The sequence below is a fragment of the Euleptes europaea genome, chromosome 9 (genome assembly GCF_029931775.1).
Source record: "Euleptes europaea isolate rEulEur1 chromosome 9, rEulEur1.hap1, whole genome shotgun sequence".
Lineage (NCBI taxonomy): Eukaryota > Metazoa > Chordata > Lepidosauria > Squamata > Sphaerodactylidae > Euleptes > Euleptes europaea.
Window position 1 is genome coordinate 42,958,827 of NC_079320.1, and position 235,150 is coordinate 43,193,976.

General features: G+C 42.3%; 3 protein-coding genes across 4 annotated transcripts; 2 read left to right on the top strand and 1 right to left on the bottom strand.

Moving 5' to 3' along the window:
* Nucleotides 1-19,825: 19,825 nt before the first annotated feature.
* TMEM184C (transmembrane protein 184C) lies at nucleotides 19,826-28,679 on the top strand. Its single transcript, XM_056855374.1, has 10 exons — nucleotides 19,826-19,976; nucleotides 20,954-21,084; nucleotides 21,681-21,717; nucleotides 22,303-22,508; nucleotides 23,272-23,346; nucleotides 25,521-25,614; nucleotides 26,349-26,461; nucleotides 27,197-27,296; nucleotides 28,086-28,257; nucleotides 28,395-28,679. The coding sequence occupies exons 1-10, from the start codon at nucleotides 19,860-19,862 to the stop codon at nucleotides 28,655-28,657; spliced, it is 1,308 nt and encodes a 435-aa protein (XP_056711352.1). The 5' UTR covers nucleotides 19,826-19,859; the 3' UTR covers nucleotides 28,658-28,679.
* A 4,970-nt stretch (nucleotides 28,680-33,649) lies between these two features.
* Nucleotides 33,650-52,268, bottom strand: PRMT9 (protein arginine methyltransferase 9). Its single transcript, XM_056855708.1, has 12 exons — nucleotides 52,078-52,268; nucleotides 51,752-51,900; nucleotides 51,403-51,639; nucleotides 50,684-50,851; nucleotides 49,889-49,991; nucleotides 48,107-48,213; nucleotides 45,728-45,920; nucleotides 44,107-44,290; nucleotides 41,091-41,790; nucleotides 40,533-40,686; nucleotides 35,168-35,290; nucleotides 33,650-33,868 (listed from the first exon to the last, which is right to left on the bottom strand). The coding sequence occupies exons 1-12, from the start codon at nucleotides 52,255-52,257 to the stop codon at nucleotides 33,653-33,655; spliced, it is 2,514 nt and encodes an 837-aa protein (XP_056711686.1). The 5' UTR covers nucleotides 52,258-52,268; the 3' UTR covers nucleotides 33,650-33,652.
* Nucleotides 52,269-60,626: 8,358 nt separating this feature from the next.
* On the top strand, nucleotides 60,627-229,370 carry ARHGAP10 (Rho GTPase activating protein 10). 2 transcript variants are annotated; one of them, XM_056855461.1, is made up of 23 exons: nucleotides 60,627-60,780; nucleotides 107,318-107,413; nucleotides 107,515-107,576; nucleotides 116,933-117,004; nucleotides 118,517-118,618; nucleotides 120,557-120,667; nucleotides 121,499-121,603; nucleotides 124,683-124,812; nucleotides 126,325-126,431; nucleotides 127,294-127,388; nucleotides 127,865-127,952; nucleotides 129,084-129,129; nucleotides 129,810-129,875; nucleotides 144,009-144,083; nucleotides 149,916-150,003; nucleotides 150,930-150,988; nucleotides 152,759-152,864; nucleotides 154,297-154,456; nucleotides 182,151-182,301; nucleotides 199,850-200,009; nucleotides 205,771-205,905; nucleotides 212,563-212,654; nucleotides 229,007-229,370. In XM_056855461.1, the coding sequence occupies exons 1-23, from the start codon at nucleotides 60,627-60,629 to the stop codon at nucleotides 229,093-229,095; spliced, it is 2,349 nt and encodes a 782-aa protein (XP_056711439.1). In that variant the 3' UTR covers nucleotides 229,096-229,370. The 2 variants fall into 2 exon arrangements, with proteins under 2 accessions (XP_056711439.1, XP_056711440.1); XM_056855462.1 differs by having other exon boundaries at nucleotides 127,865-127,946.
* The last annotated feature ends 5,780 nt before the right edge of the window (nucleotides 229,371-235,150 follow it).

The following is a 235,150-nucleotide window of genomic DNA, read 5'->3' on the forward strand; positions in this document are numbered from 1 at the left end:
TGGGGGTATGCCAAATGAAACAAAAAAGCCTTCACCCACTGGCAGAAGACACTGGGAGAGGGAGAGTATTGGTAGAAAACAGTGCTAGGAAAAGAGGTCAGGAACAATTTTCAGACCAAACTAATTTTAAGAACTCCTTACATCCCTGAGTAGTGATAATCTGTTTAGTTACAAACATACAAATAGAGTCCATTAGTAACAAGCAGGGTCTTAAAAGCAGGTTTCATGATCGCTAATCTTACCTTAGATTCTCAGGCAGCAATTGCATCTTAATTTTAAAGGATCTTTCCCCCAACTTTTTTAAGTGTGTAAAACAGATGTGGGTGCCTTCAGGTTGAGAGGAGGTCAAGCAGAGCAGGGTGTAGTAGAGGGGCAATTTAACCCTGTCTCTCCGTCCACCTAACCCATGCTTTATTATTTGAGGGATAAAAGATATAATGGTCTGTATCTTTAACTACTCAGGAAAACAGCTGCTGTGTGACAGGCAGTTTACAGTACAATCCTCTGCAGAGTTATGTCAATCTAAGCCCTGTAACAGCCCTTTCCCTTGGCTAACATATAGCCAACCCCAGATTTTTCACTGCTTCTGTCTGGGTCCAAGCTTAAATTACAAAATTGTTTTCTCTTCTCTCAGGAAGACCGTGCAGATGCCCGGCCTGATACCTGAACTTGCAGATATTATCCATTCAGGGATAATACCTTAAGGAAATGTCAACCAATCACCCTTGATTATTAGCAAGCCATCAGCATAACTAAGGATCATTCTTGTAGAAAACCTATAAACCTATAAAGGAAGTGTTAATTATAGCTTTTTGGATATATTTAATGACAGTTAATTTTTAATACGAGTGCAATAGTTAGCATTCCAATACAAAAAAAGTATATCTGATTTGCTTTCAGTATAATAATCTACAGATGTTGAAGGAAACCATGACTTTGATTAATTACCTGTTAAAGAAGCTAAGCAAGATATATTCGTGCACTTCATGGCAATTATGTAAAGCAAGGGAACTAATCTGGAAAATATTAAATAAATGTGGAAAAAATGCAGAACCAGTGAAAGGGGTGGTTTGATTTTCCTGTATTCACAGAGAGCTGAGAAAGGGGGGGGTGTCATTCGGAGGCTAATTTGTATAATTAGTGTTCTCTCCCATGATTGAATGCTTTGAGTCCATACACGTACATTATCTCCTTACAGAAAGTTAACATACGTCTGGGGGCTGGTTGACCTAGCTTAACTCTGACTACCAGTTTCCTATAAAAAGGATTCTTTTTGTATGGATAAACATTCAATCATGTGAACCCTCTCCATGCAGTCTGATGTGCTACAGCCCACCTCAGACCCAGTGTAGTACCTCAGTCAAGACTAGGCCACGAGTATTTTTCTTGGGAAAAACGTGAGTCTGAAATCCAGTCAAAGTTTATTAAAGTTTTGTGGGAAAACGGCTTTTTGGCAGCATCCCAGCCTATAAGGGTCTGAGATTGATGTGTCAGAAAGACTCAAGAGGCCTAACAAGCCACTTTACAACATTAGACATTTATTTTTCCAGAGGCCCAGTTTAAGAGTTTCGGTGTCTTAATAAAGGTTTTTAAACTCCAGCACACAATCAAATAAGCTAGTACAGAATCCCACAAAGCATATTAATAAGTGTGCTGAACAATGCTATTATTCCAAAGTTCTTCCCTGGATCAAAATATTTTTCAAACAGAAGGTAATCTCGGGGGGGGGGGGAAACATGGATTTAGAAATATGATTCGCAACAAGAATGTCTTCTAGTGAAAGTACTATTTCTACCTTTATTGGGATCAAAGTCTATTTACATCTTTAAGTGACCATGTGTTCTTGACTACATTTAGACAATACAACAAACCTCTATTTACCTTTGGTAACAAACAAGATGCTGCATTTTGTACCAGCTACAGTTTCTGGATCGTCTTCAAGGGCAGCATCATGTAGCTCACACTACAGTAATCTAGACTCAGGGGTATTGAAGCATGAATCAATGCGGCCAGATAAGGCATCTGCAGATTGAGAGCCAGCTTCTTAACTAGATCTTATTTTATATTTTATTTTATTGGATTTTTAGGCCACTTTTCTTGACTAGGTTGGGTTCAGAGCAACTTACAACCATTTAAATGTAGCAGGGGGTGGGGGGGGATTTCACTGTCATGGGACCTGTTTCTCCAAAAGGTGACTAGGATCCAGCAAGACTCCCAAGCTCTTAACCCTGTCTTTCAGCAAAAGCTGCATGGTATCAGTAATCGTGAGATTAATCGTGTTCATTAATTTTCAGTAATACTATGGAGTATCTTTTCCACAACCACAAGGCATCTATGTTAGGAATTTCTGTGGAATGTTGGGAGTTGTTACATGATATCTTCTATTGAGGTTTACAGACTTTCGTGACTATCTGAAACATGGTTTTCCACAGATGGTCTTGGATCTTACATACAACAACCCCTAGATATTGTATAAATAATATTATATCTAATTCTGAACATGGCCCTAGATGTGGATAATTAAATGCACAGATTAGGGCCACGTATAGAAGAGAAGAGCTCTTTCTGCAAACTTTTTAAAAAAAATATTGCTCAGATGCAATATAAACCCAGCCACTGTCACTGAATCAGATGGATAGAGGCTAGGGAACAGAGAAGCCAACAGATGATGCAATGAACAGAAGAGATGGTGGCTGGCCAGGTGATCAAACAAGGGAGACAGTGGCAGACATAGAGGGACTGGGGAAAGGCAGGGCAGGTGGATAATAAAGTGAAGAAGAGGGGAAAGGAGGAGGGAGAACAACAGCGATAGCACTACACAAAACAGAGAAGGTAGGTAGAGGAGGAAAAGGGGGAAAGGAGGAGCTGCAGTCACCTGCCATGTGAACCAGGAAGACAGAGGAGGCAGTGCTACAGGTGACTGGACTGGCAGGTGAGCAAGCAAGTGGGTGGCCTAGTGAGCAAGCAAGAGTACACACTGGTGAGGATTATGAGAGAGGTGATGGGTGGGCTGGCCAGTGAACAAGCGTGCAAGCAGTAGGGTGAGAGAGACAGTGGGGTGGGCAAGAGAGGTGAGAAAGCCAGATGATCCCTGGAAGAGGAAAGGGCCAGAAAGGGAGTCCCCACGGGGGGAGCAGGAGAAGCAAAAAAAGGCAGTTAGAGGGGACAATAAAGGATGCACCCCCCCTGCAAGTCTTGCAGATTCCCATTGGTGTCTTTCTATTGCATGCATGACTTTATATATACATTTAAAATAAATAATTAAAAGAATGTCCTATGTGATAATTCCCCAGTCATAAGACTCTTTAACCTATAATAAATGCAACTATTCACGAAACTGATAAATCCTATAAATAGACTATTAGTGTGCATATATAAAAATCACAATGTGCATGTATTTGATTTCTGGTATGTGAAAAACAGGGGGGGGGGACACAATTCATGTAACAAGCATGTCACATTTCTGAATAGACTGATAGCCAAGCAAAAAGGTGGATTTACAACTGATTTAACTGTTCATGTGCTTTACAGTGCCTGATTTCAGTCACTGAACTGCAAGAAAATGTTTCAATTTTAGTACTGTAGCACACCCTAGTGGTAATTAGCAGTATTTAACTTTGCTGCTGCTGATAGAGCCTAGCTAGAACTTGCAAATACTCACCTGAATCCATTTTAAAAGTTCAAACCCATACACATATTTCCACTACAGGTATATACCACAGAATAATCTCTTTAGATAAGTTCTGGGAGAAATGTTCTGCATTAGTTTTGAGACTGACCTGGTGAGATTTTTTTATTGTGAGCTCCAATCTGGTGTTTTAGGAGGTCAAGTGATATCACCAAAGATTTTTTTCAGCGAAGGAGTTGCATTTTTCTCCTTCAGCTGCAATATTGTACAGAACAACAACTAAAAGTGAGAAACCGAAGACAGATAGAATCACAATGTTAGTTTGTGATTCTATATGCACAAAAGATGTTGTAGGAAGAATAGCCTGCTTCAGGACAGTACTGGATATAAGCAAGTGAACAGTTCTATGCCACAGTGCTGTGGAGTGGTGGAGTCTGATCCGGAGAACTGGGTTTGATTCCCCACTCCTCCACATGAGCAGCGGAGGCTAATCTGGTGAACTGGATTTGTGATTGAGATAGCTGAAATAAGCAAGAGTATTGTGGCAGCCTAAAGACTAACACAATTTTATTCTAGCATAAACTGTTGCGGACTAGATCTATTTCTTCAGATGCATGTGAAGAAGTGGGCTGTAGAGCCAGTGTGGTGTAGTGGTTAAGAGTGGTGGTTTGGAGTGGTGGACTCTAATCTGGAGAACAGCGTTTGATTCCCCACTCCTCCACATGAGCAGCGGATGCTAATCTGGTGAATTGGATTTGTTTCCCCACCCCTACACACGAAGCCAGCTGGGTGACGATGGGCTAGTCACAGCTCTATTAGAGCTCTCTCAGCCCCACCTACCACACAGGGGGTCTGTTGTGGGGAGGGGAAGGGAAGGTGATTGTAAGCCGGTTTGAGTCTCCCTTAAGTGGTAGAGAAAGTGGCATATAAAAACCAACTCTTCTTCTTCTGTCTCTGGATCTAACTGCAAACAAGTTGGCCTCTGTGTGAATTATGAATCTACAAAACTGGGATTCCTGCAGAAAAAGTGCAGTCTCTACCTATTGGGAAGGATTCCCTGGGGATGCAGAAAAATAAGACTTTGTAAATTAACTAAAAGAACAAAGAGGGAGTGAACCTTTGTGGTCTGTTGTGATCTGAAAATGCTCTAGAAGGGGCAAAATGTTGAGGACAGCTAAAAAAGAAAAGAATGACAGTTAATAGCTATTGAGAAATTTGTCCTCCACGAATTTGACAAATCCCTTTTGAGTCATTTAAGCTAGCAGCCATCATGGGTTTCTCAGAACTGAGACACTTAATTTTAGGTTCTAGATGATTACAATACACATAGAAGCACCTTTGATTTTTTCAATGTGGTCGTGATAGTGCCGTCAAATTGCAGGCAACTTATGATGACCCCATGGGGTTTTCAAGGCAAGAGACGTTCAGAGGTGGTTTGCCATTGCCTGCCTCCACGTAGTGACCCTGGAGTGCTTGGTGGTCTCCCATCCAAGTACTGACCAGGGCTGACCCTGCTTAGCTTCCGAGTTCTGATGAGATTGGGCTAGCCTGGGCCAACTAGGTCAGGGCTTTGATTATTTAAATAGGTGTCCCATACTAAACAAGCAGTTTTTTAAAATGTTCATAATTTTTGACTTTTAAAGAAACAGAAAATATGGGTGGTGGGCAGCATCACAGAAGTAGTCTTTCCTGTTGCCCATACTAAGCTGGTGCCTGCTATGACATGCATGCAGCACTTCAAAACAAAGAGCTTGCCTTTTCTTAGAGATATTTTTATTCCTATGCAAATTCATTTGATTAATCACTTACAACTCATATGATTAGCTGATTAACAGTGAAACTCCTGTGGACTTAGAAGGGTGCAATTTACTTAGATGACAGCTTTGCCAATGGTGATGCGAGGGATAATTTCATCTTTGTGGCCTGGAAGATCAGCATCCCACAGAACCACAGCAGCTGGAAATTTGCTGAAAAAACTGGGTTGAAGGTTCTTTGAAAATAAGACAGACATGTAGCTGTCTAACAGATTTGCCATTTTGCCACAGTGGCAAAAGGCACTGTTCTCTTACTGATCCATTTTCTAAGGGTGCAGTGACCACTCAAGTAGTGGTAAATATTTTCTTGTGTTACTATGAGCAAGATTTCATTTCTTTATATTGCTTAAAAACTGCTCTGAACAGGTCTTCTCATTGCAACAAATAAATAAAGAAACCTTGTGTTCTGGGAAACAATGTGCTGCTCCCCTTTTAAGTGAGGTAGGGGGCTCTTGAGATTTTAGCCGAGATTTATCCCATTTTTGTACACAATTGGTGCATCATTTATTCTATGCTGCCAGGCACAGATGATGAAACTTCAGAGAGGTTCACATTACCAGATTCAACAAAAATGGGCCCATGCTTCCTTGGAGCGCCTTGTGGTCAGACTTCAAAACAAGCTTATTGAACACAGGAGCATTTTGCACTCTATTCCCTGCACATTTTAACAAGTTGGAGTAATGACAGATGAACCCTTTCAAGGGCTCCTTGCCTGTGAGTTATTTACATTTGATTGTTTTATGGCCAGTGTTTCTGGGTTCCACAGCCCCTGGTCTTCTGACTATAGAACACACTTTGTGTCTCCTGTACTTCAAATAAATAAACAAAATGGAGCCTGTGCCTTAGCAAGAAAATAGAGACAATAATTTACTGTGTCAGCAATTCATGATTAAAAGAGCAGTCAGTTTAGTAAAAGCAAGAATAGAATGTCCCAACTGCTCCCAAGTGACAGCTACAGCAATCAAAATGACTCGGTACAAAGGAGAGATGTTTCTGGAACTGGGGGAAAAGCTGCTATCCACTACACAGGGCAGGGAATACATAGCCCGGCAACTTGTCAAAGAAAATATTAACCTTTCCCAGCACTGGTTTCTGTATTATCATCTTCAAATGTGAGAGAAGCAGGCAACAGGAAACTGCCCTGAAACTGGTAAACATAGAAACCTGTGTTATGCAAGCACACGGAGCACATGAAGCTGCCTTATACGGAATTAGACCCTTTGTCCATCGAAGTCAGTATTGTCTACTCAGACCAGCAGCAGCTCTCCAGGGTCTCAGGCAGGGGTCTTTCACATCACCTACTTGCCTGGTCCCTTTAACTGGAGATGCCAGGGATTGAACCTGGGACCTTCTGCATGTCAAGCGATGCTCTACCACCCTTTCCACAATTTAAATCTCAGTTAGGACTGACAATAAATAAAAATTAAATGCAGTCCTAAATAAAAGTGTCTTCATTGGTAGGGGAAAAGAGTTGCCTATGTTCTCACTGGCCCTACCCTGGTTACAGCCCTGCTCTCACTACACACTAAACATAAGAGATTATGGATATCTTTCAAATGGAAGTTATAACATCAGTGTTAGTCATCTGGTGTTAAAACATGTGTTTGGGTATATCATACTCCAGAGAACTGCACCTTTTGAGGAGGAAAAAAGAACTGAGACCGGTTCATTTAACTCTAGCACCAGAGAGATTTCACCCGAATAATGGCTGTGGTGCTAGGGCAGTGGAAACTGGATCCTGAATGCCCCGAGGCATTTGAGCAGGAGATGGAGCAACACATTAGGATGGGCACTTAACTGGCAGCTGGAAAAGAAAGCAACAGCTGGTGGTTGAGGTAGGCAGCAGCTGGGATCATAGAAGCAGGAACTTCATACCATGTAAATGCAACTTGCTGTCAAAGTCTATTTGGGGCTTCAGCTACTCAGAAGTCTTCCTACATAAGCAATGAAGCTCATGACCCTGGCATTATGCATATGAATAATACATCCTGAGTAGCATTAATGATGCAAATGCCAAAGTTTGGATCCTGCAAACACTTAAGTGCATGCTGAGTCTTTCTCTTTTTAACTAGTCCAACTCAAGCCATTTGGGAAAATGGTCTCTTGTTAGCCGCTTTTTTTCTTTTAATACACAACATTTTGAAACATATATATTTATAAGCCTATGATAGATATGAATCTCTGTTTCCTGAAATGAATGCAAGAACATAATATCCTTCAGGTAATAATAATTTTGTATCTTGGTTAGAATTAATGCTTAATATAATATCAGGACCTAAAGGCATTTGTGAATGCACAAGCACAAGTGCCCTGAAGCTCCTACCCTTCCTTTGGCCAACAGCACCACCTTGTGCTGCATTACAGGCTGCTCCTGTAGGTCCTATTGGACTCTATGGCATTGAAGTCCCTCCCCTCCCCAAACCTATTCATGGCTACTACTCAAAATGGCTACTAGTCATGATGCATACCTATTCTCTCCAGGATCAGAGGAACATGCCGAATATATTAGGAACTCAGGCAGGATGCTGCTGCAGTTGTCCTGTTTGTGGGCTTCCTAGAGGCACCTGGTTAGCCACTGTATGAACAGACTGTTGGACTTGATGGGCCTTGGTCTGATCCAGCATGGCCTTTCTTATGTTCTAAACCCCACCCTCCTCAGGCTCCACCCCCAAAATTTCCAGGTATTTCCCAACCCGGAGCTGGCAACCTTATATCCAATGTTAGTAATTCAGAGGGAAAACTTTGTGATTACAAATTTGAGAAACAAATTTGAGAAACATGGAATGTAAACATACTTTGCAGCCTCAATTAGTGGACTATGTATGTAACAGGTACAATTATATGCTTGTTTAAGTGTATGTGCACAAAGTAAGTGACTCCAGCATTCAAACCTAAATTATATGAACTTTTCCCTCTGGGACTGGCTATGCTGTCTGTCTTGCTCAACTCTATTGCAACTGCAATTGTTAATACATACTGGAGAAAAATGATGTTTCAGTTTTAAACTTGGCAGGTGGAAAGACAACAGGAATGAGGGAAACTTTGTATAACTGTATACAATACTTTGTTATCTGAATGTAGCTGTTGGGTTCTACAGCTAGACGTTTGTAACTGTTGAAAGATAAATCACTTGGCGGCCTCTGCTTAGATGAACAGTCGTAAACTTATTTGATACAAAATTTCTAAACTTTGTGAAGGCAGAAACAATACACACAAGTTCCAGTTTTCCTCGATTAAAACTTGATAGGGATCACCCCCTTTCCTTGGAGCTATTTCCCTCTTGGGAGAACTACTGGTTTCACTTCCCTCACTCAGGATCCTCCTTGATCCTACAAAACTCTCCTCCTTCCACTCTAGCTGCCAGCCTCAAACTGTCACTCTCACAGATGGGTACAACACATCAGCAGTTAGCTGTCCACCACACATTTTTGTGTGTGGCCAGTATCAGGAATTCACAAATGGCATTTGCCAGTGCCATAGCAAGCGTATGCTGCCCAGTGCAATTTATGCGGCCAGGCTGTGAGCAGGCCCATTAATGATATTAATAATTAGTTAATTACACCACAGTAACGTCGAGACGAGGCTACTGCAATGCACGGTACATTGGTCTCCCTTCAAAATCAATTCAGAAACTCCGGCTGGTGCACAGTGCTACAGTTCGGCTATTATCGGGAGCTAGATGGAGCACACACATTACTCCCATCCTGCAGACATTTCACTGGCTGGCCATCAATTACTGGGCTCAATTTAAGGTATTAGCTGTGAAATACAAAGCTCTTCGTGGCCTTGGACCCTCACATCTACAAAACTGCCTTTCCCCGTATGATCTGCCATGACAGCTTCACTCATTGGAGCAGGGTGTTCTGCGTGTGCCAACCTGCAAATGGACAAAATCAACAACTGTCCATATATGTGCCTTCTCTGTTATGGCCCCACCTTGTGGAATGGCCTGTCTGAAGAGATCAGGAAGGCCCCTACTCTCATTGCTTTCTGCAAACTCTGCAAAAGGGCTTTTCTATGCAGGCAACAGACTTGTACTATACTAAATGATTCAGAAGAGTTACTTAAAAATTATTAGGGACTGTGGTTTATACTATATAGCTTGTTGAAACTAGGACCCTACTATGCAATTTTGCATCATTTAATGTGTCAAGTTAATACTTATGCTTTACTTCAGTTCTGTGTTTAGACTTCTGGTTGGTTCTACAACCTTAATTTCTATTGCATTGTTTATTGAATGTCCCATCCTGTGGATTGTATTGACTCACTCTGTGTGATCCACCTTGAGTCCAAGTCAGAAAAGCAGACTATAAATAATGTAAATAAATAAATATTTAAAAAGAGCCAAACACTTTATCATAATTGCATACACACAGAAACCAGTTCTAAAGTTGTGAGTAATCCATTCTGTTCTTCTCTAATCTCATAGTTTAGCTTCACAATAAGAAAACCCAAACATTGCTTTTGTGTTTCATTTATTTATTTAGTTAAATTTTTAGGCCACCCTCCCTGACCAGGTCAGGCTTGTATAAGCAGACATATCATATTGAAAAGTAGTATTTTACTTTCAGTCATGGTGTGAGGGTCTCTGTCTATGTGTCTCTGCTTTCCATCACCTGCTTTTGCTTTGGTATCAGTGAACTCGTAAAAGCAGTTCACACCTTCTGGTCTCAGGCGCCAGGCCTGATTGCCCCTAGTATCTTCCCCCCCCGCTGTTCTTCCTGTCAGTACTCCCTCAGGCCGATGCGGCCTTGGAAGTGTGATAGCTTCACCAGACTTCCTGGGACTCGTCTGATGTTTTGTATTATGCCAAGCTTGTAACTTCCCATAACAATAAGTGTGAACCCCAGTGCCCCAGTGCCCTGGAGTCAATATATTCTGTAAACCCGAATAGCCCCTCACTTGCAGCTTTCTACCTGTGCCTGTCTCATCTCCTGATGTCTTCAATAAATCCTTTGTTTCTTTATCAACGTCTGAACATTTGATTTGGTGAAGTAAACTCAGAGAGAGGGGATCTCTCACATTAAGCTGCAAGTCTTTGCCTCTCGGACTGCTGCTGTACCTTTTGGGACAGAATGCAAGGCGACGAGGAAAACACCCCTACTACCCCTGACGCGCCGAATGAACCGGTGGTGCCGGAGAAACCGGACCCCAAGGAGGAGGGTGCCAAGCCAAAGAAGCCTAGGGATCCCATCCCCGACCAAGGCCGGGACGGACGTCCCCGAGGACTTTTTAACAATTGGCTGGACTCCCCCAAGGGTTGGTCTCTCTCCCGAACCGCGGCGAAGGATCGCCGGTTGGCCTTCCCCAGCACGGGACTCGAAGGGGACCCGGCACGCAAGGAGGCCCTGATGGAGGAGGAACGCAAGCAGTGGCAGGAGGATCGCCAAGCTATGCAGGAGCAGATGGAAACCATGCAGCGTGTGATGGGTGAGATGGCAGCGGCCCTGGACGAGCTGAAAGTGCAACCGCCCGCCGGCAATCTCCCGGACGGAGCACCGGCGGCCCCTCCCGCGCCTCCTAGCCTCCCGTCCCGTTGGGACCTGAAAGTCACGTATGACGGTTCAGGGGACCAGTTGACCTTTTTCATGGTCCAAGTGGACATTTTTATGCGAGAACAAGGCCGAACCTTCACCTCCGAGGAGTCCCGGGTGCAGTACGTGGCTTCCTTACTGCAAGGGGAGGCGGCCGCCTGGATGGTGTTGCAGTATGAACTCCGCTCGCCGGTGCTGCGAACCCTGGACGAGTTTATGGTAGCACTCCGAAACCGCTTTGAGGACCCGACCCTGGGAGAGCGGGCTAAAGCCTCCCTGATGCAACTGCGCCAAGGGACCAAGTCGGTGGCGCAGTATGCAAGTGAGTTCCAGTCACTGGCCAGCCGAATCCTGGACTGGAGTGAGGCCACTTTGGTACAGTGTTTCAGGGAGGGCCTCAACCCGGACCTCCAACATTGGGCCTTCATGCAAGGGAACCCCCCGGATGTGGAAGGTTGGGTTCGCCACACTGCCGACATCGAGAATCGCAAACAACTTTTGACCTTGTCCAAACAACGCATTGGACGAGACCCGAGACCCCGGAGTGACCGGGGCCGAGACTTCCGACTGGGGGGCAGCGGGGGTCCCTCGGCTGCTGAACGCCGCAAGCGTTTTGAGACCGGTGTCTGCCTGACCTGCGGAGGTAAGGGACACTTTGCGTCACAGTGCCCCTCTCGTTCGGGCCGTCCCAACCCCCCACGCCAAGCCCCGACTGAACCACAGAAGGCGACTGCCGAGGACCAGCCCCGCCGCAGGAGCGGACCGCCGGGCCGACGTTCCGGCGCACCCTCCGCTCTCCATGCGCGCCCCCAGGACGGAGCCTCCACTTCTACTGGCCCGACGGGGTCCCGGATTACAAGTACCACTTTTGATTCGGACGGGTCCCCGACCGCCACCACTCCTTCCCCCTCTTCCAGCGAGGAGGACGAGTGGGAACAGCCGGCAAAAAACGCCGTCGGTCTGCTGTAGAGGGGGCTCCGCAGCAGACCGCCCCTGTTGTTGTGCAAGGAGCTCCACCGATGGTAAGCGCCCAAGAGGACAATGTATATGTGCGTGTTCACCTTTCCCTACCAAAAGGGGGTCCCAGTTTAGAATTCCCCGCTTTGGTTGACTCGGGGTGTGCCCGCACCATGATTAGTGAGGACACAGCCAAGAAACTGGGAGTCCGGCGCAAGCGGCTTCCGGGACCCCTCCGCTTTTCCCAAATGGACGGGAGTGATTTTAAACGAGGCCCGGTGACCCACAGAACTGCAGCCGTGATTATGTCCGTGGGGGAACATTGGGAACGCTTGTATTTTACCATCGCCCCTATAGTAACCCCGGTGGTATTAGGGATGAACTGGCTACGGGGACACAACCCGTCCATCGACTGGGTTGAACGGGTGCTCTCGTTTCCCGAAAACCCCTGTAGATTACATGACAAGGAACGGGTTGTCCGGTCTCCGGCCGCCGCTGTGGTAGGGTCTCCCCCCCCAGCCACCGTTCCTCCTCAACTGCCCACTGAATACTCGCAGTTTGCGGACGTCTTTGATGTTAGGGAATGTGACGAACTACCCCCCCACAGAGAGACGGACTGCGCCATCGAAATTGTGGGGGAAGGCAAACTGTCTAAAGGGAAGGTTTACCCCATGAGCCCTAGTGAAAAGGCGGTGTTACGGGACTATCTGGATGCCAACTTGGCGAGGGGTTTCATACGCCCTTCCAAGGCTCCTTATTCGGCCCCAGCCTTCTTTGTGAAGAAAAAGACGGGAGATTTAAGACTGTGCATTGACTTTCGTAGGCTAAACGCCGTCACCCAGTCTAACGCTTACCCTCTCCCTCTTATTCCCGACCTTCTAGCACAATTAAAGGAGGGCCGAATCTTCACCAAACTGGACTTAGTGGAAGCATACCACCGCATTCGCATTAAAGAAGGAGACGAACCCAAAACAGCCTTTTCCAGCTGTTTTGGAATGTTTGAATACCTAGTCATGCCTTTCGGACTTTCGGGGGCTCCCAGTGTGTTTATGCAATTAATTAATGAGGTTTTGCATGATTTGCTGTTTCGGGGGGTGGTGGTATTTCTCGATGACATCCTTATTTACTCTGAAACCATGGAAGAACATGTGCGCCTAGTGCGAGAAGTGCTCCAGCGGCTGCGGGAGCACAAACTATATGCTAAGGTGTCCAAATGTGAGTTCCACCAACCTTCCATCACATTTCTTGGGTACGTGATTTCCCACCAAGGGTTAGAAATGGACCCCGCAAAGGTCCAGGCGGTGTGGGATTGGGAACCCCCCACTACCCGCCGCCAGCTTCAGCAGTTTTTGGGATTCGCTAACTTTTACCGCAACTTCATTCCCAACTTTGCCCAAGTTGCGCTTCCCCTCACTGCCCTGTTGCGTACCAAGGACAAGGGGGCTAGCGCCGCGCTTCCCACAGCCCGTTTGCAATGGTCCCCCCAGTGCCAGCAAGCTTTTGAACGTTTAAAGCTGCTTTTTTCATCCGAACCCGTTTTGGCCCACCCGGATTGCACCAAGCCTTTTGTGGTGCAAGTGGATGCCTCGGATGTGGCCATGGGCGGGGCCCTATTGCAGAGGGATGAAGGGGGGCGGTTGAGACCTTGCGCCTACTTCTCCAAGAAGTTTTCCCAGTCCGAAATCAACTGGGCTATTTGGGAGAAGGAGGCGGCGGCGGTCAAACATGCCCTCACCATATGGAGGCACTTTTTAGAAGGTGCCGAGCTGCCGTTTGAAGTGTGTACCGATCACAAGAATCTCGAGGCTCTCAAGGGAGCTAGAAAGCTCAACGCCAAACAAATTCGGTGGGCCCAATTCTTCGCAAAATTCCGGTTCACCCTCAAGCATGTCCCTGGCAAAGAAAATGCCCTAGCTGACGCTTTGTCACGACTTCCCCAGTATCGCAACGATTTCGATCGCCCAGTCGACTCCCTGTTCACTCCCGAGCAGCGAGGGGAGGTTCCTAGCTTAGCCGTCACTACCCGGTCCCAAGCCCAACAACCTGACACCCCCCCTACGCTCAAAGGTATCCCGGAAGCCTTCCAACAGCGACTCCGGGACGCCTCCTTACAGGAGGAGGAGCACCATCTCCTCCCCTCGGGCTTGGAACGAACCAACACCTGGTGGGTGCAAGGGGGAAAACTATATGTCCCATCCTCCCTTCGTAAAGAGGTATTGGGACTTGTACATGGTGCCAGGTTGGCGGGTCATTTTGGTTTCATAAAAACTCTTCACCTGGTACGGAGGCAGTTTTGGTGGCCCGGTATGAGATCCGATGTAGAGCTGTACGTGCGCAGCTGCCCCACTTGCGCCACAGCCAAAAGACGGATGGGAAAACCCCCAGGACTCCTCAAACCGCTTGAGAACCCCTCCCGACCCTGGGAAGTCATCGCCATGGATTTTATCACCGACCTACCTCCGAGTCGGGGAAAGACGGTTCTCTGGGTAATCACGGACCTCTTTTCCAAACAGGTCCATTTTGTTCCATGTGCAGGTCTTCCTTCAGCCCAGGGCTTGGCTAAACTGTTCGTCACACACGTCCTCAGGCTACACTCGATCCCGAGGAAGGTCCTCTCCGACCGGGGGGTCCAGTTTGTTGCCAAATTTTGGCGAGCCTTCCTAAAGCTAATGGGGGTGGAGGAACAGGGCCTTTCTTCCGCCTATCACCCCCAGACGGATGGTCAAACGGAACGAGTAAACGCGGTGGTAGAATGTTATTTGCGCTGCTATGTAAATTTCCACCAGGACGACTGGGTCGACCTGCTGCCATTTGCCGAATATGCGTACAACAATGCGCCTCATTCCTCTACCGGCTTTAGTCCCTTCCAAGTAATATACGGGACGGAATTCGGTCCTTTCGGTTCCGCTCCCGTCACGCCAGAGCTCCAGTCCACCCCTGATCTTCAGGAGTGGATTCAGGTAGTCAAATTTACCTGGCCATGGCTGCTCAAGAATCTTGAGAGGGCAAAAAGCAAGTACAAGGAACAGGCAGACAAACACCGGTCTCTGGGATGGGAACTTAAGGTGGGAGAGCAAGTCTATCTGTCCACTAAAAACCTCCGCTCTCTGCGTCCCTGCAAAAAATTGAGCGACCGTTATGTGGGACCTTTCCCCATTACCAGAGTAATCAATGAGGTTACCGTGGAACTGGAACTCCCAAAGACCCTCAAGGGGGTCCATCCAGTCTTTCATATAAGCCTCCTCAAACCTTATGTGCCAGCTCCCCAGTTCCACCCCCCTCCCGCACACGAGATTCCTACCGTAGTAGGGGGAGATACCCATTTGGAAATATCCAAGGTTTTAGATTCCAAATGGAAAAAAGGGAAACTGTTTTACTTTGTTCGGTGGAAAAACCTTGGGTCCGCTCACGACGAGTGGGTGGCCGCACCCCACATGGCGGCCCCTCGCTTGATCCGAGAATTCCACCTCGCTTATCCCGATAAGCCTCGCCCTCTCGAGAACCCTGGAGGGGGGCCTTAAGGGGGGCAGAATGTGAGGGTCTCTGTCTATGTGTCTCTGCTTTCCATCACCTGCTTTTGCTTTGGTATCAGTGAACTCGTAAAAGCAGTTCACACCTTCTGGTCTCAGGCGCCAGGCCTGATTGCCCCTAGTATCTTCCCCCCCGCTGTTCTTCCTGTCAGTACTCCCTCAGGCCGATGCGGCCTTGGAAGTGTGATAGCTTCACCAGACTTCCTGGGACTCGTCTGATGTTTTGTATTATGCCAAGCTTGTAACTTCCCATAACAATAAGTGTGAACCCCAGTGCCCCAGTGCCCTGGAGTCAATATATTCTGTAAACCCGAATAGCCCCTCACTTGCAGCTTTCTACCTGTGCCTGTCTCATCTCCTGATGTCTTCAATAAATCCTTTGTTTCTTTATCAACGTCTGAACATTTGATTTGGTGAAGTAAACTCAGAGAGAGGGGATCTCTCACATTTGGTCTCCATTACTTTAGTAATAATTGTGGACTAAACTTGATGAAGTGGCATTGTATGCAAATTGAATTGTAAAAGTATTCTTAAATTTGTTATGTATAATCTGTACACTGATTTATGAATGGAAGTCTTAGAATTTGTAGCTGCTCAGTAAGCCAACTCTAGAATAAGAATTCCAGGACCATGAGAGCTACATTCCTACAAATGCAATGTATGTGAAAAAAATTTAAAAGTTCTAACTTCTTTTTTCAGTGTTGGAATTCTCTTTTCTCCAGTGATGAAAGTCATAAATTAAAAATAAGGAATTGAATTAGACAGGAATCCAGTAGCACCTTAAAGACCAACATCATTTATTCTATTATAATCTTTCACCAAATGGTGAAGTAAGCTCTGACTCATGAATGTTTATGCTGATTTTTTTTAAAAAGTCAAAACAGACTAATGGCATCTCTCTGAAAAAAAGATCTGGGTATTTTATTCCCAGAAGAAGTAACAAATCTCAAATCAGAAATATATGGTACATTATTCTATGAACCTGTTTACCAACACAGTTACATTTTAAAAGGCTTTTTTTGGTGCAAAGATCCTAAATAGGAGAGGAAAAAATATAAGAAAGGACCCAGTGTATACAAGACAAGCGCCACTGTTATCCATGGAGGGGAGTAATCAATGGGATGGTCCCAATCTGGGCCTTCTTACTTAACACATTCTGTTGTTTGTAGGGTTGCTAACCTCCAAGTAGTGGCTGGGGAACTCCTGGAATTACAGCTGGTCTCCAGACAACAGAGATCAGTTCCCCTGAAGGAAACAGCTACTTTGGAAGGTGGACTGTATGAGCCAGCATGGTGCAGTGGTTAAGAGCGGTGGCTTGGAGCGGTGGCCTCTGATCTGGAGAACTGGGTTTGATTCCCCACTCCTCCACATGAGCGGCAGAGGGTAATCTGGTTAACTGGATTTGTTTCCCCACTCCTACACATGAAGCCAGCTGGGTGATCTTGAGCTCTCTTAGAGCTCTCTCAGCCCCACCTACCTCACAGGGTGTCTGTTGTGGGGAGGGGAAGGTGATTGTAAGCCAGTTTGATTCTTCCTTAAGTGGTAGAGAAAGTTGGCATATAAAAACCAACTCTGATGAGTCTTCATCTTCTTCCCCACTGAGTCCCCTCTCCTCCCCAATCCCCACCCCCAAAATCTCCAGGTTGGCACACGACGAACAAGCAAACTGAACTGATGTTAATACTTTGTTCAAGATATAATGTGTGTGTATGTGTGTGTTAAGTGCCATCAAGTCGCTTCCGACTCATGACGACCCTATGAATGAAAGTCCTCCAAAATGTCCTATCTTTGAAAGTCTTGAAAATTGAGGGCTGTGGCTTCCTTTATTGGATCAGTCCATCTGATAGATTGCCCCAGTGGCACTGATAAGGAGTTAGTTCGACTTATTTTAAATGATATTTATCCCCAGGTTACTGCAGGGGTTGCTAGCTTTCTGGGACTTGTATTAAAGTTTTAATTTTTAATGTTGTAAGGAAGAGATGTCAGTTCAAAGTTTATAAATCTCCTTTTAACCTCAATATGTATTTACTTTTATGCCAATAAAGGTGTGATTTGATTTGAGTCAGTCCATCTCTTGTTGGGTCTTCCTCTTTTCCTGCTGCCCTCAACTTTTCCTAGCATGACTCTTTTCCAGTGACTCTTGTCATCTCATGATGTGACCAAAACACGATAGCCTCAGTTTAGTCATTTTAGCTTCTAGGGTCAGTTCAGGCTTGATTTGATCTATAACCCACTGATTTGTTTTTTGGGCAGTCCACGGAATCCGTAACACTCTCCTCCAACACCACATTTCAAAGGAATCTATTTTCTTCCTTTCAGCTTTCATTGTCCAGCTTTCACACCCATACATAGTAATAGGGAATACGATGGCATGAATTAATCTAGTCTTGGTGGCCAGTGACACATCCTTACACTTCAAAACCTTTTCTAGCTCCTTCATGGCTGCCCTTCCTAGTCTCAATCTCCTTCTGATTTCTTGGCTGCAGTCTCCCTTTTCTGAAAGGGAAAGAAAATATCAAGACCACGGTCACACAGCCCGGATAGCCTACAAGAACGGACGAGTCTCCCTTTTGGTTGATGGTGGAGTCAAGGAATAGAAAGTCTTGAACAATTTCAATTTCCTCATCGTCAGCCTTAAAGTTGTATAATTCTCCTGTAGTCATTACTTTTGTTTTCTTGATGTTCAGTGGTAGTCCTGCTTTGGCACCTTCTCTTTTAACTTTCAGCAGTGGTCGTTTCAAATCTTCACTGCTTTCTGCCAATAACGTAGTGTCATCCGCATATCTCAAATTATTAATGTTAACTGACCAAGATGGCGAAGCTTACAGCTTTGATAAACCTGAATGATAATTTACAATTTTGGGGGGAATGTGAGGCTTGGATAATGTACTGTGAAAATCATTTTTTAACGGGACAATTTAAAGGATACTGTTTGATCTAATCCTTTATTTATACTTTGTATTAATGTTTATATTAGGTACTGATTTAATAATGTTAGATACGACAAGAACAGGTTAATTAAAATAATATTGGGATTAGTTCCGTTACCAAAAGTTTATACAATTTATTTTTAGATGGAAGAGGGAGAGGGGGAAGTCATTTTATTGTTAAATTAGAGATTTTACTTGTTTTTCTTTTTATTATTACTATTATCTTGTTTCTGTTGATATATTAAATGAAGAAAAATAAAAAAATTATTATAAAAATTATTAATGTTATATTATAATGGGTACAATCTAAACTAATAACAATTATTAATGTTATATAATGGGTAAAATCTAATATAGAGTCACTGCAGCATGCATAATTTGTACTGTACCATTCCTAACTTATTTTTATTATTAGTATTATATTGTTTCTGTTGATATATTAAAAGAAGAAAAATAAAAATTATTATAAAAATTATTAATGTTATATTATAATGGGTACAATCTAATCTAATAACAATTATTGTAAAATCTAATATAGAGACACTGCAGCATGCATAATTTGTACTGTACCATTCCTAAGTTTTTTATTATTAGTAGTATTATATTGTTTCTGTTGATATATTAAATGAAGAAAAATAAAAAAAATATTATAAAAAATTATTGTTATATTATAATGGGTACAATCTAATCTAATAACAATTATTGTTATATAATGGGTAAAATCTAATATAGAGTCACTGCAGCATGCATAATTTGTACTGTACCATTCCTAACTTTTTTATTATTAGTAGTATTATATTGTTTCTGTTGATATATTAAATGAAGAAAAATAAAAAAAATATTATAAAAAAATTATTGTTATATTATAATGGGTACAATCTAATCTAATAACACTTATTGTTATATAATGGGTAAAATCTAATATAGAGTCACTGCAGCATGCATAATTTGTACTGTACCATTCCTAACTTGTTTCTCGTCGACTGATATTTGAGAATACGTTTTTTTTAAAAAAAGAACACTTGATCAAGAGCCTAACGAAGTTCGCGAGCAGCCGCGCATAGCTACCCGAAGCGGGGGCGTGTGTTTGTTTGTTTGTTTGTGAGCGGCGTCGGCCCCGCCTTTAGAATAAGCGCCTCCCTCGGCGCGTCAAGAAAGCGACGGAGGGGCGTGGCCAACGGCCAGCCCCGCGTTGGGGGGAAGGGGGCGTGGCGCCAGAGCCCTTTCCTCGAGGCGGTTGCTGCGCGCGCACGCCCGTGCGAGACGGAGGGAGACGGAGGCGAAAGGAGGCCGGCAGATGGGCGGGGCGGGCGGCAACCGTCGCCTCGGCGGGGGGGACGGGGATGTTGTCCGCTCCGCTGAGCGGCCGTGGGGCCGGCCTGGTGCTGGGCCCGTGACCCGGCGGCGGAGGGGCGCCTCGTCGGGACCCGGGCGGCGCTGAGGGGCCTCGCGACGAGAGCGGCGCCATGCCGTGCACCTGCGGGAACTGGCGGCGCTGGATCCGGCCGCTGGTGGCCACCATCTACGTGGTGGGGCTGCTGGTGGCCCTGCCGCTCTGCGTGTGGGAGCTGCAGAAGCTGGAGGTGAGCGAGGAGAGGCCGCCCCGGAAGGGGCTCCGGACGCCCCCCCCCCACGACCCCACTATAAAGAGTGGAGCGGCCGGTCTCGGCGCCGCCTCCGCCTCGCCGGCGCTAGGCCTCCGCTTGCATCCTGTGGGGAAGGCCTAGTACTACTGGTACTACTTAGTACTACTATCACTGGTAGATGGAGCTACTTGAAAAACCCCTGTACTAGGAGTTTTATGGCTATTTTACATAATAATGTTAAATGTGTCCCTGTTTTTTAAAAGTAAAATTTAGAAGACGCATGTACATGAAAATACACAAGGAGTGTACACCTGGGAGATGCAGCATCATTCTGCATGTTTCTCTGTTAATTGCATTTAATTAATGTTTTTGCCTTAAAACATTACTTAAAAGATAAGGTGTACATGCAGACCTGATCCTTCCCAGCCAGTGAAGTACAGCAAAATTGACTTTTAGTGTAGAAACAAGCAAAACCTGTTTTATGCCTGTGCTGGTGAGTGAATCCTCTCTTGAATCTGGTTGCTTGATGTTGTACCTAACTAGACGTTTGTCTGTTCTTGTGCTTAATCAGAGTTCAGTTTTAAGAAGTAATGATTAACAATTGCAAGCAAGCATTTGTTCTAGTAGAAGAGATCGGTCCTTTTTATATTTGCCCTGTTCTTCCTCCAATTAATGCAGGTTCTCCCCTTCATTTGTCCTCAGCATGATACTTGGAAGTATGTTAAGTTCAGGCAGAATGACTGGTTCAAGGTCACCTACTGAGTTTTGTGGCAAGTGGGGATTTAAATCTGGATCTCCTAGGCTGGTTTAAGCCAACTTCTACATCACATCAGCTCTAATTGTGGTAGGGTTGCTTTAGAGTGAGCAAGTTTAGTTTGAATGTACTTTATGGATTGCTTCACCAGTATATTGTCCTTACTGGTTGAATATTCTGCTGTAATTTCATGTATCTGCACTTCCTTATGTTCTTCAAGGTTGGAATCCAAACCAAGGCATGGTTTATTGCTGGAATCTTTTTACTGATGACGATACCAATATCTCTTTGGGGAATATTGCAACATTTGGTTCATTATACTCAACCTGAATTACAAAAACCTATAATAAGGTAACTGCATCTGTTCTGCTGGACGTTTTCCTTTACGATATAAATCCTATGCGACCACCTCTCCCAGTACACCTCCCAGAGAGCGTTAGACAGCTAGCAATAACGTACTGGTGGCTCTGACCCAAGAAGTATCCAGCTGTCTAAAACCAGAGCCTTTTCAGCTCTGGCCCCAGTCTGGTGGAACTCTATCAAATGAGATCTGGGCTCTACAGCACCCGGTTCAATTCTGCAGGGCCGGACTGCAAGACTGAGATGTTCTGCCAGGTCTATGGTTGAGGTAGTGATGGGTATATTGTATACTGGACCTACCCCTAGTTTTATTTCTTCAAAGTTCTTGGTATCTTTGTTTTGTTTTCCCTTTCCTCCTTCCTCTCTCAGTCTGGTTGTCCGCATCACTAAATAATATTAAGTGTGTCAACCAGACTTTTAAATTAATATGGTTTTAATTTATACTGTCATATGTATTTTAACTGATTGTATCAATTTTGGTTGTTAGCCACCCTGAGCTTGACTAGTCAGGAAAGGGCGGGATATAAATTCAATAAGCTCAATTAAAGAATACATTGGTTAATTGCAAATGTGTTTTGTTATGACAGGATTCTATGGATGGTGCCAATTTACAGTCTAGACAGTGTAAGTGTCTTCAAGTTTGTCAGCTTGTTTCCCGCCCTGTTCTATGTAATCCAGCTTCATAGTTCTATGAACTTTTCATATGGCTGGTTTTGCTTAATATACTAACCATTTCATTTACAAAAATGTAATGTGTGTGTATGTCAAATAATTTCCATTAAGGTTAGTCAAAGAAGTAGGAGATGCAAAGTATTTTAAGTGTATTGCTCTTATTGGCTATCACAATAAATAATAGCATGTTATGTAATTGAACTTGGACACACGCATCTATATTTAATATGGGGCTATAAGTCATATGGGTAGACACCAAATTATTGCTTTTCAGTACATCATTTAGCATACCACTGACATTATATACCTAACAGCAACGAGGCAAACAAAGGTTGTAATGGGTGTTTGTAAGTCCTGTTGAATTCAGCAGCACTTGCTTCACATAGATATGCTTAAAATAGGACTATACATTTTCTTTAACTATTAAATTCTTTACTGAGGTTTTGTGCTACTGAATGTGTGATTAATATGTAATCTCTGTATAATCTGTTTACAGTGGGGTTTTTGTCTGATTTCTTAATGTCTCTTTCTTGATAGTGGATAGCATTGAAATATCCGAAAATTGCAATTTATGTGGATACGTGTAGAGAATGCTATGAAGCCTATGTCATCTATAACTTCATGGTATTTCTTTCAAATTATCTGACCAATCGATATCCAAATCTGGTGTTAATTATAGAAGCGAAAGATCAGCAGAAACATTTACCACCATTGTGCTGCTGTCCACCTTGGCCTATGGGAGAGTAAGTATTTCTCTCTTTCTGAGTATTTGTGGAAGTTGATCTAGTAGAGATCATGAAATCCTTACAGGAAAGTTCTTCATTGGTAAAAAAAATCCTTGTAATAAATTGTTCTAATTTAGTGACTGGCTGAAGGAGGTTGTTGTAGATAAGTTTTGACTAAGGATCTGTCAAAATTTCTGAATGTTGAAGCATGGAACCCCAGTAGTAGAATTACCCTTCCCTTCTTTTTATTTATCTAACAACTCTTGTTTCTACCTTCCCCCATGTTTGTGGAGACTATAAATGCTAGGATAATTTCTTTCTGTTGCCATATTCACACATTTTTGCAATCTTGTGATTTCAGTATCGTGGCAAAAGCACCAGGAATTTCTGAGATGAGAAAGTAGACTCAATGGATTATTATCTGTAACTTGATCTCTTAACTGTTACCTGAAGTAGTAGTCTAGCAGGAAATGCTAGCTGCTATTTTTATATACATGGATTGAAAAATACATAATAGGTTGTGAGGGCTGCTATAACTCGCTGTTAACAATGACATTATTTCACTTAATTGGTTTTTATATTTTCTTTGTTAAAATGTTATTTTGATCTCAATTCTCCATTGCACTTTATTTGAGGAGGTTGTCTTTGGAACAACTCTGTCTACTCACTTTGGCTATGAAAGACTTATTAAAACTCTCAATGTAAATAGTCTGAAGGAAAAGTACTTAGTAGCTTGTGTTGCTATATTATACTAACATATTTTGTGTGTCATTTTTTGCAGGGCGTTGTTGTTCAGATGCAAGCTGGGAGTTTTGCAGTATACTGTTGTCAGACCATTCACCACTATAATTGCTTTGTAAGTATTAAGAACCATGCTCCTTTATAATGTTGTATATAGATAATATTCTGTGTCACTTTCCCGTCTCTTTTTAACCATTTTGCATCTTTCTGTTCTGGTGATACTGCAGTTTTCTCCTAACTATAAAGACCTATTAGGATGCAGGACAGTGCTGCAGAGCTTCCACTGAGCTTTTATTTTCTTCTAGCCATAGGGGGCTACTAGCTAATTCTTGTAAGACTTCCAGTGAAAGTGCTGTGCATGCAGAACACTGTGGAAACTGATGCTGCACAAAGAACAGGTGCAATTTACTTCTGAGGTGCTTACCTAAAAGCAGTTGCTGTTTGCCTCAGGTTCCTTTCAAACTTCACAGTTGCCTTTGTAACAGATGATGATTTAGGATAGTATCTTTATCTGATCTCAGTGGAGATCCTGTCCAGACTAGGATCCAATTTTCTTTATATGTGAACAAAATATTATACATTTGGAATGTCACTTGCGTAACAGGGAATCAGTTCCTTTCAAAACAATATTCTACACATGCAGGTAATAATCTTTATACTGGATTACCGTGCCATATCTTATGAAATTACTGAAGGGTATCAAAGAACAGTTTCTTAGTCTGGAGAGGGTAGTCTATTTAAATAACCCTTAACAGAATTTTTAGTAATACTGGCATATTCTACTATCTGATTATTTTATTCTTTCTGATAAAAAGACCATCCATTGACCAGATTGCTGGTGATATATTTAGTACAGACAATATTCTATCTGAGATTGTAAGTAAGCATTACAAGCAAGGATTAGTCTATAGATACAGTCACTGGGTATCCAGCTGTGATCAACAGGAAAGGCCTGTAGTTGTCTCCTCTCCAGGCGAAACATACCAAGCTCCTTCAGCCTTTCCTCATAGGAGGGGTCTGGAGACCAAGTCCTATGAGGAAAGGCTGAAGGAGCGTGGTATGTTTAGCGTGGAGAGGAGACGACTGAGAAGTGATATGATAACCATCTTCAAGTACTTGAAGGGCTGTCATATAGAGGATGGTGCGGAGTTGTTTTCTGTTGCCCCAGAAGGTCAGACCAGAACCATTGGGTTGAAATTAAATCAAAAGAGTTTCCGTCTAAACATTTGGAAGAACTTTCTGACAGTTATAGCGGTTCTTCAGTGGAACAGGCTTCTTTGGGAGGTGGTGGGCTCTTTTTGGATGTTTTTAAGCAGAAGCAAGATGGCCATCTGTTAGCAATGCTGATTCTGTGAACTTAGGTTTATCATGGGGGTGGGGGCAGGAATGGTTGTGTCAGTGTTTGGCTCTCGTGGCCCTTTCTTACATGCCCAGGATAATGCCGATCTCCACTTTGGGGTCAGGAACCAATTTTCCTCCAGGCCAGATTGACCAGGGATCTTGGAGAATTTTTGTTGTCATATTTTGGGCATGGAATAGGGGTCGCAGGGGGTGTGAGGGAAAGGTAGATGCAAATTTCTTGTGCAGGGGGTTGGTGGTCCCTTCCAACTCTTATGATTCTATTTTCTGCCATAGGCATAACTGTTTTGTTCTGGGTTGCTTACAAGACAGGAGGCTTAAAGTGCTTCTTTCATTTTATGCTGAGATTAAGCATTCGGATCATGGGTTGGAAGATGGAGTTACGGCAAACGGTCCATTCCCCAGTCCTGTCTGTAAAACCTCCTCAATGGACACAGAGAACAAAACAACAGTACATACTTTGTCTGGGAAACCAGAATTTTAGAAGGCTGTGCCTCTGACTTTTAAAAATCTCCAGCTAAAATGTGCAAATCATTGGTTACAGTACATGCAGGCAGGACTGCTGCCAAAAGCAGCCATCGTACACATCACATGCAATACAGTGTTGTTACATTGTGAGTATCCTCACTTCATGTTCCACTTAAAAGCACTTCAGTACTTTGCCCTTTAATTTTCTTTAATACAGTAATTTATGCCAGATTTCAAGAGAGGCTTTTGCCAATTTGGAGGTTGTGGCAAACTAGTTTGTTTTAAACCTCAGAGGAAAGCCACATGTAACATTTTGACCTTGGTTCTATCATTTTTTCTGAGACCATTTTGAAAATAGAAAGTTGTGATAAATGGAAATATTCTTGCTCACTTCTGCCAATGGCTTGTGAGCTTATCGTTCCTGAGTTTTTTGAACAGTTGTTTGTGTTTAAACTCTTTCAGAATCTGTGAAATGCTCGGAGTATATGATGAAGGGAACTTTAGCTTCAAAAATGCTTGGACGTATTTAGTCATATTCAACAATATGTCTCAGCTTGTGAGTAACAGTGTTTACTATCTGTTTTGGATTGTTATCAGTGTATTTAATTTGCATTGGTTTTCAATTCAAGATTTTAGTAAAAATTATACTGGCAGTTCTGTGAAAAATAAATCATATAAAGAAAATGGAGAACTTGGTATGTGACTTCATATATTAGGAAAAATTAAGATTTATGCAGAAAGTTAGCTGAGAACTCAGTTTAAGAATGTGCTACTAGTTTTACATGGGCACTGGTTCCTTGCCAAAGTTGAATATGCATTACTCTTTGTGCAAAGCTTGTGCACACCTGTGCTGGCCAATGGCCGTAACAATAAAATGTAAATGCTTGTGCAAACGTTTGATGTGCTTTACTATTTCTGGAAAGAAGCTCAGGCAACTTATACTTTTATACAAATATATATGGTCAAGTGGTTATTTCATGCTAGAAGATTTGTGGGTGGTTTGGCTCTGGAAAACTTATTGATACCTGTTTGGGGGGTGGTATGACATGGACAGAACTGTAGTGCTAGTAAGAATAAGGTAAGTGATTTTTTTTGGTCTGCTTGTAAGAGCAAACTACTATGTTATAATTAGGTTTTGGAAGCAGTATACTAAGGAATGAATTTAGATAATTTGGAACAAGAATAACTCAATATTTGCATTGTTAGACAACTTACTAATTTTATCAAAACAAAAAAACCTACATTGTACAAATACGTTTGAGTTCTAAGAATTTTATTCCTCTATTTTAGTTTGCCATGTACTGCCTTGTACTGTTTTATAAAGTACTGCGGGAAGAATTAAACCCAATCAAACCTGTGGGCAAGTTTCTGTGTGTCAAGATGGTGGTTTTTGTTTCTTTTTGGTAAGTGAAGTATTTGTAAGCAGAGTTGCAAGCGTTCTTTTAATTATGTATTTATAATTGTCATTGATTTTGTTAAAAGCAAAACTAAATATTAAAACAATGAAGGGAAATGGTGGTAGTATATAAATATCTAAATATGTGGTAGTATATAAATATCTAAATATGCCCTGTTTGTAAGTTTTCAGATGTCTTGTACTTTTGTTATCTAAAGAAATTACAGTAAACTTGTTTTTTATAAAAGCATGATCCATCTGAAGATAAACTGATAAATTTTATTTATTGCAGTGTGAGAGATTTTGTTCATATGACTCATCTATTAAAATCAATGAGAATATAAAATGCTTGCAGTTAGCAACATTGTGCTTTTTGGTAGAGTCTTCAGTCTTCCAAAATGTGAACAGAACATTTAGCACCAACAGTGTGTGTGTTCAAAACACTATCATGGAGAAAAAAAACTTTTTTTTCTTCTTGGAACTGCCACTCAGCCCAGTACCAGCCTCTCTAGAGATTCCTTTATCCTAGTTGATTCATGTTCACTATTCCTGTGTGAAGACTGACCAGAATTTGCCAAGTCCCACTCAGCCACTTCACTGATGTGCTGTTTGGTTGCCTTTCTTGGCATTTTAATACTTTTCTGACTTGTTTACAGAGTGAACCTGTCTCTTAACAGTGCCTTTTATAGAGTTTTGAGCATAATGATGGCCTAAACTTTTTCATTGCCAATATTCTTTATAGGCAAGCTGTACTTATTGCATTGCTGGTGAAAGTTGGTGTTATCTCTGAGCATGACACATGGGAATGGAGGAGTGTAGAAGAAGTGGCAACTGGCTTACAAGTAAGTAGGAATAGCTGTTGGGAATATAAAGTTGAACAGAAAACACCCTTCTAGTTTGGGAGAAATAGACTGAGTTGCCTTTTCACCTTAAGTATTATTACTGTTCGTTCAGTCATTTGCAGTGAAATCCTATGTAGAGTGACTTATGCATAGGATTGCACTCTTTGCTGGTGTAGCCTCGCTAAAGTCAATGGGGCTATTTTTCACTTTTTTAAAAAATGGGTGTTTTTCACTTTATTCTGGCCAGGAAGCCTTTGCGAAGGCGGTGCAGCTGCGCCGCTCCCGGCCACTGCCTACGTGCCCCCCCTTTGAGGAATGGGCTGTCAGTGTGCAACAACAATTATTTTGAGTTTCCTTTCTCCACAATACAAAACTAAGAAATTAACTTTATATTTTCCTGTGAGGTTAAACTTAAAACTGGTGTTTCAGTGTGACTAATATAGTAGTGAGTGTTAACTTTTAGCAAGCTACACCACTGGCTTTCTGGTTCATCTTTGTGGGCTGTATAACGTGGTTCTTGAAGGGTGCCACTGTCCTTGGTTTTGTGTCCTCTATCTGATTAAGTGGGAAGATACGGTAAAGAAATTAAAGTCTTAGTAGATTGCTAAATGTTTGTAGGCCATAGTTTGACTATTAAAATTTTTTGGCTGGCAATGCTGTAGATATTGTTATATTTTGCTATTGATCCGTAAAATAATCAGCCTTTATATATGAAGGAAATGCTGTGAGGAATACAAAGCAAAACTGCAATTGTCTAATTAAGCAGAAGTGAACTTCCCTTTATTTCAGGACTTTATCATCTGTGTGGAGATGTTCTTTGCTGCAATTGCTCACCACTACAGTTTTTCCTACAAGCCTTATGTTCAAGAAGCTGAAGAAGGCTCTTGCTTTGATTCCTTTCTTGCAATGTGGGATATTTCTGATATCAGGGCAGATGTAACTGAACAGGTTCGCAATGTTGGTAAGTGACACATTCAAGTAAAAAAAATGCGTCCCTGGCAAATAAAATATATTTACTTAAGTTATTTTGCCAGTTTTTGTACTTCTCTAATTGTAGTGTCAGCCAAGGAAATACTACCTAAAATGTCTTGTTTTTAGGAAGGACAGTATTTGGCCAACCAAGGAAAATGTTTTTTGGTGAAGATCAGGAACAGGATGAACATACAAGTTTACTGTCTTCATCTACTCAAGACCCAATTTCTGCTTCCTCTTCCATACCATCATCTCCTATGGGTCACTATCAAGGGTTTGGACACACTGTGACTCCAACAATGCCTACTGAACCAACTTCGGATGGACTCTATAGCTCTGTGGAAGAGAGAGAAGATTCCCGTGTTCCAACAGAAAAGATTGTGGATTAAACGTTCAACCGTTCTTTTTTCAAATGTGTTACAGGATTTGCTTAAACTTCGGACTGCCCCCAATTCTTCCCAGAGATGTGTCAAGTTGTGACAAACAGCACAGAAGACATTTAGCACAGATGGTTCGAATTCCGGATTCTTTGAATTATATATATGGAATGGAGCCTCACTATGCTGAGGTGAAATGTACATACCAAACATAGTTTTAAGACTCCAGCACAATGATACAACTTAGTATTAAATCATCATTGAATTAAACTGGTAAAATAATTTATGGAACATATTTGGAAACTTTGAGCTCAGGTTTGTAATGAAATTTAGTGAGTTGAAAAAGATACAGTTTAAAATAAAAACTCAGAGGTGAGGTAGAAGACCTAAGATCTTCCCAACTTTTCCTTCAAACCAATGAATCTTTAATACTTGTACTTGTTCCATTCCAGAACATTGTCTCGAATGTATCAAGACTTCTTATGGAACTATTGAGTTGGTACTCCTGCGATCATCATCATCAGTACCAGCATGCCTATTGTACAGTCCAACTAAGCAGAAGTGCTTGAATTTAAACTGCATATGTCCTGGTGGCTTGCCAGTACAGTAACAAAACATCTTCAGCTACCTGTTCAATGGACTGGGAGTTGCTGGACTGGGAGTTGCTCCAGAGGGAGTGAATTAAAAGGCATCCTAATTAGTGTTATAAAATGGAATCATTTAGCACATGGGGAGGAAGAAAAGCCCTGCTCAGTCTTTTGTTTCTGTTGCATTCTCTCACTTCATGTAGAATATTTCCCACTGGTTTATCAAATCTGTATTCTGTGACATGGATACCATCTTAATGCCTCTTAATCTTGAATTCTTAGTCAATTTTTTGAAGGGAAATATACTAATCAACTTATCTTAAGTAACACTAAAGATGTTAGTTAAGGAATGTAACAAATTAGTATTGTTCTAAGGACTTATTGCACATCTGACTAAATGAAGAGGATTTTCTGATTCATTATTACATTTGTACTTGCATTGCATGCTTGCCATCTTACTTTCATGTAGAAAGCTGGAAGCAAGTTTTACATTAAGTGGCATCTTCAGAGGGAGAAAACCCCTATTTTTCAGGATTTAGATGCTCTTTAAAGTCATGGAGGTTTTAAACTGATTTGTGGCTGCTACAATGAAATCTTACAAGTGCTTTTGCGGTACTAGTGTGTCTTGTAAATACTTGGCCTTATTCACTAGGCTGCATATTTAATGGCTAAATTTGATGCATCTTTAAATGAAACTGGAAAAACAGGAAATCATACTTATTCATTGCCTTTATTGTATATAAGCAAATACAATTTTATTTAAACATTTGTTTTGTATTCTGTATTGTCTTGAATGCAAACATGAAAAAGGCAATTGTTCGGCAAGTTACTTTACACATGAACAGAATTTTAGAACCCCAGAATTGCCAGTCAGACACTTAATGTGAGATGCTCCAACAGGAGATGACCAAAACAGGTCCCCTTTTCTAAGTGACTTGACAAGAATTTCTGTGGGCCCCAAAGATGTCATTACTAAGAAAAAAATGTACAGCTTGAGTGCCTTGTAGACACTTCTCTGAGCTGCCAGCCTGTATTTCTTTCCTGGAGTGCATTTCTAATGATTTATTAGGAGCACAGTGCTAAAGGGGGTAGTTGAAGTGGGCTCAGGGACAGCACAGCTTTGCCGCCTCTTGAGCGGCTTGCTGCCTTGTTGGAATGGTATTTTCCCCAAACCCCATGGAACTGCTCCATGCAGTTTCATGGGGCTGCGTCTTCCTTTTTGCAGGTGGAAATTCACATTGGCAAAAGATGGCGTTCAAGGCGTGAGCCCCAACCCAGGAACGCCCTCTTTGATGCTGATGTGAGCCCTTGTGCCGGGGAAACGCCACGGTGGCTGCACTGGTGCTCGTGTGTGGCATTTCCGCACAGCTCCCCATCGCCGGCATTAGTGGCAGTTTAGCCACATGGCACTAACTCTGGTGTAGGGGTCACACTGGCTTCACAGACCTTTCCACCACCCTCTCGAGGATTGCTCTGCCCGAGTATGCTTTGAGCAAGATTCAAAAATGCATAATAGCTATGTTTCCCAGATCTTCATACAATATAGCTTAATTAAAATACCATCCTTTGTCATGATCGTCTAAATTATGGATCTGTTTATGCTTTTTGAATCTGTCATTGGATCTGAATTTACTCATTCTCAAAAGAAATTATTAGGTTAAAATATGCTGTAGCTGAGATGTCTTCTTAGGGTGTACACTTAAGGAAAATTGGGTAAGGCATGATTGTTTTAGTTTGATGTCAGGAGTCTTGTTCTGGAAGTATTAGGACAATACTTCCAATTAATAAAAAATGCCCATCCCCATATGGAATTAAAAGTAGGGAGGGAGACAAAGGAAGGACCCCATGCCTGTCAGCTATTTGCTGGCAGTAAGGAGGCCAGATCTATTCTGATAGAGAACAGTAGCCCTTTAAAATTTAAAGGGCTCCAGGTACCAACGAACAGCCAATGACCAGTAGACTAGGCCTTCAGAGTGTGGAGAAGTGTGTGTGTGTGTATACACACACATATATATCTTTGTAGTCAAGTCTAACAGCTGTAATTTCCTGTGGACTATAGACCAGGCCTACTGGGGCTGGGTCTACTGCCCTTATGAAAAGGCCCCTCTGAACCAGCCCTGGGGCTGCATTCCAGGTCTATATGTCTTTGGATTTTGGTAGTGGCCTGCCTAGCCCCTGACATTGAGAGAATTGGGGTGGGGTGCATGCTAGGCTGCACTGCTGCTAGGGCCCTAAAAGTGCTGAGAAGTTTGGGATGCACCCCTGGAAAGGCCTGCAAGGTAAGTCCTGGGACTGGTTCAGAGGGGCCTGGAGACCAGGTGTATCAGCCATCAGGTGGCTGTTGGTACCTAGGTCCTTTTATACTTGAAAGGGCTACTACATGCTATGCCTGGCCTTTCAACTGGAGGCCACATTCTATAGAAAATAATGGCCCTTTAAAATGTTAAGGGACCCAGGTGCTAACGGACAGTTGGTTCTTAAATCCAATGTTGGATATCATGAACTTGAACCCCCCACACACACCAAAAGGGCATGTGTGTGGGCTGGCAATTTCTGATTATACACCTTCATTTCAACAAGTTGTGAAATCACCTGGAGATATTTGATCTAGACCAGAGTTTCCCAAACATTTGGAGTCATGGAGGACTTTTCAGGACATAAATTTGTCATGGAGCACTAATTTTCACCTAGAACCTATATACTAAACCGAATGACAGTAGTATTTTTCCTTCCAATCTTTTCATGGAGCACTAGAGGTTTTGCGGAGCATCAAGTTCTCCTAGGAGCACAGTTTGGGAACCTCTGATCTAGACCAAAGGCATCCAGGTGATTCCAGGCCGCACATGGAGGTTGGCAACCCTAGAAGAAAAGGTCCCCACTGGTCATACCTATTTTCCCTTTGTCAACAATTCTTCATAATACTTATTGTATGTAACTGTAGTTGAACAGATCAATTATTTTGCTAAAAATCTCAGGCAGGCTGCATATTGGGTAGCTGTTGTCTAAACTGATGAGAAAACAACTGATTGGCAGTCACTACTTTGTGAGGATTTTTGGGGAGTGGAGTGATTTTATATATATATATATATATATATATATATATATATATATAAATTGAATCTTCATGCAGTTTAGAACGGTGGAAGTTTCTGCATTCTCTAAACAGATCTATAGGCTGCACAGTACTATTATTTATGGTTGTCCTACTAAATTTATCACAAACCTTAACAGTAGAGTTATTAACAAAATTTATACCCTACAATTCTGCCCTCCTCAGGGCCGCCAAGGCAGCTAACAGATTAAAAATGTATATAATAAAATGACATGTTAAGTACCAAGCCGCTTTCGACTCATGACCCTATGAATCAATGTCTTATCATTAGCAACCTTGCTCAGGTCTTGCAAACCGAGGGTGGTGGCTTCCTTTATAGAGTCAATCCATCTCATGTTGTGTCTTCCTGTTTTCCTGCTGCCTTCAACTTTTCCTAGCATTATTGTCTTTTCCAGTGAGCCTTCTCAAAATATGATAGCCTCAGTTTAGTCACTTTTAGCTTCTAGGGAGTGTTCAAGCTGGATTTGATCTAGGACCCACTTATTTGGGGTTTTTTTTTGGGGGGGGGGCATCTACAGTATCAGTAAAGCTCTCCTCCAACCCCACATTTCAAAATAATTTAGTTTATTTCTGTCAGCATGCTTCGTTGTCCAGCTTTCGCACCATACATAGTACAAGTAACAGGGAATACTTGATCTTGATTGCCAGTGACAATGACATCTTAAAAACCATTACAACCAACAAAAAACTATACATAATTAAAACAATTAAAACCAAAGCTACAATACACATATAATCCCAAACAATTACAACAGAGGGCAGAAAGGAGGGATCACAAAGGAAGCTCCAAACAAAAAAAAAAACCTTTTACTCAATGACAGAAGAGGGCAACAAAAGCGGACAGATGAGTCTCCCGGGGTGGGAGGAGTTCTGGTACCAGGACTAGGTAGGCCCTCTCCCAGGTTGCCACCTTCTTAATCTCCAAAAGCAGAGGCACCTGAAGCAGGGCTGCACAAGATAACCACAGTGGTTGTATAAGTTCATAACCAGTCATGTTTAATTGAGTTCTGAATAATTTTTTATTCTGGTTTTCTCAAAGTAGATAGGTATCTTGTATTTGCAGGGAGGAAGGAATTTTTGCAGTTGAACATTTATATGGTAAAAATATGGACTGCAGAAAATAAAAAGGCTTCAAATTATGGCAAATTTGACAGAAATTAAGTCATCAAACAAGTTGTGCTTCATTACACAATAGCTTCATCTAACAACAGGACTCTAAAACAGACAAAAGGACACTTTTATACAGAACTGTTTATTCGTACATACTGGTTTATTCGTACTAAAACCCAACTACAGCCAATAAAGGGCTTACCGTTTTACAGTAATGCTGACATTACTTTTGTAATACTGAATACTAAGCACAAGTTCATCTCCCTGTTGAACTGGAATTGGCTCATCTAACACAACAGCAGCTTGCTTCCAATGGGAGGACTCACCTGATGTATCCAAATATGTATCTTCTTCTAGATGTATATGGTACCAAAATGGAATGCCAGTTACTTGACCTGATTTACAAATCTGTACCTACAAAAGAATTTTATGTATCAGTACAACTTTTCCTCCAAAGCAGAAAAGGGATGATTTTAATTTATACTTCTTCAAACTAGAACTTTCCTAAGGGAGACAATTACAATGAAATGCCAAGTTGTGAATGTACCAACTGGCAACACTGTTAACTTCAGAAGTATAATACTTCTATACTGTTCACACTGCAGTTTTAATGTTCCCCTTTTGCTTCTCCAGAACTATTGGTATTATCTTGGCTCTCCCATATTCTCTTAAATTGAGGGAGGAACAATGGACGATTTCTGAAGAGCACTCTGCTGCAGTAGCAGCAATACTCTACACCAGCCCAAAAGCCATTCAATATCTTTCACACCTGCATTCTCCAGTGTGTGTGTGTGAAGTGCCGTCAAGTCGCTTCCGACTCAAGACAACCCTATGAATGAGTGATCTCCAAAACTTCCTATCGGTAACAGCCTCGCTCAGGTCTTGCAAACTGAGGGCCGTGGCTTCCTTTATAGAGTCAATCCATTTCAGGTTGGGTCTTCCTCTTTTCCTGCTGCCTCCGGTAGTAGTTCACTATTTAACTATGACTTCGGTCATATCCACAGCAATAACATGCTCATTAGTAATTACAAACAGCCTGTTTTATTTGGAATCTTCTACATAACAGCCATATTTGAAGGATTACTGAAAGGAGATAGGTTACCCTGGGGACCCCATGGAACTATGGAAATTATTTAATTTGTTTTCAAAGGATGGTTGAGTTGCATTGGGTGTAATAGGGCTCAGAGGGAGTATGGCTGTTGGCTTAGGCAGGTCTATCTTGACGTGAACTCATCCCCCAACAAATCCAGACATGAAGAAAGGGGGGAAATCAAAGAACAAAGCAGACATATGTTAACACATTTATATTCTATACTGGAGCTATGTGGGGGTGTTTTTCCAGTTGTGAGGAAAGACAACTCTGTACTATTTATGATTTCTTTTGAGAGGATGAATGACACTGGGCCTGCAGGTTCTGGTTTGTTATCCCAACCAGAACTGCAATAAGGTTTATTTTTGCTGTAAAAATGGCAAGTACATCCTGCTAAAAATGACTGAGCAAGCTAAAAGCATAAACTAATAAGCAGTATAGATGGTCTGATACCTGTTTAATATGGTGTGTTGCTTTTAAACATGGGGAATTTTAAATGATGCACACTATCTTAATAGCTAAAGTATAAAGAATATGCTTAATCCCCCTGATTTATGTAAAAGTTAGCAGGGTAATAAATAGGACTTCACGGTATCCACTCTTACTATATTTGTGGGGTTTACCTTAACTTCTCTTCTGGAGTTGTTCAAATATGGATTCATGAGATCCACTCGCAGCAGTTCCACTGATTTGCTCAAAGGTACATATGGTAGCGTGGACAGATCCAAGAAGACACGGACAGGCACCTGAAACAACATACTAAGTTTTGAGATCATCATTTTCATGCTTTCTTTTCCAAAGCTGAGCTTTGCTGTTGGAAAAAACCGCCACTGCTGCCTGATCAGGTCACATTTTTTCTAGGGCTTAAGAATTCGTGTGGGTGGCAACTGAGCCATTATCTTCTATGTCTACGCCATGCTGATTTGCAAGGTGGTCTTACAGGGTTATATCCAAATCACTGCAAATGGAGAAGTCTCCTGCCTCCTTTTCTTAGCACTCCCCACTCCACTGCCTATGCTGATAGTCAAAGCTGTTTTAAGGCTTCCCTGAGTTCTGCTACCCGTTTCCAGGCTTCAATCATATGCATCATTTCCTATAAGTCTTCACAAAATGGGAATTTATAGGAACCCAGGTACTATTTTTTTTTTTAAATCTCCATGCTCGATATATAGAGCCTTTCACAATGCAACCCTATTAAGAATGACTCTAGTTACTCCCATAGAAATCCCCCCTTTATTTAACAATTCAATGATCCAACGGTCTTGGACAGAACCAATCTCATAAATGCCACCATCTATTTCCACACCTGCACAGAAGCCACCTCCCAAAACCATAGATATCAGTGGGCCTAGACTGGAATACTCTGCATAGGGCAAAGTACTGTTCCAGCAGAAAATTACCACTTCAAAATTCACAGCATTTTCCTACTTTCCATAACATTAAACTGTGCCTCGCCTAGTGTTAAATCCAAAGTAGCTTTAGTGCAAATTTGGTGGGTCAGATTACGAACTCTCCACACACTGCAGGACCTTTTTACCAAAGGTAGCCTCTGCAGAGAGCATGTCAAGTCTGTAGTAGCAGACAAAGGTGGAGATCGACGACCAGGTAGCCGCCCTACAAATTTCCTCCACCGATGCCTGGTGAGTGAAAGCGGCGGAGGTATCCGCACTTCTGACTGAGTGTGTCGTCACCCCCAGAGGGGGCAGGAGCCCACTAGCCTTGTAGGCTTGAACTATACAGCATTTGATGCCGCAGCTAATGGCAGCCCTGGACATCGCCCGTCCCTTGTTAGGCGCCGTTAAGGTGATGAACAGAGCATCAGATGCTATGATTGGCTGAGTACGCTTGCTATGATTGGTTGAGTACGCTTGCTGTATATCTTAATACTCTTCTCAGATCTAACGAGTGCCACTGCTTTTCTCGTTGCGAGGACGGGTCTGGATGGAAGGTAGGAAGGACAGGTTTTCAGAACAATGTCCGTGCGTCTATGGCTCAACTCCCTGGATGGTGTGCAAATGAGGTCATCTAGGTACCTGGGCACCTTGTCTGCTGACCAGGGCCACCAAGATCTTGGTGAAGACCCTGGGAGCAGAGGAGAGACCGAAGGGCATGGCCCGGAATTGAAGGTGTTGGCCCTACAAGAGGAATCTGAGATACTTCCGATGGCTTGGATGTATCAGGATGTGAAGATAGGCCTCGGTAAGATCTATTGAAGTTAAAAAGGTGCCCGGGCGTAGGGCCTCTTTGATGGAATTCAGGGTTTCCATCCTGAACCTTCTCTGCGTGATGTGTTTGTTGAGACGCTTGAGGTCCAGGATGGCCCTCCAGTCCCCGTTCCTCTTGGGGACTGTAAAGAAGACCGAGTCGCAGAAAAACTCTGATGGCCGTATGGGTTCGATGGCCTGGATGTTTAACAGGTGTTGTACGTCTCTTGCCGTACGACGAATCTTTTCTTTTGATAAGGGGTGTTGGAAGGCCACAAAGCGATCTGGAGAGGTGAGAAAGAACTCTATTTGATACCCGTAGTTGACAATCTTGATGACCCAAAGATCGGATTGGACGTCTGACCAATGATTGGCAAAGTGCGTCAGTCCTCCCACCGGAAGGCGGCTGACGTCACTGTTTTGTTTGTCGGCTGTTGGGGTTTTGTCTTTCAGAACCAGACTGTGAGAAGCGAGACCTTGAGAATCGTCCTCCCCTGCGAAAGGACCCTCTTGATTGAGACCACTGGCCCCTTTTATGGTCCGCCCTGAACCTTTGGAGCGAATGAAAGGAACGAAAGGAACCAGAGTAGCCTTTCTGTTCCCTGCGAAAGCTTTCAGGCATCACTTTCTATCTTTCGTCTCAATGAGGATTGAGTCAAGCTGGTCCCCAAAGAGCTTGCCCCCTTGGTAGGGAAATCTCATCAGGTCAGCTTTGGATCGGGAATCAGCTTGCCAGGGGCGGAGCCACAGAGCCCGTCTGGCAGCTGATTGGGTAGAGATGGCCCGCGCCGAGAACGATAGAGTGTCCAGAGTGGAATCAGCCAAGAAGGTCGCGGCTTTGAGCACTCGGGAGACCCCCTCTAGGGCCTTTCTGTTGTTCTCAGCAGGGGTGGGGAACCTTTTTTCCACCAAGGGCCATTTGGATATTTATAACATCATTCGCGGGCCATACAAAGTTATCAACTTAAAAATTAGCCAACCAAGGCCCAAGAAGGCAGCTGCTCCAGATGACCCCCCACCCTGCGCGGGCAAGCAGGCAGGCATCCAACTGGTGGCACAGGATGGTCTGTTGCACCAGCCGGGTGTAGCTGTCCAGCCACATGCTGGAGTTGCTCCTGCTCTGCCTGGTCAGGGCCGAATTCTACAGCTGGCTCCTGCTACCTCCGCCTGCAGGGATGAAATGAGGACACACTGGCTAAGAACTCAACCCCCCGAGCGTTCTGGCCCTGCCCCCTTTAACCCCTCCATTGTCACCACTTCCGCCCCCAACCCTCTTGTAGTACAGAGGGAATACGTTTCTCCACAGTCTGGGTAGGAAAGAGTTAACACAGTTTCTTGGGTGGTCCTAGCAGCTCCATAGCTAATGACTCTTCTGCAAGGGGGGAAAAGGTTCCTTTTCTTGGCAAAACATCCTCACATCTGCCTTGAATAGAGGCTATTCCTGTCTGCGGGAGGGAGCGGATCACGAGTCTTACATCCTTCTGAGCTAGAGATGTGCCAGGACCCATGACGGGCCAGCCCAAATGATTCCACGGGCCTTATACGGCCCCCGGTCCTGACGTTCCCAACCCATGTTCTCAGGGATGAGTTGATTAAGCTTGCGGGTCCAGACTATGGCAGCCCTAGAAACGAGGGCTGACGTAATGGAAGCCATTGAGGAGGCTTCGTGAGCTCTTTTTACGGCTAGCTCTGCCTTCCTGTCCAGAGGGTCTTTTAGAGAACCCATTCTATTCCTGGCCACCAGGACATAGGAGTGCAATGCCACCACGGGGGCCTCCACCACAGGGATTTGAAGTGACTGTGCCGAAGGTTTAGAAATGGAATAAAACTTCTTGGTGATAGCTGGGAATTGTTTGGAAGTCATTGGTCTATTCCACTCTGCTTTGATAAGCGTAGTGAAGTAATCAGGCACCGGGATATCCCTTGAAGGAGAAGTATGCCTGTGGAAAAATTCCTTAGATCCCTTAAGCTTCTCTGAATCCATGGACTCAGACTTCTGTTAAATCAAGGGCAGCTAAGGATTTGGAAAGCAGTCTCTGGAAATCTTCCAGGGCAAAGAGCCTGATCTGTTTTTCCGCAGGAGGGGCCTCCTCCTCAGAAAACTTGCCCTCTTCTCTGTCTTCCTCTGATGAATCAGGGGAAAGGAGGCTTCCGAGCGGGGGGGGGGGGGCTTTATGTGCAGCTTTGGTAGGCCATCGCACCTTGTTGCCACCCTGGGAAGTGGCATTAAGGGCATTTTCCCCCTCCCTGGAGACCTCCCCCGAAACAAGGTCGCCTTGTATAGAGGGAGAAAGGGAAGCGCCTTGCTGAGCCTGTAGCCCTTCCACAAAGACGCTCCTCACCAGCTGCACCAATTCGGTTCTTAGGGCAGAGAGCCCTCCTTCTCCCTGCGAAATCACGCGGTTTTGTACATTACTGGTAACGGCTGCCGACTGATCAGTCCCGCCGCTTGCAGTTCTTGCTGAAGTTCCGGGCGCGGGAAAGGAGCTACGCGCCGAAGGCGGCTCCAAAGGGGCCGGGAGGGAAAAGCCCAGGGCGAATCTGCAAAGTGGCTAGGAGCCGCGCCGCTTTGAATCACCACCGTTTTTGCAGGGCTAGAAGCTACGCCAGCAGCTCCGGTCTTCCTCTGCGACCGTACTGAAGTTGCGCTCTTAGAATCAGTCGCGGCTGCCTTCTTCTTCTTTTTGGCGTCCTTTTCCAAATTGTCTAAATTCTTTTTACGTTTTGCTTCAGTCTCAGTCGCTTTAGCGCGGCTCCTGGAGGGCTCGTCCTGGCTTCCAGTAGCTGCAGTGAGCAAGCCCGGATTGAGATCCTCAGACTAAATGTATTCGTCATTTTGGGCCTCTGCCATATTGTTTAGGTGGGAAACAAGAGCCTAGCTTACGCCTGAGGCAATAGGACAGCCAGGGACAAACGAGCACACACACAGTAACGCACAAGCACTAACACTGATTGAACAATAACACAAGACAAGACTAAGCTAAATAGCACCTAGAAGTAGAGCTCTAAATACTAAATTTTCCTAAACCTAATAAGCAGAGCTGTAGAGACGCTGCTCTCCCATCAAGGCAGGAAACAAAACTGGATATTCAGGAGATGGGAGGGGTCATTTCCTCCAGGAGACAGGAAGGCCTACAAAATTTTGTTCCTGCCTCCCAGATATGAGACGGAAAATAACCTGAGCTGAAGATGCCCTTCTCTCTCAGAGCGAGAACAGAAGGAAGTGGGAGAGATCTGTTGTAAGAGCTCTTCTCTACCTGCAGTTCTTTGGATACAACTCTGGGGGTCTTTTGATTTTTCAAAAGATATCTCCATACCACCTTGCAAATTGCATTTGAAATGCTCCATGCTGAATTGCGGGGGGTGGGGGGGTGGTCAAAGATATGCCAAAGGTCCTGATGTCTTTGTGTGTGTGTGTGTGTATGTGTATATATGTGTATATATATATATATATATATATATATATATATATATATATATATATATATATATATAGGAAAGAGCAAGGATCTAGTAGCACCTTAAAGACTAACAAACGTTCTGGCAAGTTATGAGCTTTTGTGAGTCACAGCTCACTTCTTCAGATAGCATGCCCAACTGTGTGTATATATGTGTGAGAGAGAGCAAGAGTATGAGAGCAAATTCTACTGTTTTCTGCATTGTACGCTTAATAAAACAAAACACTGTGGCTTTTTCTCATGGCACCCTTGATCTTTGGGACAGGACATTTTGTTCAAGGTATGGTAATGTAAAGCTGAGATGTACGCATGCCACTCCTTAATACCTTGAATTGGTTAATGAATGGGGCAATGTTGAAACCAAGTGTGGGATCCTTCCCTTGAACTGCAGTCTCAAGTACTAAAGACTGTGATTCCACAAGCATTCCATACATCTTCACATGCTGTGGGAATATCTTCCCTCCAGTTTGAAGCAAACACCTATAAATGAAAAAAATACACACATATATACCCAGAATTGTTAATATGAAAAATACTTTCCATTCTCATGGTCCCAACACCTATCTCCAAAATGTAGAATGTCAATCAGAAGTGTTTTGTTTGAAATACTTAACATAGAGCAACAACTAGGACTGTATGTTATGAACCTCCTAACTCAATTGTCATTTTGATGTGAACATAGAATACTTCGAGATAAGATTTTAAATCCTACAACATCCTGATTTAAATTTTTAAAAGGTCATTATGTATAGATTCACTGAGAAATACATCTAATATAGACTAGCTTTCATTCCAAATTATGTTGCATTTGGCTATATGTCAAGGATTTTGTGAACGAATAGTGTAGTAAATACAATCCAGAAAACTTTTGTTCCATACAATACCTTGATATTGATGCCTTTTCCATCACATCCTGCTGAATTAGACCAGAAGTCTCTATGACATCCAAAATTATAATACTCCATAGTTTGTCTGATTTAGGCCTCTGTAATACCATATTTTCATCCTGTAGGTGGCCAAGCCAAAACTCTAACGTTTCCTTAGGGAATGTGTTGGCTTCTGAAAGAAGGACAAGAGCTTTTTGATGCTGTTCTTTTTCAACCGAGCTGTATGCCTTCACTGGCCCAAATTTGCCAGCAATTAGTGGCAAAATGGAAAAGCCCTCCGATACATCCAACACATACAAAGGATCAGGAGTTGCAGGGCTCTTGTTTTGGTTATTTTCAAGATGGAACTCATTGCTATGGCTGTCGATATCCATGGACTGTGATTGTTCACGAAGGCTTAATGTTGAGAGCACTTTGCTTATTGCAGTTTTGAAACACTCATGATAGGACAGGTTGTTGAGCGAAGCAATTTCAGTGGATTCTAACATGCATTCCTGCCTGACCCTTTCCAGCTTGCTTGCTGTTTGAAGGCTGGCCAGAGCACTGCAGAGTTCAGCCTCACTGTTCTTCTCTCGGACGTTTCTTTCTACATCCATTCCACTGTCTGAAGTCACAAGAGATATATCTTGGAGTCTTAGATAGCAGTCCTCGCAGGATATTTCCATCATCACAGAATCTCCAGGTTTCACAGAGTAATCTTAAATTACAAAAGGATGAAAAATGAAACACATTAATAATTTTTTTGCTATTGTTCAAGTACCCTTCCCAAAATATTAGTTGCTCTGAGTGCCTTTTGTTTATAATGCAGAAGTATAGAACAAGAGAATACAATCCACTTGTGCATCCTCTAGTGAGCTTCTGGAATCAAATGCCAAGCAGCTTTCAGTGTTTGGGTGAAAAGTGTGCCAAACTGTTTCCTTCGAACCAGAGAGCACAGCTGAAAACGGACTTGACAAAGACAATGCTGTACTTGCTTAAATTGTACAAACTACCTCTCAGTGGCTGGCATCCTATGAAGAGTGAGTGGCACTCCGTTCTTGCATCTCTGTGACTCCTCTGAAACTGGTGATGGGAGTTGTAGGATTTGAAGTGACAAAAAGATATATGGGTGGGCAGGGCACACAGCTACAGTAATGAAAGGAAAATAGGTGAAACTGCTCACGCATCAATGAAATTATTGTGCCAGTAGAAGCACTGCTAACTGAAGGGGGGGGGGAGAGAAAGAGTGATATGAACTGGTTCCCTCTCCTAACTGCAGCCCCTTGGGCTGTTTAGTAGTTTGTTCGTGTGACCCCCACAACCCCAATATCAGCATTTTGGAGGTCTCGGGGCTACTGGTTGAAACATAAGGGTGAGAAAACCCATGTCATGATTGTCATTGGGAAAGGGCAGGTTAAAAATCTAGTAAAGTAAATAATAAGTTGTGGTTCTGATCCAGAGGACCTAAGGCTGTGTCAGAAAATACCAGTTACTCTAGGGACTTTTTTTTGGGGGGGGGGGCTATCAAGTCACAGCTGACTTATGGCAACCCTGGTGGGGTTTTCAGAACAAGAAACATTGGGCTGCCTCTGCGTGGTAATCCTGGTATTCCTTGGTGGTCTACGATCCAAATACTGACCTTGCTTAGCTTCCGAGATCTGATGAGATTGGTCTAGCCTCTGCTATATAGATCAGGGCTCTCTAGGGATTAGCTTGATAACAAAAAGAATATTAGAGTAAATAAGACCAAGACGGGTGGCAGGAGATGTACATGTTTGCTGTACAGCCACACTCATCCTATATACTTTGGAATCTGATATCAATATATTTAATTTAAACATGGCTCCACTTGTGGATACTTAAGTCCAGAGACTGGAGTCATGAACAGACAAGACAGATCTTTCTACAAACCTGAGAAAAAGCCCAGGTAGAATAATCTGAAAACTTAAAAAACAAAATAAATAAATAAAACAAACCGTTGTGACTTTAACCCCCCTAATAGAAACAGTACTTGTAGCTTTAAGAAACAAACACCCTCAATGGCTATTGCTAGGCAACCACAACAGTATTGCCAGCCTTCAGGCCTTGGACACTATCATAAAAATGGCTGGGGGAAGGGCAAGGACCTTTTCAAGGTTGTTTTGGCCTTTGAGGGAGGACTCACTTGGGCCAGGCCCACCAACAACCAATGGACAACTTGCTACAACCCAACTTGTACAACTAACCTAGGCCTTGCTGCTTACTGCTGTTCAACAGTAGCCACCCCACAAAAGCTATTGTGGTGAAGTAGTTTGAGTGTCAGACTAGGATCTGGGAGACCTAAGTTCAAATCCCTACTCTGCCATGGTGCTCACTGGGTGACCTTGGGCCAGAACACATACTCTCAGCCTAACCTACTTCATAGGGTCCCAATTGTGGAGAAAGGTGGTGTATAAATGAAGTACATAATAAATATATATAGCTGAAGATAGGGGGCAGATGGGGGTTGAGAAAGAGAAAATGAAGCAAGGAAAGGTGAGGATATGAGGGCTGCCAGGAGGAGGAAAAGAGAATACATGGGAAAGTGAGGTGCCCTCTACATGTCCTTGCATGTTCCCCACTGCACAACAGGGCCCGGTCCAGTAGCAATGACAACCATGCAGAGGTTTCCCAGGGAAAGACTACAGGGGGAGGGGAAGGGAAGGAGGGAAAGTTGAGGACGGTGGGGCAAATAAAGGCTGGTGGTGGGAAGGCGAGAGAGAATCTATAGCCTGTTACTGTTTCTGCCTAGTTAATTTTATCTGATTTAGTCAACATAAATTTGCTTATTCATTAGATTATGTAATCAAATGACATTTCCATAATATGTGGACTTACCATGTAGTGAATGACTTGTTTGTCATTCTGGAGAATAAAAATCAATGTTTCCCAAGAATACTACCTGGGAATAATAATTGTGTTTGCTCATTAGTGGTATTTCATGTTTTGACAAATACTCTGGAACCTATCAAAAACAAATGTATTTAATGACTTTTTAAAAATCCCAAAGACATACCAAGAAGGCCTTGTACAGGATAGACTGCTTGTTCCCAGCAGGTTTCCTCACTTGGACTTGTAGAAAGTGTATGCTCAGCATCGAGTTGTAGTGTAAACCAAACTACAATGGCATCCAGGATTCCTCCTTTAATAAAAGGTATGTTGACCTTGGATGGCTTACGAGTTGCAAAGCTTTTCAACTCCTAACCAATAATGAAAAATGCAGAGAAAAATTATATCTCCTCATCCTAAAACAGATTAGTATCACAGTTGTTCGCTAACCACCCATAATTCCTTTCAATTAATAGGAATTTACTTCATGTTTGGTTGCCTTCACTATTTTCAGGGCCCGGGGGGGGGGGGGCAGTACACAAGTATAATGAGGTATTTCAATTGCATCTACAAGATAATAAAATCCTTTTCATGGAAACGAGAACAGGAAATACTAAGTTCCAGCAACGTTGGCTGCCCTTTCCCATGGCAAGGAGATACTAAGCAATATGTACACACCATATAGTACTACTGACATTTTTCTTCACTTTCTCTAGGTGTTCTCCAAGGGAGGATTTTTCACCACTGTACCAAGAAATAGCACCATGATATGCATGTGTCAAACACTGGACACGGCTGAAGTCCAGAGTGAAATGGCCAGCATCTGAAGCCTCTTGCTGTAATGCATCTTCCCATACTGATCAAGATGCCGCATTCAATTCTTACCTGCTTCCCTTTGGTCAGGCATTATCTTTTTCCATATTTAGTAGCAGCTCATGCTAGCTGCACCACAGTTTTGCACAAATGCATTAAAAATTAAGTCTTGACCGAACATACAATATCTCACCACAGTATGCTTCCTATTTAAGTACAAATAACTGCTGTTTTACTCTCGCTATCGATCTCCAATGTCAGATAAGATGAATAGAGAGCACTATTTCTACTCAGATACTTAAAATAATTTTGCAGGATGTATTTTAAGATTTTGCTTGCAACATTTCTCCTTAGGTCAAGAGATAAGGGCCAGGCTTGTTACAGGGACAAACTGTATTACTCTTTCAGAGTGCATAATCATCACTGGCTCAGAGCCAATGCAGTCAGCTTCAGCTCACAATATCCAATACAGTCTGTTCCCAAAAGGGAAAAGAGAGTTTTAGGACTATATCATAAAAGTTTTTAAAATATCTCTCCCGTTCGGTAAGTAATACCATTCTGAATTTACATAACATTCTTGGCTGTTATACTTTCTTCTTAGTTTTTATTTTTCATAGGGCACATCCGTCTTCTACTTTCCCATCCCCCAGTAATATTGCTGATTAATTCTAAATGTTAGATATACAGCTTATTCTCCCGTGCATGCATACATCTTGATTATATGAACTGCAATGAAAAGCACAGCGTTTGAAGAGAGGTAAGTTCTATTTGTGAAAAGTTCATTTACACAAGGCAACTCAAAAATTGACACATTATGTCCTTATGGAGGGATGCATAGGTATGTGAGAACTTTCCCTAAGAGAATATGGCAAGGAGATACTAAGCAATATGTACACACCACACAGAAGAAACAGATATCCAGATCAATCACAGTTTGGTATCTTCTTGAAAAAGATTTCTAAAAGATTTCCAGCACTCAGTGAACTAAGAATTACCTGAAGATTGTTAAAATCCACTGTTAAAACTTGAAAATGGTCTGTGAGGGGTTTGTAGCCACCAGGTACTCTACTAAGTTTTTCAGTGGTATAAGGTTCTACAGTTTCATCTGAGTTTACAGGAGTATATGTTGGACTGTAGAACTCCAAAACATCAGGCAAACACAAACCAGCAATTTCTTTTACACCCACCCTGAAGAAGCAAAAAGACAAGGTTTGACAAGACAAATCACGGTAATGTGCTTTCCCATGATAAATGAACACAAACCTATATTCAGTTCCTAACCAAACATTAGCTCCCCCCTCAACACACAATCTGTTACATATAATGTAGCTAAACATTAGTTCTTGACATATTAAGGAAAGTTTGGTAGAATAGTTAAATTGTGGAACTCCCTGCACCAGGATGTGGTGAAGGCTGCCAACTTGGAGGGCTTTAAGAGGGGAGTGGACATGTTCATAGAGGATAGGGCTATTCATGGCTACTAGTAAAAATGGATACTAGTCATGATGCAAACTATCTTATCTTTTGAATATATAGATAACAGGGGAAATAGATTCTTCAGGTTTGTCCCCATATCACTTTTTAATTTTGTTTGTGGCTTCCTAGAGGCACCTGGTTGGCCACTGTGTGAACAGACTGCTGGACTTGATGGGCCTTGGTCTGATCCAGCAGGGCCTTTATGTTCTTAATCAACTGCTTGTCATCTTGGTCAATTCTGGCATTAAGATCACCTGCGATCAGGATTGGAAAGTTAGGGAACTGAGAGGCCAAATTGTCATAGACCATCAGTAGAAAGGCCCAATAAGAGGACAATGTACATTTATACTGGGTAGGGCCAGATTTAATGTTTTGCCATCTGCGCTACTAGAAGGCAGATTTAAGAAAATTCCTCTGTCTGACAGGCTTTGCCCTTGTGGCAACAATTGTATTGAAACGGTTGCTCATGTCTTATTTTATTGTAGTTTCTACACAGAATCTCGCAACGAACTTTTAAGCCCCCTGTTGGTTAATAGACAGAAAGTCTCAGATTCTTTTAACATTTCCTATTCATTGAACAATCGTTCGCCCCATATATTGGAGACGGTGGCACAGTTTTTACAGTTCGTTTTAAAAGCCACCCAACTTGTTCATTAGATGGCAGTATCAACAAACAGCGCTATTTGATGTAACTGTCTTTTAACTATGCCATAAAGGGCACTTTTTAATATCTCCATTCCTTTTGTACCCTTTGTGTATTATGTTTTTATGCCAATAAAAGGAATGATGATGATGATATATTGGGTAGGGAGGATATATATGGATGTTATTACAGCATCAAAATCAGCCAGTTGTTTCAAAACAGCCAATATCAAATCAAATGATACTACTTCTAAATTGTAAATATTAAGAGCAGATGATATGAGGCAAGCAAGTCCGCCTCCTGGCCTCCCTCCTTCAGTGGCTAAACTAAAGCAATTTTTAAAAATTTTGCACAGCCAATCAACTCTCCAACGGCAAAGCAAAAACCCCACTGGCCCCACCCACACTCTAGAAACACTTGGCGGGTTCCATAAAAGGTGTCAGTGGGCCTCATGGTGCCCATGGGCACCGCACTGGATACCTCCATTTCAAGAGCTACAGCATCCACATGTATTTTGTTAGTTAAGAAGGCTTGGGGGGGGGGGATCTACCAGCAAGCATCAAAACTATACATGGATACTGAAGTTTGTTTGCAGAGTTGTCCAATTAAAGAAAGCAGTGGATTTTTTCAGATTGGAAAGAGATCACTGCAAAAGCAAAGAAGAGCAGCCTCAAAAAGTGTCCAAGAAAGCAAAGAAAGAAGCAGATGCTACAATTAAATTAACCGACATATTTTTGACAAATGGTGCTTCCCAAAATGTGAAGCCAACCTCAAATGCTTAGTCACATGCTTCCAAAAACACTATGGAAGCACCTTCTCATATAGATCTTACAGTCTGATGATGACACTTGTAAACATACAAATAAATACCAACACATACATGTTAATACAATCTAATTGTATTAAACTCTTGACATTGGCTTGTGTATTCCATTTCCTTTCTATGCCTTTTTGGAGCGGTAATTTACAGACATAACTAATGGTGGCAAAACCCTACACAATGAAAAAGGAAAATGCTGATTTTTTTTTCTGAATTTCAGTGCAGAGCTCAAAGTGTGTATTAGAATCCCTTCAATTCCCATGCGTAATGATACTTGTTTATTCTTGCAGAACTGTTGAATATTGCTGAGTTTGAGTATAAAACCTAACCCAGAAAGTAAACAAAATTATGCTCTATAAAAATAAGATACTATATCATCCACCTCCAAAGTTCAAAAAGGCTTACTCCAACACACATCAGGAAGCACAAACATACCTGTGGTGTCTGCGTATTTCTCTGCATTCCACTGCCATCCCCCATATGGTAGCTCCTGCTGGTATAACTCTACCATAGTTTTTGGAACCAACTTCCCCATCATTACGCTGCAAAACAGATAAAAGACACAAGGTTACATCAACTGCTTTGTAATCTGCTCTGTTTAAGATAGTAATGCATCTCCCATATATCTGAAATGGGCCACCTGTTCTATTTTTTCTTCCTTGATAGTCCAAATCCTCTGTTTAATATAGGGATATTAACACATCCAGATAAATGTGCCTTAATTTAGATGTCACAACTAACCTAGGCAGTTTTTGATCATGGCAAATGGGAAGAGGAAGAAAGCAATGTGAGCCCAAAGATGAGAGGCTTATTCACTTCACAAAATGTGGTTTATTTTTGATGTCTGAATAGAGCCAAGTCTATAATCACACAATTTTGTTTATAACGACACATTTTTCTATTTCCCCTATCCATTTCTCTCATTCCTTCTGGCTAAAAGCAAACCAGAGGTCCAGCACTTGGCTTTCCAAGTTTTTAGATGAAGATGAACCATAATAATTCCAGGATTGTCTTTCTGACCTGAAAAAAGTTTGCAGAGGCAGGAAAGAAATGCTGTCAACCCTGAGGCAAGTCTAGTAACCCCAGGCAAACCGATGAGAATCTAATTGCATACTTGTGTTAACACACATGCCACATTATTTATGGGTTGCTGGTTTTACACCCTGATTTTAAACATGATAGAAAGAATCCCAAAAAAGCTAAGTACACCTAAAGTGTCCTTGAAATCAATAGGACATAAGCACAGCTGAGTATCTGATTTCAGGGGGAAATGAAACCTTTCTCTGGTTTATAGCCATTTCACTTTGGAAGTATGTCCATACATAGTAACAGAACATAGTTCCAAGTTGCTCAAGTTAGGATAAGACCCAGTTAAAACATCCCCTCTAAAGTATGCTCCCACCAAAAACTGCAACTGCATAGTTGGCACCCTATGAAACTGAGAATAAGTAAATTGAAGCTACCTTGTTTACAATTGGAAGAGAGACAGAGTATAAGTATTTTAAATAAATTAATTAAAATTTCTTCCCATGTGAGTCTGCTGAACTGTATGAAAAGCAATAATGCTAATGCTGTGTGCCTTGGGGAGCTGCAACACTGGCAAGGAAACCCTCCCTCCCTGCCTCAGGGGCCAATACTGGTAGAAAGGAGGGACGTACTTTTAAACAAAATAAACTTCCTGTGTGATCCAGCAGACCAGTTTTGGGAGTGCACTCATGCTCATCTCAATTCAGGACAGGGCTTTCTTGGCTGTGGTGCCCTGCCTGTGGAACTCTCCCTGCTTTTATTTGTTTGGTTCCTAAAACTCAACATAGGCATCCGGTTAAGCTGTTTTTGTTTTCCCAAGACTTCCGCCTCAGGTCTTTCTGTCATTACCATAGGTGGTTAATCCTGCTGCTGTTGTTTATTTCTCATTTGTTACGTTAATCAAGATGGCCGTTAGGTTAATGATTTTATTATGGCTTTAGTTTACTATAATTTATCAATATTGTATGAGCTGCCTTTAGAACCTGGTTGAGAAGTAGCATAGAAATAATTTAAATACACAGATTAGTCCACTGTTCATGCAATAGCCAGCCTTTACAAAGTAATAAATGGAAGAATGCCTAGTAATTCATACAGCAGCAAGGAACCCTGACAATGCAGCTGTGATTTTTGGTAGCAGCCACGCTGCGAAAGAGCTTTTGAATCAGAACTGAGACATTCAGATATGCTTACCTTTGGAGGTAAAAGCAAGTGTTCCCAAGCATGTATCAAGCTTTCCACAATTCCTTCTCCAAACAAACCAGAATCTACAGTCTCAGTGACAACCAGGGAAACTCTATTGAAAGTTTAAAAATGAACAGGGTTATAAAAAGAAAAATAAATTCCATTGAATGTTTTGAGCCATCCTATTAAATGGCAATGTGTGTGTGTTAAGTGCCATGAAGTCGTTCCCAACTTATGGCGACGCTACGAATGACCTCCAAAATGTCCTATTCTTAACAGTCTTGCTCATAGCTTGTCATTACACTTGAACCACTGTTCCAACATGAAAGCAGTACCATTTCTCCTAAGGGTCTTCACTGAATGTATTATTTATTTATTTATTTATATTTACCTAAAATACACATATTCTACAATCTCGGCTAAATTCTCACAAGACATTTTTTAATGACATGTGGCTGATTTTCATGATAATCTCTTAGAGGGGACATGAAGTAACCTGACAATAAGCGATACTGTATGTAAATACTGAAAGGAATACAAGGGAGAGTGTTTGCAAATTATTTAAATAGAAATGGCTATAATTATATGCAAATTGTTTAAATAGAAATAGCTGTAATTATATGCACATTATTTAAATGGCTAATAGTAACTGTACTAATGAGAAAAAATGTACACTTTACAAAGTGTCCATTCTGATAGAAAACATGAAAAGGGCATTTTTTAAAACAACTTGCTTTTCAGGCTGTGTAATTTTGGAAAAGACAATTAAATAACAAGAGATCACATTAAAATAGAAAAAGGTACCTTTCAGGTATGTGCTTTGGAATTTCTAAATCAAGAGACTTCATATGAAGAAGTCTGATTTCTCCATCCAAGCCATTTGCAGCTAGCACTTCACAAGCCAACTCATACATGGTCTTTGACAACTCACAGGCATAGACAGAAGATGCTCCAGCTGTTTTGGCAAACATGCTGGTGGGGGAAAGAAGTTCAACAAAAATCAGAGTCTTAGTCAGGCAACGTTTTATTTTAGCAGTTTTAAATATGAATTTTACTCCCATATTAGTCTGAACTGCATTCTTAAATGCATAAACTGTTGCACAATGGAAATGCAGAAAAGTAAAACGTAGGTAGCAAGGCAATGAATAAGCAATTGCAGAAGCCTTGTAAAACGGCAATTATATGCAACTGTTATTTGGTTTATAACAGCATAAACAATGACTGACAGATCGCGAACAGGATATGTGGCTTGTTTATTTCTTCAGCCCCATTCTTCTCCTTTTGTGCCCAATCTCATCTACTGTGGAGCACAAACCCTGTAGACCACAGCAGCTGTGAGCAGCAAGATGACTGTCAAAACAAAGGTTTGTAAGAGCATCAAGCCCTCCCCATCTTGGTGGGATCTGCAGCTTTCCAGGGAAAGTCAAGGTGGAAGGAATCTGTCAATAAAGTCAGTAACAAAACAACTTTTAAAATATTGTTATTATTAATGTCTTAATTCCATTTGCAAATTTGCAACAAACCTGAGAATTCCAGTTCCTGTTCCAATATCAAGAACACTTCTATACCCTGACTGAACTGCATTCTGGATTGCTTTCTGATACAGCAAATTTCTGTTGGCGTCATTAAGCATGATGAAGTGCCACCGTTCTACTACCCAGTTGGCAACACGATAAAAATTCTCCTTTGCATCAGGAAAGTCAGGGTTTAACTTCACAGCTTTATGGAAATATGCGGCTGCTTCATCCCTAAAGCCCATTCTAGAAAGAAAAAGACACTATTGATAAGAAGGATAAAATCAAAAGTTAAATTTTCATGCTTAACGATGTGAGAGCCACTGTGTTAAAATGTAAATCAACAAGCGTAGCAAACCTGAAGAGATGCTCTCCCATGCTGTTGCATATGACTTCATCATTGGGAAACAATTCCAGGGCATGTTCATAGCAGTCAAATAAATCTTGAATTCGTGCAAGAGAATCCAGCTCTTTTGCCCATTTAAAAAGGGTAAACTGAAAAGTTTCCTGAAGGAAAGCCATATAACGAGTAAATCATTAACAGAATAATAGGGCAGTAAATTCAGAGAACTGATTTATTAATGCAAATAAAAATATCTTGTCAGTAAATACATATGGATCACATGGGACAGTGTATGCGTTATTTTCAGGCTATGAGAAAGAAAAGGACTGACCACTCCTCACCTTCACATCCTTTTTTAGCTCAGGAGCCAAATTTAGCACCAAGAGATAGTGTGCATATGCCGTTCCAAAATCCTGATTCTCCAGACAATGCTGAACACTTTGCAAAGATCTGGAGACTAATTCACGTCGCCTAGCTTCTTGACCAGCTTTGTGCCTACGCCGAGATCGGCTGTTGGGCATTTTGTAAGGAAATAAACACAAGTTCTCCTGCCAAAACAAACAAACACATTTGTTCTAGGGTGAGAGCTAAAAATAAACAACGACATTAATTTAAAATTCAGGATACCCACTACAGAAATATACACGTTAGTTTTTGAGAGGCAGTGTTGTATAGTGGTTAAGAGTGGCAGGCTCTAATCTGGAGAACTGGGTTCGATTCCCCACATCTCCACATGAAGCCTGCTGGGTGACCTTGGGACAGTCACAGTCCTCTCAGAACTCTCTCAGTCCATGCAGAGGCAGGCAATGGCAAACCACCTCCAAATGTCTCTTGCTTTGAAAACTCTATGGGGTCACCCTATGGCACTTTCCACCACCAGTTTTTGAAAAATACACACACATAATTAACATTTCTTGTAAACCCACCAATTCTTTTTCATACTAAACCCTCAGCAAAGCACCTAGGAAAGAAATAGAATCTAAGTATGTAGCAATTTAGATGTTGGCTGCATGTTGGTTCTACATTATAGATTGGGGATGGGAGTCACAGGCTGTACTCTAGAAGTGTTGTTCACAAAGGGCTCTTCTGTGCCATATAGTTACTGTTTGTATGAATCCTAATTTAGTACTAGAAGCCAAACAGAAGTCAGACTCTTGCTTCTTATGACAGACAAAAGATGGTGCATTTGCGATAGAAGATTGCCGAAAGGCAATCACAATGTAGTCATTACAATATATTAGAAGAATTTCACTTGTTATTGAAAATTACCATAGGGAGTGGCAAAATAATAAGGTAATAATAACATCTAATAACATTAGGAAATTTATGGTAACACAGTAATTGGAGGAAGACAGTATAAATGGGATAAGAGTTTCCTTTCACAATTCTGGACACTAAAAGAGATGTGAACGATGCTGGAACATTTACACTTATACCTATTTAATGTGGAGGGGAGCGAACACAGGTCATCACCAGAATGAAACTGATATAGGAAGCATAAAAGAGAGGTTGCAATCATCACATACTATCCAACAAAATGCTATAGATGTATTCATTTTTTTGGTCTCTTGTAACTCTGAGAACACTTACCGGTACTTAGAATTAAGTCCATTCCAGTGGGACTTACATCCAAGTGGAACTGGGCCACATCATTGTAATCACTGCCATAGGGTTAGACAACACAGCTGGTCAAGGATGTTTACAACGCCAGTTACAAATAGGGTTGCAAGGTCTCTCTTTGCCACCGGTGGGAGGTTTTTGGGGCAGAGCCTGAGGAGGGCAGGGTTTGGGGAGAGGAGGGACTTCAATGTTATAGAGACCAATTGCCCAAGTGGCCATTTTCTCCAGGTGAACTGATCTCTATCGGCTGGAGATCAGGTGTAACAGCAGGAGATCTCCATCTACTACCTGGAGGTTGGCAACCCTAGCTACAAAGCAGGTATTTTTTTTCTACAAACCACACAATGAGTATAGCTGGATGCCAAATGTTTGCACATTTCATTTATCGCACTACATCCCACTTCCAAAATGTTCAGTGTTCAGGGCGCAGGAGAGGCAGAGAGCATGCCAATCAGTTATGTACACTTGGCATTAATGAGAGCAAACGCAGTCTCGGGGCCACCGGGAAAAATCCCACGAAGCACGCAGGCAAGCAAGGAGGCCGCCGCAGGGTGGGATGCCAGCAGGCGAGGATGCTACTGGGCAGAAGCAGGTGGGCACAGCGCCTACAGGAACACATGAAGCTGCTTTATACTGAATCAGACCCTTGGCCCATCCAAGTCAGTATTGTCTACTCAGACCGGCAGCTGCTCTCCAGAGTCTCAGGAAGAGGTCTTTCACATCACCTACTTGCCTAGTCCCTTTAAATGGAGGTGCTGGGGATTGAACCTGGGGCCTTCTGCATGCCAGGCAGATGCTCTGCCACTGAGCTACAGCCCCTCCCCACAGCTCTCCAGGGCCTCAGGCAGAGGTCCTTCACATCACCTACTTGCCTAGTCCCTTTAAATGGAGGTGCTGGGGATTGAACTTGGGACCTTCTGCGTGCCAAGCAGATGCTCTGCCACTGAGCCACAGTTCTGGGGTCATGAGAGTCTAGTCTCATCACTCCCAGCTTGGATCACTGACGGGGCCGACCGGGCAGGGAAACAGCCCCGGCCTTGCACGACTGGCCCCTGCCCTCCACGAGATGCGGCACGTGTGTGGAAACCAGGACGCGCAGGCCCAGGTGGGAAACTGCTGCTGGCGGGGACAGGCGGAGCGTGCAGGACGCAGAGGGAAGCAAGCCAACCACCACCACCACCACCACCACCACAAACAAGCGCACGTCCGCCAGCCCGGTTCGTCACCTCGGCGATGTTTCCGAGCGGGGTCAGCAGCCACGGGCGCAGGGAAGAACTGGCGCTCTCGAGCCGCGACTGGACGCCGCCATTTTAGAAAAGGGCGACGCGAAGGCGAAGCATCGCGAGAGACGGGAACGGGCCGGCGGCTGGCGGCGTGAACAGCGTTCGCTCCAAAGCAAAAAGGCTCCCAAAGCTGTCTGGTGACGTCAGTGCTTCGGCTGGCACCGGAGCCAACGTCGCCTCACCTCCTCGCCCAGCTTACGTGCGCGCAAACGACACGCGCAGAGGACGATTTGCGCATGCGCAGAAAGGAGGCGAAGCCGCCGCTGCCTTACTTTATGAGAACCTCTACTGTGTGTGTTGAGTCCCGTCAAGTCGCTTCCGACTCATGGCGACCCTATGAATGAAAGCCCTCCAAAATGTCCTATCTTTGACAGCCTTGCTCAGCTCTTGCAAATTGAGGGCTGTGGCTTCCTTTATTGAGTCCATCCATCTCTTGTTGGGTCTTCCTCTTTTCCTGCTGCCCTCCACTTTTCCTAGCATGACGGTCTTTTCTAGGGACCCTACTAGGTCGTATCTCTTCAATCTCTTCAAGCTATATGCAGAACATATAATTAGGAAAACTGGATTAGATTTAGATGAAGGTGGAGTGAAAATTGGAGGAACAATAACAATTTGAGATATGCTGATGACACTACATTATTGGCAGAAAATAGTGAAGGTTTGAAACGACTACTGCTGAAAGTTAAAAGAGAAAGTGCCAAAGCAGGACTACAGCTGAACATCAAGAAAACAAAAGTGATGACTACAGGAGAATTTCACAACTTTAAGGTTGACAGTGAGGAAATTGAAATTGTTCAAGACTTTCTATTCCTTGGCTCCACCATCAACCAAAAGGGAGACTGCAGCCAAGAAATCAGAAGGACATTGAGACTGGGAAGGGCACCCATGAAGGAGCTAGAAAAGATTTTGAAGTGTAAGGATGTGTCACTGGCCACCAAGACAAGATTAATTCATGCCATCGTATTCCCTATTACTATGTATGGGTGTGAAAGCTGGACAGTGTAGAAAGCTGATAGGAAGAAAATAGATTCCTTTGAAATGTGGACTGCCCAAAAAACAAATCAGTGGGTTATAGATCAAATCAAGCCTGAACTGACCCTAGAAGCTAAAATGACTAAACTGAGGCTGTCGTATTTTAGTCATGTCATGAGACGACAAGAGTCACTGGAAAAGACAGTCATGCTAGGAAAAGTTGAGGGCAGCAGGAAAAGAGGAAGACCCAACAAGAGATGGATTGACTCAATAAAGGAAGCCACAGCCTTCAATTTGCAAGATCTGAACAAGGCTGTCAAAGACAGGACATTTTGGAGGACTTTCATTCATAGGGTCGCCATGAGTCGGAAGCGACTTGACGGCACTTAACATAGACACACACTCACTAGGTCGTTTGAATTTCTTTTGGGTGCTACACACAGAAGTGTCGCTGTTTATAGCCATGGATTTGCTAGAGACCGTATGCGATTATTTATTTTTTAAAGACACCGGAGTGGTAAATGCAGGATGGGAGTTATTTCCACACAGACTACTTGCAAAATCCCTGTCAATCAATCGACATTCCCCTACTGAGTTGAAGGACAGAGGTCCCAGCGCTCCTGATTGTCTCATTCTGTACCATGGCACAGGCTCTAGACATCTTCAGCATAAGTAATTGTTGACCAGAAAATAAGTAAGAGTACATCATCATAATGTTCAGGTATTCATATCCAATTCTCTCTCTCCCCCTCCTCAAATAAGCAAAGTTTAGGGACTGGAACTGGAAATTTTCTGCAGGAAAACGAGTGCAATAGTTACTGTTCCCTGGCACTGTCCTCCATTTTTAAATTGCAGCTCCTGAAGTAGGGTTGCCAACCTCCAGGTACTAGCTGGAGATCTCCTGCTATTACAACTGATCTCCAGCTGATATAAATCAGTTCACCTGGAGAAAATGGCAGCTTTGGCAATTGGACTCTATGGCATTGAAGTCCCTTCCCAAACCCCGCCCTCCTTAGGCTCTGCCCCAAAAACCTCCTGATGGTGGCAAAGAGGGACCTGGCAACCCTAACCTGTAGCTATATTCTGTTTAAAAAGATTGCCAGGAAAACATGAGAGTTTAGGTAGCTTTTAGCTGGATGAAATGAAAAAAGCTTTGAAATAAAGCTTGCTTCTAAACCCAATCAGAGGTGCTCATTTAAGCCTGCTGTGGCCAGGGTCCCCAATGTTTAAGAGAGCACCTTTTAAAATATATTCAGATCATGCGAGGGAGGGCACCTTGGCCATCTTCTGGGCATGGAGTATGGGTCACTGGGGGTGTGTGGGGTAGTTTGGAATTTCCTGCATTGTGCAGGGGGTTGGACTAGATGACCCTGCTGGTCCCTTCCAACTCTATGATTCCACCTGGAGATTTGAGGGTGGAACCTCAGAGGGTGGAATTTAGGGAGGGGAGGGGGGGACTTCAGTAGGGTATAATGCCATACAGTCCACCTTCCAAACCAGCCATTTTCTCCATAAAAGATGGAATAAATGTTATAAATAAATAAATAAGCCATCCATGTAGTCTGGAAATCGCTGGTAGTTCCAGGGGATCTCCAGCCCCCATCTGGAAGCTGGCAACCCTACTCATTGAGAAATTTGAGGCTACTGTAAAAATTAGTTTCACCCACCAAGACAACTTTCTCTCTTACACAGGGTTTCTTTTTGGGAGGGAACTTTCCCAAGTTCTGAGGGGGAACTGGCGGAAATAAGTTGGTAGTTACATCAGTGCCGGCACCTTTTATGTTTATCCATAAGCACTACTCTTAAAGACCTGCTGTGCAATCCTGTGCTGTGCAATCCTGAAGGGGGGGCAAGCTCCATAGGAGCCGGCATGACGTGCCCATTTAACCTGGGATAATGTGCATTTACGCCATGCCTGGGAGCTGCGCCATCCTCTGCAGCCAGCGCAAAATTCTGGAAGAGGCAGCAGGCACCAGCATGGGGGGTGGGGGCGGTTGTTCAGCTTCCAAACCCCTTCTGCCCCGGGAACGCCCTCTCGAGTGGCTGCACCACTTTTTTTGGTGGCGCAGCCTTGCTTTTTGCAGTGGGGCATTTCCCCCCTTTTTATATTAAAAAAAATTGTTTGTTTTCTCCACAATGGGTGGGAAGCCTCTGAAGAGGCGGTGCAGCTATGCTGCTCCTGGCCGTTGTGGATTTAAACCCCCACCCCAGAATGGGTTGTAAGCCACATTTATTGCAGTATGAGCATTTGTGAGTCACAGCTCCCTTTGCCTTCACATATCTGAAGAAGGAAGCTATGACTCAGGAAAGCTCATACTGAAATAAATGTTAAAGGTGCCACTGGACTTTTGTTCTCTCTTACAAATTTAAGATTATGAAACCACCTTCCACTAGAAAACTAACCTTGTCTTGATGTTCAATGTGGTTTTAAAGCAATCCTTGAAACTTTCTCATTGAGATTGATTTTCCACTGCTGAATATGTCAGATCGCAATTACGGCTTGCCACTGCTGTCTGACATCGTTATTGAGTTGTCTTTACTATTTATGTGTTCTATTTTGTGATTGTTATTCTACTAATAATAACAGCTTTCCCTGTTTGGGGAATGTTTGATTGTATAGCAGGTTAAAGTTTTTCTGAGATGTTTTTATCTATTTGAAAAACATGTCTGTGTCTCCTTTCCCACCCAAACAGGATCACTAAAGCGGTGATATTATTTTACTGACGTCAACGTGTCAGAGTATAAAGACCAGAGGAATCTTTGTTGAAGGATAAACACAAAAGTAATCTTGTGGCACCTCAAAGACTTTGTTTGCACGATCTTTTATGGACTAGAGCCTGTTTAATCAGATGGGTGAAATGCGCACTCAATTGGCAGCTATAAATATATGGAGCCGGGGGGGGGGGGGATGGTAAACAGTGAGGTCAAAAGGCCATGGAATGCAAGCAGCATGATATGCAACATGAAATACCAGAGGCATTTCTTCTTTTATTTTATGACCTTTATATCCCACTATTTAGTTTTTTCTCCGTTCTCCACCCCCGTATCTGCCAACTGAGGACACACCAGAAATGCGCTGTAGCCTATGAAAGCTTATACCACAATAAATCCTATTGGTGCCCCTAGAGAGCCAGCATGGTGTAGTGGTTAAGAGCTGTGGTTTGGAGCAGTGGACTCTAATCTGGAGAACTGGATTTGTTTCCCCACTCCTCCAAATGAAGCCAGCTGGGAGACCTTGGGATAGTCACAGCTCTCTCGGCCCCGCCTACCTCACAGGGTGTCTGTTGTGGGGAGGGGAAGGTGATTGTAAACCAGTGTGATTCTTCCTTGTGTGTGTGTGTAAAGTGCCATCAAGTCGCAGCCGACTTATGGCGACCCCTTTTTTTGGGGGGGGGGGGTTTCATGGCAAGAGACTAGCAGAGGTGGTTTGCCAGTGCCTTCCTCTGCACAGCAACCCTGGAATTCCTTGGTGGTCTCCCATCCAAATACTAACCAGGGCTGACCCTGGGGGTTACTGCATTATGTATTCCCAGCGATGTATTAAGAGTTTGAAAATGTTATAAAAAACATCGCTTTAAAAGGGTGCCACGGTTAAAAAATGGTTGGAAAACGTCTTCACACTAAAGAGGCCAAAGTGCGAACAGCATTGTTTGTAACATTTTCAAACTCTTAATACATTGCCGGGAATACATAGGCTGTTACTGCACTAGGTATTCCCAGCGACGTATCAAGAGTTTGGAAATGTTATAACAAACATCGCTTTAAAAGGGTTTTTGGATGCCACGGCTAAAAAATGGTTGGAAGACGTCTTCACAGCTAAAGGGGCCAAAGTGCGAACAGTATTGTTTATCGCATTTCCAAACTCTTAATACATCGCTGGGAATACATAATGGGGTAACCCCCCCCCCCACGCTTGGCTTCTGAGACCTGACAAGCTCAGGCTAGCCTGGGCCTTCGGTGGTAGCCAAAGTCGGCGTATAAAAACCAACACTACTTTTTCTAGATAATTCACAGTGGGTCGCCGTGTTAGTCTGTCTGCAGTAGTAGAAAAGGGCAAGAGTCCAGGAGCACCTTAAAGACTAACAAAAATATTTTCTGGTAGGGTATGAGCTTTCATGAGCCACAGCTCACTTCGAAGAAGTGAGCTGTGGCTCACGAAAGCTTATACATTACCAGAAAATATTTTTGTTAAGTCTTTAAGGTGCTGTATCTGAAGAAGTGAGCTGTGGCTCATGAAAGCTCATACCCTACCAGAAAATATTCTTGTTAAGTCTTTAAGGTGCTGTATCTGCAGAAGTGAGCTGTGGCTCACGAAAGTCTTCAAGGTTAAGTCTTCAAGGTGCTTTATCTGCAGAAGTGAGCTGTGGCTCACGAAAGCTCCTATCCTACCAGAAAATATTCTTGTTAGTCTTTAAGGTGCTACCAGACTCTTGCCCTTTCCTACGACTACTTCTAGATTCCTTTTATTGGTGGTGGTGGTGGGGTACTGAAAGGGGGACCCGTCCCGGCCTCTCAGCGTGAGGTCAGCGGCCGCTCCTGCCTGGGCCGGGCCCTCCCAGCAGGGCCGGGCCCACCCGAGCGTGGGAAGAGCGAGACCCCGGGAGGCGCCGCCCGGGGAAAGGCCGGGTCTCCAGCGGGAATAATGGGAGGCGGGCGGGGCGAGGTGGAAAAGAAGGCCGGCCTCCGCCGCCGCCTCCGCCTCGGCCGCCGCCTCGCTCCTTTCCCGCCCTCGCCGGCCCGGGGCGCGCGCGCGCGGCTTCCCAGCGGAGCCTGCTCGGCGGCCCTGCCCGCGCCTTGGCCCGCGGCCCAGCGCGCCCCCCAGGCTTTCTTTCCCGGCGCCTGCCCTGTCGGACGCTCCTTCCCGCACTCCCTCTCCCGTGCCGGGCTCCTTCGCCCTGGTGAGGCGCTGAGGGGAGCCGCGCTGGTCGGCCGGGAGCTGAGGGAGGCGCGGCGCCGGCTGAGGGGACGGGCGGGGGGCGGCGGGGGGGGGGGTCTCCGGCCGGAGCCCGGCCGCCATGGGGCTGCAGCCGTTGGAGTTCAGCGACTGCTACCTGGACAGCCCCTGGTTCCGCGAGCGGGTCCGCGCGCACGAGGCGGAGCTGGAGAAGACCAACAAGTTCATCAAGGAGCTCATCAAGGACGGCAAGAGCCTCATCGCCGCCACCAAGAGTGAGTCCGGCGCGGGGAGAGGCGGCGGTCCCGCCACCCCGGACGGAGCCCCGCCTGCCCCGGCCAGGTCTGCGGGCCGAGGCGCGCCAGGCAGCCGGGGTGGGGGGGCGGCCGCCGGGCTTGGCCGGCCGCTTCGGGCCGAAAGGGCGGCCGCTGGAGGGTCTCCTGAGGGGCGGCGGGGAGAGCGGCTGCTGAGCCGCGCTCGGGTGAGGGGAAGGGGGAGCAGGGGTGGGGGGGACCGCACTAGGTATTCCCAGCGATGTATTCAGAGTTTGAAAATGTTATAAAAAACATCGCTTTAAAAGGGGCTGTTACCGCACTAGGTATTCCCAGCGATGTATCAAGAGTTTGGAAATGTTATCAAAAACATCGCTTTACAAGGTTTTTTTTTTTTTTTACCGCACTTCGTATTCCCAGCGATGTATTAAGAGTTTGAAACGGTTATAAAAAAAAAACTGTTCATACTTTGGGGGCGACCACACTTTGCATTCCCAGCAATGTATTAAGAGTTTGAAACGGTCATCAAAAATACTTCACAGTATACTTCAGGATCTGAAGAAGTGAGCTGTGGCTCACAAAAGCTCATACCCTGCCAGAAAATATTTTTGTTAGTCTTTAAGGTGCTGCTGGACTCTTGCCCTTTTCTACTATAAAAAAATACTGTTCGCACTTTGGGGCTGGCCACACTTTGTATTCCCAGCGATGTATTAAGAGTTTGAAACTGCTATAAAAAATACTGTTTGCACTTTGGGGGTGGCCACACTTCGTATTCCAGCGATGTATTAAGAGTTTGAAACTGTCATCAAAAAAATACGGTTCGTACTTTGGGGCTGACCGCACTTCGTATTCCCAGCGATGTATTCAGAGTTTGAAACTGTTATAAAAAAATACTGTTCGCACTTTGGGGGTGGCCGCACTTCGTATTCCCAGCGATGTATTAAGAGTTTGAAACTGTTATAAAAAAATACTGTTTGCACTTTGGGGCTGATCGCACTTCGTATTCCCAGCGATGTATTAAGAGTTTGAAACTGTTATAAAAAAATACTGTTTGCACTTTGGGGCTGATCGCACTTCGTATTCCCAGCGATGTATTAAGAGTTTGAAACTGTTATAAAAAAATACTGTTCGTACTTTGGGGGTGGCCACACTTCGTGTTCCCAGCGATGTATTAAGAGTTTGAAACTGTTATAAAAAAATACTGTTCACACTTTGGGGGTGGCCGCACTTTGTATTCCCAGCGATGTATTAAGAGTTTGAAACTGTTATCAAAAAATACTGTTCGCACTTTGGGGGCGACCGCACTTTGTATTCCCAGCAATGTATTAAGAGTCACTGGAAAAGACAGTCATGCTTGGAAAAGTTGAGGGCAGCAGGAAAAGAGGAAGACCCAACAAGAGATGGAGTGACTCAATAAAGGCAGCCACGGCCTTCAGTTTGCAGGATCTGAGCAGGGCTGTCAAAGATAGGACATCTTGGAGGATTTTCATTCATAGGGTCGCCATGAGTTGGAAGCAACTAGACAGCACTTAACACACTCACAAAAAATGGCTGGAAGACGTCTTCACAGCTAAAGGGCCAAACAAAGTGTGAACCGTATTTTTTATAACAGTTTCAGATTCTTAATACATTGGTGGGAATATATAGAAAGTGCGAACAGTATTTTTTATAACGTTTTCAGACTCTTAATACATCACTGGGAATACAAGTGCTGTAGCCCCCTTTGTTTGGCCCCTTTAGCTGTGAAGACGTCTTCCGACCATTTTTTAGCCGTGGCATCCAAAAACCCTTTTAAAGCGATGCTTTTTATAACATTTCCAAACTCTTGATACATCGCTGGGAATACAAAGTGCGGTAACCCCTCATGTCTCTCCCGCGGCCAAGCGTACTTCTTGACTGTCTGCTTCCATATTCCTGAGGTTGAAACCTTTTGGACGGCCTGGGTCTAAAAACATGGGTTGCCAGGAAGCAAAGGGGGCCCACCCACAACTATAAGGCTATAGTTTAATTTTAATATTAAATATATTGGCAATGTTTAAGGGGGCCCGCTTGCCATCAGGCAAGCTGACTCCCTGGCCAGTCCGCCACTGGACTTAAGATTTCTTTTTAGCAAGAGCTGCTAGCACCCGACAAAGATTGCAGTCAGAGCCGGGGCAGTCTTTTTTTGTGCCCTAGTATTTGTATGGGAGACCACCAAGGAAGTCCAGGGTTGCTATACAGAGGAAGGCACTGGCAAACGCCCCTCTGAGGTCTGTGCCCTAGGCGACCGCCTGGTTCGCCTGATGTTAGTCTCTTGCCTTGAAAACCCCATAAAGGGGTCTCCATAAATCAGCTGCGACTTGACGGCACTTTACTCACATACAGGCAAGGCTAATTGCTTGTTACCCCCCCATTGCTATCCAATTTTCAAAAACAGATGTCTTGTAGAAAAAATAAAAGCCTGATGCATCCCTACAAAACTTTTTATAAGACGTTATAATTATATTCCGTAATACTGTTGTGGTACTTATCGTAAAATAAAAAATATAAATTGTCAGTTGCATTTTTTCAAGAAACCAATTGGTTTAAAACCATGCCGCTCAGGCCAGTTCTGCGCCCCTCTGAGGTCTGTGCCCTAGGCGACCGCCTGGTTCGCCTGATGTTAGCACCGGCCCTAATTGTAGGTAGCCCTCTTGGCGGACAGAAATACCCCCTTCCCCAATATAACAATGGTAGGGTAATATCTGGTTGTCCAGACCAGGGCTTCTTAAACTTTCTCCACTCTCGACCCCTTTTTGCCTGAGAAATGTTTACGTGACCCTGGGTATATAGTTATATAAAACAGGTATACAAATCAAACATTTACTGATAATAAATCATAAAGAAATTTATTGCACACCAATTCTTTGGTATACGTATAATTTTACCATTTACTGTTGCCAATTTTTTCGTGACCCCCACATTCAGTTACAGTTTGAGAAGCTTTGGTCCAGACCGCCAGCCCCCCACCTCACTCCATGACAGATTCCTGCTTGGTCCACCCCTCCCATTCAAAGATCCTACACCAGGTGCTTGATTAGCAGTGCCACTCTTAATACACATTCTTGGAAGGAAAGGAAGTCTACAAGGAGTAGACTTCAGTAGGGTTCTGAGCAGGGCTGTCTTAACAGCATTAGAGGCCCCCGGACAAAGGAGTGCACTGGGGCCCCTACCTACACAACCACTCGCAGGAATAAAAATGTAAATGGTCGGTTAAATTAAAGATATATTTATTGGTGCTTCCATAATGAACAAGTCCTTTCTTACATTATATTTTGGTATTTATTCTTAATCCAAACCCAAATTAACATGAATATTGTTCATTATCTTTAGTGAAACACGTGCTAAATATGCAGAGTCACAACATACATAGATTAGCCCCTGTGCTCGTGGGGGCCCGGGCAACTGCCCAGCATGGCCAGGCGTTAAGACGGCCCTGGTTCTGAGTAGACCTGCACTGTATGACAGGTATGCTTCTGCTACCTTACTGTGTCATTGGCTGTCTCCTCAGGCCCCCAGTGTGACAGTTCCCCCAAGTTTTGAATCCCTAGTTCAACCCTCGTGGCGGCCTTGTTTTTATTAAGACCAACCAAAGTGTCACAAAAGCTTTGGAGTTTCTCAGAATGTGTTTCTACTACTTCGTGATAGTTTGGGCCTAATAAAAAGGTACTGCGTTGGATTAGATTTGCTCATTAGTTACAAAAAAGCACCAGTAGTTTTGTGGTAAAAAAACACCCCACACTTTGTTTTTTAGTTGATGCATGTGTTTGGCACAATAAGCATCACCTTAGAAGAGGTATTCATTCCTGAGAGCAAGGGAATGCCTCTTTTCAGAGAGTGTTCCCCATCTGCAGTTTTTACACGCTGAAGTGTTTTATTTAAAAAATGATGTTCAATTGAGGCATTTAAAAAAAGCCAAAAGTTATGGGGCAGTCTTGATTTCAGTGAGCAGTAGTTCTGCAAGAATTGAACCGGCAAGAGTTGCTGCCCTAGTTAATATTGATAATGATGATAACCTTTGAACTTTGAGAGACCTAGAATTTCTTACCCTTAGGAGTTTTCTGAAAAGAGACTTCCTGATGACAGCAATCAATCTTTGCACACTAATCTTAGCATTTTGAGGCATCAGTTATTGCTCTTTAAAACCCTTTGTCTTTTTGAGAATTAGTGTCAACAAACATATTGATTATTAAATATTTAGCCTAGCTATTTTTTGAGAACTCTCAGTAACTTTCTAATTTCAGATCCCTTGGCCATGTTTATACAAATAGATCAGCATTCCCACAGTGTTTTATGAAGTTTCAGGTTGTCATTTAGGCCTTTGGTAATCAGATGGTTCTTTCTGAGGTTGACATGTATGCAAAATGTGGTTTCATTATGGGTTCTGTGGCTTGTCTTTGAATTTCTGTTGTCTCCAATGGGTATGAAATATCACAAATTTAAATAGAATATAGAGTGTGTTGGTTGCAAACACATCTCTGTTTATTTATTTAAAATATTTATATACTTGCTTTTCTGTCTGGAATCCCATTACCATAGGTGAAGAACAACAATACCAAACAATATAAACAGTTTAATAAAACTACACACTAAAACTAAAATGAGTTATGCCCCAACTAGCAGAATATTCCCCCTTTGTCCAGGTGTTGGCTACCCCCAAAACTTTCCAAAACAGCCCCGTTTTGCAGCCTCGATAGAAACACTGGAGACTAGAAACCTCCAACCTCTTCTTGGAAGCTGTTCTACTGGCATGGGGAAGCCAATGAAAAAGCTGTGGCAGAATGTGCCTTAGTCAGCCCATGGGGAGGGGGGTACAGGTTGATAATAGACCTTGCAAAATACTCACAGGAACATGCACGGAGAGGCAGTCCTTCAAGTATGTGGGCCCCAGGTAAAGAACTGCTTTAAACATGAGCATCAGCACCTTGAATTGAACCCAGAAACTAATTGGTACCAGTAAAGGGAGTTAGAAGGAATTTAAACTCCTCCAAGGAGCTCAGGATAGTATATGTGCAGTGCAGTCCAAAACAGAGTTATACCATTTCTTAGAGCCAAACTAGGTGTGACTGCAGCCATGGGGCCAACCCATGGCCACCAATGCCATTTTAGAGGAATAGTTAGTCATTTTTAAATTACTGTGACGCAGCAGCAACAAGCAATCTTGTCCTTGCCCAGTGTCTTGTTTTGGCACTTTAAAAGGTGTGTGTGTGGGAGGGACAAGGTCCAACTAGCCTTTTGTGTTTGACATCCAAAAAAAGCCCATGCTGGGGATCATGGGACCTGTTGTATGAGGTCTTACACCAATATAGTTGTGTTGAGTTGTTTTGTTCTGAAATAATGGAACATAACTCACAGTCCTGTGTTAGCAGAGCAGTTTGTAGACCTGCATCTTCTCACTGTTTGCCATGCTGTCTAGAGGGTTGAACCCTAAATCAGCTAAAAAGATGGGACTGGACTGTAAATAAACTTCAACTATAGCATAATAACGCTGGGTGTTATGTGCTGCCAAGTCACTATTGACTTATGGCAACCCTATGAATTAATGAACACCAGAATATCCTAACTTTAACAGCCTTGCTCAGGTTTTGCAAAATGACGGCCGTAGCTTCTTTTATTGAGTCAATCTATGTCATGCTGAGTCTTCCTCTTGTTCTACTGCCTTCAACTTTTCCAAGCATTATTGTCTTTTCCAGTGACTCTTGTCTTCTCATGATGTGACCAACATATAATAGCCTCACTTTGGTAAATTTAGTTTCTAGGGAGACGTCAGGCTTGATTTTATCTGTTTTTGTTTTTGATTTGATTTGTTTTGTTTTTGGTGGACCATGACATCTGCACAACTCTCCTCAAACCCTACATTTCAAGTGAAATGTTTTCTTCCTGATTTCTTTATTGTCCAGCTTTCTCACTCATACCCAATAATGGAGAATACCATTGTATGATCTTGATCTCCAGCAACACTTGCTTACACTTGAGGATCTTTTCTAATTCCTTCATGGCTGCTCTTCCAAGTCTCAATCTCCTTCTGATTTCGTGATTGCGGTCTCTCTTTTAGTTGATAATTGAGGGAAGGAGTAGAAAATCTTTAACAATGTCAATTTCTTCATCATCAACCTTAAAGCTGTGCAGTTCCCCAGTAGCCATTACTGTTGTCTTCTTGATGTGCAGCTGTAATCCTGCTTTAGCACTTTCTGCTTTAACCTTCATCAGTAGACATTTCAAATCTTCACAATGTTCTGCCAGTATTGTGGTGTCATCTGCATATTTCAAATGGTTAATGTTCCTTCCACCAATTTTCACTCCACCTTCATCTAAATCTAATCCAGTTTTCCTTAATGATACATTCTGCACATAGATTGAACAGACAAGGAGATAATATACATCCTTATCTGACACCTTTGCCAATTGGAAACCATTGCATTTCCCTATGTTCTGTCCTAGCAGTAGCTTCTTGTCCAGAGTAAAGGTTACACACCAAAACAATCAGATGTTGTGGCACACTCATTTCTTTTAAAACCAACCATAACTCTCCATGATCCACACAGTGGAAAGCTTTTCTGTAATCTATGAAACACAAGCTGATTTTCTTCTGACCTTCTCTGGAATGCTGCATTAACCATCGTTACTAGACTGAAAACAGGCTTCTGCTACAGCATAACTCTAACGGTTATAAAACTACAGTGAATCTGTTCTGTAAATAATACAGTACTTTGAGCAAAATGTTTTACCATCTTTATCTTGCTTACCTAACAACAATGCTAGAGACATTTGTTCGTATAATAAAGTATGTATGTGTGTTTAAGTTTTGAAACTTTTTCATTGCTATATATCTGTTTGGTAATTTTTGCAAATGCTTTGTTTTTGTTTTAAGTTAAAGTGAACATTACTGACTGGTAACAGATTTTTAAATTTGTTGATGATATCCTTAATGAGTTTGATTTGACTAAACTATTGTAAAGATAGCTATCTAGTGATAGTTGAGTTCTTTTCTGTATGTTGCATTATTGCAAGGTTATACTACTCTAATTTCTGCATGAAATCCCTTCTGTAACTTTCACTTACGAACTTTTCTGTTTACAGTGGAAAGAGCCTATAACATTTCCCTGAAGATCCATTCCACTCTGTATGTACAATATTCATGATTTTCCCCCTAGTGATATTTCCTTTTTATTAGCGTAATAATTATATACTAATATTTGTAATAGGTCTTGAAAAATCATTATAACATACTGTGGACAATAAAAATGATGTCAGTAGTAGTGTGAATAATTTTCTTATACCTCTTGGTTCTTCACTGATTGTGACTGGCTTTTGCAGTATTGCCGAATTCCTTCTTTTTCACACCTCTTTATATTTGTTTCCAAATCAAAGTCTGTCTTTGAGGTGTTGAAGTGGTATGGTATATCTTAAAATGAGTGGCTAAGATCTCATCTCGAGTATTCTTGGCATCTACAGTTCAGATTTATGCACAAGCTCCTCCCTTTTTAAAAAAAGAACAAGCACAAAACTATTTTGCAAGTCTAGTGCCACTGAAGAAAACCACAGTCAAATCTGAGGTGTGAAATATGACTAGATTCTTAGAGCACAATCCTGAAGGGAGGTAGATCTGCGGCGGCCAGGAGCAGCGGAACCACACTTCCTCCTCAGAGACTTCCTGGCTGCCACGGAGCCTAAAATAAAAAAGGAGAAAATGCCCTCTTGAAAACAGCGAGGGTGTGCCACCAAAAAAGGTGGTGCAGCCCCACCGCCGCTCAAGGGGGCATTCCTGGGGTGAAAGGGCTATGGAGGAATCCTAAAGGCAGCTCCATCTCTGGGAACACCCCGGGAACACCCCAGGAACACCCCCCCACGCCAGCATGTGTCTGTGCTGGTGGCAGGCACCGGTGGCTCCCGGATGCTATCATGTTTGCCCCCGTGCTGGCATAGATGCCACCTTAGTCCATTATAAAGTGGCACCTTCACTGGCGCAGGGTCATGCCGGCTTCAAAAGAGCTCCCCCCCCTTCAGGAATGGGCTGCCCAGATGATTTTCCAACATATTCATAAAGAAGTTTTCCCCCTTGAAACCAACACATTCAAAGTACTTAGATGTGAATAAAAACAGTGTACTTGAAGTCAGTAGAAAGTCCTATTCAAGGAACGAAAAAGCAAAGCAGCCAAATGCAATTAAGCAATGATTTACTATGATTTGGTGATTTTAAAAAATCTTCAAAAAACCCATGTACATTTTTAAAAGACAGTTTCAGTTATTAACCATTATCTCTTGTTAACATTTGCAATCCTTCATCAAGCATAACTTGAGGGTTATTTGTGTCACTATAAATAAATGGGATGTGTATCAAAGAAATGTGAAGCCATATATTCTGGTTTGTTTTTTTAAATTTTGTTCCAATGTAAGTAGCATGGTAACTATTGGCTTAGATTCCTTTGGAGAGTTTCTACAAAGAGAATAATTTCTACCGGTGGGGTGCAACTTTTTCACCTCCCACTTCCACTACTACCTAACATGCCCCCTGAAATGCTGCTGTGGGGTGTGTGTGTTCCTTATCCCCTAGAAGCAGTATTTTGGGTTGCATTTTATGCTGTGGTAGGAGCGGCGAGGCAAGAAAGTCTTGCTGTTTGTGCACAAATCATTTTATTCTCAGAAACACTCTGGTTGATCCAAGCCTGTATTTGTCCTTAATGCTATAGAGTTGCAATGAAACTGCTTTGTAGAACATTCCAACATGAAAAACACATACATCTTGCCCCAAGGTACTTGATCCTAAGTATTTTTAGTTGGTGTAAGTACCAGTGTGTTCAGTAGAGTTTGCTCCCATATAAGAGTGCATGGGATTGCAGCCTCAGTCTCACTGAAGAAATTAACCTAGTTTAACATGTTAGCAAGCCTTGTGGCCCATACTGAGAGTGAGTTGAATACAAAATTATTGAAAAACGCAGTTTAAAATAGTGGGTAGACTGTTACCTGGTTTTACCAGGCAATACAGAAGCACATATTCCATTTAAAACTTGCATGCAGAGAAGCAGGATGCCATTTTTAATTAAAAAAAAAACACCCCCTTAAGATTCTGGTTTTCTGGTAATTCAGTCTTGAGAGAGATAGGACCTAGGAAGTGAGGAAGTGCTTGGTTTTGCAAACACACAACTTATAAATACTTCGAATCACTGAAACTTATAAATACTTTGAATCACTTGGTCTGCTATTGCTGAAACAAATGCATTTATGTCTTTATGCACTTACGTGTGTGGTTTGGGAAAATAGTCTAGAATTCTTAGCAATTATGGAATAACATAGCATTTCTGTTGTGTTTGGCACTGTTCAAGAGAAAAAAACATGCCTAGTTCTATAGAATCACAGAAGTTCTGTTGTGATGAGTTGAATAGAAGTATGCATGTTTAATAAGAAACCCATCTTGGTAGTCTTTCAGCCTTTGAGCTGGTTTCCTATCTTGCGTCTTCCTTGAGTTAGTTAAAACAAGAAGCAAGAAATAATTAACCAGCAGAAGAGAGTGATCATTAACTCAGTATTCCATTACTTTATCCAGTTAAGAAGATCTGGTAACCATCTTTATTTGGAATAAGCAGTGTTTGAGGAGTCCAAAAGTTTCAGCTAGCCTTAGCAGCTTGACCACAACCATAAGCCAAGAAAGTCTCCTAAGCACAACACGGTGCAACATGGACTAGCTCTATCTGTCCTCCCAAGCTTGGAGATGGGAAATCATCACCATAGTTGTGCTGTGTTTCTCAAGTGCTTCAAGTAGTTTTGGAAGTATAGTACAACTCCAGTAAGTCCTAGACTTCCTCCCAAGCTCGGAGCTGGGGATGATCTTCAAGCTGTAAGGAAGAGCTGAGACTTGTTTGTCTTGCTCTGACAAGTGCTTTTGTGGCATTGTGGTAATGTTATTTGGGGAATGCTACTTCAGAGGTAAAATTCTACCAAAGTGCTCCATGGTAGTAATAATTACTATACAGCACCAGGCTTATAATGAACAGCTCTCTTCCAAGATATAAGAAAAATTGAAACTGGTGTATATGTGCCTACATATTTTTTAAAAGATAATTTTCAGAGTTGGATGGTTGTGAATGTGATTCAGAATCCATATGTTTGATTGGAAGAGGCAAGCACTTGTATGAGAGCAGTATGGAGTCACTGTGTCCCAAATAAACTCAGTATCTCAGCGGATACTTTGATAATAGTATTGGATAATGCAGTTAAAATGCACTTTAACAATTGTTTGCAACTGGATTTTCCTGTGTGAAAGCAGCACTAGTGTGCGTAGTTATGTCCAGATATTTAATTTATGATTTGTAAAAGGCAATAACAACGCTATTACGGATGCCTAAAATTACTTTCCTACATGGAAACTCTTAGAGCCTTTATGTAACAGAATGCTTCATGGAATGAGGCAGACAAATTGTATTAAGGGAGTACCACTAATAAGAGAGAATTTTTGATCATAGTAGCATTTCTTACAGAAAATCTGTTTAACTGTCATCTTAGTTTGCCTGTTCATGCTCAGATACTGATAGGAGTAAGGTTCTTGTTTGATGTGTGTGGTAAAAGCTGTGCTTAGAATTGTGAGGGTACCTTGTATATACTATGAGAGGTTTTTATAGTGTTTGGGGTTGCACTTGAGGATACATTGAAGAAGGTGACATTCGTTTCAACCTTCATTTTTTGAAAAAGTCAACTGAATACTCCGTTGGATGGTGTTGGATACTTTCTGATGAAGGCTCATAAACTTGAAGGGACACAGTCTGTGCTTTATGTTATATCTCAAGTAAAGCATCTGTCTGCTATGCTCCCCACCTCCTCCCATCCAGAGGAAATTATCTACAGCAGGAGGTCTAGAATCAAGGGGATAAAGTAGAGGGGTAGGGTTGTTAATGAAATCTGTAGTATAACTACTGAGGAATGTGAAGAATGCCTATCATAATGAAGGATTCTGATTAGAAGTGGATGTGTAACAAGCTTTTTACTGTGCTACCATATAGAGTTGATTCCCTAAGCATTTTACAATTATGGATCAGTAACTATATAAAACCAAATTTTACTCTGATTCTGAGTTGTAATTGTGAGCTTTGTTGTGGTATTGAAATTGTTGCTAGGTGCTGGTACTAATGTGAATGCAGAGGAGTAGACTTCTGAATTTTTAAATATGCTTGATTTTTCTTTAAAAGGTGTGTGATAGAACATTTACAGTGCAATCCTATGCAGAGGGTTCTGCATTCTAAACATGTTTACTTCAGAAGTAGTGGACTAACTATTTTCTTTATGTACATTTTGACTGACATTCTTCAAAAGAGGTCAGGTTAGTGTACATCATTTTCCTTTTTCCATTTTATCCACTGTGAGGTAGGTTAAGCTGATGGTTGAGGGGTATCTAAGATCCCAAGTGTTTTTTGTTTTTGTTTTTTTAAACAAGAAAACAAAAAAGGTGCTGGTACTTATACATAAGGTTGCACTGATTTAAACCAATTCACTCTTCAGTACTTGGGAGAGCGCCCCCCACAAAGGCTCCTGTACTCAGTACTCGGGAGGACACCCCCCCAAAAGCCCTGGAGATCCCATTCTAACACTGACCATTATGTTGACTCTCAGCATAAAATTGCACAGTAAAAAAATGTTTGAACAAAAGTCCAGTTTAAGAAACAAAATACATGCCAATGCCATTTAGATTGCTTCTGTATTTAATTCTTAAGTACCTGTAAATTACTAAATCCTTATAATATAAATGAATATTAAAACCAAAACCTCTGTCTTATGTATACCATATTGATGAGTGGCGGTGGTGGTTGAACAAGAGCTACATTCAGAAAAGCAAGTTATGAAATCAAAGCCTGTCTGTCTGTCCCAGTGTCCCCTCTCACACATTTTTGGTGCTATATATCAGGTTACCAAGTTCACGAAAGGGGCATTCACTATTTTAAGAGCAATGGTTTCTCATACACACTGCCTTTCACAGTGGTTGTTAGAAAACATGTATGCATATAACTGTAGGAAGCAGTCAAATTTTATGTGCAGACTCTTTGTTCAGTGTTGTTCACATGTATTTGATTATCAGCTGTTTCAAGAATAGTCTAACCTATTCTACTGGGGTGCTGAAATATCTTTCATACTTTTACGCCTTCTAGTACATTCTATGCCTACCTCCACACTTCCAGTTGTCTGGATTCTAGTCTTGCCATCTGGAAGCTGAGGTGCAAAGGAATTCTGGTCGCTATCCCCTGCTGCTGAATCAGATTAGAAAATTGTACCGTTACTCCTTTGATATCATGTCATATAGGCAGTGCTAAAGTGAATGTTGGCTTGCATTACAGTCAGATTTCATTTTAAACCAAGTTACTTTTTAATGTGTGCATGTATTTGTAACATCTGAATAAAGAATTTTTGCATCTTCCTCTATGGAAAGGCAAAAAATTATTTGAACTACCATAGAGAAAGAAAGTGCAGAGAATGAGAAGGATTGGGCACTGTATATGTGTGTGCCATCAAGTCACAGCTGACTTATGGCGATCCCATAGGGCAGGGGTGGGGAACCTTTTTTCTGCCAAGGGCCATTTAGATATTTATAACATCATTCGCGGGTCATACAAAAGTATCAACTCAGAACTTGCCCCCACACATTCTGGCCCTGCCCCCTTTAACCCCTCCATTGTTGCCACTTTCGCTCCCAGCCCTCTTGTAGAACAGAGGGAATATGTTTCTCCACGGCCTGGGTGGGAAAGGGTTAACACAGTTTCTTGGGCGGTCCTAGCAGCTCCATAGCTAATGACTCGTCTGCAAGGGGGAATGAATATCCCTTTTCTCGGCAAAACAAACTCGAATCCGCCTTGAATAGAGGCTATTCCTCTCCGTGGGAGGGGGCAGATTGCCATTCTTAGATCCTTCTGAGCTAGAGATCTGCCAGGACCCATAAAGGGCCAGACCAAATGATTTCGCGGGCCTTATACGGCCCCCGGGCCTGACGTTCCCCACCCCTGCCATAGGGTTTTCAAGGCAAGAGATATTCAAAGGTGGTTTGTCATATCCTGTCTCTGCGTGGGCTGAGAATTCTGAGAGAACTTTGACTGGTCCAAGGTTACCCAGCAGGCTTTCTGTGGAGGAGTAGGGAATTGAACCTGGTTCTTTAGATTAGAGTCTGTCGCTCTTAACCACTACACCACGCTGGCTGTAGCATATACTGTTTCCCCTGTAGAGCTCCAAACACCCCAAGGCATTTGTGCAGCCAAATCCTATGCATACTGTTTAGCCTTGGCATGTCCAGCAGGGTATGTGCTCATACCTGAGTATCCAGGAATTGGGCAGGTAAGAAATACAAGTTCTTTATGTAGCAGAGGAATAGCCCCTAAGGTGAGTTTGGATACAGTGTCTCTGTAAAAGGATTTTTAAATTGCTTTGTTTGGATTTCCTCTCTTAACTTTTGCAGTGCAATAACATCATATTTCTTTTATATAGTGATGGCCACAAGCATAGACAGCTTTAAAAGGGGATTAGACAGATACATGGTGAACAGATCTATCAGTGGCTACTTGCCATGGTGACTAAAGGGAACCCTCCCCCCATTCAGAAGCAGTAAATCTCTGAATACCAGTGCCAGGAGGAAATATCAGGGGAAGGCCTTGGCCTCTACGACCTGTTGTTGGCTCTCCATAGTAGCTAGTTGGCCAGTGTGTGATGCTGGACTAGATGGACCAGTGGTCTGATCCAGCAGGGCTCTTCTTATGTTCTTATATCCATAAGAAAATGGGGAGGGGGATAAGTTTAAATTAAAAAAAAAGAGAATGAATAGTTCCCTCTAGGCATATTTGCATCCTTGCTCTTATGTAAACAAAGCTGCTTGCATGAACTTTTTACATATTATAGTTTCTGTCCTGATCAAAGTGTGTTGCATGTTTTATTTTGCTCAGCACGTACGACAACGTTTCCTTTCTCTTCACTTTTCCCCACTGTTTGCTTCTTATTTCTTTGTTATTTGCCTTCTCTTTAGAAGGCTAAAGGAAAAATAGGCACTTTTCAGAAAAGCATGTTTATACAGAGAAATGTAGCCTTGTGCAGGTTAATGTTTCTTTGGAAACTTTTGGTTTCTTCTAATGCAGAAATCGAAAATTGTTACTCTGTTTGGTCTTCCTAATAATTGGCTTTTATGCCATGAGGCTATTAATTGCTGCTCTCATTGGAATGCTGGTTCCTGAAAACTATTATTAGTTACATGATTGAGAAAGATTTGAACAGCTGTTGAATTTTCAGATTGAGTCACTAGAGGGGTGGGTCTGTTTGGAATCTCAGAAGTGGTAAGGGTAGGACCTTAGGTGGAGCCATTCTGGTCTTTACTTTGACATTGCTGAAGGTAGTGAATAGAGCCACGTTTTATAGACTTCCCTTGCGTCTGCCTCTTCTCACTGTTCTCTTTTATTTCACCTTGTCTTCTTGTTGCCAGATGTCTTGAAAGGCATCCATCACAAAGGTTTTAAATTGTCATTTTAGCCAAATCAGATTTTTTAAAAAGTGTCATCTTTCTTTCTCTCTCTTTTGTTTTAATGGGGACTGGAAGCTTTTTTTTGGGGTGGTGGTGGTCCTGAAAAGTTGTTGGTTCTATATCCTTGAAGGTTTTCCTTTCAGGATGTAACAGACATGCCAGTCCACAATGATGTGTGTTAGCATTCCGAATAAGTACTTAACATTTTAAGAAACCGCTATGGATACTCTTGTTATGGATGTCAAATTCCAGTTTATACATAAACATAACAACTTTTATAGTGTGCCTCTGTATTACGTTGTTGTTTTCAAAGTTTTATTTGGTTTAGCATTGGATTTACATTCTGCTGGTGCATTATTACTAGAAGGAAGTTTAAATGTTTTTCCAGATATTTATATAGTGTCACAATTTTCTAAGAAACTTTGCAAATATACCCAGTAGCTGAGGGAGACTTGCAAACTGCTGCACCTTAAGTCACCTTAGCACATGTATATTTTTATCACCTGAGAAGTGGGGGGGGGGAAATAAAAGTCGTAGGTAGAAAACAAGTTCTGTAGCAAATAAAAGGAATTATATTTTTTAGACAGAAACATTCTCATATAGTCACAATGAGTAGGACTGCCAGGATATTTGGATAACAAGTTAAACTTCAGAACATTGATAATACTGAACACTTTAATAATGTATTTTAATTAAACACATTATAGCAAATTACTTGTTGCCAAAATTCACATTTAAACAATAAACATTATTTAAAATATGTTGTATATGTCTGTACTATGTGTATGATGTTTAATGTTGTATATAGTATTACATTAAAAAGTTTTCATACTGCAAAGTTTGAGTAAAATCTTGTCTTAAAGAACAATTCACTCGTTTTCAGTGATCCACCAATTTTTCCAGTTTTTCCACTGGAAAAATATTAACTCCCCCCAACCTTGCCCTTCCTCCCAGTTAGCTCAACCGTTCTTTTGCTACTGGGACTTGAAGAAGCAGCCTAGCATAGGAGAGGTGTAGGCTCATAGCCTAGATCACTCCAACCAGTGATCTAGAGTGCTGTTTTGACAGTTACTTGCAGAATCAAGGCCCAGTGGAGCCTCAGCCAGAAGAGGTCTACAGTCTAACATGACTACCCATCTGGAATGATCATTCCATTAAAAGTTTGAGTATTTTTGTATAGAATTTAATAAAGGAAAAAATCAGGACCCTTTGTACCCTTTCAATGAAAAGTATGCATCCCTTTGTTTTCTCCTGTTATTAGCTGCCAACTAGGCAGCTGAAATATGGAAACCAGCCCTCTTGAAATATGGAAACCAGCCCTCTTGAATTGACAAAGGTATATCAAGTGAATAGTGGTTGTTAAGGTAAGCCAGTTATGCAGATTTTTGTCTACCACCACTGGCAAAGTGTGTGTGTGTGTTAAGTGCTGTCAGGTCAAGCTTTCTTTATAGTATCAATCCATCTCATGTTGGGTCTTCCTCTTTTCCTGCTGCCTTCAAAGTGTGCATTCAATATAAAGGTTTGTTTCACTTTTGACTTAGGATGGATTAATATGCCTAACAGCCTAATTGGAAATTCCACAGAGTTTAACAGTATTTAGCTCAATTTGAGTGTGTATAGGATTGCATCATAAATTAAGGTTATGCCAGACTTAAAATGTGTGCATAATTGAACTTGCGTACCTACTGAATAATATCTAAGGCATTTTTGAGCTGGCACACTTCTTAATGCTAAGGATGGCCTACCACATTATCTGAATACCACAGTATTTCATAAATACATGGAAGACTGTCAGATGATGTGTCGGCACTGCTGAATTCTGTAGGATAAGTTGCAGGCTCTAGCTAGCCCTAAGACATTTGTGAGTTAAGCGTTCACGGGATCCTGCAAAGGATCTCGTCAGACTTGATGTGGAAATTACTTCAAATGTAGCTAGGACCTGAAAGTCAGTCGTGGGAGGCATGTGTCTTGGCATAGATTAGTAGCTATGCTGTGCTTTTGTACGTTGAAGAGCCAGTCACTTTGCTTAGGGGATGAAAGGAAATTGTACAGAATTATCAAAATCCCTGCAGGAATTGTTCATGTTGGAATATAAGATAACAACATACTGTGCTTGATAATTGGCTGCTTGTATCCTGAATTGAAAAGCAAGAGAGTCAGCCAGAAACCAAACATTAGGCAGCATGAAAGTGAGCCTGCACAGGCAAGGACTGCAGGCAGAATTAGTTACTTGGAGCTTGTGCCAACTTTGGCTGTGGATCTGGATAGTGATGTATGTGCCATGCACTACCGCTGAATATATAGCCACCCATTTTTCATTTTCAGCACTTGTGGGATTTGGATATTATTTTGGCTATCAGGTTCTATGTATGTGGTCCTTTTGTGCCAAGATCTTTGCTTTCAATGTGGTGTAATATAACGGTTTGGGATGTGGTGCTGCACTGAGCTTTGGGTGTCATATCATAAAACCTATTGCTGGCTCAGCAAGTCTAGGAATCAGGCCACTCTTAACCTGAATTTCCAGAGCATAGCTAGGTGAGGAATCAAGGAACTGCTCAGTTGGTCTTTATGGTTGTTACCAAACAATTTCTGACAAATTATAGAAATTGAATTTTTTGTCTCAATGTTTAACCTTTAATTTTTTTTAAATGCATAGTTGGATATTAACTCTGCAGTGCTAAGCAAACTTATGCCCTTCAAGTTCATTGACTTTAGTGGACTTTCTGTTTAGGATTGCATTGCAATCCCCACTCTTGACAGAGTGGAACTAATACCAGCTTCCTCTGTCAAGAGCTTGGGGGTTATCCTGGATGCCTCCCTGTTGTTGGAGGCCCAGGTCACAAACACTGCCAGGATGGTGATTTTCCATCTTCTCCAAGTCCAGCAGTTTGCTTTCTATCTGACTGGTTCTGATCTAGCCACAGTGAGCCATGCAATGGTCACTTCCAGGTTAGATTACTGTTACTTGCTCTATGTTGCTTCGAAGCTGCTCCGGAAAGTCCTAATGGTACAGAATGCAGTGGCATAGGTCCTTATGGGGACCCCATGGACAGCGCAAAAACAGCCTTTGCTGTGCAAGCTGCACTGGCTCCAGATTGAGTGCTGGATCAGGTTCAGGGTTTTGGTGTTGGCCTTTAAAGCACTAACCGGTCCTGGGACCCTTGTATTGGCGGGACCGCCTCTCCTGGTATACTCCCCAGAGGGCATTGTGCTCCAAAGGAAACAACCTTCTGGTGGTCCCTGGCCCCAGAGTCATCCAGCTGCCCTCAACCAGGACCAGAGCTTTTTCTGCTGTGGCCCTGTCCTGGTGGAACTCTCTGTCTAATGAGAAACTGGCCCTGGAGATGTTCCCCTGGGCCTGTGGTTGAGGACAGCGACGGTACATGCACAAACTGGCCCCTCCCCCTTTCCCTCCTCTTCCTTTCTCCCTTTCCCCCCTTTCCTTCCTTTCCCTCTCTTCTCTCTTTCCTTTTCTTCCTTCCCATTCCCCTTTCCCCCCTGTCTTCCTCCCCTTTTCCTTTCCTTGTTGGACCCACTAATAAATATTGCCCCGATTATTCATTTTTGGGGTCTCCCATTCTTATCCCTCCTGTAGTCCACATTTGAACAACACTGGGGGTGCCATTCTGTTATGAAGAAAGAACAAAATGCTAGAATGTTAATTGCAACAATTTTATTATTGAATTATTTGTGGTTTTATTATTATTGACTGATTGGTTGTAATATGTTGGAAGCTGCCCTGAGCCTGGCTTCACTGGGCGATGGTGGGGTATAAATGGAATAAAATGAATAAAATAAAGTGTGGTATCCTCCTGCTGTATTTAAGCTGAGACAAGGAATAAGTCTCCTTTCTGCCCTGCCCTAATAGCAAAAATTCTGAGAATTGGTAGTATGTTGCTGTTTATGCTGGTTAGTGTAATGTGGAGAATGTACTTAAACCACTCATGCCAAAGTTCTGAATTAGGCAAATGTTATAATTGAAGCTATAATTTCATGGCAGTTTGTTTTCTTGAGAAATGGAACAGTAATTATGACTGAGAGGATTTTATAACCAGTTGTGCAAGAGGGCATGTTTGATAACAAGGTGGAGTTTTCTTCTTTTAAATACTGTGCACTCGCTTAGGGACAAAGATTAACAAGAGGTGATAGGAAAAACCATGTAATGGCTGCTGCCTTGATACTACTGACTACGTTATCCCTTGGAAGAATTACACTGTGCCCTACTTAGAGTCATCTGACATCTGAAGTGACAGAGTAGCACCTGGAAGCCTATTGGAGATTTCTTTGTTATCATCTTGCTCTTTATGGCAAGAAGCGGAATAATTCCTCTTTCCCCTGAGTGCGCATTACCATTTTATATGTCACTAGTAAGTAGTGTGTAAAATGGTGGCTGGTGTCAGTCATGAATGGTTCTATCCACCCTTTTGCCATATATATAATGCAATATGTGCCTTAACAAAGAATATACTGCCATTTGTAATAAGCACAGGGAATTGTCTTCAAAGAAACCAAATCTGCAATGGGAAATATAGCTAAGTTAGAAATGCTCCTGGACATTTATATCTGTTAAATGAAGGAATTGGTTTACTTGGAAAATGTTTGTGTTCTAAAAAAGCAGGGGTGAGGGGGTCATGGAGAATCAAGGCTATTACTGCTTTGAATTTTCCTCTTCTGGGCAACAGTGCCCCCTCTGAAATAACATTGGGGGAGGGAATTCAGAGGTCTGCAGCAGGTGGGAGAATTGGTGAACCTCCTCTTTCCACCCATGGATCCTTAGCCATGGGTTAAGTTTGAACCAAATATTGTTTTGTGAATTTTTTTTTAAAGTAAAAGTTTTTTAAAGTTTATATTATTGTGAGCCGCTTGTGTTTAACACATCTATATGGAAACATACATACAGATAGAGAAAATTTTTCTGGTGTTTTATTTTTCCTTGAAAAAAATTGCATTCCTGACAGCCCATTCCTGAAATCTGCAGGGGGACCAGCATAAGTGCCCATACACTGGTGTCCATGCCAATTTGCACGGCGCAAGTGGCACAGACGAGCTTTCGGTTGCCCTCCAGGAATGCACTGTAAATGTTCATTGATTCATAAAATTACTAACAATGATTTTTTGGCATTGGCAATATACCGTATTTTTCGCTCCATAGGACGCACCTAGTTTTTAGAGGAGGAAAACAAGAAAAAATCTTGTTTTCCTCCTCTAAAAACTTGTCTTATTGAGCAAATGCCAGCTGGGCGCGTGCGCGTCGGGACGGCGTGAGTCGGCGTTCCCCGCCCCGACGGCCAGCTGGGAGGCGGGCGGTGCCGCACAGAATGCGCCCGCCTCCCAGCTGGCCGTCAGGACGGGGAACACCGGCTCACGCCGTCCCGACGCGCACGCACCCAGCTGGCTCTGTGCGCGTGCGTGTCCGGACGGCGCGAGCCGGCGTTCCCCGCCCCGATGGCCAGCTGGGAGGCGGGCGGGGTGCACAGAACCGGCTGGGCGCGTGTGCATCAGGACGGTGCGAGCCAGCGTTCCCCGCCCTGACAGCCAGCTGGGAGACGGGCGGGGCCGCACAGAGCCGGCTGGGCTCGTGTGCCGGCTCGCTCTGTGCGGCCCCGCCCGCCTCCCAGCTGGCCGTTGGGGCGGGGAACGCTGGCTTGCACTGCCCGACGCGCACGCGCCCAGCCGGCATTCTCTCCATAAGACGCACGGACATTTCCCCTCACTTTTGAGGAGGAAAAAAGTGCGTCTTATGGAGCGAAAAATATGGTAATATTAGGCAAACTTGACATTTTCAGAGTTGTAATTAATGGTGTTACAAGATTAGCCTAAATAATTGTGTGAGGGAATGCAAGTATGTTTTATCAATGTATAAACATGTTCATATGGGGGACAAAATATGTGCAAATTTTAAAAACTAAATTATGAATTGATCTGATTAGCTGTGCATTTCCAATCAAACCAAAGCTAAAATTGCTGCAGGGGGTATTGTTATCATCAGTCTGATATTACATTGTTAACAAGTAATGGGAGTGATGCCACAGAAGCTGGTGCCCCAGTGATCTCCATGGAAGAGAGTTAAATTTTGTTGAAACAGATCTCTGGACAACCATATCCAACCATATCATGGCTTTGAGTGTCAACTGTATTCAGTTGCTTTAGTTTTGTTTTTAATTTGAACAATGTAAGGGAAGTACATGCTATATTGTCTTTACACAAGTATTTTTCCAATAAAATAATTTCCACATAAAGCTTTGATTTTTTTTTGCATGTAACATTTGAACTACCGTTGATGTATTTTTCTTAATCAAATATTTCTGTTCAAGTATTGGTTGCTGTTGGGACATAAAATTGACATGGGGTACTTTTAAGTTTTATTTAAATGTAAGTTACACAATAATTATGGTAAATCACTATACTATGAACACATGAAGCTGCCTCATACTGAATCAGACTATCAAGGTCCATCAAAGTCAATATTGTCTACTCAGACCGGCAGCGGCTCTCCAGGGTCTCAGGCAGAGGTCCTTCACATCATCTACCTGCCTAGTCCCTTTAACTGGAGATGCCTGGGACTGAACCTGGGACCTTCTGCATGCCAGGCAGATGCTCTACCACTGAGCCACAGCCCCTCCCCACGGCTCTCCAGGGTCTCAGGCAGAGGTCTTTCACATCACCTACTTGCCTAGCCACTTTAATTAGAGATGCCTGGGATTGAACCTGGGACCTTCTGCATGCCAAGCAGATGCTCTACAAACTGAGCCACAGCCCCTCTCCATGGCTTTCCAGGGTCTCAGGCAGAGGTCCTTCACATCACCTACCTGCCTAGTCCCTTTAACTGGAGATGCCAGGGATTGAACCTGGGACCTTCTGCGTGCCAAGCAGATGTTCTACCACTGAGCCACAGCCCCTCCCCACGGCTTTCCAGGGTCTCAGGCAAAGGTCTTTCACATCTCCTACTTGCCTAGCCACTTTAATTAGAGATGCCTGGGATTGAACCTGGGACCTTCTGCGTGCCAAGCAGATGCTCTACAAACTGAACCACGGCTCCTCCCCTTATTGTGGAAGGGATGACTGCCCTTAAAAAAAACCCCCATATTTCCCTCGCCTTACAAAACCAACAGCAGGGCGACCCCCACCCCACCCCATTTCTACACACTATTTTGCATAATGGGAACTAGAAAGACTTGGGCTGCAAGCTTAAGCAGGCTTTTTATGGAAGTAAAATGGAAGTAAAATTCCGTGAAAAGTAAGTATGAGGACACGTTGTGGGGGTTGAAATTTCATGTTTTTCCAAGATTGGGTAAGAAGCCTATGATGGTGCAAGAAATGAATGTTGGGGTGCTCCTGCTGTAAGCTCAGGAGACCCAGTGTTGACTTTCAAATGTTTTTCCTTGGTTTTTCTGATTTTATCATGGCAGGTAAACACGCACAGTGCTTAGTATACTTGGAAAATAACATACAAAACAGGAACAATTGCTTTCATTATGTTTGCATAGTGATAGTAAAAGTGGTGCGTGTCAAGCCACTGCAAACCACTCCATCTGTGGACTTCAGAGCAGGACTTTTCCTTCTTTGAACCCTCCAATGTTTTGTTTTTGGGGCATCAGTGGGCCCTGAGGAAGTGCGTAGGGGGCATCATGGGGGTCTTCAGTGGGAATCAGTGGAAATCCTTGCCCCTTCTTCCACAAGTAGAATTGCTGTACAATTGAAGAAACGGCATGGTTGGATATGTGCCAGTACTTCCAAAAGCACTCTGGCAGTATTTCGGTGGTTCGCCTACCCCAACTTTATGTGACTAATTCCTTTGCAGGCCAAATAACTGCTTTTATAGCTGTGGATTGCTTGTGCAATCCTTGAATTCACTTTGCCACTCGTTTTTCTGGATGCTGGAGAGCCAGGAACAGTACATACTAAATTGCTTCATAACCTATTTATGACAACTGCATGTAAGGGATTAGAAGCAATAAAGCTGCATTATCAGCTGGCAATTGTTAAAGGGTTTGCCCTCTCTGACTCACACATGGGGCTGGGCTCAACTGTTGTTCTGCCAAAGCCATTGATATATTATCTGAAAGAGTGTGGCTGGATTTGTGTCTAACATGTATAGAAGGAAATATTGCTACAATAAATTTTTTTGTCTAAACAGTTCTGACTTCAGTTATCAGGCAGTGCCATCTTCATAACTGTGCTGACCACTTTTAAGTTACAGCATTAACTGCTGTTCTATTTAGAAGTTGATTAAAGTATCTATAGACCTGTTTCCTCAGGCAAATATTCTATAGTGTTTTCGTTTCTTTCTCTGTCTCTCTCTCATAGAAAGGTTCTGATTTGTTGATAGTTCACATGACATCTCTGTATCTGACCTTGTAGTTAGCATAGTGGAATATTACATTTGCTGCTGTATGTGTCCCTATTGCAGTGGTGGGGAACGTCAGGCCCGGGGGCCATTTAAGGCCCGCGAAATCATTCGGTCTGGCCCTTTGTGGGTCCTGTCAGATCTCTAGCTCAGAAGGCTCTAAGACTAGTGATCCGCCCCCTCCCGCGGACAGGAATAGCCTCTATTCAAGGCGGATGTGAGTTTGTTTTGCCGAGAAAAGGAACGTTTTCCCCCCTTACAGAAGAGTCATTAGCTATGGAGCTGCTAGGACCTCCCAAGAAACTGTGTTAGCCCTTTCCCACCCGGGCCATGGAGAAACGTATTCCCTCTGTACTACAAGAGTGCTGGGTGCAGAAGTGGAGACAATGGAGGAGTTAAAGGGGGCAGGGCCAGAATGTGTGGGGGGCGGGCGAGTTCTTAGCCAGTGTGTCTTCATTTCATCCCTGCAGGTGGAGGTAGCAGGAGCTGGCTGTAGAATCCGGCCGCGACCATGCGGAGCAGGAGCAACTCTGGCATGCTGCTGGATGGCTACGCCCTGCTGGTGCAACAGACCATCCTGTGCCATCAGGTGGGCGAGTGTGCCACCGGTTGGATGCCTGCCTGCTTGCCTGTGCAGGGGGGGGGTCATCTGGGGCAGCTGGCTGCTTGGGGCTTGGTCGGCTAATTTTTAAGTTGATAATTTTGTATGGCCCGCGAATGATATTATAAATATCCAAATGGCCCTTGGCGGAAAAAAGGTTCCCCACCCCTGCCCTATTGGTTAATACAGCTAGTAATATAGTAATGTAAAATACTTTAAAATTAATTCTTGCATCTTTAGTTTGTAGGCAGAAACAGAAAAAAGCTGTTTCTTGGAGTTCTCGTTTGTTGACATGCAGACAGTACTAATCACATTGATGGTTCAATGTTTTGCTACTTTTCTCTTTTGTTGTGTAGTAGTGCCAGTGTTGCCTATAGGTTTTGGCGTTTCTGGGTAAGTTCCACAGGGCAGTGCTGGTTAGACCCATCTGTCGTACATTTGAGGAGGGAAGGCAGCATGGCACAGCCCGATCTCGTCAGATCTCGTAAGCTAAGCAGGGTCAGTCCTGGTTAGTATTTGGATGGGAGATCACCATGGAGTACTAGGGTTGCTATGCAGAGGAAGGCACTGGCAAACCACCTCTGTTATTCTCTTGCCTTGAAAACCCCATAAGAAGGGGTCACCGTGAATCAGCTGCGACTTAACGGCATTTTACACACATGTGCATAGTACATTCGACATCCTATAGGAATTTGTGTCAGCACTATATGGCATTTAGGACTAGGGCTGGGACCATGATGACTTTCCAAGGACAGAGCTACTGGCTGCTTTCTGCTGCGTTTAATGTTCATCAATGTGTGTGTGGTCAGAGGGCAGGACTGCAGCTGCCACTAAGTGCAGGTCAGGTGGCCCAAGCAGCCTCTTGGTTCCATAAAACCTCTGACTTTGGCCTGGCTCCTCAGTCAGAACTACTTGAGTAAACATCAGTTTCCTCTTAGATTGCCTATCCTTGCTTATACATATGTTGTACCAGCTTGCTGGCTCAGGTGCTATCTGCTTTTCTGCCAACTCTGATAGTCACAAAGTAACATGCTTTGCTTTGTCTGAAGGTCAAGATGTCCATCTTACAAAAATGCAGATGGAAAATATAATAAATGTATTTACACACTGTTGTTCTTCATGTGTATAGATCAATGTAAATCAGTTTATTTTTAATGCTTTGTGTGATTTGTGTGTGTCGAGCAGAGTTTGTTCTCCCTCACTGTTTTGGACACCAGGAAGAATTTTAAAATTTAGCTTGTGGTTCTGGGGCTTCCCCCGCCACCCAGAAAAATGAATGCCCTGTGTGCATATGTATCCCTTTTCTCTCTGTATATAAAGGGACTATTTCTCGGCTCAGAGGAACAAAGGGCATCTTCAAGATGGGTGTTTCCTTTTCCTCTTAGCTCGGGAGGCAGGAATTAATATTTAAATTTTTCCTTGGCTTCTGAGGGTAAACGCCCCCTACAGCCAGTTCTACTTCCTGCCTTGATCGGGAGAGCAGCCTTCGCAGCTCTCAGCTACAAGGAATAGAAAATCCAAGCCCTTCTTACTATTCTTATCTAAATACTATTCTCTACTTACTTATCTCTTAACTATTCTTATTCTTCTATTCTGTCCTATTATAAAAGGGGAAATAGGGGAATAATCTTCTCTAATACTAACGGGCCCCTTCCCGCCAAAACAAAATGGCGGATCGGCAAGAGGACAATTATATTGCCTCAACCGATTTGGACCCGAGTTTATTAACAGCCATGCCTCATATATCGGAGGCAATCGAACCCTCTACCAGTCAACAAGTTGACTCGAGGGTCAAAACAAAGAAAAAGGGCACAACAAACGGCGGAGGCAAGCGCAAAAGAGCCGACTCGGCCGGTAATAAACGCGCCAAACGCCTAATTGACGCCGCCCGAACTACAGCCGCGCCGCAACGAAACGAACGAAAGTACGCAGCGGCAGGCGGCTCGGAGACTTCAGCGGCGCTAGCCGCTCCCTCCGTAAAGCATTCTCAGGGGACGCATGTCGAGGCTGGCGGCTCGCCATTAGCCTTTGCCGCTCCGACTACAGGTATGGAGACCTCAGCGGCACCAACTGCCCCTCCGCCCCCGCGAACGCTCTGGGGACAGGGACAGGAGGCTCGCGGCTCGCCTTTGCCTCCTGATGCTTCGTCCGTAGGCGGCTCGCCTTTTCTGCACGGACAAGAAGCTGCAGCGGAGACACCGGCCACCGGTAGGATCTCCTTTCCCCCATTACAAGAGGGCGGGTTAGCCTTTCTCAGGTCGGAACTCTCCTCGCTCATCAGGGACGCCTTCACAGAAGGCTTAAGAGCGGCTCAACCCCCTCCCATGCCATTTTACCCCCAGCCTTTCACAGCCCAAGGAATACAAACGGCCCAGTTCCTTCCAGCCCAGGGAACTCAGCCGACCCAGACCTATTCCAACATGGGACCCCAGATGCAACAGACAAATGTTGGCAATGAGGCTAGTACTTCTTATGGGGATGGCAGATGGCCCACTAAAGCGGCCCTAAAGGACAACTCTGTACAACAGACTATGCAAGGGGAGGAGGGGGATGATTCTATCTCCTCAGCAGGAGGAGACAAATATGAAAAGGAAGAAGGAGAATTTAGTTCCGACGGGGAAGATATTACTGAACAGCCTAAACAATCAAGAGTATTTAACACAGAGGAATTTCCTCTTTTATTAACAAAAACTCTGGCAGCTCTTGATCTCTCAGATGACACTGAATCATCAAACCCTCAGACAAAAAAGGGAACAAGAGAGTTTTTTCATATGCATGACACTCCTGATAAAGTTGTGCCAGTACCAGAATATTTTTTATCACTCATGAAGTCAGAGTGGGAGAAACCCATGGCTTCCAAACAATGGCCTATACTCTCAAAAAAGTTTTATAACTTAGATCAGAACACCTCAGAAATTCTCAAAGCTCCCCCGGTGGAAGCACCGGTCACTGCACTACATACATCAGATCTAGTTACTGAGGAAGGACAGGCCATGATCAGGGATCCTGCCGATAGAAAGGCAGAGTTAGCCTGCAAAAAATCACACGAGGCCTCTGCACTGGCAATTAAAGCATCAGTGACATCAGCACTGGTATCCAGAGCAGCAATAATCTGGGCCAGAAAATTGACACAACTCATTCCCCAGGAGGAAAAGCAGGCATGCGAAGGAGTGTCCAGACTTCTGAGAGCAGTATCCTTCCTGGCTGATTCAACCTTAGACACCATGACATATGCGGCTAGGGCCATGGCCACCACAGCAGCTGCTAGAAGAGCACTTTGGCTGCGCCCATGGCAAGTGGAGCACCGATCTAAATCGGTTTTAATGGGTTACCCCTACCAAGGGAAACGATTGTTCGGAGATAAATTGGACCTCATATTAGTCGAGACAAAGGACAAAAAGAAAGCCTTACCTAAGAGCCTGCACAGAGAATCCAAGAATTTCTCAAATTCCACTACATTTCGATCATATCATACACTTCAAAGATATAGACCTGACCAACGTAGAAACAATTGGAATCAGAACCGTAACTCCTTTCGGAGAGGAGGAAAGTTCTCAAGAGGTGCAAAATTGTCCACATTTCAGAGCGACAAAGGGAATAAACCCGGTCGCCAAACAAAACAATGACTCTGCAATTCAGCCTGTGGGAGGAAGGCTAAATCTGTTTCACCCACAATGGTCAACCTCCCAGCCGGACCAGTGGGTACTAAACATAATAACACAGGGATACAAAATAGAATTTTCCCACATTCCACCAAACACACTGGTGACATCACCAACATCCAAAAACATAGACAAACTTCGGAGAACATCAGCAGCCATCCAACACCTGATGGAAATAAATGCAATAGAAGCAGTGCCTCTATTGGAACGCTCATTGGGAATCTATTCAGTATTCTTCACTGTTCCCAAAAAAGATGGAGGATGGAGGGCCATCCTAGACTTGAAGTTTCTGAACAGATTTATCCCACTGAGACGTTTCAGAATGGAAACACTGAAGTCAGTTACAGAGGCATTACGGCCAATGGACTTCCTAACGTCCATCGATCTCACCGAAGCTTACTTACATATACTCATATACCCACAACATCGGCGCTTTCTGAGATTTCTATACCAGGGAATGCACTACCAGTTCAGAGCCCTCCCCTTCGGGTTGACGTCTGCCCCAAGGGTATTTACCAAAGTCCTGGTCACTCTGGTGGCAAATCTACGCAGAAAGGGCATAAGAATACACCCTTATCTAGACGACATACTGGTGTGCGCAGACTCAGAACAACAAAGCGTACGACACACAAATCTAGTAATAGAAACATTGACAACACACGGATTCTTAATCAACTACAAAAAGAGCAAGTTGACTCCTTCCCAAAGACTGACACACCTTGGGGTAGAAATAGACACAAGACAAAACATGCTGTTTCTCACTGGGGAAAAAGTCAAACTCATATCTTCTCTAGCAAGAAAAACCTACATTACACAGGTATCCAAACTCATGTCACTTGCAAAACTACAGGGTCACATGGTAGCTTGCATCCCTACAATTCAATGGGCACGTCTACATGCGAGGCCCCTACAATGGCTACTCAGACCTTACCAAAGAGACATTCAAAAGAAAAGGGACCTAAACATTCTCCTCTCCAAGGAAGCCAAAAACAGTCTGATATGGTGGTCAGACCAAAACAACCTAACAAAGGGACTCAGATTCATTCTACCCGTTCCGGAACAGATATACACAGACGCTTGCACGACAGGCTGGGGGGCGACATTCCAAGAACACATAGCCCAGGGCACCTGGACCCCCCAAGAACAAAAGTTACACATAAACGCTCTCGAAATCAGAGCGGTACACAAAGCCCTTCAGAGCTTCGGACAACAAGTTCAAGGGAAAGACATATTAATCAGGACAGACAATGTGGCCGCGAAGGCACATTTAAACAAGCAGGGGGGATCCAGATCTTCAATACTTCACAAGGAAGTAATGCCGATTTTACAGTGGGCGGAGACCAATCTAGCGTCAATCACAGCAGAACACATTCAGGGATCCACCAATGTGCAGGCAGATTGGCTCAGCAGGGAGACAATCAACGAAGCGGAATGGTCGCTACATCCAGACATATTCCAATTAATTACACAGAAATTTGGAACACCAATAGTGGATCTATTTGCCAACAGCTTAAACCACCAGATACCACGTTACTATTCCAGGTACACACAAGCGGGGGCGGAACAAACGGACGCACTAACAGCGAACTGGCCCAAGGGAATGTTATACGCCTTCCCACCTCTGCCACTCATCCCAAGAGTGCTGAGGAGGATAAGAATGCTGAAGGCACACGTATTGTTCATAGCCCCGTATTGGCCCAGACGACCATGGTTCCCTACATTGATACAAATGTCAAACAACAACCTCTGGAGACTTCCAGACAGACCAGATCTACTGATTCAGGGCCCAGTTTGCCATCCCGACCCAGGATGGTACAAAATGACCGTGTGGGTATTGAACGCAGGAGACTGCATAAATTAGGGTATACTGAAGACATAGTCAACACTATCCAGGCCGCACGCAGACCTTCCACACAGAGAATCTATAATTCAACCTGGAAAGCCTTCACTAGGTGGTGCAGGCGCAAAAACATCAATCCACTCAAACCTCACACACTGGGTATACTGACCTTTATCCAAGAAGGTCACAGACTCGGCTTGGCTACTTCAACGCTAAAAAGGCAGTTAGCTTCCATAGCCACCATAGTCCCTCGAGTGGCGGGCTATAGAGTAACCAGACACCCCCACATAAAATCCTTCCTTAGGGGTTTGACTCTTACAGCTCCACCTGTTAAGCACAGGTTTCCCACCTGGAGCTTACATACAGTACTAACAGCTCTCACGAAGCCACCATTCGAACCTCTTGCAAAGGTCGGTTTAAAATGGGTGAGAATGAAGGTTCTCTTTCTAACGGCTATAACTTCAGCACGTAGGATATCAGAGATAGGGGCACTATCAACTCGCCCAGGTCTCATCATATTCCACAAGGACAAAGTAGTCCTCAGACACGATCATTCGTTCATACCTAAATGCAACACAAAGTTCCATAGAGAACAAGACATAGTCCTACCGTCATTCTGTCCCAATCCAAGAACACCTGTAGAAAAGACATGGCACTCACTAGATCTGCGTAGAGCACTCCATGTATACATATCCAGAACTGAAAGTATCAGAACATCTGACTCATTATTTGTTAATATTTCCCAACCAAAGCAGGGAAAACCCATGTCGAAAGCATCAATCAGCCGTACCATCTCCACATGCATAAAGACAGCTTACAAGGAAAGCAAACTACCAGTACCAGGAGGCATAACTGCCCATTCGGTTAGAAGCATGGCCACCTCGACAGCCTTCGATAGACAGGCTCCCTTAGAAGAAATTTGTAAGGCAGCCACATGGTCATCTGTGTCTACCTTTGTAAGACACTACAAATTAAACCTTTACTCGTCCGCAGACGCCGCATTCGGCAGACGAGTACTGCAAAGCATTTTGAAGGACGTCTAACCCTCCCAGGGCAGGGACAGCTCTTGTATGTCCCATCTTGAAGATGCCCTTTGTTCCTCTGAGCCGAGAAAGAGCCTTGGCTACTTACCGTGAAGGCTTCTTCTGCTCAGAGGGACAAAGGGCATCTTGCCCTCCCAGACGTCTATTGCATGTTGTATCTAGTTTGTCAGTTGTTTACGATTACAGTTCACTGAAAGAATAGTTCTTTTTTCTAACCTTTCCTACTTATAAAGTCCAGGAGGTTTTAGAATACAGTTCAATGACATATATGCTGTTTGTTAACAATTTTTTCTCACTAATCTTATATGGCTTGGAAAGTTTTAAACTGGCTGTAGGGGGCGTTTACCCTCAGAAGCCAAGGAAAAATTTAAATATTAATTCCTGCCTCCCGAGCTAAGAGGAAAAGGAAACACCCATCTTGAAGATGCCCTTTGTCCCTCTGAGCAGAAGAAGCCTTCACGGTAAGTAGCCAAGGCTCTTTTTGGCTCTCTTTCTTTGCAGTCTTTTGATTAATCTTTGGAGAGCATTTTTTAAAATAGGTCACACATAGCCCATTCCTGACCTTGAGGTCTGAAAGTCCTTAGGAGGAGCGCAGGGGCCTGCACCGGCATCCGTGCCCCTTGTGCCAGTGCCTGTTGCACCGGCAAGACTGGCATGGATTCCAGCATTGGGCCTCTCATGCTGCCCTCTCTGCACTGCCATGGCAGTAGGGCTCTGGGACACCGGCTCAGCCTCCCGCCGGCGTCCTGACGGCGCACTTCTGTATGTTACCTTCCCAGGAAGCATTCCCAGGGTGGTCCTGGGGCGGTCCAGGGAGAAGTCGCCTTAAGCCGGCATCCTAAGGCCTTTCAGGCCAGGAACGCTCCTTTTGCCCTCACCTCGATGTGTATCCCCGTGGAACTCTATGGAGCGGTTGCACGGGGCTCGAGGATGAGGGCAGCATTTGGGCTTTGGTGTGTGTGGGGGCTGAATCCTCCTTTGGAGGCGGTGCAGCTGCGCTGCCTCCAGCCACCAGCTCAGGAATGGGCTGATGGTGGCATTTATGTCATGATTAAAATCTTTAGGTAAAGATTAAAATTTTCTTCTATGCAAAATGGTGCAAATTCTCTGTCATCAGGCTACATTTGCACAAGGTTTTGACCATCCAGTTTTGACCACCTAATGTACTGTTACATAATAAGAGACTTCAGAAGAGTAATGGGGAAGAATTGCAATGTTGGAAATGAAACCAAGCTTGGGCATCCCTATAAACAAGCCAGTAGCCACAATATAACATAGGAATATGTGGGAAAGTATAAAGCAGTAGATTACAAGTTCTGCAAGCAACATGAACCAACATGACACTCAATAGTAGCAAGGTATCTTGCTGTGCAAGTGTGGATTTAAAGTAATCTTAGTAGGTGAGTATTCTTTGGTGTATCTAGTGCTTGGCAGAAGAAGATCCACAATCAAGTCTCTGCTTGTCTGACATTTGTTCAGTGGCCTTGAACAAGTCATCCTAGCCTATCTCAGAAAGGATAAATGAAATATAGGACACTTTTTACTGGAAAAGCTATAGAAATGATAAATATCAATAGCTGTGCTTTCTTAATTTTAGAGAGAACAGTCTTGTGGAGACTTTTGAGCAATGACAAATATTGTTGCCCATGATTGGCCAGGAAGTGGGCTTCAGTATAAATAGTAACAAACATGAAGTAAAAGATAAGGGATTTGAGCTTAAATCTGTCAAGCTACTAATATTTGGGTGGTATAACCTAAACATTAGAATATTCACATAGTATTCAAAGTAAAGATTAAAAAGGCAAATGAAAATAGGTAAATGGGTGGAGTCTTTTTGGAGCTTTGGTTAAGATAATAGGCTATTGTACATGATGCATAACAGATATTGTTGCATACAACATAATCATACAGTGTGGCTATATTGGTCTCATTATAATAGGGGTGACTTATGTTGTGGTTTTTTTAAACACAAATCAACAATATTTTATTTTTAGAATGGTTTGGGACATGTAGAAATATAAAACACACACCTAGGCAGCAAGAAGGCCTTATAATATGGGCCCCCTGGCTAGGATTTATACGATGCTTATGAGGGGTATGATTGGCTGCAGACTTACAGAGCAATCCTAAAGGGGGGGGGAGTTGTAGGGCACCCGGGGATGGCGCAGCCATGCCACCTCCTGAGTGGCTTGCTGACCTGGTGCAGCATGCCAAAAATGTAAACTTCCCCAAACCCCATGAATCTGCTCCATTCAGTTCCATGGGGGTGCGCCGCCATTTTTACAGGTGCCAGTTTGCACCAGCAAAAGGGGGCATTCCTGAGGCAAAAGGGCTCAGGGAGCTGACTAAAGTCAGCCCCGCCCCTGGGAATGCCTCCTTTGTTGCCAGTGCGAAACCTTGCACTGGAGAAATGTTGCTGTGGCGGCTGCACAAGCACACGACTCCCCAGCAGTGGCATAGGTGGCCCTGCGCTGGGCCTGCTTTCCACAGCTCTTAGCAGCCTGTCAGACTCTGACTGTTTTAGTTTCGATTCCACCAGGTGCCTCTCAAGGCCGAACTGGCTAACCGCTGAATTCCTATTCCAGTGTTATCTCCCGTGGGAACGGCTCCTCAGTAGAGGGGGGGGGGCGCCTTGACCTGTTGTAACTGATACTTTCCCTTAAATGCCTACCCTGTACTCCCAATTGCCATTCGTGCCAATATACCTGTAAGCTCTGCATACCTGTACGTTTTCCATTAAATCAGTTCATTTTTGGACTCTTTGTCTCTGGATGCTGTTTGTGGGATTACCACGGGACAAGTGCTTACAAATGCCCACTAACGCCAGCACATGGGTCACGTCGGCTTCTATGGCCATTCGCCCCCCCCTTCAGGATTGCTGTTAGTATCCTACACTGGACCAGGCCTTAGAGGCAAAGTGGAAGAACATGTATTTTCATTCTCTTTGGCTACATCCATGCATCATTTGATATTACTCAATAGCAGTCATTCAGAACTGGATTATCCTGTGTGGACAAACCAACCCAGTTGTGAATAGCCCAGGGGATGGCTCCCTACTTTGACCTGGCCAATCTGGCTATGTGGCTTTATGCCATGGGAATCCTGAGGCTGTGTGTGTAAAGTGCCTTCAAGTCGCAGCTGACTTATGGTGATCCCTTTTGGGGTTTTCATGGCAAGAGACTAACAGAGGTGGTTTGCCAGTGCCTTCCTCTGCACAGCAACCCTGGCATTTCTTGGTGGTCTCCCATCCAAATACTAACCAGGACTGACCCTGCTTAGCTTCTGAGATCTGACAAGATCAGGCTAGCCTGGGCCATCCAGGTCAGGGCACAAGGCACATTATATGTGCATTAAAGAACCATCAGTAACCAAGAGAACAACCATTGGAGATTTAATTGACTGTGCAGATTTTTTTTAATGTTGCTTTGATAGCGGTTGCCATCCCAGCACAAGGATCTGCACTGTATTACTGAAGTTAAGCTGTGGCAATCATTCTGTGGTTGGCTCTGCCTCTTCCAGCAGCCATTTTGTTGCTGCACCTACTGTACAGAATTCCAAATGTGCCTGCAAGCTCAAAAAGATTGGGGGCCCTTGATCTTGTCAGTACTTTTATTCCTAAACTATTTAATTCCTTCATATATTTGTTACTATCTACTGTAGTTATCAAGTATGACAGTTACACTGCTACCTTACATGATTTGATTTTACAATCACCTTATCCAGTGTTTGAAAACATTTTTGCTTTGCCTCACTACAGATTTTGTCTGAGGGGCATAGAAGTGGAAGAAGCCCTCCCTCTACCCCTACATCTACTGTTTGCGACTGTGGAATTTTCTTGGCACATACCTAGTTCCTTGATAAAATAAAAATATAGAGCCTCTTGCACAATAACATTTATCTATTTATTTTTAATTAGATATGTATGCCCCTCTTATCTCCCTAATGGGAATTCACAGGAGCTTACAATATCATTCTCCCCTCCTGCATTTTATCCTCGTGACAACATCCCTGTGATGTAGATTAGGCTGAGACAGACAGGCAGACAGACAGAGACACAGAGATCGAGTCATACAGACACTGAGACTGAATGGTTCAAGGTCACCCGGTGAGCTCCATGGCACAGTGGAGATTCGAACACGGGTGACCCAGATCCTAGTCTGACAGTCTCACCAATACCATCATACTGTGTAATCAGAAATGGGCCTTAGTCTCAAACAATTCATTCCAGTTCCCATGTTACTGTGAGGGGAGTTGAGGCACAGAGCAAGAAACTGGGATATTCTAAGACATCATATAGAAGTGATGGATATAGGGGAAATATCTTAAAAAGGTCCCAAGCATATACACTTGAATATTATGCATGTGAAAGTATGACTTTGCCATTTGCTTTTCCACATTGATATGGAAGATAACATTATTTCAGAGTTAAAGGTGTTGCAGTGTTCTGCTAGAAAAACTGCTGTGTAAAGTGTGTGCTCAAAATGATAAAATACTTCTGAAATTTTTGCAAACATCACTAAAATGTAGTTTGATTTTTTTCAATCTCAGAGAATTGAAAAGGTAGTAAAGTATTACCCTTGAGAAAGTACAATTCCGTAAAAAATAAAAGCAACACTTAATCAGAATAGCTAAGCCATGGTTTGGTGTGAAACAACATATTGCTGTAACTTGCAGTCTGTTCAATTTGAGTAAAATGTGGTTAACCACACTGAGGCTTTGGTCAGCTGTAGCAAACCGAGAGGCAGCCTCCTGTGATCACCCTTTGTTCTCTTTTTAGCTTTTGTGTAGAACGTGCTTTATCTGACTCCTGTTGTAACTTTGGAGTAGCATATATTCTTTTATGAAGCCAGAGTACTGACATGGAATCAGTAGACGTAGGAGAGAGATGAAGACTTCTTGGAGATGTAGACACTGTGCTTAACTCGGCAGAATCTGAAACAAGTTTGTTTATTCTTATAGTTTTCTTGCCTAAGAAATTGGTGCTTGGTTCCTTGCTTACTCTCTTCATGAATTCAGCTTACAAGACTGTCAAGTGTAACACAGTGTATGGGTTTAGACATTGGTGACTTTTTCCATTTCAGGTTCCTAATCGTCAAAGAAGAGGTCAACAAAGTATAAAAATAAAGACAGGCGATGTCTATAGGGAGCAATTGAGGAAAGTCAGAAGTAGTTTTAATTTTGAAGGGAAAAGGTTCTATAGATTCTGCTAAAATCAAGGGGATGAATAGTGCAATCCTAAAAAGAGGTTCACCCTTCCAAGTCCATTGAAGTCACTGAGTGTCAGTCTGTTTAGGACTGCACTGGAAGAACATTCATGACTAATACAGTCACTATTTGGACTTCTCATCTTGGATGTAAACCAGTGCAAGACTGTTCTTTGATTTATATAGTGATGTTTTTAGTGTTTTTGTTGTTGGCAGTTAAAAGCAGCAGAGACATTGTTTATCTTCAACTCTTCTTAGATCATCTAGATTCACTAAGAATATATCTGTTATGTTCTGACTTGAGTGTTTTGTTGTTCAATGCATCTATGCCAGTGGTACTAATTCCGCGGCTTGCAGAGAACCACATTCAACCAAAATATCGATATTTGCTTCCATTCCTGGCATGATGCCTGTACCTCATGGAGGCTCGCAGCTTACCTGTCCCTCCAGCAGCAGTTGTTTCATGGTGGGAACCAATCACAATCCCCACCAGGCATAGAGGGAACGTTAGGGAATGCTGTTCAGAAGAACCACAAGTGGCATGTCAAGGAACCCCAAAGGGCTTCCAAGCCACTGAGTATCACTGATCTGTACCAGTGCCAAAATACTTTCATTTTCTGTTCAGTTTTTATTTGTTTCTGGTTTATATTTTGTTTTTGTTCGTTTAAAACGTTTGTATGCAACCTTTCTGCCCAGTTAGGTTCCTCAAGGTGGCAAACAATTAAAATCAACTTTTAAAAACAATACAAATATATAAAATCTGCCATTAAAAACAAACAAGAAGGAGGGTCAGAAAGTGTACACCTCCCAAAACCAAAAAGTCTTGACCTGCTAGCAGAAGACAGTGATCGCAGGGGATAGATGACTTTCATTTGCTCCTCTGTTCCTGTACTATTATTTGTGTGTTGACCTACATATAAAGGTAGGTAAGGGAGAAAAAGCACAACTGGTATGATAAATGGCAGATTTTGCTATCTCCTTACAAGGACATACCTACTTCTAGGAATGGGCTCTAGGCCATTGTTTCATTAATTCAGGGGGCAAAGTTTTTCACGAGATACTGGCTTTTCTGTAATCAGTCCTAAGTACATATTTGTTACATCTTTCCAGGAGCTCAAGATGGAATACGCAGTTCTTGCCTCTTCCATTCTATCTTCCCAATAGCGCTTTGAAGTAGTGTAAGGCATGAGATGGGGACTGGTCCAAGGTCACTCATTAACCTTCATGGCTGAGTAGGGGTTTGAACCTGGGTCTCCTCGGTCCTAGTTCCATCACTTTCAGCTCTGTGCCTCATGGACTCTTTATAGTGGCTTATTTGTCCCCACTGCACATTCTATTTCTAATGTCTTTAGACATATCCAAGCGAAAATAAGTGTGTAGATATATCTTAATGGGTATCCATACTCTCAGGTTTCTTTAAAAACCTGCCACAGAAAAGCACAAAATAAGTGGTTGTGGTCCATATATGATCTGTCACTGTGCTCAACATCTACTTTATGTTTATTTGAAAGCTTTATGTGAAAGCTTATGGGACAGGAGTCACTGGAAAAGACAATAACGTTAGGAAAAATTAAAGGAAGCAGGAAGACCCAGCGTGAAATGGATTGACTCTATAAAGGAAGTCATGGCCCTCAGTCTCAAGACCTGAGCAAGGCTGTTAACGATAGGACGTTTTGGAACTCATTAATTCATAGGGTCGCTATAAGTTGGGAGCAATCTGATGGCATTTAACATACACAATTTCTTTGCGCATAAGCTAAAAGCAGGTTACATCCCAAGCCTGGAGCCATTCTGTTTCATGATTCTATCCCAAGGGTCCACTTCAACACACTTTGTTTTTAGCTTAATCAAATGTATCAAAGTGTGTGTTGCTGCTATTGCATAAATAGTTAATGATGGGGAACTTAATTCTTGATGGAAAAAACATGTATTTATTAGAAAAGCACATGCTGTCTCAGAGGTTGCCAATAGAATATGTTTCACCTAGCTTTGATGGCAGATTCTCAATAAATGTAATTCTAACTAATGATGATTTTAAGATATACTTTGAAAAAATCTGTTGTACGTGTGAGGTTATTGCTCAAGTAACAATACTTGCATTCATCTCTGTATCACATGCATGTAGTAAGATAATAACACGGTTGGGAAGACAGAAAAGCTGTTGGTTAATGCAGATTCTGAATCAGATTACAGATATATTTGCTGGCAAGTTAGAAGTTACAAAAAGTCTCTGAAGAGACAAAGCAGTAAATCAAAATACATTTAATAGTGGAATGACAGTCATAAATATGTGTCCCTCGCTGTCCATAGCTCAAGCATATCACCTTCCCCAGCTGGCTTTGCACCCGCTTTTCTTTTTCTCTTCGTATTTCAGTCTCTTTTGTTCCATCCTGTGCTGCATGTGCACTTCCCTGACTACTACTTCTATATTCAATTAATATTGTAGGTACTTGTGTTTGTTCTGAAAGATATGTGACTTTTCTTTATGAAATAGCTCTGGGAATCAATCTAAACATAAAATAATGTGCAAGTTTTCAAGTTGTCCAGAATGCGTAATCACACTGGATGTTCAATTAAAAAACAAAGAAGTATGGTGGGGGGAAAGACCTCTAGATGCATGGTGGAACTGTTCCAAGACTGCAGCTTGTAGTCTTAAAATGGAGGATGTGTCACAGACTCAGTGCGATCCTAAACATAATTATACCCTTCTAATCTCACTGAGTTCAGTGGAATTACAAGGGTTTAGGATTGCTCTGTTAGCCCCCCCCCCCCGGCATAGGTACCACTTTGTCACAGAATAAAGTGGCACCTGCGCCAGTACGGGGGCAAACACGCTGGTGCCAGGAAACCACACTGCTGTGTGGGGCTCCACTGCTGCTCCACCGGCAGCGAAATCCCAGAAGAGGGAGCCTGCGCTGGCATGGGGCACATTCCCGGGGCATTGCTGGGGGCGGAGCTGCCTTCAGGCAGCTTCCTAACCCCTTTGGACCCAGGAATGCCCCCTCAAGCTGTGGTGTTGCCACACCCACTTGTTCGGTGGTGTAGCCAACATCGCTGTTTGTTATGGGGGCATTTCCCCTGGGAAGCCTCTGTGGCGCATCTGCACCACTCTCAGCCAACACGTTGCACCAAAGATTACTGGGACCAAAGAAGAAGAGAGAGAAATGGCATCCTTCCTCTGTAATATAATCAAATGTTTATCCATTATTAACAGAATTAAAAGGGAGCAAAAGAAAAACATATTACTCAAATTAACAAAATTGGAGTCATTTAAGGTGTTGCACTAGTTAAAGAGATGGGAAACCAAATTGGCTGTTGAGCAAGCACCTCTGTGAGTATATCACTTACAGCTTTTTGGAGGAAGGGTAGGGTAAAAATGTGATTCACACTGAGATTAGATGTGGCCAGACTTTGGCGTAGTAGGGGCTGGAAATGGTTAGGTCACTTCAGAAAGTAATTGTCTCTCCTTACAGATTTATGCATTCTTTTCAGTGATTACGGTGATTGGATTGTTTACTCTCTTGACTGCACATTGTTTTCAAGTGTGCCATGCAACATGATGTGTCAGTGTCTTATAACGGAGGCCCTTTTGGTCTCTTTTGCGGTAGCTCTGCTCCTCTTTCCTTCTTCTATTTTGTACTTGTGTGTATCTACATGCATCTAGCACAACGGGCTCTGGTTCATAGCTTATACAATAATATTTTTTCCACGTGGAATGTGTGCGTACATGCATCTTCAGTGAGAGCATCTGTCAGTGATGCTGTTATTGGCACGAGCACATTGACCATCAGGTTGTAAATGTTGGGGAGCTGAGTCATAGGTTTCCAACTGTAAATCTAAAAATACTGAGGGCTTGTTCTGGCATGATTATTTATCAATGTATCTTCACTGCATGTTGCATATTTTGGCTCTTATTCCACACGTGTCAATGACTGACAACAGTTCCATTTAGGAGCCACACTTTCTGAAGCAGGAATACATGATTTTAAAATATATTTGGAGTTTAATTGAAAATTGCAACCACATTGCATTAATTGAAAATTGCAACCATATTTTTGCTTAGTAACTTTGTTGCTATTTATTTTAATGCCTTGTTGTAATTAATGCAGAAGAGAAGATAATATTTTGGCCCATATAGGCTTAACGATCATATTAAAAATAAATGAATTGTGCAGCTTTAAGCATTTTTTGGCGGGGCTGCTCCCTCTTCTGTCTGGTGGTTTGGCTTGTACATGGGATCAGCAGCTATGGGCAGTCCGATAAGCTATATCGCTCAGGTTCTTTGAAGCTGGCTTTTCCCTGTGCAGAGACAGCCTGCACCAGTTGGAGAGCCTCAAACCAGTTTCACACATGCTGAATAATGCACTTTCAATCCACTTTCAATGCACTTTGCAGCTGGAATTTACAGTGAGAAATGGCAAAATCCAATTGCAAACGATAGTTAAAAAACATTGTCTCAGATCAGAAGTCCTGCCTCTCCTGAATAGTGCTACCACTTGCACCCCAGCTCAATGTATTAAAGCCAGTGCAGATACCACTTTAGGCACAAGGGCCTGGATATGTTTTGTAGTGCTTACTAGAGTGGTTCTGCCTCATTTTTGACACTTGACTTGAGTTTTACCTGCCAAAATAGTTAACTGCCACTGTGCAGTATTACTCCATCAGACCCAGTTTTATATATGCAAGAGAAGGGTGGGACATACTGCACGAGGTTTTATATTCTGGCTATCTAACAATTCCTGAAAGAATCTCACACCCGTACTGAGAGAACTGATTAACCTTTAACTTGGATCTTGTTTTGAACTGGCCTTTATTTATAGCAATCCCACCCCTTCCTTTTGTGCATATAAACTGGGGCCAAATGGGCTTGTACTCCAGTGCATCTGAGGAAGAAGCAGAAGAAGAAGAGTTGGGTTTTATATGCTGATCTTCTCTACCTTTTAAGGAGAATCAAACTGGCTTACAATCACCTTCCCTTCCTCTCCCCACAACAGAAACCCTGTGAGGTAGTTGAGACTGAGAGAGCTCTAAGAAAACTGTGACTAGCCCAAGGTCACCCAGCTGGCTTCATGTGTAGGAGTGGAGAAACTAACCCAGTTCTCTAGATTAGTCCGCTGCTCCTAACCGCTGGCTCTCTGAACTGAATTCTGACTCGTGAAAACTTAAATGCTGGAATACATTTTGTTTGTTTTTAAGGTGCCACTGCACTCCTGTTTTATTTTTTAATTTTTCTGATTCAGACTAACATTGCTACTCATCTTAAATAATCATGATATTAAATGGTTCATATTGGACAGACATTGTGAGCTGTGGTTAGGAGTGACAGAATGAGAGCGGGAGGGGCATTTACATGTATGGGAAGGGAGGTCTGACCCACCCTGAATCAGAGTAAAGATGTAAGATCTTCACCAGCCTTACAAATCTTATTTATTTATTTATTTATTTATTTATTTATTTATAATCCACCCTCCCCAGCTGAAGCTAAGCTCACTCTTGTGAGTGAGGCACTTAATACACTTTAAACAATTTCTGAAACATAGAACAGATAAGAAGTCTTTACAGTGAAATAAGCGTTGTTGCTGACCCAGGGTTTATTGGATAAGGAATGCCGACGCTCTATATAAAGTTAAGGACACTTTCATAGTTAACAATTTTATTACAAAACAACTTTATTAAACAACAACATTATTAATATTTAACTGTAATAATTGGAAACAATTGGAAATAAATTGGGCCACAACTTGGAATGGCAAACAGCTGCTACCCCTTGTGGCGCAGCATATGTGATGTGTCGGGTGCCAAGGCCGTTCCCCCCACGGCCAAGGCGTAGCACCTGCCCACAGCGCTCCCGCTGTGGGCAACCGGGATGGCAGTGCCAGGAAAACACCAGGACGAACGCCACTGGGTGTTATCCCCCACCATATGGGAAGAGGTGGACAACCTGCCTTGCCACAAGGACATGTCCTGGAAGCCTCTCCTAAAACCCCAAACTGGGATTCCCGAACCTGGGAAGCGACCCCATTTCCATGCGCTTCCCCCAACGTGACACATCACCATGCCAAACCGCCCCAAGTTGTGACATTAATTAAAGCAACTAAATTAGAGTGGGCGCAAGTGGGTTCGCAAGAAAGACGGAGTGAGCTGGGGTGGGCCCCGCTCCCCCATATATACTTTTGGGGCGGGGCTAGCTCCCAGCTCCCGCCCTCCGACCTAATTGGTTCAGAGCCTCCCGGCTCTAACCAATGAGGAGGCTGTTACTGGGCAGACCGGGCCAGGCACGAGCCTCACTTGTGCGCGCAAACGCACATGTCAGCCCAGCCGGCCCGATCTCCCTCCCCCCTCCACACTTTCGGCTTCCTCCTCCACCCGGGGCAGCAAAATGGCTCCCGTTCAGGCGGGAACCTGTACTTACTGTCAAGTCTTCATTTCCTCAGCTGTGTTAAAAATCATGGTACTAGGTTCCTTTGTACTGTTTTATGCCAGTCTTACAGATTTTTGTTTTTTGTATTGTTTGGATTATTGGTTTGGGAAGCTCATCAACCTGGGCAAGGCTGTTAATGATAAGAAATTTTAGAGGTAATTAATTCATAGGGTCGCCATAAGTCGGAAGAGACTTGATGGGACTTAAACACACACACACACACACAGAGACATCACTGTTTTCTACAGTTATAGACTGTTTTATGCTTCTATGAATTGAAATATGCAGTCTTAATTTCATGGGAAGAATGCAGTGAACTGCACAGATTACATACTTGGGCATTGCTTGAGAAGACTACCTTAGAATTCAGCAAGCACATGTGAGACTGGTTTGTAGAGTACAGCCTAGGTAGGATTACTACAGTATTAAAAAAGTTTACAGTATGAAGAGATCAGTTGGACTTACTGTCAAGTCAGTATGTTTAAAATTGCAGCCCTATTGTTTTACTGAGCTGAAAATACATGTATACCTATGCTTTGTATATCTATGCTTATGGAATTCTGTGGACAATTCTGTGCTTGACCTTGTGTGGTAAAATCTTAATTATGGGTAACTTCTCTAGAAAATGTGCTGTCTGTTTCATTCTAGGAGGCTAGGTTGTAATAAGACTCATACTATTACCAGCTTAGTAATTTACTTTGTTAGTTTCTGCCCTTATGAAACAACATAGGTATACTTATAATTATGAGCAAATTGGCAGAAATTAACTCTGTCAAGAAATTATATCAGTTTTATTTTTTTAAAATCATGCAGGAAGAGAAAGAGGGGAAAGCTGAATAAAAACTGCACCCAGAAAAAAAACTAGGTTTGAACACTTTTATCTTAGTGCAGAAAGCATACATTAATGCTTAATCCTAAATATGATTTGCTATGGTAGCAACTAAGGGTTTGTTTAGGTTACTGTAACAAGGATTTCTCCCCTTTTTGCTAATTTTTCCTCTTTTGTGTTGCTGTTTTGTTTATTACCTAAAGCCCCCATGATTCTATTGCAATACCCTTTTCCCACATGTAGAGCACAGGAAATTCTGTGACTTTCCTAACAGATGAGTACTCGTAGTGGATGGTTCCTCCTGGGATCATTGGAACCATTCAACGAATACTGTTTGCCCGATCCAGGTATAGCTGGATCTCACCTTTTCTTACCTTCCACTGTAACCAGTGCAAGCTGTTACTGGCTCTGGGACAAATGTTTTATTGGGTTTGATCCTCGGAAGCTTGAGAAGTTGCCCCCATCTCCCTCCTTTTGTTTGGGAAATCTCTTGTCTCAACTTGCTCCTGAAAAAGAGTTAGAGGAGAGATGAAAATTTTGCCTGATGTTGACAACCAGCCAATTGTGTCTCATTTCTTTATAAGGAGTTGTATGTGCTAACTGGAATACTTGTAAAATGTGGTGTATAGTTAGAAACTCTGGCTTGTTTTCTTTTGAAATTGGGTTCTCTTTACCCTTGTCCCCTTGTTCTATTGCATCTTCTCTGTGTGGAATGCAGGATGATAAGAGGTAAAAGCAGTTACTCTTGTGCTAACAAGAAGGGTGCTAGAATTATGCTCTGGGAAAAACCTCCCCATATGTATTTCTTCATTTCTTTGTTCAAGGCTCTAGCTGCCATTCAGAGGAAGTAAGCGTGGGGAGGGTGCTACAGGTAATGTTCAATATACATAAAAATTAGATTTTATGTAAACCTTATATAGTTACATACTGCTGCAGGGATTTATGACGGGTGAAATCCGTGGGTATATAATTGTGTTTATAAAAAATAAATTTGCTTCTTGTTGTATTTGTGCTCAAATGACTGTCTGCTGAGTCTGGTTCTTTGTAATGGTATAGCCACTCGTGAATGTTGTAGTAGCCATATTGGTGGGTTAAGATAGACAACAGTTGGGTTGGGCCAGTTGTCTGTATGAAGAACATGAAAATGGATAACAGCACTTAAAAAGGTAAAGGTCCCCTGTGCAAGCACCGAGTCATTCCTGTCCCATGGGGTGATGTCACATCCCGACTTTTACTAGGCAGACTGTTTTACAGAGTGGTTTGCCAATGCCTTCCCCAGTTATCTTCCCTTTACCCCCAGCAAGCTGGGTACTCGTTTTACCGACCTCAGAAGGATGGAAGGCTGAGTCAACCTGGAGCCGGCTACCTGAAACCAACTTCCGTTGGGATCGAACTCAGGTCATGAGCAGAGCTTAGACTGCAGTACTGCAGCTTACCACTCTGCGCCACGGGGCTCTTATAACAGCACTCAACATTTACTAAGTGTTGTTTGATGATCAGCAATACTAGAATAAATCTACAGGTTAAAATCAACAATTTCCAATTGAATATTAATTACACTGACATTCAGGTTAGAGAATCATCCAGGTATATAATTTGTATTTAATTTCTTAACTGTTGCTGTACTTGTACTAGGTACACATACAAAGTTATAGTAAATATAAACTTCTTTTCTCCAGCTGATTTCCGGTCTACTTAATAAGTTCTGGCAAACTACAGGTTATGTATCATTAGGGCTAAACTACACATTCCATGGGAGATCTGATTGTATGTCAGGTAACTTTATTTATATTTGAAAGTACCCAATATGAGGCTTTGAAATTATTTATCAATGGGAGAGGGTATGTTTGACCTTTTGTTCTGTACCATAGTTCCCAGTTATAGTTTGCCTTTCTAGGGAAAAAATCTAGGTCTCTTTCCCTCCTTTCTGGGGTTAACAGAAGTTTTAGAGTGTGACTGAAATCAGGGAAAGCATCATAGGGAGAAAAGATTAAACACCTTCTTTGCCAGCAACACACTTGGAAGAAATTTTGCACTCCTTCTGCTTTGAAATAACAAAACCTTTCCTTTCCTTCTTTGCTCCTATGACCCATGGGTCCTGAGCAGTTATTTCTTAGAGGAAACATTGAGAATTCAGTCACTGATATTCCGTGAAATGTGTGATTTGGCCATTAAAAGAGCAAGGGAAAATGATAAACTTGTATTTTAAGTGGTAGATAAATGTGAAATCCATAGATCTGAGAAAGATTCAGCATGAATACATAAACAATTCTTGTTATAATGAATGCATTTATCAAACAGATTTTGTCTATTTTAATATATTTTTGTATAAGGGCTTTACCTTTGTATGTGTATTTATCACTTGTAATACATGTTCTTATTTTCTCTTTGTCCCTGCTCTTGTACTATCTGTATTGTTCTATCTCCTCTCTTTTTTTGGCTATAATTTGGTCTTAGCCAGAAGTGACTGGGGTATTGCTCTCATTGTTTGGTACTATTGTTAGACTTAAGTGGTTAGAACTAATATGTGGAAAGTTCCGAGAAATGTTTCTTCTGGTTCCCTTAGCAGTGGTTTTTAGGAAGTGCCACCTTTGTTCTTATTGCTGTTTTCCTATCCTGCTAGTAAGAATAAGTGGAAACATTCTACTTTTCTCTGTTCATAATGTATTTTCAGTTGGCTGCACTAGATCCCACAATTCCCTTTCCTTCCTGTTTGAATAACTTTTATAAATAGTGCTATAGATAAATAAACTAGCAGGTAGATTTTCTTAGTAAGTGAATGCCTCCTGTGTTAGTCAAGCTAAATGTATTTGTCTAGTATGATTTGCCTAACATACATTGCAGAGTTTGTGCTTCCCTATTGAAGGCCTTTGAGTTTTTAAGTGATGAATTCATAAAAACTACTGCAGCTAGGCTTCAGTTGTTTTCAGTGGGTAGAAAATTTGTATGGGTGTAATTGCCATGGCAACATGGAATCTGACCCTGTACTGTGGAATATGATGGTCTGGCAGAATCTTGGCTTTCAGTTAAAATATCTGGCTTTCTTTGTTGAGAGACTGTCTGCTCAACAATATAATTTTTAACAGTTTAAAGTTATATTAAATCACATAGGGGGAGGAAGCTAAATAGCCAGAAGGATTCTTCAGGAGTTTACCTGTAGTTACTCTTGAATAGTTTTGTCACTACTGTAGTCACCATGTTTGAAGATGAGATGGTAATTCCAATTGTCTCCTGACTTCCAGACAAGATTAAAATGTTTGTGTCTGCATAACTTCTAAAGCCTCTCCCTTTTAGCTGTGTCCTGTTGAACTATAAATAACTCTTAACATGAGGCCTTTTGAATTTAGCTTTTCTTGGACTTGATTATTTCCCCATATTCCAAGTGAATATGTTCTTCCCTTGTTCTGCTTCCCTCTTTCCTTCCCACCCAACAGCTAATATATGTTTATCTGCTCCTCTGTCTTCAGCTTTCCCTTTTGTGTGTGGGTTTTTCTTGGTTTTTTTTTTTTTTTTTTAGTGGCCTAGCAGTGACCACTGAGGGAATCTGTTGCTTAAAGCTATATGCACTTCTTTCATCATTTTGGTTTTATTCACCTTTTAGATTTCACATTTTTCTGCAAATTGGGGCATTTTTTAGGTTTGTGGAAAGAGCTGTCTTGTCCGTTCACAGCTCCAGTCACCGGATTTAAGTATCTTCAGATTTGGCCAACTTTGCTGTTGGTGTATCGACAATACAAAGCAGAATCTTATTTCAATCAGTGATTTAATGTCTTTTTTCTTTGTGATTTAAATTGGGTGTGAGCTGATCTTAGTTTTGTGTGAGCTATATTTTCCCCCCTTAGATTCGGAGTGATCCATTGTTCATGAAGAAAGAGTGCATACTCTGGATTCCTGGGTAATTTAATGCATAATTTGTGTTAAGTGACCCTGATTGTGCACACTTGTTTGTGAACATTGGAAGTGGTTATCAGGATCATACCAACTGTGTTCATGTTCCCTAATGTATGAAACAATACTTTTATCAAAATCAATGCGCTCCCAAGTATTGCAGTTGAACTGTTGCAGATTCTCATTGTGATTTTGTGTTTTTTAATAGACCTTGCAGCTGCCCAAAGGAAGTTCGCTCACTCCCTGAGAGAGTTTAAATTTGAATTTATTGGTGATGCAGAAACAGATGATGAGCGATGCATAGGTATGTACGTATAGTAACAATGAATATGTTATTCATCTAAAATTTGTGTTCTTCACTGTTCTTCATGATGTGCTATAATCTAATGCTTATTCCTGTTACAGATGCATCCCTCCATGAATTTTCTAACTTTCTAAAAAATCTAGAAGAACAAAGAGAAATAATGGTAAGGTCTCAATGTTTTGTGTTAAATGGAAGAATATTTTTTAAAGTACATTGACAGTCAACTTTGGTTGCTTACCGTCGTTTAAAATAAGCAACTTTGCTTGTAACAATAGCCCAGATACATCCCTGCACACTGGCAGTCCACCAACTGCAAGAATTGGAATCATGCAATCCGAATGACATACCCGATAAGTGCAGTCCCCATTTTGGGTGAATTGGGCAAAGCATGGATTTCCCCATGCACGTACAGCTTCCATTCTGGTTCACGTATGGAAGCTGTTTGTAGATGGATAATCCACACATTGCCCAATTCATATGCAAAGTTGAAAGAGCAAATCAGGAGCACTGCAGCAGTGGTGCCCTCCTGTTAGGGCTTCCCATTTGCATGGACATAACATCTGAAGATAAAGCCTGATACAGTGCATTCTGTCTGTTCTATCTTGTGTTTTTACCTTTTAGTTTTTGCTCCTCCAAAGTTTCTTATTCATCCAGCTGAACCCTTTGCAAGACATCTTTTCCCTTTTCATCTTCCCTAAAATATAGCTACTGATCAGTATCATTGGAGATTGTGTGTGTGTAAAGTGCCGTCAAGTCGCAGCCGACTTATGGTGACCCCTTTTTGGGGTTTTCATGGCAAGAGACTAACAGAAGTAGTTTGCCAGTGCCTTCCTCTGCACAGCAACCCTGGTATTCCTTGGTGGTCTCCCATCCAAATAGTAGCCAGGGCTGACCCTGCTTAGCTTCTGAGATCTGACGAGATCAGGCTAGCCTGGGGAGATTACTGCTGCTTTATTCTCAAAGAGAGAATTTAGGCCTATCTCTGTTCTTGTTCTTCCATCAACCTAGAGAGAAATGGCCATAGAATCTGGCTGCTAGAACTGTTAGCTGTATTTGAAACAGCATAGCTGGATATGGAGACGGACCAGTTCATGTTCTAGAAATCTCAGATGGGTAGTTTTTGTAAGTTGGTTCGTCTCAGATGGGTAGTTTTGTAAGTTGAAGATGCCGGAACAAAAACACTGTAGAGTCTTGTGGTACTTTAAAGGCTGACAACTTGTTATAGTATAAATGTTTGTAGCTCTGTCCCACTTTCTCAAATATGTGAATTGAGGACAATACTTCCTTCATCTAATGAAGTGGGATATTATTTCACAACTGCTTATACTGGATAGAGCAACATGGGTAGGGATTGGGCAGGCAAGGAATAGGGCTGCTCTGTTGTAGTCATTCAAAATTAGTGATGGTAAGAGGGAACATGGAGCTCATTGATGTAGTAGCACACTGGTGTCTCATCACAAGCAAGTGATATAGTAACAATCCACTCTTAAAATATATTTTTGCTTTCTGTGGGCCTGGCAGTCCTAACTCACCTGGCACCTTTGTGACACATCATCCATTGCCCTACTTTCATTAATCTGTATTTAATACTGGATTGTTTTACAGTGTGTTTGATTTATTAGATGCACCAGTTCTTCAGTCAAATTTGGACACCCTCCCCTCTGTTCGCTACTTGAGCCATAATGAAACTGAATGAAGATGCAGTCACAGACGTTTAGCATCACATGAAATTTAGCCTTAAAAACCAGGCCTAGGGTTCTATGCCCATTCAGTTTTCATGGGAAATGTTACAACTGTAGAAGATTTAATTTCACAGCTGTGGTTCTTCCATGCAGATGAAGGTGCAAGATTAGAGAAAGATAATGTTTCCTTGAATATTTCAAGGTCTCAAGATTTTGTTTAATAATTTTTCGCTAACAGTAGAAGCAAAGTCTAAACGATATTGTGATAAGTAACTTTGAGGAGCTGTGTGTATCAAGGGGGGGAATGGACTATATTGACACATTTTCCTTACAAAGCAGAATGAATCAATCCAAGTTTTCTAACTGATCTGTGAATACTGGGTCAGATATGAAATCTTACCAACTGCTTAGTGATCAAATTATCTTAGTTGTTAGAAGCAGCAAAATGAGGGCAAATTGCTAGAAATTCCAGCTCAGTTACTTTTGGCAAAGTGAGAAGGGTGCTCTGCTGCTGAAATCCACCCAGAGGAGAAAAGAAGCACTAGAAGGAAAGAATTCTATTAAGGCTGTGGATGGCTTTGTGGCTTCTGGGGGGTCATAGGAAAGGGAGTACCTGCCAAAGTGATACAGAACAGTGAGACAAAACCTGCAGGTGACATAAGTAGGGTTACCAACTGCCTGAAGAAAAATGTCCTGGCCCTTTAATAGGGGCCTAGAAGAAGAGTAGGTTTTTATACCCTGCTTTTCTCTATTTTAAGGAGTCTCAGAGCAACTTACAATCACATTCCCTTCCTCTCCCCACAACAGGCACCTTGTGAGGTTGGTGGGGCTGAAGGAGTTCTGAGAGAACTTTGTCTGGCTAGGGCATAGGTCGCAAAAGTGCGGCTCCCGAGCCGCATGCGGCTCTTTGAGCCCTTGAGTGCGGCTCTTTCCACGTGCGGGCGGCAGGCATGCGCGGGGTGTGTCAGTCGGTCGACGGGAGACGTGGCGCAGGTGGGCCGCAGTTGCCAGGGTGACCCAAGGGAGGCATCTCCTCTTTCCACCGCCCCAAAACACTCTCTCAACCCCCCTCCCCGCCCCATAGCTTGTCCTTAGTTGAAGGTTACCCGGCGATGAGCATGCTTGCCCTGGAGCCGCCACCGCCCTCCTGAACCGGCCCATCCAGCACACTGACGCAGGCCGGCAGGAGGAAGAAGGCCTGGCCTCCCTCCTGCTGTGTATTGTTCCACATCGCCGGTTGGCAGGCGAGACGCCGAGGCTACAACCCCCAGCCCGGCGGCCTCCTCCTGCTCTCTCCACGTGCCCTTCAGCGGCTTTTGCAGGCAGGCTGGCTGGGGAGAGGCGAGGGAGGTCCGGCGTGCCTTGCAAGCTCCCTCCCTGAGCGGCGGCGTTGGCGACGCGCCCCTCCCCCCCTCCGAAGGCAGCCCTTGGCCTGCTCGCCGTCTCGCCCGTGAGGAGGGAAGCCCCCGGCAGGCTCCGACTTGGCCCCGCGCAAGGCTTCCGGCAAGCCATGGAGGGGAACGGGGGGAAGGCCCGGGGCCCAGCGGGAAAGCGTTTCATCCCCGGCAGGCCGCCTTTTTCAGCTTGCAGGCCAGGTTTGAATGCGCCCCACCAAACCCCACCGGAGCCTTCTGCCTGGCATGCAGGGATCATTCAGGTGTGCAACTGCCCCCCTCGAAGGCCTGGGAGCTGCCTAAGGGGATTGAGGAGGAGGAAGGCGGCGAGGAGGAGCTGCTGCTGGAGCATGGAGGCCCGGCCTCATTGCCGCTGGCCTCGCCGCCCCCGCTGTCATCCCCCGGGCTGGGCTCGGTGCCGCTGCCACTGGCGGGGGCCTTTGAGGGGGGCAGCAGGGAAGAGCGCCAACACAACACCTTCCCCCCCACCGTGCACGTGCATCAGCAGGGCTGAAGGCTTCCTGCCACGCACGCACGCGGCTGGCTTCTTCCTCTTCCCTCCCTCTTGCCCCGCAACAGCTGACAGGCGGCGGGGAGGCCAGCAGCAACGAGGCCGGGCCTCCTCCTCCAGGCTCCAGCAGCAGCTCCTCCTCGCCACCTTCCTCCTCCTCGTCCCCCTCAGGTGGCTCCCAAAAGTCCAGCTCCAGGCTGCCGCCACCATCGTCCTCCTCCTCAGGTGCCTCTCCCCCGGCCGTTTTCACCCGCCTCCTCCTCAGGGCACTCGCGGAGGGTCAGGCGGCCCCTCAACAGCCGCGCGTCTGCCAGAGAAAGGCCTGCCATCCCCCGCTGGACTCCCCCTCCCCTCTCCCTTCTCCCCCCTCTTCTTTCTTTCTTCCTTCCATCCTTTCTTCCCCATTTCCTTCCTTCTCTTTCCTTTCCCAGTTCCTTCCTTCCTCTTTCTTTCTTTCTGTCCCTCCCCCACTCTTTCTTTCTTTCTTTCTTTCTTTCTTTCTTTCTTTCTTTCTTTCTTTCTTTCTTTCTTTCTTTCTTTCTTTCTTTCTTTCTTTCTTTCTTTCTTTCTTTCTTTCTTTCTTCCTTCCTTCCTTCCTTCCTTCCTTCCTTCCTTCCTTCCTTCCTTCCTTCCATCCTTCCATCCTTCCATCCTCCCTTTCATCCTTCCTTCCCCAGTTCCTTCATTCTCTTTCCTTTCCCAGTTCCTTCATTCTCTTTCCTTTCCCAGTTCCTTCCTTCCTTTCTCCATCCCTCCCACCTCCCTTCCTCTACTAGGGTTGCCAACCTCCAGGTGGTGGCAGGAGACCTGGCAACCCTAGCATCTCCCCCCAGTGTACCTATAGTTTAATTAAGACTTAAAACTTTAATTAAAGTTTATTAAGTTAATAAACAGTGTACCTACCTATATAGTTTAAGTTTAAGAAATTTGGCTCTCAAAAGAAATCTCAATTGTTGTACTGTTGATATTTGGCTCTTTTGACTAATGAGTTTGCCGACCCCTGGGCTAGGGTAACCCAGCAGGCTTCCTGTGGAGGAGTGGGGAATCAAACCTGGTTCGCCAGATTAGAGTCTGCTGCTCTTATCCACTACACCACACTGGCTTATGTGTGTGTTAAGTGCCGTCAAGTCGCTTCCAACTCATGGTGACCCTATGAATCAGTGTCCTCCAAAATGTCCTGTCTTTGACAGCCTTGCTCAGATCTTGCAAATTGAGGGCTGTGGCTTCCTTTATTGAGTCAATCCATCTCTTGTTGGGTCTTCCTCTTTTCCTGCTGTCCTCAACCTTTCCTAGCATGACTGTCTTTTCTAGTGACTCTTGTCTTCTCATAATGTGACCAAAATATGATAGCTTCAGTTCACATTGTTACAAGAGGAAGAGATTCTGTCTATACTGAAAAGTTAATAGCAGCAAATAGATCAAGCATGTATAACCCAGCAAAGTGAGTTGCTCTTTAAGGCTTTGGAGGGATTGTGGTGGATTGGAACTTTACAACTAGAGAGGTTCAAGCTTCTGGGGAAGCTTCTGAGGCAGCTGATATAAATTTGATTAGAAAAATATGCCTATTGCTAGATGCAACATGTGATAACAAAAGCAACTGCACACGATCATGCCTTGATAAAAGTTCTTGGAACCTTGCTACTCTATACTAATATATGACCATTTTAAAGAGGAATTTGTGTTAGTAGATAACCGTTCCCTGAATCCATAATACTAAGAGGATATTCACCATGCTTTCAATAGGTTAGTCACTCATGGATATTCACCATGCTTTCAATAGGTTAGTCACTCATATTCATGATGAGTCCGTTTTGTCTCTTCACAACACTTTGAAATGTTTTCTAATCTTAGAGATGAATCCAGATCATACTGTGTATGCAGATTATTTTTAAAAACTCTTTCAAGAATGGAAAAGCTTATATTTTCTTTTTGCTAGACGGTTGAAAGAGTGTATAGGGAAAATATAAGAGGAGCTTATATTTCTTTGAGAGGAGGAGCTTTCAGGACACAATAACAAGTAGTTTGACATTTTTTGTGATCTTATTCCTGGCAGGTAGAAGAAAATGAGACTGCATTTTATCTCTTCAATCTTGCTGAATGGTTTCGTAGTGCCAACATTCCACAGATGTTAGATTGAAACCCATGGAATGTCAGGATATATAATGCCCACAATATTTGGCTCCAGGCCATAGCTATAAAAGCTGTTCTGTGGTGTTGTGTTTGTAAGTTCAAATTACAAAGTCTTCCCAAAGGAGCTCCCCCCACTCTCCCCCCAGCCATAAAAATAAAAGTGATGCAGAACCTTGGGGTTATCTCCTGAGTTCCATACCCACTGATGATGTGCTGCTGAGTTTTCCGTGCCAAATATCATAGAATTAGTATAAAATTCTGGGCAGCAAATATTTTCTAAAGCATCCGAAATGTAAAGTTGCCTTAAAATTGTTAGTACCAAACTGCTTTGGAAAACTGACGCATGTTTCATACTCGTTTTATTGTTTTACGATATGGTTACAGTAGGCATAGACATAACAGTATGGTTTGCTAATGAAACTTGCCGTTAGTTTTTTGACATGAGATGACAAAATCTGTCATGTCTTCATGGTGATGTCACCGCTACCCCAGCAGCAAGTTAATTCACTAACAGTAATTTTCATTTTTCTTATTTCATTGTGGGAAGTCATCCTTCTCCACCTGCCTCAGTTATGTTTAGTAAAGGTGTCAACCAGCTTATTAAAAAAATGCATCCAGGAAACATACAGGAAACATACAAATCCAGGAAACATACAAATGGCCATTCAGTGAATTACTCAGATTTCATAGTTAACTAAATATGGACAGTGATTGAATAAGACCTGTTTCCTTCAATGATACGTGAAAGGAAAAACATGCCTGTGTATGTGTGTACACATCTTTAATTAGTTGAATGCATGCTGATGAATTAATAACATTTAAGGAACTTTTTTGTTTAATATCTTCCAGTGGAATATAAAAGGGATTCGTATGTTTTTTGGGAAAAAGGGGTGTCTTATTGTCTACTTATCATTGTTGGATAACTCAAGAAACAGTACATTTCCATAACTCTGAAACTTCCCCAAGACAGATATCAAGAGGGATATTTTTGAATGGAATCCAAAAAGTCAAGTTCTGCTGCTTAGGCGGTCCAAAAATGTTTCTTTGTTTGCTTAGTGAAATGCAGTCATTCTAAGTAAGGAAATTTTTATTTGTAAAAATGCTTTAGAATATTGTTTTTCATCAATTAATGAAATTGACTAGAAATCCTCTGTATTGTATACCGTTAGAGAATGGTCAGTAATTTATAGGGTTGCCATCTCTGGGTTGGAAAATACCTGGAGATTTTGGGGGTGGAGCTGGGGGAGGATGGGGTTTGGGGAGGGGAGGGACCTCAGCAGGGTAAAGAACTATATGGTCCACCCTCCAAAGCAGCCATTTTCTCCTGGGGAACTAATATCTATTGTCTGGAGATCAGTTGTAATAGCAGATCCCCAGGCTCCACCTGGAAGTTGGCAGCCCTAATTCAACATCTTATTTTGGTGCTGCAAGATAACAAAACTAAATGTTTTAAAAGTCAGGTCAGCTATGTCAACTGTAAAATACTTTTCTGTTCTGAATCTCTTCATTCGCTCCTTTACAGTGTATATAAAAGAGAATGCAGGCTAGATTTGCACACCCATCCGTGTATATTATGGTTTGCATATGCTCCCTGATTCATTCATCTTTAAGAAATTTTTGGTTTTATGTAAAATAAGTTTATATATCTATAGATCACAGTAGAGGAGAGAGAGAAAATTAAACAATCCGGTGTAGAAGCCTACATTCTGTGCTTGAATAAATTATACATACTAAATTTGGTGGCATATATTACATATTTGTACCTTCTTATTAAAAAAACCCTTTCCTAACTAAAGGTCAGCTGGTCCTTTGCCAATGAAATGAGTGCAAAATGTTCTTTCAGAGTGGAACACAGAGTGGAACACAGAGTAGCAAGTGGGTCGTGGGAGACAGTTCAAAGAATGTCTTTTGGACGACAACTGTGTTCATGTTCCTAATGTTTAGTTTGAAAATGAAATGAACTCCAGGCAGTGCAGTTTTTCATATATGGGCAAATACTGAAAGTGCTGAGAATTTACCATAAAAGCCATGTGTCCTTCCATTGTAATATATAGAAGCAAATTTAGATATCTGATTGATTCCTAAAGGATATGCATTTTCTGTGTGTGCAATGTATATGACTTCCTAAGTGCTACTGAATGTAAGATTATACAGTCAGCATTTGATTCTTTTGTATAAAATTCCTTCCTCTTATGTAGATGTAGAATTTTGTATGCATACTGACAGTAGATGAACGTATTGTTTAGGTTCTCTTGCCTACCCTTGTTTGGGCTGTAGTAATTCACATTGTGTTAAGTTTAGCTGGCGCCTAATGATAGCATGAGCCTGTAATTTTGCTATTCCCATTCTTTTCAAGTTGTTTAAATGTTGGAAGCTCCCAGGGGATTATGACTTGAGTCTATAAAAGGAATGATTTTTATAAATGAAAACGCTCTTGAGTTAATGTTGGTGTTAAAGGGCTTGTGTTTTGTTTCCACTTGTTAATGTTTATTTAACTTCAGCTATTGCTTAATAATAAAACAGCCCTTCTTCAAAATATTAAACCACTTTTAACACAGACAATTAACTGGGTCTGTATCATATATCTAATTCCTGTATTTTATATCTAATTCCATTTGGATCAAACCCCCCCCCCCCCCGCAAAATGGGGTGGAGAGATGTATCTGCAAACCTAGGCAACTGGAAACACACAGACATGCACTGGATTAACTCTCCCCCCCACACACATACAAAATAACTTATGATGTCCCTGTATAAACCTGAAGGGAGGCAATTTAAGCAGAAGAGCATGTGATAGGAGCAAGGAGAACTGGGACAGGGTGGGGATTTGTGATTGGGAAGGTGTCAGAGCAAGAGAAAATGAAGCCGAGGCCTCGTGGGAGGGGAAGGGTTTTCTTTTCTTCTGTGATGTCTTGTGGTTCCTTTGCTTCATTTTTAATGGTTGTGTTTTAATGCTTTTGTTCTGTTATCATAGTTGTAAGCTGCCTCAGCAAGACACAGGAGAGGCGCCATATAGATTTTCTAAATAAATAAATAATTACTTAGCCGTGAATATGAGTTAGTTGAAAGACTGCATTTCTGTAGAATTGTAATGCCTTTCCAGGAAGCTGGTTTTAATGCAACAAATACACACATTGTGGAGGATCTTTGTAACTTTCTCTAAGTAAGCACCTCCGATGCAAGGCTGTTGCATTTTATAAGCATATATATGCTGAATATTTGATTAAAAATAGACATTTTGTAAAGAAATGAGCTGTCTTTCTTGAAGGCTATGCAATTATTATATACGGATTCTGACAGAATTAGATTATTTATACAGCGCTTTTTCTATTTTATGATGAACATTGACATTGTTTCCATTAAATCCATCCACATTAATCCGTCATCTGTTTTATTTTATTAAACAATAACTTATCCCAGCTTTTTCAGTGTGTTCAATTATTCCCCCCCAAGATGTATCAAAATGTTAAAACACTACTATATTTTTATCGTTATTAAAATATAGCAATAAAAAAGCAGTCATTAGAACATTAGCAGTAGACAGTATAAGCAGTCAGTCAAGTTGAAGATCACTGGATCTCAGTCAGGTGTCAAGTCAAGCAAGAAACTTAGCAAAATAGAATAAAATAAGATGACAAATCTATTTTTACTAATAAGAATAACAAAGGTGTTGTCCTGAGAAAAAGGTTGGCATGTATTTTGGAAATAACCATTTGCTTTTGATGTAATTGTTCAGTTTGATAACCCCATGTGTTAAAGTGTTAAGTACAGACTGTAAACTATTTCTCTTCTTCCTTGGAAGGCACTTAGTGTTACTGAAACTCTTATCAAACCTCTGGAAAGGTTCAGAAAAGAGCAACTCGGAGCTGTCAAGGTTTGTTGATAATTCCTTGCTTTTCGTTTTCATTTCCCCCACCTCTGTTTAGATTGAAGTAGAGCACATTCGGCTAGCGGTAGCGTGTGTGGTGGTTTGCTAATGGCCAGCAAATGATGTCTTCAGTGCCCATGCTAGGTACTGGACTCAGTAGACATATGCTTGTATGGTGCCCCAATTCTCGTTGCCAAATTCTGACATCAATGGAAATAGTTCTTTTAGCAAACCACTGCATGAGGTGCCCTGCTTTTGACTTTGAGCTTAGAGGGTCCCCCCACCTTGGCACATTTGAAAAGGGGCAGATCTTTAGCCAGAGTCCTAAAGAAATGGGTGTTCATGTCTGATGCTGAGCACTAGTTATTATCTTCCTGTTGTTCAGCTTGTAGGTTAGATATTACATGCTTTTCCAGTGGATGGCCTGAATCTTCTGGTAGCTTAAAAGAGAACATACCAGAGCTACATTTAATATATTGATCATGGATATTAATTAAAAAGGGTCCCTAATTGATTTGGTCTAGATTTTTAAATAATTGTTACTTTAAAAAATATAAGTACTTACATGTTTATGGGTGATAGATGCCACCTTAGGGAAGCAATCTTCCTCTTTCTCACAGGAAGATATTTTTTCTGAGGTGGTGGCTGTTGTGATAAGAGGCGTGTAACAACTTAAAAAATAGAGAGTTGAACTACTGAACTGTTGCTTTATTTGTATATAAATATATACATATTTAATAACTTATATGACTAAAGTAAAGTTTCTTCAGAGCACTATGTTGGCTCCAGTAGCTTCTGCTAATTCCTTCTCTGTCAGAGAAAAAGGCTTAGCTTAAGGGAATCACTGATTTCCACTAATTCAGAAGGGAGTCACTGGGTTGAATCCAGACTCAATTTTCCATTGGCAGAATGGAACTTTCCTGCCTCTCGCGTCCTAGTGCAGCTCACTGATCTCCATGAAAAGTTGCTCCAGGGGGATAGGGGACCCTGAGGAATGTCATGAGGGTGGTCTCCAGCAGGAAGGAGGCAGTTACAGTGGATATTGCCAGTTTAATCTGGATCCCCTACCCTGATATACAAGTTCTCAAAATACACCTATATCCAGAACGAAATGATGGAATCTGACATATTTTAGATCTTCTGGATTGGCAAGAACATCATATTAGGAGAGTGTTTCTTTTTTTATTTAGTTTTAAGCCTCATTCTTGCTTTATCATGTAGCATGAGTGTTTTCATGGGGCTGTTTCAAATGTTCTGTGATGTGATCATGTACTCCTTTATCCATAAGTACGTACATACATACATATACATATGACCATATAAGTATGCTTATGTTTTTTTTTAAATCCATAAGGATTCTCTAGGATGAAAAAATAGCTTCAGGTTTCAAGTTTCAGAATGTAAAATTGACAGCTTTGATTTAAGAAAATAACATGGTTATGTGACATGTTAAAAGCAAATCTGTCATTTTGTGGTCACCATTTAAATGTTCTCACTTTTAAAAAATGATATCTGTAGGAAGAAAAGAAGAAGTATGATAAAGAAACAGAGAAGAACTACAGTTTACTAGAAAAGCATTTAAATATGTCAGCGAAGAAGAAAGAAACACAGTTATTGGAGGTACTGCCTTTATCATCTTGTCAAAAATGTTTACCCTTTGAAGGGAAAAAGTATAAATGTCACTTTAGTAATACTGTTTCTTTTGAAACTTGAATGCTGGTAGCCAGGTTTTTTGTTTTGTTTTAAGTTAAAAAGTTTAATAGCTGGAAAGTGATGCTGCCTATGTAATATTTTTTGCTTCTTATATCATAAATATGATGAGCTTACAGCCAAGACTATGCCAAAGCTGCATGTAAGTTAATAAATCATTACTATTTTTGCTTAAACTTAACACTAGATATTACAGGAGTTGGTTTTTACCATGCTACCCAAGTCATATTATCTCAGGTGATTCGTGAAGTAGAAGCTGACCTCTTGCACCCCCCACTGGAGTTTAGAATCAGAATCATAGAATCATAGAGTTGGAAGGGACCACCAGGGTCATCAAGTCCAACCCCCTGCACAATGCTGGAAATTCACAACTACCTCCTCCCCCCACACACCTAGTGACCAGAAGATGGCCAAGATGCCCACCCTCCCTCTCATCATCTGCCTAAGGTCACAGAATCAGCATTGCTGACAGATGGCCATCTAACCTCTTCTTAAAAACCTCCAGGAAAGGAGAGCTTACCAACTCCCGAGGAAGCCTGTTCCACTGAGGAACCGCTCTAACTGTTAGAAAATTCTTCCTAATGTCTAGACGGAAACTCTTTTGATTTAATTTCAACCCGTTGGTTCTGGTCCGACCTTCTTGGGCAACAGAAAACAACTCGGCACCATCCTCAATATGACAGCCCCTCAAGTACTTGAACATGGTTATCATATCCCCTCTCAGTCTTCTCCTCTTCAGGCTAAACATACCCAGCTCCTTCAACCTTTCCTCATAGGACTTGGTCTCCAGACCCCTCACCATCTTTGTTGCCCTCCTCTGGACACGTTCCAGCTTGTCTACATCTTTTTTAAATTGTGGTGCCCAAAACTGAACACAGTACTCTAGTTGAGGTCTTGTGGGGCTTGTGGTCTCTTTCAGTGCATTTCAAGTGGGGGCTGAAAGTGCACTGGAGATGGCATATTGCGGTGCTGGCATGGGGGGGGGCGTTCCTGGGGCAGAGCTTCCAAAGCCTCCAGCCCAGGAATGCCCCCTCCAGCAACAGCGTTGCTGCTCCAGGTTTTTCCTGGCACAACATTGCTGTTTCCTATGGGGAAAAAAGCCCCATTTTCCTTTTTATACTTGAAAAAGGGTGTTTTTAAGCCATGCAGCAGCTGGGGAGCCTCTTTGGAGGCATCGCAGCGGTGCCTTGGCTATGCTGGCCCCAGCTGCCACAAGGCTCAGGAATCAGCTGTTAACCTTTAGCATTTACATCACTAGGATGCAACAATATGTGTTTTCTGGTTAAGGAGGAATGTAGTTAAACCTATAACTTAATGGTAACGTTCCACACATTAATTATCTGTTGTCTGATGTATTTATTAAATACATATTTCAGCATCCAGTGAAAAATATGATTGCTGTAATTAATGTGACTGATACAGAATTAATTCAACAACATAAGGAGAATTTTGTCCTTTGCCATTTGAAATATTTATAGCACAGTCCAACAGAGTGTTAGGTGTAAGAACCTAAGAGGTGCTCTGCTGGATCGGACCAGTGTCCATCTAGTCCAGTATCCCGTTTCACTCGGTGTCTACCCAGTTGCCTTGTAGGGCCAACAAGCAGGGCACAGAGGCCAAGGCCTTCCCCCTGATGTTGCCTCGTAGCACTGCTAGTCAGAGGTTTATTGCCTCTGAATGTGGAGGACCCTTTTCCCCATCTTGACCTAGTAGCTTAAGTTCACTGAAATCAACTGGCTTAAACACACTAAATTCTTTGTTGTATTGTGGCATTCTATCCATAGCATGGGTTTTGAAGTAGTCTGCATAGAAGGTACAAAATCTTAAACAGCCTTTTTTTAAATGCAGGCGGACAACCAAGTGGAACAAAACCGAAAGCATTTTTATGACCTGTCACTTGAATATGTGTGTAAGCTGCAAGAGATGCAAGAACGAAAGAAATTTGAGTTTGTAGAACCCGTAAGTACTTCGTTGTAAAAATCTTCTGTACTAAAGGGCAATTTGGGACAGGGAGAATGCAATAATAACTAGCAGAGATAGAAAAAGAAATTTGACTAAGCAGAATTCAGGACAAGGCCCTGCACCTGCATGCCCTAAACCATTTTACCTCATTTCATCAGAGCAGTGTTTTTCAAATGCAAGTGTAGTAGATGAAAGCAGTGGAGGAAGAACCCCTTTGCATGTTCATTGGGCTGTGTGGGAGCCACTGCTCCATGGTGATATCTAGGGTTGCCAGATCCCCCCTGGCCACTGATGGGGCTTGGGGGGCTAGGGTTGCCAACTTAAGATTGGGAAATCCCTGGAGATTTGGGGGTGTAGCCTGAGGAGGAAAGGGGCCTCAGTGGGGTATAATGCCATAGAGCCCCCCCTCCAAAGCATCCATTTTCTCCAGGGGAACTGATTTCTGTAATCTGAAGATGAGCTGTAATTCTGGCAGATCCCCAGGTCCCACCTGGAAGCTGGCATCCTTGGTGATATCCCACAGGGCTGCAATGGGTTTATGAAGAAATACCCGGCTTGATGTGTTTTTTTAAAAATTAATTTTATATAATTCCTTCATTTGCACTTTTGGAGTTCAGCTTCCTTTTTTGGCAACTTTTTACAAAGTTGTCTTCTTCCTTCAAGGCATTTAGTTGTTCTCTGTATTTTTCAGTAGTAGAGGTCTATATGAGGTTTTTTTAAATAAATCAAATCATTTATTGCTTTTAAAGATTGCTGTACAGAATAGGAGAAGAAACCACTCTTTATCATTTGTCTATGCTAAAAAAAGTTCTCCTTGTTCTATTTCAGGTCCTGTCATTTTTTCAGGGCATGTTCACTTTCTACCATCAGGGCCATGAGCTTGCCAAAGATTTTAACCACTACAAAATGGCTTTGCAGATCAATATCCAGAATGTAAGTGAAGGTACTCTTTTTAAAAAAAATTTTTTGAAGCTTTTATTTGTAATTAAAGTAAGCTTCTTGTTTGTGCTACTGTATTTACTAGAAAGGAAGACCTTTAAAAAAAAATTTTTTTTGCTTTCAAAAAGGGGGGGCGGGTCATCTTTCACTTGAGAATATAGACCCGCTCGGTGGCGCTATGCAGAGACAGTAGGAGGTTGATGTGAAAGGTGCCCGCTTAGAGTGTTGGAGAAAGATCACAAATTCATCCACCAGCATAGAGAAGTGGCAATGAAAGCGATGCAGTATCTGGCAAAAAAGAAGAAGAAGCTTTTCTGGTTACTCTGAGTTTGGAGGGAAGACCGAAGGGGGAGGGTGGACTTGCTGGCTTGGGAAAGTGCAATGTTCCCTGCCTGGCAAATGTTGAGGAACGGTAGGAACGGTGAGGTGAATGTTCTTCTCTACTAGAACTGAACCATGTTTCTGGCTCAGAATTTTACTTCACATCACTTTTTCCTTCTTCCCTTGTGTTTCAGGCAGGAGTTTCCTAGTTACTTCAGCTTGTGTTTCTTCCGTTGTATTTCAGGCAGGAGTTTCCTAGTTACTTCAGCTCTTTTTTTTTCCTGAGAGAGAAACCCCCTAAAAGCCTGTAGGCTTTTAAAGGAATTTAGCACATAATTAGCCCTTGCTGTTTGGAGTTTGTGGATATTTTAGGTGGGGAAGGATGAAGACATTGCTGCTGGATTGGTGATATAATATAGTATCTTGAAAAAAAGTGTGGCTTCTTAGTTTACACAAAGCATTGTTGGGGGGAGGGCAATTTAACAAGTGCATTGCCAAGGAGAATTACATCCTTCTAAGCCAACTGATTTCAATGTAATTCTATTTAAGATAGCATTGCCGGTTGGTCAGTCATTATTTCAGCCTTTGTCTAGTAGTTTGTCTTGTGTGGTTAAAAAAGTTAGTCTCTTGCTTTGTGATCCAAAACTATTCGTGAAGAGTTACAATGCAAAGAGGTGTAAAAAGTGAAAATAATTATTTTATTCTGTAGTCTGTTTATACTTCCTCCTTATATAGTTTGCAAAGAGTGCAAACAATTTTTTTTACTATTTGTATAAACTTGTGGGTAGAGCCTAATACTAAGAGTTTTAGTGGTAAATTGTGAAGAGCTGTGCTGGTCTATTGACTGTTTATGATAAAGATTGATTGATTGATATTTCCTCCTTTTAGGGGGAGAGGGTCATCTGCTTTTACATATAAGATGCGCTCTCTTTTTTAGGGGTGGCGTCATCTTCCTTTTGAGTCAATACAGTGTTTCATCTTTGTGTCTGTGAATCTTTAGGGAATGTATTGCCACCTTCTGGCTAGCAGGCGGTATGGCTCGTTGAGCCTTAGTGCCATAGCCAAATGCAGCACCCTTGCCCACTATTGTGTATGCCATAGAAGACAACTTTCCTTGTACCTTACACAATCACTTTGAGGACCATTGTCTACAATAACTGATATCCTTAAGCTTATGGAAACCTGTTTTTATATTGTGGGAAGAATTCTGCATGCAGATGTAGTTTATGTAAGTGCAAGCCCAGAAGACATTACACAAATGCAAATTCACTCTGTTCTCTGTTTTAAATTTTATTTTATGTTAAAAAGCTAACTTCATGTGAAATATGCACCACCGTTAGTATTTCTACATTATGAACTTGATTATTTTAGTAACTAAAGGTATGGTTTTGATCTTCTGTGAGGACCTACTAATTGTGTATATTTGTACGCTGTGCTGCAGCTCTTATGCACAATATGCAGTACAAATCACCAATCAAAAGGTCTTCAATGGACCAGTCATAGATACTTGTATCCAGTGAATATCCACCCTTAAAGTAATACATTGGTATTTAGACAGCCATTGTAAATAGTTCTAACTCCAAGATCTTCATTCAGTAGAGGTCAGTGGGAAGTGAAGCTGTTGTCAGTTGCATGGATTGCAGGTATCTGTAAAATATACAATATGGTAAGCAAATACCATATAACCACTTACTGGCAGTTATAGAAAACAAAATTGAAAAAGGAATATTGTCACAATTAGTAGGTTTATTTTCAAGAACTCTTAAGAAAATGACACAACAGTATTCAAGCTGGTATTATTTATGCTATAAGAATATATTAGCGCATAATTGATGGTGACTATTGTTGAATGAAAGGATGATTTAAATATTGCAGTTACATCTTCTTGCGGGTGAAGACTTTGGCATTGGATTGTACCTACCACTCAGCTAAGTATGGAGAACCACCTTCCTGCTGAAGAAGAGGCTCTCCTTCCCTCCACACTTAACTGAGTAGAGTGGCAAGATAGGATGCAAACTATTGTTTACATCGATTAACCTTTTCACTTGTCAGTTCATTTTTCATTCTTTTGTATTCTGTAGATCATTGGATATTATTGACTTAGGGCTTTAGGGCTAGTTGGAATTTCCAGTCATACATTGATTAACAGACTAATATTTATGAGTGGCTATCTGGATGGTTTCAAAGAATTCTGTTGTGTGGTAAAGTTGGTTTCTCATGCTACTAATCCACCATGTGGATTTATTAATTTATTGTGACCATAGGGAGTTTAAACTGTTTCTCTGATGAAAGGGAATTTAACCAGACTAGATATCCCTGGCCTTTACAGTCCGGTGAGCTGACCCATTTGATTCTCTTACAGCAAGGAAATAAATCCTCTCAGTCTTTTCCAAGTCTTCCTTTTTAATCCAGGCATCATTCCTGGTACATGTTGTCTGGAGAGACAGAGTATCATTAATCTGAAGCAGTTCCTAAAAGGGGTTATTGAGGTTTTCCCCTGAAGCAGGCCACTGGGGTTCTTAGTGCCCTCCTGTTGTTTCATCTAACTTTCATCTAATGTTTGCAGCTAATGTTTCTACAGTTTAAAATCTTCTCGAACTTATAAAAATGGCCTCAAATCCCTAATTTATGTTTAGAGATGTCAGATGCTAAGAAGAGTTTTACTCACCCGCCTGTTATTCTCTTATCTTTATAGAATACTCTGTTTGCTGTTTTCAGGCATTAAAAGCTTTTATTATTTTCTCTTATTTAGACGAGAAATCGTTTTGAAGGAACAAGGTCAGAAGTGGAAGAGCTCATGAACAAAATCAAGCGAAATCCACAGGAGCATAAAAGAGCGAATCAATTTACGATTGAAGGCTATCTTTATGTGCAGGAGAAAAGTAAGATACTAGTTTACTTTCATGAAAAGATCTTTCAAACATAAGTGCAGAGACTGCTCAGGATGACCCTAACATTCATCATACTTGGGGGGAAATGTCAAGATTTCTTTTCTTTTTTTAAAAAAAATTCTCTGACGAGAAGCCTAACCAGCTATCACTCTGGGGGCTAATGTAAGAAGTTGTCAGTATCCAACTCCTTTCTTTATAACCAGACTGGGTTCTTCAATGTCCACAATGGGCGGAATTGAAGCTGACAAAGTTCTTTTAAAAGGTTTCTCATGCTACTAATTAGCATTCGTATGTATTTTAGTAGGAGTAAACTAACTTTCAAGGCTTCTGGTGGTAATAACTTTGAACAACTTGGGGAAACACTAAAATAGTTAAACCAGAGGAAGATTTCTTTAGGAAAATATATATTCAGGCATGTAAAAATAAAAACCAAGCAGCATTCCAACTCATACATTTACTTTGCTTAGGTGTCGAAGGAAAAACTGTTTAAAGTTATAGATTTGACTCATCCAGTTGCCCCTGTGTCCCAGCTGGAAGAATGTAGATTTTTCATTGCAGAACATGGGCATGAAGCTGGTCTATTGAACATGCAGAACTTGCCTTTCCTAATTTGCTGGGGACAAGTTGTAGCCTTAACCAGTCTCTTAGATTACTAGATTGAGTGAATAATACACAAAGGTCAAGGAAAAATACTTTTTTCCCTTTAATATAATCAGGGCTTTCATTGAAAGTGTTAGACAAAAGTAGCTTGGCACAATGGCAGCCAATCAATCACACATCAAGTATTTAAAGGCAATTAATAAACTGCAAAATGTGAAAATTCCTGAAGACACTTGTGAACCTAAACAGAAAGTACAATAAATATTTAGACAATTGTGAATTTGAACTCCCATATTCAGTTACAGTTCTGAGCTTTAGAACAGTAGGTATATTCAGATATACAGTAAAAGCAAATCATAATTTGTCATTACAGCGAGAGCTTTGGAAGCTTTTGGGCTTGCATGCCCCCCCCCCCCCATCCAACTCTGTTGTGGGTTAAGGCACTCAGGTCTTCTGCATTCTTAACAAGCTGTGATTTGTTTTCCTGTTTACAAGCCAGGATTTCAAACCGTGATTTAATCCTAGTTTGGAATCCTGGTTTTTAGCCCAAACCCCCCTCCCCTCTAGTTTTATTCCTCCCAGTTTGTACAGAAACAAACTGTGGTTTGTTGGGAATATTTCTCTTTCCGAGCTACATGCAAAGGTGTGTGTGGGAACCATTTCCAAGATTTTTTCCAATAATTTGCAATTTATGATTTGTCATTTTTTTCAGAATACTGACAACGATTGTATGGTCTGTTTCCACTCCATTATCCATTGCCTTTGCTGAGTTCCTTCCCTAAAAGCAAATATTTAATCTGAAGGCTCTTTTTCCAGAGTACTTTGTAACACTACGCAAAACATCAGGAGATATGCGCAGTTTCACATCTCAAATAATACTTAAGTTTCTTATTGTCGTTGAAGGGCCTGCCCCATTTGGTTCCAGCTGGGTGAAGCATTACTGCATGTACAAGAAGGAGACCAAGAAGTTCACAATGATACCATTTGAGCACAGGTCAGGTGGGAAAACTGTAAGTACATTTCACATTTCATTGTTCTTCATGCCTTATATCGAAATAGGAGTTTGAAAGATAAGATGCACCCTATATCTCTTCTCTGTGCAATTCAGTTTTTGTTTTAAGTATAATAGGCAAAAATAATTGAATGATAGATAACAGTTGTGGAAAGTTGTAGAAAGTTGTAGAGAACAGATAACATGCTATCCCAAAATGTCCTTTTTATCTCTAGTATTTCTTTAACACCAAGGGGATTTAAAGTTTAGTTTAAGAATAGCTAGCCAGTGAGATGCATTCACTAGAATAGGTTCATAAAAGTTGTAATCTGAAACTTGGGATGAATTGTTGGCTTTGGGAACAGAAGGCTCTTTAAGGGCTGTGCAGGGACCTTACATTGTCTTCCCTCCCATCCACCACAGGTTATTGACAGCAAAGAAGCATAGGTTGAACAAACAACCGCCTTTGCATTTACATGGCCTTCTGATTCCAGAAGCCTATCCCTCTATTTTTCAGTTTTTTCTTGTATTCTAAATGCTTGCAATACTTGTAAGAAATGCTCAAAGCCTATGAAAGACATAACAGGTCTTTTCTGTGTTTCACATTCATGACTGTACTGTTAAAGGACAGAATGTATGTGCTGTTTCAGAAAATGCTGTATGTAAAGTATCTTCAGTTTTAAGGATTCCGCAGTTCTATTGGATGAATACGCTTAGATGAGTTTGTATGGACCAACTGCATGGTAGCAATAAGTAAATGTCCATGCACATGAAAATTTTAAAAAATTACAGTTTTAATAATAATCTTATTAATTTACAACTTGGTTTCTGTAGATTATAATATTGTCTGTGCTATTTCAACGTAATTAAATATTTTTCAGGGCGAGGTGGAAATTTTTATCCTTAAATGTTGTATCAAGAGGAATACTGATACCATAGATAGGCGGTTCTGTTTTGACATAGAAGTAGTAGACAGGTAAGTTGAAAGGTAAACATTAGGTTTTCATATAAAGCATTTAACATCTAAGGTTTTCAAATATTTAGCAGTAAATAGCTTTCGATTTGAAAGTGCTAACCTCTCTTAACTAGTCAAAAAGGTAATCGTTTTTCAAAAGAGAAATGTTTTAACTTTGAAGGCTAAGAAGGATGGAATTCATATGCTGAGTTCATTATTCCAGTTTTGTCTATTTGGTATTTTGAATGCTCTGTGCACAAAGTCATAATAGCAATCTAAATTAAGCCATGCTAATTATGGGTTCTTGTGTGTCACCTGGATAGACACAAACCTTTTGATAAGTAAGATTTTCATGAGATTTAGCATTCGTAGGTATTGGTTAGTATATCTAATATTTAGTCATGGCTATTTTTCCTATGATGAGATAGTTGGTAAATGATTGTTAATGCTCATCAGTGGTTAAAAATAACTTTTTCCTATCCTTTGTGGTTTTGTAGATCAGTTATGCCTGTGACTGTACAAGCCAGCTCAGAAGAGGACAGAAATATGTGGTTGGAAGCCTTAGATGGAAAAGAAGCTGTAAGAGTAGAATTATGTTATTCTTTTAAAAACAAACAATTAACAACTGTGACCGATATTAACCGTTCCTGCTTCCTGTTCTGTTCCTTTTTTCATTTCAATTTATGTTTTTTTAACACCAGAACAACCAAAAATGTGGTTACCTATTCCCATTACAGTAGCTAGTGGGATTATTTTTAAGTATCAATAGTTTTTTTATGATAACTGGTTTACATTAGTGTGCATGCAGAACAAAATTAAAATACAATAGGTAGTAATTCCAAATATTCCATTCCATTATTCGTATAGCAGGTTGTTCTTGAGCAAACAAAACTAAGCAGAATCATAGTAATGGTAGGGAACTCAGGTCCATTCTTTACTCCTCCCCCGTCCCTCCCACACCATCCATGGCCAGATAACACAATATCGACCACAGTGTAACACACAGTGAGCCAAACAAACAAACCCCTTGTCAGTTAGTAGCTACACATCATTAAATTCTTTCTTTTTGTTCTTTCTTTCTGTCTGTTTTTTTTTTAAAGACATAAGTTGCATACTGAAGGGACAGTAAAAACAAAACACACATCACAGTCTCTGGCAAACGTAACCTGGTGTAAAATCCCCTTATCCAACTGGGTGATCAGACACACTGAACTTGAACAAAATCTATCCAATGGATCATCCCAGAGTTGTTTAAAAAAATGTTTCCACTTGACCCAGTTGAATGATAGTAACCCTGAAACAGAGCAGCAGACAAATACTACAGAGAAGGCCAGGCCCCAAAGTTGCATTTAAAGATGCATTTCTTTTGGGAAAGGATGGCTTCCTAATTGGTATGCAAAGCCTGGCAGCCAAGAGGAAGAACCTAGCAGTGAGGGGAAGAACGGAACTGGGGTAGGGGGTCTCATTCATAGGTGAGAAGGGGATGCATATTATACAGAGGATGCATATTATACAGATTTATTTCATGACCTGAAATGTCTGTTTGCTGTTTGCCTACTGATCAGTAATTGAAAATCTCTCTTTTGGGTTACTTTCTGTTGAAATTTTGTATTAATGATTCTTGTTTCACAAAGGATATATTGCTGCTTTAAAAAAAGGCACACTGTGCTGGCTTCTTTGAATACACTTAATTTTTTATCTGTCTTATTTTGCTAGGTATTCCTAACAAATTTGAACAGAGCTAATGCAAAAAGAGAAGGAGGTAAGTACTTGGGTCAAAACTGTAGTTGTGTTGTTAATATACTGTTACAATCTTTTTTTTAAAAAAAAAATATTTCGAGAGAGAATCGTCGAGTTGTATCTCTGGATCCAACTATTGGGGACCAGCTTTTAAAGCCTGCACGAGCGCAGACATACATTTGAATATATGGTGACAAAAGTCCCAGCGTCATTATTAGCCCCAAGTAACTTGCCCACTTTTGATAAATGCAATCAGAGAAAATAAAACATGTGCAAAGATGCCTTTCCGTATGTAGAAGGTATCTTTTGCTCATGAAGGGACTTTTTAACACCTCATGCTCCATGAGAAAAGTGACATGAAATCCAAAGGTACCTTTTGCTTTGACAAGAACGTGTGCAGCCTTGTTGCCATAGCACCTGTTGTTCAAGTTGCTGCATAATCTCTTGCACAAACGTTTGTGGGACAGTGCTAGTGGCTCTTTTCATTCTTCTCACAGTTCGTTGGATACAGTGCATAATGTATTAGCTTTTTAAAATTCAGGGAGAACCATATCACTTGAATTATTTTAAAATGTGATTTAAAAGGAAAAAAATTAGATATGATTAGATGCAATCTTGCTTTCTTTGAAAAGTAGTGTTTGTGTTCCTGTTGGAAAATTATAAGGTATCATTGGACCTAAAATGTTTTTTTAACACTCTTAGGTGCACAGTTGGATAAGATTGGGTTCACTATTCTCAGAAAATGCATCAGTGCTGTTGAAGCTCGAGGTAATGACAAACTTAGTCAAGTGTTACTTTTTATGTTGGTTTATAATCTGAAGTAGGGAAATGAGAGACAGACCTCATCAAAGCGATAGTGGGCTTAGCATGGTGTAGTGCTTAGAATTTTGGGCTGGGATCTGGGAGACCCAGGTTCGAATCCCCACTCTGCTATGGAAGCTTGCTGGGTGATCTTGGGCCAGTCACATACTCTTAGTCTAACCTAAATCACAGGGTTGTTGTGAAGCTAAAATGGAGGAGAGTGTCCTGGCTAGCTTATCTGCAGTTGGAGTCAGGTTACAGCGTCTCTCTGCTTAATTCTGGCACTTAATGAAGCTTGGATTTCCGTTGATGTGACCACCTATATAAGATATCAGGTGAATACTTAACATCACAGCTCAAGGAGAGAAATAGGACCACTTCCATTTAAATCCCTTCTTTTTTTATTACCTGACAACAGTCATTACAACAAGGAAGGTATATTACTGATGAGTGAATAAAGGTGACAGAAGAGAATGGATTCTTTATGGTATTGGATGTGAACTGAGATTTCCCTAGCTCATGACTCATGTGCTATAGCTTTTAAAAGAAGTTGTATGTATGTGCAAAGGAGTAAAAAGGAGTATGTATGTGTGTATACTTAGACGTTGACACGTCCATTTCAAAATTACTTAAAAACTGGCAATGCAAGTCTGTACAACTTCTATGGTTTTACTTATCAAAGCTATTAAGATACATCAATTCTTCCAAATCTTTTTCTGAGGGTTCTTTGTCTTTATTGAAATTTATTTGTAAACTTCCGAATAAAATTTATAAAGCTGTAAATTTATTTCAGTAGATGGTGTGGATTGTATTCTCATCTTTTATCAAAGGAATATTCAGCCTAATCCTGAAGGGGGGGCAGATCCATGGCAGCTGGGAGCTGTGTATTCGCACCTCCTCCCCAGAAGCTTCCTGGCCACTGCGGAGGCTAAAAAAACAAAAAACAAAACAAAAATTTTTAAAATCTTAAAAAGGGGGGAATCCTTCATTGCCCACAATGGGGCTGCACCACTGAAAAAGGTGGTGAAGCCTCACCGCCGCTCAAGGGGGCATTCCTGGGGTTAAAGGGCTGTTGAAGCTGCCTATTAAAATATTCTGATAACTCAGTTGTCATTTGAATTTTAAAAGTCTCATAGTTACGAAGGGAATCATTAGAATGCCATAAACCAGGTGGTCTAACCCCATCTGGAAACTGAAGGGCTAATGATATGGGGATGTAGTCAGAAATAACAGTAACATCTGTATCACAGTCAATAATCTGGGGCATCAGAGAAACTGAAACAAGAAAATAGTCTAACTGGAAACAATTATGATACACAAAAGTAAAAGTGTAATTTCTGTCTGTTTGGTGGAAGGTGTGCCAGGGATCAGTCAAACCTAGTTCAGTCATGTGTGTGTGTGTGTAAAGTGCCATCAAGTCGCAGCCGACCTATGGCGACCCCTTTTGGGGTTTTCATGGAAAGAGTCTAACAGAGGTGGTTTGCCAGTGCCTTCCTCTGCACAGCAACCCTGGTATTCCTTGGTGTCACATCCAAATACTAACCAAGGCTGACCATGCTTAGCTTCTGAGATCAGGCTAGCCTGGGCCATCCAGGTCAGGGCAGTTCAGTCATATAGACTTTAATTGTAGATCTTACCAAGAATATTCGTTTTGTTGGGGTGTGCTTTGATCTAAGACAGTGTCTAGTAAGTAATTAAAATCTCTCCCCACCAACAGACAGTCATATGTAAAATTTACCAAGTGGCTGAAACCGTGTCTGGAGAATCCACATTTGAACCGTACACATTAATCTTAATAGAATCAGCACTTTTCACTACCAAAATAATAAAGCAACTATTTGGTTCTGTTATCACTTGCTAAACCTGAAAAGAAACAAACTTATGTATCAATATAGCAACACCTTTAGATTGATTAGATGTATCTATAACGTATACCTCACCAATCCAATTTCTACACAAATAATTGTTATCCTTTGCGGTTATATGAGTGCCTTGTAAAAAAAAAAAAGCCATATCAACTTTAAGATTTTTAAGATACAGAAACTGAATAGGTCAAGCTGTGTATGGTAAAAAGGATGCAGAATCTTGGAGAAGAGATATTGATGCAACAATGGGAGACACTATGATCAAAAGCGATAAAAGTTACAACCAGCCAATCATTGAGAGAAAATTGGTACAAGATGTTCTATCACTGAAATATATGTACAAAAGACATTCAGAAGACAAATAAGGAATACAGACAAATGTGTTGGAAATGCAAGAACATTGAAGGGATGTTTTATCACGTGTGGTGGTCCTGTAATATGGTCAAGAAATATTGGAAAGAAATACATGCAGAAATGCAGAAAATTAAAAAAAATTAAGTTCCCAATGGACCCAAAGAGCATGTTGTTGGGGATTACACCAATAGGCATTACAAAAATATTAGAAGAACTATTTAAATATATGAAAACAACTAGAGTCAAATTAGCAACAAAATGGAAGTCAGAAGAGTGCCCAGGTATAGAAGATTAGAAGAGTAAATTAGCAGAATATGCTGTAATGACAAATTTGACAAACTATGTGAACAGAAGGCTAATTAAAGAGTTCAAAGAAAAATGGAAACCATACTACATCTAATCTCAAAATTTGGTTTGAGGGAAAAAGTAAAAATATCTAACTTCCATTAACAGGCTAAAATTAACAGTTTCAATGCAGATCTAGTGAGCACCACTACTTTGCATTTCAATGTCTGGGCAAGTTACACAAATAGCCTAATGGGTGAATAATCATTCATTATCCCCTGCACTGCATAGTTATCTAAATATAAACACTATATACTTTTTTCCCTTTCCCGTTTTCCTTCTGAATCCCTTTATCATATAATAAAAAAACAACTTAAAAAAATTTGTTTTGAGGAGAAAGGTGGCATCCGAAAGAAATATGTCTGCTGAGATGAAATTTTAGATTACTTAAGATTATTTGTTTTGTATAATGTCTGGATAAGATTATAAATATGAAGCAGTTTATAAATTAACAAAATATTTGCATTATTGTATTTTGGATATAAATTATCTAGAAATTATGGGATGGAAAGAGTCAAATATATAAATGACTATAGAAATATTATGGTTTATATATCTAATATACTGTTTGTCCCAAAATGAAATATTTTTAAAGCTATAACGGGACTGTCAGTGATTGTGTAGATGATGGTAGTTAGTTATCTTGTCTTAAGCATGTTAGATCAATTTCATGTGTAGTAGCAATCTCAGTGTTATCTATTTTTTGTTTATTGTTGTTCTTTGTATTTATTATTATTATTATTTTAAAAAATCCTTGAATGTTAAGATTTTTCAACATAAATAACCTTTTGACGTTTACTGAAATCCCTCAGGCCCCTAAGATTCCATCATTTTTTCTTTAGTTACGTTGTCCTTTCATAATGGCATTGAAAGTAATTTTTATGCTGCATTTATTGAATATCTTATGTGCAAAGGTCCAAGTATAAATTGAGTCAGAGTTTATGTATTTCCAAAAAGTTAATGAAAATTCAGAATTCTTATCACAGCCTTTAAGCTTAAGCAATTTTAAAAACTATGATCTTGGGTTGTGTCCTGGCACTCCAAGTGTAGAGCTAAGTATAGTGGAATGGTAGGGTACAATCCACTATTTCGATATGTAGTAAGCTGCTGTGATGGCAGATTCCTGATTTTAATGCAATATTTCTGTCTGCCTACATTGTAGTTGTAGTTGCCAAATTACAGCCTGGAGATTCACTTTTTGAATCCACTAACAAAGTGGGAAGCAAAATGGTAGTTGCTTTTGTATGTAATTCTCCTTGTTCTTTCATCTGCTTCTCTTCCCCACCTGCTGTATAGTACAGTCATATACATATTTACCCAGAGGTCCCTTTGAGCACAACGGGGTTTACTCCCTAGAACATGTGCTTAGGGTGCAGCCCTAGTAAGGAGAATGACTGGGTGTGCTAGGCACAAGGCTGAGAAGAACAAAGGAAGTGCTACTGGAGGAATTGGTGGGAGAAGTTGCAGCTTCTCAGTCTCTAGCTTCATTATGCTACACCTCTGGCTTGAACTAGGCAATTTTGTTTTACTGTACAGTTTTTGAAAACATGACATGTTACGATGATTCCATATATTATTTGGATGCCACCAAAAGGAAGACCATTAAATGTACGGACAAGATTAGTGTGCTGTAAGGTGCGACTTTATAGATGCCCTAGCATTCACCATTCTTTTATATATACCACTCTTAACAGCTGGTTATTTGCTGACTCCTGAACTTTAATGAATCTTGTAATAGTTGTAAACCATTTCTTGCATGCAGGAGGAGATTTGCAGAAACTATTTAGGGACAGATCATTTTTTTCTGTCTTCTGAACACTCAATAAATCTAAGAGTATTTAGCTGTATGGTTAAAATTGGTATTGATTTCTTTGAGCATATGTAATAACGAGGAGTACATGGGGAAAAATTATACCCTTCAAACAACCTAGTGGGTAAAAAAGCTCTGACCTTAGAATGGCTTCACCGTAATTGTCTTGCACTTTTGCAGTTCATATTTCAAAACCAAGTTATGCTGAAAACCATAACGGACAGATGCCTCTGCAAAGTCTTTGTCTCGATCCCAGGTTTTATCTTTCAGTTTCAGTGGATGTGAGGTTAGTGTGGGTGGAAAGAGGGCTGTCTAGTGTAGGTGGAAACTGAGAATAGTCTTGTCATATTGAAGAAAAGTCTGGTATGCAAAAAAACAAAACAAAAAAAAAGCAAAGGGGAAAAAAGATGAAGATATTGAACATAACTTATCAATAGCTGAATAACTTTCTTAGTTTCAAGTTACTTGGGTTCTGAAACAGGAAACTACACATTGAGCTTAGTTTTTAAAAGATGGCACTTTACACACACAGAAATGAGATGTCTATAATGCTGTCAGGTCACAGCTGACTTATGGCGACCCCTTTTGGGGTTTTCATGGCAAGAGACTAACAGAGGGGTTTTGCCAGTGCATTCCTCTGCACAGCAACCCTGGTATTCCTACAAGACTGTAATTAAAATGAGTATCTGTGCAATCCTGAAGGGGGAGCCGGAGCCGCTTAGGAGCCAGCTTGACCTAGCGCCCGCTCTGTGCCACTTGTGCCATCCAAAGTGGCACAGACACTGGCACAGCGCAACCTACGCCATTTCTGGGGAGTGACATGGCAGCACAAGCCTCATGCGCCGGTGCTGCCTCCCCTCCTCAAGTGTGAGTGTGAGTGCCAGTCTCCAGGGGGGCATTCCCAGGGCATTCCGCGAGGTGGATCTGCTTTTAGGCAACTTCCAGAGCCCTTTTGTCTCAGGAATGCACCATTTTGCAGGCATCAATTTACGGGGGAGTTTCAGGGGGGGGGTTTAATGCAATTTTAGCTTTTTTTGCCAGCCGGGGAGCCTCTCAGGAGGCGGTACGGCTGCATTGTCCCTAGCTGTCATCTATCTAACCCCCCTTCAGAAATGGGCTGTCCATGACCAGTCATTAAAGGTATGGGCATCTTAGTTTCAAGCCTGATAGGAAAATGAATTAAAGTATCTTGTGAAGGGTAAGAATGGTCCATCATCAGATTTAATGTTAATGAGAATTTGTTGTGGATAATGTGTTGGAGGCCCTGAATAAGGGAGAATTATTGGTCAGACTTTGGAACCATGTTCTAAGTGTTCTTGTATTCTACAATACACTGCCATTGTTAGCCAGCAGTCCATTGTGAAACACCTAAATGCATCACAGTGCATAACCTGTATGCATAACATAAGCCTGTAAAACTGTGTTTGTCCTGCTCAGGTTCAACATACTGCCTGTTGGTTAATCAACCTGCTGGGATGGCAGCCCAGCTTGCCATTAGTCATGCAGGGATCATCTTTCTTTTGTGTTTATTTTCATCTTCCTATCTTTTTCTTTCTTTTCTTTTCCCCTGTTCTTAGACTGAGGTCTTTAACAATAAAACCATAAAACTTAAATAAGACCCATCTCTAAAAACACCTCCCTTTGTCTCTTCTCTGCAGCTTCCAAAAATGAGCAACAAAAGTATGCTGAGGGTCAGAGTCCTCTAAGAGGAACTGAACCTTTTGCTACAAGGTTGCTCGAGAAGATGTGGACCATTTGTTAAAACATGGTATAATCCATTTTAGTCTAAGTTGGTATACATAAGGACAATGCTAAAGGATATGTACCAGTGAGTCCACTGATTGAAGAGGGCAGGGACACAGCCGGTCTGAAAAAGGGATCTTTAGCATATGGCCCAGCAAAACCATTGAAAAAGGGCAATTAAATCTTGAATGCATAAGGGTTCTACATAACTTTGGACTAACCAGAGTATCCATATAGGAAGGAAGATTATCCTTATACAACAGGCCCAGGGCAAGTGGAGAACATGTCCTCCGAGCATCAAAATGAGTGTAACTTATAGATCAATTTGGCCACATGTTTTTTACATTGATCTACAGAAGAAGAGTAAAGGTCTTCCACCTTCAAATTTACAAGGGATAGCTTATATTCAAACTGCTGGAGCCAGGAAGCCTTATAAGAGTCCTTGAAGGCTAAGCTTACTAAGCTATCCTCTGGGGCCTCAAAAAAATAGATGAAACCAATAATTAAAGGCATGCACCCAGGCACATGCTTCTATTGAGCTAAGACCAAACTCATAACAAAAGGCTGATGATGAAGTGCACCTGGGGAGCCCTCCAGTTGCTTGAAGGAATGAGGACTGCACTCTATTTATGGAATTGTCTACATCAGAAATCCATATAGGGGCACCATACAAAAATTGTGACATCACTATTGAGTTAAAGACTCTAATAGCTCCTGCCCCATTAGAGAGAGAAAATCGCAAAATTGCCTTCAGAGTAGCCGTAGACTTCTGAGTGGCCAATTGTTTATGACATCTCCAGGACAAGGTGGATGAAATAGGACACCCAAATACTTAAATGAGGAAACCTGGGAAATCTTCCGCCCATTAATTATCCATGTCTCTCTTTTGGTGGAAGAGCGAGGAGTAAACTTAATAATTTTAGTGTTAGTAAAATTTATAGATAATTCCTCATTTAAACATTAAATATGGAACCTTTTCAGAGTCCAAAGAAGACCTGGGTTTGGGAGAGCCCAAAGAGAGACCCGGGTTCAGCATAAAGTAAAAGTGGGACTGAAGTATTCAGTAATTTAGGCACATGGAAAGAAGGGTCCATAAATCAGACAGTTACAAATTAAAAAGGGATGGCACTAAAAGGCACCCCTGTCTAACCCCTTGGACAATAGGAAAGGGAGCAGTTAAATGACCCTCCCTATTGCACTGCACTTGGGCTGTAGAATCAGTGTAAAGGTTATCTTCCTATCTAACAGTGGGGGAAGTGCTCAAACCAATTATTTTGTTGTGGTCAGTTACATCTCTCAAGAACAAAGGCAGGAAACCTATGGCTTGACTTGGGTAAAAATTGGGCATGGAGTACATACTTGACAATATCTGCTGGACAGGAGGCCCAGTTTAACAACTTGTCTGATAAGGAAATGCAGCATTTTTTCGACTTTGAAATGTGTACTTGGCTTTCAGTATTTTGCTTAAATGTTCGCCAGTCTATTCTGAAAATCCAACTCTCAATTTGCACTGTGGGGCCTAGTTTCATTTATGGGTGAAGACATCATCTTTATTTATTTATTTGAGGCACTCTTAGTTTACTTTTCTCTGGTTGATTGACCTGAAGATTAGAGTTATATTAAAAATTAATCTAAAATCATGAAAGCATTCCAGTCCTACTTTTGAAGACTACAAGAACAACTCAGTAAATTACAAGAGCCTACAGAAGGATTAGTCGTCCACATAAAAAAACAACAACAAAAAAACCTCTGAACAATTCTATTTGCACAATTTCTGGAGGATCAACAAAGCGAGTGCCTTATTGACAGACTCGGGGACTCCATTTCACAGAGATCTTGCAGGGACTCTCCTGACAAGCCTGCAGAAGGGAATGACAAGTAGGCACTGGTCTGAGGAGCGAAGTTGCTGCTTGCAAACATACTGGGAGAGGTGGTCAGTTCTAGGCTATGTAATGTGCCTTTTCTTTTGCATTTTTTTTCACTGGCTGTCCTTTTTTATTTTTTAAAAAAGTGTTAGAAATGGAGGGTGTTAGTTGCTGATTGAAGGAAGTTTTATGTGTGAGCCGAATAAACACTGGGAGATGGATGCTTGAGAGGCTATCTAGTATAAGGTGCAATATATTTAGATGTCACTGTACCATAAAATTGCTATTCAGCCTCTATACCTGATATAGGCAATTAGGGCAACAGATATGACTACAATAATAGACCAGAACTCTAGGAAGAGATAAAGAGCAATGCACTTGTCTTTGAAAGACACATTACCATTATCTAATGCAGGAGAGTGATTTGTCGAAGATTCCTTTATGATGTATGCTATTTTGGAACGTGGTGAGTAATAGAAATGGTAAAGGGTTATGTATTTGGATGGGTGACTTCCCAAAAATATAAGGGTTGTGATGCAGAGGCAGGCAATGGCAAACCACCTCTGAAAGGTACTCTTGCTTTGAAAACCCTATGGGGTCGGCATAAGTCAGATGTGACTTGATGGTAAAAAAAAGTTATGTAACTAGAGCCTTGTTTATATTCCTGCACTCCGTAACAGTTAGATGTGTGGCATTGAGTGGTAGTATACATTTTTCTTCCATCATTTGGGAATTACGTTTTACTCTGCAGAAAGTCTGTATTGGGGATTTATACGTTTCCTACATTTTGTTGCAATAGCTGCTTGCTGCAAAGATAGGTGGCAGCAACGAGTTGTCATTCTCTGTGCTTTTAGGGTAAGAATATTTCTCTTTTTTCTGGTGAGGAAATAGAAGGACATTTCCCTATGGGGGGAAAAAGCAACAACCACAAAAAACCGGTAAACCCATTGTGCAAAAAATGTGTGATTTTTAAAATAAAACGAGTTGTAGAAATTTTTAAAATATCGTTATTACAAAACTATTAAGGGCTTATGCAAGTCACGAAAGTTTTCCCCTTCAAAATATATGTGTTAATGAATGTATCCACCCCTCAATTATAGCCATTTCGGACATTAAATTACAGCTGCCCTATAGTACCCATGAAGTGGTATTTTGATCTACTAAAATAATATTCAGCTATTCTTCTGTAAGTCTTTGAAGCATAAAAAGTGGTGTACTGTTAAAACTGCCGAGCTGTATTGCAAGTTTTAGTCTTTAAAATAAAGACACTTATTTGGTTTAGAATCATGAGATAAAAAATGATCCCAACAATAAGTGTATATCCTTTGTTTTCCCAGAGGAGAAGAATTGTATGTAGTATCCATGAAATAAATGTAGGACTATCACATTTTTATGGTCCAGTGTCTCTGTCTTCTGACATAGAGAGTCTTAGTGGATTGAGCTTTTCATGGTAAGCTGTTTATTGAGAACTTCAATCGCTCTCTATGTCACTTTATGGATACTGGACTAAGAGTAGAGCTAGTAAAACACATGACATTTATACAAACTAGCAATGGCTTAAATCAGCATGCCAGCTTCTTCAGAGGTGGTAGCGCTTTCCCACTGTTTTGGTCCACAGTTCTTAAGTTCTTGTGCAGAGTAGCATATGAAGGCAAAACTTTTACTTCTTGGTATTGGAATGCCTTATCTCCAAAGAAAACTAGTGGTAATAGGATCAACAGAAGGGTAAATTGTTCTGTGGCTTTTCTTGTTAATAGTATTTCTTCACACAACACATAGTTATTGTAGAACTCCCTGTCCTAGGATGTGGTGATGGCTGCCAACTTAGAAGGCTTTAAGAGGGGAGTGGACACGTACATGGAGGATAGGGCTATCCATGGCTACTAGTCAGTCAGATTTATTAATACGGCAAAGCCATTAAAATATTCATATCAATTACAAAATAGAATTACAAGATACAATATCCAAAACTATGGGATACATAATTCTTAAATAAAATGAACAAGTTACTATTAGCTAAAAACCTCAAATTAATAATAATATTTTTGGTTTTAGGCTAGATTGCCAAGCCCCTTCTTTGCCTGGCGGATCTAGTATATTGCAGCACAGAATTTAGCTACTTGTTTCATTGTCTGGGCTGACCCTTCCCATAGGAGATTCCTCAGCCTCCTTTCCTCAGAGCTGGCTACTAGTCAAAATGAATACTAGTCATAATGCATACCTATTTTCTCCAGTATCAGAGGAGCATGCTTATTATATTAAGTGCTGTGAAACACAGGCAGGATGCTGCTGCAGTCGTCTTGTTTGTGGGCTTCCTAGAGGCACCTGGTTGGCCACTGTGTGAACAGACTACTGGACTTGATGGACCTTGTTCTGATCCAGCATGGCTTTTCTTATGTTCTTACGTCCTTAGTACTGTCTACAATTGAATACCCACTGGGTTGTCCGCATTACCTAGCACTGTATTCTTTTATGACATCCTCATCTTCTCAGTTGTCTTGTAATCTTCCTTGTATTGGGATCCACCATTTAATATTTTCAGTTTGGAGCACCATACAATGCAGCATAGAAAAGAGCAGCTACAGCATTTTTAACATCTGACTTTCATTGCTCCTGCTTTATATATACATTTAAATTATTTATACCCATTTTTAGGTTTGAAAATGGCATAAAAATGAAAGTGTCATCTCTTTTCAGTTTTCATTATTTCATTCTTGAATTTGAAATACTCAGTAAGATGAGTTGAACTATTGCACATTTTCTTAAATAGTTACTTACACTGGGCAGTGACTTCAAAGCAAGTTCTCCATTGTGATGTCACTGCAGAATTTTGTCCGGTTTTGGAGGCTGATATCGTACAGGTGGTCCACAAGCCACAATTATGTGGGTTGTTACTGTGTGTGTTCAGGAAGTCCCACATTTTTAGACATGTGCCTGTATGAATGAGGCTAGTTTCCCAATCTAACCCAAATTAACTGTGGCAAAGCCAAACTAAGTAAGTAACAAACCTTTCTACCCTGGGGTCATATTCTAAAAGGGAGTTGCAAGTTAAGATTGTAGCACATAGCATGAGAACTCTGAGGCAGATTCTTAAAGAATCTCTAGACATAGACAAGGGCTAACCAAGGCCCCTAAGCATTTCTGGAAAAACAACACTGACTTCTGAATATATAAAACAGAGAGTTTAATTAACATCACCAGTTAGAATCATATCAAACACACGGACGGTATCAAATACTAGAATGCCTGCTAATATTCCTACATCCACATACTTGTACACTGAATATTCTCAAGAGAGAAGATGGAAGTTTAGAGAGAAGAAGCAGAAGGGAAATCAGAAAACAGGAGAAGTTGTTTGGGGTGATTCCAAAGCCAGAAACCTAAACGGAACTGCACAAACTGGGAGGTTTGGACTTCTGAGAGGGGCGCACTTCCCAAGTCAGAACAGGGTCACAAGCAGTGCAGAAAGTGTCCAGAACCATCTACTTAAAATTCCTATAGGTAGTTGAGATTTTGTCATTGTGTGAAATGAAGGGTTTCTGTAGAATGGATAATGAAATAATCGTGGTATCTTAAGAATTCAAGATTATGCACAATATTGTTGAGGGTGATTGTGTACTTCCCGTAGCGGCTTCAAAAGAGTTCTGCCCACGTGCGCATACCTCTAAGCAATTCATATGCCTCTGCTATTAGTCATGCAAAAAAGGATACAGAAAAATGTTCAATGGTAACTTAAAACTGTTACGATTTTTTTTTATTACCAGAGAGGTTTACAACAAAAGTAGTGCAATAAAAAGATGGAACAATGGAATGCTTTAGGCCTGGTGATTTGTATGTGACAAAGCTGGAAGAGCTAAAGAGGATCTGTGCTTCTGTTGCTAAATGAATAATAGTAAACATGAAGGGTCTGCCTTCTTTTCTACCTTTTAACCCAAGTCAGATTGCTTGGTTCTGTGAGGTTCTCCAGCTGCCCTGGGCAATTCCCAAAAAGTCACTCACTCAGACGGTCAGGTCAGAAGCAGGTAAACTTTATTGTAGAAGCAACAGGCACAGCTAGGCACACGCAAAGGCAAAGCTGCTAATGACTACTTAGAAAATACTGCATAGCTTTAAGCATGTCTACATCACAGGTGCATAACCCAGAAGCCTGGGAAAGGAATTGATAACACAGTCTTGGCCAGGAAGGCAAGGCAGACATCAAAACAAAGGACTTGCTCGTTAGCAGTTGCTTGCTAGCAGTCAAGGACACGGGGAGGAGGGAAGCACTGGGAGTGAGAATATACCGACAGAGGCCTGACTCATGTCAAGAGCCAGACTCTCGTACCAGACTCTAGCCGCTTGTACGGGCTAAGCCAAGAGAAAACCAACACAGTGTGAGGGTCTGTACGCCTTGCCTTGGGTAAGGCCTTTGCCTTGTATGTTTTCCCCCCCCTCCCTGGACTCGTAAAAGCAGTCCAGGCCTCTTGCCTTTCCTTGGTTCAGGCGCAGCGTCTGACAGGCCCCAGGTTGGAATGTCTCTTCCCTCTTCCCACGTCCCTCCCTTGCTCTCACTGACTCCCTTCCACCACTATGGCCTTGGTGGGTAGATAGTACTAACAAGCTCTGAGTTCTTTGATGTTTTGTACCATGCACAATTATCTCGTAGATTCCCATAACATACGTTTGACATCTGCTTCCCTGTAGGGGTTATAATTCTGTCTTTGTGAATCTGTATTCACTTGCAACTTTAACAGTGTAAGGCCTGTACTACCTGAAGCTTCCAATAAAGTTCCTTGTTTCTACATGACAGTCTGAGCAAGTGATTTTATGGAGTTTGCACAGGAAGGTTGGGAATCCTCACACACAGTACCTCACAGGTTCTTTGGATAGGTTACACTGGGCATGCTTTGTATGAATGTAAAATGTGTGCTTTCCCACCTGTTTTAAAGTGTGTCCTTTGTTCTTGACACTAAAACACATAATCTTCAATAGGATGAAAAGCTGATGCAGTTAGATCTGATTTTAGCCCTTTAGCTTTCCAGACAGCTTCCTGCTGGCTGCTTGTTAGCTTTTAGAAACCTCTTTGTGAAGATATCAGTAGATATTGATGAGCTTTCACATGTGCCTCACACCTTCTGTTCGAAGTTTATATTGGTGGCCCGCTACTAGATTTAATCCCGTACTGAGGAAACAGGAAGCTAAGGCCCCCGGGGGGAGGATTACTGCATTAAATACAGGTATTATATGGATGACTCCAGTAGCTGTTTCCTACTGTAAATTCTCTTCTCTTTTCCCCTTTTCACTGTGGATTTTTCCTTTGTCTCCTAGTCAGGAAGTTAAAAATTTCAGGTGCACTGGTAGTCAGGACTTGCAAACTTGGAATGGGACAGAAGGGGAAATGGAGTCACATATCCTTATTCTTATGTACATAATGGTGGCCGTGCCAGTAGTCAGCAGCTACTGTGGGGACATTCGCCTTGACCAACTGCCTTTATATTTTAGGAGCATCTCATAGGTCATTATGAGATACTGCAACTGAAAAATTCCCTCAACCAGACAGGGAAAATGACACTGAACGTATGGCTGCTTAAATTTAGCTGAAATGTAGGGCCATTGATGCATGTGTGAACACATGAAGCTGTCTGATACCAGGTCAAAATATTGGTCCATCTAGGCTGATATTGTCTATTGTTAGTGGTTCATCTGGGCAACAGGTAGAAAAAAGCCTTTCTCAGCATTGTGCTGCTGAAGATGATGGGTTTAATTTGGGGCTTTCTGCATACAAAGCGTCAGTTCTATCGCTAAGCTACAGCTCCTTTCCTAGAACATAAATCCTTGTTCCAAGACAGCTACAGCCCCTGGAGAAAAAAAGCTTCTGCTAATATTCGTGCCCTCTCAGGAGTTTTGATTGCTGAATGCATTCTGAATTGCCTGAATGCAGGCAAATTTTTAAAAATCTGGAGGTTGACCTGCTACTCTTTCCTAAACTTCCCCTCTGTCGAATTCCATACATTCTAATGATATGGCATTCTTTTTTTTTTTTACAGAAGCTATGATAATGAATTTATTCTTGAGACTGATTATTAAGTGCTTTTAAAATTTGCCTTTTATTTATTTTGTGCTTTTATTTTCTTATCAGGTATAAATGACCAAGGATTGTACAGAGTTGTGGGGGTGAGTTCTAAGGTCCAGAGACTACTGAGTTTGTTGATGGGTATGCTTCTTATTTTTATATTACCATTTATCTTGCCTCATTTCGCCTGCTGACTGTTGTGTATATTTAAGTTCTTGTGATAGCTGCTTGGGGGGGGGGGTTGTTCTGGAGATAGAGACAGAGAGACAGTGTGGTGAAGTAGTTAAAATGCCAGATTAAGATACTGGAATACTCAGGTTTGACTCCCTGCTCTGCCATGGAATCTCACAAGGGCCAGTCACTCTCTATCAGCCTAACGTATTTCACTGGATGATTGCTGTGACGATGACCTTGAGAAGGGTAAAATGATAGGTTACTTTGTACCACCGCTGGGGAGAAAAGCAGAGTATAAATTTCTAATTATATATCTATACTCCATATGGACTTTGGGAAAAGTCGAAATGAATAGCATTTCATTTCTAGGGTTTTTCTCCCCTATGATAGAATAACCTGGCATTTTTGAAAGAAAAATCAAAGGTAGTGCATATGTTATCTTTAAACATTCTAAATAGTCTTTAAATGGTCTCAATTGCAGCTTTATAGATGGAGGACCTACAGAGGTTGCAGAGTTCTTTTTCTGACTTTAATTAATAAATAACTGTCTAGATTAATTTTCTGGGCTGGATTTTGTTGCATGCCTATTTATTGGACACAATTTATATGTTAATACCCCTTCGTATTTGTTCATGGGTACTGAGGCTGCGAGAGATTACCCCTTCACACACCAGTTATAACTCATCACCTTCCCAAGGATATCGGTACATAGATGGAATTCTTTATCTGCCATTCGTAGCAGTTAGGACTGCATTTTTTCAAGATTTCTTGTCCAGGACACTTGACAGTACATGCAGTCAGATGAGCCCACTGGGATTTATTTCAGCTTCCCAACTCTCCCAGGCCTGTCACTTGACAGCAGCATGGGTCTGATTCTCAAGGATTCATTGATATTCAGAGAAGCTATTTTGCAACAGGCTCCTCTCCAGAACCATGCATGCTCCATCTGTGCTGATAACACAGTGTTCTTTGGCAGAGAAAACTAGAGGAAACCAGCAAGTGAATTCATTTCATTACCCCAGACATTACGTGAATGGCAAAGCACTTTCATTTTATATGCTGCTGTCAGTTCCTTGCCACCTGTATGCCTTTCTTTTAACAGGCTGTCTCTTCAGAAGTTATGATAGGATGTCAGGCTTGAGAGCTTATATGCCATGAAATGTCATCTTGTTATCAGGATCGTGCTAAATATTCATTTACTAACAGTGATTATCGATATCAAGTAATTCTTAGGTGTGCATGTAAATTCCTCTGTATCTTGAACTAGTTAGGAAGTAAAAAACAAAGATTGATCAAAAGCCACAGAGATAAAATAGATGAGGTTGGCTGTCCTGGAATTCAAATTTGTTACAGGGAATCAAAGTAGGAACCAAAGAAAGAACTTGATGTATTTTGAAGTATTAACGGGACTGAAGATAGTTTCATGCTTTGTTCAAATAGTTAATTATTTATTATAATTAAAAAAAGTTAATCCTTAATGCGCATGGATGCTGATAGTTCTGGGCAGAGAGATTTAATTGATGTAGAATGTTTGCTAGAGCCACAGCTATAATCCACAGCTATTCTGTATCTTAAAAGGGAACAGCCAAAATGGACTACTTTTGGGGCGTTTCCATATCTGCCTGAAAGGAAGCCTCGCTGATGCTGTGAAAGTAGTTTCCTTTTAACCTAACCAATAAGTATACATTTAGTTAAGTTACTTTTAATTTCTTCTAAAATGACTATTCACGTTTCTGTGTTATATGATCTTGCAGGGGGAATGTAATCCCATCCAGAACAGATGTTCCTGGGTTGACCTTGTTCCTCACCCACTGCACTCCCATCTTGTCTGAATTAAGTTTCAGTTTATTTACCCTCCTTCAGTCATTTCACTGTCTCCACACACTGGTTCTGCACTTCTACTAACGCCCTGGATTTAGAAGGAAAAGAACGTGCCCTCTGGGAAGGAGCAATACCAGCATTACACTGATCCTCCCAAGCCCATTGTGATCAGACACTCTAGAAGAATGTTGTGGTTGAAGGCTGCTGTGAGGGTTAACAGGGGCAAGCTGTCCCTGCCAGTCAACCAGTTTAGATCATCTAGCGGGAAGTAAGACAGGGCAGTTTCTGTGCCATCTCCAGGTCTGAATCCAGACTGAAAAGCATCTAGATATTATGTGTACTAATATGATATGTAAATAATATTATTTTTTTTGCAAAGCAGTGTACAAATTACCTGAGACCTTGGAGCTCAAGATATATTGTGGTCTTCATTGCTAAAGAATCTGCCCATCCTTGTCATGGATTATGCTGATGTTTAAGCTCTTCTTTCTAGCTGGAAAGAAAATAAATTTGGTATTTGAGATACATGGAATGTAAATTCTGGGAATTCAGTCCACAGAGGAGCATGCTGAACTTTTAGCTTCCTATGGCCATTTACCGTTTATGTTTGATCCACACAATGAGCATATGTTTGTGCTGTCAGCTTTGTTGGACATAAATAGTACTGTTAGAAAGTCAGGAGTGATCTCTATGTGATGGGAGGATTGTAAAGATACATTTTACTGGTGACATTAGGTTACTGTTTCAAGTATTTATTTGGCATAATGGTATGTTTCATAATAAACCCTTGTGACTGCATCTAACTTTTTAGAAATTTGCTGTGTTAACTAGAGAGCTAATATGATGTAAAGAAATGAGGCTTGGACTTGAAGCGGGACAGAATTTCAGTGAGTTTTTACACTGAATACTACAGACCTGGTTTCAGATTCCTGCTCGGAATCAGCTAATTCGTGATCTCTCAGTTAGTCTGCTTCATAGTGGTTTTATAGGGATAAAACCGAATAATGCCATACACACTGCCTAGAAATTCTTAGAGGAAGGTAGGACACAAATATAATAAACAAGGAATGCCAGATCCTTTCTTTACCCACTTCATGATAGATTATGCAGAATTCCAGGAGTCAGTGAATTCAACTTTCAGCATGTTGATCCTATCTTAACCTTACTTGATGACCTCTTGAACAGGGAATACTTTGAGTTTTAAAAAATTGCGTTACCTTATGATTCTGCGGGTATCAGCCTGTGAAAATCCAGAGAGGTGGTAAGAGACACTGCTCCATTAGGTCACTATCACAACTTGGAAGGCCTTATGATTCAAGATATTGGAACTGAGCAGTGGACTTTTGTTGTTGCCTTCAAGTCACAGCTGACTTATGGTGACCCCATCGAGTTTTCAAGGCAAGAGACATTCAGAGGTGGCTTGTCATTTCCGCCCTCCATGTCTCTTTCCTAGTATTCCTTGGTGGTCTCCCTCCCATCCAAATACTTGCCAGGGTCGAGGCTGAGAGTATGTAACTGGGCCAAGGTCACCCAGCAAGTTTCCATGGCATAGTGGGGATTCGAACCTGAATTTCCCAGATCCTAGTCCGATACCTTAATCCAATACACCGCGCTGGCTCTGAAGCAGTGGGCTATGGTGACAGTAATATGTTGATGATACCCACCTCTACTTCTTGTTTTCCTCTGATTTTAAGGAGGCTGTGGTTTGTCTGAACCCTTGATTGAAGGTGGTGATGGGCTGGATGAGGCTGAGTGAACCAAAGCTTAATTCAAACAAAGTTGTGGGTTTAGAGGTTCTTCTGATGTGAGATCTGTATGTTGGATACAGCCACTAAAAAAACTTAAGGGCACTTAAGTTCTTAAGAGGGGTTGGCAATTCCTATTTCCCTTCTTCTTGCTGCTCCCCTTTCAGCACCAGTCCCTCGAAATGTTCCTGAAGGTCCAATGGCATACAGGAACAGCATAGTGGGGTCTGGAGTGGAAGGTAGGAATCAGTGGAAACCCCTTTCCTTGTCTCAAGAAAACCTAAGTGCCCTTAAGTCTTCAAAATGTGGTTGGATACAGGCCAGTGACTGGTAGAAAATATTATTTGACTTGTATTTTTAAATTATGTTTAAATAATTGATGTAATGAGAAAATATTCAGTTACAAGTAAAAATTGGCTGGGACAGCCTTTATAAGGGAAGCACTTAGTCTCTGTTCAAAAGGACTACATCTTTAATAAAGGAGCCTAATTTGATCTGTTGCCTCTCTGACAAGCCCAGTTACTTCTGAAATATAAAATCTATGGACTGATCAAAATGTAATCAGTGTCGGTTACCACTCCTGTAATTTTTGGCATGTTTTCTGTCACTTACCATAATTTAAAGCAACAACAACAAATTGAAATGTATCTTAGGGAATTACAAGGTACATCAGTTCATTTTATTTGTGATGCACTGGACTGTAAAATAACATCTTCAAGATAAAGTGATAGTACAGATTTGTATTTCTTTTAAAAAGTCTGTGCCATAGTTTCATTTAATTTTCTTTGTCAGGATGAATTTTTTATGTTTTATCATCCAGGCATTTTACAACTCAATTTTACTGAACCTCTGACTAGTTATAGAAAATGAAACCAATATGATGGTTGTTGTAATGTGTAAAATTGACAGTAAAAAATAAATTGTGACTATATAACTTGGTTCCTCTCTTCCTTTAATTACAGATTCAGCCAGTGATAGCTTACTCTCGATTTATGATTTTTGAGCCATAATTTAGTATACTCTATTAACTTCTTGCAGAGTGACTGGCATCACTATAGGAGCTTGTTTTTCTGTATAGCACTTAAACAACAAGATTTTTATTATTATAATAGTCTCTCCCCACCTCTGCCCAGAATATTACTACAAGAATAGCAGTTCATTCCTATGTACTGGGAGCAGTTGACTCTGATTGGAGCAACTCTGATAAGATTGCACTGTAAATTTCTCACCGAGAAATCCTGAAGGGGGAGGAGCTGCTGAGGAGGTGATGTGACCCCTACGCCAGCGTAAGTGCCACTTGCACCAGCTAAGTTGGCCCAGACGCCGGCGTAAGGGCACTTACATTAGTGTAGGGACACTGTGCACCAGAACAAGGCTTGGGCACTGGTGTTCCCTTGCCAACTGCATTTTTCCCACGCAAGGCCTGATGTGGGCATTGATGGGGGCATTCCTGGATGTGGAGCTGGCATTAGTCAGCTTCCAAAGCCCTTTCAGCCTCAGAATGCCCCTTTTTGCAGGCAAGTTACGCCTGCAAATAGGTGGCATAGCCCCATGGAACTCTATGGGGAGTTCCACAGGATTTTCCTTTAAATTGCCCTTTGAATTGTCAACTACCCCTTCCTTCAGGATTGCTTTGCCCATGCTTTAAATCTGTTTTCTCTGATATCATATAATTTTATGAACAGTTTTTTTACAATAAATTCTGGGTGTTAACTGGAAGCATTGATATCTGTATAATACTGTCAGACTAGCATTGTTTCTGTTGCGTCATTTGGGACAACTTTACTGAACATTGCCATGGATTTTTGCCACCATTCTGCACACTGTATTTTTGCTGATGCATTACAAGAATGTTTGCTCAGCTTCTTTCAGCGCTGAGGAAGAGGCATAACTCATTGCTCTATCTCAGTAGTGTAAATCTCCTCATGTGGCCTGTATGCTGGTTGCACACTAATGTGAAAATCTGCATGATCTGAATTGTGCTGGGGAATTGGTTGCCTATGGTATGTATACTAACACGCAACCAACAATCACAGTCTGCAGTGTTGTCATGATGGGATGTGCAGAATGGAGTTGGTGCCTCCATCATGTCCAGACCAGTATTGCCATAGGTTCAACATTAGTATGCTTACCTTCTCAGAGTTTTTGTTTTGCAGATTTGGTTAATGAAAGCTGTAGTATATGATGAATGTGATTCCTATCCTCTTTTTGTTTTTGTTTTGTTTTGTTTTAGATGCAAAAACATGTAATGAAGTTGATCTGGAAAATTCCATGGAATGGGAAGTGAAGACAATAACTAGCACAATGAAACTGTACTTGAGGTAAGCTTACACTTTGTAAATGAACAACAGTTATCACCAACCAACGATTTAAAAGTTTGATTGTATAGTCCAAACTGTATATTTCTTTTAAAGGAAACATCTGTGAAAAACCCTTGTAGCCTCAATCTGTGGTCTGGCTTCCCGAACTGATTAGATATATGACTGTCCTGTCATCTAGCTTAGTCCTGCCCTTCGTGCAAGTAGCCCAGGGTGATGTACGTTTTATCTGTAATGTATTTAGTTGGTGCAAGGACTATGCTGAACTATTGAACTATTGAACTGTTGATCTCAGCTGTGCTGAACTGTGTTGAGCTTGAGGCTCTGCTCCAGGCTCCGTCGTCTGTTTCTTCTATTGGACGGTGGACTTTGGCTGTCCAACCACGGACTAGGGGGGTGGCTCCAGGTGGTTGGGAACTGTATATAAGTTGGGGTGTTTTGCAGTTAAGTTCGTTCTCTCTTCCCTGTTAGCTGAATAAAGCAGTTGCTGTTGGAACTCTGCCTCTGGCCTTGTGTGTAACCTGCGCATACATAATATTATCTTTGCAGCAACCTTCGTCGGTAGGCTAGGCTGAGAGTATGTGACTGGTCCAAGATAGCCAGAGAGCTGTATGACTAGATGGGGATTTTGACTTGCATCCTTGCAGTCTTAGTGTGCCACTCTAATTCTAATACTGTAGAACGGCTCATTTCCTTCACTCTGGCTATAGAACCCAGAGAGTTCCCCTAACTCTTGTATAGTATTGATGTGATGGGGATTCCCTCCATTCCTATGCAAAGCATTCTGTAGTAGTGGTAATGGCCAATGCAGAAATGCCCAGAGTATAACTTGCAGTAGGGAAACGTGTACAGATTTTGTAACTGGGATGTTTGTACTTGAAATTAAGTACTGATTTTATTTTGTTTAATAATTTCACATGTTTTTACAGAAGCCTTCCAGAGCCACTAATGACATATGATTTGTATGGAGAGTTCATTGTTCCTGTCAGTAAGTATTTAATTTATAATCAAATCTTAGCTCTCTTTTGTTGTTGATCACAGACACAATAATTTCAAACAGATTGCTCTCTTGAGTGAAGAAAGGTAGCACTTGCTACCAAAGCAGTTGTAACCTTTTGAATGAAAGCTGTTTGCAAGTCTTGCCTCCGACTTCCTGTGTTGGATGGGAGGCTTATCCTCCCTCTGAAAGGTAAAACCAGCTGCAGTAGAGCCTTATGGAAGGTCTGTTCCAGCCTCCAATCAACTTTTATGTGGTGGTGGAAATGGCCATGTTAGAAAGAAGCACAGGAACAGTTTATCTGGGTCTGCCTCAGCACGACAGCAGACAGTTTATGATAGTTATCCCTGACAGCGTGGCAGAGTGGTTTAACTCTTCCTCTGTGTGAGAACAGGGTATCTAGTTGTGAGGCCTGTCTCTGGTAATGAGCAGACCTGGGTACTGTTTAGTCTGACTCTTGGGAAAGGTCAGGCTGGTTTAGGTAGAATGTGTGTGAAAGGATCCTATCCAGATCCATAAAATCTTAAGAGGCTGTGTGGGATCACTGTGGTTTATAAGAAACTCTCACGTCTCCACCTCCCAACCCTGTGTGACAGGTGTACTGCCTCACCCGTCTGTTCTGTAGCAACATGGAAGGATCGATTTTTCTGTTGGTGGCGGGGAAGTCTCCGTAGTGGTGTTTGGAACCAGAACAGCCGGGTGTGTGTGTGTGTGGGAGACATTTTGGCTCCCCTCATCGGTGAAGACCTCAGAGCTGTTTACCCTTCCATGGCCTCAAGCAGAGGGGAGAGGGTAAACATCACCCTACAGCTTCTCTCCACATGGCCTGTGTGACCTCGCTTCATTGTTGTCGTCCTCCTTTTGGCATGTGTGCAAAGAGAGGCAAGAGGCATGGCACCCTTTTACTCTGTACACAGCAGGATTTCCCAAAAGGTAGAAAAACAAATCCTGTCTGTCTAGGGGCTCATGACCCTAAAGCAGGGGTGGGGAACCTTTTTTCCGCCAAGGGCCATTTAGATATTTATAACATCATTCGCGGGCCATACAAAATTATCAACTTAAAAATTGGCCAACCAAACCCCAAGCAGGCAGCTGCCCCAGAGGACACCCCCCCCCCGGTGCGGGCAAGTAGGCAGGCATCCAACCAGTGGCATCTTGGATGGTCCTAGCAGCTCCATAGCTAACGACTCTTCTGCAAGGGGGAAAAAAGGTTCCTTTTCTCGGCAAAACAAACTCACATCTGGCTTGAATAGAAGCTATTCCTGTGGTGGCAGGGGTGGATCACCAGTCTTAGATCCTTCTGAGCTAGAGATCTGCGAAGACCCACGAAGGGCCATACCAAATGGTTTCGCGGGCCTTAAACGGCCCCCGGGCCTGACGTTCCCCACCCCTGCCCTAGAGAAACCCTAGACAGCTATCCTAAGGCACCTCATAAGTAGTTTCCAGGGAATACAATAGTTATTCTGTAGCAGTAACACCGTTCTTTACACTGAAGCTTATTTCTGGATAGATGGAAGTGACACACCAAAAGAATAACTGCATCAATTTAGTTTTGAAAAATACATGAGGGGGGAAAAGAAATATTGAGAGGATAAATAAAAAATACTATCCCATCCTTCTTTTTGAAAAAGAGATAAAACTAGGAATAAGGTGAGTTGGAAATACTTACATGTAATGGTTTCCCAAGAGTGTATGTTTATACCAAGTGTATGCTTTAATAAAAAAAAAAAATAAGAACTACTGTGGTCTTTTCTTATGTAGAAAGTGGCAGCCCTGAGTCCCGTGTTAATGCTGTACACTTTTTGGTCCATAAACTTCCAGAAAAGAACAAAGAAATGCTGGATATTTTGGTGAAACATTTAGCAAAGTAAGCATTTACTTCCTTATATGAAACATTTGTGACTGATTTTATATTTTTTTTGTGGGGGGGAATAAAATCATCAAAAACAGTTACATCAAAATGTAAAACATTAAAACTGCAGAAGAAATACAACTTCGGGCAGCCAGAACTAGTGAAAACAACTATGAGCAGACAGAAATGTTAACCGTCAATCATAATTATTGAACAAATCAACAGCGTTAAAATAGCAGAATTAATAATAATTATGTAAATGCATGGGAGAATTAATAATCCTTCATTTGATGCTGGAAGAACCTGAGATATAGTACCAAGCAATAATCCAGGGGGAAGCCATTACAAAGTCAGGATGCCCCAATTTGTTTGTAAATGTTAAATTGGCTTTATGCCTCTGTCAGTTCAAATATAGATGTGTTACAGCGCATTCCTGAGATCTAAGGGCAAAAGCCCTTAGGAGGTCAGGAAGGCACTGTGCCGGCATCCAGGGGCCCCGCACCAGCGTCCGGGGAACTAATGCTGGCAGGAAGGCTCGGATGCTGGTTGCGGGGCGCTGCCATGGCAGTGCCGTCCCAGGACACTAATGGGGCCTTCTGCCGACGTCCAAACGCCGTCAAAGGCCGCACTGGCATCCCGGGAGGCATTCCCGGGGTGTTATGGCGTCCCGGGAGGCATTCCCTGGGCGTTCCGTCGCCAGGCTGGGGGCGGGGCTAGCTTTAGGTGGCCTCCAAAGCCCTTTTGGCCTGAGAACTCCCCTTTTTATTTTATGAGGGTTGCACGGGTTTTTGACACTGGGAGGAGGTTTCAGCGGGGCCGAAACTTCATTTGGAGGTAGCGCAGCCGCGTTGCCTCCAAAGCCTGGCGCAGGCATTCCTCTCAGGAATGCAGTGTTATTCTATTTTAAAATGTAGTCAATGACATTATGAAGGCAGAGAAAATATAAGATCATACTCTATGCAGAGGAAGGCAATGGCAAACCACCTCTGTTAATCTCTTACCTTGAAAACCCTACTGGGTTGCCATAAATTGGCTGCAACTTGACGGCACTTTACACACACACACACTTCATTCAAGGTTTGACAAGAAAAACAATCATTACACAAAATATTTTAGTTAGAACATTTTAATCCTGTCCTTACTCCAAGGAGCTCACGGTATCATACACTGATCTTCTTCTATTACTGTACAGGATTATTGTAAGAATAAAAATAAGTCAGCCAGAGAGAGTGTGATTGTGGCCCCAGTTTACCCAGAAAATTTCTTCACTGGAGTTTGAACCTAGATCTTGATCTTAGTCCAACAAACTAATTGGCGCCCTACACTGTCTCTCTGTGTCTGTGGTTTAAGGAAATTTAATGTTTCTTTGAAAGTTATATGTTAAAAGGTCAGTAACGACTTTTCATAATTTTGGTTGTTCTCTTTTCTTCTTTTTGTTCTTGAATAGTGTTTCAAACCATGCCAAGAAGAATCTAATGACTGTAGCAAATTTAGGGGTAGTGTTCGGACCAACGCTGATGAGGCCACAGGAAGAAACGGTGGCTGCCCTCATGGACCTGAAGTTTCAGAATATTGTAGTGGAGATACTAATCGAAAACTATGACAAGGTAAAAACGGAGGAAGGACTTTCCTTTTATTCCACACTCTGCACAGGCCTTTGCACATTTTACCAATACGTGTTTGGACCCTGGCACTCTTCCACTAAATGAGGTGTTCCTTTGTCAGAGCAAGACTCCTCTGTGGATCACTGGATCCAGACCCTTGTGGTTAAATATACATCCCCCCCCCCGTTTACTTCATTTTCTTTCTCCCCAGTGGGGACCCAAAGCAACTTACGTTCTCTTCTCCATTTTAAATACACTAATATAGTTGTATTCTGATTCTGTTCCACCTTCACGGTACCTTTTTGATGTACAAATGTTATATACTTCATGAAAATGAGCTGTATAAATAAGTTGAAAAACTTGAAATGTTGATTTAGTCGCATACAATTAATGAACCTGCAATTTTTGTAAATTAAATCTTGGGAAATTTATGAAGAAGATATGAGGCGCTCTGGATTTCCTGATACAATATCAAATAAGAGATAATAAGTTGGATCAAGACTGACTTTTCTGCTAATGGAAGGGGTGGGGTAATTTCCACTGATTCATTTTTCCTGCTGCAGACCCCCAGTTTGCCTCTCAAATTGTTCCTGAGGGTCCTCCATCCCCCAGTAGCAGCCTTTTGAAGATCTCAGTGGGCTGCCATGGAAGGGGAGGAGGAAGGAACATTCTGTACTACTGACAAAAGTGTCTTGTATGAGAGGAAAATGTAGTCTGAATCCACCGCAGTGCTTTTTGTCTTGATTGATATTAGTTCTATTTGATTTGTACAGTTTAAACTAAGTATGAAAAATCAGTAGATATAAGAGGTGTGGATACGTTTGGCTCTTATTTTTTTTTAACTGCAAAGGTAGTTTCGGATGTTTTTCCTTTATGTGTATTTTATCTTGCTTTTTGTCCAAGGAACTCAGGACAGCTGACATGGGTCTCCCTCCTCCATTTTTATTCTCCCAATTTTTCTGTATGGTTGTGCTGAGAGAGTAACCGCACCAAAGTCACCTACAGTGGTATCCTAAGCATAGTTACACCCTTCTAAGTCCATTGAAGTCAATGGCTTAGAAGGGTATAACTGCTTAGGATCGATGTTACAAGTTTAGATTAAAAGGAGGTCCTGGAAAGATGGAAAGCTACCACTTTAAAGTGTTCTAAAGCAGAAAAATCTCAAAATTGGTTGCATTTTTTTTGCTACCCACAATGGCACTGATTAACCATTTTGAAAATTTTAAGCTCTTAAGTGAAATATCCATTGAATCTATAGCAATTAATCAAGACAGAACTGAAAATCAGTATTGCCTGTATGTGATGGTAAATTTGTGATAATTCCTTCATTTATAAACATTGGCTTGGATCAAAATTGAGCAAGCTGAGCTCAGCAACAGGAATGGAACCTTCCCACTTCCCTTCTTCTATTGTATCCAACCTCTCCCCCCCATCCCAACACTGCTCCAGGGGTTCACGGACCTCCAAGAACAGCACCTGGTGTGGTTTGGGGTCTACAGTGGGAGGGTAGTGGTAAGAGCGGTGGTTAGGAGTGGTGGACACTAATTTGGAGAACCGTGTTTGTTTCCCCACTCCACATGAAGCCAGCTGGGTGACCTTGGACTAATCACAACTCTCTTAGAGCTCTCTCAGCCTTACCTACCTCACAGGGTGGCTGTTGTGGGGAGGGGAAGGGAAGGTGATTGTAAGCTGGATGATTCTTCCTTAAGTGGTAGAAAAAGTTGGCATATAAAAACCAACTCCTTCCCCATCCCCCTTCTTCTCCTTCTCCTTCTCCTCCTCTTCATCCTTCTTCTCCTCCTCCTCCTTCTCCACTGGCAGAATTGTTCCCCAAGTGGCCAAACACAGAGGCTTAAGCCCAGCATTTATTTTTTCTTGCAAGTGCTGGGTGGCAGCTATGAGTGGAACACAAGTGGAACACATGCATCATCATTTGTCCCTGAGGATCTATATTGCTATACCACCTCTATTTATTTATTTCCTGCCTTTCTTCATGGCTTAAGGTGACGTAAAATCATAATAAAAACATTACAACTTAAAACCAACAGAGTAAAAATCCCAAATCCCCCCAGAAGCCTGCGGTTATATTGCATTAAAAGCCCTGCCAAATAAAATGGCCTTGCAGCGCCTTGTAAAACTGCCTTAGCCACTGGACCGCATCCTCAGAGCACTAGTTCAGAGTCAGAGCGGATGCATCTAAAGGTTTGGATAATGAAATATAGCGCTGGCTGTCATGTGCATATTGATGACACCCATTCCCAAAATTCTGGTGGATTCAGCAGCCTCATATAAATCTTGAAGAGGTGACAGAACCTTGTGGCACTCCACTGGACAAATTCTTCCCTGCTGATTCTGCTTTTCTGGTGGAAACATTTTGTCTGATCAGGTAGCTCTTACAAATGCCACCAGGTTTGTTTGTTTGTTTACTGGTTGAACTCATTCATTACTTCAGGAAATGAATGTTGGTTTCATGTTTGAAGCAGCAGTCTCAATCTTCTCTCAGTCCCCAAGATTAAAGATAAAAAATGTACGGATTGGCTTTTGCAGCGCTGTCTTTATGCCTCCTTGGGGTTCTGAGAAGTATAAGTTATATTTTATTTCAATGTCGTTAATTGCTCTTATATTTCTACCATCACTTCTGCACTTGCCAGTGAGCTTTGGCTTATTTCGACTTACTTTCCTCTCCCACGGGCAGTTCTGCTGCTTTCCCAGACTGGCAAAAAGCTTGCTTTTAGTAAAGTGGAGACTCTCTTAGATTCATTATAACCAAACTGCCAGACAGATGTCTATAGAAGTATCATATCAACTCAGACTAAAAATGTTTGGGTTTTAAAAATTAATTTTATTTTTCTGGACGATAACAGAGAGGTGGCAGTAGAGGCAAGCTCATTATTCACTGGTCATGCTTTTGCTTTCATAGTAAAGGAACTCTGCTTATTCCTAATTTCCTAAGACGAGTTCTTTTACTAGCAAGAGATGAACTAATAAAATACTAATTACTGCTGCGTGTTAAAAGGGTTTCACATACATTATGCCACTAAACTAATGATTAAAGCCATGTAAGGTGCGCCATTATTGTGCGTGTGTGTGTGTGTGTGTGTGTGCTGTCAAGTTACAGCTGACTTATGGCAACCCCATATGGTTTTCACTGCAAGAGATGTTTAGAGGTGGTTTGCCATTGCCTGCCTCCACGTGGTCTGAGAGAGTTCTAAGAGAACGGTGACTGGCCCAAGGTCACCCAGCAGGCTTCATGTGGAGGAGTGGGGGATTGAACCCAGTTCTCCAGATTAGAGTCCACCACTCTTAACCACTACACCACACTGGCTCTCTTCGCCATTATTATCATCACCTCCATATAACAAATGGGGAAGCTGAGGAAGACCGAGGTTTCTCCTCCAGAGAATTAATGGCTGGGCTGAGATTCATTAATCTTGTAAATTACAGTGCTCTTAACTATGGTGCTATACAAACATTCAGAAGTGAAAAGCAATATTTACTGCTGGCCTGATGGAGTGGGGATTGATTTTAGCTGAGATCACAGTACTTCACTGCATTGCTCTTTAATCTCATTGGAAGTAGCCAAGTAAGGAAAGCAATATGGAGGTGGCATCTACGAGTGATTCTAAAAGTTGTTAGACGTTTCCCTGTTCAAGAGTCCACTAGATTGTATAGTCTGAAGACAGCTAAAGAGTCCTCTGGGCCATCTGGGAACCATCCTGATCAAGTAGGCATCAGGGTAGGCCAAATTAACTGGTCCTTCTCCCCTTCAGTCTTTAGAGGAAAGTGTAAATCCAGCCTTGAACTGGTAATGATGTGTCTGTAATGAAGTAAACAATAACTCCTCTATCTATGTGTCGTTCTTTCCTAGTTGTGTACACCAAATTAGATGCAGTGTAAGAGTTGACACACATGAAGACATGAAATCCTGAGAAACACTTCTTGGATGTTAGTTCACTCAGGGGAGAGGGTTAGAGATGGGATGCTCAACTGATTAAGAGAATCTCTTTTCTGTCCTGTTTTGTCTATGCGTACTCAAAGTAGGTATGCATATTCAAATCGGACTGTGTTTTTGAGTATGTCTAGCAAGAGAGATGGATTCTTTTAAATGATTCACAGCATGTGTGTGTGAGTGTGTGTGTTCGTGCGCGCCATCAAGTCACATTTGACTTATGGCAACCCTGTAGGGTTTTCAAGGCAAGAGACATTCGGAGCTGGTTTGCCATTGCCTGCCTCCACTTGGGCTGAGAGAGATCTGAGAGAATTGTGACTGGCCCAGATCAATCACCCAGCAGGCTTCCTGTGGAGGAGTGGGGAATTGAACCCGGTTCTCCAGATTAGAGTCCCACCACTCTGAACCACCACACCACGTTGGCTTTCTCACAGCATTTGCAATTTCTTAAACATCATCTCTGTGCTGTTCCTTTACCCAGCTTGCAGCAGCTAGACTTATATGGGCCCCTGCTCATCATCCAACCAGGCCTCCATTATACATGCCTGGTCAGCTCCCTCATACCTGGTCATGTCATGAATGATTGATGTTTTAATATCAAATGAGTTCAAAATAAAAAAGGAGTAGAAGAAGGGTCTACAGAAGGCTGACTAAGCTATCCAGGAGCAAACAACTGGGTACAGAGCCAGAAGAAGGGAAAGCTTGAAGATGTCTGACCCATCTTCCTCTAACACATCTTGCTATTTAAATTCTGTCATCTTCACATCCCCCATGTACAACTAGTTGTTGGGATTTCTTCCTGCTCAACTGCAAGATCGGTGAATTTCTGTGCAATACATTGAGCTGGAAAAAAGGCAAAAATATTTGTCTTGTATGCAAGTGAACCATTCAGTAGCTGGCTAGCAAACTTCAACACGCTGGAAAAACTTCCTGTTCACAAACATGCATGCACACAAATGTGTGCCTGATTACTTGAAATCCACTTGAAATTTCACTTGAGACTTGCAGAAAATAACTGTAAAAATACCCTTCAGAGAAGTGGAAAAGAATATTTAAAAAATGGGTGTTTATGCTTTTCTCAGGAGTCTGCAAAGAGCCAAGGAGAGGGTCATAATCCATTGCCTGGAGCAGAACATACCTGGCTAAGCTTTTCTCCATGTCAAAATATAAAAGAAGGAGGTGCTTCAAAAAGATTTTCTTCATTTTATCCTTGATGCAACACCTTGTCATTTTAAAACCATTGATCTTTGTCTTGTGTTCAGTGAATGAGGTGGACAATTATTGCCCCGTTATGAAATACTTTGATCATCAGCTAGCAAGCAGTACATGGTAGTGCTTAGATTCTAAGATGGCTGCACGTTGACCTTCGTATAAGCACAGCCTGTATGTAATAGAACTCAGACGAAAGCTGTCAAGTGTGTCGTTTTGAGAAGCATGAACACATACGCTATACAAATCAAGATGGCTTTGAGAGAAATTTTTAGTTTCAAAACAAGCTGCCAAAACATTACAGTACAAATGGTAAATTCTAACATCCACACACAGTATGCTTTCTCAATTTTCATATACTGTATATTATTTTGGAATACTTCCCCTCAATTCAGATATAAAATTTCCAAATGGAATAGACAGCTGTTCCCCTGCTGTTTAAAACACAGTGCGGCATAGACTCTTAAGTAGACAAACAGAAGCAAGAATAAGAAATTGAGTTCAGATTATTGCTGCTGTCTTTACTGCTGGCTGCCAGGACTTGCTAAGGTACCATTTTTGCATATGTTTAGTCTAAACGATGGCACATAAGGGCTCTGAAGAGCGTTCTGTTAAATCTATTTGGTTTTTTAAAAAAGAAATGGAAATCAGGAAGTAGTCTATAGTAATGATGTAGCAAATGATGTAGCAAAAAAGTCAGCTTCTTATAGAGGCACAGCAAAAGGGCTGTTTATTGTAATTTCCCTTTACAGAGGAGAAACTGAAGTGGAATCTTCTCTCTGGAACAGCTCAGAAGTATACCGCACTACTTTACAGATGCTTGGGAATCCAGCACAACTCTGTTCGCACTATAGTTTGTCTGGGTTATGCAATAGAATTCTTGCGTCTCTCCGGCTCAGTTTCTTTCAATTTGAGGACACCACTACAAGCAGACTCCCTGCAGTGGGGAAGAAGGGTGGGTAGTAGGGCTGTTGAATTTAAAAAAAATCGGTATAGTTCGGATTCGGCCGAATTCGGCCCGTTTAGATTCGGGATATGCCGAAGTCCGAACTCCCCCACTTCGGGTCCGTTCAATTCGGCGGAAATTCAAAGTTCGGGAAAAAAATTCGGCCGAATAAAGCCATTAAAAACACAATCACGCCTTTCCGCGGCTCTGGGGGGGCATTTTGGGGGTTAGAGGTCCCAAACTTTCAGCAGAGCTTCAAAGGACGTTTTTTGAAAGACTCCCCAAGTTTTGTAAAGATTGGGTCGGGGGGGGCTGATATATGGGCCCTGAAAGGGGTCCCTCCCACCCTTAATGTGCATCTCTCAGCAGAGCTTGCCGCCCACGCACAAAGATCCCAGCCCCGACAACAGTTTGCAAAGCAACTGCAAAGCAACACAGCCTTGTAAAACAACACCTTTGCAACAGGGAAAACCAGAAGACACACAACTGAAACCTCCCCCCTCAAACCAGGGAGCGAGAGACTCGAGGGGGAACACACACCCCAGGCAGAACCGACGAAAGCCCCCCCACCCACAGAAACTGCTCCCTCCCCACACACACACAGACTCTGCTTTCCCCCCCACACACACACACACATACACAGGAGAAAAATTATAGATTAAAGCCCCCAAAGGGGTCTTACTGTGGCTGTCTTCTGTTCCATCAGGAGGGGCTGGGGAGGACTTGTAATCCAAGATGATTCCAATTAGGCACGGGACGTTTTGCTCTGGAGATGCACACACAGGATCGGCTGATCCATTCATCCCAATAGGGGAAAGGGGAAAGGGGAAAGCCCATATCTCGGGACCCCCTGACCCAATGTTCACAAAACTTGGGTGGTCTCTTAAGAACACTTGTCTGAAACTCCGCTCAAAGTTTGGGATCTGCACCCCCAAAAATGCACCCCCTGCAGCCACGGAAAGAGAAAAGGGGGGATGCGATATTTCTTCCCCCACTGAACCCATCTTTACAAAACTTGGGTGGTATCTTAAGAATAATTGTCTGAAGCTATGCTGAAATTTTGGGGGCTATATCCCCAAAAAAGCGCCCCCTGCAGCCACATAAATGGAAAAAGGGGGGAGGGAAAAGGGGGAGAGCCCATATCTCGAGACCCCCTGACCCAATGTTTACAAAACTTGGGGGGTATCTTAAGAAGCTTCATCTGAAGCTCCACTGAAAGTTTGGGGTCTGTACCCCCAAAAATGCGCCCCCTGCAGCCATGGAAAGAAAAGGGGGAGCCCATATCTTGGGACCCCCTGACCCAATGTTTACAAAACTGGGGGGTATCTTAAGAAGCTTCATCTGAAGCTCCACTGAAAGTTTTGTGTCTGTACCCCAAAAAATACACCCCCTGCAGCCACAGAAAGGAGCAAATGTGCACAAGCACCCCCCCCACACACACACACACGAGGATTTCGCTCTCTCTCTCTCTCTCCCTGGCTGGGCCGCACATCAGCTGATTCCTCCAGTACTCAATCCTGACTGATTGGCCAGAAGAAGACCCAGCTTGGCCACCGATTGGCCGGGGGAGGAGAATGCTGCTTACTGACGGTTATGCTGCTTACTGACGGCCCCGAATTTGCCGGATTTATTCGCGAACTCCCGAACTCGCTGAATTCGGCCTCCCCAGTTGCCCGCCAGTTTTGAGTTCGGTTCCTCCCGAACTAAAAACCACCGAATCAGGGGAAATTCGGCTGATTTTCAGTTCGGGCCAAACCGAATCAACAGCCCTAGTGGGTAGCGTGAATGCACAGATGACCACTTGAAGAACAAACACCTGTTCTGCATTGAGAACTTCACTCTTTCCTTCCTTTGAGTTCATTTGGCTGTAGTCTTAGCCTTCTATCCTCATAAGAACATAAGAAGAGCCCTGCTGGATGAAAGCTGTGGTCGATCTAGTCCAGCATACTGTTTTACACAGTGGCCAACCAATTGCTATGGATGGCCAACAACAGGGCATAGAGGCCAAGGCCTTTTTCTAATATTGCCTCCTGGCACTGGTATTCAAAAGTTTACTATCTCTGAAAGTGAAGGTTTTCTTTAGTCATGGCCAGTAGCCACTAAAAGACCTATTGTCCATGAACCTGTCTAATCCCGTTTTAAAGCTGTCTGTGCTTCTCTGGCAGTGAATTCCACATTTTAATTGTAAAGAAGCATTTCCTTTTGTTGAAGGGAGTTGAAAAATTTTCTTATTCATTAGGGAAGTATTTCTTTAAAGGTCACTTACCCTATCATTAAGGTCACTTACCCTATCATGGAGCTTCTGTCTGGTTCTTGCTCAGTTTATGCTGGTGACTGCCTAGGACCTTTGCTTCCTCTCCTTCCAAAAGGGGTGCTTTGGAAGCTATTTCTTCAACTAGAAGACCTAGTAAATGGCATGCCCTATTCTGTGACACTACTTCTGTGTGCAAAAGGGCAAAGCAGTGTTATACCCTAACGTTTACTTTCAGTTCAGAGTTGTTTCTGACTTTCACATTAGCAAGGATATAGTCCTTGTTTTCTTTCAAGATGGCAAATGTGGCTGGGAACTGGCAGTTAACAATCTTGATGCCTTCAAGGTCATAGCCTTGCATTTTGATCAGAATTTTTAGAATGACAATATCCTTTTTCTCTGTAACATTCATTCCAGCCAGGACCATTGTATTGATTCTGAAGTATACTCCAATCTGTTTGCTGTGAATTGGCAAAAACAACAACGATCAGAAGACATTAACTAGTCCTGTGGTTGGGTTGAGTTTTCTACCCGGTTCCACTTCTGTTGGCAGAAGGCATACTGAAGTGGCTGTACAACTTTGACCACTTTAGGAGTTTGTCACCTGTATAGTAGTAAACAGTGTTTCCAAAGTACCTACGATTACCACTTACAGCTTGCTTTCTGTAAACAAAACAGCACCCGGCGTACAAAACCATGTGAGAAATTTATGCATTTTGCCATTGGAGTAATTTTTAACCCCAAGCCCATTTAATATTTGGGGGTAAAAAAAATACTTCCTGTGTTTATTAAAGAAATACATTCTGCCTCATGTTACAGTGTGTTTTCAAGTGTATTTTCTGGATTCTTTACTACTGTGAAAAACAATGACTTCTGCAACCACTAACCAGCCATAAACAAAAATGTCTTCATTGGAATTGTTTAAACCTAAGATATTTTCAATGGCAAACCCCCCTGTAAAGATAGTCTGCCTAGTAAACATTGTGATGTGACATCACTCCATGGGTCAGTAATGACCTGGTGCTTGCCTTTACCTTTTTCGAGATACTTTAGGAATTGGACTTGGGGTAGAAATATACCCACAATGCAATATGTATATTTTTACAGGGTTGTTTAAGGTTTATGGTCCATTGTATCAAAGGCCTGGCTACCTCCTTTGTTTTATATTCCTGGACTCTATATGGTTGAAACATGGCCCCACATCTGCAGTCACTGTGCTCATTGTAAAAGTCAGGTCTGATGTGGCTTTAGCAGGGCTGTCTGTCTTCCTGAGGACACTACCATCCTCTTCCAAATCTGATCATCTTGCTAGGTCCTTTATGCAGGGCTGCACAACAACTACAAAGATGGAAGGTTGCATGCCTGTAACTGATGTTCTATACCCGTGTTGGCGAACCTATGGCACACGTGCCCACTTCGGCACTCGTAGCCCTCTCTGCTGGCACGCACGGGTAAGTGGCTCGCTCGCCCCCTCCCGAGCCTCCCATCCTGCACTTCAAAAGGCCTCCTGGGTTGTCTGGGCCCCTCCCTCTCTCAGCTAAGCTGCGGCTGGCTCTGCCCCGCACATCTCTACCTCGGGTTCCCAGCGTGCCTCGTGGTTCCTGCCTCGTGGTTCCTGCACTGCGCGTGGCCGGCCGGGGACGAAGGCGTTGAACTTGGGCTGCTGGTGACGGGAGGCCGCCCGGGGTTGCCGGCAGGAAGGGTGAGTGCTGCGCTGGGAGAGGGGCTGCTGCTCTCTGGCCCCCTCGATCCCCCCCTTGCTTCTTCCCTTCCTTTGCATCAGGGGGCCTGCCTTCTCTGGAGAGAGGAGCCTTCCAGCCCGTCTGCTTCCCCCCCTCCCCGGGGGTTCCCTCCATTGCAGGGTTTCTCTGGGGCTTCTTCTTGGACATTTATGCATGGGGGGGGGGTTCCCCCTTGGAAGAAGAAGCTCCTCATTTCTTTCTGGGCGAAAACGCACGGGAGGTTTTGCCTTGGATTTGCCGCTCTCTAGGTGCACATTTTTCCCCATCTGAATTCTCAAAACTGCATGGGGGCTTATTGTTGAGTTCTGAGAATTTGGCTGGGGCAAATGTGCATTTGGAGAGCAGAGTTTTGAGAATTCAGATGGAGAAAATGTACATCTAGAAAGCAGCAAATCCCAAGGCAAAACCTCCCATGCATAAATGGCCTTTCTTTTTCTTCTCGCCCTCTCTCTTGCTTCCTCTCCACCCCCCTCCCCGGCTCTAACCAAGCTGCTGGCAATTTTGCATTTTCCCCCTGCATCCCTTCTTTGCAACACCCCTCCCCGCCTTCCGACTGGGATAGAGAGGCTCGGGGTCTCCGCTCCTGCTTGTATCTGAGGAAGGGACCTCTGGCTCTCCAAAGAGAGAGGCTCTTTCTTGCCCGAGAGGTTTTGCCTTGGATTTGCAGCTCTCTAGGTGCACATTTCACCCGTCTGAATTCTCAAAACTACATGGAAGTTTATTGTTGAGTTTTGAGAATTCGGATGGGGGAAATGTGCATCAGAGAGCGGCAAATCCAAGCCAAAACCTCCCATGCATAAATGGCTAGATCTCTCTCCCCACCCCCCGCAAATCTTTTTGGTCTCTAAGGTGCTGCAGGACTTGAACCAAACTATGCATGACTCCAAATGTGCGGGAATGCCTAAACTAAAACCTCAGTATTCAGGTTAAATTGCCACATTGGCACTCAGCGATAAATAAGTGGGTTTTGGGTTGCAGTTTGGGCACTCGGTCTCTAAAAGGTTCTCCATCACTGTTCTATACAGTTGCACAGTACAGCCATATAAAGCTATTCAATTTTCTCACTTCAGGTCCCTTTGCCTTAAGCTGGGCATTTTTCATGGTACATATGAAGGACTTAATACAATTCATGCACAGTGTAGTCTCTGTTCTCTGAAGGAGTAGGCAGAATCCTCAACTAAAGTACTAGAAAGTCACCAGAGATTTTTCTAAACAGGTATAGAACAACTGCATGCAATTACTCAGTTGATCACTTGGAAGAGTATCAGTTATGGACAAGATACCTGGTTTTCAGTGGTTCTCACAGGATTCTAGTTAAACTGGATTATAATATGTGAACATGATCCAGCCAAAGCGAAATACATTCCCATTCCACTGATTTCAGTGTGAGACAGAGAGGGGCCATGTACTTTGATCTTGAAATTGCTGGGACTTAAAAGTAGATCAAAATAACCAGCTCTTTCTTTTTAAATCCTTGAATTGATTCATGAAGCAGATGTGCAATTATGATGATAGGTGTGGGAGGAGAAAAGTGTTTATACTTATTCTGTGACCTTGAATGGTCTTGCAGCTGATTACTTTCACGTTCCTCAGAGAGGGCAACTTGTTTTCAGTGTTAATGTCTGATCTTCTGCGCGAGGCAATCTAGACATCTATACAATGTGGATTCTTCCATTATCAGTTAAGAACGATAAAGCGAGCAGATTAGGTAGATGGGCCAAATCACAGCTTGCTCGTTCTGGGCTTGATGTTCTTTAGCTACGTACAGGCAATCGAAGGTTTGTCATCCAGCCTTTTGTCTTTTTTCACTATCTCGGTAGATAAAGATAAAGAAGTGCCTATTCATTTTAGCCACTTAATTCATATAAGCAATGTTTAGAAGGACCGTGAAATAGGATTGAGTACAGAATTAGTGAATAAAAAGTAGGGGTTGTTTTTGTTAAAAATTAATTGTCAGGAAAAGCAAATTTGTTTTGCTCCAGTCTCTAACTTGCCAGAAGTAGCATTTCTAAGACATTCTTGAAATGTAGGTAGTAGTGTAGGTAGTAGGGTACCAGATGAGTCCACTATATTTGCTAATACCTTTTGCAAGTGTTTATATTTCAGTCCTGGCATATTTGTTAATCGTCTCTTAGTCTTTGAATAATAGCTACTATTGGGAATGTTCATGACATGAATTGTTAAATGCAGAACACCATCAGGATACAAAGAAAGCTGCAGCCTTTGTACCAAGTGTGCTACTTTTAGAAAAGGCTGACTTAACAAAAACATAAATTGCAAGTGATGAAAGAGCATATGTTACATTTTAACCTTGGATTTTAAAAATATGGTTTCAAAACTGGCTATCTTACCAGTAATTTCTTGTGCTGGTGAGTATGGGACAAGTGTACACAGGTTTTTATAGTTACATTTAATCCCATTCAGCAGGAATGTGCACATGCACACCCAGTAATGGCGTGTGCATAGAAAATGCTACAATTGTCTCCTTTATTTAAATAGCACAAGGTGAAATGGACTTATGTGTCATTCCATATACTTTTTGCATATTATAGTTACAACTGCAACTGTTACACCTTTCTTCTCCCATGGAATTCAGGTTTCCAGGATGCCTTCTTTCCCCAGACATATATTTGCTTAGCTTAAGAAGCTTGGTCCCAAATGCACATAGAAGCAGCAGTAGGCCTTTAAAGGCAGACTTCTATGTTATTCAGATTGCAATATGAGGACCAAACTATGCAGTAAGTTTTAACAAGCTGGGTCCAGGTTCCCTGGAGCTGACTTCATTGCCCTGCAATCACACAGGTGGTTTGGAGGATGTCATTTTAAATGTTTGTGGGAACCCAATTCATCTTGAGATCTTGGTGTGGAGAGAGGATGGGTGCATGCTTTCCTCCTGTGCTGTTTTCCTGACCTGAAATGTTATAGAATCATAGAGTTGGAAGGGACCACCAGGATCATCTAGTCCAACCCCCTGCACAATGCAGGAAACTAACAACTACCTCCCCCCACATCCGCAGTGACCCCAACCATCCCCTCGCCATGCAGGATCCCACAATCAAAGCACTCCTGACAGATGGCCATCTAGCCTCTGCTTAAAGACCTCCAAAGACGGGGACTCCACCACCCTCTGAGGCAGCACATTCCACCGTCGAACAGCCCTCACCGTCAGAAAGTTCTTCCTAATGTTTAGGTGGAATCGCTTTTCTATTAGTTTAAATCCATTACTCCGTGTCCTAGTCTCTGGAGCAACAGAGAACAAGCTAGTTCCCTCATCAACATGACATCCCTTCAAATATTTAAACATGGCTATCATGTCTCCCCTCAAACTTCTCTTCTCCAAACTAAACAAACCCAGCTCCTTAAGTCTCTCCTCATAAGGCATGGATTCCAGACCTCTGATCATTCTGGTCACCCTCCTCTGGACACGCTCCAACTTGCCAACATCCTTCTTAAATTGTGGAGCCCAAAAATGTTCCCAAAGGCCAGCTCCAAAATAGGGCAAATAACTCCCCCATGTCAATTTTGGCTTGGGAAAATGGTGTGTGTGGGGGGAAGGCAGGAGGTCCTCATGTCCATATATCTTGTTCCCAAGTTGAATCCCCCCTCTCCGTTTAAAACAGTGTTCCCATAGCTGCTGTTCTGTGGTTGAGGGGAAAGGAAGTCAGGTCATTAAAGTGTTATGTAGTTTGGCCTTCGCTTGTGATTGTACACAGGACCAGAATACCAAGGAGGGAGGATGAGACAGTGGTAAGGAAGGATTATGAAGGAATATTTGTACAAAGCTCCTGCCTTTTCTATGAGACCTTATCTGACAGCCAAGGGAGAATTTTCTTTTGAAGGGTAGCTGTGTTGGTGTGCAATAGAAGAGCTAGATTTGAGTCCAGTAGCACCTTAGAGATCAACAAGATTCGGGGGTTATAAGCTTTTGAGTCAAAGCTCCCTCCATCAGGTATCTGAAAGCTTAGGGTCTACTGTGAAGGCCTGCCATGCGTGGAGGCTAGTAAGGTCTACCCCCGGTTAAAATTTGTAGCAGGTACTCTTGATGTAGTTTTGGGGAGGAGAAGATGCCAAGGGCCCAGACCAGTTGGGGCTTTATAAGCTAAATACAATTCCTTGAATTTAGCTTTGAAAGTGGTAGCGAGTGCAGTTTGCTGTAGTACTGCCTAATACTTAAAGCAGTTTGCTTTAGTACTGCCTAAAATCTGGTTATAGTTGTTTGTACCAGCTGAAATTTCAGAAATGTCTTCAGTGTTAGCTTAAGTAAAGGTAGTCCCCCTGTGCAAGCACTGGGTTATTACTGACCCATGGGGTGATGTCACATTCCGACATTTACTAGGCAGACTGTTTTTACTGGGCATAACAGTAACCTTATGTAGAGATTCCTTGAGCATGGATGACAGTGACAACATACTGATCTTCTAGATGAATCTGAATTAAGGTACTCTGAGTCACTAACAACACCTGAAAGAAGCAAAGCACCCTTAAGCTGCCAACCTGCTCTTTCAAGGATGCTATGATTCCATCAATAATGGACTTTTCTAACTAAATCAGACCATTGGTTCATCTGAATGGCTTCTATGCAGTCCCACATTGGGACTGCGCAGGCCAGCCACGGATAAGATTTGTTAGCTTCTAGCACAATCTAGGAGAGTGCTCCCCTCCCCTTGGGGCATGCAATCTCCCTGCCCTTGGGTCACGTGTCCCAAGGGGGAGGGGGCACTCTTCTCTCCAGTTCTCTTTCTGCCGCCATGGAGAGAGAACATGTTAGCTAGTGCTCTAGCCATGGAATCCAATAAAATTCCATTATTCAAGAACTGCACCTCTTGCGAATCTAAAATGGCAAAGAATGATACTCGCTCTGAGTGTCTCCTTTGCTTGGGAGAGGGACATATCTCCTCAACCTGTAAGAGCTGCTCTAAGTTCACTCAGAATGCCTTGGGGATGAGATCTACTCGTCTGCTGTCGCATCTCTACAAGGAATCTCTTCGTCCAAGAGGTCAATCGGCTGAACCGAGTACTTCTGCGGGTAAGACTCTTTCTGATCAGGGTCCCCCGTCGAAGAAATCCAAGCGGGGAGGTCCCTCCAAAAAGCTTTCCTCGGCAATACTTAGCCCTGCTAAGTTCATTGCCCCGCCATCCCAAGATGGCCGCTCAGCGAAGCTTCTTGCCCCGTCGTCCCAAGATGGCCACGGCCGGGGTTCTTCGCGCCAAAATTCCCGCCCAAGGTCGCCTCGGCATCACTCGCCGTCGAGATCTCCCAAGCCTTCTCGACACCGATCATCATCGGCCTTTCCTCGATGTCGATCCATAGTGGCGTCTTCTCGACACCGATCACCATCGACCTCTCCTAGACGTCGATCCGCAGCGACGAGACTCGTTGAAGTGGCTAAGAAGCCCATTTCCTTAGAGGACTCTCCTCATCGCTCCCTGGCTACTGTGCCGGTGTGGCCGAGCAGTAGTCAGGATGACCCTGACGGGTTTAAACAGCACCTCCTGAATCTCTACACAGACGTCCCTCTGGTGCTTAAAAAGTCCCCACGGCCTGCTGAGTCAGAGCCTCGGGCACATATTACAACCCCTCAACCCGGTATCGAGCAACCAGTTGTTCCAGGGGACACCCAACAAAACTCCCAGCGTTCTGCTGAGCAGATGCAAGTGGAGTCTTCAAAAGGCTCTTCACATTTGGAACCCGGCCAAAGGTCTCGACCGCGGTCGTTCTCTCACCGTCGATCTCTAACCCCGTCATTGCCTGGGAACGGTCGGCACCGCTCGACTTCAGGTCAGCGTGATCCGGTTCGTTGGAGTCGATCACCTCCTCGATGACACAGACGTCGGAGTCGAGACAGCCGACGCCAGAGCAGGTCGAGTCGTCGCAGTCGGTCGAGCCACCAGAGCCGGTCGAGCCGTCGGAGCCGAGATAGTCGCCGGACCCGGCTCAGCCGTCGGAATCGATCGAGCCGTCGAAGCCGATCGAGCCGTCGAAGTCGAGACAGCCGTCAGACCCGGGACAGCTCTCGGACCCGGTAGAGCTGTCGGAGTCGATCAAGTCGTCGGAGTCGATCAAGTCGTCGGAGTCGAGACAGCCGTTGGAGTTAGTTGAGCCGTCAGAGTCGAAGCAGCCGGAGCCGAGGCAGCCGCCGGAGCCGAGATAGCTGTCGTCCTCTCCATTCCAGCCGGGAGGGGCAGAGGCGCTACCACTCCTCCAGGAGCCCATCACCCCCTCGTCGAAGCCAAGAGGCGTCTTGATGTCAATACCCCACTCCTGTACACACCGGCCCATCGTCAGATCATCGTTGTCAGCGAACTCGCTCCCGATCGCAGTCGCGGAGCCCCCGCCTACGTCGTCGCTCGCCATCGAGATACCCCGAGGTGCATGTCCGCACCAGTCGCTTAAGGCAAGCACTGGCTCCCTCTGTGACAAGGGACATTGATCCGTCTGAGTATGATGAGTCCTACTCTCAGGATGAGGATGAGGAGTCTCGTGCGTCAGCCCTTTCGCCAGACGACACTGTGGGAGACTCCAAACCGGGTTCTCCCACGGGGTACACTCGTTTATACGCGGAACAGCTAATCCGCATGGCTAAGGCCCTGAAAATTGAATGTAAATCTGAGGACTCAGGTCCCATTGATGACATAATGGATATCCTTCACAATCCTGAGTTAGGCCCTGTATCCTTTCCCATTGTTAAAAGTATAATGGAAGTGCTTCATGCTAAATGGGCTAGACCCGCTTCAGTTTCCTCTTCCTCCAAAAAAGTGGAGAGCATGTATAAAATACATAAGGAAGGAGGGGAATTCCTTTTCCAACACCCTTCCCCGAATTCAGTTATTGTAGAAGCCCTGCCAGGGAAGTATAGGTCGGGTATACACTCCTCTCCTCAGGATAGGGAAGGCCATAAGCTAGACATACTAGCCAGGAAAATGTATTCCACCAGTGCGGTGAATATCCGCATCTCCAACTTCCTTGCCATGATGGCAAGATACCAATACTGCCTCTGGGATCGTATGTCTTCTTCAATCTTCACGATACCTGAGGGTCAACGTCCATCGGCCTTAGCCGTTCAAATTGAGGGTATGTCCCTAGCAAAACAACAGCTGACGGCAGCACGCCATGTAGCTGACGCTACCAGCAAAGTAATTGCTTCCTCTGTAGTCCTTCGTAGACATGCGTGGCTACGCCAATCTGCGCTCCCTTATGACACCAAGGTGCGCATTGAAAACCTTCCATTTGAAGGGACTTCCCTTTTTAGCGACCAGACGAACACGTTTCTGGATCGCCTTAAAAAGAATAAGACCAACGCTAAGTCTCTAGGAATAGCCCCTCAGGCGCCCGACTTTAAAAGGCAGTACTTTGGTCGGCAATCAAGCCAGACATCCCACCCATACCGCTTTCAGGGCCAATTTTCACAGCCCTCTTTCCGCCCTTCCTTTCCCCGCCCTTCTTTTCCCCAAAATGAGAGGAAATTTCAGAGCAGACCCAGGGTTCGAAAAGTCCCTAGGGGATCCTTGGGGCAGTTTTCAAAAAACAAACAGGAATGACTAGACGTGCGTATTGATTTCCGGGACAGGTTATCGCAATTTTTTCATGCGTGGTTTTCCATTACTTCCGACACATGGGTACTAAAGATAATAAATGTTGGTTACTTCATTGAGTTCATTAAATTGCCTGCATATAGACCTTTGGGTCATTCTAGGTCGCCGACCCCTATCCTGTTACAAGAAATTGATGGCCTCCTTTCCAAAGGGGCTGTTTCAGAAGTCCCACCTGATGAGTGTAAAAAAGGGTTTTACTCCCGGTTCTTTCTCATAGATAAGAAGGGAGGTGGCAAACGCCCCATCTTAGACCTTCAGGACCTTAACAAGTATGTTAGGACTAGGAAATTTTGAATGTTATCGCTTTCAGAGGTCCTACTGCTCTTGAATAGGCACATGTGGTTCGCAGTACTGGATCTACGTGATGCCTACTTCTATATTGCTATTCACCAAGAGTGTCACCAGTATTTGAGGTTCGATTGTGGGGACAAATACTACCAGTACAATGTATTGCCCTTCGGATTGTCCACAGCCTCCAGAACCTTCATGAAGTGCATTGCCGTGGTAATAACTCATCTGGCACTCAAGGGATGTGTGATATTCCCTTATCTAGACGACTGGCTGCTAGTGGGTACTTCTCAGTCCCAGCTGGCTACACAGGTTGACCTAGCCCTCACAGTCCTTACTACTTTAGGACTTGTGGTTAATTTCAAAAAGTCCAAACTGATTCCGGCGCAAGTTCAAAACTTTATAGGGGCGCGCCTAGATGCAATCCAGGCTAGGGCCTTCCTTCCGGTTGACAGGGGTCGTGCCATCCAAAAGATAATTACCGGGTTCACTAAAAAACGTCTCCAAGCAGCTTTTCATGTCCAGCAGCTGTTAGGCCTTATGGCCTCCACCACGGCTGTTGTTGAATATGCAAGACTCCGAATGAGACCAATTCAGAATTGGTTTATAAGGGCATTCAGAGCAAATGTGGACTCCCGGTATAAATACTTGTCTATCCCCAGATAAGTCATTGCCTCCCTGCAGTGGTGGTTAAACGATACCAATCTCTTTTCAGGAGTCCCGTTCCTATGTCCTTCCCCTGACAGATACCTCTTCTCAGATGCCTCCCTCTCAGGGTGGGGGGCCCATTGTGATAACCTTGCATCAAGGGGTACGTGGTCGCAATCAGAGTCCCGGTTGCATATCAATCTCTTAGAGCTTCGTGCCATCCATCTCGCTCTGTCTTCCTTCGCAGGGCACCTGGACGGACATCACATCCAGATCTGTACGGACAGCTCCACTGCCCAGTATTATGTAAACAAACAGGGCGGCACAGGGTCCGTTTCGCTCTCCAGGGAAGCCAGCGAGACCTGGGAATGGGCCATAGCTCACCGGGCTACCTTGGTAGCAATTCATATTGCAGGGGTGACCAACACTCTAGCGGACGCACTGAGTCGTATTCCCAACCAGACACACGAGCTCACCTTATCAGACAGCTGCCTCCATCGGATTTTCCGTTTATGGGGCCATCCGCAAGTAGACCTATTTGCGACTCACCTCAACACTGTGTGTCGCAATTTTTGTTCAAGGGCAGGGACCGGACAGGGCTCTCTGGGGGATGCTTTTCAGATGACTTGGAGAGGAGCTCTCTTCTATCCTTTTCCACCATTCCCTCTTCTTCACAAAGCCCTAGCCAAACTGAGTGTGGACAACACAGATGCCATTGTGATTGCTCCATTCTGGCCCAGGAGGTCGTGGTTTGCAGTACTAATGTCACTTGTGCAAGGGAACCACATTCTTTCTTCCGAAAGATCAATCTCACTTCCCTCCAGACCTACAACTAGCAGCTTGGAGGGTACAACCCAGGGTCAGTGGTCTGACAGAGTAGCCAAGGTTTTATCACATGCCTTTTAAGGGTCCACTAGACGTTCTTACGATATGAAATGGAGTCTGGGCTGAGGCCAGAGATGTTTCACCAATTTCCTGCTCCCTTTCGGTGGTGTTTGAGTTTCTGTTGTCTCTCAAGGATGGTGGTTTATCAAATTCTTCTATTAAAGTTTATTTAGCCGCAATTTCAGCTTTTCATCCTAATATCGACTCAGTTTTTTCCCATCCCCTTTCCAAATTTTTTTTGAAAAAAGTGAAACTCTGTTTTTCATCTGAATGGCTTCTATGCAGTCCCACACTGGGAGAGTAGCGAGCTCACTTACCAGGATGGTGGGTGTGGGACAATCACTGAAATAACTTGTACCCCCCGGGTGCTCCTCCTGTACCACAGTAGAGCCTCTCCTTGGTTCTTTCGCACCTTATGAAGCCTCCTTTCGAACCAATGGCTACATGCCAGTTGTCATTGCTGTTGTTTAAAGCCGCCTTCTTGGTGGCGATTACATCAGCAAGAAGGGTGAGTGACCTATCAGCACTGTCCCAATCACCTCCCTACACTAAGTTTCACTCAGACAGAGTAGTGCTTAGGCTGCAGATTTCCTTTTTGCCCAAAGTAGTCTCAGCCTTCCACCTGGCCGAGGACATTGTCCTCCCTGTTTTCTTTCCCCATCCCTCCTCGGAGGTGGAGAGCCTTTCATTCCCTAGACGTTAGAAGAGCCCTTCTCTTTTACATTAAAAGATCCCAAGCTTTTCGCAAGGATGACAACCTGTTCGTTTGCTTTGGAGGACATAGGGTGGGTCATCGTGCCTCCCCTCAAACTCTCTCGAGATGGATCACGTCTACCATCAAACTATCTTATGAGCTTGCTCAGCAGGAGTGTCCTCCCATGATTAAAGCACATTATACGAGGGTATATGCGGCTTCCACTGCCTTCTCATCGAAGATAGATCTCCGAGATATCTGCAGAGCTGCCACCTGGTCCACTCCTTCGACGTTCATGAAACACTATGCCTTGGATGTGGATTCAGCGAGAGAGGCAGCTGTGGGACATGCCGTACTACAATCATTATTTCAGTGATTGTCCCACACCCACCATCCTGGTAAGCGAGCTCGCTACTCTCCCAGTGTGGGACTGCATAGAAGCCATTCAGATGAAAAACAGAGATTCACTTACCTGTAACTGTTGTTCATCTGATGGTACTTCTATGCAGTAACACATTCCCTCCCTCCATCCCCGCTGTGGGACCGTTGGGCTAGTCCTAATGAATGGTTCCGTGGCGGCAGGTTGGAGAACTGGAGGGAAGAGTGCCCCCTCCCCCTTGGGACATGTGACCCAGGGGCGGGGAGATTGCATGCCCCAAGGGGAGGGGAGCACTCTCCTAGATTGTGCTAGAAGCTAACAAATCTTATCCGTGGCTGGCCTGCGCCTGCTCAGTCCCAATGTGTTACTGCATAGAAGTACCATCAGATGAACAACAGTTACAGGTAAGTGAAACTGTTTTTCTTCCAGTCCAGTACTATCTCTTCCAAATGCCACTGACTGACCATGGTTTTAGGCACTAACATTTCCACTCCTCTTTCCTGAGAAGGAAAATTGGCTGGAGATGACATGGACTGAATTTACACCATTCTGCATGCAAAATGTGTATTTTGTCTCTGAATTATTGGGCCCGCTCCAAGAAAACAGTCCAGTCAGAATATTCTATAAAGAATTTATCAAACTTGCTTTTCTCCAGTTCTGGAATTTTAATTTCATGGGTTGACAGCACTATCTCATTCTACATTGAGAAGTAACAAGGAGACAATATAGCTGGAGACCTTGTCCTTGAAGATGACCTATAAAGGATATGGAAAAGCTAGTAATGCCAGGAAAGCTGTAGGCTCAGATGGTCATTGTAAAGTATGGCTGACGGGTCTGCAAGTGCTGGGATCCACTGGATGGAAGGACGAGAGATTCCATTTTAATATTATGCCCAGAATGCCACAATGTTTGAGATTAAATTCCACTAAATGTAAATTACACAAACGGTGTCATTGATAAAATGCTGCAAGTCGTTTGCATGTGGCTAGACATCCATCAAGTTCATTGTTATTAAATGGCGATTGTTTTCATATATATGAAATGTGTCAGTTAACTATGACCTGTCTTAAGATGCATTTCCAGTGGAACAGTCAGTGATGATTGTTACCCTTTTCTCTAATGACAGTCTAATGAAAAATAGTAATAATGATTAATTGAATAATTGAATTTATATTCTAGAGATACTTCATATATACAGGCATATCGTTGAGGGCAGTGACAGCGTACAGCAAATATATCCTGGAAACTTGTGGGGCCTCCCTACCCACATTATTCACTATGCACACTGTTGCTTTTTAAGTACCATCTATTGTATTGTTTTAATTTAGTTTTAATCTATGTATTTATGTAGTGCATTTTAAATTATTGTTACCCACCCTGAGCCCTGCTTTGCATGGATCGAACAGGCTATATAATAAGCCAGCAATTTAACATGTGACATTTTCAAATCATATGTATAGCTACCCCTTATGTATCCCTGCAGGTAGTTAATGTGGCAAAAAAATCTTGTTTGCTACAACATGGCATTTTTATTTGATTTTTCATATCTCACCTTCTGCCCTATGGCTGTCAGGACGGCTAGCAAATTGATAATATTGCTAACAAAATGTTCAAAGACAACAATATCTTTATTAAGAATATAAAATTAAAACCAAATGTTGTATCCCACTAGTATATATCCACTGGTTTAGCCCTCTGATATAGAAAAAGCTGTGTTGTCATGGGACTGGCATTTGTTAAAAGGAATCGACCTCCAAGGTCATCTAGTCTAGCCCCTGACCTAGTCCAACACTTCCCAGCCAGTATCATAGTAGAATGATGGGAGTGAGATGTGCGACTGGGCACAAACAGTCACCATACAGTGCTCTGTAGTTGGCCACAGACCTCCCCCACCCCCATCCCAAGTCCTACCCCCAGTATAAGTACAAGCTGTTTTCCACTTGAGGCTACAAGGTGCTTTTTGTGAGCTACCAACTGGAAATCAATGGCCTTGCCTTCCAGTTTATCATTAATTGTGTAAAGAGTGTGTGTTTGTGGTTCTGAAAAGCAGGAAGTCTGTTTAGAACACTTAGGTAAAACTGTGGCAAGAGACCCTTAGTACCAAAAAGACTATGGGCGAAAAGCATGCGTTCAATCCTGGCTGAATCCTGGCTGAAACAGGGAATAAAGGAGGCTAAAGCGACAGTGCATTTTTGCCCTATGTTGCCTCATGTAAAGTATTTGACTATAAGTACTCAGATGAATTTTTAGGAGTACCTACAATTATTTAAATGTTGAGATTACATAAACAGTAAACCACACGTTACACTCTTATCCCTTCAAATTCTTTCCCTTTCACTTGTAGTCTGGAGTAACAATGCTTTGATGCAGAATTATTTTATTAACCCCCTTAACAGTTATTATTTGATATCCATTTAGGAGGCTCCACTTTTATATCATGTACTGACCAGGCAGCTTTCTGGTACCCAGCAGGCTCTGCCCCCCCCCCCAATGTCACAATTCAGTTCTCTTCAATGTCCGCAGTCCCTTCATATCCTTCTGGAACTCTTTCCCACCACTTCACCAAACATGCTCTACCCGTCTATCCCTTTGTCTTAGGATGCTAGACGGCAAGATGGATTTCACAAAAGAGTCCATACAAAATGGTTGAAAAGGTTACTTTAACGTAGATTAGAAAGGAAGTAAGGCTACTCACGACTTTCTTGTTTCCAGTGGTACGACAGAACTTACTATTGAAGCTGGTGATTTACGGTTGTGTTCTTAAGTACCTTGTCAGAACAAGTTCTGTTTTCAGAAGTGGTATGAGAACCAGCGCATTATGTATTATGTTGCACATAATGGCCCACAAGAAGAAGTTTAAATATAGAAAGCAAATCGGTTTTAGCTGTGGGACTCTCCAACCTTTTTCGGGAAGGTTGTGGGATCCTCATAAGGAAGCTAGTGTTCTGCAGGTTTGAGTCAGCCACAGGATATTGCTGCTGCTGCATTTCAGGATGAACTGCTCAGGGGCCATGATTATACCAGAGCAGACCTGACTTGTGTTTATTTTTATCTTCTGTACTTTAAGGTCAAATATTGCGTGTTATTGCCGTGATGCCTTTGGGAACCATGACGTGGCCCTTCACAGTAGCTAGGCTTGTGATTTCTTCCACAGTACAACACAGTGGCTTCCCTGAGCTATTATTAGGACAGTCATTTTGGACTTGCAAAGCAGTTTCACTGCTTCATGATTATTTCCCAAGTGTCGCATGCAGAGCTTTTATTGAACTAATCTTTTCCAACAATTTTGGATAGACTCATTAGTTCCATCTCTCCTTTTTACCTTATTTGCTCTGCTTACATTTGTAATTCATTGTGTAATTGTTTTAGCTTGTATGGTGTTAATTTTTTTTAACCATGGTTTGATGGTGTTAATTTTTTTTATTTCTTATTATTTCTAATTCCAGTTACCTGTTAGAGATGTAATGAAATATTTGCATGTGACTGAAAATAACCCCAAAAACTAATCATGCAGAAACAAAGCCATATGCCCTGTGTGTCTTTCTTTAGACTTGACAAAATGCCTTTTCCCATCCACCTCACCGATTTCATATCAGAATAGTAACTTGATAATGCCATAGGTTTGATATCAGTTTTCACCTCTTCCAACACACGTGTGTATATATCCAGCTGCTCACACACGCATACAAAATTGGTTCAGCTTGCTGAAGAATAAATGCATACTGCAAAACAAAAAAACACATAAAAAGCACTTAACAACTCAATCCAAAGGATATATTAATCAGTTTTGATGTTGTATCCCTCTTTACCAAGGTTCCAATTAAAGACACAATCTCATTGATTAACCAGATTTTTTCAGAAGATATAACAGCCTTATTTCACCATTGTTTGACAACAAGTTATTTCCTATGGGATCAAGAATTTTATGAACAGATTGATGGAGTAGCTATGGGAAGTCCACTCAGTCCAGTAATAGCAAACTTTTACATGGAATATTTTGAAAAGACAGCATTAGAATCAGCACCTTACAAACCTACAGTCTGGTTCAGGTTCGTAGATGATACATTTACCATTTGGAGCCATGGTGAAGAAAAATTAATGGACTTTCTAAACCATCTTAATAATATCCATCCAAACATTCAGTTTACCATGGAAAAGGAAATTGAGGGTAAACTCCCATTTCTTGATACCCTTGTCATCCGTAAATCAAACCTTCAGTTAGGTCACAAGGTCTACCGGAAACCAACTCACACAGATCGCTACTTACACAAAAACTCCAACCACCACCCCCGACAGAAAAGAGGAATAATCAAAACATTAATGGACCGTGCAAGACGGATCTGTGAACCACAGTTTCTCAAGGAAGAAACTAACCATCTAAATCACGCACTGCTAGCAAACGGCTACTCCAAGAATGAAATCAGAAGAGCCATTGAACCAAACAAAAATCAGAAAACTCAAGAAAAACAGTCCCCCATAGGAAAGGTATTCTTGCCATTTATTAAAGGAGTCACTGATAGGATGGAGAAACTTTTGAAAAAACATAACCTACAAACAGTGTTTAAACCCACCAAGAAAATACAACAAATGCTACGATCAGCAAAAGACAAAAGAGACCCCCTCACCTCTGCAGGAGTATATCGTATACCTTGCAGCTGTGGAGAAGTTTACATCGGGACCACAAAACGCAGCATACAAACAAGGATAAAAGAACATGAAAGATACTGCAGACTTGGCCAACCTGAGAAATCAGCAGTGGCTGAACATGGACTGACACAAACAGGACACAGGGTCTTATTCCAAGACACTGAAAGACTGGACAATTCTACCAACTATTTTGTCAGATTGCACAGAGAAGCCATTGAAATTCATAAACATCAGCACAACTTTAACAGAAAAGAGGAGAGTTTAAGAATGAATAAGGCTTGGCTTCCTGCCCTGAAAAACCTCCAGACAAAGACAACATTCAACAATAGCCATACAGATTAGTTTTGGATTACACACATTAACAGATCACTTCAGGATACAATGGTTCCATATTAACATACCATACCCTCATTAGCACATTATCTTGATACTTACAGGACAATACTTTTGCAGGACAATACTCAGCTCAAACCCAACCCCTTTCTGACTATATATTACTCTTCCTACACCCTTGACACTGAGAGACACTGTCCTTCAGTGTTACTACTCTGAAGATGCCTGCCACAGTTGCTGGCGAAACGTCAGGAAAGAAAATTCCAAGACCACGGTTACACAGCCCGGATAACCTACAAGAACCAATGAACTCTGACCGTGAAAGCCTTCGACAATACTTAACAACATGCTTTTTAGGGTATAGATTTTTGTCTCTAAATGTGTACATAAGAACATAAGAAAAGCCCTGCTGGGTCAGACCAAGGCCCATCTGGATCAGACCAAGGCCCATCAAGTCCAGCAGTCTGTTCACACAGTGGCCAACCAGGTACCTCTAGGAAGCTCCCAAACAAGATGACTGCAGCAGCCCCATCCTGCCTGTGTCCACAGCACCTAAGATAATAGGCATTGTCCTCTGATCCTGGAGAGAATAGGTATGCATCATGACTAGTATCCATTTTAACTAGTAGCCATGAATACCCCTCTCCTCCATGAACATGTCCACTCCCCTCTTAAAACCTTCCATAGCCAGTGAGCATGCGTGCACTTACACCCCATGGCTCCAGCTGGATTTTTGGCTGGGTCTGATACTGATGTCAAGTCTGTTGTTGCTAGGCAAGGTTGACAGTACTTGCTACACCAACATTAGAACAAAGAGAGTCAAGGGAGGGCTAAAAGCTTCAGTAAAGCCAAAATATGAAAGTTATCACATGCCTGTGTGTATTGAAAGATTCTGCCCCCATACAGAAAGAGCCTGTTTGGAAGAAGAGCCTTTGCCAGCATGGTGTAGTGGTTAAGAGCGGTGGTTTGGACCGGTGGAGTCTGATCTGGAGAACCGGGTTTGATTCCCCACTCCTCCACATGAGCGGCGGAGGCTAATCTGGTGAACGAAGCCAGCTGGGTGACCTTGGGCAAGTTACAGCTCTGTTAGAGCTCTCTCAGCCCCACCTACCTCACAGGGTGTCTGTTGTGGGGAAGGGAAGGCGATTGTAAGCTGGTTTGAGTCTCCCTTAAGTGGTAGAGAAAGTTGGCGTATAAAAACCAACTCTTCCTCTTCCTCTTCTTGTGTTTTCTGGGTTAGCCCAAGGCACAAGGGGAGGAGCACATGCTAGGCTGTTGATAGGAACCTGTCTGCCTATTTCTGCAGCAAATAGTAGTTACATAAAAGGAATGCTAGCAGATATTTATTTGAAGTATTTATACCCTGGTTCTCTCTCTAAATATCTGTGAAGTGGCTTGCAATAATAAAATCCTAAGAACAGAACAATATAAAAGAACAAGAAATCAGCAGGAAAAAGGGGGAAATTCAAGAGTGGAGCAATGTAAAATGGCGTCAGTGTTACAGTGATCATGTGTTAGAGTCCAGCGTAACTTAGAGGTGTGTAATTGCTACAGTATTTGTGATGTTATGTGTTCCAGTAGTTAATAAGTGTGTGCCTTGTTGCTGTGGGTAATGATTGCATTTGAGAAAGTTGAGTAAGCTGTTCTTTTCTTTAGCCCTCTCTGGGGGAAAGATAACCAATCCCCAAATAATGCTAAGTGGAAAAATATAGCAGAAGGGAATATAATCGTATGACTCTGTCATCAGCTTTGATAATTATGATGGAGTCTCTGGCAAAGAATATATGGCTTCAGTGAAATGGTAGAACCTCTCTCTTGGCTTGGTGGCTCATGAAGAAATATTTCGCTTTTCCTACCAGCTGGCAAGTGCAGTTGCACATACCTAGGTCTGTGGGTTAAGTGATCCACAGAGCAGTTAATGTGTAGACTATATTTTTATGCTTTAAAAATTGTATTTATTATATTTTTTAAAGAGTAATGGCACATTCCCAGAATTTGAAGAATGGAGTTTTGGCTCCTTCCTCCCTTGAATAGAATCCAAAGCAAATGTTATTTGATAATGGTTTACAGTTGCATTTATACAGGTTGCTGTTTATAGTAAATAATTAATGCCCATTGTGCTCTTTATTACAGATTTTCCAAACTCTGCCTGATGCCACTCTTTCTGAGCCAATCTCTGTGTCAGTGTCCCCTCCAAATGCCCCACCACGACAATCAAGAAGACAAGGGCAACGTAATAAGAGGCCTGTTGCTGTATATAATCTCTGTCTTGAGCTGGATGACAGTAAGATGTTAATTATATTTTCTATCTTGGCAGCAGAGTGGAGTTGCAGTATATCTTGTGTCATCAGGGCAGCCTACAGTAGTTTTCCATTTCACTATTTGGATTATCTTTTTTTTAATAGAAAACGGAGAGAGAAGGCAAGGGAGGGTGCATTCTTATCACATAGTGCTGTATATATCTAGAACTAAAGGAGAACTTCTGTTCCTCTTTACACAGTGGCTCCATTTCTTAAGCCAAATCTGTGTGACCTCTGATGACAATTATACAACTGTAAGATAAATGGAAAAAGATAGGAAACAAAAGAAAAGCAGGTCTTTCATGAACAGACCGCTAATGCACTTGACTGTTCCTTTTCATGTGAACTAAAACTTTGGCCAACTACTAATATTGGACTTGATTCTTCATAAACACTAAACATCAGATAGTCAAAATAATTGAATATGACCTATCAAGCATTAACGCAACACTTATTGGGCTAACACATAGCTTGTTATTTAGTACAGAAAGGTGCATTAATTATATTTGCAGGAATTTCCTGTAAAATTTGTTATTTACCAAATGCTCACTTTTCATAGACTGTTCTTGAGAAGTGCTTGAATTTAGTAATGCATTGCTAGCTCTTCATTCCCTTTTATTACCATTAGTTAATTACAAGTGGGGGACCTGGGTGGACCTATGGGGGGTCTCACCTACCCATTCCCTCTCTCTCTTGCTTTTCACCATACCCACCCCAGCAATGCCTGCAACCTCTTCACCCCATCTTCTGCTTCCCTTTTGCCTTCTAGCCTCATCCTTTTACTCCTCTCCCACCAAAATGCATACCTTTTTCTGCTGCTTCTCCAGCAACTTTGTTCCCCTTACCCACTTACTTTTTTCTGTTTCCCTTTCCTGGGCTCAGCTTTCCCTTTTTACCTTTTTTGCTCCTTCTCACTCCAGATTTACCTTTGCTCCCACCTATCTTTTACTTTTTTAAAAGGTTGTCTCGCTCCCCCCTCCCCTTCACTGATACTAACTGAGGCTTGGAAGTTTGGCAGTGTTGGTTGCCTGGGAACCCCCAAAATAGTCAGCAAGATCTCACAATGTAGTTTAGAGAGATATTAGGGACATACTTTCTTAAAGAAACATACATTGGTTCTATGATTTTGTGTTTCTTAAACCCCTGATTGTTTACTGTTTGTTACATTTCATATTTTTATACAAACCAAGGACTTCCTCCAGGCTTATAGAAAAATCCCTGTTGACTGTCCTGGCACCATTTTGTAGATTTTTTTATCCAACCTCTACAGCCCAGTTCAGAATTATAAGGAGAGGTATTTCGGTACTCTGCATTGAAATAGTTTTGTTCATTGTCATGGTATCTGTGCATTCCCACTTGGGACTGTACATGCATTTAGGGCTGCCACCGAGATTTTTACTAGAAAGCTCTTCTAGGGCTTTCTAAAGTGCTAAGAGTGCTCCCCCTCCCCTGTTGGGCCCCCTTTGCACCTAAATTGGCATGTAATCCAGGGAGGTGAAGCCCTCCTTCCCTCGGTCCTTCCTTTGCTGCTGTGGATGTGCTTTTCTCTCCTCTCCTCTTGGGTTCTTTGTCAGGCCTTGAGGAGATTGCTCTTCATTTTCCCTTTCCCTATCTTCTTTGACTTTCCCATTCTTTCCTGCCACAGTCTTTGGAAAAAGAGTTCGTCTGTCATCGTTGTATCTCATCGAGTCCACTTAGTTTTAATTGATGGCTCTTTTTAAGCAGTGTACCGAGTTCAATACCACAAATGGATGATTGTTCTTTATGCCTAATGTTTGGGCAGAGCCTACAATGTCAGGGCTTGTGATGCCTACAAGCAATTCATCCTGAAAACTCAACATGAGAGGGCAACAAGATTGAAGGCAGCATTGTGGAAAAAGAAGAGGACCTCTCAGGAGCCTGCTGGGATCACTCCAATGTTTTGGCAACCACCTTGGTTCCCCTGCCTGACTCCCAGTGGGGCACACTATCCAGGCAACAGATGTGGTTCCCACAGATGGTTCTGAAGTCAACAATCATCAACTCCAATACTCCTGCAGTACTGTCAGCTCTGTCCACCTTCCCCACCTTCCTCCCAGAGGGTTCTAACTCTGAAGAAAAGTTTTCTGGCCATTTTGTTGCCCCTCTGACCTGTCCCTGGACAAGAAAGTGGGGGATCTTGCTCCATTCTCCCCCACGGAAGATTTGCAGCTGTGTACCAAGCAGTTAATAAGAGTAGCAAAAGCCCTCCAATTAGACATTGTCTGCTTGGATCTGAAGCCATCTGATCCTTTCTGTAAGTTGCCTACACCTTGTCAGGGCAAGTGGCACTACCAATGCTACATGGTCTCCTTGAGGCTACTAATTTGATCTGGTCTAAATCAGCTTCAGTACAGGCTTCCACCTGAAAAATAGAGAGTACGTATAGGGTCCAGCACAACAACTGTGAATTTCTATTCACTCACCTTCCCACAAATTCCTTCATAGTGGAGGTCTTGCCTTCAAGACACAGGGCAGGCTCACATTCTTCCCCTTTAGGTAGGGAAGGGAGGAAGTTGGATGGCCTTGGCAGAAAGGTCCACTCATCAGGGGGCCTTGCTTTCCATGTTTCTAACCACAGTACCATCATATCCCAGTATCAGTTATTCCCGTGGGACTAATTCTCATCTTACCTCAGTGCCCTACCTGAGGATAAGAAGCTACTCACCAGAGTACTTCATGTTGAGGGAATGAGACTTAGTAAGGAGCAGGTGAACTTGGTGAGGCATGCTGTTGACTGTGCTAGCAGGGCCATGTTTAGACGCCACTTCGGGTTGCGTACTACAGCTTTCCCCCAGGATTCCCTGGCGAAGGTGGAAGGTATCTCCTTCAAGGGGAAAGAACTGGTTAATACTAACAGATGAATCCCTGAACAGAATAAAGAAGAATAACCAGGCAATGAAGACCTTGAGAATTATGAGGCAACCAGCCTCAGTTAAACCAAGGTATTTCCCTAGGCATTACCAGTACCCACCTTTGCAGTCATGGGGATGCTACCAACCTCCGTATCAGCCCTCCTACCGGTCTCAATATTCAGGCCAGCTCCAAGGAAAGAAGCTCCAGGAAAAGCCATGAAGCAAAGGAGCTGCCAAGTCCAGCAGAGATCCCCCTACTAAGGACATACCTTTCCAATGACTAGGCCTGCCCCTGGCTACTCAGTACTTCATGGACAGGTTGTCCCCCTTCATTGATGCCTGATGAACCATTACCCCAGACAGTTGAGTTCTTTCTATAGTTAGTTTAGGTTATTACTTGGAATTAAGGTTGTACCCTCATTGGATCCTCCTCCTGTAGCCCATCTGACTCCCCGCCAAAACTGAATAGTGAGGTTGACTCTTTCCTAAAGAAGGGAGCTATCAAACCCGCCCCCCATGATGACCACCTTTCCGGTTCTAGTCTCTTTTGTTTCTTGGTTGATCAAAAGGATGGAGGCAAATATCCTATCCTTGACCTTACACAATTAAATAAATGTTCTCTTTGTACTACAATGGAGTTGCTGGTTTGCAGTGCTAGACCGTTGATGCTTATTTCCATGTCTCTCCACATGGATAGTAGGAAGTACCTGCGATTCCAGTGTGGGGCAGAGTACTACTGTTTGGGCTCTCAGCTGCTGCTAGGGTCTTCACTAAGTTCACAGCAGTGGTAGTGGCACACCTGCATCTCCAAGGCTGTACAGTGTATCCATACTTGGATGACTGGCTGCTTGTGGTGCACTTTGAAACCTCCTTGCATCAACAGGTCTCCCTGACACTATCCACCCTAACTTCACTTGGTTTTGTGGTCAACATGGAAAAAGTCCCAACTGCTTCCATCCCAGTCGATATCATTCATAGGGGCTATCCTAGACTCGGTACATGGGAGGGCTATCTTGCCTGATGGCAGGATCGGAGTCTTACAGAGACTGCCCGGGTCTTTCCAGAGGGTCAAATGCCAGTCAGCTTTCAACATACAAAGGTTATTGGACCTTATGGTCTCCACCACAACAGTGGTGCCTTTTGCCAGATTGCGTGCCCTTTTCTAAAATTCTGCACTGATAAGGTGGTACTCTGGCCAAGCCTAGCTTCCTCCCTGAGGTGGTGTCAGCCTTTCATCTGGCACAGGACTTTACTGGTCTTCTTTCCCTCCCTTTCTACTGATGGGGAATGTGCACTTAATTCTTTGTATGTGCATAGGGCCTTTACCCTTTTACTTACAAAGGACACAAGAGTTTGGTAAAGATTAACATTCATTTGTTTGTTTCTCTGGCCATGACAAGGGTTGGGTCCCTTTAGCTCAGACAGTATCATGGTGGGTGATGTCTGCCATCAAGCACACATACACCAGGTCTAGGGTCCCTTGCCCTTTTCCTGTGAATGCACACTCCACCACGGCACAAGCAGCCATCTTTGGGAAGGTCTCCATCACCAGTATCTGCAAGGCAGCCACCTGATCATCACCATTGACCGTGAAACACTACTACATTGTCATCAATTCCAGAAACTACACAGCTGTGGGAGTGTTGTAGTTGTTATTCCAGTGTTGTAGTTGTGTGTGGCCGTGTTGTAGTTGTTATTCTGCTGGGCGGCCCACAGCCTCCTCCATTTTACCAGGTGAACATCTCCCACGTGGGACTGCACAGAAGCCATGATGATGAAAACAGGGTTGCACTTACCTGTAACCATTGTTCATTGAGTAGTTTTCTGTGCAGAAGCACATCCTTCCCTTCTTTCCCCACTGTGGGCTGCTTCCAAAGCTTACTAGGCTCCATGGCGGTGAGGAATGACTGAGAGAAGGAGCGTTCCACCTCTCGGGTCATGTGCCGGTTTAGATGGGAACAGCTGGGCCGATAGGGGAGAGGGAGTACTCCTAGCGCCTTAGGAAGCACTAGAAGAGAAGAACTTTCTAGTAAAAACCTCTGTGGCAAGGCTGCACGCATGCACAGTCCCATGTGTGCCTGCATGGAAAACCACTCAATGAACAACGGTTACAGGTAAGTTCAACCCCTTTACAGGTAAGTGCAACCCCATTCAGGCATGGAGCTGGGGGAAGGAGCGCCTGGGGCAGTGGGGAGGGAGGGTGTGTGCTGCACACGTGCGCTGTAGCCAGGCACTGGGGCGGAGACAAACGCTCCAGGTGGGGCGCCCCTGCAGAAACAAAAAGAGAGGAAGAGCAGTGCCTGGGCACACAGTGTGCGCACCAGCCAGGATGCGGGTGGTTAGTTGCACCCGTGCCGTGGTTGTGCTCCTTCTGCCCTTGCTCTCCAAGCCCGCTCTGGTGCCCCCTCTCCTTGTGCCAGGGGCAAGTGCCCCTGCCAGACACCCCCAAAATGTGTCCCTGACCCCATTTTCAGTAATTGGGTCCCTGACCCCATTTTCAGCTACCTACAGTAGCTATGGAAGGTGTTCACAAAGTCGAATGTACTGATGAATTCTGATTCAGCAGTTTATCTCTGGAGTCTCACTTTGAAAGTTCTTTTGCTGAAGAATGGTGATTAGGTCAGCAAAAGAATGCCTTGATAGTTTTTCCGTTTAAAAAATCTGTGTGTGCGTATGCATGTGTGCTAATGAGGCCTGCAACATGCTATTCTTGCTTTCTTTTGTAGATTCACAGAGCAGACAATTGTTAGCCTTGATTATATATCCCTTGCATTGAATCCCAAGATCTGGTTGGGTATCGTGCTGTATACTGTCCTCCTAGCTCCATAGTGGATGCCTTATGTGAGCCGGCAGAGACAGTGTCTGATGTGGTATTGGATACCACCAGACAGATTGTGCTGGAGAACTCAGTTTTGCCTTAGCAGGCTATACTTAATACTTCTTGGTTGCTATGAGGCTGTCATAGGTTCTGATATGCCCAACACATGAAAAAGATCACATTCTGGAGTTAATATGTTCTGAGCAAGTACCAGGTTCTAATGAATGGTTAGAAGAACAACCAATGCCATGGTTGGACACATGGATGAATGGTAGTAGCATCTCCTACCTACAGGAGCAATAGGCTGGTTAAAATGGTCTGCCTTCAGAGACTAAAGGATCTGGCTAAATTTCAGAATTTTCAGCAGGGTTTTTGAGGGTCTTAATTGTAATTGAGCTGGAGTGTTGATAGGTATCTGGAGTGCCAGGCTCCATAGAGCAATAGATATGGTCAGTGATGGTGGAGAAGAAACAGTAATTCTCCGCTACTGCTTTTTTTAAATGGTATTCATTAATTGTTGACTCCAAGTACATAGTCCCAGAACAAGAGGGAATTGCTTATCAACTATGATGACTTTGTGCAATTCTTTGCTGATAAAATGTCTTAGATCTGCTCTGAATGTCAGTTGCAGATAAATCATGTAGTGGAGGCATCTGAAGCACCATCTGGTCCTGTTTCTATGAATAGTTTTAGTCTAGTCTCCCTCAGTGATTTTGATAGGATTTTAGGGGCTGTGAGGGTCACCACATGTGGCCTAGACTCCAGCCCCTCTTGCACGATTAAAGTTAGAGAGCCTATAATAAATATAATCTGTATCTCTCTCTCAGAGAGGGACTTCCCTAGGCTGCTGAAGCAGGCTGTTCATAAAAAGATAACTATGACACAACAGACTGTGTTTGATGGAAAGATTGTAGCCGAGTATCAACTCTCTTTTCTGGAGAAAATAAATGAGCGAGTAATGGCATAACAGCTGCAGTGTTTTCTGAATGACACATATGACCCTTTTCACTTTGGCTTAAGGCCTGGCTATGGAACAAGAGATGGCCTTGGTAGCTTTGATGGACAGTCTTTATTTAGGTATTGACAGGATAAATGCCTCTTTACTAATTCTATTAGATCTCTCAGATGCCTTTGTCAGAGTGGATCATTTAACCCTACTGCATCACTTAGAACATGGTGTAGGAATCAAGAAGAAAGCATTTGAATGGTTAAAACTATTGGCCAGAGCAGGGTCAGAAAATGTTAGTTGGGTATTCAAAATCAGTGAAATGTGATTTGATATGCAGAGTGCTGCAAGATTTAACCCATGCTTTTCAGTATTTATGTAAGATAGTTCAGTGAGGCTACTGAAACTTCAGAGTTGAGTGTCATCATTACACTGATGACACACAACTATATATCTCTTTATTCAAACCTCCAGATGCTCCTGTCTGTGTTCTAGGCCAGTGTCTGTCAGCTATACTCAGATGTAATTCTGGTTGGTAAGACTTGGTTTGAAAGATTAGATACCACTTTCATTAGATTGGGTGAACTTGTCTCTTTCTCCTTCAATTAAGAGGTGAGGTGTTTTGATTGACCCTGGTTGTTTTGATGTTTGAAGTGTGCATAGTGAAAAAAGTACTTTTTGTCAGCTCCATCAGCATGGAGGCCGGATTCCTATTAAACCCAGCAGATCTAGCAATGTGGGTCCGTGCTATAGTAACCTTGAGGCTGGACTATTGTAACGTGCTCTACATAGGGCTGCCCTTGGAGATGTCTTGGAAACTCAAAATATCTGCAGTGAGCTGCTATACACTTCCTATATGCGTACGTTGGCTGCCTATTTTTTTCTGGGTCCAATTTGGCATGCTAGGCATACATGTAAAGGCCTTCATGGTCTGGGACTTGCATATCTCTCCTGATATGAGCCCCTGTGGCAATCTCATTCACTTTACCAGTTGCCATTGGGCAGACTGGTGAAGTTTGCCACTGCAGGTGCTTGTGTTTGTTCTGTGGCAACAACCACATTGTGGAATAGACTTCCAAAATATAGGAAGGCCCTTATTTTCTTACAGTTCAGGAAAATGTGTAAGGTAGAACTGTTCAGAAGGGCTTGTGGGTGGTAATGTGATTATTGGATGTGGTATGATGGCTTTAAATTGGTATTACTCTTTAAGGTGTGTTAAAATGAGTTTTTATCATGAAGATTTTTAATTGTTTTTCCACATAAGATAGAAAATATAGCCCTACCACCCACCCTCTGCCCACCTTCTTCCCCAACGTAGCCCATCATCAACAACAAAAAACCAAAAACAAAGTAAAGGCTGCATACACTCAAGCAGCTAAGAGTACAGATTAAGAAAAGAAAAGGGGGGAAGGGAGAGTGGGAATGGGGTGAGGGGAAGAAAGAGGCGGGTAACATACAAGGAGTGGAGCAGGTCCTCAAAGAGATACAGGAAATCTTGCCCGATGGTCTCAGGAGCTTCTCATCTGTGGTATGTGATTCTCTCCCTTATACAGAGATTTAAGAAGAAGAGTTGGTTTTTATATGCCGACTTTCTCTACCACTTAAGAAAGAGTCAAACTGGCTTACAATCACCTTCCCTTCTCCCTCTCCACAACAGTCACCCTGTGAGGTGGGTGGGGCTGAGAGAGCTGTGACTAGCCCAAGGTCACCCAGCTGGCTTCATGTGTAGGAGTGGCGAAACAAATCCAGTTCACCAGATTAGCCTCCGCCGCTCATGTGGAGGAGTGGGGAATCAAACCCGGTTCTCCAGATTAGAGTCCACTGCCCCAAACCACCGCTCTTAACCACGACATGATTGACCCAGTCATCCACAGAGGGAGAAATACAGGGTTTCCAGTGCCGCAAGATAATTTGCTTGGCAATCAAGGCTGCCCTTTGAGTCCATAGTACTTGATGCTTGGGAAGTGCCCATAGAGATGGTATATATCCTAGGATTAGATTATTAACTGTGAGGCTGTGAGTGGATAAGGCAGAACTCTAATGGATGCTTCATACATTGACTTTGGCAAATCACCAGAATCTTGTACATCTTCATGTGCATCTGGACCAAGAGGAGTGTCAATTAACTGCTGACAGCCTTATACCATTCCATAGGATACCCATCTGGCCCCAGCGCCTTACCGCTTTTCATATTTTCAATTGAAAATGGTTATTTTATTATATATTTTTAGATACAGATGAGTTCTTAATCCAAAAAGAAAAAAGAAAGGGTGGCCTATTACTGTTTGAATAAATAAAATAAGATGAATGCTTCTGATGAACCAGGCTTTAGATGCGAAATCGTATGCTAGAATACAAATGCTTCTTTTTTTTTGTTATTGTTGCATGTGACTTAATATGGCTACTTCTCTGAAACTGAAAGACTGAACTGTTTACAGGATTTGAAGATTGCCAAATCTTTATGTCAATATTTATGTCAAATTTGTGTCAGATTATGCTTTTACATAAACACTGTAGACTGCTGAAAAGCATTGATGACAGATGATTGCATATCTCACATTGGAGGATGATCAGGTGAGTTAGCTCCTAAAAATATGACTGACATTATTAGGCCCTGTTATAGTGTTGCCTGAGTAGCAACACCTCTTCCTATGAGAAGTGGGTTTTGCATCCCAGCTCTACCCTCTTTTCCTGTATTCCTGGGAAGCAAACATGAGCCTGCATCAATGGCAAGGTGAAGATACAGATGTATGTGTATGAGAGAAGAAGAATCCATCAAGCAACACCTGCATCCTTGGCTAATGTCTCTTAGCAAGTCCATTGTGGTTGATGAGATTAGAAAGCTGTCTCAGCATACTGCCCAAGGCCTGAGAGAGAGAATTGTCGTTGTTCAAGAAAGGTTGTAGATCACTTATGGTGTGGTTTCAACTGATACTTATTTCTCAGAGGCCTGAGTCAGTATTATCAAGTGTGTGTTAAGTGCTGTCAAGTCACTTCTGACTTAATGGTGACCCTATGAATTAGTGACCTCTAAAACATCCTATCATTAACAGTCTTGCTCAGATCTTGCAAACTGAGGGCCGTGGCTTTCTTGACTGACTCTATCTATCTCTGGTTGGGTCTTCTCTTTTCCTGCCTTCAACTTTTCTTAACATTATATCTTTTCCAGTGACTCTTCTCATAATGTGACCAAAGTACAATAGCCTCATTGTAGTCATTTTAGCTTCTAGGGAGTGTCCAGGCTTGGTTTGATTTAGAACCCACTGATTTGTCTTTTTGGCGGTCTACAATATCTGTAAAGCTCTCCTACAACAACACATTTCAAATGAATCAACTTTATTCCTTCCAGCTTTCTTCATTGTCCAACTTTCACACCCATACATAGTAATGGGGATACTGTGGTATGAATTATCTTGATCTTGGTTGCCAGTGACACATCCATACCCTTAAGAATCTTTCCTAGCTTCTTCATGGCTGCCCTTCCCTGTCCCAATCTCTTTGTGATTTCTTGGTTTCAGTCTCCCTTTTGGTTGATGATGGAGCCAAGGAATAGAAAATCTTGAACAATTTCAATGTCTTCATTTAGCAGTATGATATCTAGTCCCTCTTCCTTTTCTGAATCCAACTTGAAAGTATTATCTGAGATCAATATAAAAATATTTCTACTCCCCCCTTAAAAGACAGAGGCTATGTGATCCTTTCCTTAGTGTGAATAATATCCTTGACAGTTCAGTTTGCTAATTGATAAAGTTTCATTTTCTCACTAGCTCAGACTTAGTGGAATCCCTCTTCTTACTGTGCTTGTATTTGATTTCTCTTTATACAGCAACCCCTGGATCTATCATATCATGGCATTTTAATTATAAGGTTTAAATTAGCACCCTGACATACTATCTGTGACTCTGCTGTGAACTGTTTTCCACAGTTTGATGAGATTGTGATTTCTTGGTCCTTGTATTTTTAGCTACCTTGATGAAATGTTTATGTAGGAGGATGCTGTACATCTGTAGCTTTTTTTTAATGTGAAGACATTAGGTGTGGCTCAGTATTATTCTAGCCAACCTGTGGGCTGCCTGAAGATGCTTCCTATTTTAGCACAGATGTTCCAAAACTAGCAAGCAGCCTGCCTTAAAATGAAATAAGGTGAAGGTTTCAGAGAGGACAAGGGAGTGGTAACACCTAAGCAGATGCCAGATGTCAGCTGTCAGCAGCAGCTGCAAACATGCTTCTTTTAGGGAGAGGTTTTTGCATCCCTGTCATATCTTCTTCTCCTATAAAGCTAGAAGGCAAATATGAGCGAGTAGCAGTGGTAAGGAGAGGCAATTAAGTAATGGGCATGCATATGAGAGAAGGCGAATCAAGGAAGATTGTTTAGAGCAGTGATATGCAGTGGCTCAGGGACTCACATGTGGCTCCTTGACATACCACCTGTGGCTTTGCTGACCACCATTCTCCAATGTGGCACCTGTCCCATGTTTCAGGAAAGTAGGCAGGGCCCTTCCCCAGTGGGGCTTGTAGTCGGTTCCTTCCTCGAGACAGCTGCTCTGAAGGAATGACTAAGCTGTGAACATCCCTGGGGTGCAAGACTCCTGCCAGGGATGGAAGTAAATGTCATTGTTTTAGCAGAACGTTGTAGTGAATGTGGCTCTGTGTGAGCCGTGAAGCGAGTTCTACTGTTGTAGAGGATATGCTTGTATGTGGATAGAAGTGTGTGTCTGTGTAAAGTGCCGAAGTAGCAGCCGACTTATGGCGACCCCTTTTGGAGTTTTCATGGCAAGAGACTAACAGAGGTGGTTTGCCAGTGCCTTCCTCTGCACAGCAACCCTGGTATTCCTTGGTGGTCTCCCATCCAAATACTAGCCAGGGCTGACCCTGCTTCGCTTCTGAGATCTGACGAGATCAGGCTAGCCTGGGCCATCCAGGTCAGGGCGTGGATAGAAAAGGGGAAGTGGAATCACTGCAGTGACTCTGAGTGCCCCAAACATTCCACTCATTTCAGTGGAGGAAAGAAAAGTTTTCTGAATCATGAAAGGAGCTCTTCTAAAACCACTTTGGGAATATCAGTGGTTTGTTTAGATAATTTATATACCACCTCTCTAGAGACCTAGAGGCTCACATAGTACTAATATAATGATTTTTTTTAAGCAACATAAGAATTATCAATATTGAAACAAGGCATGAAAACAGCGTGAAAAGGATTTTTACCCACTGCTCTAACAATTGGGGCAACTGGTGGGTGACTTTAAAATCACCCAACAAAACTTCGTAAAAAAATGTTGGAAGAAAATATTTCAGATACACCTGGATTTCAATTAACCTCCATCTCAATGCCTTCATGTTTTTCAATTTCCCATTAAGTGCTAAAGGGTTTTTTTAAAAATTGCTAACAAATGCACACAACAATGGTCACCTATCACCTCCCTTACAATCCTGTAGGCACCAGGCCAAAACATTTCTTTTTTACCCATGGGTTTTAACTGAGAGGTTCTATCTTTTAGCTGTTTTATTGTCTGCTACTAGCACAAAGAGTGCTTTATAGATAACATTTTAGGTTGTGAAATGTTGTTTCTGGTGTGAAGGACTGGATTTGAATGGGAGAACCCTCCTCTCAAAACCCCATTGAGCTATAAAGCTGTGGGTGGCATCCTTACAGCCTAATCTGCTTCACAGAGTTATTATGAGGTTAAAATGCTTCTCTGAATTCCATGGAGAAACGGGTAGAAAGCAAATATAATAAATAGAGCTTTGCCATCCATAGATTAAAATGCATTAAATTAGGGTGGTTTTTCCCCCTCGTTAAACCTAACATATGTACTACTTTTCCTTGGTGAAGGAGCTGAACATCTGTTGCCCACTTGGAATTTGAAACTTTTAATATTAAAATTGACAGTATTTTGCAGTAATTTATTTTCTTTCAATCTCATTTAAAAAATAAAATAAGGAAGGTCCTTAGTTCCTTTTGTATATAGCATTGGGAAGTCTGTATTTAAGCATTACATTTGAAATGAAAGGTTGGTTTTGAAATAAAAGCGCTGATTCCTTAAAACTCCATTGTCACAGTGAAGCAGGATTACACTGTGGGTGTCTCCAAGCCGAACATGATTTAAGAACAGAATCAGAGAAGTCTGAAGACTAAGCATAATTGCTTTAATAAAGAAGCAATGCATTTTCAGGAACGACATTACAGATAACATTCAAAGCGCACATATAACACACACCTATAGGTGGGGGAGATGAAGGACCAGATCCCAAGTGGGTCTGAAACCAATTCCCTCATCTCCTACCCCATAGCCGGGGGTTTAGCCTTTTATAGGAGTGGATAAAAAACATTCCATTTACTACGTAACTCTTGACTCTCTCGAATTCTGGCCAGTGCTGCTAAGCACATTTTCCATAAATGGGTATTCATATTATTTTCAGTAACAATCCTTATAAAGCTAGAATCTTAGAGGCGTTCATGAATATACTTTGGTTCACGCGAAGCATTCTGGGAACAAGCAGATACTGGAATATGGGGATAGATTAGACCTTAATATTAGACTTCATCATACCCCTCTTTGTCACTTCATAAGGAGAGCCTCTTCCTTTATGATGGGACATTATCATACACAGTGATATGGGCTAGATCCTGCATTATAATAGCCATTTCCATGTTGGGATAAGGTGCTTTGGGAGTCAACCGGCTTATACAGGTTATACAGTTTCTAGCACAGCAAATCAGAGTCCAATTGTCAGAAGTATAATTAGGCCCATGAATACATATTTGATTCTTGCTTTAAGCCACTCATCAATATTGGGGGAAAAGGAAAACCCCAATCCCAGGGATGATCAGTTGAAAATTGGTGAATGATTTGTACTGCTTTTTTAATCTTATCTCTAAGAGATGTTTCTTGATTGATCTACATAGAAACAATACTGTTGTCTAAATTGTACAAACCCCTCTTTGTTGGGTATTAATCTAATCCAAGACCTTTCTATTTTGAAGTGTTACTTGTGGAATGGTTGACTTCTTATTGTAACTCAGAGATGGTTCAGATTGCTGAATTTATCTTTCATCATTCTTAGGCTGTTAACAATAATTCCTTCTAGTCACTAGCCCCAAGCCAGGGCAAGAAGACATGAACAAAACATGAAACCCCTTTGGCCTGGTAAAGAGTAGGTAGGTACATTAGGAACTTCCCAGTTTAATACCCTAACTAATATTGTATTATCCACTTTGGTGATAGGGATGTGTATGTGTCCAAGGAATATTTTCATCTTCTCTTAGGAGGCAATGCCTTTAGGCATTATTACCACAAATCCAATATAATCCTAAATCAGGAGAAAATGTCTAAACCCTAAATTCTTTTCATATCCCTTAAAAAGTACAAGGACTCTTCATCAGGCACATGGCAAATAATCATAATCCATAATCTAGGAAATGGTAATTCATATGGTAAGTGAAAATAATTAATGAAACTGTAGTAGTCGTTTGTAAGAGGTCCTCAAATGCAAAACAATACTCCACAAAAATCTCTAATTGTATAAACAAGCCCATTATGTATTGCTATAGCTTAAACAGCAATTGCAGAAAGATGTAAGATTAACATATAGATTATTATTTGCTTTCACTCATTTCAATAACCTCCTCCATTCCCCTCTTTAAGGCTCCATCTGAAAGATGCATGCGTGGGTTCGAATCCCATCCTCATCACCATCTGTAGCAGGATTACACTGTGGGTGTCTCCAAGCCGAACATGATTTAAGAACGGAATCAGAGAAGTCTGAAGACTAAGCATAATAGCTTTAATAAGGAAGCAATGCATTTTCAGGAAAGACATTACAGATAACATTCAAAGCGCACATATAACACACACCTATAGGTGGGGGAGATGAAGGACCAGATCCCAAGTGGATCTGAAACCAATTCCCTCATCTCGTACCCCATAGCCGGGGGTTTAGCCTTTTATAGGAGTGGATAAAAAACTTTCCATTTACTACGTAACTCTTGACTCTCTCCCAATTCTGGTCAGTGCTGCTAAGCACATTTTCCATAAATGGGTATTCATATTATTTTCAGTAAAAATCCTTGTAAGGCTAGAATCTTAGAGGCGTTCATGAATATACTTTGGTTCACGCGAAGCATTCTGGGAACAAGCAGATACTGGAATATGGGGATAGATTAGACCTTAATATTAGACTTCTTCATCAACTGCTAGAGAGATTTTGCTGCAGTAATTGGAACAATTCCATGGTCTGTGGATGTGAAACAGATGCCGCTTTTGAATGTGTGCTTCAGATGCCATGCGTCCTTAATTTGCTTCAGAACTGTGCTTTTTTAACATGGCATCTTGGTGAGAGGTGGCTTGAAATACGTTCTAAACTTGATGCCCACACAAGAGTGTTTTTTAGAGTAAGAATAAACAGATTTTGCAGAGGCTTCAAGGCAGCTGGGCATTTCAGTGGCTTGGAGCCCCTCTTGTCTCAAAGGCCAAGTAGCCGCCCTGACCACGTGGTGCCACTGCCACTTGTGCTGAGAGCTACTTCTGTGCCACAACCATTCCTCTTCCATTTGGGGTTTTAACCCCTTTGTAGGATTCATGCTACAAGACAGCAGCTGTGAGTTGCATTAATTGCATTATTGAATGGAATTGAACTTTCACCCAAGTTGCTGAACATGCTCAAACTGGTGTAACGCTGCGTAGAACTACACAGAGCTCTCAGGATGGTCTGAATTAATACAATTACCTTTTCTTCCTGTCACAGTGTCACTTTTTTCCTCTACTTATCTGTTTTCTGGGATTGTCTCTGGAGAAAGGTGGCACTGGAAAATATTTCCACAATGTATATGTCTTTGCTGTCAGTCTTCCCCATGTTCAAATTGCAATTGTTGTTAATGTGGGTTAACTGAGTTTACTGGTAGACGTACGCAACAAAAGAGAGAGACTCACATGCAGTTGTTTTGTGTAGGATGTTGGAATATTTTGGTTGGTGGAGAAAGATGCTTTCCTTTTTGTCTGCTGCAGTTATGATATAACTGTGCTGCTTCACACTGTAAATTAATTTGCTTTGACTTGTATTGATGTTGTAACCCAATTTGTCTCTCTTGCTACCCAAACTAATTTATGTTGTCTTCTGCTGACCTTTCTCAAGTGGAGTTTGTTCTTGGCATTGTAGTGTGACTTAATATAAGGGTCCAAATAGCATACCGTTGGATTTTTAAAAGCTTGTTGAAATGTATAGTTAAGGTATACTTCTGTAATGTAATCATACTTCTGTAATTCCCCTTCACATGCACAATATTTGATTATAATATTATAAACCAGCACACTCAAATTCTTCAGCTGTAACCCTTACATGCTTGGAATTTTTTTGTGAAATATATGTTTTAGTTAGAGCTTTTCACAAATGCATATTTGAAGTTCAGGCTAAATTTCTTCAGCCTATAACATTCCATATAACCACAGAGGGTTCACTCTGTGGTCATATGGAATGTTATAGGCTGAAGAAGGCTTATGGTGAAATGTGGTTAATTACCTAGGATATATGTTCCGTTATTTTTCCACAACCCCGTTGGGATTGATCTGTTCTTCGCATTGGACTGTACAGCTACTTAAGCAAGAGATACGCCTCGCAAGCCAGAATCGACTACGCGGCATGGTGGCAACTGACTAGTTCTTTTGCGAGTCACCGAGGACTTTGCTTTTGAGTAGACAATACTGACTTGATGGACCAAGGGTCTGATTCAGTATAAGGCAGCTTCATATGGAAACAGTCACAGCTTCTTTGTGACCTTGCTTTATGGACATTCCAAGGGGTGTGCTTGTTGTATTGTTGTGTTTGTATCATGTACTTAGATATTTAGGTTTGGTTCTTGCTGCATTTTTGAATTATATTGATTAAGTTTGAGCTGTTTTTTTCCTTTGAGTGAATGGAATTAGGCTTGTGTTGAAACGATTTATATTAGAAACTAGCACTGTCTAATTTACTACCACCAAATTTTAGAAACTGGAATTAGCAGGTGCTAGGAACAATGTTCAGGTCACTTTTCCACCACTTCATAGCTTTGTTTTTATTTTAACTATTCAGATTATTATTTTACAAACAAGGAACCTGCAAGGATTTGCAGGGGCATCTTATTCTCCCCTCCCCCACTATTTCCTTTGTTTCTTCTATGAAATTCTCCATAATCTCTCTCTCCTTTTCTTACTTCCTTCTCTCCTTCACACCCCACAGCCAGCCTACCTTATTAGCCCCTCTGTTTTCAGCTTTCCCTCCCACTGGCAGTCTCGCCAGAAAAACTCTGTTGCATGGTGCTATCTGCCTGTCAAGGATCAAGCCCAATTGCATGGTGCTGAAGATTGGGCCAGGCCTAGTTGCACAATGGGGATCCTTCAATGACTTGCAGGGGATACCTTTCCCCTATATCCCCATCCGCACACTATTTCCTTTTTTTCTTCTCTTGGGAGCTTCCATATTCTTACCATTCCCCTTGCTTCCTTCTCTCCTTCACATCAACCAACCAGCCTTTTTTCAACCCTGGAAAGTTCCCTGCCCCCTCCCCCTGCCTTTTACTGACAGAAACCAAGGCTTGCATGTTGGCAGTAGTGTTATGGTTGCCTAGCAGCAGCTACAGAGAAAATTTTTTCTTAAAAGTTACAGGTGCTTCTTCATTATGGGGGAGGGATTAACCCACTCAATGGATTTTTAAAAGTTCAGATTGTTCTGCAAACCTGCTGCTTTTCTCAGTTTGTAGAAAGATCAGTCTTGTCTGTTCATGGCTCGAACCTCCATATTTTAGTATCCACAAAGAGTGTCATCCTGAGAATTAGATATAGTGATGCATTGCCGTTTGGATAATAAATAATTTGATGTGGTTTACATTCTTTTGTGTAAATTTTTTTCTTATTTTTCAGGTGACAGTCTAAGCCCTCCCAAAGAGTGCACTCCCACTGGTAGCACAGATTCACTGTCTTCTCAGTCTCCTACAGCTGCTGTTCCAAGCAGCCCTCCAGAGATGGAAAAGAATAATCTTATAACAGAAAGTGGCGACCTAACAGACTGGGTAGCCAATCTGTAAGTAACTTTATTTCAATTGAAAGTAGGCATGTGATGTAAAATATCTTCCAAGGAACAGATTTCTTCTTCACCTTATATGGCAGCATCTAACAGATTGGCAAGGGTAACTAGAATTTGTGGTTAATGTTTAAATACACACACACACACACACAATCTTAAACAAGAATAAACAAAGAAAATATATATCTTCATTGTTATGTCTGCTGTGTGCTTCCAAAACTAAATAGTTATTTGAAAGTGTAACTTAAGAGGAAGGCCCAGAGAGAAGTGTGAAGGTACATGGTGTAGTTCCACCTCTAAAGCTACTTGGGTCTGTGCTAGTATGTAGAAGAAGAAGAGTTGGTTTTTATATGCTGACTTTCTCCACCACTTAAGGAAGAATTAAACTGGCTTACAATCACCTTCCCTTCCTCTCCCCACAACAGACACCCTGTGAGGTAGATGGAGCTGAGAGAGTGTGTCTAGCCCAAGGTCACCCAGCTGGCTTCATGTGCTGAAGTGGGGAAACAAATCCAGTTCACCAGATTAGCCTCCGCCGCTCATGTGGAGGAGTGGGAAATCAAACCTTGTTCTCCAGATCAGAGTCCACTGATCCAAGCCAGTGCTCTTAACCACTACACTACACTCCTCCTCCTTCTTGGAAGTTCCACTCTGGCTCGTGCATGCTCTCTCTCTAGCCGTGTAGTTAGGACACTATCTTTCTCTCTCCTCTTCACTACCAAGTATGTTAGTTCCTGAATAAAGCTTTATATGTTCTTCAATCAGGTTGTGACCCTTTGCTATGTTAATTACTCAGCCAACATTCCTTATCCTCCAGAGGCTGTGGCTGCTATAGCAGCTGGGGAAAGCCCTTTAATTTGAATGAGAGCAGCCAATAACAATCCCTGTCTTACAATGGCCCTTCCTACTTTCTAAAAAGCTTAGCCGTTGCCAGGGGAGGTAACGGCGGGCCATGGCACTCACTGGCACCATGTTAAGGAACCCTGATCTACTTCAAGACTTGGTCCCTTCTTTCTACTTCCCAAATCCAAACTTAGAAGTAGAGAGGACCTTGCATTCTTTGAATGCTCAGAGGGCAACTGTCCTTCTGCCTGAACAACAACCTATTATTCTCAGTTATCCAAAAATGTAGCCACCCAACAGCATCTGAATAGATGCCTGACCATTTTAGTAGATAATTGGGACCTTGAGTATGATCCTTCCCTGCATGCAGGAAAACCTCACTGGATTAAACAAAGCCTTGTTTCACCCCTCCCCAGTAAATTATACAGGGAATGGGAGATCAGGGCTTGCTATTCAAGAAAGCACACAGAGATCTTAGCATTTTAGAACATTCTAGTCAGTGCAAAGCATAGTTAGCGTTAACCTAGGATGCTTATGGAGGAATGTATGAAGTGCAGCATCTCCCCCCTTCCCCCCTCCTGGTAATGTTCAGTCGAAAAGTTCAGCCCTCTGTGCAATCATTTGGAAACGAGAAATGTGGAATCACAGTGGCAGTCACAGTGGAAGATTGAAGACTTGTGCAGTTGCAATAGTTTTTCTGTGCTGTGTAGCCCAGGGAAACATTCTATTTTGGGTTAAACCTTTATAGAAGGTGAATAATACTAAGCCTTGTTAAAAGAGCGAATCTCTTACTGCCATTCAAAGCACCCAGAAGGAAGCCTATATGGCTGATTGCTTGTTAAAAAGTTACTATTACAGCTTTTGCTATTTCTTATGTTAAGATAAAGACCTCACCTGTTCAGAATCAGATGTGTCTATTTTTTAAACGACTTCTAATCTATCTGTGCTGATCTGGAAGAGCTTTCAATCCAACTGTCTGAGGGACCCATTCACACATGATAAACTTCCTACACAACTTTGCCTTTATGTAGACAATTGCATATACCCTGAGAGGATATCCATGGTTGTATTTCCAGTTGCTAGTAAATTCCCCACCTTAGCCACAGTAATGAATTTGTGGTTGTCATTTGATGTAGTACGCCTGTTCATTGTCCAGCTCTAGAATGGTAAAAAGCAGAAGCAGCATGTAAAATATGAAGAAAAGCAAACAGATGGAGAAAGACCAGGGTTTCTCTTGAATAGCACAGTTCAAATTGCCCATTGAAGTCAGAAAAGAATCTCTGCTACATGATTGATTAGGCAGAAATGAGTAGATGTACTATGGAATTAGAATGACATATCTGGGACCTCAGGGCTGTCCTTGGCTTACTTTAAGTTAGATCCAGCACATACAAGTAATTTTATGAGGACTTATTGGGACAAAGCCATTACCTGATACATTGAGAGATGCTTCGGGGATTGAATCTGTGTTTTTCAAACATGCAGAAATATCTGCATGTGTATCAGAGAGAGTATACAATTTGTTGGATTCACATGGTTTGAATCGCTAAATAATGGACTGTATCCTGCTATTCCATATGTTGGTCTAGTTCTCCTCCATTCTTCTTCATTGCTGTAGCTTTCTGACCCTTGGAGGGGTCAGTGGTGGGGTTAGGGGGTTATTCCATATGTTGAAGGTCTAGTTCTCCATTCTTCTTTATTGCTGTAGCTTTCTGACCCTTGGAGGGTTCAGTGGCAGGGTTAGGGGACCAGTATGGAGGGGAGTGAGGGGAGACAATTAATAGAAATTGCTTCTTCCTCTTCCTCAAGTGTAGCTCTGTTGAGGGGAGGGGCAATCTCATCCCTTTGCTCTCCTTGTTCCAACTTACCAGCCCACAGGGATGTTCCTCTGTGTGAATTCTGTGACCCAGGAATGATATTTTCAGGGGTCAGAGGGAGCTGCGCTAATGAAAGGAAGCATAGGGGAACTCCATGTGACTTCCTCACGTGGCTGGTAGGATACTGCCCAGAGTTATATCTCCTGTCAGTTATTGTTGTGAACTGTCCATGCTGGTTTGCTGTGCACTTATTGCACCTAACATTTAATTCTGATGACTGTAAAAATTATGAGAAATTATATGCTATTGAATAAAGCATGCAGTTTTTATAGGGACGGGTGACTTAATCCTTTTCTCTTGAATTATGCTAGAAGGTCTATTTTTGTTGTCTGATTGTTTTTCAGTTCCTAAAGTGCTGTCCTGATTCAACAAGGCAATCCTTTAAGTCAATAGTCTAACAGAAAAAACATACCTTGTACTTTCTTTTCTTGCAGCTAAATTATCATTCTCAAATGCTTTATCTTGGGCAAGTGCTTTAGATGTATGCTTCAAATTTATCAGAGTGGCATGAGAGAGCATTGTGCTAATGTGTTGACTGATTTGCTGAGAGGTTTACAGTCTTCATTTAAAGAAACTGCTGTTGCAATGTCAGCTGATCATGTCTTTGAACAAATGTAGTATTTGGGTGTCTCATATATTATGTATGGTAAGCTGTTCTGTCTATCTTCTTTACCCCACACCCAAGTAATACTACTTGCTTTTTTTTTTCAAGGTAAAGACATTTTGACCTTTTAAAAAGTCATCCTGCTACAGCTTTAACAACTAGGACTTGCATTATTCTAACATGAGAGGCAGGGATGCATTATGCTCCCAGCCCTACCCCTATCCAACAGCTCACATACTGCATAGAAGTCACTTAATATGCAAGGAGCATATATTTCCCGGTGCCTGTGGAGTATTGGATTGCCTATTGAATCTAAAGTACATTATATGCGTTATTATAGTAACAGCATTTTAAAATCATAAAGAGTTCAGTGCCTGTCACATGCTCACTTCGACAACTACAGAACTTCAACTCTTCTGTGAGCCAAGGCTGATCTTTTGTCTAAAGAGTTGGTGTAGATTCTATCTTCTCCTTTTTGTTTTGTTTTCTCACTCATTCTTGAGATAAGATGATTCTGTTCAGTAGAATTATCTTAGGAACCAATATACCCAATAAACTCTCATTTTCAGGAGCAGATTCCTGAATATCTAGCTTATTTTCAGTTAGGTATCCAACTTTCACACCTTCCCTGTTGTTGTTGTTTTTTTTTTAGTTGAACTGGACTGTACAATAACTCCTCTTTTTGAGGAAAGACACCCTACCCACTTAGTACAGGGTTATTGTCTCCATTTCAGTCGTCTTCCATATTCACCCATGACTGTCAAGAACTATATATGTTACCACTGGAATTTATCTTAGTGCAGATGTTTTTAACTTAACATGATCTTGTAAACAACAAGGTTCCTCTTTTTATAATTTGGTTTTATGACCCCATGAGAGAAATGAAGCATTATTATATCTTGCATCTCAGTTTTATCTCTGAACAACAGTCTTATGTTGGAAGAGGAAAATAGCAGAATTCAAAAGTGTCATGTGATGTAGCCCTCTTGGCTATTTCATGGGCAGGGCTCTTTAATTTTTATCCATGCAGTTGACTCAACACTTCTTTTAGAAAGAATTTTTCTTTGCCATACTTTTTGCCTAGAAAAAACTATTAATAAGTAACCTTCAATTTTATACCATAGATACCAGTTGAAGAGAATACGTTTTGTCATTTGTCTATCTAGTACATTTTTATCTTTCTTTCCCTCCAAGAAGCCCAGGGCAGTGTTCTTGATTATCCCTTCCCCTTCTTATCCCCTCAGCAACCCTGTGAGTTACCGTAGGTTAGTCTGAGGCAGAGTGACTAGCCCATGTTCATCAGCTTTGTGGCTGAGAGGGGGCTTGAACCCAGGCCTCTTTGGTCGTAGTTTGACGGTCTAGAGCCAGTGTGGTCTAGAGGTTAATCTGTTACCATAATTCCTGTAGCCCACTGTATGGTCCCTTTTGTATCACAGACTCAAATGGTTGTAACTGATCATGGCTTCTTTCAGGAGTCTGTGAGTCACCACAGGCTAGGGATAAATGATGTATGCTTTAAATCTTTATAAATAAATGAAAACACCAGGTAAAACAACATGCCAGGAGGAACCTCCTTTACTTCAAGCCAGATAGTAGGAAGGTATATTATCCCTCAGTGGGTAGAATAACCTGTCGCTGTCTGGTAAGTCATCTGCCTTGCACCCAGAAGGTGCCAGGTTCAGTCCCCAGCATCTTTGAAAAGGCTCGGGTAGTAGGTGATGTGAAAGACTTCGGCCTGAGACCCTGGAGAGCCACCGTCAGCCAGAGGAGACAATCCTGACCGTGATACATCAGTGGTGTGTTTCACTATAAGGCAGCTTCTCCCCTATACTTACATTTGTCCTTGCGATGACGTTGTTTTGCAGGCTTTTCAAAGCAAGAAGAGGATCTTTCTAAAAAAAGTCAAAATCCAATGCAGGACAGACATATTTATCTGTCTGTCTCAGGAGGGATGTTAACTGGAGTTCCTGACAATATAACAGTCTGTAATTCCTCGTTAAGCAAGCTATTAGCAGTTGTTTGATGTTCTCAGGCTTTCATTAGAGCACACCGGCTGCCAACTAACCCTCTTCTGTGTAAACGTCAGCATTTAGCTCAGCCTCCTCATTGCGCTACATGAGCACAGCATGGCTCATACTCAGCAATAACGCTAGCTCAGTAAAGGCTAAAATCATATTTACCTACATTATACAAAGCAAGAATGTTTCTTTTTATTAGGAGGGTTGCTATGAATACAACCTTTGTAGAGGGGATAGCAGCATATTTAAAAAGGGTATTATGAGGGCAGAAAAATGCATTATGATCGCTGGCAAATAATTTAATCGACCTCACGGATCTTGAAACTGAAGCTAACTACTCACAAAAGATCGAGATTGAATGATACTGACTTGAAGGTACTAAATGCTAATTCTTTCCTGGAAATGTCTTCTTTCAGCCCCAGCCAGACTCATCCATCAATGGTTTCTTGGATGAATGTGCAGTCAAGTACAGGACCTACCTCAGTAACACCAACACCACCGTCTTTCTCTTTCCCCTCCCCTGCCAGAGAAACTGACAGACCAGCTGGATGGTAATATTATGCTCTTTAGCAACCTTTATTTTTCATCCCCATTTCTCTTGTGTTATAAGAAAAAACAAAAGTTAGGAGTTTTCTCCCTTGTAAATCGTATTATGCAGTGTATAGGCAGTGTGCCAGTAAAAGTGTTTCTTTTAATGTTAAGTACAGTATCTTACACACTTCAAAATAATAAACTTACCACTCATGATACAAATAGGACACTCATTTTTGGATGGAGCAGAAGGGCTTAGAGTGATACAAGGGAAAGAGTCCAGTAAAAAATTATAGCCGGGACTGTCTCATTGGGAGCTCCGGCTGCTGTGAGGCTCTGTGGATGGGATTGGATATGGATGGGAAGTGTTACTATCTGTGCTCATCTTAGACAGAAATCTACACATCCTGTGACATAGTTGAGTCATGTTACTATAGACAAGCTCCACACACACTGTGTGACTTCAACCACCAGTGTGCAGTGGCCAAAGCTATATTTTTCATCAAGTTCTTCTTTTCCTGCTTCACTGTCCTAGATTTACTTAGGAATACAAAGTAAATCTAGTTGCAGTTGCATGAGGAATAAAAAAGGAATCCATTGGGTTCCCATTTCACCACTCCCTTAACATGTCAGATGCCAGTTTTGTTTTGATGGACTATAAACTATTAAAGTACAAAGCAGAATGTAGCTTTCTGAACCTAAGACATAAATGCTTATTTAGATTGTTTGGGGAGGGTTTTAATGTTGCTACAGTAAGCAAAAGAAATTCCCCTGAAAAGGGGATATGCTGTCCCCAAATGTGTTAGGATTTTTGTTGATTTTGGATTATTACGCTTTCGGCACTCCTAAAAGTCTTATCTGTATTAAGTACACATTATCTCCTTTGATATTCTCGGCTCAGAGGGACAAAGGGCATCTTCAAGATGGGTGTTTCCTTTTCCTCTTAGCTCGGGAGGCAGGATTTAATATTTAAATTTTTCCTGGCTTCTGAGGGGAAACGCCCCCTATAGCCAGTTCTATTTCCTGCCTTGATCGGGAGAGCAGCTTTTCGCAGCTCTCAGCTACATAGGATTAGAAAAGCCTTACTTTTACTCTTCTTTAACTTATATCTACTTAACTACCTTAATAACTATTCTTATCTAATCCTACTCTTTCTAGTTTTCTGTCCTTTAGGAGATATACAAGGGGTAGTTTAATTAAAAGGATCCCTTCCCGCCAAAACAAAATGTTGGATCGGCAGGGAGATCATTTTATTGCCTCAGCCGATCTGGATCCTAGCCTACTAACGGCTATGCCTCAACCATCAGAGGCCATCCATCCCTCTACAAGTCAGCAAATTGACTTGAGGGCAAAAACAAAAAGAAAAAACGGCACAGGCAGCGGAGGAAAGCGCAAACGGGCCGTCTCGGCCGGCAACAAGCGCGCAAAACGCCTCGTTGAGGCAGCCTGCTCTGCAGCCGCGCCGAAGCAAAGCGGAAAAAAGCCCTCGGTGGCGGGCGGCGCAAAGAGTTCAGCAGCGCCTGCTTCTTCCTCCTCGAAGCGCTTTTGGGCGCACAGCCTGGAGTCTGGTGGCTCGCATTTGTCTCACGATGCCCCGATTTCAGGCGCGGAGCGCGCGTCGGCGCCGGACGCCCAGTCCCTACAACTGCTCAGGGAGCAGAACCAGGAGGCCGGCGGCTCGCACATGCCTCATGTCGTTTCGTCCTTAGGCGGCTCGCCTCTGATTCAAGGACGAGAAGCGACAGCGGAGACTTCGGCTAATGGTAGGATCTCGCTTCCCCCATTGCAAGACGGCGGGCTAACATTTCTTAGAACGGATCTCTCTGCCCTTATTAGGGACGCATTCACGGATGGTTTGAGAGCGGCTCAACCCGTTCCTATGCCAAATTTCCCTCACTGTTACCCAGTCCAGGGAACGCTCAACCAGACCTATGCCAACATGGGACCCCATTCAAGCCAGGTTATTACAGGTACTGATGCCGGTACCTCCTATGGGGAGGGCAGATGGCCCACTAAAGCAGCCCTTAAGGACAGCTCTGTCCAACAAACTATGCTGGGGGGAAAGGAGGATGATTCTGTGTACTTGGGACGATAACAATGAAAGGGAAGAAGGATAATTCAGTTCTGATGGGGAAGATATTATTGAACAGCCCAAACAATCCAGAGTTTTTAACACAGAGGAATTTCCTCTATTACTATCAAAGACACTGGCTGCCCTTGATCTTTCAGATGACACTGAATCAAATCCTCAAAGAAAAAAGGGAACAACAGAGTTTTTCCACAGGCATGACACCCCTGATAAAGTAGTACCAGTACCAGAGTACTTTTTATCCCTCATGAAGTCAGAGTGGGAGAAACCCATGGCCTCCAAACAGTGGCCTATAACGTCAAAGAAGTTTTACAACTTAGATCAAAACACCTCAGACATACTCAAGGTTCCCCCGGTGGAAACATCAGTCACTGCACTACACACATCAGAGCTGGTTACCGAGGAAGACCAGACATTGATCAGGGATCCTGCTGATAGAAAGGCAGAGCTAGCCGGAAAAAATCCCACGAGGCTTCAGCGCTGGCAATTAAAGCATCAGTGACATCAGCACTGGTTTCCAGAGCAGCAATAATATGGGCTAGAAAATTAACACAGCTCATTCCACAGGAAAAAAAACAAGCCTGTGAGGGCGTGTCTAGACTTTTAAGAGCAGTATCCTTCCTGGCTGACTCAACATTAGACACTATGACATACGCAGCCAGAGCCATGGCAACTACAGCAGCCGCTAGGAGAGCCCTTTGGCTCCGCCCATGGCAAGTGACACACCGATCAAAATCGGTTTTAATGGGTTTCCTGTTTGGAGACAAGTTAGACCCCATATTAGTGGAAACTAAGGATAAAAAGAAAGCATTGCCCAAGAGCCTCCAGAAAGAATTCAAAAATACCTCAAACTATACTCCATTTCGGACTTATCACACGCTGCAAAGGTATAGGCCAGACCAACGTAGAAGTCAATGGAACCAGAACCATAACTCCTTTCGCAGAGGAGGAAGGTTCAATAGAGGTGCAAAATTTCCCACATTCCAAGGCGACAAAGGGAATAAACCTGGCCACCAAACAAAATGCCACACTGCAGCCTGTGGGAGGAAGGCTCAATCTTTTTCAACCACAATGGTCAACCTCCCAGCCGGACCAGTGGGTAAACATAATAACACAGGGTTACCAAATAGAGTTCTCCCACATTCCACCAAACAGGCTGGTGACATCACCAACATCCAAAAACAAGGACAAACTTCAGAGAACCTCAGAGGCGATACAACATCTGTTAGACATAGCAGCTATAGAAACAGTGCCTTTATAGGAATGCTCATTGGGAACCTATTCAGTATTCTTCACAGTTCCCAAGAAAGACGGAGGATGGAGCCATCCTAGATCTGAAGTTTCTGAACAGATTTATCCCACTGAGACGTTTCCGAATGGAGACACTGAAGTCAGTCACAGAGGCATTAAGACTGATAGATTTTCTAATGTCCATAGACCTCACAGAAGCATACTTGCATATTCTCATATGCCCACAACATCGCTGCTTCCTGAGGTTCCTATATCAAGGATCACACTACCAGTTCAGGGCCCTCCCCTTCGGATTAACATCAGCCCCAAGGGTATTCACCAAAGTACTGGTTACTCTGGTGGCAGACCTGTGCAAAGAGGGAATAAGAATACATCCCTATTTAGACAACATACTGGTATGTGCAGATTCAAGACAACAAAGCGCACGACACACACGATTAGTGATAGAAAAATTGACAACACACGGATTCCTAATCAATTACAAAAAGAGCAAATTGATCCCCTCTCAACGGCTGACACATTTAGGGGCAGAAATAGACACTCAACAAAACACACTATTTCTCACAAGAGAAAAAAATCAATCTCATTTCGTCTCTAGCAAAAAAGACTTATATTGCCAGGTCATCAAAACTCATGTCCCTTGCCAAATTACAGGGTCACATGGTAGCCTGCATACCCACTGTTCAATGGGCTCGACTCCATGTAAGACCGTTACAATGGCTTCTCAGACCCTACCAAAAGGACATACAAAGGAAAAGGGACCTCAACATCCTCCTTTCCAAGGAAGCCAAGAACAGCCTGCTATGGTGGTCACACCAAAACAACCTATCAAAGGGCCTCAGATTCATCTACCCTGTTCCGAAGCAGATCTACACAGATGCTTGCATGACAGGGTGGGGGGCAACATTCCACACACACATAACCCAGGGCACCTGGACCCCCCAGGAGCAGAAATTACACATAAACGCTTTAGAGATCAGAGCGATTTACAGAGCCTTGCAGAGCTTCAAACAACAAGTTCAATGCAAGGACATACTGATCAGGACAGACAATGTGGCCGCCAAGGCACATTTAAACAAACGGAGGATCCAGATCATCAGTGCTTCACAAGGAAGTGTTACCGATACTACAGTGGGCAGAGTCCAATCTAACATCACTCTCTGCAGAACACATACAGGGAGTTACCAATATGCAGGCAGATTGGCTCAGCAGGGAGACACTCAGCGAGACGGAATGGTCTCTACATCCAGACATATTCCACCTTATCACACAGAGATTCGGAACACCAATAGTAGACCTATTTGCAAATAGTACGAACCACCAGCTTCCACGCTACTATTCCAGATACACGCAAGTAGGGGCGGAACAGACGGATGCACTGATGGCACCCTGGCCCAAGGGAATGTTATACGCCTTTCCGCCCCTTCCACTCATTCCAAGAGTGCTAAGGAGGATACAAACATGAAGGCACACGTCTTGTTCATAGCCCCGTATTGGCCCAGACGCCCATGGTTCCCCACATTAATACAGATGTCATACAACAACCTTTGGAGGCTTCCAGACAGACCGGACCTACTGATACAGGGCCCAGTTTGCCATCCCGACCCAGGATGGTACAAAATGACCGTTTGGGTATTGAAAGGGGGAGATTGTACAGATTAGGTTACACCGAGGACATAGTTAACACTATTCAGGCTGCACGCAGACCTTCAACACAGAGAATTTATAATTCAACCTGGAGGGCATTCACCAGATGGTGCAGGCGCGAAAACATCAACCCACTCAAACCTCGAACCCTAGGCATTCTCTCCTTTTTACAAGAGGGTCACAGAATTGGCTTAGCCACCTCCACACTGAAAAGACAGCTAGCGTCAATAGCCACTATTGTTCTACGAGTGGCAGGGTATAAAGTGACCAAACATCCCCACATAAAATCATTCCTTAGAGGCATGACTCTTATCGCTCCTCCTGTAAGACACAGGTTTCCCACCTGGAGCCTACATACCGTACTGACTGCACTCACAAAACCGCCATTCAAACCTCTTACAAAGGTCGGTTTAAAATGGTTAAGGATGAAAGTCCTATTTCTCACTGCTGTAACGTCGGCACGCAGAGTTTCGGAGATAGGAGCTCTGTCTGTTCGGCCAGGACTGATCACATTCCACAAGGACAAGGTGGTACTTAGACATGACCACTCATTCATCCCAAAGTGCAACACAAAATTTCATAGAGAGCAGGACATAATACTGCCATCATTCTGTCCCAATCCAAAAACACCTATGGAAAAGACATGGCACTTACTAGATCTCTGAAGAGCCTTACATATATACATGTCCAGAACAGTGAGCATCAGAACATGTGAATCACTATTTATCAATATTTCACAACCAAAAAAGGGTAAACCCATGTCAAAGGCATCTATCAGTCGCACCATTGCCTTATGTATAAAGACGGCCTATAAAGAAAGCAAATTACCCATACCCGGAGGCATAACTGCCCACTCAGTTCGAAGTGCGGCCACCTCAACGGCCTTCGACAGACAGGCTCCCATTGAGGAAATTTGCAAGGCGGCCACATGGTCGTCTGTGTCTACCTTTGTAAGACACTACAGATTAAACCTTTACTCATCTGCAGATGCCGCATTTGGCAGACGAGTATTGCAAAGCATATTACAGGATGTCTAACCCTTCCAGGACAGGGACAGCTCTTGTATGTCCCATCTTGAAGATGCCCTTTGTCCCTCTGAGCCGAGAAAGAGCCTTGGCTACTTACCGTGAAGGCTTCTTCTGCTCAGAGGGACGAAGGGCATCTTGCCCTCCCAGACGTCCGTCACTAGTTGAGTTATAGTCTTACAGTTAGTTGAAGTTCAAGGTTGTGTACTTAACATTACAGTTCATGAAAATACTAATTACAGTACAATAACAAATTAAATGTTTCTTAGCTTTTTCTACTAATCTTCTAAGGCTTGGAAAGTTTTGTAACTGGCTATAGGGGGCGTTTACCCTCAGAAGCCAGGAAAAATTTAAATATTAAATCCTGCCTCCCGAGCTAAGAGGAAAAGGAAACACCCATCTTGAAGATGCCCTTCGTCCCTCTGAGCAGAAGAAGCCTTCACGGTAAGTAGCCAAGGCTCTTTCTGATTTTGTGACAGGTGGTGTTTGAAGGAAGTAGATGTGTTTGTAGGACCAAATTCTCCTTTAAATTAAGCTGGGTTGTTTTCCTGCATAGACTGTGTGGACAATATTTCCCGCAATCTCTTAAAAAATTAAGAACTGTACACTGATCCTGCAGAAAGAAAAATTACTCACTAATAAGGATCTTTGACTTGGTTTTGCAGTGTTGCCAGCAGAAAAGCAAGAGCAGTCTATCCATGTGAGGCAGAACATAGCTCCGAATTATCTTTTCAAATTGGGGCAGTTTTTGAAGATGGTAAGTATTAAGAAAACCAATTTGAAATTTGAAAATATGCAAAGTGCCTTTCACTGCATGGATGTATGATCAGAATGAGAGATATATTTGTAAAAAATAATAATAAATACATCATTGAGCTTGTTTCCTTAAGGTATTATAAGAGGGTGTGAGAAAAAGAAGAACATACTTTGTTGCATCCGACTCCCTCCTCCGTGAATTCTGGTATTAGAGAAATGTAACATGCATTATGTAAGCCCATACAGTAGCTTTTTAAATTTGCTGGGTTTCTTTCCAAAAGGCAACCTATCAGTAGGTATATAAAATGAATTTCTTTGAAGCAAAGCAGAACTATATGTGAAATACTTGTTAGTATAGTTGACAATATTTCACTATCTTTAAAGGTAAAATATGGTTGGATGCCAGCAGAGTGAATTTGATCACTGATAGAATTGGAATGTGGAATTGCTGAAATCAAATGCATTTAAAGTCACTATAGATTTCATAATATTTGATACAGAATTATGCTACCCCAGCACTTTGACCTATGGGATGGAGCATATTTCCTGACAGTCCTGAGTTGCATGGACGAGCTTACAGGACTCTGGTGGATGGCCTACAAAACGGATACATTTAACAATAATCAGATAATTCAAAAATTACAACTCCAAATGACCTTGTTCGTTATGTTTCCCTAATACAACTATATACATATATACAAGAGTAGCAATAACAGTAGCAGAAAACATTTAACCTTGCTTAAACAGAGAGCCTTGGCTTGCTGCCAATCTTTCCCTCTCTTCACCTGCTGTAGGACTAAACTGCTTCATCCCTTTCTCCACTCCTCTCTGCGATGAAGTAGGGCCACAGAATTTCATCTCTAACACAGCAGACAGTGAGTCAGCCCCTTAGTATCTATCTAATTTTAAACATGGCCCCATCTGCGGATTCTTAAATCCAGAGATTGGAGCCATGAACAGACATAACACTTATTTCTGTAAAACTGGGGAAAATGAAATGATAGATATAGCTGAAGATGGGGAGCAGATAAAAGGTTGGTTGGTTTATTAGTGGGAATGGTGAAAACATGGGAGTAGTTAAGGGGAGGGAAAGATCAAATAGTGTGGGAAAGGGGGTACAGGGGAAAGTGAGGGGCCCTCCTGCAAATCTTTGCAGGTGACCCTTACAAGTCCTTGCAAGTTCCTCCATGCAGCCTGGCAGCTGGCACTGTGAAACTGGGCCTGGCCCAGTCCAGTAGCTGAACCGGCACAGTTTTCTCAGAGAAGCTGCCGGAGAAGGGGAGGGAAAACTGAAGACGGGAGGAAGATAAAAGTAGTTTGGCTGGTGGGTGTTAAGGAGAAAAGAAAACAGGATAAAGGGAGAGGCTATAGGGGCTTTCAGGGAAGGGAAAGAGGAAATGGGGGGGATGAGATCCCACCCCTACATGTCCTTCTGGGTCCTCCACTTATTAAAAAAATAGTGGCCTAATATATCAACGTATATAACAAGATAAAAATATGAAAGAAGACAAATAGATTCCTGTCCCATTGGCTCATTATTTAAAGGAGGCCAAGTGAGTGGAACAATAGGAAACGTGGACATAAATCAAAACTTCAGTGGGCACAGGGGGTTACTTGGGGGATTAGGGAAGGCGTTCTTCCAGAGAATAAATGGGTTATGAGAAGCAGGTTATGAGCTGAATGAAAAGTATTGAAAGGTAGGTTAGGCTGTGATTCAGTGGTAGAGCATCTGTTTAGCAGGGAAAGGTCCCTTGTTTGGTTCCTGGCATCTCCTCTTAGGAGTATCAAGTGGTAGGTGATGTGAAAGATCTCCACCTGAGATCCTGGAGAGCCAGTGCCAGCCAGAATAGAAAATACTGACTTCACTAAATCTGTATTCTGACTCGGTAGCCCTGTTTACAAGTTATAGTGAATGAACATAGAATCTGTGTACAGTGTACACTTGATTTTTCTGTATACAAGTAATATGTTACATTCAACACATATACATCTCAATGTGTAATTTAAAACCTACATTTATCCAGGTACTGATCCCTGATTTCATTTATGAAGTGAATATGTGTTTGCACTTTTTTTACAAACATATGTACACTGCTACATGTAAGGATATACATTGGGCTACAAGATAGTTGTAAGAACGATGGAAGATGAGAGGAAGATTTTTAAAATAGCCAAATCAAGCTGCCACAGTGAACAGAGGAGTCTACTTGAAGGGGAAGGAGATTAAATGTAGAAGGCGAGGAAAAGCGGAATGTAGAAGAAGAGTTGGTTTTTATATGCCGACTTTTAAGGCAGAATCAAGTCGGCTTACGATCACCTTCCCTTCCCCTCCCCACAACAGACACCCTGTGAGGTAGGTGAGGCTGAGAGAGCGTGACTAGCCCAAGGTCACCCAGCTGGCTTCGTGTGTAGGAGTGGGGAAACAAATCCAGTTCTCCAGATTAGCCTCCACCGCTCATGGGGAGGAGTGGGGAATCAAACCCGGTTCTCCAGATCAGACTCCACCGCTCCAAACCACCTCTCTTAACCACTACACCACGCTGGCTCCCTACACATTACATCACGTAGTGTATTAGGGAAGGCTCCAGCTGCCGGTGAGTCAAATCCAGGACAGAGGCTAATCTGGTGAACTGGATTTGTTTCCCCACTCCTACACATGAAGCCAGCTGGGTGACCTTGGGCAAGTCACACTCTCTCAGCCCCACCTACCTCACAGGGTGTCTGTTGTGGGGAGGGGAAGGGAAGGTGATTGTAAGCCGGTTTGAGTCTCCCTTAAGTGGTAGAGAAAGTTAGCATATAAAACACCAACTCTTCTTCTTCTTGTACCAGGAGATTAGTTAGGGAGTTAGGCTTTGCCCAATGAACGTAAAGAACTCAGACATCTATAGTGTAAATGCATAGGGCTCAGGGACCAATAAAGAGGCAGAAATTAAGCCAATGGCCTGTGTTACCCTAGGGAATTAGGAGGTTAGGGACTTGTGAGGGGACTGAGGGAAATATCCCCAGACACAAACTAGCACAAGACACAAGCTATTTCGGTAGGCTGAAATTCTTGGGTTTAAGGAGTTCCAAATGAAATCACTCTTTCTGTCTCTGACAGAAATAGCCTGTCAGTTCAGTAAAGCGGTGCGTGTGTGAATTTGTAACTGTTTTAAAGTGGAGTTCTGCAGTCCCTTGCTGCGCTAACCAATTACTTGCTACATTCCTTGTCTCATCCCCCCCAAACCACCTAGCATTAAGCCCTTCTAAAGAAGAGACAATAACTTATTTTTTGTTTTTTTGTGCGTGTGAAAGGAAGATGTTGGTATGAATTACTGCAGGTAGAGTTGCCAATTTCCAGGTGGGGCCTGGAAATCTCCTGGGAATTACAACTCATCTCCAGATGACCGAGATAACTTTCCCTGGAAAAAAATGGCCATTTTGGATAGGGGACTCTATGGCATTTTACCCTGCTGAGGTCCCTCCTTTCCCCAAACCCCTCTCTCCCCAGACTCCACCCCCAAAATCTCCAGGAATTTCCAAGCCCAGAGTTGGCAACCCTAACTCCAGGAGAAGGGGCGGGGGGAGGGGTAAGTAGTAGAAATCAGCTTAGATTCCTATTCTACCTCCGCAGGCTTCCTCTATAATAGCAGCATGTAATCCAGCACAGTTAATTGTTAACATTGCCTTGCTGACTGCTCACAACCCACACGATAATGAAAATCAACGGTCAGTGTTACTGAAAAGTGTGGGTGGGGAGCTGAGAAAGTACACGGCCATCACAAATAGCAACACAGGTCTGCAAGCTACAGAAATGTCTTATTGGTGTTCATTCCAAACTTCGGGTCACTGGAATCACAGTTATGACCAGAAGGCCTTTGTTCAGAGTTCTCCCATAAATATTATCCACTCACCTTCCCCTCTGCTGAAGGGAAATGGAGAGTCTTTGGTCATGCAATAGCCTTTAATTCCTGAGAAACGAGAGAAGGCCAGGAGCTCCTTACTCAGTATTCATCTTTTGATGCGGTTCTGTGGTAAAACATCAAAAATGTTTATGCTAGAGACCCCATATTTAGAGCATTAGGCTAGGGTCAGGGCAATTGAGATTTAAATCCTTGCTCAGTCCTGCAACTCAACAAATGACATTGGGTCAATCTCTCTCTTTCTCCTGTTTATTGGCTGCTGCTTCTGGGGCCATGGTGGATGTGTTGCATGTGTGGAGGAGGACAATGCGGGGCTCCTATTTCCATTCTTCGTAACGTCTCATCTCACAGGCAGAACCCCTCCCAATTCTTCCATAAGCAATAGTTATGCTATAGAGCTCTTAGGAAGGATTGTGGCTAGAAACTTTCTAAACTTCTAGGGAGCATTAACTGAGATTGCTGTGTGAAAGGAAAGTGTTTTGAGGGTGAGTGGGTGTTGTTTGGTTCCGTTTGGTTTGTTGCTGATTGAGGAGGGTCTGTTTGCCTGGGGTTGATAGGTGGTCCCACCGTCTGCTGTTGAGCGTTTGAACTCTAAGCCTCCTTGTCAGAAGCATGAGCCGAAGGGCAACAGCCAAAGGGCTCTTCACCTGTGGTTCTTAGCCTGGGGCTCCTATAAGAAACTAAGAAGTTTTTACATCCTGCATACGTTACACTTTTGGCTTTGGTAGATGTTAGGTCGGGCCTGTAAGTCCCAGGTTACATCAACATATGGAGGAAATTCTAGGGTGAAGAAATCCACTTGGAAGGTGACCCTGGATGCTCAAGGCCCATTTCCAGTGACCTGTAGGGAGTGTGCCATGTTTGTTTTCCTTCCTGAGGATGAGATGGGACTTCACTTGTCAAAAGTTTAAGCTGATAGGACTCTTAGAAGAGAAGTTTCAAAACCTGGAGGAAAGGATTGCTACCTTTCATGAGATTGAGGAAGGGAAGGATTTTATTAACAGAAGCCATGAGGTCCTGCATGGGAATGGGGTAGGGTTGCCAGGTCCCTCTTTGCAACCAGCAGGAGGTTTTTGGGGTGGAGTCTGAGGAGGGCAGGGTTTGGGGAGGGGAGGGACTTCAATGCCATAGAGTCCAATGACCAAAGCGGCCATTTTCTCCAGGTGAACTGATCTCTATCGGCTGGAGATCAGTCGTAATAGCAGGAGATCTCTAGCTAGTACCTGGAGGTTGGCAACCCTAGGATGGGGAGACCGATCAAAGGGACAACCTGGTCCTTAGAGACCGGTCTGAAATGAACTGTTTTGGAACCAAGTGAAGAAAGCAGATAGATAGTCATAATTTCCCTGCCCTTATTTTGAAAGAAAACATAGAAGTTTTCATATTTTCAATTGAGGAAAGCCAATAAACTCATGCCACTGAAAGCAGTTTTAAAAAATAATGTTCTGGGGAAAAGCATAATCTAAAAATGGCCCATCTCTCTCTAAGTGCACCTATCTGGCAATATTATGATTCCAAAAATACATATTGGGAAGGTTTCTCATGAACCTAATCTTTTCATCACCCAAATCCTGGCAAAATGTTCTTCTAAATTTTTAAACATGCCGAAGCAAGTAAGGAACCCATACCAGAGCTATTTTTTTCCGCACAAGTACAAAAAAAAACTGGGCACAGAGGGAGGGGATGGTATCATTTAATACATGTATCAAACCTGTTGTTCAAAAGCACAGAGGCAACACTTCACTGACCAAGACTTCACCGGAGTTTATTTCTCTTATTGCAGCTGCTTGGGAAAAAAAGGTTGGCCTGCCCACATTTGCCCTCTTGTGCGGGAGGAAAAAGGAGAACACCTGGCCTGCATTTTTTACCATTAAAAAACATGCCTGATATAGGTCCTTCCTGTCAAAAGTTCCCTTACAGGCAGATTGTGTCTGAGTCAGGTGTGATAAAAGAGGAATTAGCTAAATGTTTAGTCTCTTCAAAGTCTTCTAAAAGCAAATTTAATTTACTGTAAGGGTGGGGATTTCAGCAAGCCTGTGAAGAAACCCTTCTAGTCAAATCCATGCTCAGTTGAAGCTCATAGTTCACAACACAGGAATTCAGCAGGACGTTTTCAGGCATGTCATGCCTTGCGTCATCTTTCCTCCAAAGGGGAAAGAGAAATGCTGTAAATTTCCTTCTTTTTCTGATGAAACCACCTTAGGTCCTATTATAACGATACTTTAGAAGCACAAGAGCTGCTGCTTCCAAGTTTCTTCCACACCATTAAAGTCACAAATAGAATCTCCATTCCATGATATAAGCAGCTGGTATGGCTCTGAACCGTGCTCACAATACCTTCTGGATTAGGTGGCCATTGCCTCCAGTTCAAAACAAAAACTATGAGTTGCAAAAACTATGAGCTGTTTGGCACACTCAACTTACTCCTCCTGATTTTCTTAAAGTTGATCCACAAGCATTGGAATCAATCTGGGCATGGTTCCTCTGCACGTCTGTCCTCCCTCTACATTTTCATAGTTGTGGAGTCAGTTTATTTTCTTCTGCACTGCCTTAGATAATCAGAGGAGGCAATACACCAATAAACATTGGGGAAATCTCTCTTACAGGATTTTCGATGAAGGGTGCTGCCATCATCGGTGGCATCATAGCACACCCCCTTTTTATTTTTTGGCTTGCCTATATTGATATGGGAGGGAAGACTGCATGGTACAGCCCGATCTTATCAGATCTCAAAAGCTAAGTAGGGTCAATATTTGGAAGGGAGACCCCCAAGAAAGACTGTGCAGAGGAAGACAACAGCAAACCACCTCTGCTTTTCACTTGCCTTGAAAACCCCTTGCTGGGGGTCACCAAAGTCATCTGTGACTTGATGGCACTTTACACCCACACACATATTGATATATCGATATCATGGCTGCATTTTTTAAAAGGCACTAAAATAGCGATATCTCGATAAACTGCTGTGCTTGCTGATAGGCAAGTTCTCTGAATTCCCAGCTTTCATTTGGAAAACAAACAAACCCTTAAGTCTCTAGCCACTTCACTTGTGGCCTTTCCCCTTATATCTCTGTGAGGGAAGGGGCTAGAGAGATACCGATATTTTAGTGCTGTTTGGAAGAAAAAAAAAACTGAGGGGAGAGAGTGGTTTGATGATGACCACAATCCAGTCATTGAAAAGTGGGTTGGAGGTGTGTGGGAGTTGGCAGGACAAAGAAAACCGACAGGAATATTACACACAAGGAAGAAGGCGACTGAAAATTGGCTTCCAGAAAAATGCTGAGATTAAAGTGGTCTCAAAAGAAACAGGAAAAAACCCCAGAGAAACAAACAAACAAACAAACAAAACCTGAAGTAAAAGCTAAAGGCACAAAAATGTGTGTGGAAATCAGGGCAAACTGAAGCAATATGGGGCCAGAACTGATGGGGGGGGGGGGAACCCATGTGGAAATGCCTTATTTATGCAGCACATTTACATGAGACCTACTGCAACCATGCAGTAGGTTTTCCTGAATGCCAGAGTAACTTCCTAGAGAAAGTGATTTGCTCTACTCTGCTTTCCTGGATTTCTGAAGCATTCTTGGAGTTCAAGGGATAGAATGACCAGGGCCAGCATCAGCAATGGACAGGGCTGAGCACATGCTGAGGCCCATCTCTGGTATGAAATAATTGTGAGTTTTTTCCTCACACTGTAAACTTCAAACCACACTAAAGTGGAGAATGGCACCTTTATTACTCTATAGTGATGGATGCTCTCACCAAGGTTACAAGGGACAATTTGCTCATTCTGATGACACACACTCCCCCTTAGCATCAAATCGGTGGACCGGGAGAGGTTTTTGGAATTTCCGTATGTCACAGATACAACAGGAAAAGGTCTTGCAAGCATTATGTTGGAAGGGTGACAGAAATGTATAGATTGTTGGTGTCTAATATTTGTGACCAGTGCTTTGATTATAGTATCAAAGGAATGCAAATCATTCTTCTAGAATTGCCCTGCTAAATAAAACAAAAGATCCTTCTAGTTCAGCAACGCTGACCAAATTATCTACAGTGCTGACCGAATAATCCAAGAAATCATCAAAAGAAGATCATGTTGATGACTTCTGTTCCCCTGTTGTTTGTTCCTAGCATCTGGTACTCAAATATATTTCCCCTGAACTTGGGAGATTCTGGCTGTTTATAGGTACAGCTTCTGGTTATTGATAAACTGATCCTTTATGAGGGCAAGAGTCCAGTAGCACCTTGAAGACTAACAAAAATATTTTCTGGTAGGGTATGAGCTTTCATGAGCCACAGCTCAGCTCATACCCTACCAGAAAATATTTTTGTTAGTCTTCAAGGTGCTACTGGACTCTTGCCCTTTTTGACTACTGCAAACAGACTAACACGGCTACCCACTGTGAATGATCCTTTATGACTTTGTGTAATCCTCTTTGTAAGGGGTATGAACTAGTAGTGACAACTGATTCTGTAAGTTATGTCTTATGTGAAATACTTAATTTGTATTAATCCTGAACCCACTGCCAGTAAATTTCACTAAATGCCCTCATTCTAATGTTTTCTGTGAGAGAACAATTTCTCTCTACAGGGACTCCTCACACTATTAAATCTTAATATACTCAGTATTAGAAGAAGCTATGCTGCATGGACTTCCATGCCATGATGCTAATGTGAGAAGGGTCTCTTAGTTGCCCACTGCTATTACTCTGAGACCTCTTTTTTATATGTAGATGACTGGAATTCTATACTACACTCTCTAAACAGGTTTGTACCAAAGATGTACGGAATAATATATCTCATTCCTAACTTGGCCTCAAAGTGCTGATCAAAAAATTCAAACATTGGGACCAGGAACATGGCTGAGCCCTGTTCATCCTTTTTTAGAATCGGAGCTACCTTTCTGTGAGGTGTTGATATTGGGAGGATCCTTTAAGGATCAATGCTGCTTCTTTTCTTAGCCACCTCTCTTAACAATGGGGAAGAAGAGGCAATAGTTAAGCACTTCCAGGTCTGAATAACACAATGGCCATGGTAATTCCAAACAGAAATATTAATTATCAGAAAGAATAGCTCATTTTGTTACATATTTGCTACAAATTTATTTATTTTTGTTAAAATGCCACGCAGAATGGCTTATGGCTATAATTAATTCAACAATAAAGCTAGTTGAAAGAAGAGCTCAAGAGAAAAGCTGAAACACAGTATAAGACAGCAGCACAGCATGCCAATAAAAGCAGAAGCAGCATTTCCTATTAATCAATGTTAAAATCTTGGGTAAACAGGACTTGGCACCTCAGAGATAGAAGCGTTGCCAGGCAAACATGCCTGGGGAAGGAATTCCATATTTCCCACACAAAAGATTATCTCTGGCAGCTACAGATCTAACATCTGATGGTGGGGCCACCCTGAGATAGGTCTCACCTGGAGCTCTGAAGTAGATTCATATAGGGAGAGGCTTCCTTCAGGTATCTCAGCTCCAGACCATTAAGGGCTTTTATAGGTCAATACCCAGCACTTTGAATTGTGCCTGGAAACAAACTGGAAGCTAATGAAGTTATTTAAAGATAGCATTCCCCCCGGCAGGTATGTCTTGTTTTTCTCATCTGTCCTTTGTTGGTCCTTCAGAAATGCATCTTCTGCCTGCCTGCCTGCCTGCCTACCTCTTGGTGAATTTTGCCTGCGCTCAGACACCTCAAAAATTAATTCAAATTCATCACTCAGTTTCAATTCCCTGATGCCTTAATAAACCTTTAAATGAAGAATTAAGATAATAATACATCATTTCTGCTGCTTGACTAATAACTTTAACTATTGAAATGACAGTGCATCACTCAAATTGACATGCTACTAGTATCAACCATTAAAATAACTGTTGAATTAGTGTCTGACATGAGGTGCCACTGCCATTAGGAAGGATTTTATATATTTCTCTTCCCGCCTACCCTCGTTTTCTTTTTCTGATGACCCCATCCCTACTGTACACCCCCTGTCCGGTTTTGCTTTATTCCCCCTTTCTTTTACACTACTTTGAAGAAAAAGCCTCAGTCCTGGGATCCAGATCTGATCCTCTCCTCTATCTTGTCTGGGCTGCTTAAACCTGCTTCTTGGGCAGGTAGGATGTGGGCAGGGCTTGGCTTAATAGAAGGAGAATGGCAGAGCATGGAGAACAATATCTCTTCTTTTTTATTCTGTCATTGCCTCTCAAAGGGGAAACTTCCACTCAGCTTTGAGAAGATGTCCTTTCTACATAATACTGTATGGCATGTTAGGGCCTGGAGGCAAGTATTTGTATTTGAGAACTAATTGTGTTTGCATTTCAGGCTGTAAGTCTTCTAGCAAGACACCTGGAAACTATAGGCAGTTTCCAAAAGCCGTGTCCTTTCCTGTGTCCCCTCAAACCGTTTTAACAACCCTCATGCCCAATGTATTTATTTATTGTATTTAATACATTTATTAAGCACCTTCCTACCTTGCAGAACTTGAGGCGGCTTACAATGTAAATAAAACATCCATTATATTTAAAAAAAACATAAAAGACCACAATTTAAAATCTCCAATTAGGACTGCCAATAAATACAAACTAAATTAGTCCAGTGCAGTCCTAAACAAAACTGTCTTCAATTTAAATATTCTGCATGTTTATTACAAGTGATTAAAATGTCACCAGTAACAGATATGAATATGAGAGTGCTTTTGGTGCAAGAAACACACATGTTCTCCAACTATAACCGCACCAGCACCCCCATCACCATAGTATGTTTGCTTATAAAAATCTATATGATGCTCTGATTTAAATGGGAAAGCATTAATATTTCAGGGGATTGTTTTGAGAGCTGGTTGCATGAATACAAAAGCTGTTCTTCTACCCCATGCCCAGCTTGAGAAGTGGGGCTGGAAGAAAAAGTCCAAGAGGGTGAGAGTTCATGCAAAATGAACAGCATTCCTTCTAGTTCTTGGTTCCGACAGTATGGCTGATATCAACCCCCTCCCCCCAAAAATAGTTTATAACAAAAATAATGGAATAGCTGGTTTTAAGACAGTCACAGTGCATTCCTAAGGAGAGTTACTCCAGTCTCAGCCCATTCATTTCTTTTTTTTAAAGATATTTTATTAACATTTTCAAAAGAAAAGATAACAAACATATACATACACTTTCATTCAAACAATTTGCGCTTACTTCAGGAATCAATTTACATAAATATTGTTCTATTGTTATGATATTTACTTAAACATTACTAAACTTGTCTACGTTTGTGCTCTAAATTTATCTTTATCTATAATTTGATCAAAATATATGACTATTTCTATCTCTGTTAAATTTTTATTCTACACTTTCCAGTTAGCATATTCAAAATAGCATTCCCATTTCTTCTGTGAGTCATCAATCGTTCTTTCTTTCAGGATGTTGGTTAGTCTGGCCATCACCGCAAATTCTTCCATTTTTTGTTGCCACTTTTCCAAGTCCGGAACAGTCTCTTGTTTCCATGATGCTGCCAATACTATCCTTGCCGCAGTCGTGAGATATCCAAAAAGTTCTCTATGATTATTTTCCAGGTTCTCTGGTTCTAGCCCCAGTAACATAATTTCTGGGTTCATTGGGAATTTGATTTTAAGAATCTTTTGCATTTCTTGGTGAATCTGTATCCAATATTTTCCCCTGTTTTTACAAGTCCACCACAAATGAAAGTAGGTTCCGTCTTTATCTTTGCATTTCCAGCAGCGGCAATCATATGTTTTGTCTATCTTTTTAATATCCACTGGTGTGATGTACCATCTGAAAAATAGTTTGTACCAGATTTCTCGCAGATTATTGCTGTAAGCCCATTCATTTCAATGGACTTAAACTGGGGTAACTCTCACACTGTCAGTTTAAGATAGGTCCTCCAAAAACCCTTTAGCATCCCTTGAGAACATGCAGTAAGAGCTGCCCCCACACACCAGGAACTGTCCTTGCCCAAGGAAAAGAGGCCAAAAAGGCAATGAGGGAACAGAGTACTTGACAATACTTACCTTGGTTATCTCTTGAGTTAAAGTTTCGTCTTTTGTGTACATCCAATTGTAAATCTAGTTGATGAAGTTGGAGGAAATCTCGCAGACTCCTCCCATGTACAACTCCAATCAGGATATCCTTCAAAACTGGCTAATACAATATTACCTCTTCTCTGCAGTCTGAGGGCCAAAGGGGTTTCCAGTGGGTTTCCTTGCTCCCTGATCTGTACATTTCATTGCTGCAGCTGTCACAACCAAAATATCCACTGCCATGCATGTGGTAGAGAGTAGCTATAGTAGATAAGTGGAACTGCTCTACTTTGCATGGTGGAAGGTTCCAAATTCCATTGCTGGTACCTCCAATTAAAGCAGACTGTTCTAGTCCTCCTGAGAGAGCTGTCTCCTCAGACTTTAGAGAATAGTAAATGTGACTCAATGGAACCATCTGTCTTGCATATATATCCCCTTCTGAGAAAGGATGCAAAATATTAGGGGTAACTTGAAAGAAAACCAGAATTTAGAGGAGGGGTGTGGCAGAAACAGAACATGTGGTGAGACAAAATCAGACCCTCTTCCTTCTTGGCACTCCACAGCATCAAACCCCCAGGGTCTCCTAGACCCAGTGTAGTTGTGGACATACCCAGTAAAGCTGGCCAGCTGATCAATGACAGCTGGCATAATAACAGCCAGCTTTCTGACAATCAGCCTTTGCTCCACCCAAGAGGTGGGAAAGGGGTGCGACAGGCAACAGCTTGCTCCGAGACTGTTCTTGGTTTCTCGCAGGCTTTGGCCTGGAGCTTCTGGATTGAGAGTAGCCACTGGACATGCTCCAGGCCTGGTTACGGCCTTTAAAAGGTGACTAAGGAAGAACACAATAGCTCAGAAGAAAGTAGAACTAGGGGAAAGGAGGTGGAATAAGGTGATACTCAATCCCTTCCTCTTGCTGTTTGGCCTTCAAGGAAAGATGATTCAGTCAAATTGGACTCTAGAGTATGGTAAGTGTCACCAAGGACCCAACATTATGTTTTGTTGTCTGAATGAAAGGTGACTTTTATTCTCTTTGCACCACAACTGCTTTCTTTGAGGTACGTTTAGGATAGATATTCATAGGTTTAAAAATATACTGCCAGGAAATAGTGCAGTTCACTGAAGTAAGAGGATGTATTTATTTTTCCTCAGTAAAGCAACACTACACACGGAGGCCATTGATATTTGTTTTAAAATATGTTAATTTGAGGAAAGTTTTTATAGCTTGGTGAGTAGATCCTCGTTATGATGGTTGGTTTAAGAAAGTTAGATTGTTAAGGTTTATATCATTAGCCATGAAAGAGCTGACTTGTCATGTAAGGTGCTACAGTTTCATTCCCCAAACCGGAGATGTATTCCGGAGGTATCCCACAGACATCAAACAGGATTACTCCCTGCTTGCTCCCAAATTACCACTGTGCAACTAACTTTAGTGGGCCTAAAATAGCTTCTGTGATTAAAATGGAGGCCTAATAGACCTCACACAGTGTAAAGATTTCCGTTAACATGTCAGAAATGATGTACATAATGTTGCGTGGAGCAGTGGTTCCCAACCTTTTTTGGACCCGGGACCACTAGGACTTTTTTGTTCGGGGCAGGGACCCCAAGGTTCAAAATAAAAATTCCGAGAATTTGAAAATAAACTTTAATCATAACTGTTAGTTAAACATTAAACTTAGAATAATATTTGAATATATATTTTTATAATAGAGAACTTTTAATTGAAATTATTAATTTATTATGGGTTTATAACTTTGTTTCGCGGACCTTAATTTAGTTCTCGCGGACCCCTGGGGGTCCACGGACCCCTGGTTGGGAACCAGTGGCGTGGAGGCACCACAGTGCGGCATAGTGCTAGGTGTGCTTAAAGCCATTGATTTTATTCTCTGTGTGACTGCAGTGCTTCATTTTTTGTTCGTGTGCTGTTTTTTTTAAGCCCTCAATTTGTAAAACAGACCGATATCATTGTCTTTTTAGCCAGGGTTAGGCACAGATGTGGCATAATCATAGAGCTGCCAGAGGGGTTCAGGTCTTGACTGTGGAGCTGCAGGTTCCGTGCTGTCTTAATGGCAAACATCGGAGTAGAATATGCCGTGTGGTATTTCCACTAGTCCAAAACTGGTTCTGTATTGAACCACTTGGGGTACAATTTCATTTTATGCATAGGTCACTAACTACGTGCTTCAAACTGGTGACAATATGATAATTGATGGCAGGTGTGGGTGCCCCTTGACTATCTAGGAGCAGCAGGAGCAGCTCACCATGTTTTCCTTAGTCCTTATCTCCTACACATAACTGAAGTCAGTGCCTGTTTTCCCAATTTCTCTGGTTTCTCTTTCATCCCCTCCCTGTGTAGTCAGTCTCTGGTGTAGAATATTAAATCATAAACGTCTTTGAATAGGGGCCAGGTTGATGATACCATATAAATAAGAATAATGGTGATAAGAATAATGGTGATTTGGGAGAAAGTGTGAAATGGTCTGCTATAGCCTTCCTTGTTCTGAAACCAACCATGCAAAAACCACCAAGGCAGTCTTGTTCACCCACTATGTTTCTCTTGAAATCAAGGCTCAGCTAATTCACACAGCCACAGTCTTTCATCCCTAGGGTTGCCAACCTCCAGGTACTAGCTGACGATCTCTTGCTATTACAACTGATCTCCAGCCGATAGAGATCAGATCACCTTGACAAAATGGCCACGTTGGCAATTGAACTCTATGGCATTGAAGTCCCTCCCCTCCCCAAACCTCGCCTTCCTCAGGCTCCACCCCAAAAACCTCCTGTTGGTGGTGAAGAGGGACCTGCCAACCCTATTAATCCCTAATAGCTTTTTCTTGATGAAAATGAGTTGCCGGAGCACTCTGCCGTATGGTCAGTTCCTGCAGACAATTCTGAAACATTTTCAGTGGTGCATTGAACCAGAAGCTGAGATTGTGGGCAGTTGCCTTATCACCTGTATTTTACAACCCTCGTAACAGACAAACTCATGGTAATCCATGGGGTTTTGATACATTTATTATAGTCCATAAACAAAAGTCCCCCAGATAGTGGTATGAATTGACCCCCACTAGATCTCTCCCCAAAAAAAGTTAAATTGGCTTACAGTACTGTAAACTCTGGAGCCTAAACAGATGGTACTAAACAGTGTGTCATCATGCCATTAACAGAGATTCCAGTGAGCGTTAAGATGTATAGTCAGGCTTGTAACTTGAGTAAACGTATCAAATGTTTCCTATGTAATGCATGGCGCATCTTGGCAGTCTTAATATGCTTAAGCAGCTCCACAGCTTCTGTGAAGGAACATTTTGCAGACCATTTCGGGCGATGTCAGAGCATCCTGCTTAAAATGGATTTGTGCCCTATTATCATGCACTGAAAGTGATAAAAGGATAAATGGCATGCTAAATATTAACAGGAGTTGCTGTTAGAGAAGGCTATTTTTCTATGCATTCTTTTGGTAAACTTCAGCAAAACTTTCTATTATACGCTGCATTTATTTTTGACATTACAGAGATCCACTGAAACGGTATAGCTGATCATATGAATCTGTCATCTTGAAAATTTGCTTTAAATGTATGCATAAGCAGGGTTACCTTTTTAGCAATAGCATGAAAAAGTGCCAATGAAGTACAAAGATGACTGAAAATTGGTGAGTTTTCCTCCAAGTTGCTCTGAAGCTCCTCCTGTTGTAGTTGTATTCTGTAAAGTTGTTAAGAGAATATTTCCTTTACCTTGCAAAGTATCAGCTAATAGGGAGACAGCGAAGCTATGAACAAAGTCATTTATTATGCTGAGTTACTACAGGGTATTCTATCTGCATAAATAGCGTGAATTACCATATTTTGCAAATATCTTAATAATTTCAGTTTTTCCAACCTCATACAGTTAAGTGGTCAGTAAACCTGATGCATAGCTCTAAAGGGGATTAATGTACACAACAAGCTGTTGCACATGCAAGAGGCAATACTGCAATTCCAATTCTTGTAACACCGATCAGTCATAAAAGTCCTGTTTTCCCCCCTGCATGGGAAACCAATGTGAGGTGGTGTTGGGGGGGGGAGGTTGAAAAGCAAACAGCTAGCAGGGAAAGTGTTACACAGCCCTTATCCCTCAAAGTGAGGGGGGTGTATCTCAGTTAAGAGTCCAGCCTCCGGCAGGTGACTTGCATCAAGCAGAAAATTTGGCAGTAGGGAGAAAGAGACTTGTGCAACTACACAGGATGAATACTTTGGTTCTCAGGCAGCAGTGTAAAAACATGAGTTTGTTCAGAATACCTATCTGTCTGTGTTTGTTCTTCATGTAAAGTCGATGACGGTTGGAATGATTTGATGTGGTTGAAGATTTGTTGGGTCCTTTCATGAACTGAATTGATGTTCTATCATTGAGTGCTACTCTGAATAGCCAGTTAACTGAACTTTTTCTCTTTGTTCTGCAGTGCATTTGTCTCGAGAACCTGGCTGGCTAGAAGGAACTCTTAATGGGAAGAGAGGACTTATTCCACAGAACTATGTCCAGTTTCTTTAGTTCTCTGCATTTAATGTACAGACAGTGTACATGGTATCCATGGATTTTTGATACAGTTATTTCTCTTGGCTTAAAATGTTTTGTAATCAGTGAAGAACCTGACAATGAGATGAAGACCTTCATCTGTGTAAAAACCTAACACTTTGCCAAATTGGAATTATGCAGTTGGGATTCATGCAATTTTATAAGGGTGGGAAGGGTGTGTTAATTTTATAAACATGTAAAGAATAGTAACTATATATGTTTGCAAGATCGCTTGAATTTTAAAGCAAAGACTTGGTTGGTTTGTTAATCAGCCATTAGTTAAAAGGAGATTGTTAAAAATGTTCTATCTGTCCTTGTATTCTTAAAAAGCTTGAGATATTTGAAACTTTCTCTAGTTACAAACAAAAGTCACTAAACTCTTAGGGAAGGCCACGTACATTGACAATCCATTAATGATTTAAATGGTGAAATTGTAATTATTTCAACAGGAGGAGTCCAGTGTTTTGTCAGTTAATTCCCCTTATTTTGAAAGGGAGCTAGAAAAATTGTCATTCATTGAAACCCAGATAGAGAGAAGAAAACACTACTTTCAGATGTCTCTAGTGTACATACAAATTTATACAATTTACATGGCTTCTCTGGTAATATATTTTAAAGACTTAGGTATGAGCTTCTTGGCTCCATAGATTTTTTTACTCAAAACTGAATGTGAACAAAACTGAAATAGCTTTAGTTGCTGTTCATTTGACGGCTACCTTTTGTGATGTGAAAAGTGTTACTCCTGTTGTATCCTGCTATTCTGAAATCCAGTGTTACTTAAACCCAAACTAGATGTGACCTGTGGTTGTGGAGCTCTTCTTCGTTTTTGTAAGAGTCAAAAGCAGCCTCGGAAAGCTGTTAGTGTACATAGGGGAACTGGTGATGGTGGAGAAGATAGAAGCTGCTAAACCCTTTTCCCTCCAGCTGTTTATCTTGTCCAAAACTCTCCCTTCCCAAGATGCTTCGCTTGCTCAGGGTGCCTCAGTACCCTCAGTACGTGGGAAAGTAGGTGGAGGTAGATTTCGGGAAAACAGCTTGGGGGGGAAGAGTTAAGCAAACTCCCTCCCTCCCCCAATTCCTCAGTATCTTCCCACCCCCTTCCTCTTCATAAACTTGCAGCTTCTTTTTAAATCAAAGATACTACATCTAGCTTGGTTTTTGGTTACTTGTCTAACTTTATGCACAATCATGGATAAGTTTAGGCACTGCTTATTACTAACTGTCAGCTGAATGGAAAGTTTAAACTCACAGTAGTATTGTGTGAAAAGGAAGAAAAACATCATTTTACCACAGCACACTTTTGTGATACAATTTTTCACGCATATGTTTATATTTTGGAATGACCATAGTTATTTAAATACACTTTAAAAACAACAACACAGATTTGTATAAAATTGTGCCTCCACTTTTATGTTAAGGATAATGGAACTGCTCAAGCATTGTGACTTCTGATAAGTACACCCTCAGGTTCATTGCTTGGTTACTTTATAGCTTTCAGCCAAAGAGGCAAACTGTCTCCCTTGCAAAGTGCTGTGTGGGAGCAGTGGGAGCTCTTAGCTACTTGGAGGGCTTGCTTGACACATGCAGATTCTCCTTGGATGCTCCGTACAGTGAGCAAACGGGTAAAGAGGTATGTCTGAACCAGCCGAACAGATCCAGCATGTTGAAACTCCTCGGGGTCAGCCCTCCTCTTACATGAGCATCTTACATGAAAAGGTCCGCTGAAATCAGTTGTGATATTTGGTATAATGACAGTTGGCGAAAAGAAAGGAAAACAGTTATAAAGTCTGATCTCTATTTATTCTTTTTATAGTTATTTATATGACCCTAGCTGATTTATTTGCTTAAATGCTTTAAAAACGTTAGTTCTGCTACCAAGCTCATTGTATGGAACAGTGAACTGCATACAGGCTAATCTGTGTGTATGCCCAGCCTTTGTTTTTTCACTGGGGTTTGGGGCTGCTGTTAAGAAAGGGATGCTTCACCCTTTCTGAAGCTTCTCAGAGGCTTCAAATGAACATTATTGTGATCATTATCTTTTTTCTCAAAAACTCTTTAGAGGCAGAACATTATGAGACCCGTTTCGTGGGATTTGAACCCATATTCCCACAGCTTTGGAAGTCCAAAATTGTCTTAATATATTACAGGTTTATCTTGTAAAAATTTGCTTTATTAGATAATCTGTTAGCAAATCTTTTGTCCTGCAATGGAGAGATCTACTGTGTCTGCATGCACTATTAAGTAAAATGCACAATATCCATTCTGAGTAGCTAAGATCTCCACTAAGGGTGAGTTAAAAAGAAAGAGAAGAGTCTTGTCTGAGTATCCAAAAATTGATTGAAAAACAGCACACTGTTACTGTTCTTTTAGATTATTTTCTTTAATGTGAAGGTTTCACTGACAACCATTGCCTGTTCTTTTGCCCAGAACTATAAGGCCCTTGGAGTGTGCACAAATTATTTCCAGATGGCGCAGTTGTGATCCAATGTACTTGTCCAGCTGGAACTTTCCCAGGCAGTAGGGCTTTAATATAGTTCATTGTATGAGCCTATAATCTTTGCCAGATAGCTTTAAGGTGATTGTGCTTGGGAGATGATCAAGCAGTTTAGAGATGCAACCAAAAACAGTGGCGATGCCTGTGGAGTAAGGTAACGGAGATCAGGTTTCCTTTCTTTTCTAAGTATTATGTGGGCAATGCGTACCTAAATAACAGAGATAACAGTTGCCATGGGGAACGTCTCTTTTATTTCTGCCACGTGAACGAATGAGTGCTCCAGTGTGGGAACTGCTTCATGGGAGCTGCTGTTCCTAGCCCCACGGGGGAAACACTGCCACAGAGGAACAGCAATACCCTGTAGCCTCAGAAACTTATAGAGCTACAAAAAAGGCCCCAAAATTCCCTCCCCCTGGTGCAGAGATACATGCATGCCCGAAGGGGAGGACTCACGCCTCTCCTCCTTAGTTCCTTTTCATAGACATCTTCGGGAACTTTGTTGTCGCTTCGTAGTACTACTACTACTTGTGAGCTCAGCATTGTTTTTTTTGCCCTCCCTGGGACCTTGGCCCTTCTTTCCTCGTCCATGGCAAAGACCACGTCCTGCAACAGGGTCGTGGGTGTTGGGGGAAGCTATCGTCAACAGACGGCCACAGTTGCTGCCTCCTGTGCTTGGGAGGGGCTCATAACACCAACACTAGTAGCACATATAGAAGAGAGCAGGACAGAATGTCCTGATTCTGTCCCTGCCAATACAAGGTCAAGGGTCAAGTTTATTGTATGAGGCCATAGGCCGTTACAATCTAAACCAACACTTGCAAGAACTGCCTAAATTTTACAAGGCAAGCCAAATGAAACAGGCGGTCTTGCTTCCGCGTCTTCCTCTGGGAGTAAAGCAGTGTCGGCAACCCCGAGCGCCACCTCGATGCTGTCCAACTCCCTGCTATCTAAACCACCTCGAAGCAACATCAGTGTAGACAACAATCTAGAAACTCCTGCAAACTGTCTGACGTGGTGTGCAGCATTCTCCCCCCCCCACTCCATTTGTCCTGCCTCAGCCAGTAGAAACATGGTACAATTTCTTAAATTTGCGTGTTGCTGTTGAATTCTTATTAAGCTTATTACATTAAGAGTGGAATAGTTTTTTGGGGGGAAATAGATGGAATAGTTTCATAAGAGCCTTATGAAAAGCATTTGACAAAGTTTAGGATGGATTTTGCTACACCGTTTAACCCACAGTGCCCTGGCAGAAGGTGGCTCACGATGCCTTCCATTCCATTCCCATTAAGCTCTGCATAAGCATTTCTCTGCCTCATCACTGTGTTATGCTAGGAAACTCTACAGTGTTCATCTGCTTTTTGTGCCATAAATGAGTCCTGCCCCCAACTCCATAGTGAGAAATATGTCATTTTCTGCATGGAAAACTTGTCAGATCAAGTTATCTTGGGAAGCCTAAGCCATCTGGTGCTAAACTAAAGCTGCACTCCTCAGCGTTACTTTTTTTTATATGCCCCATAGAAATCAATTGGACTTACTTCCAAGTAAACATTAGATTCAGTTGGCAAGCAAATTACAAAGGACTGAAGGGATGTTTTCCTCCATTCTGTACTACAAGGAAGTGCCCTGCACAGTCAAAACAAGATGCAGCAACTTGTGGAGCGCCCTACTTATAGCAAAGGCTAAAACCGAGAAATGTTGAGTATATACCAGTTTTATAAGCCTAGCTCATGTACTGAACGCATTCCACTCAAAGGCTTCTTTCCAATGAAACAGATGGATCAGCAAATTGTTGAGATCAAAGTGCAAATACCTGGAACCACACCATTTTAATTCATGTATACTTGTACAACTTATAAAAATTATGTTCTTAAAGACATTAACATAAAGGCCAAACAGTAATTTTTCTATTTATTCAAAAAGTTTAAACATACAGAAGCAAGCCCCTAATTATTAATGCATCATTATGCATAGATTTTGCTGTTTTACACCATAGTGCTGGCTGCCTTTTTATTTTTCATCCAGTAATATATAATTAGTACACAACCCCCCCTCCCCCCTGGAACTCCTTCTGCACAAGCCCATCTGTGTGCTGAGTTCCCAGTGGCCTGTGCTCTTCAACTCCATGAACTCTGAAACATTATTCTGAGCATCCTGGCATTGTAACTGCTGCCTATCAGGTGGTTCACCTGCCAGGTAAAATTGCACTCCCCCTTTACTCTTCCCGCTTCTCCCATTCTCTCTCTCTCTCTCTCGCTCTCTCTCAAAGTCACATATTTAATAGACAATTAAAAGTGCATTAAATGTAGAATGGTTTAAATTCATAAAGGTATTGTTTTTAAAAAGTCAGTGAAAATACCACCCTGTGAATTAGATTTTTGCATTATTGGTTATAAAGTATATTTTATTAAGGTTTTGATATTGCAAGCTTTTAGTCCTTTTTCTGTTTTGTTCTGTGCAACAAAAGGGTTACACACTGCAATGCAATATTATTCTTGAGATACCCACTGCAGCAAATTAAAACTATTTTACATTTTTTACTTATGAATACAATGTTCTTGCTGTATATCTTCAGTCATTGCCACAAAATCATTACACTCAATCAACACAATTTACGATTTGAAAAAAAAAGACATTTTGAAGTTTAGTTTATCTTATTTTGCAGGAGACAGATGCCTATTTCATTCTAAGTACAATGTACTCCTGATATTTTCCATTTTTAAAATTTAAACGTTTTAATGATTTTCTAAGCAATAATCAATGGTTTCATAAACAGGTGATTAAAGTAAAGGATTTATTATAATCTGTTTACAATTATTTGCAAAGACAGACATATATTTTGCATAAAGATATAAATTGTTTTTAAAACTAATTTAGTGTTTAATTATATGACATTTCCGTGAATTATGATTTGTACCAAACCAAGATTAAATGCAATAAGGTACAAAAAAAAAAAAAAAAAGAGCAAACAGACAACAATGTGAATTGCGACAACCATCCAACAGTGGATTTTCTTTTTAAAAAAGAATATGGCTTTAGTATTTTTATCAGTCAAAGTTACTTAGAGATAGAAAAAAATTCAGTAACTTTGTTAATAAAAAAGCAGCAGTGTACTGCATTTACCATAAACCTGGATAATCCAAAAGTCCAATTTCAGTGTGGTTTATTTAAAAGTAAATGAAAGGGACATTTGTGAGAACTATAAACATCCAGTCTGCATGCTGTGTATTTTCAATCACTTCAGAAGTGTGGCTTTTATATTTCTGTGCAGATCAAAGGAGCTGATTTGTGAATTAGCGTTCTAAAACTGTAAATAAAATATGCATGTCTAATTGTATATATTGATCCTTTCCCAGTATAGCCTTATGCAGATGCCCCATTCAGTAAGGCATGTAATTTTTAAAAAGTTTGCATCTTACTACTTAATGCAAAAACATTTCACCTTTCTGAATCTGATGCATGTCTCATTCTGGGGAACTGAAGATGGAATTCGGCGAATCACACAACTAGTTTTATGAGCCTAGGAGACTTTGGGCTTTT

Coding starts and splice junctions, on each gene's coding strand:
- PRMT9 (XM_056855708.1), bottom strand. CDS start 52,257: ATGCCCAACAGCCGATCTCGGCGTAGGCACAAAGCTGGTCAAGAAGCT. Junction 41,791..44,106: donor TCCTGTACAAGGCCTTCTTG/GTATGTCTTTGG, acceptor TTGTAATTTAAG/ATTACTCTGTGAAACCTGGA. Junction 35,291..40,532: donor CATTCATTAACCAATTCAAG/GTATTAAGGAGT, acceptor ATGTTGTTTCAG/GTGCCTGTCCGTGTCTTCTT.
- ARHGAP10 (XM_056855461.1), top strand. CDS start 60,627: ATGGGGCTGCAGCCGTTGGAGTTCAGCGACTGCTACCTGGACAGCCCC. Junction 154,457..182,150: donor TAATCGAAAACTATGACAAG/GTAAAAACGGAG, acceptor TCTTTATTACAG/ATTTTCCAAACTCTGCCTGA. Junction 182,302..199,849: donor CTGTCTTGAGCTGGATGACA/GTAAGATGTTAA, acceptor CTTATTTTTCAG/GTGACAGTCTAAGCCCTCCC.
- TMEM184C (XM_056855374.1), top strand. CDS start 19,860: ATGCCGTGCACCTGCGGGAACTGGCGGCGCTGGATCCGGCCGCTGGTG. Junction 22,509..23,271: donor CCACCTTGGCCTATGGGAGA/GTAAGTATTTCT, acceptor CATTTTTTGCAG/GGCGTTGTTGTTCAGATGCA. Junction 26,462..27,196: donor GTGGTTTTTGTTTCTTTTTG/GTAAGTGAAGTA, acceptor TATTCTTTATAG/GCAAGCTGTACTTATTGCAT.